General features: G+C 43.3%; 18 protein-coding genes across 25 annotated transcripts in view; 11 read left to right on the top strand and 7 right to left on the bottom strand.

Moving 5' to 3' along the window:
• The first annotated feature begins 2,561 nt into the window (after window positions 1-2,561).
• LOC139328736 (inositol hexakisphosphate kinase 2-like) lies at window positions 2,562-8,491 on the top strand. Its single transcript, XM_070958717.1, has 5 exons — window positions 2,562-3,414; window positions 4,820-5,054; window positions 5,720-5,904; window positions 6,246-6,421; window positions 7,039-8,491. The coding sequence occupies exons 1-5, from the start codon at window positions 3,168-3,170 to the stop codon at window positions 7,675-7,677; spliced, it is 1,482 nt and encodes a 493-aa protein (XP_070814818.1). The 5' UTR covers window positions 2,562-3,167; the 3' UTR covers window positions 7,678-8,491.
• Window positions 8,492-19,698: 11,207 nt separating this feature from the next.
• Window positions 19,699-25,178, top strand: LOC139329150 (protein transport protein Sec61 subunit alpha-like 1). Its single transcript, XM_070959316.1, has 12 exons — window positions 19,699-19,832; window positions 20,691-20,758; window positions 20,878-20,943; window positions 21,059-21,137; window positions 21,371-21,502; window positions 21,687-21,796; window positions 22,218-22,371; window positions 22,468-22,628; window positions 22,732-22,929; window positions 23,093-23,284; window positions 23,374-23,450; window positions 23,551-25,178. The coding sequence occupies exons 1-12, from the start codon at window positions 19,826-19,828 to the stop codon at window positions 23,735-23,737; spliced, it is 1,431 nt and encodes a 476-aa protein (XP_070815417.1). The 5' UTR covers window positions 19,699-19,825; the 3' UTR covers window positions 23,738-25,178.
• Window positions 25,179-25,803: 625 nt separating this feature from the next.
• Window positions 25,804-28,138, top strand: chchd4a (coiled-coil-helix-coiled-coil-helix domain containing 4a). Its single transcript, XM_070959649.1, has 3 exons — window positions 25,804-25,968; window positions 26,446-26,544; window positions 26,654-28,138. Exons 1-3 carry the CDS (start codon window positions 25,947-25,949, stop codon window positions 27,001-27,003), a joined length of 471 nt encoding a protein of 156 aa, XP_070815750.1. The 5' UTR covers window positions 25,804-25,946; the 3' UTR covers window positions 27,004-28,138.
• On the bottom strand, window positions 27,979-33,433 carry LOC139329359 (netrin-4). Its single transcript, XM_070959648.1, has 10 exons — window positions 32,687-33,433; window positions 31,653-32,128; window positions 31,247-31,570; window positions 30,800-30,926; window positions 30,466-30,654; window positions 29,995-30,211; window positions 29,746-29,873; window positions 29,558-29,626; window positions 29,257-29,427; window positions 27,979-29,093 (listed from the first exon to the last, which is right to left on the bottom strand). Exons 1-10 carry the CDS (start codon window positions 32,805-32,807, stop codon window positions 28,957-28,959), a joined length of 1,959 nt encoding a protein of 652 aa, XP_070815749.1. The 5' UTR covers window positions 32,808-33,433; the 3' UTR covers window positions 27,979-28,956.
• Window positions 33,434-40,718: 7,285 nt separating this feature from the next.
• Window positions 40,719-71,507, top strand: dnah1 (dynein, axonemal, heavy chain 1). The gene is given in 79 exon segments (XM_070958532.1): window positions 40,719-40,757; window positions 41,304-41,480; window positions 41,804-41,885; window positions 42,051-42,228; window positions 42,501-42,651; window positions 42,774-42,906; window positions 43,009-43,179; window positions 43,294-43,549; window positions 43,652-43,809; window positions 43,923-44,134; window positions 44,541-44,839; window positions 45,098-45,248; window positions 45,384-45,577; window positions 45,704-45,929; window positions 46,180-46,299; window positions 46,399-46,481; window positions 46,608-46,749; window positions 47,058-47,213; window positions 47,354-47,552; window positions 47,650-47,903; window positions 48,111-48,323; window positions 48,538-48,702; window positions 48,834-48,955; window positions 49,300-49,405; window positions 49,494-49,673; window positions 49,780-49,920; window positions 50,412-50,575; window positions 50,707-50,820; window positions 50,900-51,088; window positions 51,200-51,305; window positions 51,634-51,747; window positions 51,836-51,985; window positions 52,287-52,373; window positions 52,468-52,654; window positions 52,739-52,830; window positions 52,942-53,096; window positions 53,191-53,368; window positions 53,459-53,653; window positions 53,753-53,872; window positions 54,183-54,341; window positions 54,459-54,560; window positions 54,656-54,796; window positions 55,017-55,177; window positions 55,286-55,443; window positions 55,609-55,782; window positions 55,908-55,937; window positions 56,205-56,383; window positions 56,600-56,830; window positions 57,031-57,227; window positions 57,419-57,554; window positions 57,757-57,965; window positions 58,122-58,293; window positions 59,269-59,460; window positions 59,559-59,669; window positions 59,956-60,141; window positions 60,242-60,433; window positions 60,642-60,809; window positions 60,928-61,119; window positions 61,613-61,744; window positions 62,090-62,215; window positions 62,358-62,477; window positions 63,484-63,633; window positions 63,730-63,890; window positions 64,029-64,254; window positions 64,416-64,611; window positions 64,779-64,930; window positions 65,041-65,237; window positions 65,342-65,486; window positions 65,725-65,883; window positions 66,539-66,670; window positions 66,805-66,975; window positions 67,101-67,280; window positions 67,590-67,766; window positions 68,741-68,911; window positions 69,062-69,192; window positions 69,652-69,796; window positions 70,341-70,547; window positions 70,732-70,966; window positions 71,378-71,507. Coding segments are annotated over 79 exon segments (12,684 nt in total). The 3' UTR covers window positions 71,500-71,507.
• A 415-nt stretch (window positions 71,508-71,922) lies between these two features.
• Window positions 71,923-89,016, top strand: mapkapk3 (MAPK activated protein kinase 3). The gene is made up of 10 exons (XM_070959815.1): window positions 71,923-72,650; window positions 77,667-77,806; window positions 82,341-82,405; window positions 82,587-82,666; window positions 82,774-82,900; window positions 83,014-83,089; window positions 83,228-83,352; window positions 85,156-85,241; window positions 85,368-85,448; window positions 87,803-89,016. Exons 1-10 carry the CDS (start codon window positions 72,369-72,371, stop codon window positions 87,956-87,958), a joined length of 1,218 nt encoding a protein of 405 aa, XP_070815916.1. The 5' UTR covers window positions 71,923-72,368; the 3' UTR covers window positions 87,959-89,016.
• A 2,373-nt stretch (window positions 89,017-91,389) lies between these two features.
• On the top strand, window positions 91,390-104,286 carry pfkfb4a (6-phosphofructo-2-kinase/fructose-2,6-biphosphatase 4a). Of its 4 annotated transcripts, none has more exons than XM_070958640.1 (14): window positions 91,390-91,688; window positions 96,540-96,656; window positions 96,838-96,934; window positions 97,021-97,087; window positions 97,182-97,256; window positions 97,351-97,407; window positions 97,490-97,611; window positions 98,088-98,295; window positions 98,392-98,538; window positions 98,630-98,734; window positions 99,800-99,929; window positions 100,431-100,493; window positions 100,614-100,678; window positions 103,542-104,286. In XM_070958640.1, the coding sequence occupies exons 1-14, from the start codon at window positions 91,634-91,636 to the stop codon at window positions 103,599-103,601; spliced, it is 1,368 nt and encodes a 455-aa protein (XP_070814741.1). In that variant the 5' UTR covers window positions 91,390-91,633; the 3' UTR covers window positions 103,602-104,286. The 4 variants fall into 4 exon arrangements, with proteins under 4 accessions (XP_070814741.1, XP_070814742.1, XP_070814738.1 ...); XM_070958641.1 differs by lacking the exon at window positions 103,542-104,286 and adding an exon at window positions 101,540-102,690 and having other exon boundaries at window positions 91,391-91,688; XM_070958637.1 differs by lacking the exons at window positions 91,390-91,688; window positions 103,542-104,286 and adding exons at window positions 95,062-95,321; window positions 101,540-102,690.
• A 929-nt stretch (window positions 104,287-105,215) lies between these two features.
• arpc4l (actin related protein 2/3 complex, subunit 4, like) lies at window positions 105,216-108,841 on the bottom strand. Its single transcript, XM_070959329.1, has 6 exons — window positions 107,794-108,841; window positions 106,984-107,102; window positions 106,479-106,590; window positions 106,297-106,392; window positions 105,872-106,042; window positions 105,216-105,756 (listed from the first exon to the last, which is right to left on the bottom strand). Exons 1-6 carry the CDS (start codon window positions 107,794-107,796, stop codon window positions 105,751-105,753), a joined length of 507 nt encoding a protein of 168 aa, XP_070815430.1. The 5' UTR covers window positions 107,797-108,841; the 3' UTR covers window positions 105,216-105,750.
• Window positions 108,259-112,521, top strand: tada3l (transcriptional adaptor 3 (NGG1 homolog, yeast)-like). Its single transcript, XM_070959328.1, has 9 exons — window positions 108,259-108,436; window positions 108,802-109,040; window positions 109,221-109,468; window positions 109,634-109,739; window positions 109,887-110,022; window positions 110,131-110,234; window positions 110,344-110,450; window positions 111,697-111,888; window positions 111,978-112,521. Exons 1-9 carry the CDS (start codon window positions 108,358-108,360, stop codon window positions 112,168-112,170), a joined length of 1,404 nt encoding a protein of 467 aa, XP_070815429.1. The 5' UTR covers window positions 108,259-108,357; the 3' UTR covers window positions 112,171-112,521.
• Window positions 112,522-127,036: 14,515 nt separating this feature from the next.
• Window positions 127,037-137,690, bottom strand: LOC139329033 (RNA-binding protein 38-like). Its single transcript, XM_070959154.1, has 4 exons — window positions 136,753-137,690; window positions 134,448-134,571; window positions 133,542-133,596; window positions 127,037-128,856 (listed from the first exon to the last, which is right to left on the bottom strand). The coding sequence occupies exons 1-4, from the start codon at window positions 136,963-136,965 to the stop codon at window positions 128,514-128,516; spliced, it is 735 nt and encodes a 244-aa protein (XP_070815255.1). The 5' UTR covers window positions 136,966-137,690; the 3' UTR covers window positions 127,037-128,513.
• A 784-nt stretch (window positions 137,691-138,474) lies between these two features.
• Window positions 138,475-144,599, bottom strand: rae1 (ribonucleic acid export 1). Of its 2 annotated transcripts, XM_070959814.1 has the most exons (13): window positions 144,486-144,599; window positions 143,689-143,801; window positions 142,520-142,624; window positions 142,235-142,327; window positions 142,054-142,140; window positions 141,882-141,968; window positions 141,557-141,628; window positions 141,339-141,446; window positions 141,036-141,142; window positions 140,777-140,852; window positions 140,178-140,372; window positions 139,972-140,057; window positions 138,475-139,392 (listed from the first exon to the last, which is right to left on the bottom strand). In XM_070959814.1, coding segments are annotated over exons 2-13 (1,107 nt in total). In that variant the 5' UTR covers window positions 143,779-143,801; window positions 144,486-144,599; the 3' UTR covers window positions 138,475-139,391. The 2 variants fall into 2 exon arrangements, with proteins under 2 accessions (XP_070815915.1, XP_070815914.1); XM_070959813.1 differs by lacking the exon at window positions 138,475-139,392 and having other exon boundaries at window positions 139,968-140,057.
• Window positions 144,600-147,518: 2,919 nt separating this feature from the next.
• On the top strand, window positions 147,519-157,800 carry LOC139328666 (bone morphogenetic protein 7-like). Its single transcript, XM_070958565.1, has 7 exons — window positions 147,519-148,084; window positions 152,472-152,661; window positions 155,637-155,785; window positions 156,071-156,277; window positions 156,379-156,452; window positions 156,545-156,655; window positions 156,747-157,800. The coding sequence occupies exons 1-7, from the start codon at window positions 147,691-147,693 to the stop codon at window positions 156,894-156,896; spliced, it is 1,275 nt and encodes a 424-aa protein (XP_070814666.1). The 5' UTR covers window positions 147,519-147,690; the 3' UTR covers window positions 156,897-157,800.
• A 115-nt stretch (window positions 157,801-157,915) lies between these two features.
• Window positions 157,916-163,515, bottom strand: LOC139329145 (uncharacterized). Of its 2 annotated transcripts, XM_070959310.1 has the most exons (4): window positions 163,142-163,252; window positions 163,032-163,101; window positions 160,383-161,594; window positions 157,917-159,441 (listed from the first exon to the last, which is right to left on the bottom strand). In XM_070959310.1, exons 3-4 carry the CDS (start codon window positions 161,457-161,459, stop codon window positions 159,082-159,084), a joined length of 1,437 nt encoding a protein of 478 aa, XP_070815411.1. In that variant the 5' UTR covers window positions 161,460-161,594; window positions 163,032-163,101; window positions 163,142-163,252; the 3' UTR covers window positions 157,917-159,081. The 2 variants fall into 2 exon arrangements, with proteins under 2 accessions (XP_070815410.1, XP_070815411.1); XM_070959309.1 differs by having other exon boundaries at window positions 157,916-159,441; window positions 163,032-163,515.
• A 2,801-nt stretch (window positions 163,516-166,316) lies between these two features.
• On the top strand, window positions 166,317-177,809 carry LOC139328864 (dysbindin-like). The gene is made up of 4 exons (XM_070958930.1): window positions 166,317-166,635; window positions 176,489-176,641; window positions 176,740-176,883; window positions 176,967-177,809. The coding sequence occupies exons 1-4, from the start codon at window positions 166,593-166,595 to the stop codon at window positions 177,221-177,223; spliced, it is 597 nt and encodes a 198-aa protein (XP_070815031.1). The 5' UTR covers window positions 166,317-166,592; the 3' UTR covers window positions 177,224-177,809.
• A 492-nt stretch (window positions 177,810-178,301) lies between these two features.
• cdh27 (cadherin 27) lies at window positions 178,302-184,828 on the top strand. The gene is made up of 17 exons (XM_070959371.1): window positions 178,302-178,417; window positions 178,947-179,069; window positions 179,907-180,056; window positions 180,254-180,395; window positions 180,510-180,673; window positions 181,014-181,145; window positions 181,744-181,926; window positions 182,118-182,431; window positions 182,512-182,654; window positions 182,774-182,998; window positions 183,086-183,307; window positions 183,419-183,540; window positions 183,633-183,719; window positions 184,083-184,169; window positions 184,252-184,299; window positions 184,383-184,466; window positions 184,567-184,828. The coding sequence occupies exons 1-17, from the start codon at window positions 178,379-178,381 to the stop codon at window positions 184,774-184,776; spliced, it is 2,475 nt and encodes an 824-aa protein (XP_070815472.1). The 5' UTR covers window positions 178,302-178,378; the 3' UTR covers window positions 184,777-184,828.
• A 198-nt stretch (window positions 184,829-185,026) lies between these two features.
• Window positions 185,027-187,587, bottom strand: LOC139329048 (protein LSM14 homolog B-like). Its single transcript, XM_070959171.1, has 8 exons — window positions 187,415-187,587; window positions 187,136-187,296; window positions 186,878-187,007; window positions 186,568-186,753; window positions 186,371-186,448; window positions 185,981-186,121; window positions 185,744-185,870; window positions 185,027-185,651 (listed from the first exon to the last, which is right to left on the bottom strand). The coding sequence occupies exons 1-8, from the start codon at window positions 187,539-187,541 to the stop codon at window positions 185,495-185,497; spliced, it is 1,107 nt and encodes a 368-aa protein (XP_070815272.1). The 5' UTR covers window positions 187,542-187,587; the 3' UTR covers window positions 185,027-185,494.
• Window positions 187,588-189,903: 2,316 nt separating this feature from the next.
• Window positions 189,904-202,195, top strand: taf4a (TAF4A RNA polymerase II, TATA box binding protein (TBP)-associated factor). Of its 2 annotated transcripts, none has more exons than XM_070959593.1 (15): window positions 189,904-191,119; window positions 191,506-191,639; window positions 191,928-192,047; window positions 192,773-192,862; window positions 193,088-193,210; window positions 193,423-193,512; window positions 193,628-193,840; window positions 194,000-194,141; window positions 194,239-194,341; window positions 195,716-195,885; window positions 195,972-196,102; window positions 196,274-196,402; window positions 197,284-197,340; window positions 197,432-197,554; window positions 200,849-202,195. In XM_070959593.1, exons 1-15 carry the CDS (start codon window positions 190,342-190,344, stop codon window positions 201,011-201,013), a joined length of 2,568 nt encoding a protein of 855 aa, XP_070815694.1. In that variant the 5' UTR covers window positions 189,904-190,341; the 3' UTR covers window positions 201,014-202,195. The 2 variants fall into 2 exon arrangements, with proteins under 2 accessions (XP_070815694.1, XP_070815695.1); XM_070959594.1 differs by having other exon boundaries at window positions 190,229-191,119; window positions 196,277-196,402; window positions 200,849-202,194.
• A 6,963-nt stretch (window positions 202,196-209,158) lies between these two features.
• Window positions 209,159-251,141, bottom strand: part of cdh4 (cadherin 4, type 1, R-cadherin (retinal)) — a 204,056-nt gene continuing 162,073 nt past the window's right edge. Inside the window, exons 7-17 of one of the 2 annotated variants that reach the window (XM_070959457.1) lie at window positions 249,885-250,029; window positions 240,518-240,690; window positions 231,249-231,386; window positions 224,855-225,040; window positions 224,304-224,557; window positions 219,674-219,825; window positions 215,990-216,226; window positions 214,983-215,216; window positions 214,290-214,429; window positions 211,608-211,772; window positions 209,159-211,039 (exon numbers count right to left, since the gene is read on the bottom strand). In XM_070959457.1, coding sequence (XP_070815558.1) covers window positions 210,833-211,039; window positions 211,608-211,772; window positions 214,290-214,429; window positions 214,983-215,216; window positions 215,990-216,226; window positions 219,674-219,825; window positions 224,304-224,557; window positions 224,855-225,040; window positions 231,249-231,386; window positions 240,518-240,690; window positions 249,885-250,029 — 2,031 coding nt within the window. In that variant the 3' untranslated portion in view covers window positions 209,159-210,832. The remainder of the gene's footprint in view (window positions 211,040-211,607; window positions 211,773-214,289; window positions 214,430-214,982; window positions 215,217-215,989; window positions 216,227-219,673; window positions 219,826-224,303; window positions 224,558-224,854; window positions 225,041-231,248; window positions 231,387-240,517; window positions 240,691-249,884; window positions 250,030-251,141) is intronic. The other variant, XM_070959458.1, reaches the window with a different exon arrangement.

The raw sequence follows: 251,141 nt of genomic DNA, 5'->3' as shown, positions 1-251,141 counted from the left end.
TCTTCAATATAATCCATAATAGAAAGGAATTCAGGTTCTTAAAATATTATTAATAATGATAATGACATTTTATTTACATAGCACTTTGCAAACATAGAGCACAATTACTGAAAAAGTCCTGGAAAGGTTTTGGACAGTAAACTGTAGAAAAGACTGGGACTCGCTGTCTGAAGAAGAGAGCATGCACAAACCAAGGTCTTTGTAATGTATTTGCAATGTTTCCTTGACCTCATTGGACAGATGAAAATGTGTTCTCTCCCTTTTGTCAAGGCTGGAAAAGCTCTGATGTTGTCAGGAGGAGTTCTTCTCACTGCACGCCTCTTGTCCTCTTTGAGGAGATGAGAGGCTGGATTCCAACTTTGTGTTGGCTGCATATCCCAGCATCTCTGTTTGGGACTGGCACACTCCTCATCAGCACTGTGAAGAGCCCTTGCTAACTGCTCCATGCCATACTCAGCCTATTTCTTTCAAGGTCATGCCTTTCACTTCCGTGTCTCTCCTCTTTATTCCTGTTGCTCTCCACAGTGTGTCATTTCCACTGCATGATTCATTTTCCAGTTTGGGCTTCAATGTTCCATCATGTGCCTTTTAGATTCCTCTGCACACATTTCCAAAACTTTATTGCTTATACTGTAAATCACTTAAATGTTTGTTTGATTTACGTACATTTGTGATTGTTTGTGTTTGCGCCAGCTGCTCTGTGAGCTTGTGGATGTCAATCAGATGAGTGCTTGAACTCTTTGAGCTTCAAATAGTATATGTCATAGCCTTTATTTTAATGTGGATGTAAATGACACCCATAGTGCTTGTGGCTATATCACTCTGGTGTCTTGCAGGTTGTCCTGATTTTAATGCTGGCCCTTTGACATTGCCAAATATCTGTCATTTCCATCTCTCTGCACGATTGCTAATTTTAATATAGAATGCAGTACATGTGTTGACATTGACATAGCTGTATGTTTACGCTGCAGGGCGGCACATGATTATAAGCTCAGGGATTACTTTTATCCTTAGCCAACAGGTTGCATTTATTGCCCACAGTCAAATCGTGATTATATACTCGTGCTGCCTTCTGACAACACAAACAGAGAGAACACATCAGTGTGTTGTGTGTTAAGACACAAAATGAAGTGGACACAAGGAGTCAGAGGTGGCAGAATTTACGCTGCTGTCTTATTACTGTATTATTTTTGCATGGGTCCCCCCACTTCTTTGTCCACCTTCGGAAAGTAAGCATTAGATTTGTTTGTGTGTTTGCGCACAACACTTATGTGTTTATAAGTCTAGCTGTGGCTATTTTCTTCTTGTTTGTCGTGGCCTATTTTCCTCTTGTGTTCCAAGAGGCAGGATTAGAGAGATTAGTGCTGGGCTTTCTGACTCTGTTCCCTGCACAACCAGCCAGTTTCCAACTGCAATGTACAGCACACACACGTGCACGCATGCAAACACACATCTGCACATATGCAAATGTGATATAATAGTCAATTGATGTAATATTCTAGAGCCCACAAACATGCGACCATTTTTTTTTGTTGTGGTAGTAATACACCATGCATTCATCTGTGTTGTGTTTTCCCGGCAGCACTTAAAAGGTAGACTCACGTGAACGAGACAGCAGTGAGCGACTGCCTTAATCAGAGGTTATTGCCTGCTACAATAATCTGTGTCAAGAAGGGTTTGGAGGGTGTGAGATGAGGATTATAGTTTCCATTCCGTCTGCAGCACGAGCTCTCAGCAACCACCTCACGTCACCCCACCTTGTCTTCACAACACCATTGCCATTTCCATCTCCATCCTCTACTCTTTCTATAAATCCTTCAAATTCTTATCGAGCTGCACTCTGCTATGGTCTGTAAGACTGTCGCTATACTGTGGTCTGTAAATTACACGACTCTAATCCTCCTATATCTCTCATTTCAAGGTTAAATTAGAGGCTTGTTCGTCAAAATAGTTTTTAGAAAAGTAAAGTTTTAGTCATTTTGCATGGGTATTTATGAGGAAGTAAGTAGATTTTTCCATCAGCTGAATAGTATTTTTAGATGTTTACTCCTGTCAGATGAAAGTTTGAAAAGACTGAATCCTATCTAATTCTGTTTTGCAGTGTAAAATGCGTTAAGTGGAAAGACATGATTAAGTTTGGCAAAAAGTGCTTCTACAGTATGTGACAGTGTGACATTAAAATGAAGGTGTTTTGATTTTCTTTCATACCAAAACTGTTTGCTCTTTCACTCGGTGCTTTCTGTGTAGTTAACAACTTTAGATTTGATTACTGTGTGCTTGTTTGTATTTGACATTGGTGTGTTATGTTGTCAGTTTCTGTGTTTCTATGCTCCACTTGTGCTGTCGCCTCACTTTATATGAGGAACTAAGGCTGCTTCTTCTGTCAGGTTGTTAAAATCCTGCTGACATACAGAGAGAAAAACAGCTGGGTTCAGCTTTGCCCTCCCTCCTTGTTTTTATTCTTCTCTCCTCTCTCTCTCTCTCTCTCTCTCTCTCTCTCCCTTCCCCCAGACTCCCCCCCCCCCCCCCACCACCACCACCACTGTCTTTGTTTGCTTGTTCCTTTCCCTTGAAGGGTTACCACCCAACAACCTGCATTGGGTGCTCCTGATTGGTAGATTTCTTGTGATGGGGGCGGTCCGAGTGTCAGGCTTTTGAGGGCTTTACCAGTGGTGAGCCAGCTCTCAGCTGTCAGAGAGCATCCAGTCCGCAGTGGAAGCACGAGCAGGATCTGTCTCTGTTTGCGTTGTCTGCCGCTGCAGCTCTTGTCCAGACATCAGCATTTAAAGGGCTTTCTGTGGCTCTCTGTTTCTACTCAACTACAACAGCTGCCAGACAAGGAGTTAAAAAGGAATTGAGCATCCACTAAATCTTGGCTTTTTATTCTGTTTCTCTTCTATTTCCTCCTTCCTGTCCTTTGTTTTGGACCAGCAGAATCCCCAACAGGACAGACGAAGCAGATCATCAGCACAGCCTCTGAAGACATCGTTGGAATAACCTGAACCCCCCCCCCATCTCTAATGCAAGATACCACGACTAGTCCTCTGTGGATCTGCAGTGTGTGAGTGAGTGTGTGCATATCCCTGCCAGATAGGGCCTCCACCACATTGTGTGTGCGTGCGTGAGGAGGCTAATGCCCACGGTAGTGTGGACAGGGCCAGAGGAGGATGGGTCCGGCTGTGGAGGCTCAGGCGCAGAAGGCCATGGATGCAGAGCAAAAGCACCAGCTGCAGCACCAGCAGTGCTACGTGGAGAAGGGGGTGATGCTTGAGCCCTTCGTACACCAGGTGGGCGGACATTGCTGCGTCCTGCGCTTCGGGGAGCAGACCATCTGCAAGCCCCTCATCCCCCGCGAACATCAGTTCTACAAGAGTCTGCCTGCCGCAATGAGGAAGTTTACCCCACAGTACAGAGGTAATGCAAACTAGCTGTCTCTAATCCGTGTCGTGGCTGTTGTGTTTTGTTGTGTGGTTGCATGCATCTCTCTTTTCTTTATTTCTCTGTGTGCTTATGCGCAAGTCAGGGGGGAGTTGATGCTTTGAAGACCCGCCTTGCATTTTTGCAGGCTGTGTGTAAAAAGTCAATTTTGACATTTTTAGGAAACAGGGCTCTCTGCTCCAGCTCAAGTGTTGTTGCTAGGTGTCTGTCAGAATTATGTACCAAATTGTGCCACAGGAGGGTGCTGCAGCTGAGTCGGCAAGTGGGCCTCCTACAAACAGTTCAGCAGGAGATGATGTCCAGTTTGTAGGAGGCTGTACTAACACAGGTAAGTCAGGCTCCCCCCCCCCCCCCCCATATGCTTTTTTTGGGGGGCAAACAGCCAGTACAAAGACAAGGATACAGAGTGAGATTCTTCTTCGCACAGATCCACAAATCCAAGGGTTGCTGGACAGAGACCATGAGTTCACCTGACAAGGTCAGCATAGGCAGCCCTCTGCAGAGCCTCCACCACAGACTTTTTACCATCTTTAAAGACTAAACTCAGAAAGAGTCATGAGCAAACAGCTTGTTGGCCCCATTTACAAAACACTGAGCAAAACCCATAACCATGGGAAGATGTTAAATCTTTCCCTTGCTGTGCCATGAATATTTCCTGGCAGCAGTGCTTTCTTTGTCGAGTCAGTATTTCTTTATCTTTATTTTCACGTACTGTCTCGGTTCTCGTCTCCTTCACCTTGTTTTGGCTTCTCCTTCAGCCATAATGTGGGAGACCATGGGGAGGAAATGCTTTTTATCACACAGACAGGCTTTGGGAATCTTCTTCAGTAGCATCATATATATTTTTCTGTGATCTTTTACGTGTGCTGTGATTTTGTGGTTTCTGTATGCTATATATGTATATTGCTCATCATTTTGTGTGAGGTTCAATTCTTGGTAATAAACAGAACTGAGTGAAATTTTGTGGCCTTGTGTCGTTTGTGCTTGGGCTGTTATTTTCTCTTTTGCTCTCTGTTTTTCAGCATTAAACCTACTTGAGTGCATGGTTTGCTTTTGTGTGTATGGGTTGACACAAGTAAAAACACCGCCTGCATATTGATATTGATTGGTTGGTTGATTGATTGCTCCTCGGTTTGGTCCTTTTCTGTGTTACTTTGAGAGTTCAGTGGCTCTTGTCTGTCATAGTTATGTCCCGGTATTGTTGGAACAGATGTCTTAAAGAGATTTGGGTGTAGACACAAACTACTCAGTGAGTGTAACTGCTGCAAAAAGCAGCAAGTTGGAGATAAGAGATTCTTTTGTGTGACACATTATCTTCACTGCTCCACGACACAAATGTCTAACAGGTGTCTTTCTGTATTCCTCTACATCTCGCTCTCAGGTGTGGTATCGGTCAGCTTCGAGGAGGATGAAGAAGGGAACCTTTGCCTCATCGCTTACCCTCTCCAGAGTGACCCAGCAGCAGATCTGGAGAACAAGGACCCCTTGGCCGACTGCGAGTCCAAAAGCGAAATGGTCAAGTGGGGGAAAGCGATGGCATCCTCAATGCTGGTGGACAGCGACAATTACAGCAAAGACAGCCGAAGCCGCCACTGCGGTAAAGACAAGGACAAGAGGTGAGCAGAACACTGAGGGACTTGTTACTCATGATAAAGCAGAAGGTGTAGACGATGCATCAACAGGCGGGGGCAAAGTGAGTCACTTTCACACTTACATCAAGGCTCATGTATTCATGATGCATTGATCACTTTCGAACATTACACAACCGTGATGTATTTAAAGCAACCTTTAGTTTTCCATGAACGGTAAAGCTGTGGTCTAAAGGCCCACATTAATGGACTGATGACGTATGCATGGACTTACACATACAGCCTAAGGCAAAACTGGCTCCAAATACTGTGAGAGCCTGATCCTTGGCCTTGGCAACCAGACAGAGGGTCACAGCTTCAGGGTTACATAACTGCAGGAGATGCATGTCCCTGCATATACACAAACACAAAACTCAGTCACAGTCCGGCCTGGAGAGACAAAATGACTGGGAGGAAGAAAATATACTGTATGAGGGCTTTATTTTTTGGATGGATGCTAGTGAGCAAAAGACATGACTCTGTTGGCTGCCTCTTTATATCCAATGTAACAGTCCATCACTGCCCATTTGTTTTAAGCTCGTAAGCTCTACTACCCACATACATATGTACCTTAACCACATGCACAAGCAGATGCTCAGTTTGTTTTCTCTTTTGTGTCAATAACTGAAGCTCTCTCTCCCTCTGCCATCCAGTGTTCACAAGCTACAGGAGGATGTGGAGCTGGAGTGGCTGCGGCAGACCGAGGTGCTCTACTACAGACTGGAGCGCAGTCACAGTAACGCTATGCCGCAGCTCAAATACAACCCTTGGAGCCTCAAGTGTCAACAGCAGCACCTGCAAAAGATGAAGGAGAACGCCAAGCACCGCAACCAGTACAGTATCCTTTCACTGACTGAGAAGACTTTGCTTCTGCTTCGAAGATACAAATGAAATGTTCAGAGGTTCCAGGCCAGAGGACATGGAATGTGTCCCAGCCAACTAACATAATAGATGTGCAGTTGAAACCTATACTTGATTATCTTTGGTTCCAGCATGTATTAGAGGCCTGTTATCTGATACAATGTCTAGTTATTTTTTCCTGTGGAGTTGTGCTTCCAAGGCACTCCCATAAGTTGTTCGCTTTGACTTGTCTGTAGCTAGTATAATGATAACAGCATTCACATGAATGCAGTGAAACTTGTGGAGGGAAAATCTTGGCTTCCTTGACTGAGTTTCTAGAATTCATCCTGCTGGAGAACCTGACGTGGCGGCACATGATGCCGTGTGTGTTGGACCTGAAGATGGGCACACAGCAGCATGGAGACGATGCCTCGGAGGAGAAGAAAGCCGTGAAAATCCGCAAGTGTCAGCAGAGCACAGCATCCTTGATAGGAGTCTGCCTCTCTGGCATGCAGGTGAGCTTCCAGCTTGCATGGCCACAGTGTTGTTAGCTCTGTCTTACAAGGAATAGTTTATTTGCTGTCTGGCAGTGAGGTAGACGAAAAGATCTGTACCTCTCGTATATCCGTCTGTTAAATATAAGGCTGCAGCCGGCAGCTGGTTAGCGTAGCTTAGCTCAAAGACTGGAATCTGCGAGAAACAGCTAGCTTGGCTCTGTTCTGCACTTATAAAATCTGCCTACTGCTGTTTAATTAAAGCATTGTGTAACCATTACTTTAATAACCTGATTATCATGCATTGTTCAGGAAGCTAGCCTGCAACAAAGGTCTGAAATTCACACCTGTCAAGTACCTAGCAGCAGTGAAGTTTGCCCCTGGCTGTTGAATCAGTGAAGGTTATTCCCTCTATTTGAGAACAGCATACTGACCTCTGTTCACCAGCTCTGACTATGACCTATTCAAATCCAGTCAAAACAGTTGTTCTGTACATTATGGAATACTGTATAGTGTAGATGAAACAAAGCCAAATTTAAGCAGTACTTTCAATATAGTCAAACAAATGTTGCGTGTTCTAAGTAGTCTGTATTCTTGTTCTGCTTCTCCAACCTTTCCATGTTTCTCCGTCCCTTCAGGTGTATCGATCTGACACGGGCCAGCTGATGTTCATGAGCAAGTTCCATGGCCGCAGGCTGACCCTGCCGGACTTCAAGGAGGCTTTGTTCCAGTTCTTCCACAGTGGACACCGTCTCCGACGTGAACTCCTCTCCCCAGTGCTGCGCAGGCTCAGAGACATGCAAGCTGCCCTGGAAGCCTGTGAATCGTACCGCTTCTACTCCAGCTCCCTGCTCATCATCTACGATGGAGCGCCCCACCGTAAGCAGTCACGCCAACACACTGAGGACGGCCTATCTGAAGAAGATGAGGATGAGGACGAGGAGGCGGAGGCTGAACCAGAAATGGAGGAAGAGGGGGAGGAGGAGGAGGAGGAGGTGGGTGAAGTAGCAGGTGCACTTGGTTTTCCTCACAGCCCTTCCACGTCGAGCGATGGCAGCAGCAGTGGCGGGAGCTCAGGTGTCAGCCAGGCTTGCTTGTCCCGCTCAGACCCCCGCAGCCCCGTGGTGGATGTGAGGATGATAGACTTTGCCCACACCACCTGCAGACATTATCAGGGGGACAGCGTGGTGTATGAGGGCCTGGACAGCGGCTACCTCTTCGGTCTTCAGAACCTGATCACCATCATCTCTGAGCTGGAGAACCACAGCACAGACTGAGGACTGATGCTATGACCTTTGGAAGAAAAGCAGAGGACTGGACTACAGAAGGGGAGAGAGATTTCTCCTCTCTGCTTCAAAGTTAGACCTTGTTGTAGCTGGCCTTTCATTGGACTCCGTCCCCATTTCTGCCATTGGTGCTTCTCGATGTTCCTGTTGTGTGTTTCCATCTTCAGGATATGAAACAGAACATGAAGTAACATAGAAGAGCCATCTCTTGGACTGATGCAGTGACTTACCCATAGTCATCATTCTGTTTAACCCAGTTCACCGTTAGGACAAAAAGGGTAGGTAAATAAAAGCAATTTGAAGTCCGGAGACAGTAGAAATGTTTTCCTTGTGTCCTTGATTCCAAAGAAAGTATGAGCATTTTGCACGCACAAACATGCACTGAAACACATTCTGTTGAACAAGTGTGTGTTTACACTGAGACAGGGCTAAGTGAGAGAGCGGGAGCTATATGTGTACGAGCACAGAGTGGATTTGAGGAGAGGAAAGGGACTCCCACCGTCCTTTCTTCTCTTTTGCCTGTTCAATCTGCCGTCCTTTCCCAGTTCATCTTCACTCAAAGAGACTATATTCACAAGGCCATCAGAAACAGATGATATAGTTATTTCTTTATTTGACATGTTTCATAAAATAAACTAAAAGTTCAAAAAAGAATGTGAATGGAGAGTACTACATTCCATGTTATTAATGTTATAATAATGATATGAATTAATATTGTTAAATGACATGTTTGGATACCTCTATCTTGTATGTTTGTGTTGTCAACAGTTTGTTGGGGGGAATTAAAGACTTGGGTTTGTGCTAACATCTTTGTGCTCTTTTGTATTTGGTGTTTCAGCTTAAAGAGAGAAACCACAGACTTCCTGCCCATGTGAAATTTAAATGTCGCAGCAATCAAATGTCATGTAAATTTCCAGGATGTGAGGCCTTCTATAGATAGATCCTGTAATGCTGTGGAGATCAGCCCCAAACAGAGCAGACTTGTTTCCCTCAGTCTAGATGAATGAATCTGATGCAGGGATGTTGAAGCAGGGATGGGGGCTTGTTCTAGCTGGAGGAGGATGACGGCACCCTGGGCTGCCTCAGCCGGTCCTGGTCATCTCCAACCAGTCTGAGGCAGACGGAGCAGAGTTGAACAGTCTGCTCTCAGAGTCACGGGCTCTGTGTGATGTGAGGAGTACCTTGTGTCAACAGAGCACTGGCCATTACCGCTTCAGTCTCTCTCTCTCTCTCTGGAATGTACTGCACCACTGGCACAGATGCACTTCACACAGACGTAGACCACACACGCATTTCAAATTCATCTGTAATACAGTATAAAGCAGGGTTTTATATTCAGGCTAATAAAGACACATTTTGGTGTTTTTAGAACATGATATACTCACCCTCAGCTGCACATTGTTGTGTTCAATTTGAGCCTAAATATTCTGACACAGTTCATTTCTTTCACTACCGTTTTATCCTGATTTTGTTCCTACATGTTGGTTAGACTGCATCATATCAGGCAGACTGCGAGGTTGTTTCAGGCACTGCTGAAAATAGTGACCTCCTGCATATCGCCATCTGTCACATGCTTGCTGGGTTTGGGATTTGAAAAGGTTGTCCCATGAGGTCCGACCTATACACATGCATCCTGCCCATGAGTAGCTCTGTTTAAAACAACACTTTAAATATGGGTAATCACAAGGAAAATCGGAAGATTTTAGTTTACTATGTGTACACTAGATATATGTATGATTAATCATCTTTGCATTGTATCTTTTCCATACTTTCTTTTTTGCTTTGTAGACCTGATTCTTAGTAGTAGCAGTAAACACATATGCTCTGTGTGTACTGTATGTTGTTCTCAGTCAAGCACCTTGCTTGTTCTGTAATCCTGTAGCAGTCTAGGACAGTCAAATAAAAGGTCAAACGCTTTACTGTAACCCATTAAAGGGTGTGACTTAGCAGACAGATGCTTTTATCTTTAAGAGCATGGGTCAGGGCAGGGTTAGGGGGCTTTGTGAATACATTTGCATGCCATTTTCAGACCTAAGACCTCAGCAGAACCACAGTAGATGGATAGATGAGAGGAGGTGAGGGAGAAAAGATAAGCTCTTCCATCTCCACTCTGCTGGAGGCGGGGTGGGGGGCTGGGGCAGTTGCATAACAGCCTCAGGGTCAGTGGGCTGCTTTTAACCATCAGAATGAACCTATTCTGTCATCAGATTGTGCACATTCATTTGTACATATATTACACCACATACATGGAGTAGATTCACTGTTGTTCTGCATTGTAGCGTTTGCACGCCACTGTATGCCATGCGTCTGCGTCCTCGTAGCCCATTGCTTTGTGAAGGTTGCCACTGAAAGTGGAGCAGTTGCATAACAGCAGATCACTATGGCAACAGCAGCCTTTGCTGGGAATGACACTGTGTTGTAGGTTTTGGGCCACGAGAGCTTCATTCTGGCTCATCAAAATATTAACACACTCTGCCCTCACTCTGTTTATTCATCAAATCTGCTCCATCACCTCATAGACAGTCAGACACTGTGCGTCGTACACACCACCATATGGAAATACTGGTACACGCTTTCATTCAAAGCACGCAGCCTTATGACTGATGTATCTGTCACCTCCGACAACAATAACTCCATTACTTGCTTTGCAAAAGTCATCCAATAGCAGCTGAAGTTCAAGGTCATCTTTGATGCAAAGTGAATTTTCCTTGTTTGTTCACTGCCGTCTCATTTCCTTATCTCTCAGCAGTTCACTCATTACCTGCAAATTATCTGCAGACTGAGGATTATCCAATACCTGTAAAGCTCTTTCACTTATTACACTATTGAAAGGCAGCTAACTGTTCCACAGCGCTCCTGTCTTCTGCATATAGAACCAAATTTGTGTTTCACCACCACAGATCCACTTCGATGTTTATGTCCTTTGTTGTTTATACGACTTGTCCTATGACAGCCTCTCGAATAGAGAAATGGCAACACACAAGCCACCAAAACCAGTGGGGAGTTTTCTAGTGTTATCTCTGGGTGTTTGCACTGGTTGCGTGTCTGCGAGTTTGCGTGTGTGTCTGTGCGACTGTGTGTGTTTCATACCTCGTTGAAATCCATTTTTTATTTCCTCACACTGTGAATGTTTGCATGAACCCTGATAGATGCTACATAATTCAAACCTAATTCCTCTTGCATAAACCCGCCCACACCCTCTGTCTTTTTCACATGCTTAGGGACACACACACACACACACACACATAGCCCAGAATGTCACACAGGTCTTTTTCTTTAGGGATGTTTTGTTAAGAAGCGATGCTGGCATACGTTTTCTACATGTGATCTCAGCACTGTGTCTCACTGCGTCCTCTCACTGCTGTCTGAGAATTGCTCCATTGTCCCGTGTCCCAAGCATGCAGTGGAGACATGCTGCCTCAGGCTGTGAAAACAAAGTGGGGGCTGAAACCAGTCAGCACTGTTGGGGCCAAGGTACATGGTGCTATTCAGTATTCCCTATTTATAGAAGACAGCACCGATCAATCATACCAAAACCTCTTTCATTGAAGCATAAATAGCTTTATGAACCTTTTTTGAGTGGCTTATTTCTGGCTCCCCCTGTATGCTGCAGCTGTGATAAATTCTACCTTTAAATCTTGTTTGTGAGTTTTCAATTTGGCTTCCCAAGACACCAAGTGTGGCTCCAGTTTTTCACTTGGAATGTGATGAAGAGAATTGTTTAAAGGGTAGAGTATGGCCGCCGACACAGAGACAATGTTGTACATGATGTTTAGAATTGGTTATGAGGAGGGAAGCAGTCAAATTGTGGTAGATTCATGTCGACATAAAGACATAAAGCGAGAACTGCATGCATCAGGAATAAAGCCAAGTCTGTTTTGACAGGTGCTGAATTGAGTTTACACGGTGGTGACAAGCTGAGCACAGGCAGTTACATAAACAGGTCAATAATGTAATGAGGGAGAGATGAAAGACAGAACATAGGAAATGCAATTCTAGTTCATAAAGATTATGCAGGGAGAAAAGAAATCTCATATGATTAACATGATGCTGTGGATTAATCTCCTAATCTGCTCAAATATCTGTGTATGATTTGATCAGAGTTCAGCCACCAGTGAGGTGTGTATGTGTGCGCCGACTCGTGAAAAGTTGGTTTTTAGGTTGGTTTGAAGAGATTATAGGCAGCTGTATTTTAATGTAAGGATGGAGCGATGAGAAGTCAGATACAGCCACAACACTCCTTCAGCTGATTCACAGCTGTGTGTGAGTACTGCTGCTTTCTTCCTCCTTTTTCTCAGCTTTTCTTTTACGACACTGATCAACAGAAAACAACCCTTTAATGTCAAAGTAAAAACAGATCTCTAATGACTTAGAAATGTTGTTTTATCCATCCATTCAATAATCTGTCTCAGAGTGCCCATATGAATTCATGCTGTAAGTCCAAAGTTGGACTTATCAGATAACAAATAAAGGAATTTGAATTGAATTGTAGCTAATTTTCACTCCTTCATCCTCAGCCAAGAGGCACTTCCTCAGCTCGAAGGCCCCCTATCATAGGAAAGCAGGTTTTCCTTCCTTTTTACAGTATGATCAAAGGTGTGGAACAAAGACATCGCATCGACTCATTTTGCACAAAGGATCTATTTTTAAGTTCAGCTCTCCTTTGTTGCCCTGATTAAATTACCACTGGAGTTCTTCATCTAATCAGGCCAACTTGTCACAGCTCACAAAGACGTGAGTTATAAATATGAAACAAGGCTAAGAGGCTACAATCCTGCGAGCGGTTCGGTGACACTTCGCTTAGACACAGCGGTACTTTGAAGAAAATGCTATCATGCTAACATGCTCACAGTGGCAGCGCTAACATATTAATGTTTAGCTGCAACTCTTTACCATATGAGCTACCTCAGTTTAGCATGTTATCTGGCTAATTAGCATGACACCCAAAGTACCTCAGAGGCTGATGGGAGGGTCATTAGTTTTGGAGGTGTCATAAAGTCATAAAGTAATGAGCAAATTGAATTAAATTTTGACCTGATGGCGTTAGATACAAGGTTCACCAAAGTTATTACACTTAATTCAGAGGGGGCTATGATTGTCTGTACCAGATGTTGAGGCAATACATTCGGTTGATCCAGTATTTCAGTCTGGACCAAAGCAGTGGACCAACCAGCTGACACTGGCAGCTTTATAGCATGCCATGCCATCATACTGTCCACCTCGACCTACTAGCTTTTCAAGGAGCTTGCAGGAGCATCCCATGACCTTTATCAGGTAATGTGACCCCATGAAAACAAAGCCAACTGCATTTGCTTACAAATACTATGAGATGTGATCAAGAGATCAAGAAAAAGCAAGTAAGTGGACCTTGAGTTAAGATTGCTTAGTCAGAACCTTTAAAGCTAGATGGCAGACCAGTGGACTGAAAAAATACTTGAGAAAAAAAGGCAGTCTTCTGTTGAGAAGCTAACAACAGCCAACAAGCTCATACATCAAGTCAGACATAGTACATAAAAAGTCTATATATAAAAAACACTGTATCATAAGAGGTTAACAAAGCTTCCAGGAATGATTAAAGCAAATACACTGCCTGGCCAAAATTTAAAAAAAGTTGCCACCTGGATTTAACTAAACAAGTAGGTTAGGGCCTCCTATTGGATAATTACTCGCATGGGCGATTATCTTTCAGCTGACAACAAGTTATTTTAACCGAACTGATGCAATGAGTAGCTTCTCATTTCTTAAACAACCATGTTGAAAGACACATCCCATGGTCGTGGAAAAGATGTTAGTCTGTTCAAGAAGGGTCAAATCATTGGCATGCATCAAGCAGAGAAAACATCTAAGGAGATTGCAGAAACTACTAAAATTGAGAACTGTCCAGCACATCATTAAAAACTGGAGGGATAGTGGAGAATCATCATCGTCAGGGAGGAAATGTGGTCGGAAAGAAGTCCTGATTGATCATGATCAGTGAAATCAAATCATAGAAAACAACAGTAGAACTCAGGGCTATGTTTAATAGTGTTAGTGTAACTATGTTTAATAGTTATGTGTAGTAGTGTAAGTAAGAGCATTTCCACACGCACAATGAGAAGGGAACTCAAGGGATTGGGACTGAACAGCTGTGTAGCCTTAAAAAAACCACTGATCAGTGAGGCTAATCAGAAAAATTTGCTAGGGAGCATAAAGACTGGATTCTAGAGCAATGGAGCAAGGTCATGTGGTCTAGTGAGTCCAGATTTACCCTGTTCCAGAGTGATGGGCGCATCAGGGTAAGAGAGGCAGATGAAGTGATGCACCCATCATGCTTAGTGCCTGTGGGGGCAGTGCTATGATCTGGGGTTGCTGCAGTTGGTCAGGTCTAGGTTCAGCAACATCATGTGTGCAAAGAATGAGGTCAGCTGACTACCTGAATACTGAATGACCAGGTTATTCCATCAACTCTTTTTGGCCAGGCAGTGTATACAACATGATGTAACAGAAAGCAATGATTAGTTATCAGAGGAAGATAAAATCATGCCATAACTTCAAGCTAAACCTTTCAATACATAAAGTCCCTACTCTCTTGATCCCTGCTCTCACATATGCACAAGCTGCAGCCTCTGCACTTAAGCCCTGCTCATACTAACAGGACCCACGTCTAGATGATTTTCACTACTACATAGAATCAAACTGACTATTAATACAAACATCAAATGACAACACAGTGCACGGAGGCAGTGCCTGCTCATCCAGACAAAGAAACAGACAAAGGCAGAGAAATGGATGTCAAAGGACAGAGAGGAGAAGCACAATCGAGCCAAGATGTAATTAGACTATTACATAACGGTGGCAGTGACGCTGATGACCAGGCGCTGGGCCTCGAGCTGGCCTCAGGCTCCTGTCGCACGCACAGCACGCCGGTCCAGTCTGTCAAACGCATTTACACTGACCTCTTAATTACTATAATGAACCACCAGAGGCACAGATTAACACTAAACACACTCTTTATTCAAGCTCACCCATGAAGGTCAAATGAAGGAAGACTTTTCGCCCTCTTGAATCGGCCCATGGGTGTTACTCTGGCTCGCATTACACTGCCAGGCCTCAATTGGATTAGCTGGGATTACATCGATTTGGGTTTTGGGTTATAAAAGAGATAAATACAGTGAGGAAATAAAACCATTGTGAAACAGTCTGGCTGTGTGTCTTCCTAACCCATCCTCTGCTGTCCACCGTCTATCATGGTTTCAGTGACAAATGTATTCATTTAATTTGTTATGAAATTCAAATAGTGCAGCTCAGGATACCTCTGTCCCAATCCCCTGCCGCTTGTTAAACGCCTCTGTCGTCATAGGTGGATTTACATAAGACCTTCATACACATAAATAGCATATGTGTGTCTACATGTTTTACATGTGTGTCAATGCTCATCCCCAGCTGTTGCAGCCCAAGACTCATGTAACCCCGAGAATGCTGATGGGAAGGAATGCGATATAATTATCAGGGAGTTTTCATACTCAAACACACACACACACACACACACACACACACACACACACACACACACACACACACACACACACACACACACACACACACACACACACACACACACATCTATAAATGTACACAAGCTGTGCATGCATAGGTACACACTGCTAATAGACTGGTGTCCACTGACAGACCATTTAAGAAGAAAGTATATGTCATTTTGTTTTTGACATACTGATCCTTAACCAGCTGATGAAACTTGCCTCTGACTGACTGAAACTCAGGCACAGTCATGCCTCCACACCCGCAGGAGCACTCCACTGTTTACATTCACTCATCTCTAAAAATAAGGACGAAGAGGTCTGACTCATGTGGAACGGACGCGAATTAGCCGACTAGCTGTGTCCCGACATCACTGTGTGTGCGTATTTGTGTGTGTGTTCTTGTTCACATCAGCCTCCCACACCTCAGGCAGACTCCATGTCTGTGTCACTCCTGCTCAACATCACTATGTGGAGGCATATGTGTCTGGATATGTGTAGGTGAAAATCAGTGTGGTGTGTATTTTTTCTTTCTGAAAATGAGCTCAGAACACACTTGGTTGGCTGGGATGATATGTGATGTGTCTTATGACAGCAGCAGTTTGTGGGGAGAAGTGGCACAAGTTCATTAACACATCAAATGAGCGCTGCTGCTTAGGTCTTCTGTGCTGGAAATGGAGTGTGTGATCAAGGAGGTCATGCTGTTGCTTTCAGCGTGGAAGTTATTGAGATAATAGCCATTTAAATACTGTACCGTGTGTCAGACGCTTATGGGCAGAAAGCAGTTGTGTCACAGGGGAGTGTCATTCAGTTTAATGTAAGTTTCTGTCATAACTCCGGTCTCTTAATCATCTGTTAGTGTTCATAGTTGTTGAAAGAATTATCTCGGTGTCTAAGGCCTTATTAAGATAAGTAATTCAAATATTTCAAGCCCAGCTTTGTTTTGCTTTCTAAAATGGTCTTCTTTTAGCTAAGTGACTATCAAGAAATACTGCGTAAAGCTGATTCCAAATATTAGTAAGCACATGCAATTCAATGAAAAATTAATTTACAATTATTTTGATAATGAATTCGATGTTTGAGTCTTTTGGTGCTGGCTGAAAAAACTTCACTTTGTGATGGCCATTTTTTTAAACACTTTTGAAACTTTATGGATAAAACAATCAATTGATCAGTTGACCAAATAACAACAGGATAATTGATAATGAAAAGAAACAATGTTTACGGCAGTAAAATTGTGTCATGTTGTTAATTAAGGTCCTAAACATAAACTAAAAATCCTGTGCACAATAAGGCCTCACCTGATTTATTGTAGCCCATTTGACAGAATTACATACTTTTTCTGTATATGTGAAAATAAAGACATTTTAAGGTTCTTGCTCATCATCATTTTCCTTTGGCCGTGTATAAACCATGTAAAATTTCACTTGGTTTAATTCTGCATGATGTTCTTAATGGCTTGGACTGGCGACTCTCCTTTGTCTCACTCAGGTCACTTTCACAGAACAAACATGTTATTAGATATTTCTCTCAGTCCCATACCGATGATGTGAATAATTACCTTGTCATACTTTTCTTTTAGCACAAAAAAATTCAACAAACGTGAATTCTCACCCAGTGATCGAGGTCATCTGTACATTGTGATGATATATGAATAAGGTTTATATATATATGACTTAAGATAATGGGATCTTTAGAGGGGCAAATAGTTTTACGTTAAAGCACCTGAGCCTGAGGCACAACATTCCCTCTTACTTTTGTTTGTCTCCATATGCAAATTTAGAATGTAAACAGTGCAGTGCTGGGTCTATTTCCATGACCTGGGGTCCCATGTATTAGACATACACTGATACACTGGTGAGTTTACATAACTGAAGGTTGCAGACAGAATGTCCTCCACACAGGGACAGTGGTACTAATGGGGAAACTTAAAAAAAAAAAAAAAAAATCAAAATTCATGCTTTGTTTCTGGGTTTTTTATTTCTGTCTATTTGTGCATTGCCGCAGACTATTTCTCATTTTCTGGCACTAAGGGGCTGATTGCGCGTGGTGTTTTAGGCTGTGTTATCTTTGTTGCATCATTAAAGCACTACAAATTAAACAATCATTTCTGGATCACTCAGTTTTCAATAGGATAAATTGCACACAAAGATCTTGATTATAAGCAGCTATTCAAAGCTCTGTGAAAGGCAGCGACTGGAGGAGGCCTGTGTGGTATTTGCTTGTCCTCACCTCAGTGTTAGCTCACAGCTCTGTGGTCATTATGTAACCTCATGAACAAATATCTCTTTATCTGAGGGTAGATGAGCAGGCTCCCAACCATCCTCCACTACCTCTGTGTGTGTGTGTGTGTGTGTGTGTGTGTGTGTGTGTGTGTGTGTGTGTGTGTGTGTGTGTGTGTGTGTGTGTGTGCGTGTGTGTGTGTCTGTGTGTCTGTGTGTCTGTGTGTGTGATTTCTGCTGAAAAACAAATCAGATGATAGATCACAGCAGATCCAGAGAGTTTAGACTGATCGGATGTACTGTACAGATGGCTGAAAGCTCCTGTCATGGTCACACTATTGTTTGATTATTATGGGTCAGTGGCTAAGTGTGCCACCAGCACAGTGCAGGCAAATATGCTCACCAGCATTCAATACCACAAACACTGACCCAGAATTTGTCAACTCTAACAAAGTGATGAAATCTTCTCATCACAGGCTTTAATTCAGCCTCTCGTTACTCAATATATGGCAGTTGACCTCATTTTGTTTTGTTTATTTTTTGTTTTCCTCTGATAGAATTCCACTTAACTTCCTGAATCCACACCAACACCAGTAACAACAACCACTTAACACATACGCGAAAGCATGGTTCAATATCATCACTGGCGCAACACTGACCTCTGGTGGTGAGATAACAGCATGAGAAAAAGCTGGGATTGCTTCATGCTGAATTTTATCAGAGCTAATTGTGTGACAAAATTTTGCACAGTTGATATCTTTTCACATGGAAACTAAACACTGCATTGCAGAAACTTTTTACAGTAAACATTTCTCATATATAGCATGCAATGCCACATTTATTCTAAGTGATAGTAATGGTGCATTTATGTACTATGTATATCTTCACAAAAGGAAACCAAATCCAGTGAAGCAAACAGGAAACTGCGTCACTGAGGCTCTAACAGCACAAGCACATCCTGTGTGCTATTTTCCACATGTGACACCAGACAGTATTGGTAGTAAAAGTAAAAGTTAATTAGTTAATATATATCAACTTTTTAACAAGTAAAATTTCAACTAGTTTCAATAGATGTCAAATAAATGACAAATAAATAAATGACAAACACATATCTCTGAGATGTCATGAAGTGGAAATGGAAAAAAGCATAATATTGCAATACTCCTGCAATCTGTTCTTAAGTACTGCACTTGCATAAATGTACTTGGTTGCATTCCATTGCAAGTATGCAGGAGGGTTTTCGCTTTAATCATACCATACCTTCCATATCTCCACTGGTGACCTGCTAAGACATGTGGACAATGTCTGAATATTGTCAATCTGCTTGTGTAGCTGCATTGTTCCAAAATGTTTCTGTTGTGCCCACATTTGGAGAGCCGAGATAAGGCTTTTACTGAGAAAACCAATTACCCCATGGCACAAGACCCTATATGATCATTGCAAACACATGCATAATGAGATTAGAAGCTAGATCTTGATCAAATCATCTAGGGTAGGGCTACCCAAAGTGGGACCTGTGGACCAAAGCTGCCTGTGATAAGGTTCAGTTTAGCCTGTTAGATGTTTCTTGGAAACAAAGGAATTCAATTATTAAAATTATAATATGAATCATTGTTTGTGCTGTTTTATTTTTCTGTGGCAAAATGTTCTCCAAATATGCATGATCCCTAATTATTAATTATTTTTCAGAATCTGAGCACAGCAGAGTGACACTTCATTCAAAGTCAGTCAATTCAGGGAACTTGGGATCCTAGTATCATTTTGCATCTTCACAATACATGTTTGCATAGCCCATGACCCACTATTAAGTTCAGGTTCGACCTTACAAGGGAAAAAATATGGGTGCCCCTGCAAAAGGCAGGTTTCCTTATGGATCATCTGCATTACTAAAGCTGTGCAGTATACACGTGTCACTTGTTTTCATCCATTCCTGGTCTGATCCTGCACTGATCCATATCTTATCAATAAATCCATGGATCATACTCATATGTCTTTCTCAGGGGGCAGGAGGAGTAAAACATGGAGGCGCGTGTGGCCTTCTGGTCAGAGCTACTGATAAGTTTGGAATAGGGCGCCATCTGGAGGATGGGAGACCTCAGTGTTGCAGGACGTTAAATTATAAACGCTGAAAATTTAAACTGTGCTTTTTCTGAGTTCCCAGGATGTGTTTGTCAGTTTACATGAAGAGTCTTGACAGACAGGACTGTGCACGGCCTGCGGTGTGCAGGATGACTAGTCTGTGCGCGTGTCTCAGAGAAGTGACGTGTGTTAGCGGCTTGTCTGGTGACGTGTCTCTACTGTTCGCTCTTTTCTTACGGAGAGGCTGGATGGAGCCACACTGACTCCACTGAGCACTCAAACTGGTACCAGTAATACGGCAGGAGTCGGCCTAAGGACACCATGGGAAGTACGTGACATTTGTCTCTTGTGTACACGTGTTGAGTGTGGTCTAAAATACTTGCTGTCTTTTAAATCTCTAACGATAATGGACAGAAATCGTTCGTCGGGAAGCTAATTGGCTAACCTTGCTGAGGTTAGGTGGCAAGTTGTAGCTAGCTTGTAACGGGGGCTAATTTGAAGTTTGTGTTCTAAAGAAATGTTGCCTCACTGGGATAAAGTGGAGTTATCGAGATTCGTTCAGCAGTCAGAGGCCACATCTAACATCTTGCTACGTCTCCCTCAGAGGCGTCAAAGCTTCCTGTTTTAAAGCTATTGCTCACTAGTTTTGTGATTGAACGCTGGTTAGCATCGCGCTAACGGTAACAGTCACCGCTAGCTGTATGAAGTGCTCATCTGGCAGAGTTTACTGTAAAGACAGCTGAAAAGGGTTTCTTCTCGGTTTCTCCGTGAGTACCTTAATAGATTTGCAGTTCTCTAAACTGACTAGTCGGGTGCTTTAAATTCATCCAGGTGATTTCAAATCGCTTGCTGTCAAAGTCAGTTTCTGTGATTGACACAGCTGATCAACGCCAAGACAAAACATTCAGCAGCGAGCCCGAGAGCGCTTTAAAAGGACTACACGAAGGATCTTAGTGTCAACCTCGCTCAAGTTTACGTGCTTATTTCCACATATTGCCGAGAAAGTAGTCTGCTTGTGCCTGCACTGACCAGTTGACCGCTGGCAGCTGTTTGGCTGCTGGTTAGTGATGACGTAGCATCGATAACTCCAGATGACATAAAAATCACTGAGCAGAGCTGCAGGCCTTAGGTGTGCTGTAAATGCAATGTTGCTTCTGTCTTTTAACCTGCCAATCTCTTTCTGCAGTTAAATTTTTGGAGGTCATCAAGCCGTTCTGTGCGGTCTTGCCTGAGATTCAGAAACCAGAAAGAAAGGTACGCTTAGGTCTTCAGGCATATTTTACTGCAGTTGCGTGAAGTTGTGTTGTTTCTGCACGGTGCATGTATGAATGGATATGAATGACATTCTGCTCATTTTTTTTACCCCCTCACAGATTCAGTTTAGAGAAAAAGTGCTATGGACGGCCATCACACTATTCATCTTTCTGGTGTGCTGCCAGGTCAGTATCTGCTGATGAAGAGACCGTAAAGACAGCCAACCTACTGGCTCTGTTTTTGGGGATAGTTGTTTGTGACTCTGTTTCATAACTTTTTCTTTCTCTCTTTACAATACAGATCCCTCTCTTTGGCATCATGTCGTCAGACTCAGCAGATCCCTTTTACTGGATGAGAGTAATCCTGGCTTCCAACAGAGGTGCTTGAGTTGCACATGTTACACAGGTTTAATCACCTGGCTTCATGTCTCGTGCAGCCTCAACAAGGAGAAATAGTCCAGCGTTGTTATCAGGCCGCACATAATCTCATTATCACATGATAAGTCAAAGGTCAACAGTCGTAGACCCTTATGCAGTATTTCAGGTACTCCTGCTATTGTTGTACTATCTGATGTTTACAGTGGCACTAATGCTGTTCATTTTGCACCCCCAGGCACTCTGATGGAGTTGGGCATCTCACCAATTGTCACCTCAGGCCTTATCATGCAGCTGCTGGCTGGCGCCAAGATCATTGAAGTGGGAGACACTCCCAAGGACAGAGCCCTCTTCAATGGAGCCCAGAAATGTAGGTTCACGACTCACCGCGTTTGCTATTTTTAGAACTTTTCACATAGCCTTTGAAGCTGTGAATATTTTTTATTTGCTTTGAAGATGGCAGACGCAACACACTCTTCGGTTTTCAGTAACTTCAGTTGTCGCTGTCTCTGCAGAATTGCACAATGCAAATCATTTTTTCTGTCTGTTTGCAGTGTTTGGAATGATCATCACCATTGGACAGGCCATTGTGTATGTTATGACTGGCATGTATGGAGACCCTTCAGAGATGGGTGCTGGGATATGCTTGCTCATCATCATCCAGGTTAATAAACACTCCTGACTGCTGCTCTCTAGCCTAAACTTTGGAAATGTCTGTATTTGCTAAAGTTAATTGTCAATTATTTGCCAGCCAAAACATTTAATTCACAGTCTTTACAGTCATGTCCTGTGTATAGGATAGCAGTATGTCATCCAGCCAGGTCACTTATTGTGTGAAGCACTAAGAGGTTGAATATAAAACATGTTAGCTCTTGTGCAATGTATGTTTTCCCTCATGGTATTTTCTTTTTTGTGGCAAGCAGAGAAATGTGTATGAAATTGAAATCATCTCCCCTCGTGGGATAAGCAGGGATCAGAAAATTCGAACCCTGTTTGATTCGCTCTGACTATCATAATGTTTTGTCGGACACAGCTGGTTGCCTGCCCGAATTGGCTCAATAAAAACCTCCTGTCTGTTTCTTCAGCTGTTCGTTGCAGGTCTGATTGTCTTGCTGCTGGATGAGCTGCTCCAGAAGGGCTATGGTCTGGGCTCGGGTATCTCTCTCTTCATTGCAACCAACATCTGTGAGACAATCGTCTGGAAGGCCTTCAGCCCCACCACTGTCAACACTGGCAGAGGTAAGGGTACTGGGAACGAACGCATTGTAATGTGGATCATAATATTTATCTGTGTTATAATGGCTCATCATCATGTGACTGCTGTTGTTTCTCCAGGTACTGAGTTTGAGGGAGCCATCATTGCTCTCTTCCATCTCCTGGCCACCCGCACGGATAAGGTGCGCGCCCTGAGAGAGGCCTTCTACAGACAGAACCTGCCAAATCTCATGAACCTCATTGCCACCGTCTTTGTGTTTGCAGTGGTCATATACTTCCAGGTGAGCCGGTGACCTCTAAATACAGCCCAGTGTGCCCAATTTGAACTGCAGGGTCTGAAACAATTATCAGCTTACTGATCGTCACACTTTCTCACCTCGCCAGGGCTTCAGGGTGGACCTGCCCATCAAGTCGGCACGCTACCGTGGTCAGTACAACACCTACCCCATCAAACTGTTCTACACCTCGAACATCCCCATCATCCTGCAGTCTGCCCTGGTCTCCAATCTCTACGTCATTTCTCAGATGCTCTCAACACGTTTCAGCGGCAACTTCCTCGTCAACCTCTTGGGAACGTGGTCTGTAAGTACACGGTTGCTTCCCCTCCCACACATCTGGTCTTATTCATTGCAGCATATTTAAGGAGGAAGCAGCTGTATTAAGGAATCTTTTCTTAAAGATGGCACAGGCAGGTTCTGTCATGCACACTCAGCATCTTACCAACAAAATCTTTTTTTTTGTTTAGGACACCACGAGCGGCGGACCTGCTCGGGCCTACCCGGTGGGCGGTCTCTGCTACTACCTGTCTCCTCCAGAGTCATTTGGTTCTGTTCTGGATGACCCGGTTCACGCCGTGATCTACATTGTCTTCATGCTCGGTTCCTGCGCCTTCTTCTCCAAGACCTGGATTGAGGTCTCGGGATCCTCCGCCAAAGATGTAAGTCTGTGTTTGCACAAACTTCTGCCGCTTGTTTTGTGTCGGCTTCACGTGAGGTTAACTTGTGTTTATCACTTTTTGTGTCACAGGTGGCGAAGCAGCTGAAGGAGCAGCAGATGGTCATGAGGGGACACAGAGAGACCTCTATGGTGCATGAGCTCAACAGGTACAAAGCAACAGTCTCAGGTTCCATGTTGGTTGCTTGCAGAATGTGGAAAGTCCTCCTCAGAATATCTATGCATTTCTAATTGATTTACTGTTTGCAGGTACATCCCCACAGCTGCTGCCTTTGGCGGCCTCTGTATAGGAGGACTGTCTGTTATGGCTGACTTCCTGGGTGCTATTGGTTCGGGTACTGGAATCCTCTTGGCTGTGACCATCATCTACCAGTACTTTGAAATCTTTGTGAAGGAGCAGAGCGAAGTGGGCAGCATGGGAGCACTGCTCTTCTAGAAAACACCAACCTTCTGACACACATCAGACACAAAGCATCCACCCCCTGTTATTTTTTTTACCACCTTTGTTTTCCACCATGCATCTCTAGCATGTCAATGCTGAGAAAACTGTTTCAGTTACTCCCAGGGTTGCGCATAGTATTGTGTCTCTTCAGTCCTTTTACTCCAGTAGCTATTACCCATCTCTCTGCAGGCTGCCTAAGTCCCCAATGACTGTCTTATCAGCTGAAGAATGCCTGAAAGCACACAGGTGTGAGGTGCTGTCTTTGACTTACCTCAGGCATTGTTCATTGCAGCACGTTCAAGGAACACAAAGACAGCGACAACATGTTAGTGCTTATTTCAAGCTGAAAGCACTGTGCCTGGACATTTTGGGGGAGTTGAAAGGAAACCATGTCAGGTTCATCAGAGGTAGCGATCATGCTTGCAGTTTGTAGGGACCTACAGTAGGATGTGAAAAGTATAAATAAAATATGCTTGTACTCCTGATAAGATTTCTGGTAATCTCAGACAGGCTGTTGGTGGTTTTTATTTACCTTTATTTTGATATTTTAAATGATGGACTATGTTTATATTCACTCTGGTCTTATGTAGGGCACAGTGTATGTCCTCAGTCTCTGGGTCCTCAAACGCAACTGTTTGTCTGTGTTGTCATGCTCTTTTATTCCCAGACTGAATCGCTGCAAAATACTGCCGAGATGGTCGGGATGAGGGGGGGGTTTGATAGGGACAAAAAGGGGTTTCATTTTGGTTTTTACTTTATGTAACAGACATGATTGTGTTATTAAAAAAACAGGATTTTTTTTTCCAACACACGTGTGTTTTGATTCCTATTGTTTCCTTGTGCTTTCTCGGCATATGGAATGCTATTTATGGGTTAAATAATGAGGATTAACACATGGTAGCAAAAGCAACTGCAACCAAATGGCTTAAAACAAAGTCACAGCAACAAGCTTGGACATAGTTATCAGCTTACACGAGCTGTTGCACTGACATTAGCCTCTAGATATGAGAAAAGTTCATTTCGGTTGCTGAACCTGCACTATTCACTTAAGTCCCACTAGAGGTCACTGTATCACTAAGTTTGAAGACCAACATGTTTCTCATAGTTTTGCTGTTCATACTGCATATGCCCAAACCCCCTACCAGTAATCCTCTCACATTACATTCAATGTTTACAGCAAATGTTGCTTAATAAAGCTTTAATTTCACAATGGAGATAAGACAGATGAAATGTCAAGACCAATCAGAAGTCCAGTTACTTCCAGTTAGTCCAGTCTGCAAACACAATTTCTAATTTAGAGACACTTATTTCTATCACACTTTTTTTGTTTATACTTGTATATACTTACTGATTGTCTACATCATCTATTTTTTTTACTGATGCTGCTGTAATTTGGAATTTCCCCTTGTGGGACTAATAAAGGTATATTGAATTGAATTGAAGTTACCTATGAGAAGAGATCTTCTGATCTGAAAACTGAGAGCCAAACGTCCTCACAAGTTATGAGGCAGCGCAGTACATGATATTAAATTGTGTGATAAGTAACAAAATATTGTATACATACGAACATGCGTACACAAAATACACAACATTTTTATTATGTTATTTTTTTTTACATTTTGGTTTACCATTTTGTCCCAGACTCACTTTTCCCACTCACTTTTCACAAAAACACACCATGTCCCCAGAAGGCTTTGGAAGAGTTCAAATATCCAGGCTGTGTAAAACGGTCCAGGTGTTCAGGTAATCTGTAACAAATTTAGAGCCCAAAAGGTCATGCAAATGTGATAGAACTAGCTAACAGGAGGAAACTTGGTCAAAATTAATATTTATTGTTAAAATGTATTTGTACGTTCAGTTATTTATAACAATTCATAAACAGTGTTTTTTAATCCAACGTTTTTTGTTTGCATCTATTAATATCTAAATTATTGTAAAAATGTTAACGTCTAATCAAAAAAATATATAACATTTTTATGGCGTTTATGAAATATTTCTCTTGATTTATTTATTCATGATTTAAAAATACGCGGTGACGTCACAATAGTGCGCCCACATGTGAGCAGGTCAGAAGGGGTAACGGTGCTGTTGGACGCCGGGTAGCTTGTCAAATGAAATTCTCGCAGTCGACGAGTAATTTCTCTCATACTGGTCATCTTTTACCACGAAGGACGAGGCTCGACGGGCGAAAACAGCGGCAGATATGTCGTACTGCAGGCAAGAGGGTAATTTCCATCTTTTTTAAATTCATTTTCATTCTACGGCAGAGCAATGTCATCGAGCGAGTCACCATGCTAGGCTAGCTAACTTTTAAACAGCGTCAACTTAGCTACGTATATTGCAAAAGCCTAGTTACCTGGCTAGGTGCGAGGAAAGCAAAGCCTCTAGTAATAGTATATGTATATATCTGTGTAATAGCGTATGCCATTGTAGTGACTTAGTAGACTGGTAGCTGCACTATTTTGACGCATTTTGAGTGACAAACTGGGAGCGCTGTCAAACGGCTAACTGTGAGGGAACGGCAGAGCAGGTTAACTCCAGTCAAAGCTACTGGTCTCGTGCGCGCGCATGGATCACTGTCAACCAAATAGTGTAGCTATATTTGTGGTAACGGAAGTAAATTGACATCATACATATTATCCAGGACCAGGTTTTCTGCTTTTAGAATTTGTTATAATTCCTGTTGTTTTTTGCCATTAAAGGTAAAGATCGCATCATCTTTGTGACCAAGGAAGATCATGAGATACCCAGCAACGCTGAGCTCATTGCAGAAGACCCCGATGATCCGTATGAGGAACAAGGTTAGTCATTTAATTTTTGTGGAAAAAAAGTTGACCTGACTTACAAACATTCGTTACTTCATAAAACTGCGCCGTTAACTTGACACTGTCTGGTTTCCTGTTTCTTTAGGTCTGATCCTGCCGAACGGAGACATCAACTGGAACTGCCCGTGCCTGGGCGGCATGGCCAGCGGACCATGTGGCTCTCAGTTCAAAGAGGCCTTCTCCTGCTTCCATTACAGTAAGGAAGAGGTGAAGGGCTCAGAGTGCATCGACAGTTTCCGCAACATGCAGGAGTGCATGCAGAAGTACCCTGAGCTCTATCCTCAGGAGGAAGACAAAGAGACATCCTCCCAAGCAGAGTCCAGCTCTGGTTCTGTCTCTGCCTTACCCCCTGAAAGTGACTCTACCTCAGCCACACCTGAGGCTGCTGCCTCATCTGACAGCACGTCACCAACAGACAACCAGACTGCCAGCTAAACTCAAGCACTTGTTTTTTCGGTTCTTGTTCTCTGAGTGCAAGCACTGCCCAGCGTAGATGACTATCCACGAGGACCTCTAATTGGTCTCTTCTCCTGTTTAAGCCTACGTAGAGGGTTAAGTGATATAGCTCTGACCCTCATGGGCAAGGACCTTGTAAATGCAGAGAAATGTAGTACAAAAGTCTAGGCTGCTTTGTTTTCTGAGCACTCAAAAATCATTGACGAATATGATTTGATGACAACGGGTCAAGCTATGGACTGCAGGGACATGAGCTAAAAGACTCACTTTATATGCAATAGGAATTTAATTTGCTTATTTTCATGTCAAACAGGAGAGTTGCTTGTTAGCAAACTATATGCGTTGTCCTGTTAATATCAACGTGTCAGGAATATCCCTCAGCACTGATCAATCACTGATAATCACATTTAATAGAAATCTTTGGGATTGACCATGACTCAGTCCTGACTTACGTCAACAGTTGAATCCCTTTGCTTTGCATCACTTGAAAGACCAAAACACAGATCATTGGTAAGAGAACCAAGCTGCTGTTACAGTGTATGTCCAGTGAACGTCACATTAACAGTACCAGAGATGTTTTTAACTGTTTGTTGACGTCTTGTGGAAACTACCGGGTGTCCATCTACATCTGCTGCCACATGAACAATGATCGTCATTCTAGTTAATGGACTCTGTGTTTGACCCAGACCACAGTGGTTTGTCACCTTTAACTGTCACTGTATGAATGTCTTTGTTGTCTCAACACTGTCTACACTTTGATGCTGTGGTCACCGTTCAGTGTCATTCAGGCCTTAAAAGACTTTATGGGTGTTTCTCAAACTAGTGTCCAACAATGTCCAGATTAAAATGATGGTCAAACAGCCTCAACTTCCATTTTGTCCTTCTAAATTCGAAACAACAGTCTTCCTGTATGTCAGTTATTTTTCTTTCCGCACATTGAAAGTCTTGAGTTTTATGTAAGCTTTACTCACTAAAATTTGCCAAGATTTACAAGTTGAGGAAAACGTGTCACTGTATACAATCCTGATTCCTAAAAAGTCTGATATAAATAAAACACTGCGATCATTTGCAAGCGAGCTGTGTTTACCGACAGCGGTTTGACAAAGTGTTCCTGAGCCCATGTAGTAACATTCTTTATACAATCATGATTTCACAAAGTGGTGAACCTCTCTCCATCCTCGCCTGTGAACGACTGAGCCTTTCCAGGATGTCCCTTTCATATCCAATCATGATACTATCACCTGTTACCAATCAACCTGTTTACCTGTGGAACGATCCAAACAGGTGTTTTTGGAGCATTCCACATCTTTCCCAGTCTTTAGTTGCTCCTGTCCCAACGTGTTTGAAATGTGTTGCTGCATCAAAATCAGAATAAGTATATACTTACAAAAATCAGTGAGCATTAAATATGTTGTTTTTGGACTGTTTTCAATTGCGTAAATGTCAAAAAGGATTTGCAAACTATCACATTTAGAGCCATCAGTCATAAGCCATTTAAAGAGCTAAAACTAAGAGTGTTGCTTGTTGTATTTCATAGTAAAAAGAGGAATTCAATTTTAAAGCACTGATTAAGAGATTTGTTAGACTGATCTTAACAAATCCATTTTACCAACTTGGAAGTGGATCTGAAATGTGTCTTTTTATCAGCTTTAGTTCTGGTGAAAAACAAATCTTAAATGCAAATCGATCCTTTAATGTCAGTTACAGTTTATTAAATGTGACCACACAGTCATTCATGTCAGTCTCTCCTTTGTGTGGCGCTCCCACACGTAGTGAGTACGACTGATCGTGAGTCAGCTATCTTGTGTCATTTCCCCCTGATGACGCCGTGTTTTGCCAGGTGATTTTCAGTCCTTTTTCTGAAGTGTCCACTGACTCATACATTTCCTTGGGGAATCCTTTGACATGTGTCCTGCCTTTTTGAATCATGATTCATGGACATCCATTCCTCAGGCCCTCTGATATAAGGAGACCTAATCTGGGTGTCCATGGGACTACCACACTCTGCATGGTGACCAGCAGACGGCCTGTCCCCGCCTCCTGTGGGCCTGCCAGCAGGTAATCCATACCTGGTGAAAAAGATAAGACATTGTAAATTGATTCAAAGCTCATTATGAATCCACCCCTTAGGTGTTAGCTTAAATATTCTCCAAGAATGTATGGAGACAAAGTAGAGACACAAGTATTGTTGCTTTGTATCACCATATCTGAATGTGTGAAAACTTGTCTCACCTGGGTTTAGAATAGGACAGGTGCAGCCGCGGCTGGTCCAGGACAGAGGATAGATGCTGATGGTGCCCAGGTAGAGCGCCACCTGGCCTGACTGAAGGACCTTGCGAACTTTGACCTGTACTTCTGCGTGGCTGCCTTTGTCATGAGCAGACAGCACACTGGCCTTGATCACTATCAAAGGTAACACAGAAAGACTGCAGACTGAGAAAGCTATTGGGGGCATCAGCCAAAGTAATCTATGCTTTAAATAATCTATATGTTTAGTTTATCAAGCAAATGAAAATTGCACTTTTTGTCTTACCATAATCATGTTTGGTCTTACAGAGGTCAGACACACTTCTCAGCTTTTTCTCCTTACAGGTACACTTCCCTGTGCACAGACACTGAGTTATGCTCTGATCCACTTTTAGCTCACTGTTGGAAACATCATAATCCCATAATTTTTGCAATGCAGCTGGACGTCACAGGTGATGGGCGACACAGCAGTACCTGTGTAATGCAGAGCAGAGACTGCAAGTTCCTTCGACCACTGTACGTCCTCTTCAAGTGTGAACATGTGATCCAGATCAGGGATTTTTCCACCAATGGGCACATTGAACACCTGGTTATTGGAGTAACTGTAGAGCAATAGAATTGAACCAATAAGGTTGGAGCTGTTAGCTATTAGCCACACTGAATTCAATTTTAACTTCCATGTTGATGTGTAGAGTTTAGCCATGGATTAAACTTATAGCTAACCTGTCCAAGCACTGCCCAGTGGTCGGATCACAGCTGTGAGGACAGGCACAGCGTTTACACCCCTCCTCTCCAAAACCCCAATAACCAGACAAGCAGTGGCTGCAGCCTGTGCCCCCTACACCGGACTTGCAGTGGCACTGCCCACTTCTAGGATGGCACCAGTGTCCGTCCTCTCCAGGACGAGGAGGCATAGAGCCACGTGGATCACACCAGCAGCCTGAGAAACAGATACATGCAGTTCTGTGTGCTGCAGTTTTTCGCAGTGTTTTTTTTGTTTGTTTGTTTGTTACAAATATATGCCAGGAGATGGCGCTACAAGACATTATCATTCAGCTTCATTTTACCCACAAACCTCCCCATCTTTGAATGAATTCCACTGGGATCAAATCAGTTATGAAGGCCTTATGTTTTTAGTTTTGCTTTTCTAACACTAGCCAATCCAACGGCCCTCCTCTGCTCGGTGTCTCTTACGTGTGCAGGCGTGAGGGGAGCTGAGAGGCAGGGATGGGTGGCGGTGGTAGCCGTGGCGACAGCGCTGGCACCTGCGCCCGACAGTGTTGTGTCTGCAGCCGTCACAAACGCCCCCACTGGTGCCACCGGATGAAAGCCATGCCCGCTGAGAGAAGTGACAGCTATCTGCGTGACCGTGACACTGGCACTCTGAAGTGCAGAGAGATGAGAGACACAGTGAGGACATCGGGATGGGCCGCAGAGTGACAGCCAACGGGCAACATGATGACAGGCAAGTCATAAGAGGAGTGTCCACTGATCAAACAGTCGCGCAGTCCTGCTGGTGGTCACTTACTCTGGCATGGGTTGGACTCCCCACTGCTGCTGTTGGCAGGCCTCCACGGGTGATCGTTGTAGAGGGGGGCACACTTCTCACAGTGATCTCCTGCCGTGTGGTGAGTACATAGACACCTGCCAGACACCTGCAAGACACATCTGGAGCTGCTCAGTTACTTCACTTACTTTAGCAGACATACACAATTACACTCACCTGCTGTCTAGATCCATAAATCTAAAATAGTACCAGACAGGTGGTGTAAAGAGTAGATTGAGCTATTTAAAGGCGATTTTCCATCAGTAAGTACATTTTACATCTGGACCTGACATCCTGACACATGTGTTATACAAGGCTGTAATAGAACACAGGCCGAAGTAAAAACTGACAGACACACTTTCTCCCACAGTCTCGTGTATTGTTGTTCTTTGCTGATATACGCCCACACACACGGGAAAGATGACTCACCGTGTTACTGTCCTGTCTTGTGTCTTGGCTGCTGTTGTGTGGTACACACTGCTCAGCATGACCATGGCACAGGCAGGTCCCTCTGGCCAGTAAAGTATAAATAGCATAAGGTGCTGAGGTTGGGCTTTCTGCGGTGGATGTGGAGGTCGGAGCTGAGGCTATGGGGCTTGTTATTTCTGCAGAGGGATTGTCCAGGGGTGCTGGACAGGTCTGAGGTTTTAGCAGTCTGATGCGGAGGTTAGTGAGAGTGAGGCGAGCGAGGGCCTCTGGGCTGTAAGCATCCAGTGTTTTAGCACTGCTGGGGTCTAGTGTTCGTAAAATGACCTGGAAGGTGAAGCAGAGCACAAGTCAGAAATCAATCAAATGTGGGTCTGCTAAAAGATAATCTTTTTGCATATTCTCTTACCTCCCCCCCACTGCAGGGTGTAGCACTGGTGTAACGGGAAGTACACAGAGAGCCTGGTTGAATGAAATCATCAGTCAAACCAAACTCCATGCTGCAATTGTGTGCAAAGAGCTTAAGTGCTTCCCAGGTCTTTCCGAAGTCGGCTGAACGTTCAATGGCCATGGCAGCAGGTCGAGGAGACCTGAACACCAAAACCACGTGGGTCAGACAGAACTGCGTTTCCAGGTCCAACCGGATCTCATCCTGTTGTCCCTGCATTGCAGCCCCTGCACCTGATGCCCACCAGGTATCCGGATGCAAGAAAGGGTCGTCAGTCATGTGAGCAGATGGGTGCGAGTCCTCGGAGCAGAGGTGGGGGGTCACAGGAGGATGGGGGCAAGGGCTGTGGCTAAAGGAGCTTGAGAGCGTGAGGAGGGTCCTGCCACTAGCCAGGTTCCCTATGGGTGGACTACAAGCATGGTCCACACATCTGGAAACTGACACAGAGGTGATGGAGAGTCAGACTCTTATGACATTATTCAGTGTTGAGATAATACAGGCATTCAGATCAGTGCGTTCACAGTTTCTGTCTGCTGCCAGAAACATCTTCAAAAAAAACCAAAAAGCACTTTCCATCACTGACATCATGGACAAATCTCAAGTCCTCTTCATTGTGCTTTCCATGAATATTTAATTTGCCTGACCATTGGGCCATTGCTGCTTGCTCTGATGTGACACAGAATCCTGCTCCTTCTCCCTTGGACAGCGCTCTCAGGTTACATGTAATGGCAAGAAGGCAGTGGACTATCCAATTAATCAGCAGCAGCTATAGCGTTTACTTTTAGGACAGCAAAAACTAAGCAAATAAAATGTCACCTGCAAATGAAGAACCATGTAAGACATCATTAGGTCATCAATTTCATGGACTTTTAATGCTGATGAGTCGTCATAACTGTCTACTCAGTCAATAAGGGGAAAACAAGAAGTTTAGCCACACTGACGCAACTGATGGAGATAACAGCATCAACAGCAACACACATGATGATGCACCTCACCTGCTTCGCTCCTCGTCGAAACCCAAAACAGCCAACAGAGCGCCACCAGCATCTGATGTCGACCTTTGCCAGGCATACTAAACACACTCATCCCCATTTCTGCTCCGTTTACAGCATACATGTTGCGATAAACGCCTTCCAGCAGAGATTAGTCCCAACATTATGCGGAGTCTATCGAACGGACAAGCGCATTTCCCTGCCAATTACGCAATGCGCAAAGCGTCCAGACCAGAGTATTTTTCCAAAGTCCTCCAAGGAGCAATGTTGAGAAGATCCTTCATAAAGTTCAAAGCATCTTCAGGAACAGCCAGCGCACCTCTCTGACTGACGTGGATCGCGCGCCACCGTTGCAGCAAAATATGGATCATTGGTTATTCCAAGACTGAACGCTCCACATTTGACATAACAACGCAACGTTACTAGTTTCCATCTGACAGATGTTTGTCTTTATCCGTTTTGCGTAATAAAAGGTGCCAGCATGTGTGTGTGTGTGTGTGTGTGTGTGTGTGTGTGTGTGTGTGTGTGTGTGTGTGTGTGTGTGTGTGTGTGTGTGTTTTAGCCTAAACGAAAACGAGAAGCGCCCATTTTCTACGCTAATTAATCCATGTCATGTAAATGTTTCCAGTAATTCACAGCCGACCGGAGGGCTCCGTGTCCCAGACTGGTCAGCGCTCTACGCTTTTACGCACTGGAGAGGAGTGTGCGCTCTTTTTATCCATGGTCCTCCCCGCCCACACACACACACACACACACACACACACACACACACACACACACACACACAGAGTGAAAAGTACTGCGCCAACAACAGTAAACCAAAGCTGCTCTGGATAGAGAAGCTGTATTTTCTCTCCACACCGGTCGACTTTCATCCACAGGGATTCTCCAAAAGATCGCGCGCACTGAGGACGGACCTGCCTTGCACGGGCAGCGGTTAATGTGAACCAGCCGCACAGCTCATACCAGCCAAACCAGGTCCCTCCACTAACCTGGGCCTCGTAACAAGGCGAGGAAATTAGTTTATCTGCCTCTTCCCTCCCGTTTTTTCAACTGCAGTAATTCCGAGTTACAGGTCTCTTTGAAGTCTGGCAGGAAGAAACCTGAGAAGGGAGACAAAAATAGTCCTCGGTGCAGTTATTTGCAGCTTGATGGCGCATTGTGGCACCGAAAGAATCAGACAGCCTGGAGTATAATGCAAATGACAAGGACAAGAAGAAGGCCTTTTTCTCATCGAGCTGCCTGACTGGAGGGAAGACTCTTCTTCATTCTTCATTATAACACTGGAAAATAAACACATGGTCTGATGACAGTCCCTATTAAATTCTTCTTAACCACACATACATCAGGTCCTTTACTGAGCCTGATGTGTTGCTCCCCCTTCTGAGTTAGGAGAATCAGCGCCACCTCTTTTCAGGTTTATGGCTCTACTTCAAATACGGGAGGCTCAGAAAATTGGAATAGACGCACAGAATTGGATTAGTTTCCATAAATGTCTTTAATGCCATACAAATTGTTTACAGACCCGCCTGCTTGCTTTCCCCAGTGTGGAGAGCTGAAACAGAATCACTAACGAATGACATATGGGCCAATGATAATGATGTGTGTTACTCGTTTGTACTGACAGAGAATATGATTTTATGTTGAATGAGGAGCAGCCAGGATTGGTTACTCACACCAGCTCGTCACAGTCATCAGTTCTTCGTAATCTGACGTTTTGTCATCTGATGTTGACTGTTAAAGATTTGATCCCCTTTTCCACAGTCTCTCAATTCATATATCACCTAATCTCTATCTGTTGTACATTTGTCTTCGTTTACCCCTCGCTGTCTTTCCTTTCATCTCTTTGTCCTCTTGCTCTGCACTCCAACACCAGCTACAGTGTCTGGCAGGCCTCCACACAATAAAACCCAGAGGCGCTCCATCTTCTCTCATCTCACAGTTTCTCCTTTCGTCTCACTCCAATGGTGCAGTATATGCTAAGAATAGCTTTATAGGAGATTAGGGTAATGCAGTTTATGAGGGATTAGCTGTTATCTGGTGATGTTAGTAGCATACAGACATAGTTTCTGGCTGCTTTGGACACATTGAGAGTCAGTTCTGGCTCACATGGAAATGAGATTCCCATCTATTCACAGGGTGCAGGATGGAATGACCTGTTTGCATGTATATGTTTAAGGAGGAGGGACAATTGATAAAACATAGAGTCAAATCATCAATGTGGTCCAGCTGTGGTTTGGCTTTCACTGACGCAATCGGGCTGGTTATGGAAGCACTTCATCCTGTATCTGACTCTTGCATAGGCAGCAAAACTGCAGGATTCAGTAAATGTAACTCACTGAGGTTTGAGGTCAAGGTTTGCAGCAGAGCCATAAACCATTTTAAGAGCAGCCAGTACAAGTGCAAGTAAACTATATTTGGTTGCTCATTTTGCCTTCAAAATGCAAAACACATTGCATTCTTAATTGACTAAATTCTAATTAAGGGTAATTTTTGGCGATACAGGAATGCAGAACCGCCCACATCCAATAAAGTGCTTGTTTAGAGCGTGAGCGTAAACAGCAGAATCCACACCACAGTTCTCAACATGTGTTACATTCCCAGTGGTGAGAGAAAAATGTCCACTTCTTTTTTGCCTTCTAGTTCCTTTCAGCAAATACATTCTCTAAATGTTCAGTATGTAACTTCCTCATGGCCCCCAGCTGTGAGAGGTCAAATACCAGCCAGGAAAGGTCACAAGGATCTCCTACCTGCCCCACCAATGCCTCTCTAATTGCTCCTCTTTCTCTCATTTACAGGGCTTAATGGGGGCTGGGGGTTAGTGAGCTGGGGTCAGAAGAACAGGGACTCCCCTTTCCCGCCCTTATAATCCTCAGTGTTTGTCCAGGCTTCTCATATCATGTGTGTGCTGAGCACAGTGTCAGTCCACGCTTTGCCATCTCCTTCTCCCTCCATGTCTTCTCTCAGTATTGGCTCTCTACACATCAGCTCATATGTTCTTCCAGCGATGACGAGGATTAAGCTGCTTCCTTACGTGACTTTACGACATTAAAGCCTCACAGGCCAGCATGATCAGGCCTTGGTTTGTTTATCCAAACAGTGCATCTTTTCATGTGGATTTGGAAACGATCAAGTTTCTGCCAGTCTCAATTCAAATGTGTCTCAGTTTGTTATGGTATTTTTGTTATGGATACAGCGGCACACACAGTAGGATCTCGTATGACGTTATCCACTAGCCACAAGAGCAACCAGTAAGTGCCATGGTTAATAGGGTATGCTTGAGTTAAGCACTGAGGTCAGAGTTAATGATCCTGTTGACTCTTTGAAGAAAGTCATAGCTTTTACAATAGTACACAGCACTGATGTCTGATATATGGATCCAAGAGAGACAGTTGCACTCTCAAATCATACGAGGGACCATTCTTAAGCACTTAACGCTGAAGCCTGTCAGTTGACACAGTTTGAAGTTTAAAGGTCAAGGTGATAGGTCAACCGCAAAAGTCTATAGTTCAAGTCCAATAAAACCAATAAACTCTATTTCTTTGGGCTAGTTTGAGTTGCTTCCATTAATCATCACTGTGAGCATGATAATTGGTGTGGACAGCTTACAAAGAAAGTGTCCTCACTGCTGATGTTTGCTATGATCCTCATGTCATGGAGGGCTTTTTAATAACCCTCAAAGAGACAGTTTAAAGTTAATCTGTTAACATGTGCACACACACCCCCACCTCATGTGTGAGTATGTGCTAGCATGATAGGTTTAGATTGCATGTTGCCTCTCTGCTCTTTGATGTGAGAGGATGAATGATGCAGATTAAACTGTCAGACCAGAAACTGATAGAAGCCATATGAGGCAGGATGACAAACTAAGGCCTCTGTGAAGCGCTCGGGCTGCTTGCCAAACCAATAATGTGTGCATCTGTGAGTGTGTGTGTGTGTGTGGATTTGTGTGTATTTATTCATGGAAGAGTTATGGTCATATAATCTCACATATGTGTATGTGACAGGGAAATATGTGGAGTCATTTATTATTTAATTCTTAACAAGGTGGGATGAATGGCTTCAGCTGAGCGGCGATGACATATTTATAGCTGAAACTTCTGTTTAATATTGGACAAGAAATTAACCCCTCACCCACAACGCACTTTCAACCACACACTCATACTACAGGACCTGCCAGTCTTGTGACCCTATCTGACTTCTTTATGTCTGTTTATGATGTTATCAACTAAAAAAGCTCAAGATTTACTTTTGTGCATCACCGACTCACTTACATAAACACATTGTCACTCTGACACACAAGCACATGCACAGGCACTACTTCTTGATAACTCTTTCTTGGCTTTCCATCGCCCACCCACATAAACAAACTGGAATGCCAGCACACACATTGGTTTTCTCCCACAAAAACACACACAGACATGTGTTACAGATTCCACTCACTGCTTTCTTATTCTTCCAGCTCATATTGGCACACCCACTTAAATAAAGCATGGGCTCTTGGCTTACATAACAAACTGTCTCAAAGAACTTCAACGGATTCAAAGGAACTGGAGTCTGGCACTTTAAAAAGTGACATAAAAAAGGGTGAACAGCTTACCAGCATCACGTGTGGTTGGGGCAGAGGTCAGCGTGGTGAGGCTGGCATAAATATTGGACACTGATTGGAGGTCACTCAGATGTAGGACGTCAAAAAACATAATATTTATGCTCACATGAAAACAAACAGTTTCAGTTCTTCATCACTGAGATTCTTCCACTCAGTTGAATATTTTTATGACCAGTGCTGTCTGACTTTGGTTCCCCTCCTAAAAGTCACACTGAGAAATGGAGCAAATGAGAGAAAAAATCAAATGCAGCTGTTTGAGGTCCTCGGCCACAGGTTGTGGGTTCCAGTCTGTCTCTCATGTCTGGCCACTTTGCTGCTTTGAGGCCCTTCTTCATCTCATTAAAAAAGTCTTTATTGGCATGCCAGGAGTCCACCTGTGAGTCACCCAAGCCATGACGGCAACTTCAATGTATAGCCAGGCGCAAGAGTCACAGTTAAACAACAGCACCTCACATGACCGGACAAAGTCAAAAATTAAGTCTGCATGGAGGCGACCTCATACGTGTGTTTCCAGTGTCTGCTTTGCTCTTGTAAAAGGCGCTGCCTCAAAACACCGCGGTGTTAACGTGACATTTGCTGCCCCCATGGTGGTTCTGTTTCATCTATGAACTGACACCAGTGACATTCATTGACCACAGTGTTGTTGTCACTCGGATCAGATACCCTTTAAAAGAGAAAAAGTGCTTTGAAAATGGGGTGCAGTTATGGGTATTAGGTTGTAACTGGTTGGTGTAAATGATTCTTACAGTGTGTTCAAGAGTTGTATTTGTTCCTAGCTCCATAGTGTCAATTTGTAAATCAGGAGGAAGACTTCATAGCCCAGTGGCAAATGCTCCCTGCATGCTTTTCTTATGACATAACTAAGCAAAATTACAATCTATTCTCAAGAAAGCCAATTGAGATTTTATTGGAAACTGCAGCCTGTCTTTGTGTTTCCATTCCTGTGTGCAAATGCAAAAACAAAATCGCACTGCAAGTTCAGGGTGTGTCCACATTTGTGGTTGGATTGTGGGTTTCTGCAGGAGAAAAGAGGTATGTGGGAATATGTGGACTGCTAAGCCCCCTGGCTTGCCCAACAATGTGACAGTAAGGGGGCTCTAGCCAGTGTTTGATGCTATCAGCCAACATCTGGCACTCAGGAGGAGCTAAAGTTAGCAACACATGCTGATGTCATTAGCGTAAAATAGGAGTTATATTCACAAAGGCATGACCCTCACAACATCCCAATACTGTAAAAGCAGGAGAGAGGGAGGAAGAGGAGTGAATGAATGACATGAGGATTTTAGGATGAAGAGGGGAGAGGATGGATTATACATCTGGGATGATTATGGAAGGGAGTGATATTGATGTTCTTAAACGATTGATGTTGAGCCAGATCTTTCATGTCAGCATATATCTGCTGCTGGACTGTGTGAGAGAGAAGTGGGAAATATACGAGTACAGGGTGGATCAAAGCTGTAACAAAGCTTGTTAGGCTTTAATCAGTTCCAATCACCCAGAGCCACTGGCCACATCTGTCCAATCAAGTCCCTTCAGCATGGTGGGTCCTGGCTGCAGAGATGACTATAGCACTGCCAACCAAACATTGGTTGGCGACTGTTTTGAGGACCACCATCTCATCAGAGACTTGTGGTTCTCGTGAGGTTTTCTTTGGAACCTCTCCGGCCCGGATCTCCTCACTCATTTAATCAATACCATTAGACATGTGCTAATAATTAATAGACAGCTGTGGTCAGGATGCTTTGACCGCTGAGGCCACTCTGATATGATAATGTCATCATTAGATGTGGGTTATTTAGACCCTTGGGGAAGTCTTTCATTTGGTTTGGGCTCCCTCTTTGAATGAGCTCATTGCTTTGAGACTGAGCTCCATTGAGAAGAAGGCAATGAAGCGGAAGGCCTCTTACCAAACATTTCAACAGGCCAATCTAGAGTAACAACCGCTGCACAGAATTGGAATATCCATAGCATCCATATCAAGTCACTCTGTGTATTTGACCTTTGTACTTTGGTTCCACTGGACTGGTTCACAAAGCTGAGTACAGTGATGTTCAGTCACCTCTGAGCCCCTGCCCCCATGATCCCAGCCACAGGCTCCTTTTCATGCAGACTGCACGTCTTCAGCTATTCTCTGGTCCCCTCTTGACCTTAATTTATCCCTATCTGTGTGGCAGCATGTCCTGTGAAAGCAACACGTGAGGGCTCAGACGCATGAGACATTTGTGCTTGGCTACCCAATCTCAGGCTGCACTGATGAGTTTCAACTGAAGAGGCCATGGGAAGGAGCAGGGGCCGCAGTGCATGATGCATGTGATCTGCCATGGGAAACAGATGAGGTTATGATGCCCTTGTGACCCAGGAGTGTGGTGATCGCACGGGTCAGTGGGGTTTTCCCCCTTGTGGACGCATTGAAGCTGTCATGTCATGGGTGTAAGGAAAAGATGGAGGAAATTTGCACACAGGAAAGTGTGCATTCCAATCAAATTCCATTAGCTTATCATTACTGCCATTACCATCACTATCTTCAGAACAGTGTCAAATGACATTTCTGTGGTGGTTATGTACATTTACTCAAGGTTTTGAGTACCAATCTCACACACACACACACACACACACACACACACACACACACACACACACACACACACACACACACACACACACACACACACACACACACACACACACACACACAGTATGTATATGTATTCTGCTGCTTTCAGATTCACAGCTGCTTATCCAACAGTTATTCATCTGTTTGCATTAGATCGATTTTGGGAGTGGTTTGGCTGAGAAATGGTCCTACTCAATGAAAAACAATACAGAAAACAGTGATTTTTCAAACTCACAATTTACTCATGAATGTCTCCATCTATTTAATACTACACTTTAATCACGTCGTCCATCCTGCCTGGCCTTCTTATTTCACTCCATGTTTTTCTTCCCTTGCCAGATAGAAGAGAAGTGTGAAGATCTTTCACTTAAGCAACACTAAATAAAAAGACTGATAAAATCTTTAGGTATGTAACAGCAAAATGTGGCATTTTTTAGGTACAAAAGTTATTATTGATATTATTATGCAGCAAAATAGCTCATACACGAACTATTTCATATAACCTAATGATTACTGATGAATGACTGTTTAAAAACATTTCCATGGTGTAGCTGATGGAGTTATAGGCTATTATGAGCCAAAATGAACAGGTGTTGGGTAGTTTCATCCATAACGTTACATTCCTGCGTTACGTTCCTTCCCTTCTTCCATCCTGTCCCCGTCTTTTTGTCCTTTTCTTTTCGTTGCTTTGCGTTTGTGTTCATAGAAGAGCTATTTAAAAAGCTCTCTTTGGTGAAATGTGTTTCAGACTGTCACAGAGCATCAATGTTGCCGCTCTGCTCTCTGCCGCACGGGCGGTGCGACGTGTCTCCATGACAACCGTTGCCGCGTCCAACACTTGATTGCCGATAGTTAACTTCCACAAGGAAGCTGAGATTTCAAAGTTCAGCTCGCCAATATTTGACATTTGGACCGCTACAACTGGTAGTTAAGTTTAAACAAGGTATGTCAAAATTCGTGTTTTCTGCTTTTTAAAAAACGGATGAGCAAACATTACGTACTTGTTAGTTTAACGGGACCCTTTTCAGACAAGTGCTTTGGAATGAGTTAAATGTTGTTTGCTAGCTAACGGTCGCTAACTAACTAGCTTAACCTACGGTTTTGTAGCCTGTATTTGGGGAGCTCATTCTGCAGGATTAGTTGTTGTCGGCAGGAGCGGGTGGATGTTTCTAATTTCCTGTTCCTTTTTGAAATATAAGACAGTGAAGTTGAACGCTCCTGGATCAGACACATACATTTTCATCTACATTTTTCATGTGACGTTAACGCCAGCTAAAGCATGTTGAGGCAGTAGTCAAAACAGTCCAGGTTACTTTACGTAGGAAGCAGGATTGAATCCAAGATTCATTTTTACACACATAAACCGTTTTTTGTTGTTGTTTTTTTTCTGCTAGAAGATGGAAGGGAAAATTTTCCCTGGTTTTGGTGTACTGGTGCCTCACCCCCCCAGCAAACCTCCAGATCCCAAACCTCCAGCTCTGAGTCACAAGTGCAAACTCCCTCCAATCAGAAAATGCTCTGTGAATCAAGAAAGGGGCATCTACTCAGAACTGATCACACCAGTCAAGTTCCAGGTAAAAGCACTCATGCAAACCAGAAGTCTTCAAAGTCTGATGGCCATTCTATCTATCTATCTATCTATCTATCTATCTATCTATCTATCTATCTATCTATCTATCTATCTATCTATCTATCTATCTATCTATGTGTATATACATACATACATACATACATACACGCACACACACACACACACACACACACACACACACACACACACACACACACACACACACACACACACACACACACACATACATACTTTTTTTTTTTTAAACAAAATACTGAGCTTCTGTAATGCTCTGACCCAAACAAAGAGTAACTGTTTATTGATTAGTCTTGTACAGTGGGACATGAAATCCAGCAAAGGTCACAGGGCCAATCCATCCTCGAGGTCAGGGATGTCAACATAACAAAAGGTGAGATTCTGTACTACATGACATTTTTAGGCATGTGAGCGTTTTAAGTCTTCATTTGTGATATGCCAGCTATACATTTATAAGAAGAGCATATTGTGCTCCTCTAAAATACAACATTTTATATGCCATGTGTAAAATCTTTGTCCTCCTGTGCTGTTTTCCTAGGTACAGCCTTCAAGACTCCATCTGACCGGTGTAAACTTGTTGAAAAGGCTGTGAGCCCTGGACCTGCCTCACAGCTATCACAAACGTCTTACTTCTGCCGAGGTGGAGATACACCCAAGGTCCAGATGCCCTACCAAACCATTCCTGGCCAGATCCCCCGCAAATTAAAGATAGAGAGGTGTGTACTGTCTGCGTGCACTGTGTAAGCAAGGCAGAAAAGGACACTTCATCTAGTGCTGTGGAGCTTTCTTTTCTTTGCATTTACTGTAGTGAGTGTATTCTACATACTGTAAGGCCAGATTCACTGCTCACATATGAGTAAGACATAAGTTCATATCAAGTAATTATTAAGTCATTTTCTCTTACTGTACATTGCTTGGTTTAGTGAGGTCGATAAATTGGTTTATTTTAACTCCCTGCTGTTAAGACTGACATAATGTTTTCTTATAGATGTCGAAGGGAATACTTGAGTTTAAACTTTGAACAGCTCCTGGCAGAAAAAGGCATACACTCTAATCTCCTAATACCAAGACATCAGAGCAGTAGTGATGAGCCTGTGACTACACCAGACAATCCTGTGTCACCCTATCTTCCTCTGGAGGTGAGTGTGCTGCTGCTGCTGCTGCTGCTGCAATCTTTTCTGTGCTATTTGGGTTCCTAATTACCATGACATCCCATATTTTGGGGGCATGGCACCTCATCTTTCCTGTGTGTCTCCCTTAGATATTTGACAATGAGGAATATGACTGTCTGACACCAGAAGACTGGCTTGCCTTGGGTTATGCTGAACGATCACCTGAACGAAGACCTCTTCCTGCAAAAGCCCTGCTGCCTACAGATGACAAGATTCCTTCTGGTAAAATGTCCTCAATATACTATAAATATACTACTGTATGTAAACAGTAGATAGACATTCTTTCTGTTCTTTGATGGTTACTCTCTTTTTTCACTTTCGAAGAGGACCCAAAAAGCTCCTCCCTGGAGTACAGCTGGCATTTAGTTGGGGTTCTTGACTATAGTAAGGAGAAATGCCAGTACCAGGTACAGAAGGTTCACCAAAACACCAGCCTGACGGATGAAGAAGGAAATACTATTCTAAATGAAGAACACAAAAAGAGTAAATCTCCTGGTTTGTTTTTATGTCTTTGCACTTTGATGACACAGTATTGTTTCCTTTTGAGGCTGTCACCCTCTGTTTGTCACACTGACCAAGCATGCCTTCCATCTCGCTCTGTTTACTCAGGGGTGAACACTGTGCTAGTAGGTACCAAGTACTGGGTACCCAGGATCAGACTGTTATTCAATGCTGAGGACCCACGTGTCTTTGTTGAATGGATCCAGTTTGCCCTGCAATGGAGGGAGAACACAGAGGCTCTGCTTCTGTACCACTTGTCTGTGGACTGCATGCCCATCTGGAGGGGAACACCATCTCTTGACACCCACAGTCTCCAGCGTATCAAAAAACGTGCCCTTTCAGCCCCTGGGCTCAGGCTGAAAATGTGAGTATTGTCAGTGTCATATTAATGCTGCCATGTTTCCTATTTATAGTAGATCCCTCTGTGCTGAAATGTTAACTAATAGGGTGAATATTATGCTTGCAGTTTGGAGAAGTGTATAGCGGACTTGGAGAAGGAGGTCAAACTGGAATATGAACGTACTATGAACCGCATGAGCTTTGACAAAGTAGTGATGAGCCACCCAGAGGAGTTTTCACACATCACATTGCCACAGAAGGATCCTGAGTGTGTACCGCAAAAAGGTAAATCAGTTCGCTTTGTATAAGTCAATGGGGTCAAGATTCTGGAAATATATTGCCACCCAATACCTGACATTCACCGTCAGAATCTAAACACTGGTTTGTTTTGTGTACAGGGTGCGTTCCAGTTCCTCACTTTGCCTTTCAGAAGAACCGAGGTGCCTTTGTCTTCCGTTCATTGCTAACGAAACCAGAAGTGATCTGTGTCCTATCTGAAATATGGTCTGAGTGTAACAAAGTAGTAACGATGAGGCTGTTCAATGTCACCTCCATCAAACCACTGCGACTCGATGAGTTTGAATTCATTCAGACTCAAATGCATACTCAGGTATTGTAGTATTTGGTCTAGTATTTAGTCTTTTTTTCTTCTGTCAGTACTTGGCTATGACTTCAAAGTAGCTTTCATTTCTTCAATGAATGAATTTGAATGCTTGGTTTGATTTTCTGGTAATCACTTGTGGGTCATTAGAGTGGGTCATAAGAGCAATTATGGCTTATTTATGGTCAAACCATTTCCAAAAGATTAACAACAACAACAACAACTCTTGTTTTATTTTAAATCACTATGTTACAGGTAAAAAAAAAATCAAATCCCATTCATTTACATTTAACCATGCATAAATTTTGTTGCTAATGTTGACTGGGAATTACCATAAATACAAACCCTGCTGAAAGAGAAAGATACCTGAATTTCATATAGATATAAAGCAGCAAATCTTTTCCTCCCTCTCCAGATAAGTTTTTTTCTTAGGGACACGTGGATGGTCACACTGAGCAACAGCTTCCGTTCCAACTTGCAGAGTATTGGTACTGGCACGTACAACGTGAATGAGTCCAGCTGGGAGATGTACAAGATCTCGAAGCTGTACAGGCTGATGGTTATGGTGCGCTTCATCCTGCAGGACACTCTGCGCTTCCTCGTGCAGAATTCGCTGATCAGTCTGACTCAGCTGCTGGTGGACGCCTGCCACAGTGTGTTGACATGTCCTCAGGACCTGGTCTGGGGGAACAGCCTCATCACCAGCCCCTACAAGTAGGATAACATGCACTTGCACATGGGCACACATGGGCACACACGGGCACACATTTACATTTATATAAACATCTTCACACAATGTTGTACTGATATGCATCTGTATTTTTTCATTGTGTAATGATATCTTGGAGTCAGTTATACATTATTTACTCTGTTCAGTTTTAATAAATGTTTGACAATGAATGTAACATAATCTATTTCTGTGCTAAATTTTTATTATCATGTTGGTAATATTACTCCATTCTCCACAACTAGACCAAAGAAGAACCCTCTGTTCCTGGTGGACTTAGTTCTGGATCAGACAGGGGTTCATTACAGCACTCCTCTGGAGAATTTTGAGACGTCTATCGTCAACCTGTTTGATAAGGGCATTATGACCACGTACAATGTACCACAGCTTGATAAGGTAAAAAGTCTGCAATCACAGAGCATTGAATTACAAAATGGAAATGCGAGGATTTAAACCTTGTTCATGATGGATGATGATGATGACAAGAATTCTCTAAGTGACCGTGATTTAACCGTTTGTTGTCCATGCCAGTTTGTGATGCACAAGTTGTTCATCGGTGGCAATCCGCTGCTCGAGTCAGTGAATTTGTGGGAACCAGAAGTGACTGAGCTGAGAGAGAAGGCCTGTAATGCTCTGACACAAGCAGTCATACCTCTCAGGGCTTATGCTGCTGAATATGAGAAACACTTAGAGCTACACAACTTGGACATAGAAACCTTTCTCAAGTAAGTCTGCTCAGAATTACTTATGCAAGTTCTCCCACGAATTTAAGCACACGGGTCAGTCAGATTTATGGTTCATCCAGCATGCTTTCCTCATTAAATGGAGTCATTTATATTCTTCTCTGCCAGATCTCATACATATGCAGAACAGACATCCCAAGAAGTGAAGAAAGAGGTGGAACGACATCTCAAGGACAAGGAAAGGCTCGAACACTCCCTGCCATCCTCGATTGTCATTGGTCCATTTAATGTCCGTGTGGAAGCTGTACGTCAGGCTCTCTCCAACAAATGCAAGGCTTTAGCTAATGCAATACTGGAGCACCTTATTCTGAAGCTGCGCAAGCAGGTTGATGATGTAAGTTGTGTTTAGAGGCCAGAAAACAAGTACTTCATGATACAGTATGTGTTACTATAATACAGTATATAATACTATACTATGTTCAACAGTGTATAGTACTATATGGGTATTATGTATTTAAGTGCTGTGATCTCTTTTTGCACACAGGACCTGCATTTCCTTCAGCTTAAGAACCAGGTTTCCTTTCCTTTTTAAGTTGCATTTTAAGTTTTTTATCTTGTGTATGTGTGTGTATGTGTGTGTGTAGGCATGTGAAGAGTTCATTGTTATGAGTAGAAGGCTGTCTGAGAAGCCCAACAGCATTGAGGAGTTGACTGAAAAGAGGGAATGGATGAAGCAAATCCCAGAACAGATCAAGAGTTACAAGGTGCGCACTGAAGGCATGAACCAGCTATTTCTGTGATGTGTCATATGAAGGGTTACTTCATCAATAAATCTAATTCTTTTTCTGATCTGTCCATAACAGGAACTCATTGACATGACTCTGTCAGACTATGAGCTAATAGAAGAATTTTGCTGCTGTCTTTCAGATGAGGATGTGAATAAAAAGTAAGTGTAAAACCATCATACTAATTTTTGGAAAATTAATCAGAATTGTAATTTGTATGTTCTCATGTGGGATGAAGAGTAATACATCGTCATATAGTGATTTCTATAGTTTGTTTCTCTGTGCAGGTGGAGAGCTATTGGATGGCCTCACAGGATATTCAGCCAGATGGAAGCAGTAGCCGTCCAGCATTTGGAAGATGAGGAGCGCTTCCATAAGATTCAGCTGGTCGATCAGAACAACTTTGAGGATCAACTAGACTCTCTACAGGTCAGCTGAACCAACTAGGTTTTTTAATTCAACTGAAACTCACCAAATTATTTCAGATGAATTTCCACAAATGAGAAATGAGAAGAAAATAAGAAAATACCAGCAGGTGTCTCTGCAGATGAATACACCACCATGCACTTCGAGTGGGTCATAAGTGATAATTTAGAAGGATTACTTTCGCATGATTCTGTACATTGTTTTTGAGGAAAATCCTGCATATTATACCTTTAATGGTCTTTTCTATTATTCAGGTTAAGCAAAGTAAGTTGATGCCATTTGGTTCTAAATCGTCACAATTGTGTTTATAGATGCTGGTTGCTGGGTTTGCGGCCCATGCAGACATTGATCATGCCCATGAGGTGGCCAACGAGATGAGGCGTACAAGCAAGCAGCTTAAGGAGTGCCAGACAATGGCTCAAACCTACAACACCAGAGAACGCCTGTTTGGCATTCCTGTCACAAATGTAAGAGAATCCGTCAAGCAAAATTATGTCTAGATGCATTTTGTCATTCCAGGTGCCAGATCACCCCCCTTTGTTTAGAGCTGTTAAACAAACTGGAGAGGAATATAAATTTGTCAGTGAAATGTAAATGTATATTACAGTATGACCATCTGCAGAAGTTGGTAAAGGACTTCCAGCCTTATAAAGACCTATGGACCACTGCCTCTGATTGGCTGCGTTGGCATGAGGGCTGGCTCAGTGACCCACTGTCTTCTATCGACCCTGAGCAACTTGAGCGTCAGGTCACAGATGCCCACAAGACCATTCACAAATGTATTAAACAGTTCAAGGACATTCCTGGTAGGCGACACGACTGTATTTCACACTTGACAAAGGGAAGTGTGATTGTTAATGTGGCTAACATTTTTTTTTCTTGGCCTGTTTTCTTTGACACTAGACTGCCAGATGGTGGCAACTGTCATCCGTGGCAAGATTGAGGACTTCCGACCTTACATCCCTCTGATTCAGGGCCTGAGAAACCCTGGGATGAGGAGCCGCCACTGGGAGATGCTCTCAGAGCGCATTCAGATGAAAGTCAAGCCCAAAGCCAACCTGACCTTCTCCCGCTGCCTGGAGCTTGGCCTACAGAACCACGTCAATGACATAGCTCATGTGGCTGAGGTGGCTGGGAAGGAGTACACCATTGAACAGGTACATCTGAACAAGTGTCATACTCTAGATGAAGTGCTTTATGAAGTTTTAGGTTGTGTATTGTGTAGGATGTGTGATGAATTCAGTGTCAGTGGAAGTGCAAAGTTTGGAAAGAATATGAGCACATTTTTATCCACTTAGTGAGCAAAATAAAAAAATAAAATTGGTGGCTGCTCCTTTTTTTTTTTTTTACACTTTCTCACTCAGGCCCTGGAAAAAATGGAGCAAGAGTGGTCAGTAGTAGACTTTGACGTGTTGCCCTACAAGGAGACAGGCACCTACATCCTTAAGAGCCCAGATGAAGCGTCCCAGTTGCTGGATGACCACATTGTCATGACGCAGAGCATGTCCTTCTCTCCCTTCAAAAAAACCTTTGAGGGACGCATCAACACCTGGGAGAGCAAGCTGCGAATGACTCAAGTACAGACACACACACACACACACACACACACACACACACACACACACACACACACACACACACACACACACACACACACTCACACACACACACACACATACACACACACACACACACACACACACACACACACACACACTTAAGGTCTTGTGTCTTGTACTATTACAGTGTAGTGTCTAATGCTGTACTGATGCCCTCTTCTGGTGCTTGCAGGATGTTCTGGAGGAATGGCTGACGTGCCAGCGCTCTTGGCTCTACTTGGAGCCCATCTTCAGCTCTGATGATATCAACCAGCAGCTGCCTGTGGAAGGAAAAAGATACCAGCAAATGGAACAGACATGGAGGAGAGTCATGAAAAGTGCCTTTAATAATCGAAAGGTCAAAGCTTCCACAACACTTTGCGTTTAAGGAGAAAGGATTTGTTTTTATACAGAGATGATTGTAGACCTAGATGACGCTGCTCATGTTTGCTGTAAACTGTAAATGTGTGTTTCTGCATTCATCTCTAGGTGATTGAGCTGTGTTCAGACGCTCGTCTACTAGGCAAACTGAAAGAGAGCAACACCCTCTTGGAACAGGTGCAGAAAGGTCTCAGTGAGTACTTGGAGACAAAACGAGGGTCCTTCCCCAGGTGAGCCTCACTGAGTGTCCTGAAATTCTCCTTGCTCTCAATTTATGTTGTGTTAATGTTAAACAGATGTATCAGTCTTTTGATTCCACATATCATTCTCTGTAGAGGGCATGCTTTGCTGTCACTTTTTTTTTTGTTTTGCTTTGGTTACTATAAATGGGGGAAGCTATGATACTAAAAGGAAAACAAATATCTTGAAAAAGTACAGCTACTTGAATCAACAATGATATGTCAGTGGTCTGTGGTCGATTTGTGCCCAGAAACGAGTTTCCATGCTAAATGATGACACGCTGTTGATTACACAGACTTTTGCAGTGTACTGTACAGTGAATATTTGTTTGTAGGTTTTACTTCCTGTCAGATGATGAGCTCCTGGAGATTCTGTCCCAGACCAAAGATCCTACAGCTGTACAACCACACCTGCGCAAGTGCTTTGAGAACATTGCACGGGTTTGTTCTCTGCTCATTACTCTGCTCATATATTACTAAATGTACAACATGCAAACCACACTCAACTGAGACTTCTTTTGGTTCTCAGCTTCAATTCCAGTCAGATCTACAGATCACGCATATGTACTCTGGAGAGGGGGAGGAAGTGAAGCTGTTCCTGCCAGTGTGGCCTACTGGAAATGTGGAGGACTGGCTCAGGGATGTCGAGAAGTCTATGAAGACGACACTGAGGGATAATATTGACCGTTCACTCAAAATCTACCCTGAGGTCTCTCACTTGATCTTTTTGTTGTTTTCTACTCTTGTAGGTGAGGCATGTTGAAGCTGTCCAGTTTTGTAAGATCTGTGTGCTCTGTGTTCTCTTGACCCCTCAGCAACCTCGTGTAGAGTGGGTGTTATCGTGGCCCGGTCAAGTGGTGATAGCTGGCTGCCAGGTCTTCTGGACTGAGGAGGTGTCTGAGGCCTTGGAGCAGGGAGACTTGGCCAACCGCCTTTATCCTCAACTACAGACACAAGTATGCTCTTCGTGTTAAATTCACCAATATTCAGCCTAAATGACTAGAAATATCCTTATTGTGTGAAAAATACATGTATTTTTAATTGCTCATTGTGCACACGACAGGATACTTTATGCTTAACATGTTCTCTTGCCTCATAGCAAGAAGGTCGCCTGGTCGAATCCCAGGTCGGGCCTTTCTGTGTGAAGTTTGCATGTTCTTCCCGTGCATGCGTGGGTTCTCTCTGGGCACTCCGGCTTCCTCCCACAGACCAAAAACATGCTCATTAGGTTAATTGGTGACTCTAAATTGCCCCTACGTGTGAGTGTGAGTGTGAATGGTTGTTTGTGTATATATGTTGCCCTGTGATCGCCTGCCGACCGGTCCAGGGTGTACCCCGCCTCCCGCCCGTTGACAGCCGAGATAGGCTGTAGCCCCCCCACGACCCGAAAGGGATAAGCGGCATAGAAAATGGATGGATGGATGGATGTTCTCTGTCGTTTCTGAAGCTGGATGACTTGGTGCAGCTAGTGAGAGGACGTCTGTCTAGGATGCAGCGAGCTGTGCTGTCAGCCCTTATCGTCATAGAGGTCCATGCTAAGGATGTTGCAGCCAAACTGGTGGAGCAGAAGGTGTCAAGCATCAATGACTTTGAGTGGATCAGCCAGCTCAGGTTATCTATTTGTCTTGTAGTTCTGTAATTGTTCTGCTTGCTGTCACTCCTCATGTTGGAGTCCACTGTATACTTTCTGCAACAGCTCTGGCCACAGAATAAGTGTGATACTCTTCTGATGCTGTTTATAGATATTACTGGGCAAAAGAAGACTTGTACGTCCGTGCAGTGAATGCAGAGTTTTTGTATGGATATGAGTACCTTGGTAACTCTGGACGTCTGGTCATCACTCCACTTACAGACAGGTAGTTGTTAAGTCTAATGTTTTTCACTTTCCTGAATGTCATAGACTCTTTTGAATCCACCTGTCTCTGCCTCTTTCAGATGCTACCTAACCCTAACAGGAGCTCTACACCTGAAGTTTGGAGGGGCTCCTGCAGGTCCAGCAGGAACAGGAAAGACAGAAACCACTAAAGATCTGGGAAAGGCTCTGGCTATCCAGACGGTTGTTTTCAACTGCTCTGATCAGCTGGACTTCATTGCTATGGGCAAGTTTCTCAAAGGACTGGCCAGGTGAGAGGCAGTTTGTATAGTGTGATAGAATGTTGGTTTTTCTGTTAAATTTTCCAAATTGTCCATCAGTCACATTCATTTTGCTGTTTTGTCTTGTCTTCCATTTTGCAGCTCTGGGGCCTGGGCATGCTTTGACGAGTTTAATCGTATTGATGTGGAAGTGCTGTCTGTGGTGGCCCAACAGATCACCACTATACAAAAGGCCCAACAGCAAAGAGTGAGAGGCTGATTCATTGGAAATCCACATGCTGGTGTCTACTGTACTTATCCACAGAATGCTACATTTTATGTCAAAATCTTGTTGTTTTTTCCACCATACAGAGTTAACGTTAATGATGCCAGTCATTTAAATTCTGAAAGTGTCTTGCTGTTCATAAAATTTAGAATCAACTTTTAGTTTTAACTGAGTACTTTTCTGTTATGAAGTTTCAAAATGTATATACCAGTATTGTTTTTACATAAGCAGAATTTTATTTTCATTTGCCACCTCTGCATTCCACACATATGTCTAAAATAATGTACGTGTGTGTATGTTGCGTCTTTAGGCAGAGCGGTTTGTGTTCGAGGGGACGGAGATCCCTCTTGTCCCATCTTGTGCTGTATTCATCACTATGAATCCTGGTTACGCTGGACGCACTGAACTGCCTGACAATCTGAAGGTTTGAAATGATGATTGAATTTGAATTAACTGCATAACACTGAGGATAAGCAGACGGCGTACAGCAAACGAGATGATATCTTCTACAGGCCCTGTTCCGTCCTGTGGCCATGATGGTACCTGACTATGCTATGATAGCTGAGATCTCATTGTACTCATTTGGCTTCAGTGATGCCAAAGTCCTCTCCAAGAAGATCACCACCACCTTCAAGCTGTCCTCTGAACAGCTTAGCTCTCAGGTACTGCATGGATTGAGAGGAGGTCAGAATTAGAATCAGTTTAATCTCTATGTACATTTCTTTGTCCGGGATGTTGGTATATGTATGTGATATTGAAAAACGGTTCAAACTAAGGTGCATTTTTGCATGCATATTGTGACAGACATTATTTTTTTGTGTTGTAATTTGACAGCATTATAGAATATTGGCATATAACGCATAGTGACAAGGGATGGTTATATATGTGCATGTGTTTGCACTGGATATGTAAGAATATCAAAGATTGAAACTTGTGCTGACTTATTCTCTTGTTCACATGAAGGACCATTATGATTTTGGTATGAGAGCTGTGAAGACTGTGATCTCTGCTGCTGGAAACCTGAAGAGAGAAAATCCCAACATGAATGAGGTGAGAAATGTTTCTTTTATCTACCATGGGACTGAAGAAAACATGACAGACATTTTGACACACCTTTTTCTCTTGCAATGTCACTGTCTCCCAGGAGTTGATCTGTCTGCGGGCCATTCAAGATGTCAATGTACCAAAGTTTTTACAGGACGACCTGAAGCTCTTCAACGGCATTGTGTCCGATCTTTTCCCAAAGACGAAACAGGAGCCGATCAACTATGGCACTCTTGAGGAGGCCATACGTGACGTCTGCGTCAAGAAGAACCTCAAAGATGTGGATGGTTAGTGTGTCTGGAAGCATGTTTTCAGATATGCAGTCATGTATTTTTAGGATTGAGTTCATGAGAGTATTGTGGTGATTGCAGGATATATTAGTAAGTGTATTCAGCTGTATGAGACCACTGTGGTGAGACATGGCCTGATGTTGGTAGGACCGTCTGGATCAGGTAAAACCAAGGTGAGTCTTTGACTTGTTGATAAATTGTTTACAGTTTTATTCATAGTTTCCAAAGTTGACAGTGATTTTTGCTTTGCAGCGTACAATCCTGTATGTATATGTGTGTGTTAGTGTTATGAGATATTAGGTGCAGCAATAACAGCTCTGAAGGGCCAGCCCTCTGTGAGTGGTGGTGTGTATGAGGCAGTTCAGATTTATGTCCTCAACCCCAAGTCTATCACCATGGGACAGCTCTATGGGGAATATGACTTGCTCACACACGAGTGGTAAGACATGCTTTGTTCTACACAGACTACAGAACAAACAAAAACGTCTGGCTATACACACACACACACTTTGCCTTTTTCTTTATCTCTATAGGACAGACGGTATCCTCTCATCGCTTATCCGTGGAGGTGCAGCATCCATGGACAAAGAGAACAAATGGTACATGTTTGATGGGCCAGTGGATGCTGTTTGGATTGAGAACATGAACACTGTGCTGGATGACAACAAGAAACTGTGCCTTAGCTCTGGGGAAATCATGAAGCTCACTGATGTAAGCTTGACTTTTCACAGACTTCATTTTTGTCCCTGTGTCATCTTCTGTCCAATGCGCATTCAGACGTTGTGTGTCCTCCTCCTGCAGGTGATGACCATGATGTTTGAGGTGCAAGACTTGGCAGTAGCATCTCCAGCCACAGTGTCTCGCTGTGGTATGGTCTACCTGGAGCCCAGTATTCTGGGCCTCGTCCCATTTACAGAGTGCTGGCTAAAGCGGGTCCCTGAAGCCCTGAAACTGTACACGGAGCAGCTGGACTCCCTGTTTGCTAGGTTTCTGCAGGTGAGAGTGGGGAGGTGCAACCGAGAAACCAGTGGGCAATGTTATGATAGTACAAACAAGGTGCTGCTTTTGTTTTAATTTTTTTGTATTTGCACACAGGACTCCATCACATTTGTCCGTACATCAGTAAAGGAGGTCATCACATCCCTGGACAACAACCTTACCTGTAGTCTGCTTAAACTTATGGACTGCTTCTTTAACCCCTTTGACATTAAAGAGGTGTGTTCAGTCTATCTGTGTTCAACTAAACCCAATTAAATTCATTTATATGGATTTTTGTACAAATATGCTGTTTTAAGCAGCTAGAACATTTGGAACAGTTTCAGCTGGACTTATTTAGTACTATAGGAAAGCTGTACAAGCTACTTTAAAACACGAGATTCTCTTTAAAACTCCAATGTTGTTATTATTATTATTATTATTATTATTATTATATATGTTATTATTAAAGACAACAGCGATGTCATGTGTAATGTAATGCTCAAGAAGTTGATTGTGGTCCCCTCACCAATCCTTTATTGTCTTGCAGCGTGAGAGGCCACCTCCCCAAAAGAAACTGGACCGTCTGCAGGAGCTGATTGAGCCCTGGTTCTTTTTCTCTCTGGTGTGGAGTGTCGGCAGCACAGGAGACGCAGCCAGCTGTAAGCGCTTCAGTGCTTGGCTGAAGAATAAGATGGCAGAAGAAAAGGTCATATCAGCATCCCTGCTTTAGTATCCCATTACCAAATTGTTTTGAATGTAATTTGTAACGATAGCTGGATTATAGTGGGACTTTTTGATTAACATAAGTATGTTTATCCTTCAGATTCAGTTATGTTTTCCAGAAGACGGCCTTGTGTATGACTACAGGCTTGATGATGCAGGGATCACTAACTTGGAGGATGATGATGAAGATGAGGAAAGAAAAGTAAATGATGCATTTCCATACAGATTTTTCATGCAACCAAGACCATCACATGCGTTTTTGCTTTTCTCTCAGTCATCGTTATACTTGTACTCTAGGTCCAGTGGATCAGCTGGATGAAATCTGCAAAGAGTGTTGTAATCAGCCCAGAGACAAATTATGCTGATATCATTGTTCCCACTGCTGACACAGTGAGAATGTCCTTCCTCATGGATATGCTTCTGACCAATAAAAAACCTGTAAGTAGTTGGATTGTAGTTGAACTTACTCAACATAAACTGTTATTAGAAATAAATGTTAGAAAAAGGTCCAAACGGTATCACTTCTTACAGTAATATAAACTGCATATTTTATACTGATGCATTTCCTCTGCAGTAATAAAGGCTTCACATTTAAGTGCATCAATTTCCTTGAACAGGTACCATTAGACTAGATTTTAATTGTCTGTGTCTGATCCAGGTGCTCTGTATTGGGCCAACTGGCACAGGAAAGACCCTGACCATGTCAGACAAGCTGCTAAAGAACATGTCTGCTGAATATATCACACATTTCCTCATGTTCTCTGCCCGCACATCAGCCAACCAGACTCAAGATTACATTGACAGTAAACTAGACAAAAGGTATGTCTGCTCCACTATGCATTGTCCATCCAACTACATGTTATTATTTACAATACAACAACACGTCTGTGACTCACCATTTCAATGATGCCTGTGTCTGTGTGTCAGGCGGAAAGGTTTGTTTGGACCACCAATAGGAAAGCACTTCATCTTCTTCATTGATGACCTAAACATGCCCATGTTGGAGACGTATGGTGCACAGCCACCTATTGAACTGCTGAGGCAGTGGATGGACCATGGAGGCTGGTATGATAGGAAACAGATAGGTGAGAATGCTGCAGAGTTAGCGTTATTGCACCAGTAGCACAACTCCAAAAAAGCTGGGACGATGTGTAAAACGTAAATAAAAACAGAATGCAATCATTTGCAAATGAACTGTGTTTTATCTTGTTGGATTATGCTTCTCTTTTTTTCCTGCCCATTCTTCACAGGGACATTCAGGCATATAGTGGACATCAATTTTGCCTGTGCAATGGGACCCCCGGGTGGAGGCCGGAACCCCATCACCCAGCGTTTCACGCGCCACTTCAACTTCTTGTCCTTCACTGAAATGGAGGATGGCAGCAAGAGAAAGATTTTCTCCACCATTCTGGGAAGTTGGATGGGTGAGTCGTTGCTGATGATATGTTTGAATTTACTGGTAAGACAGGTGTTGCAGGGTAGAAAGTATTTACATTAGCTTGTGAAAAAAGTAACAACAGTTTCTAACTGCATTTGTCTTCTCTTTCAGATGGAAATATGAGTAAAAGGGAGCCAGGCAGTAAGTCAGGGACACAGAGAAACAAAGTAGACAATGAGTGCAAAGTGTGTAAAATGCATCAGCATAAGTTAGTATCACTCATGTAATAAGAGAAGTCATGTCATTTTATTCCTAGAGCATATTAAAAATGACAAATGTTGAACAGAACTTCTGGAAGTGTCTTCCGATAAAGCATTGTCTCAAAATTGTTGCAGTGAATATAGTTTCACATGAATTTTATGATTCAGTGTTGTCTCTTCTCTCTTCTATCCTGCTGTTTTCCATCAGGACCTGTGCCAGCTATCCAGCCGCTGAATGAGGCTCTCGTAGACGCTACCATCCGAGTCTACTCTACCATTACCTCCCAGCTCCTTCCAACTCCAGCCAAGTCCCATTACACTTTCAACCTCAGAGACCTGTCCAAAGTCTTTCAGGGCATCCACATGGCTGAAGCTGGAATGATAGAGGTAGTCAGATCCAAAAGAATCTAAGTAATCTGACATAATCACATTACTATGACGTAGTCACTTCATCCATTGGTTTTCACAGTGTTATAACTGTGGAAATATTATGGATGACACAGAATAATCATGTTTGAAGAAATGAAGACTTGAAGGGTACATAAAGAAACATTTCTCATCAAAATCCCCAATATAAAAGTAGCATTACTCCGGTGATTTTAGGACAAATTGCAGCTGCTGCAGCTGTGGTACCACGAAAGCTGCCGGGTTTTCCGGGACCGCCTGGTGTGTGCTGAGGACAGGGACTGGTTCAACAGGCTCCTGATGGACTGCATTCAGGAGTTTGACTGCAGCTTTGAAGAGGTTGTGCCCTACCAGCCTGTTCTGTATGGAGATTTCATGATTCCTGGAGCTGACCACAAAGTCTACTCGCTCATACAAGACAAGCAAAAGGTGAGTGGTGCCTACCAGTTTTGGAATTTTAAGGCACATTTTTCTGTAGCATAACAGATGACCAGTTGACTTATGGGTAGTTGCATTGCACTTTGTGAAGGTGCTTCATTTTGCTTAATCTGTTTTTTCCACTCTGCAGCATAAGAGGGTAACCATGTACCAAAATTGTTGTTTTCTTACCCCCATGTTATGTCATCAAGTTGGTGAAAGTGATGGAGGAATACATGGAAGACTACAACCAGAACAGTACCACCAAAATGAAGCTGGTGCTCTTCATGGATGCCATTGAGCATGTATGCCGTATCAGCCGCATCCTACGCCAGCCCCTGGGCAATGCCCTGCTGCTTGGAGTGGGTGGGAGCGGGCGCCAGTCACTCTCTAAACTGGCCTCGTATATGTGAGATTTCCACTCTTTGTACAACATATCTGCTTTTTTGGAGGATCACACTTCTGGGTTTCGCATGTTTTCTATACTAATATGTTACTTCTGACTTCTGTAAGCAGAGACACACATTTTTTGAATTGATGTCCTTCTTTATTCGAAGTATCCTGTGGCCTCATCCTCATAGTGCATTTGTCCATACTCAGGTCAGAATATGAGTGTTTCCAGATTGAGCTGGCTAAGAACTACGGTCAGGCAGAGTGGAGAGAAGATATTAAAAGCATCATGCTGAAGGCTGGTCTTAAGAACCAGCAGATCACCTTCCTCTTTGTAGACACACAGGTAAACAGTAGTTTTCTCTTATCACCTGCTAAAGTATGATTGTGTGGCTTACTTTAAGTCACTTTGAATGATTATGATGAGCATAAAAAAAATACAAAATGTAGATATGAATGATCTAAAGCATGTAAATTGTAAAGTCATGAATCTCTCCAGAGGACAATGAAGCATTTTACTCATTATTCACTTTGTGTTAATCCCCCAGATTAAGAGTGAGTCATTCCTGGAGGATATCAACAACATTTTGAACTCTGGGGATGTTCCTAACCTGTATGCAACAGATGAGCAGGAGCGCATCCTGACGGCCATGAAGCCAGTGGTGCAAGAACTGGGCCAGCAGCCAACTAAAGCCAACCTCATGGCTGCATACATCAGGAGGGTCCGCAGCAACATCCACACTGTGCTCTGCATGAGGTTAGTCATTTTACAAAGTTTTTTTCTGTTGGTCAAAAGTAGAGTAACACCTGTGGATAAAGTTTCTCCATCATCTTTATTCTTATTATTTTTCTTTGTTCTTATTTTCTCCATTTCTCTTACTCACACATGTCTTGGTCATTTCCTCCTCTACAGTCCGATCGGTGAGGTGTTTCGTGCTCGGCTCAGGCAGTTTCCCTCGCTGGTGACATGTTGTACTATAGACTGGTTCAACGCCTGGCCAGAGGAGGCTCTGCAAGCTGTGGCCACATCGTTTCTTAATGAGCTGCCTGAGCTAGAGGCCAGCCCCACAGCCATGAGTGGACTGGTGAGGATGCTGTGTGTGTGTGTGTGTGTGTGTAAGGGTGCTTTAGTGGTAACATTGGCAAATCAAGTACAGTACATACATGAGAAAATATCTATAATTTAAATAACCATATGCAGAAACAAACTTAACCCTACAGTAAATTTGAGAAAGGCTTATGATTTTATATTTACATTTCACCACCTCGTGGGTTGTCACACTGAGCCAATGCAGTATTTGTCTTATGTCTTTTGATAAGAGGTAAGATATAAGATAGCATAGATCAGTGCATACACATGTGGGTCACAGTGACTTGAAACTTGCTTTAGAAAGGCAGTCTAACACAGTCAACATTAACATGTTTTTAAGAATATTACATTTAATAATGATGCAGGATCTTTTTGGTCCAAACCCCACCACTGTATAAGAAATGTGCTGTTTAATTAATGTCAATGAGATACTGGGTACTTTATCACTGCCCGTGAGCCCTGATTCCTAGACAGTTGAATCATGATAGTGTACTGAAAGACAATATGATGATGAGGAAATGTGGTGCGTATATGTTTGTTTATTAATTTATGATTCAAGAGTGGCCCAGAGAAAACAAACATACTGTAAGTGAGGGAAATGCATTGTTTAGAAAGGAAGTAACCGCTTACCCTAAACTGACTGGAAAAACCACTATGGAACAATAATATGTGTGTGAGAGGATTCCTCACACAAGGTCGCCTGTCTGATTGCTCCTCTGCTGCACTTGCTTGCTAAGCATTTCAATGCTTAGAGTAATTTGAAAAGTTTTCACTGCACAGCAGGCTGCTCACTGTGGTGGATTGCATCCCTTAAGCAACTCTGTGCAAATGTATTATAATATCCTGGTTAAGTTAATAGGAACTACTGGCTGCCTGAAAAGAAAGGGAAAAATCTACAATCAAAAGTCTAAAATTGCTTAAAAAAACTGTCATTAAGGACAAGCTCTCCTTAATTGATTCCCTTCTCCAGACTTCGATGTGTGTGAAGATCCACCAGATGGTAGCCCGGAAATGTGAACAGTACCTGACTGAGCTCTCTCGGCACAACTATGTGACACCCAAGAGCTACCTGGAACTGCTCAAAATCTTCTCAGACCTCACCGGACGCAAGAAGCGGGAACTGTGCAGTGCTCGTGAGCGCATGAAGACTGGCCTGGACAAGGCAAAGCTCTGGACTGGAAAAAATAACAATAATAGAAGTTTGTACATTTGCTTAATTAGCACTCTTACGTGACTGCCTGCTGTTCTGTGATCTTGTAGCTTCTGAGCACAGCGGAGGATGTGAGTAAGATGCAGGAGGAGCTGGAGACGATGAGGCCTCTTTTGGAGGAGGCTGCTAAGGATACTGAAGTCACAATGGAGACCATCAAAGTAAGGGAAAATAGAGGTAGAAATGTCTGAGCCATGCAGTAGTTATATAATTTATAGACACTGATATAAATTGCATATAGTGTCCTTCTTTCTATACAGAAATGTTCAATTGATGTTTTTGTTTTCTCGATCACAAAACAGAAAAGCAATGATAGTGTAAGAAAAACTGGAGGCCAATGTTTTTCTTTGTACAGTGTTTGTCCCATGTATGTGCATGAGCTGTTTTGCAAAACTTTGCAACTTCTCACCTATTCACCTTGAGTGTGATTATACTCTGCATTGCCAGAAAGACACAGTGGTTGCAGAGGAGACGCAGAAGTCTGTGCAGGCAGAGGAAGCCAAGGCTTCAAAGAAAGCCCAGTTTGCAGGAGACATCGCAGCAGATGCACAGAGAGACTTGGATGAGGCTCTGCCAGCTCTGGATGCTGCCCTCGCCAGCCTCAAGTCACTCAACAAGAGTGATGTCACTGAGGTTGGGGATTTTGATGATGTTTGGTGAAGATATCCTTCAAATACTACTGCACTCTTAGTTTACATGTGGAATATAACATCCTAAATATTTTCGTCCATAGGTGCGAGGTATGCAGCGACCTCCTCAGGGGGTGAAGCTGGTTATTGAGGCCGTGTGCATTATGAAGGGCATCAAACCCAAAAAGGTACCTGGAGAGAAGCCTGGCACCAAGGTCGATGACTACTGGGAACCTGGTAAGGGTCTGCTACAGGACCCTGGCAAGTTTCTGGAGAGTCTCTTCAAGTATGATAAGGTAGAGCATGTGCAGTATGTAGTGGATTTCTTTCCATGTCGTTGTATGTGTGCCGTCGTTGGCTCTCCAGGACATAGTTATCATCTCTTTCAGATTTGATTTTAAGCTCCAAAGTTCCCTACACTTCAGTGTTTGGTGCTGATTTTCCTGTTTGGGATCTGTGAGATGTATTTAAAAAAGATTTTTCTGCCACTAATCATTTCTGCAGGACAATATCCCAGATAGCGTGATAAGTCTAGTCCAGCCCTACATAGATAATGAGGAATTCCAGCCAGCCTCCATTGCCAAAGTTTCCAAAGCCTGTACCTCCATTTGCCAGTGGGTGCGAGCCATGCATGTATATCACTTTGTGGCCAAGGCTGTGGAACCTAAAAGGGTAAAAACTGTCCACATTTGACACATTGACTTTGTTAACCATGTCAGACACCACTGCACTTACATGTTTTTCAAACAAGAGGGTTGTCTAAACATTAAAAATGTAAATATTTGTGCAGGAATCTCTCCAGAAAGCCCAGGAGGACTTAGCAGCGACTCAGCGCATCTTAGATGATGCCAAAGAACAGCTGGCAGCGGTGGAGAGTGGCATCGCCAACTTGCAGGCCAAGTACCAGGACTGTCTGGCTAAGAAAGACGAGCTGGACAACAAGTATCAACTGTGTGAGGCTCGCCTTGTCCGAGCAGACAAGGTCAGAAAGAGGGATAAGATAAGACAAGCTTCATTTGATTCTCAAGGGGACTATTCAGCAAGGTAGCAGCAGAGAGGTGGTTACGAAAGGGATACAGATATGTAGAAAACAAAACATACAAATAACAAATAAATCAAAGTTAGAAGCCTATAAACATAACCTTCTATACCCTAAAATGATGTGCATAAATGTAATGTTCATGCAAAAGTGATGTAGTAGATATTTGGAATATATGTAGATTAGTTTGTATGCATAATGAATATAGTACACAGTGCAAAACAAATAATGAAATGAACATCTAAATCTACATTTTACAGTAACGTGATATATACTGTATATTCATATAATACATACAGATATGTAATCAAATAAAATATATACAGTAAATGCAATGTATTATTTAGATTAACAGTTTTTTCTTAACTTCTTCACTTTCTTAACTTCTTTAATATTGATATTGATTATGTCATGAAGATGCATTGGTGTTATCCAGCTTATAGGTGGACTGGCAGATGAGAAGGTGCGTTGGAAGGAGACAGTGCAACATCTGGATTACATGGTTGATAATGTGGCAGGCGATGTGCTTCTCTCTGCAGCATACATAGCATACCTGGGACCCTTCACTGTAAGTGGATTGTAACTCAGTGCATCACTAGAAAGATGTATTGAAATGTCACATTACACATTATATCCTGCATATAGACACATTTCCCATCACAATCAAGTGCATTTTGAAGATTCATCATTGTGATTGTGATGAAGTTCCCAACTTAAAAAAATAACTTTTCTGTTTGTTGTTCCAGTTGACTCAAGTAAAATCAAGACCTATTACAAACATAGAATTTGACCACGAGTGTCACGTATTGTTGAAAACATGAGTGTTCCAGTTCATATGTATATATGTAGTTGTCTTATTTAGTGTAGCACTTTGCATGATTTACAAGACGGCGCTTTGTTTTTTTGTGTTTAGGGAGAGTACAGGGCAGCCATGGCAGAGGAGTGGCTGCATTGTTTCAAAGAGCTAAGTGTTCCCCACACTGATGAACCCAACCTGATCAACACCCTAGGAGATCCAGTCAAGATCCGCTCCTGGCAGGTCAGAACCAGCTGACATTCAGGGTCTAAGCCTCTTAAATCAGTAAAAATAAAAGTGACCATCACTTTTTTGCATGCTTTTAGACTTTGATTAACTGAAGTACCTTTATTGTCATCATACTTTGTCATTTCTGTGTGCACAGATATCAGGTTTGCCGAAGGATAATCTTTCAGTGGAGAATGGTGTGATTGCTCAGCACTCTCTGCGCTGGGCTCTGTTCATTGATCCTCAGGGACAAGCCAACACATGGATCAAAAACATGGTGAGGACACTTCTCTGTGTGCTGATCTGACCATAACTGTAGAGGGTGCCAGTGAGACAAAATGATCTGAAAAGTAGCCATATTAGGATTTTAATTTATCCCCTCACACCACAAGTCTAGCTTGTAATTATGCTTATCAGTATAAAGAGTTGACATAGCAAAGTATCATATATGTCACTCAATATGTTGCTAAACTAGGCTTAGTACACACACACACACACACACACACACACACACACACACACACACACACACACACACACACACACACACACAGGTACCTGCTCTGCCTGTACTACAAACAGATAAGATAATATAAGATAAAAGAAGATAAGATAGGACGTTATTGACCCCACACTGGGGAAATTACAGCAAGCAGGTTGCAAAAAGCAAGCACAGTGACATAAAGAGGTCAAAATACAAATAAAAAGTATACAAGACACAAAAAACAACTACGTCTATGTACATTTGTACAGATTATTGAAAATAGTAAATGCCAAAGAATCCATTTGCTATAAAAAGTACTGTTGCTAGTAGTCTTATTGAGAAAAACTAACTACTGACATGACATGTATTGTATTGCACTTGAGAATACTATTGCACCTGACAAAAATACTATTTCACTCTGGAAATACTGGGTCTATGTATATGCACAATATATACAGTTTATGAAAATACAGTTGCCAATATGGATAATAAATAGTGTTATTGCACAGTTGAGAGAAATATACAACTTAGAAATTTAGAAATTGCACCAGGTGAAATGGATAAATGTGAGCAGAAATTAGCATTAGAGCATACAAAGACACAGAAAGGAAAACGGACGGTGCTGCTGTAACAAGCTGCCAGTCACACGTCGCCATCTTGGATCTCAATGGGCATATTGTTAGTGGGCATATTGTCAGGCCTACATCTTATTCATCACCCACAACTCATCTGGAAAGCTTCTTATTGTCTGTCCATTTGATCCACTACTCATTCATTCTTGCTTCCTGATGCCACCAAGGAGCGGGACAATGGATTGGAGACTATAAAGCTAAGTGACCGGGACTTCCTCCGCAGCCTGGAGAACTCCATTCGCTTTGGTAAACCCTGCCTGTTGGAGAATGTAGGAGAGGAGTTAGATCCTGCTCTAGAACCTGTCTTGTTGCAGCAGGTGAATACACACACATCAATTGCAACAGACCTCACTTCACGCAAATCTATCCACCATACACTGTTTTGCTTGACTAATTGAATTTTTGGCCCTCAGACATTTAAGCAGCAAGGCAGCACAGTGCTGAAGCTGGGTGATTCAGTCATCCCTTACCATGAAGGCTTCAAGATGTACATCACCACCAAGCTGCCTAACCCACACTACTCTCCAGAGGTCTCCACCAACGTCACGCTCATAAACTTCACCCTGTCACCCCGGTAACATGTTTTAAACAGATAAAACTGTGTGTGGCTTTGTACAAGACAGAAAACCAATCATTCAGAATCAATATAGGGTATTAACGTTATCCTCACAACTACATCTGAGTCTTATCGTCTGTGTTTGTGTGTTCCCAGTGGTCTAGAGGACCAGTTGCTGGGTCAGGTGGTCACTGAGGAACGTCCAGACCTGGAGGAGGCTAAGAGCCAGCTGATCATCAGCAACGCCAAGATGAAACAGGAGCTAAAAGAAATTGAGGATGAGATCCTGTCTCGACTCAGCTCCACAGAGGGAAACCCTGTGGACAATGAGGAGCTCATCCAAGTGTTGGGGGCTTCCAAGATCAAAGCTGGAGAGATCAAGGTCAGACAGTGGGAAAGATATTTTCTCTAATATCAATGAAGTTCCCTGTTTTTTTCTGATGTATGACCCCCCCTCCAAAACCTCATATATGATACTTGAGCCATCAACAATATTAGCTACTACTGTTGGATTTTCTACTAACGTGCTGGTTTTACTGGCAGGCCAAAGTGATGGCAGCAGAGCAGACAGAGCAGGACATTGACGCCACCCGTCTGGAGTATGTGCCAGTGGCTGTGCGTACACAGATCCTCTTCTTCTGTGTGTCGGACCTGTCCAGTGTTGACCCCATGTACCAGTACTCACTGGAGTGGTTCCTTGGCATCTTCATTGCTGGCATTGCCAACTCCGAGAGAGCAGGTAGAGAGACATTCCACAGTAAATTTAGTTATGCCCTCTGGTTGTAAGATTATACACAGAATAGTGCCCGTGCAGCTGGAAAGACATTAGGACTGTTTTATGACACTGAAACCAGATGAAATACATCTTTCTGTTCCAATGACTTTTTCTTGACATGTGTCTCACAGACACAGTGGAGAAGAGAATCGCCAACATCAACGAATTTTTCACCTTCAGCCTGTACAGCAACGTGTGTCGCAGCTTGTTTGAGAAGCACAAACTCATGTTCGCTTTCCTCGTGTGTGCTCGCATCATGATGAATGAGAACAAAATTGATATGGTGAGCTGGAAATTACAGTCCCCTCCCTGCCCTCTTTAACTTCCTGTAGGAAGTCGAGTTAAGCAGATTAAAGTAGATTTCTTGAAATCTGCGTTGTCTCTTTGTGGCAGGCTGAGTGGCGCTACCTGCTATCTGGAGGGATGCCCGTACAAAGGCTGATCAACCCGGCAGTGAGTTGGCTGTCTGAGCGTGCCTGGCAGGACATCCTGGGCCTCAGTGCCCTGGTCAGCTTTGGCAACCTAGCAGAGAGCTTCACTGAGCATCTGCAGGGTTTCAAGAGAATTTTTGACAGCAACCAGCCGCACAGGCATGCAAAGATAACCACCGTGTCAACAAATGCACACTTTTCTTCATTTGTACTGTACAGCTGTCCATCTAACAAGGTGTGCATGTGTGTATGTTTGCCTATAGGGAGCCCCTCCCTGGAGAATGGGACACAGAGCTTGACTCATTCCAGAAGCTGTTAGTCCTGCGCTGTCTGAGAGCCGACTGTCTCGTTCAAGGCCTGCAGGACTTTGTCTCAGCTCAACTGGGACAACGCTTCATAGAACCTCAGGTACACTCCTCTTGACTATAAAAGCAGTATGTATGTTGTGACACAACAGTTATTCTTTCTTTCCATATCTGTGACAGTGGCTTAGAAGTATGGTAACATTAACAAGGCAATGATGATTCAGTGTGTTCTGGCTGAGTCAGTGCAACACTGTTTAACTTCAGCTGAGAATGATTTCTGCTTGTTTGTTCTGTGGTATATAACAGGAGTATTGATGGCTTGTTACTCATTTCTCCTTCAGACGTCAGACCTGTCTGTGGTCTTCAAGGAGTCATCCCCTGCCACCCCCCTCATCTTCGTCCTGTCCCCTGGCACTGACCCTGCCGCTGACCTCTACAAGTTTGCTGATGCCATGCATTTCTCCAAGAAAATGAATGCCATCTCTCTGGGCCAAGGCCAGGTCAGAGCCTGGGGGATGCCTGGGAATTCTCTCACTCTCTGTGTCTGACTCTGGAGGAAAGCCACTGTAAATGACTTTCTCACAGAACCAGGCCATCCTCATTTGTCTTGTTAAGATTGGCCACCTCTGCGCTAATTGTTTCCTCTATTTCTGACCATAGGCCACGACAGTGTGCCATATTACTGCGACAGATGCTAGATTCCAGGACACCATAAATGAGCCCAGAAAACAATCACATTAAGATCATGGCCAGGTTTCATGATAAATGCAGACTCATTTTTCCCAGCAAACACCACCCCCGTGGCTGTTCAGTAGGTGTTAGCGTGTGTTTATCACATTACTTGCAATGACATGAATTTGAATCCTGCTTCATGTTGAGTTGTTGGTTCACCCTGTCCTCAATTTCTGTCTACATTGAACTGAGGGCTCTTAAGCCCTCCTGAAAGACTCCCAGAATGTCAAACTGGCTGTAGGGAAATGTGCAGTGTCCCACAGTCAAAGTATTCCTGATGTTGACTGCTCCTTAAGTAAGGATCAAGCTTCCACAAAATGTGGATGTTCTCTCTTACATTAAAGCCTCATGCTAAGCTTACTGTTTTTTTTCTTTTTGGCACAACTCCTGTTGATGTTTTTATGTGTCGTTTGTGTGGTTCAGGGCCCCTGGGCTGAGACCATGATGCATGCTGCCATGGAAAGAGGTCAGTGGGTTTTCTTCCAGAACTGTCACCTTGCACCCAGCTGGATGCCCGCCCTGGAGAGACTCATTGAGAACATCGACCCATTAAAGGTCAGAGTATATGCTTCCATATACTGTACACCATAATAGCATTAAATTGTATTTTAGCCTGTCATTGACATTGACAGTGTTAATTACTTCCTTTACCACCCACTGGCACCCCATATCCCACAACCCCCTAACAGGTGCACAAGGACTTCCGTCTATGGCTCACAAGTCTTCCCAGCAACAAGTTCCCAGTGTCCATTCTCCAAAATGGGTCAAAGATGACCATTGAGCCTCCCAGGGGGATCAAGGCCAATCTACAGAAAACCTACCTGAGGCTCACCAATGATTTTATCTCTTCTTCCAACAAGGTCTCCTCATCTTCATCCCCATCCTGCTTTTTATATTTACCTTCTTGTGATTAGAAACCTGCCTTTTTGGATCAGTTTTGCTTTTAAGAACATCAGTAACAACTACGACTTATTCCTCTCCTCAGACGACACACTTCAAGTCTTTGCTCCTGTCTCTGTGTCTCTTCCATGGAATTGCTCTGGAGAGAAGGAAGTTCGGTCCACTGGGCTTTAACATTCCCTACGAGTTCACAGACGGGGATCTCAACATCTGCATCAGCCAACTCAAAATGTTCCTGGATGAGTACCAGGACATTCCATACAAGGTGGCGTACAGATGGCCTCTGTCTCTATTGAACTACCTGTTAAGATCATAGTTCCACAGTTTCATCATTGGCATCTTCGTTTTCTCTCTCGTTTTGTCTGTCTCTTGCTGTCCTTTTGTCCCCCTCTGGTTTTTTGTCATCCAATCCTGTCCTCTTAGCCGTCCTAACCATTTCTTTAGTAAGAAACAGAGGTTTTGCTCTCAGCCAGAGTGTGTGTGTGTGTGTGTGTGTGTGTGTGTGTGTGTGTGTGTGTGTGTGTTTGAGCACATTCATCTGTGTGTCTGTCTGCTTTGTCCTCCACCTGTCCAGGTGCTTAAATACACTGCAGGGGAGATAAATTATGGCGGCCGTGTGACAGATGACTGGGACAGACGATGTCTGCTCAACGTGCTGGAGGATTTCTACTGTCCCGCCGTGCTTATTGATGATCATGTCTACTCTTCGTCTGGAGTCTACCGGCAGATAGACACAAATCTGGATATCAAGGTTAGATAAATGCAGGAGCATTCAAAAGAGACTTGGCCTTTGTCTGCATCAGTTGGTATACTCCAAAACTGCATAGCATTTTCTAGGGTTGGGAATGACAAGGTAGCTCACTGTGTATAATGCCGATCCTCCAATAGGTTATACATCCCAAGAGAGCCATCTATGAAACATGATGATACATACCACTAAAATGTGAAGATATTTTTTAAAAGCAGAAAACAGTCAGACAATATTTGCTCATTGCATTACCAGGTCAATTCATCAAGACTGGGAGAAAAACTGGGGCCAAAAGTGGAGAACAGTTGAATTGAATACGAACAATTCCAGAGTTAAAATGTCACAGGACTTACTGCAATGATGGAGCCAACATACTGATAACATACTGCAAAAGGCCACATAACACTACTTTGTCAATAACTCATCTCACTCCTTATATTGTGACTTAAAACAAAAATTGAAAATTATGAATACCCCTACTTTTGTTGTAGTTTGTTCTCTCTGAAGAAGTGAGACTGTAAGCCAACGATGTCAAAACGATCAATACCAGGTGTTTAAAATGATTCAATCTCCATTTATTATAGATTCAATAGTTTTGAAAGTGCAGAAGCTATAAAAACAAAACAGATCTCCACTCCCCCACTTTTCAACCCAAGGCTGCACAGATGAAACAATGGAGGAGAAAATCAGTTATTTTACTAAATGAACTCTCAAATGCAGTTAAATCAGTTAAATTCCCAGTTGTCTCTTCACGCACTGTTTGTGTAATGACAGCACTGGACTGAACTTAATTTCATAAGAAAGACTTCTTGTTATGTACAATATTATTAACATCTCTCACATGACTGGAAAGTATACTGTATGCTTCAGCACACACACATCAAAACACATCAGCTTCTGCACTGCTGACATCAAACTAATTGATGACAGCTGGTGTCAGCGACTAACCTGTTGTCATGGCAATTGTCTGACCTTAGGGTTACTTGGCATACATTCGTGGTTTGCCCATCAATGATACACCTGAGATTTTCGGTCTCCATGACAACGCAAACATCAGCTTTGCCCAGAATGAGACCTTCGCCCTGCTGGGAGCCATGGTTCGTCTCCAGCCTCGGGCTGCATCTGCAGGGGGCAAAACTCTGGAGGAGGTGCGAATATCTAATGATTTTCTTTACTCTGACCTTTTACTTGTCCTATTTGCATCAAATTATAGCATGACTAAGCACTTTTGAGTAGCCTGTCAATTTGGCTGTGTTGTGTTATGTTTCATGGGAGACGTGCCTCTTTCTGTATCACAGATAGTGGAGGAGATAGTGGCGGGCATCGTTGAAAAGATTCCCCCGCCTTTCAGTGTCCAGGAGGTGATGGAAAAGTATCCAGTGCTCTATGAAGAGTCCATGAACACAGTGCTCATCCAGGAAGTCATCAGGTAACCTTCAGGCTTGAAGATAACGTCACAAACCACACTGCAGGTCTCCTTCATGTAGACAGCGCCATCTGTGCTGTACTGAAAGTGTCTTTGACAATATTTAGCTTGCCTCACTTTGTTGTAAAAATAATGATTAAATGTGTAAACAGTAATGTAGTACCTCTATTTGAGGCCAGTAGTTGAAAACGTACCCTTCATAAGTCATAGCCAGCAACCATAATTACATGGCTTTGTGCTCATATGGTAATAACAACTTTTTCATTGGGTTGTGTGTGAGCTCTACGTCCCTGTGTGACTTAAAATTGTTATGCAGCATTGTCACATGAGTGATGCACATGTTCATGTAATTGTTCAATAGGATACATGAAGGACTATAATCTGATCAGTGCTCAATCAGCTATTGTCAGTTTAGATCAGTTAACCCTTCAGTAATTGGTCTTTGTATCTCTTGTTTTTCAGATATAATAAGTTGCTGGCAGTCATCTCTCAGAGTCTCAGTGATATTGTGAAGGCTCTGAAGGGTTTGGTGGTGATGTCATCAGAGCTGGAGCTCATGGCCAACAGCCTTTTCAACAATGTGGTGCCTGATATGTGGAGAGCAAAGGCAAGATGCACACAACAGTTATTCCTCTGATTCTCTTGTGGGTACCACTGACGTCTGAGCAGGCAGTCTGATGGCGAGTTACAACCATTGTAAAACATTATGTAGCATATCATATTTAATACAAGCCACTAATGGATTCATCACAAAATGAATCCAGCATTTACATCTCTTCTGAATCCATCCTAACACGTTTTTAAACATTTACCTTCTTATATTTATGTACAGTACATCTAGCAGTTCTGTGGGCGGGTGGCTCTCACACTAAGCCACAAAATAAACACAATCCTCCATCTTTTACAGAGCTGTTTTAAGGTCACTGAATCCCACAATGTCCAATTACAGAACACTCCGGTGTGCCTTGAACTGAGCTGATATTATGAGATCCATGTGTTATTGTATTTAGTTTGGAGGTGAGACATTTGGGAGTGATATCAGAGACATGAGATGAACTTTGGTGACATTCCTGCGCTGCTCTAATAATTCCAGGCTCTGCTTTCGAGGAACACCCAACTCTTTGATTGGCTGTGTGTGTCTCTCCCACCAGGCCTACCCCTCTCTGAAGCCTCTGGCCTCCTGGGTGTCAGACCTGCTTCAGAGGATCAGTTTTCTGCAGAGATGGATCTGCAGTGGCATTCCACCTGTCTTCTGGATTAGCGGCTTCTTTTTTCCCCAGGCTTTTCTCACTGGAACCCTCCAGAATTATGCCCGCCGCTCCGGCATCTCCATCGACACAATTGGATTTGACTTTGAGGTCAGACAGTAGGCCTGACAGTGTGCCATTCTCCCTCCCCAGCTAAAAACATGCTGATTTATTTTTGTCTGCACTGCATATTACCCACTCTGTATTAACTGTGTGTGAATATCAACATACACTGTCAATTTTGTTAGATTTGCTTTGATTGGTATTGGTATATTTTCTCTTTAATTCCCTTCAGGTAGTAGTGAAGTCTGTGTCAGAGATAACAGAGAAACCAAATGCGGGCTGCTACATCCACGGTCTATTCCTGGAGGGGGCTCGCTGGGATAACGAGGCAGGTCAACTCACAGAGTCCAGGCCCAAGGAGCTCTACACAGAAATGGCCGTCATCTGGCTGATCCCCAAACCCAACCGCAAACCTCCGACCTCTGCGGTCTACGTCTGTCCCATCTACAAGACTCTCACACGTGCTGGTCAGTACACACTGTCTGACAAGATTCATCTGCAGTACAACTAATATTATATGTTAGATCAGATGTGCTTATTTAGAGATTTATGAAATGTGTTTTTACTTGAGGAGATGGATGAACTGAAGCTCTGGCTCAGTGTTATTAACCCTGTTTTTCAGTGTGACTTGGTGTTGGTCAGCTCGCTTGAGTGTTTGTGTGCATCTCCTTTCAGTGGTTTTATTACTCACCCAAAATAGACTCCAGTTAGTGTCCTGTTTCACGAAGCGTCTGAAAGTGCAGCTCTGTATTTTCCACCCACAGCACATAGCCAACACCTTGTGCCGGCAAGTTAGATCCCTCTGAAGCACAGTGCCCCGACAGGAAAATACAAACAAATGTCTTCATGTCGCTGAACTGCTTTGTGTGCTTTTGTAGGGACTCTGTCTACAACCGGTCATTCTACCAACTATGTGATTGCCGTGGAGCTGCCCACAGATCGGAGTCAGAGGCACTGGATCAAACAGGGAGTCGCCCTCATCTGTGCACTGGACTACTAAATACAAACACACTTTTTCACACATGAGACACATCACCTGTCTTTATATGTATATACTGATGTGGTTGCCTTACTGAACCAAACAGACACTTTCTCTATGCACCTTATGTCACTAAAAAGAAGTCCATTGAAACTCTCCTTTATTCTGGTCAATAAACAGTGTTCACAACACCATATTAGTGTAATACTATGTCCGATCATGAGGATTAGAGCTTCTGCTCCAGTGGTTGTGAGTGTCAGTTTTGCTCTAATTCTTCTCTCTTCCTTTACTCTGATAAGCCAGCAGCCAGCTTCTCCACTGTGCTCGCTGAACACTGAACTGATTACACGTCCTGCTCCTTTAAGGCGGCCACATCGCGCCGGTTGAGAAATATGACTTAGCTGTCGGAGGGTGGTGCTTCAACAAACAGTGACAGTGAGTGGCCATGTGAGCCCTGCCGACGCACTACAGATCAACGGGAAACTCAGATCACCAGGATCGGCAGAATATCCTCACTACTGCTGTGTCAAAAGACGGCTCTGACTGGAACTTAACGTCTGGGACGTTGACATCTTCTAATATATCTGTACTTCTCTGAAGAGGCGGATTTCATCTTTTTAAAAAATAGTATTTAAGTTCGGTGTGACAAAAAATACAGTCGTGTAGTTTAAATAAGTGTAATTAGTTGTATTAGACATACTGAGGACACAGTGGGATTACTGTGTGGAGTCCTCGCAGCAGCTGCGGTGCGACCAGACGCACCAGCGGTGCGCCAGGGTTCCTCTGAGCTGGACGCACTTACCGGAGGACGACAGGAGTCATCGCATAACTCTGGAGAATTACTCACGCTTCCTCGTTCCTCCGCGTTGTGTCAACAAGCCCTTGTGAACATGCTACAAAATGGAAACGAAAAGGAGGAACCACTGCGAGCGCCAAAAGCTGAGCCAGAGCCGGACTCCCCGACTGATGTCCCCAAACTGCAGCCGCCCGCTGCCCTCGCTGCTGACGGCGAGGCCGCTCACTTCCCGCTGCCCGTTTATCCCAAACTGGAGATAAAGCGCAACGCGGTGACCGACGATTATAAGATCTCCACTCAGGTTCTGGGCTTAGGCATCAATGGCAAAGTCCTGCAGTGCTACAGCAAGAAGACTGGAGAGAAGTGCGCTCTGAAGGTACTGAAGTCACCTGACACTGACAGGTGTCACAAGTAAACCTCAGTTCAGTCACCAGTTTTAACAGTTCAAGGTTCAACTCACAGCATAACTGAGGGCTTAGAAGCATTCCCCCCCCCAAATAATTGCAATTGAGAAACAAAACTTTGTTTAGAAGCTTAAGATTGATGCGAGACATTTTGACAGTGTCTGGATTTCAGTACTGTCCAGTGTTCACACCTGTCAGTCATTTTAACAGTTTATTCTGGTGGTGAGTCTGCTCATCTGTTTAGATTCAGATCATTCATCGACCATTTAAACCCAACAACTGTTATATATTAGAATTAAATATCAAAGCTTGTCTGAAAGTCAAATTGGTTTAGTTTGGGATGTCATTCGTGCCACTTGATACATCTTGATATGGAAACTGTTTGGTGTGTTTATTCTAAGAGTGAAGTACGTTCACTTGTCAGCCTGCAGCCAAGATTCCAAACTTTGACCTTTATTGAGTTCAGATTCCTGTCACAGATGAACAGGACAACACTGAAGCTTGCAATAGAAGGAATGTGACTGGTGTACATGCATGTCTAAGACAGCATGTCCTGTCTGGGTACCTGCTGCTCACACTGGGTTTGACATGTGCCGTACATGTTGTAGAGCTCACATGCTCTTCATGTGGCTGTTTTGTGGAACCTCGGCCTATCTCTGGATCAGATGGGGGCGCGCTCACCTGGCCATATGCTGTACATGCTGCGCTGCTTCATAGGGGCACGTGGATTGTGACAGTGACACCTTATTCTGGGCAGCAGTGGAAAATTCACTGGGCACTCCTTCCTGCATGCGTAGACGCACACAAGCACGGGTCGTCGGGCTGTCACCTGTCACCACTGGGCTGCAGACCCAGAGAGATTTACTGGCTTACAGTAATCCATCAACACCTGAGCCGCCAAAGCAGGCAGCAACAGTGTCACAGGCAAAGCTGTAGACCCGGGCCCTGGGATAGAAGGAGAGACAGGAGATGGGAAAGAAAGATAAACTGTGGGAGTCACAGACAAAAGATGAACGACCGAGAGGGATAGGATGCTTGATGGCATCATGTCAGAGTGGAAGATAGAACACAGTCGCTGCTTGAAAATGAAAGAAAGAAAGCAGAGAGAATGATTAAAACAAGGTGTATGTTGGTGAAAAAGCCTCAGGCTATTTGATGCATTAAATGTGAGATTTTCTTTTTTATGTCAGACACGATTAAAAAAGCAGGATTGGTAAGAAAACGCTGAGCTGATTACATGGTACCACAGCACAAGAGTGTTTTCCATGAGAAACTCTTTGCTGGCTATTAAGAAACTGATGTGTTGAAATGTGAACGTGTTTTTCTGTGTAGTCATGTGACCGCTGACAGCGTCCTTAACAGCATCACCTGCTGCCTGACAGAGTTCAGCTTCCAGCAGGGAAAGCTCAGAGCAGGTCAGGGTGACCCTTGGCTTAGAGAACACACCTCAAACCAGCCACTCTCAGTGTCCTAAACCTCTTTTACTCTCTGAAGACCCTGTTAAAAGCTTTGAGAGATGACAAAGGAGACACTAATGGCATCATAATACAAGGTGTATTAGCTCTTATGGCGTCTGTGCTGGTTTGAATTGTCCTGGATGAAGGGACAGTTCTTGAGTGAACCTGATATGAGTTTTTATTCTACTTTATTGCCATTTCAGCTAATTGATCACTGCCCCTGTATTGTTTTAATCTCAAGGCAAATCGAAGGCATTAGGACATAATGGAGTGTTTGATGTGGAGGGGGGTGAGGAGGGTTGACCACCCCACTGGCTTTTTAATTAAGCGTTGCTCTAAGCGCTCAGTGTAATGGATGGGTGTAGGTTTAATCCACTTTGCAGCTGGAGCTGGAGGAGATCCATCCCTTTAATGCAATGCTGTTACAGTCATCAGGATTCTTTTAATTTGGATTTGTTTGACTCTGAGGAGGAGAGGGACCTGGGAGATCCCTGTGGTGCACGGGCACCACCATTAATTGTTAATACCATTTGAAGCACGTATTTGGCTGGTGATTGTTCCATTTTAGCGTCCAGCTTAGCACGTGGAAAGCTGTACAAGCTGCAGGCCTGTGTACAGGCTTCCATTCATGGTCAATATCTTTGTGTGTAATCACCTCTGTGGTCAGCCTTTTGCATGCTGGTGGCACATCTGGATTTCCTCTGGGAGAAAAATATTTGTCAAACTGTCGTGATTTGGTCAGACGCTGCTGAAAACTGCACTTAGAACTTAAGCAGGCTCGCTCCAGGCAGCCGGTGCTCTTAAACAAGATCAGTCTCAGAGGTTTGGCTCATAATGCTCCATTGACTCTCAGGCTTCAGCTGCTTGTTGTGCAATTCAAGCTCATTATCTGCTTTGACTGTAGCACGGAAGAAACTGGCTACAGTTCAACATGTTGTCCTGAATGAATGCAAGGGCAGAGGATCTTTGTAGTATTCAAAAAGAGGTGGATGTGTTGCTGTCAATCACTACTGCTGTCTGTTCAGCTCATACAACAAGATTAACTTTTACTGGCCAGTGGGGATGTTCACTGGGGATTTTACACACAAGGTTTTGTGTGAAGTTCACTGCAGTTTACCCTTGATGTCAGGGAAAAACGTGCTGTGGGTGTTGCTCTTGCTTCAATTACTTTGGTCTAGATTATATTGAGTATGTTGGGTGAGTTCTTGATATTGATATGACATATTTATTTTAAGTTTTTCAAATTATATTGTAATATGACAAAAAACTATAGAGGAATGAATTGAAATTCATCCTCATTACTTGTCATTTTAGCCATGCTGTGAGGTGAAATCTAATACAGACATTCATGGAGCCCAGAGGATGATTCAGTCTAACCTGTTACTTTTAATTTGACCAGTGCTTTGTTTAGGGGTTATTATGCAAACGAACATCAGCATGTTAGCTTTGTCCCTGTGAGTGTGTTGCCATACCAGTGTTAGCAATTAGCTCAGAGCACCACTGTACCTAAGTACAGCCTCACAGAGCTGCTATGGACTCTGTGTTGTTAAGAGCTGGTGATAATAGTGTTATTATAAGGTATTTGTGGTGGAGCAGTATACATTGTTGTCACAGCACAAAACAAGTATAGACATCATGTAGATTAACACTTGATAAACTGTATACCGCCTCCTAGGCCACTTTGATATCGACTTTATGAGCAGCGCTTTATTGGTAGAAGTTGTAAAGATAAACCACCTTTTCATGAAGACATACAGTCCAGTGCTCTGACAGCCACCGTGTGTGTGTGTGTGTGTGTGTGTGTGTGTGTGTGTGTGTGTGTGTGTGTGCTGTTACACTCAGTGGGCATTATCAGCTAGAGGTGTGTGTGTCAGTCTGTGTTATAGTCTCTATAGACTAAGACTGCTTTAGAGGACTGTGAGGATGTGGCTGATTGGCTTAGGGCAGGATCAGGGACAAGTGTGCATTTAGAGTCCATGAGGTCCCCTCACATTCTGTCTCATTCTCTCAGCCATCTCTCTGTCTCCTCTCAGTGTTTTATATGTGTATTTAATCCACACAGTCCTCTTTTATTGTTGCCAATTCTGGTTCATTTCAGGAAATTAAAGCAGCCATCCCACACACTGCCTGCTCTGATTAAAGTCATAAAGCTATAAATGACATAGCAGAAAGAAACCTGCCCATGACTTTGCTTTACAAAGTAGGACACATGCGGTAGTAAATGGCATGAGTAAGTCACCGGAAACCCTCAACTTCTACTTTCAACACCCTGCTGCTCGAAAACCCTCGGCCCTCACTTCCTCTTTGACGTTAGCAAGCTAAAACACAACGCTGTGAGCGGCTCTGATATTTCCAAGAAACGTGAAATGATTTTCACTCATACGATTGAAGCTGAAGTTTTATCCATATTCTTATCACAGTTTGGGAGAATACAGGTTTAGTGTGTGTGTGTGTGTGTGTGTGTGTGTGTGTGTGTGTGTGTGTGTGTGTGTGTGTGTGTGTGTGTGTGTGTGTGTGTCTGTCTGTCTGTCTGTCTGTCTGTCTGTCTGTCTGTCTGTCTGTCTGTCTGTCATACGTCAGTGACTCAGCCTGTCTGTATGTTATGTTCTCCAGACTCGGTCTGTCGCCAGGCCGGCCTTGTGAACAGCAGCTCACTCCATCACAGTCATATCCAAAAATACACCCTGACTGAAGATGTATGCTATGTCAAGGTCTGCCACCTGCTCTGTGTGTGTGTGTGTGTGTGTGTGTGTGTGTGTCTTATGTCAAACACACATCCTAACGTGTGATCAGGCTGCCTTCCTAATGTGTGATCAGGCTGCCTTATCACACGTTATGTGTGTCCTCAGCTTTCATGTAGTGGATGAAGGTAGTCAATGATTGTCTTACTGTCTTTTATCACTGTGAGAGCTTTTCTCTCTCTCTCTCTCTTACCGACTCTAAACTATTGAAGGGTCACTTTTCACCAACTAAGGCAAAAATGTATTTGTTAAACCCTTTCAGACTACACTGACTTTATAGGTAAAAACCAGTATTAAGTATGAAAAAGCTCTTGTTCTGTTGTTGATCAAATGAGCATAAAATCTGACACGGAGCTGTAGAGTTGAGGGATTTTAGAAGGTGATATGGTTGACATTAGCATTACAGTATTAATAAGGATGTTGTTTGATCTCAGTGCTGCTGAGGTTTTTCTGTTAGTTTCCTAGAGTGACATCTTCACGTGTTAGTTCTGTTCAGCCAACAGTCCAAAATACATTTAACTGAATTTACAATGATAAAAAACAGCGAAAACAGAAAAAGTCAAATGACTCAATCGATTATCAAAATAGTTGCAGATAACTTTTCCGTGGATCTGCTATTGGATGCTCAAATTGAAATGTGAATCCACCGAAAGTCGAGAAACAACAATATTGAATATGATACAGCGTGGATTTAGCAAAAGAAATTAGTCCCATCATAAACTGGAAATTTATTTTCTATTCATCACTAACATGTTTTGTATCCGTCATTCTCTCTGGATGTGCCTCTCAGATTCTCTACGACAGCCCCAAAGCGAGACGAGAGGTGGAGCTCCACTGGCGAGTATCAGGGGGACCGTACATTGTTCGCATCCTCAGCCTGTATGAGAACATGCATCACGGGAAGAAGTGCCTGCTCATCATCATGGAGTGGTAGGACTCACATTTCACCGCCGTACTCATCCGTTTACACAGGTGGATTTAGTGTTAGTTATCTGAGAAAATAAAGGATTCAATTCTCCTAGAAATAATAATAATAAAAAAACTGTTTGTCTTTATTCTTTTTTTTTATAACTTAAATTTTTATTGAGTTTTCACAAGTGTATAACAAAAACAATAGCAATACAGCATGGAACTAACAAACGGTGTGGAAGTATTACTGTACAGTCCATTGTTCCATTTAGCTTTTGTTCAGTTGATGTCTTGGTGTCTCATATAAATGTTCCATTTTTCCCAGTTTTTTTCAAATGTGTACTCTTTGAGTCTCAACAGGTATGTCAATTTTTCCATTACAAGGATTTCCTGGACAATTTCCAACCACTGCTCCTGGTTTGGATCGTTCACGTTAAGCCAGTTTCTTGTGACCGCTTTCTTGCTTGCTGCAAGTAATACTTTAGTCAAGTACAGATCTTCTTTCATTACAACCTTCTCAATATTCCCAAGATACATCACTGGACAGGTGTTTGGTATTCCATATCCCAAAACATTTTTTACAACTGAGTTAACATTCTGCCAATATAACCTCATTTTTACACAATTCCAGAAGATGTGTGCATGATCTGCCTCCATGCTCCCACATAATCTCCAGCAGTCTTGTTGTATAGCAAGTTGCCTAGATTTTATCTTTGGTGTTATAAAGTAGCGAGTTAGGTTCTTCCAGCAGAACTCCCTCCATATTAATGAATTTGTTGATGTACATTGTGTCTCACACATGTGATACCACTCCTCCTCTTGTATTTGGATTTTTAGTTCTGCTTCCCATTTTGCTTTTATATAAAGCGTTGATTCTTTCCTGCTCTCACCCAAAGCTCGATAAAAAGCGGAGATAGGCCGGGACACCTTCTGTTTGTATGAGTCGATCATTACTCCAATCACCTCGTTTATAGTTTCATTTGGCCTGATCTCTTTTGTAAAATAGTCTCTCAGCTGTAAGTATCTATAAAAATCTTTGTTTTCGAGACTGTACTTTGTCTTAAGATCCTGGAAACTTAAAAACTGTCCACCTTCTGATACTGTACATATTGCTGTCACACCTTTTTGTACCCATTCTTTGAATGCTGGATCGTACGTCCCTGGCTTAAACTTAAGATCATACGCAAACCACCCCAGATTGCATATATCCCTCTTAAGTTTGTATTTTCTTACAACAATACTCCATATTTCAAGTGTGAATGCTACTATTGGGTTCATACTATGTCTCAAAGCACCTGCCAAATGTTCATCCCCCACCAATATCTGGGTTTGAACGCCCCCTACTTCCCTTTCCATTTCTTTCCATTTCGACTCATAGTCAGGTCTACACCAGCAGGCCAGATACCTAAGTTGGGCTGCGTAAAAATATTCTGTGAGATTAGGTAAAGCCATCCCCCCCTTACTTTTAGGTAGTTGAAGTGTCGTAAATCTTATTCTTGGCTTTTTACTATTCCAAATGAATCTAGAAATCATCTTATCCCAGGCTATAAATTTGTTTTGGGGGATATTAATTGGAAGGGCCTGAAACAAATATAACAATTTAGGTAAAATATTCATTTTGACTGTGCGTATTCTAGCACTTAAGTCTAATGGGAGGGTAGACCACCTTTCAAGATCTTTTTGAATGTTTTTCTCAATTTCACTAAAGTTGTTTTCAAACATGTCAGGGAGTGTCTTACTCAGAGTTACACCAAGATATTTCATTGTTTTAGAATTCCATTTCAGATTATATGCATCTCTTATTTGACGGGATGGAGAATAATTTAACGAGAGAATTTGTGTTTTTGATATATTCAGTTTGTACCCTGAATAGTATTCATACTTTTCTAAAAGAGACATTAGGTGCAGGAAACATATGTCTGGTTGTTCAAGAAAAATTATGACATCATCCGCAAAAAGGCCAATGATATGTTCAGTCCCTCCTACAGTGACACCCTGCAGGTCCCCACTCTGCCTTATTGCCTGTGCTAAAGGCTCGACATATAAAGCAAAAAGAGTGGGAGACATACAACAGCCCTGTCTTGTCCCCCTCTCCAACTGAATCGAATTAGACAGGCTTCCATTTACTCTGATCTTAGCTGTGGGCTCTTGATACATAGTTTTAATACATTGGATTACCTTTTCATTGAAGCCAAATCTCTTTAGTACCTCATACAAGAATAACCAACTAACACTATCAAATGCTTTTTCAGCATCTAAACTAACCAGAATTGTACTTGTACCACTTTTTTGGGCGTTGTTTAGAATATGGAGGGTTCTTCTAATATTATCGTGTGTTTGGCGACCTTTAATAAAGCCGGTTTGATCTTCATCAATCAAATCTGGTATGAAGGCCTCGAGTCTTTTGCAAATAATTGATGTGAATAGTTTGTAGTCTACATTTAAAAGTGAAATCGGCCTATAGTTTTTGCAGTCTTCTTTATCTTTGCCATCTTTGGGTAGAACAGTAATAATCGCTTCTTTCCACGATGGGGGAGCCCCACCCTCATTAAGGGTCCAGTTAAAGCAGGATAGAAGCAAAGGTGTTAGCTCCTTCTGGAAGGTCTTATACCATTCAGAAGGGTACCCATCACTGCCTGGTGATTTGTTTGTCTTTATTCTTGAAAAGTTGACAATAAGTAGAAAGAGTGACGAGTGCTGGTATTTTATCATCAGGCTCCAAACTGGCTGACAGTGATTCTGCACTGACCCAAAAGTGGCAGCTCTGCGTAGGAGCACTGGTTTTCAAAAGGATGCTGTGGGTTTATCTAACAAGCCTCTTTTAAACTGTCAATGTCAACAGTTGACCAGAAAAGGGGAAGTTACAGTCGCTCTGCTCTGTTTCCACAAGTTTCCACTGGAATTTTCCATTTTCTTTGTGATAAATAGACAACATAAGCCCTGCAGTGAATAAAGACTTGGAGCTCCACATATTTTGTTCAGCATTTCAATCAGCACACAGTCAGAAGATTTGTGTGGAGCTCCAACTGTTGCTTCAGTATAAACATGGTTTTAATGTGAACCATGTTTCTGTGTAACTCTGTATCAACTCACAGCTCATTTGTTCTTTTACACCATGTTGAGAATCATACAGCATGACTAAATGAATCTAATACAACCCAACTGAAGCTGTTCTCCTAAAGATGATGGCAGAAAAGTTCCCGATATATCTAATATGCTCATATGTTTTCACACCGAATAGAGCTGTGTGTGTGTGTGTGTGTGTGTGTGTGTGTGTGTGTGTGTGTGTGTGTGTGTGTGTGTGTGTGTGTGTGTGTGTGTGTGTGTGTGTGTGTGTGTGTGTGTGTGTGTCTGCAGTGTCAGACCTGCAGCTTTGTGCCTCTGAGGAGCTAAAGGTCAGTCATAAGACCTGAAGACGGCAGTGATGGTGAGATAGAGACAGAATTCCATCCGGGCTTCACTCACATACATGTGGTTGAGCTTTGTACTTTTTATTGCCCTGTGGGCAAAAGAAGAAGCCATAGGGGATGAGAACAGAGAAATGACATGTCCTCTGCTCAAGAGGATTTGAAACCGTGTCTAACAGCCTCTCATCTTCACATTTATTGACACAGCAAGTGTTTGTGTGGCACTGTATGTTGTTGACCTTGTGTGTGTGTGTGTGTGTGTGTGTGTGTGTGTTTGCGCTCTCACTAATCTCTCACTGCTGTGAGCTGCTTCCTGTACGAGCGAGGGTCAGAGGAGGACAGCACCACAGCCCACTGCAGTCAGTTCAGCGCACACTCACTTTTCTCTGTGAGCTATCTGTTCATCTGTGCGCTCGCACACCACAAAAAGTACGCTCTTACTTAACATGCTTAAAAGCACGTCCTCGTCACAGATGAGCACAAACACGTTTTTCTGAGGACCAGAAGGGAGAGTTTCAGGCATGAGTGGCAGTGGTTTGATGTGCGGTTGTGAAAGTGGAGAGTGGGAAGCTGACTCTGAAGCATTTTTGGTTGGTGAGCGTGTCTGAACTTCAGAGGAATTAGGTCAAAGGTCTCAGGTATGAAACGTCAGAGTGTGTTTTTCAGAACAACCAAATGGAGGCTCGTTTCACTGAAATCCCGTGGCTTCTTTTCCCTTCTTCCGTCTGTGATCTGGTTTTCTTCTCAGTTTTGCTGAAGAACACTTTCACTCAGTATTCTTAGAATTCCACATACCATTTCTTTTTTGCAAGAACCAGGTGGAGGACTGCAGCGTTTTGAGCTGTGACACATTTCAAGAGAACTCCACTGAATTGCACCCCAGGGCTCACAGTGTGAAACATTGGAAAACAGTGAACATATCAGTTTGCTGAACTTATAGTGGTCGCGATTCATTGATCTGATTCACTCCTAATCAATATTGTTTCCCAGTGTCTTTGCTGCGCTGCATGACACAAGTAGAAATCACTTAAACTCAAATGATCCTGGAGTATCCTTTCTCATTTTGTAAGGGGTGTGTGTGTGTGTGTGTGTGTGTGTGTGTGTGTGTGTGTGTGTGTGTGTGTATGTGTGTGTGTGTGTGTCTCCAGTATGGAGGGAGGAGAGCTGTTCAGTCGAATCCAGGCCCGAGGAGACCAGGCCTTCACTGAGAGAGGTGAGGACTGATAGATGGATGGAATGTATTATAAACACATCACAGGATATGAATGAACCATTATTCTCAGGAGGGAGTGGCATAAGGCAGACATCTTGGATTACGTTCAACAGAAAGCATGAACTCTGAAACACTGAAATGACTTCTGGTTTGAGAGTGTGTTTTCTTCTTTTCCTCCCAGAGGCTTCTGAGATTATGAGGGACATCGGCACGGCCATTGACTATCTCCACAGCATTAACATCGCGCACAGAGACATCAAGGTGCAGAGAGATGATCACCGCCCAGATAGCGAAGAATACCATCAGTTCTGGGTCATTGAAGGAAATCTTGTCACATGTTTCTTCTTCTTCCTCTGCCTCCTAACTAGCCAGAGAACCTGCTGTACACCTGCAAAGAAAGGAACGGGGTCCTCAAATTAACAGACTTTGGCTTTGCCAAGGAGACCACGCTACACAACCCTCTACAGACCCCCTGTTACACTCCGTACTATGTGGGTACGTTGCTTTATGTTATTTTCCAGACTGATGAACTGCTTACAGATTTATTGAAGATGAAAAACAATATATTCTTATCTATTTCTCTGTGTTCGTGTTTTGCCGTTGATAAGCTCCTGAGGTTTTAGGCCCAGAAAAATATGACAAGTCATGCGACATGTGGTCTCTGGGCGTCATCATGTACATCTTGTGAGTAACCGCGTGGGGTTGGGTGGACGTCACCACAAATGTGTGATACATTCTGTCTCCGGATACCTTCAAACGTAGTGTCGGTAAATCTTTTCTTGGCTTTAAAGTTTCGGTCTGTCCTGCCTTTTGTCTCTGTAGATTGTGTGGCTTCCCTCCATTTTACTCCAACACGGGTCAGGCCATTTCTCCAGGGATGAAGAGGAGGATCAGGATGGGCCAGTATGAATTCCCTAACCCAGAGTGGGCTGAGGTGTCACAGGAAGGTGAGAAAACCCACATACACACCCTGTCCACACTGATCCTTCACACAATCGAAAAAACTTGTTTTTCTCTCAATTTTTCAGACAACTACACATCCTATTATCTCTGGAATATTAAAATTAACGTATTATTTAGGGGTTTCCAAAACAAAAAACATTGACTTCAGCTCATTCAAAATTGTGCAGCTCAGCTGTTAACCAGAACCAAGAGGAAAGAGTGCATTAGTCCAGTTTTAGCTGCTCTGCACTGACTTCCTGTAACATTTACAATTGATTTTAAAGGCCCTCTTCTTGTATGCAAAGCCCTTAATGGACTAGGACCAAGCTATACTGCTAAATGATGCCCCAAAGATCTGGAACACACTATCTATAGATATCAGAGAAGCAGCTCACTGAATGTTTTCAGGAGAAAGCTAAAAACTCATCTCTTCACTTTAGACTTTAACTAGCTCTGACTTTTCCTGATGAAGTTCTGAATCTCTTGTGCTTAGCCTCACATTTATGTACTGCTGCATTTCTCTTAAAATGATGCATTTCACTTGATTTTATGCATTCTATGTACTCTATTTTTAACTTTACTGTTTTTACCAAGTTGGTTTTATTCTCCATCTAATTTTATGGTTTACTTTTCTATGCCTGAATTTACGTCCATGCTGTCTTTTTTCATGTGAAGCACTTGGTGTATGCGATTTCTTTGTTGTAAAGCACTTTGATCTGCATTCCTTGTATGAAAGGTGCTATACACATAAAGTTTATTATTATTATCATCTATGCAATATTAAACCTATCTCCAACTACACATTTATGGAAAGTTTGATATTTCATAGATATTGAATTGCTATTATATGCTGTTATGCAACTGTCTAACAACACAAACAGAGAGATGTTTCTATGACATGTACGTTGTGTTTTCACAACACAAAACACGTGAGAGTCAGATGTTAAAACGCTAAACTTTTCCTGCTGAAGCCAAGCATTATAACCAAGCCGTTGGTCAGCATTGTCGATTCAGTTCAACTCTTAAGCAGATGATGGTAGCAATAGACAGATTTGTTTTGTTTTTCTAGCTGAAAGCTAAAGACGACCAAATTGAAGCATTTCTGAAATGCCATTTTTCTTGTGGACACCAAAGAGAACTTTTACAAAGAAGCCTGTGTGACATGTGAACAATGCTGTCATATTTGCCTGCATCAGTGTGGACATAGTCTCATTGTTACGCTTGCACCATCACAAGAACATGAAACCATAAAACAACCTGCCTCCACAGTTTTAGTGGATGACCTTGACAGAGATGTGCTCATGTAGAAGACCTCAGCACTCAGCTGCAGCTGGTTGAAACTCTTTGTGCTGTAGGACCTCGTTAAGCTTTGTGTCCTTACCTGAGTGCAGTCTCTGCATACAGACAACATACTGTACTTTAGGTTCAGCTGTGGTCTTCACCTTTGTTTTAAGTGCCGCTCTGAAGGTCACTCCAGTTCATCTCCTACACACACTGACATGTATTTCCTGGAGCTCTACACTTCTAAAGACTAAGAACAAATTATTATGTCCAAACTTGTCACTCATAGTGTCAGTGGACACCAGCTGGCTGCAGTGTCCAGTGACAGTGCATGACTCTGTGCACACACACTGTCGTTTTTCTTTCTTTTTTTTTTTCAACTCAATCTCACTCTTCTCTCTCATGTAATCCTATTTGCTGTGTAAGTAGGCCAGTCTGTCCCTCAGACCAGGAAAAGCTTCACGAGACATAAGATTTGCATGCATGTGTCGCTATTAATAATGTAATTATCTTTATATTGCCTCCAGCAAAAGATTTGATCCATCAGCTCCTGAAGACAGACCCTAACGAGAGAATGACCATCACTCAGTTTATGAACCACCCCTGGATTAATGTAAGTATCTGTGTGTCGACTACAGAAAGTCATTGTAAACTTCTTATCTGGCTGTCCCTTTGCTCATATCTTCATCTGTGTTTGTGTGTGTGTGTTTGTGTGTTCGTTCGTGTTCCCACTCTGCAGCAGTCCATGGTGGTTCCCTCCACTCCGCTCCACACCACCAGGGTTCTGACTGAAGACAGGGAGATGTGGGAGGATGTGAAGGTCAGAGGCACAACAACACTGACCCCATCTGGTCACTCATTTACATTACAACCTGTCACTGCTGGACTGTCGAAGCTTTAGGTCGACCCCAGTGTTGCAGGGTCACTCCAATAATTAAGTATTATGCAACCATAAAATTTAGTGACATATCCTGAGTTTAAGTCTCGTGTACAAGTAAAGCTCCATAACTGCTGAATCCTACGTTTCCCATAATGCAGCTCATGAGCATCTTTCATTAGACCCCACATGCCTGGTAAATACCCATATCTTCCAAACATCTCTCCCTCAATTTACAAGGCTTTCTGTTAAAAATTCTCCAAGCCCCATTTCAGATACCCCCTACTGACATCATTATGACATCATTTGCTTAGCCTTTACAAAGCTCCATGAGCACCACAGGAGCCAACTGTTTTCACAGTCTGAGTGACTGAATGTCCAGTAAACTGATTTGTACGTGTAAAAACAGCAGAATGCCCTTTTAGAGGACCACTGTGTAGGATTTAGTGGCATCTTCCAAGCATGAAGAAGAACCTACTGTAGCTGCAAAACTTGCAATAAACATGAAGGCCACTCTCTGGAGCCAGTGTCTGTTTTGTCTGTTCTGGGCTACTATAGAAATGTGCAATACGCAATATGGCGGTCTCTGTAGAAGAGGAACTACTCCCTCTGTAGATGTAAAGAGCTCGTTCTAAGCTAACGACTACACAATGATTCTTATTTTCACATGATTACACATTAATGAAAACATACTTATGGATATTGTATATTGTATTCCATTTATGCCAACAGACACTGGACCTTTAATGAAGATAATGAAAGCCAGCAAAGGAACATTGTCTAATTAGGAGGTTCAGTTCCTTCATTTAGGGTTTTTTTTTGTGTGTATGTTGCGCACAAAATCCCCCGATGGCCACCAGGGGGAGCAGAGGTCACAATGTAGCTTGTACTATGAGTTCAAATTTAGGCACAAGGTCCTGTGCCATTCTTCCTAACCCTTTCATTTACACAAAGATTGTTTAAAGAACAAGAACGCTGTTTGCTCTCAAGTCACTGTGGGCACTGCACAAAGGGTCTCAGTTGTGCAACTGCATATTTTTTTTTTAGTGGTTGTAAATGCGAGAAGAAATCATGAGTAGAATAACATTCCTTCACAACAGCTGAATGAGGAAGTTTGAAGCGATAAGGTATGAAAAGATCATTTCTCCACCATGATAATCACACAATATACCACTGTGCGGTTCTGCAACAGGCAATGCTGCATTGCGTAAAAATGCCGCCGATTGCACTCCTGAACAGCTATTTCTCAAAAGGCACAAAGAAGAGATGTCTCACTCTTTCTACAGAAAGTATAGATCATGATGGACAACTGGTCTCACATCATGAACCATAGGATGCAGAGTTTGATGGTTTATATTTCAAGGGATCTCAGCTCTTCGGACATGTCAGTCCATTTTTTATGGTCTGAGGCCTGTATTTGCTCCAGCTTTCTCATCCTCAGCCACCGATGACGTGACCTTTCCACAACTCGTAAAACTTTTCCCAGACAGTTTTTCCTCACCTCGTGTCAGCATTTGTAGATTATTCCTGCACTACAAATTACTTAGTGAATCAACGTAGAACAGCCCTTAAAGGAAGAGGAAATGACAAAAGAATGACATTTTGGGAAATGTGCTTGTTTTCTTGCTGAGAATGAAGGGTTTAAGAAAACTGAAACCACTTTCATATTTGTATGTTAAATATAAGGTTAAAGCCAGCAGTCGTATATTTTAGCTAGCTTAGCATAAAGACTGTAAACAGCTAGCCTTGATTTGTTCAAAGGTTGTAAAAACCACCTAACATCACCTATAAAGCTCACTAATTAACATGCTGTGTCTTGTTTGTTATATCACAACTTATTGAGGTTATATGTTGGACTATTTCTTTGCTGGGAGCAGGAACCTTCTGAATTTGCACAGATTAAACAAAGGAGTTAAAACACATTCATTATTGAACTTTAGAGTTGCTGGTAGGCAAATGCTGTTGCCTTCGGACAGAGCCAGATTAGCTGTTTCCCCCTTCTTCCAGTCTTTATGCTATGCTAAGCTAACTGGCTACAACAAATAAGCAAATCTGCTTCAAACATATACAGTAAGCACTGATGATGTAGAAGTAAAAGTAGTAATCATTTAAGAACTCCTGAAGCAGCGGTGTAAATCATTTGATGTGTAAAAAGATTGGTGTGGAACAGGGCTCAACAAGAGAGTGCTTAAAGATGTGCCCTGTATACTGCCCTTTGTAGTATGTACATAACTGGAGTAGTCTTCAGTGAATGAACACACTCTGCTACACCTGACCCTCTGCCCTGCCTCTCACAGGAGGAGATGACCAGCGCTTTAGCCACCATGCGGGTAGACTATGACCAGGTGAAGATCAAAGATCTTGACACCTCCAGCAACCCGCTACTCAACAAGAGACGAAAGAAAGCCGCTGCAGGAGCCAAGAGCGGGTCCACGGTCTGCCAAAGTCAGTGAGAGACAGAGGACTGTCAGCAGAAATCCAGGCAGAACTGCCAGCGATGAAGAAAAGCAGCTCAGAGGAGGGAGGGAATGTTGATTTGTGTGGGAGAAGATCATTTAGAGAGCTGTTCGGGACTCTCGAGAGACTGGATGTTGAGGAAATGCTCTCTGAAATAAAAGGACAACATAGGAACAGCGGTAAAGTCAGAGCTGGACATATGTAAGACATATCAAGACGCGATATGGCCTGTGTGTCCAGTCAGTGGTGGAAATCAACTGCTCTGCTCACTGGGCCTCATCTGTTTTTAATTCTTTCTATGTATGTATGTATGGAATTTTTAGATCTTGCCTGTTTGTAGGAGTGTCTGCGTGCAGACATGAAGTATTTGTAGTGATCATGTTTTGTGTATTTGAATGCTTGGTTGCCTATTTGGCGTCTCCTTTGTGACTATGCAGTAGTGTGCAGATCACACATACAGACAGACAAACCAACTGTGGACAGACTGTGAAATGAGAACACTCAATTTTACCTGCGTTGTCTTAATATTGTCTGTCATTTGCTTTGAGGAATTAAAGCAAAGTCTGACACTGACTGTCTTGTCAATGAACTGAAGCCTCCAGGATGACTTACACTTCAATCCAAGGCAGTATTTTTCAATGAAACAACAATAAAACGGCCTCATGCGCACAACAAAGCAGTACATATAACCCAGAGTGTCACTGCTGCTGATCAACACTGTGTCCTCTTGATGGAGTTGTGAGAGGCAGCCCTGCTTCCTGTCAGCGTAAGGCCAGAGAGCTTTATGTAAGCAGCAGTGGGGTAATGGTTGTGCTACATGGATGAATTGTGACACTTCTCTTGAAAAAGGTCCTCTGTGTGTGTGTCTCTGTATGCGTGTGTTTATGTGGGTTGAGTGAAATGCTTCCAGTAAATAGGGGCTGCAATTTGACTTTACATTAAAACATGAGCAAAACAGTGCAGCCTTTAATTATGGAAACCTCATGAAGTACATCCACTCCATGTAGAGATTGTATTTGTCCATATGGTTGTAAATAAAACTTTCTTAAGTAAATGTGCAGGATGTTTTCTCTTCTGTGGACCTTGGAACTATTGTTTTTGTAATCGTGCCTTTCAGGCTTTGTGAGGCTGCTATAAATAGCAGAAGTCGAGTGGTTATTTGGGACGCAGCCATCTGACTTGGTGTTCGACTAGAAAAGGTCAACATTATTATGTTTAGATTATATGGTATGTACCTTTCCCCCACTTGGATCACACGGTCCCCCCCACAGTATTTAGGGGATAGGTCCGGGGAAGCTAATCATAAGAACAACTTGGCTTCCCTGCTGTAAATATGGGATGTCAGCCATGCTTAGATGTGGCCTAAATAGAGTATGACCTCTCAGCTGTTGTTTGGTACTCCACGTCTTTGAAGAAAGAAAGCGTAAAAGCTCTCAGACAAAGACAATAAGAATTAATCAGAGTATTTGTGGATGGAAACTTACAGCACTGTAAGTTGCAAATGACATATTTCCTCATAGGGAGGCAGCGGTGAGTATTCTGCCTTTGTTAGCCTTTTTGTAGACGAGTCATAATTACTGCACGTATCACTAACACCAAAATGTTGACATAACAGTGTCTGGTACACTTCCTACTTGTGTTATTCCACAGAAGTCGCTGATCCTCTTCTCCAGAGGTTGACAAACACAAGAAACTGGCACTGACATATAGTGAATGCCTGTACACTTAATCAGGTCAGAGGTCAGCAGTTATGTTCGGTCATGAGTCATTTTTTCAGCACTGTTCACAAAGGAATGTCCTTTAAACACTTTTGTTGTTGTTTAGTGAGTTAGATTGATTCATTAAACTGACCTGCTCTTGCCTGTAGCACTTCAATGCAAGTCCCAGCCTGCGCAGCGGCCCAGTATTGATTCATTATGTCTGCTGTTCCCGCATTATCAGCTACAGTGTCATGTCTCCCTGGAAACTGTGCAATAAGAGTAGGAGTAGTTATCTATGTATGCAATAGCCTGGTCTGTGGAGAACAATGAGGTGTCAATATTGATCATTACATGCTCATATGAGGCTATCTGCAATTGAATGTTGCATTTATGACAGACAGTGAAATTCAAATGAAGGTCACGTTAGCTTCCACCTCACACCAAGTGAAATCTTATGCTGCTCAGGACTATTGAAAATGTGTTATCTCGTGCTTGGTCCAATGAGACAGGTCCAACTAGTGTGTGTGCCAGAGGTGCTGCCTGAGGCTTGGGTGTGAGGTGGACAGGGGGAGTGTAGGATGGGTGAGTCGGGGGTAGATCACTTTGCCCTTTAGGGAGGAATGTGTTTAAGGTCAGTTGAGAGCCGCCTGACCTTCAAATGTTTCTTTGCCTCCACTGTGTCCCTTTCTGTGTGTTTCATGGCAACGTCAAGAGTGCCCTGTACTTACCCGGCAGATTTACACTATTTCACAGCATTGTACTCCCAGGGTGAGACGGCTGGACAAATGGCCTGAAATTGGTGATATATAATAAGAAGAATAAAAAGTATTCAACGCCCCTCCCCTACAATCTCAATCCACCTTTAACTTGTTCTTGTTTTTTGTTTTGAATAAAGTTGTATTTTTGGCGCTGATTTCAAGAAAAATGGACAACCGAAAATGAAACCAAGTCTTTGCAAAGAGATCTACACTGAGCACAGAAATCTGAGTCATGAAACCCCGTTGCTCATTCACACACGTGTCCACAGGCATCTATCATCAATGCCTGTCTCACCAGGCAGATTTACACCTGAGCCATGTTCTTTTCTGTCATCTGAGTGATCTTACTGTAATGCTGAAGGATACTGGGTATTTTTTAAGGCGTCCTTTCTCGGATTTGTGCATCACCTAACTTATCAGATCTGAATGTGAATGTTTCTTGAATTTGTCATAACGTGATTACACACAGGACATCACTGTTCAACAATGAAAAACATCTATGTGAGGCTCAGGCAGCAGGTGTGTCATACTAATGGATAATCACTTTGTTTTTTTAAGCAAATGCTTCAAGTCAATTTGGAGAGATTTACTTTCACTTAGATATTAAAGAGCTTCTGTTGTGTTTAGCCCAATTAATCAATAGTGATGCTAAGTTGTGAGGTTATTATACCTGGAGAAGTTCGAAGTCAGGTGAATACTTCGACAGGTACTGCAGAAAAACAAGTTCTGCGAGTTCCTGGAAAATTTCATAGCTCTTCCTGTTATACTCCTATATGGAAGATCAGATCAGCGTTCAGCAGTGAATGTGCATACAGAATATTCCTGCGCAGTCTTATTGTCCGACGTTGAATATTGTTGAATTATGCTAACACTGTAGACCTGTCTGAGCGGCCTGAGCGGCTCAATCTGTGTGACGGTGCGTGTTTCTTTAAAAACATGTATGTAGCAGGCTATCTTAAATCTAACCGTGGGAAACGCTCCAGCCCTGTCAGGACTGGTGGGGACATCTCCCAGCTGTCAAAGGGTGGGTGGGGTGTAGGAGGGTGCAGGGGGGCAGGTAGGACTGCTACCTCACTCCATCCAGCTTTGGAGACAGCCTTCCTCTCGACCTGAGGTCCCGCACGCACACAGTGGGTGTGTGCACAGCGAGCATCAGCTGCTGCTGGACGCGAGTACACACCGCCAGCCGCTGCGCTCCATCAGCCGGACGCCCATGATGAGAGGCTGCTCCAGCCGGTCCAAGCTCACACAGAACCAGGACGGAGCGGGTAAGACCCGTCGCTCTGACGGCTTCACTACACTTGTTTCAAAACGTGCGTCTTTAAGCGGACGACAGTGTCGGGCAGCGAGGGGCAGGTCGAGCAGCCCTTCGAGACGTAAACAAGAGTCGGTGTGGCGGCGCTGTCACCGAGACCTTTCCCCTACATAACGAGTCCGCCCGACAATCTTTGTTTTTTTTTTTTTTTGGTAGGACCCAGAATTGTCCGTTGCAGCAGCAGTTTTGCTGTCTCACAGAGGATGAAGAGCCAGGCGGATGATTTGTGGCTGCTGCCGAAAAACATCAAATAATAAATCTAATAGCTTCGCGTGGACTGAAGCTGATCATCATGCTTTCTTTTATTATTAGCCTGTCATTATTTTAAGCGAGCACGATCCCGGCGCTGTGGCACAGCTGAATGGTTGCTGAATTGTTTGCGTTTTCTGGCTGTTTGTTATGTTTATGTTTGTGGTTGTTGTTGCTCACGCTGTGCTGCTGCGATGAAACGCACAACAGTTCACTTACACGCCTGGATGTAGGCTCCTGAGCTGGAGAGGTCTCTGTGTGTGCTGCTTTACGGCACACTGTAATGTTAACATACTATATTGGGAAATGACTTGTCCGGAATATTACAGGCTAAAGACTGTTAGCTGCAATCAGAGCCTGGCAGCAGCTGCTGGGAGGAGGAGCACAGATCTGTTTCCTGTTCGAGTCCCACTGCTCAGCATGCAAGACACCTCATTTGACATATTTCATACACTGCACATGCACAACGGGGACTGCTACTGCTGCTGCTTTCACTTGGGCTACCAAAGCTTTGCGCAGATAAGATAAGCTACTTTAAATAGTCCACCAAATAATACATGTTGCCTAACCAACTTTTACAGTATGTGCTGCAATTTGTATGGATATGCAGCTGGATTACCCCACAGAAAAAGCTAAAAATATATCTCATAGTGTGCCATTTCTTTGTGGACCTAATGAACCTGGCTTATAGTCAACTAGCAGTCAGGGAATTTGAGAAAGGAGGAGCTATTTAATTAGAAACCCTCCATCTCACCATATTTAGGTCACAGGCCCTTTTACTCCACCACCAAGACTGACTCTAAAGCTCCATATAACCAGTGCATCGTGAGTCCATAAACAGAAGAACAGATGGGCCTACTAACCTGAAAATGTACATCACTATGTTAGGCACACCTGTGCAGTGTAATTCAATCCAGTACAACACTTCTGCAAAGAGTCCTGTCTTTGTAAAGCTTATAATGTTGTCACTATGTTAGTGTGGTGCACATTTAACTCTATGGTAGTTTTTTAGGCCATTGTCATGTTGATGTACTCGACTGGGGCCAATTTGAAAGGCACTCTGTCCACCTGATATGGACAGAACAGTAGAAACGCCTTTGTACAAAAAAATGTGAATATTATAAGCATTAAATCTATAGGAAATATAAGATCTGTTGGCTTGCATGACAGGTGTTCCTTATATTCTGGTAGTTTACAAGTCATGGTATCCACACATACAGAGAAAGAGGGAGAGTAATGCTGCCATCTCATGGACATTGCCAGCTCATGCGTAAAGTGTCTTTTGTAAGAAAATGTCAACAGTCACTTTGTGAGTGTAGGAATAAGACATTTCAAACATCTGTCACTTCATGGTTACTGATGTTCTCTGTGAAAACAAGCAGTGCCATGAGATAGTGTGGACAGCATTACTGTCATAATTGGCCCTTTTGACAGAAGATATTTTTTGACAGTGGCTCTACTCTGTTCAAGTGTTCCCGCAAGCGGTCAAAGTGAGCTAGGGTGCACGACGATCAGGACTCTGAAACTGAAGCAGCTACGTGAAATTCAGCCATCGTCAGTGTTATTATTTACACTTGAGCTTTTCCTTCTGTGGTCTTGTGTACTTCCACATCTTCCTTTTCCAAATCAAAGTGACCCGCAGTTGTTTCTTAAGACCACAAATGGCTTTTGGTCATTTGCCATTTGTCCTTATGAGGCCTACAGAACAGAGGAAGTTGCTGTAGGACGACAAGAGCCTTCAGTCTGCAGTGACTCCCATACTAATGATTTGAACCCAACTATACAGCTCTTGGCTGATTCTAGCCTTCTTGAAATGACGATAACTGACTGGTTGCCTGTAATTTTGTTGGTCAACATTACATTTTGTAAACATAGTATGGGAAATAGGCAAACTCAGCCCACGGCCCAAGTCTTAAGCAACCACTGTGCTAAAACCAAACGTAGTGCAACCTTAAAGCAATACTGAACATCTGGTGCATGTGCACATCCACACTTCTGAGATGAGTCATTCTGGTTTATAAGGTGGGCAAAGCAGTGCTGGACATTATGTGAGGTGGCCGAACTCAGTGATCTGTCTCTGCTGTGTGTATTGTGGAAAGACTAAAACAAAATAGTTTTTGTGCTAAAACCAGTTGTGCAGTCTTGTTGCTTCTATTAGACTATTTTACACTCTTTTGTATATACTTGCTGTTTTTACCTAATTCCATCCTTTACTGATGCTGCTGTAAATTGGAATTTCCCCTTGCGGGACAAATAAAGGTATATTGAATTGAATTGAACTATATGGGCCTGAAATTAGCCAGCAAACTAATTCCTAACAGCATTTTCCACTGTTAAAGTTACACTAATCAGTATTTTTCCATACATACAACAATGGAGCAAATGTTTCCCTCAGGAGTTGGTGGAGACCAAACTAGAGCTAAAAGGCTTTTTTTTTTTTTTTTTTTTTTTTTCCTTTTTTGACATACATCGAGTGACCAACATCACTCTGAGTCAATGCTAATTTTGGTCCATGTCAGCTGGATGTGTCATTAGCCATAAGAACTTCAGAAGGTGGTAAAATTTGTGTTTTTGCTGTCCTGCTGCCCCCAACACTTTAAATCAAATCAAACTCCTGGCATACATAGTTTGGCAACCGGACAATATCCTTTTTCACAGTTGTGGAAAGTGTAATGTTAAACAGTAACATCAGCTCAGTTCCATGCAGCATCTTTCATGTTATCACTTACACCTGTTGCTTTCCTGCTGAGACATGTCGGAACGTCTTTTGCTAAAGGGCTCCCTAATAAACCAGCATAAATCCTTCAGCGGTAGTTAACGCAGTTTCAACAGAGGAATATTACCGTACCTGCCGTGTTAGAGCCACACCGCTGTGGTCAATCAATGGTGCTGTTGTTGCCGTGACAAATAAACCTAAAACGTCGTCGTGTTGGTGGATCCTCATGCTTCGCTACATCTTTATCTTGTTCTGTTCAGCTCGTGTCACTTTCATCTCAGTAAAACATGTACTGCGCACGTACTGCGAGCATTACGGCCGACCGTTGGTCTCCACGGTGGCCCGAGCGGATCACGTGACAACAGCACAGCGAGAAAGATACCGGTCGAGCGGGTAGGCTCCATCCTCGCAGAGCAGCGCGGATGAAACACCGGTCACCTTCAGAGCAGCATCACGGGAAAAGGCCCCGTGTGTCCGCCGCGGCTGCCTCCACCACACAGCAGGCCGGAATGGAGGACAAAACACCGTCAAATCCGCGGGAACTCACCCAAAACCCTCTCAAGAAGATCTGGATGCCGTGTAAAAATGGCCTTCCTGAAAAACACATTTCTCAAAGAAAGGGTGGGTAGGACAACGCGGCGGCACTTAGCGTGTGTTTGAAACAGTTACAGCTATTTTACCTGTAGTTTAACGTGTATCAACAGGTATTTGTCATTTCTTTTGTTCAAGGTTTGTTTGCTCTTGGTGGCACGCAGACAGAGTCACCGTGGTAGCTGACAGAACTAATGCTAATCCTCCTGCGTGGAGCTCAATGTATGTCTGTATTGATGTTCTAGCTAACGTTACCGTGGTAATGAGCGCGCGGACAAGAGCACGCTGAAATCAGATGTCTTGCTGCTTCTGCTGCCATCTGGCTCACAGTTATGTAAGCTAAGGATTCACTGTATGATCACGCAAATGAAGGCAGCTCGCATCGAGGAGAAAGGACTGGTGCTGGTCCATCTCTTTGTTACTGTGTGCCAAGTCAAGCACCAACTGTTGGTAAACAGGAATTGTATCCCTGCAGTCATGTGAGTGATTTGCCCCTGTGGATGTTATCTACGGTCACAGTGGTCACTTTCTCTGTGGTGTGTGTCCTCACTGTGACCTCACTGAGAAAGAATTTTTGAATCAATAGACTTGAAAATGCCAACGAAATCATGAGCTTGTAGTCAGGAAATCTGTCGGGTTTTTTTGCCGTGAAATATGGAGCACAAGTTGGTTGGCAGAACCAGTGACACAGCACATAGCAGGACAAGATACTCTCTAAGTCTTTTCCCTGCTTTTACAGACAGGCAGCTTTAAAACATGGACATGATCTAACAAGAGGATGCATGTGGTGAAGTAGCACAGAACGCCACGCTCTCTGGCCCAGTCACCTGTGCACACACTGCCGCTGAGTGTGGACACTAGCTGTTCGTTCTCTCCAGAGGTGTTAAATAGTTAAAGTGCAGTGTTTCACAACGTCTTGGACACGTCTGCCCTCTCGGAGTGGTGTGATGTGACTTTGTCTTCATGGCAGATAAAACTGGATTACACATGCTGATAAGGACAATCTAATGTTAATATTAAATCTGTCTTTATTATTATTATGTAATGTAAGGGCGGGTTTTGAAAGCGCTGAAGGCATATTGTGATACGGTGATACTAACTGTTAAACACAACCTTGAGGTAAACTATTTTGCATTTACTTAGATGTGACATATTTTACACTCAAATCAGTTTTCCATCGTCCATGTGCATGATCTGTGATCAGCACCTGACTGAAGCTGTCTGTGCCCTTTTCCTCTCTCATTCCAGTATGCATGACCAACTGTCCCACCCTGATTGTGACAGTGGGCCTTCCTGCCAGGGGGAAGACCTATATCTCCAAGAAGCTGACCCGCTATCTTAACTGGATCGGAGTGCCCACCAGAGGTACGACCTCTCAGGATCTTTAGCATCAGTTCGCAGCATCTAATAAACATTGATGAAACAAGGCACAGTTGTAGAAACATCAGTTCTAGAGGATAAAGGGAATTAATCCAGGATGTACATCACAAGTTTCATGCCAAAGAGAAAGATGAACTCAAGTGTTCTTGCGTCCGTCTTTCCATAGAGTTCAATGTTGGGCAGTACAGGAGAGAGTGTGTGAAGATCTACAAGTCCTTTGAATTCTTCCGTCCAGACAACGAGGAGGGGTTAAAGATCAGACGGTAAGGATGACAATTAGCGTCTGGATGCCTTAACAGTTTATTTAACCACTGAGTACGTGACATTTATGTCTCTGTGATCTTTACAGACAATGTGCTTCAGCAGCGTTGAACGATGTGCGACAGTATCTCACAGACGAAGGAGGCCAAGTTGCGGTGGGTCAGATATTGAACGCTTGTTTTTTTAGATGTCTCTGCTATGCTAAAAGCAAAAAAGCTCATCTGTTTTTGTTCTGTCTGTTTTCAACAGGTTTTTGATGCAACAAACACCACCAGAGAAAGGAGGGAGACCATCATCCAGTTTGCAGAGCAGAATGGCTTCAAGGTAACTTGTTGGGTGACAGTTCTGGGAGGCGTCACTGCATTAGTTGACACTTGCTTTTAAGCTTGATTTGTTCCTCCTTCACCTCGTCTCCCAGGTGTTCTTCGTGGAGTCCGTGTGTGAAGACCCAGATGTGATACAGGAGAACATAGTGGTGCGTGTCTTGAGCTCATCTGTTTATTTTAACTTTAGACAAAATGAGCTTGTACTCACTCCTCTGCTGACTCTCTGTTTAGCAAGTGAAGCTGGGTAGCCCTGACTACACCAACTGTAACACAGAAGAAGCAGTGGAAGATTTCATGAAGAGGATAAAGTGCTATGAAAACTCCTACGAGACACTGGATGAAGTTCTGGACAGGTGAGGTGAAAGCTGCTGTGGAAAGTGTGCCAGTAAAGAAGCCATACTGTGCAAAAATATTGGCTCTCACTAGTTTAATAGATTAGCTGCTTCAAGTACACTGGTATTTTTAATGATATCGTAAACATTACTTTGTCTAATTTTGTTCATGTTTGCAGATATTTTAAAACCAGACATTTCCTAACGTAGTTATGACATCAGTTATGTAATATAGTCCTCTGCCAGTGCTCATTGGTATTTCAAGTAGGTCAGGAGCAAACATTTGCCTGCCTTTTGACCAATACGAAGACATGGCAGCACACAGCCTGTGTTTTCTCTTAATCACTTTTCTGAAGTTTTTAGCTTGAAAGGTTAAAGCAGTTAATTTTTTAAAGAACTGATCATGTGGGGGCCCTCAAGTTTATACAGTGGTTTTAGCTCAGTCACATCACACAATGTGGAGCCGAAGGCTTAATGTGTCTGTGGTCTCCCCTCAGGGATCTCTCTTACATCAAAATCATGGATGTTGGTCAGCGGTACTTGGTCAACAGGGTGTTAGATCACATCCAGAGCCGGATCGTCTACTACCTCATGAACATTCACATCACACCACGCTCCATCTACCTGTGCCGCCACGGTGAGAGCGAGCTCAATGTCAAGGGTCGAATCGGAGGAGACTCGGGCCTCACACCCAGAGGCAAAGAGGTATGTCAGACTTTTTCAACACGAGACATGTCTACAGAGCCTGACAAGATGACTTGGTGAATTTTTATTATTTATTTATTTTTGTTCTCCGTACAGTTTGCGAAGAAGCTGAGCCAGTTCATCCAGTCACAGGGCATTAGCGACCTGAAGGTGTGGACCAGTCAGATGAAGAGAACCATTCAGACAGCTGAGGCTCTCAGTGTGCCCTACGAACAGTGGAAGGTCCTGAACGAGATCGATGCAGTGAGTGCTACATTCTCAACCGCTAAGCACAGCTGTTTGTAGATGTGTGCGGCGTTAATGGCATTTTAATCTGTACGCGGTGTCATTTCAGGGCGTGTGTGAGGAGATGATGTACGAGGAGATCCAGGATCACTATCCTCTGGAGTTTGCTCTGAGGGACCAGGACAAATACCGCTATCGCTACCCGAAAGGAGAGGTCAGGGGCTAAAATTTAACATTGTTATCTTTTGTCTAATGATGTGATGTGGTTATCTAACTGTTAGAGTGTTTTTTTGCATGTTACCGGTGAAGTAGCGTGCAGACACCATATGTCTCTGTTTGAATTTTGGCATCACCCAATGCAGAGTCGGTCTTCTTTGGTGAATACAGGGACACACACGTAACCACAAACACCATTAAAAAGCATCCAGATGGCTACTGGCCACTTGCTAATGAGCCTGGACAAGCAGCCCCTCACACAGATTTGGCTAAACACCAGATGACAGTCAACAAAGACTTCACATCAGTCTGTGAATGTGTGTGTGAGCCAAAAATGTGGGGGTCAGGTTGTTTACTGTGGGTCTGAATGCCTGCTGGTCTGTTCTCACCTTTAAGTCCATCCCATTACCCTTCCATTAATCTAAGACAGGAAGATCGATATAGGCATTAGTTGGCTGCCCAGGCACACAGTGCTGATGTAGAGCTTTGGGGAATCTTGTTAAAGCGAGCGTTAGTTGAGGTAGCTTGAAGCAGAATGTGTGCAGAGAAAAGGTTGTATGGAAGTTTGAATTCACAGCTTTGATTTGTTCAAACACCATAACTCAGGAACAGAAGAAGAGACTGTGACCATATTTCTCATTTGGTCAGATACTGAATTGGTGACATTAATCTTGGGAGTCCACCTTGAAACTGTGCTGATTGTAGAGATCTTCTGTGCTGCCTGGTTGAAGATTGAGGTTGAGGAATTTGTAGTTTCTTTGCAGCAGCATCCATATTTGAAGCATTATAGTTCACCAGCATAATTGGTTCTGCTGATATTGAGCTTCAGGGGATTGTCGTTGCACCATGTGATGAAGCTCTCTATCAGTGCTCTGTACTCCTCTGGAAAAATATTCTGTGAAGACAGCATGTTTCTGACTGTAGGTTATTCACTGGAATCATACTTTTCAATGTTGTAGTAACTTGAATTTGGACACACATGGATATAAACTGCAAATTGACTTGTTGGCAGAGGCTTCCCACTCGTCTGATTTGCCTCTTTTTTTGGTGTCTTCTGACTCAGTCCTATGAGGACCTGGTGCAGCGGTTGGAGCCGGTCATCATGGAGCTGGAGCGTCAAGAGAACGTGCTGGTCATCTGTCACCAGGCTGTCATGCGCTGCCTGTTGGCTTATTTCCTGGACAAGACAGCAGGTTAGTCCTGAACCTCATGGAAGAAAGTTTTTATTCTCCGCCATGCAGTTAAATTCTGACTGAAATAAAGTTTTTATTCCTGGTTTTCATTAAGGTACAGGATGGAGTGTTTTCTTTACAGTGTCACACATTCAGTGTAAAGCTGACACACTTTCATATTGCCCAGTTTAACAAGTGTGTTTCACTCCAGACTGACTGACCTGATTTCCATGTTGTAGACCAAGTAACATAAAAAAAATGTCAGATTAAAAATAATTCAATGTCTCCCAGAGATTTCACAATACTACACTGTATACAGTATATTGCAAGACCAGGGATGGGTATCATTAGGAGTTTAGTGATACTACCTCTTTACTAATAGCATGACTACTTTAAAGATGGATGTAGTAGAAAGAATACATTATATGTATCTGGAAATGATGTACAGGTTCCTTGTTTGTTCAGGTAGTTTCATGAACTGTGTGTGTGTGTGTGTGTGTGTGTGTAATTGCCTTCCCACAGAAGAGCTGCCATACCTGAAGTGCCCACTGCACACTGTGCTGAAGCTCACGCCGGTGGCCTATGGTAGGACTGGTCTCCTGTTTTCATATGATGCACCTAATATGTATTTCAAATGAAAACATTCACCTTGACATGACATGACACCTTGAACTAATGACTTCAAACTTGTGTTTGCATGATCAGGCTGCAAGGTGGAGTCCATCAGCTTAAATGTGGACGCAGTCAACACGCACCGAGAAAGACCAGAGGTGGGTATGACAACATACAACCACACACACACGCGCACACACACACACACACACACACGATACAGCTGACCCACTTTTTGTAAGGTAGGATGCTTCACAAACGGCTTCATCAGCCTCAGGTGCTGAACATCCTGGCGTAGCCTGATATTTCACCGCAGTGTTCAAACACAACACAGATTTCTTTAACTGCAGTTCATTCTGATGCCCATGTTTGTATGAGCAGCGGCATGAAACGGTAAAGAGTTCAGAGCAGGTTTTCATGTTGGATTGCTTGGATTATGCAGAACACAGCAGGAACCATAACTGAGGCTGCTATTGCTTTTCACCCTCACACCCCTTCTATGAACATGCCTCTGAGTGGATGATGTTAAGCTTCTTGCAGGGTTTGATGCTGAAAAGCACTGATACAAGTGTTCACGCAATGATAGTGGACAAGCCAATGATAGCTCTCAGTGAAATACACTTTTGCAGCAAGTATTATGTAAATAAATGCACCGTATATGAATAATGTGATGTGATATTAGAAACCGTCACTTGCAGGTCAGGTTTGGTATTTTAGATTAATCACCCATAAGGCTCCTTTGTATGATCTTAGGTTTTTTATGTTTGTGTAGCTGAATCAGAAGAAAAAACATTAGATGAGCAAAAGAAGAACATCTATGCAGAGGTTTCATTTCTCCTTACACTGCTGACACATAACTGACAAAGACAAACAAAAACGTCAACCATGTGGAAAACGGACGTCTGAACTTAATCCGTACGTCCGAGTCTTTGCCCAGTGCGTGCGTGTGTGTGTGTGTGCGCAGTGGACTTGTTTTGATCCCTCCCCCTCTTTGTGTGTTTATTTTTTTCATCAAACAGAACGTAGAAGTGTCTCGGATGTCAGAGGAGGCTTTGCTAACAGTGCCAGCCCACCAATGAGGCAGTGCCCCTCACCCCACACCCCACACCCCACCCTCATCCTTCTTTACGCACACTCTACCCTTCAGACGCACAATGTACCCGCCAAACTCAACAGCCTCTAGTCTGTCTTCTCCACCTTCTTCAGTTGAATTACTCTCCACACTTCACTGGTCTTATCTTCTGTTTTTCCTCCACTTATATCCTAAGACATGATGACGGTGGTAGTTGACTGGAATCCAGTTTCTGATTTTGGTTATTAATCCTGACACGGATCTTGTGTCGTGCACGTTCTCCAGTTTTTTGGAGAATGAATGAATGAAAGGCTAATGAAGGTTTTTTTTCTTTTTGAGCTGACGCTGTGATCTCAACTGTGAAGCAATGACACCCCAGCACCTTTTTTGTTGAAGCAGTGATTTATGTGTAGTGTTTTTTTTTCTTCTCAGTGATCTTTATCTGTTGAAATGATTTAATTTTAACTTTTACCAGTCTCTCATCACTTTACATCACTGTTGGTAGAAGTCAGGAAACTCTAATTTTAGTTTCACAGCAACGCACAACACAAAACAAGGTTTTTTTTTTATATTTTGCACAAAAAATCAACTTTTATTATTATTAAAGGTATACTATGCAGCATTTCCCTTAGAAAACAAAAGTAATTCCTCTCAGTCATCACCAATGACCTACTAGGAGTGTGTGGCAGTGTCTGTATCTGCCTGTATATTTTAATATTCTTATCTTGCTGTGGTTGGGACCTTTCTGGGCTGCAACCTCCTGGCAGCTGGTGTGTAGCCCGCTGCCAATAACAGTGCACAGGTGAGGTTGGGACTTAGTGAAAAGGTAGCAACCAGGTCCAACCAGCAGCACGCATCAATGAGGAATCTACAGTATCTACAGTAGCTGACACCACTGCATGGCATACCTTTTAAATGTCCTCTATAACAGTTTGCATCTAGTTTTAGGATGTCTGACACTGTCTTATGAAGAATTCTGGAAGTACAGACATAGTTTGTTTTATTGTTTTTGTTCAATAAGTATATTTCATATCACTGGTCAGAATTAAGAGATATTCCTGTTTAATGTTTCTAAATAAACTCCACTCAACCATTTCATATGTGCTTACCACATTCTTGTCCTTCATTTTAGAAAGTTTGACATGAAAGCTGTTGGATCTTGGGTTATGTGCTTTACTTCGAAGGTTAATCTTAACAAAAAGCTAAATATCCGTGCTCGTGCTGCTTGGAGATCAAAAGAGGCCGACTGCTTCCTTCCTCTTCTTACTATCTTCAGATCAGATGTTCAGGGCAGTGTCCTTCCTGCTTTCTCCGCTGTGAAAAAACTGAAGAGTGAGATTTCGCCGTTCATTCGTATGCAAAGGCTGCACTGGGCTGCGTAAGAAAGTGCTGCCATTCATCAGCCGGCACAAAACACGCAGTGTGTCCCACACAGATTTCTCTCTGGGCAGATTTAGAGTCATAACAATGTACACTTGTTACACCCGACTAATAATACAAGCTCTTCAGACCTGCTTCTGTGCAACTGATGTTGTGATCAAAATAAACCCATCATGAAAAACAAATCATGAGTCAGATAAATGCTGCTGTAACGACTCAGCATCTGACAGCTATGAATGAGTCCGGTAATGTGCACTTGAATGAGTTTTCAGATGAACCTGATGCATCCAGCACAGGCTTAAAGAGGTCAAGTCATCTGTGAGTGCATCATAAAACAAATCTAAACTTCCCTAATATAGCAAACTGTCTTAAAAACTGTGACTACAGCACCAAAAAAATAAATTAACACAACACAACAGATGAGCAGTGTGACACTGACTCTCCCCAACTGTTTGGTGTGTGGTAGCTAAATCACAGCTGCTAAACTTTGCTCTTGTCCTTGTGAAAGTGTTCATACACGGCCATATTTGTTCAGAAGGCATCTGACACTGATGCATTCCTCTTTCCAGAATGTGAACATCCATCGTACACCTGAAGACGCCCTGCAAACCGTCCCTCCTCACCTCTGACCACCTGCTGTCACCCAGCCAGGCTGCGGTCTCATTCTCTCGCTCCCTTTTGATGGACTCCTGTGGTTTTTTTCACTTCACTTTTCCATATCCAGCTCGCAGTGGTGACCGTCTGGGTGATGTGCCTCCTCCTTCAACACCTGTGCCCCACACACATACACCTCTCTCTGTGACACCTCTGTCTTTTTAAGGGATTTGAAGGAGCTCAACCTGACATCATCATATGTTTGAGCCTCAGTGTTCATATTTCAAAGCTACGCAGAGTATGTATGTATTTTTAAGTATTAACCATGTGGTTTCATCCAGTGATCATGTGATTTTCTGCTACATGTTTGATGTGTTACTGTACTGTGCAATCATTGTTTTATGTGAAGGCTTCTTCAGTGATCATGTGCAATTTGAAGGTTTCAAACCTACTCTGAAAACAGTGCTATAAATCATACTATTTGACTGGTGAATGAATGAATGGATGAATGAATGAATGGACGGAAATGAAGTCACGTAAACTTTATGCTGATGGCTTTTTTCAGCAGGTGATTCTACACATAGATCTTCAGTGAAATTAAAACACTCTTAATACTGTTTTGTGAAGAACACATCTGAGCACACAAGAAATGTGAAAATGAAGTATGGACTTCAAAATGTACGTCCCAGCTCCACTATAATAAAGGTGTTATTTTTATAAGCCACCCTGTCATCACCTCTCTCATTGTGGGTTTCATTATATATGTAAGGGCTGCACTGGTGATTATTTTCGTTCTCCGTTAATCTGTCTGTACTTTCTCACCTAATCCATTGACTCTAAAATGTCATAGGTGAAAAAAAATTGCCATCACATTGTCTGACATATTCAACAATATCATTCTGTCTTTGCAACTGTGTAAAACCCAAAGCTATTCACTCAATGAATCAGCAAACATTCACATTTGAGAAGCTGTTTGAGAAACCAGTGCATGTTTGGCAACTTTATGTTCAGTAATTGTCAGAAGGTGCCAGCTGACTGACCACTGAATCCAGACTCATTAGTTTCTCAAAACTGGGGACTGGTGGAGGCTGCATGATGAGAATCACGACGGTGAACTGGGACGGCACGCTGAAATGATATGATCACAAGCAGTGACATCCACGAGATAACTTAATCTATTATCTGTCTATGTTTCTATTTTCATCATCCAAAATTGGGTCAGAAAGCTCTGAATTCCCAAAGTGTCTTAAATAAAACCTGTCTCCAACCATTATTACATCACTGCAGTTGAGCAAAGCAACAGCAGCAGAGCAGCAGGTGTGTAGCTGTGGGGTTCACTGCATGTCCGGCAAACACACACAAGGACAGGAAAGCGAATTTATTAAAAAGCATTTGATCTTATTTTGAAAAGGCCATTTCCTCTCTGTGGACTATAACCTACAATTAAATTATTTGGATGAAGTTGTACATTATTCACACACCGTCTGCAGCAGGGAGGTATTACTTCCTCTTCCTCACAGCTGAAATAACACTAACTGCATAATGTGGCCAAAGTGCTGACTAAAATCAACTTCCTCTGAAGCAGAGCAAATCCATTTATAGGCACAGCAGCGCAGCATGCTCACACTGAATGACGCCATCAACACCAAAGGTATAAACAAAAGCGTTTATTAGCTTTCATTCTTTTCATACATGGGCTTTGGTGGCTTCTTGACAGACAGCTCTTGCTCCATGTCTGCGACTAAATGCCACACAGACCACTTTCCTCAAACAAGGGTTTCCTGAACAGAGAAATTTTGGAGACAAATTTGAAACAACAGTGACAGGACACACAGACTCACATACACAAAAACCTGGCCGTTTGATTTGCAACAACATGCTCTCGATGCCCCTGTAATCATGGATATCAACTTGATTAATACTTTAAGGACCCGCCTTTGTTTGGGGATTTTGTTCTAAGTGGCTGAAAATGAAACTGGTAAATATTTCATTATATACACTCATTGATATTCAGGAGTACAGGGAAATTCTTGAGGTGGGCGCAAAGAGCATCACGGCCAGATTGGTCACGTTCCCCTCGTCTCATCGCTGATTGGCTGTTTACTCCTGTGGGTCTCCACTCTTGCGCTGATTGGCCCTTGCAGCGTTTTCCCAGCTTGTGTGGGACCATGGACAACACTGTCATCAGAACTGCGGACAGGAGAAGTCAACTTATTTTCCATGTGAGCTATTGTGTCTTTCACATGAAACCACCTTTGTACACAATTGCAGCCACGAGCCTTACTGTTACGTGCAAGTTTCTTACGTTCTTGAGGAATTCCTCGGCGACGATACGGGCCCTGGCGTTAACGGACAGCTTCATCTCGCTGATCTCCTTGTCGATCTCCTCCATGAAGTGGATGACAAAGTCCACCAGCTTGTGTTTGTACATCTGCTCCGTGTGGAAGTTGGTAATCAAGAAGCTAATATCATATCCCTGAAATCAGATACCAGTTGACGGATGAGATAAAAATAGCACTTGTTTAATTGTACTCATGGGAACATACATTGTAAATAATGTAATTCATAGCATGAAGAGCCCATGATGTTGACGATTTAACATGTTCACACTGTTCCTCATTCCTTTGGATTCTTCTTATCATGCTGTCTGTCACTGTATGATGATTCCTCTTCTGTCACTCACTTTTTTGTTAGTTCTCTTTCTCACAGATGACCCCCCACCACTCTTACCTCTACTGGTTTCCTCCTCAGAATGAAGAAGTTCTCTGCTCTCATCATCATGAAGCGCATGAACTTGTGGCAAAGGATCTTCTCAATCTCATCAGCCTGCAGTGAATCAGTTTCTGTTTTAATGCATATGTTGCTGAGTGAGAAATGTCGGAAACGTGAGAGGTCCTGCTGTTTTTAATCACCTGTTTGACGGCGATGCTGACTCTGACAGAGTTGATTGATCCCTCGATCAGAACCTTCTCCTTGTCATTACGGCTGATCACCACAGGCTGAAGTAGCAGCTCCTTACTGCTCCTGTAACCACAGCACAATCAGCCCATCATTGCAAATAAAAGCAGGCCTGCTCATTTTCACACCACTGAATTTACAAAATACAGAAAGTCATTATTCTGCTTGCAGCTGTGCACAGAACCTTAGTTATATTGGGATGTTGGAAAAACTCTTCATTGTATTGGGAATCCACCTGCAAATAGGCTGCAAGTCCACGCTGGCCAACTTTACAGCTTGCCTTTGCTTGTGCCATTTTTTTCAATCCTACATTTTCTTATGCTCGCTTGCACAAGTCCACACTTGTGTGACAGCTGCAGATGATCCACAAACAGCTCAAGGGCTGGAGAAACAGGAGGGAGCAGAGCGGTGGGGCAACAAGCGGGATTGCCGACTGCACACGCATGCCATTGAACATACCTGACCTCCACTTCTGGCTTGTTGTGGCGCTCCACCACCTGAGAGGAGAAGTTCTCCAGACAGAGGGCCGCCTGCAAGGTGGCCCTCACGGCGTTTAAGTAGGGGCGCAGAGTCGCTGTCTGAAGGAGAGATTGAATGAGATCAATGTCTGAGTGGGTCCTACTGGAGAGGAGATCTTGTTGGATGGTGCATTTGTTATTTAGATAAGCGTACATGGGCAAACTAAACCTCCCAGTCTAGTGACTCAACCAGCGGGGTCAACTCATGAGGTCATGTTTGATCAGGAACTAAAATGAGCTGTGTGCAAGGATGCGGCGGCTGGAGCTCCATTACAACACACTGCTTTTATATTCATTCAGAAATCATTTCAGAAGGAAAAACGTGGCCGTAATCTGTTTCCACCTGATGCATATTATCTCTATATAGATGGGAGGGTAATGAATGATTTTGCTTGCATTGACGTTAGTAAATAGGATGCTTTCAGGTGACCGAGATTTAAACCCATCCAAATCATCTACGTCCATCTACATCACTCTGCCTGTGCCAGAGATGAACACAGCAAGCTTTTCCACCGACACAAGAATGTTTGAAAACGGGCCGAGAGGAAAAGACAGCTCAGCTCAATCACTTTAGTTTCTGCAAACCGTATCAAGGATGCCCGTCCTCTCATTTCACGGCAGCCAACCACAAACCCCGTCTATCAGAAACACGGAGCTAGCTATCTAATCTCGCCTCGAATGTAGCTATAGTTAGCGCAGGTAAATGGCTAAATAATAATATATAAAGATACATAAAGTGTAGGAGACTTACCATTTTAGTGCTGTAGAAGACGGAAGTTCCTCAGCCACGCCTGGGACTCCTCTTCCGTAAATTCTACATAGCCGAGGACAACTAGGGTGCGCTAGATTTTTTAGTAGCTCTTCGTTTGAAGAGGCGGATTTCTCAGCACAAAAGAAATGCTGCCGATTGCGCTGATTACTCCGCCCAGGTGGAGTGCGTTTTCACTAAAACGAGCATACCCTACGATGCTTCCATTCTTCTCTGGAGACAGGAGATATTTCACTCGCTGAACTTTGGTCCACGAGTAATTGTGGTCTTGTGCAACCTGTGTTTTTATTAAGATATGTTGAATAATAACGCTATAATCCATACATTTCCTCGTTACATTGCTAAATTTCGGTTTTAGAAATAATATTTTTTTTTATGCATCTGACATCATATGGTTTGTTCCGATGATACCATTGTAGTGTGAAGTTAATATATTCCCAACTCTTCAAGTTTTTTATAGGAAAGGACTAAAAACATGCTAGTCTTTTTTGTAATGTTGTGTAATTTTTATTGCAATTTAAATTGTTTTGTTGTCGAAAATAGGCCATGATTCCATTTAAATGTAATTGGCCATCCCCCCTCTACGCGCAGTGGTTTTTTCCATCATGGATGCCATTCACTGACGGTAAATATCGTTCCTCTTAAACATTCAAAGATGAATATCTGTGCTTAGGGTTTGTTCCATTCAGCTCTAGTAATCTTTAAAATCCTTGCGGTAAAACGTTTGTGTGTGAAAGCGTGACATCACAACGAACGTTATTACAATTTAAGAGTCGTTTGGGCCCAGCGAGCTCGCGCTCTGTGAAGCAGACCTGCGTGTGCGTGCATTTGGGTGCGTGCGTGCTGGCCCGAGTGTGTGTTTAAGTGTGAGTGATAGAGAGACACAGACGAATAGAAAAAGAGTAAGAGCAACAGCTGGACGCCTCTGCGTGTGAGTCTCATCTTCTTTTGTTGTCCACGCTGTTCATCTCCATGTATCGGCCCATTCAGACACTGCCAGGTCTCTGCCACACGGCATCATGAGTGAGTTAAAGGACTGCCCCCCGCTGAAATACTACGACTTCAAGCCCGTCGAACATGTAAAGGTCTGCCCCCGTTACACTGCTGTGCTCGGCCGCTCAGAGGACGATGGCATCGGCATTGAGGAGCTGGACACCCTGCAGCTGGAGCTGGAGACGCTCCTGTCCTCAGCCAGCCGCCGTCTCCGAGCTCTAGAGGAGCAGAGACAGGTATGAGAGAGTTGGGACTTCTTCATTTAACTGGTTTAAGTTATATCAGGCTTTCATCCCAAGCCAGCTGCCTGTGACCGAATCCCAAATGAAAACCCCTAATTCCCTAAATCCCTACTGTTTCCATCACCTCCCTTGTTGGTTGCCATTTGTAACTCCCCCCTCTGTACTGCCCATCAGATCCTCACAGACTGGCAGGACAAGAAGGGAGATAAGCGCTTTCTGAAGCTGGGAAAAGACCCAGACCCTGCTGCCTCTTCTCGCCACAAACCAAAGAAGCAGAAGTTGGACGGCAAAGGCGGCCACGGGCCCGGTCCAGGTCCTGGCAGACCCAAGTCCAAAAACCTCCAGCCTAAAGTCCAAGAGTATGAATTTACAGACGATCCACAAGACATTCCCCGCACTCCTAAAAATGATGCACCCAACAGGTCAGCAACAGCAGCTTCTCACAATGTCTCTTATATGCTGTATACTGTCATTTTTGCTGAGGCTAGTCTCTCATAAGTGTGCTGCAGTAAGAGTTTAGGTAATAAATTTGAGTTTTGTTCTGGCAAGGTGTCTTTGTATTTCAATTTTCATTTTATTTTTTCCAGATTTTGGGCTTCAGTCGAGCCATATTGTGCTGATATCACAAATGAAGAGATCCGTTTGCTCGAGGAGCTTCTGAAACCCCCGGAAGATGAAGCCGAGTATTTCAAAGTATGACAGAAAAAACCATGTAGCTGTTGTTATCGTACTTAAATTCACTCATTGAACGGCCAAACATCTGGATGTTTCTATTGTGTAAAGTAAAATGCATCCTTTTAAATGTGTGCTGAGCTTTGATGGTGTCTGTGTTAACGGTAGACTCCGGCACTGGGGAAACACTACTCTCAGCGGTGGGCTCAGGAGGATCTGCTGGAGGAGCAGAGGGAGGGAGCACGAGCCAACGACAAGAAGAAGAACCTCATGGGGGGGCCACTGTCTGAGCTGGATGCAAAAGGTGAGGGAAGGCTGCAGCCTGCGACGTATATGAGTGCTGTGCCAGACAGTAGTTACTGCTCATGCATGTGTCCACCTTAATACCCATCTTCATGTTCAACTCCTGTAGACGTGGACTCGCTGTTAAAAAAGTCAGAGTCCCAGCATGAATCTCCAGAAGACGGATGTCCCTTTGGTCCTCTCACACAGCGTCTGCTCCAGGCCCTTGTGGAGGTCAGTATGTTGCAGACTCAGTATTTTGTCAAACATGTACATGTTTTAATCTTGTGGAAACACCGAAACGTGATCAGAATTGGCGACATTGTGTTCTGTTTTCTCGTAGGAGAACATTATATCCCCCATGGAGGATTCTCCTATACCCGACATTTCAGGGAAGGATGCGAATGATGGCGCTGGGACTTCTCCTCGAAGCCAAGGAAAAGCTTTTAGGTATTTGTGCAAAGTTTGATCAATCGTATGTACCCATAGATAAGTACAGTAGAATCTGCCTTTGAGCTTGTGAGATGCGTCTCTGCCACAGATCTGGCTCGCTCAAATAGTAGAAAAAGCCCGACTGTTGTGGTGCTTTTGGATGCTCTAAGGAAAGAAATGCTAAAACGAAGCAACAGAGAATCACATTTCACAGGTGAGAAGTGCTGAATTTGATATATCACAGTAAGTTGTCCTTCATTTAAGACAGCATGTCCTGATCAATCAAGCTAATTTATGTCAGGTAAAGACACAAAAAGATGAACATTTTTATTAAAATAATATATCAGTAAGATACTGAAAGTCAGCATCAGTCTTTGTACATCTATGAGATTGGAGCTAAATTTGTATTGTTCGTCTGTCACAAACACACTAGCCTACAGTTAGTCATTTATTTTCATTTGTACAAAACTGTGAGATTCTTTGATCAGACTGTATAACAGTTACATTGCAACTCTACACCACTCTGCTGATGCATGGAATATATTTTAAACATAACGTGTGACTTAAAATGTAAGTTAGCATGTGTTTCCAAACTTACAAACAAAATGACATCATAACATTTCCACAAAATAAGAAAAAAATCTATATTTAGAAACGAATTACGTAGGGCAAGTTCATCATGATTATTATTTTAATGAAATACTACTTTTAGCATCTGGATAAGATAAAGTACTTTTGCATTTAACCAAATATTCTATACCGCGTATCCCTTTCGGGGTTGCGGGGGCTGCTGGAGCCTATCCCAGCCGTCAACGGGCGAGAGGCGGGGTACACCTTGGACCGGTCGCCAGTCGATTGCAGGGCACATACACACAACCATTTGCACTCACACCTAGGGGCAATTTTACAGTCACCAATTAACCTAATGAGCGGGAGGAAGGAAGCCAAGTGCACACATGCACAGAAAGAACATGCAAACTCCACACAGAAAGGCCCGACCCGGGAATCGAACCGGCAACCTTGTTGCTGTGGGGCACGCGCACTACCTGCTGCGCCACCGTGCAGCCCCTAACCAAATATCTTGTATCATAAATACATATATAAATACAAACTTTAGTGAGTTAGGGGTTTAATTGTGGACATTGGATGTGAGTTTGGTTGTCCTCAACAGTACTCAAATAAAGTTTACTGTTGATTTATGAGGCTGAGATCTGAACACTTGACGTTTTTTGCCACGTCGTCCATCCCTCTGTTGCCCCTCCAGTGTTCCTCACACACGTTCTCTGGAGGCTCGCATCAAAGAGGAGCTGGTGGCTCAGGGGCTGCTGGACTCTGAGGAGCGACCTGGACCAGGAGGAGACTCTGAGGATGAGGTCCTGGCCGAGCTGCAGAAGAGACAAGCAGAGCTCAAAGCCCTGAGTGCTCACAACAGAGCCCGCAAGCAGGAGCTGCTCCGGTGAGAACACAGGCCTCCTTTTTACCATGATATGACTTCTGATCCGCGATCAGCTGTTAACTTTTCAACTTTTTAACACTGTCTCACAGGTTGGCCAAAGAGGAGATGCGCAAGCAGGAGCTGAGGCAGAGAGTCAGGGTGTCTGACAACGAGGTCATGGAGGGATTTCGACGAATCATGGCAGCCAGGCAGAAGAAACGCACTCCGACCAAGAAAGAGAAGGACCAGGCCTGGAAAGCACTGAAGGAAAGGGAAAGCATCCTCAAGCTCCTGGATGGATAGTGGAAGAAATGGCTTGTGTCTGGATTTTATGCAGAAAAACCATTGGAAGAAAAGAGATTGACATGGATGAAAACAGCTGTGACAGCTGTTACATGGTCAGTGAACAGCTGTATCTTTGATGGTGTATGATACAGTTTCCTGCAGGTGTGTGTGTGATGTCAGTAGGGATGTTTCTGTAGTAGCTTTACGTCATGTTACAGCAGAAAGCTCATCTGATCAGTAACACTTAGTATACATCAGAGACCTGTTCTCTCTTATTGTTGATTTTTTTATGTTGCTTTTTATTTTGTTTACCATTGTAATGTTCTGAAAACAGTACACATGAATGTTGGAATAAATCAGTCCCACCTAAAGACATTTTCGTATATGTGTGAAATCTGAGGAGATGCATCATGACAGTATGTACTGTAGACTGCAGGGCAGACGATTAGCAGCATCAGAAACAGGATCTGAACACACACTGTTTATTTGTTTATTGTTGAGCATTTTCCATAATTACCACAGTGCAGACACACAATAAGATTTTACTCACCTTTAGGGCTCTAAGTCTTTCATTACACGATCCTATGAACATGACACAATGATAGACTCTTAACTCCTCATAAGAACAAGTGTTGTGCTAAAATGTCAGTAATGCCAGTTTCAGTTTTGTGTGCAACATAAACAACAAATTGATCCTCATTTATAACTCATGGATTGATGTTACCCCTATACACTCTTTGTCCACGCGATTGAAAATTGACTTCAACTCGTTCTGTAATGGAACAGCAGTGAGAAGAAGTAGTGATCACAGTCATGCTCAAAAACAGCCACAAAAAATATATTACAAGGATGTTTTAATGGCTCTTACCTCTGTGTGTATGTATCTACATTTAAAGCCATGTGCACTAAATTGTTGTATGTAAGCAAGATCTCAAACCCCATAAAATATTTATAGCTGCATTGAGGACAATTTTCTCACTTAGTGGCTATGAGCAACACAGAGCCAAATGTTCAACTTGCTCCAGTTTATTCATAGTCATTAGAATAATGTGTATTAATATTACAGTAATATTATTTCAGCAAAATGAGTCAGCATCTGGAGGGGCAACCCAACGGCATCTGCCTTCAGCTATGCAGTGTCTGTCATCTGTGGACGCCTGTTTTCTGTTGGTGGTGAATCATATTTCAGACCTGTTTTTCCAACAATGTATAGCATATTGTTTCATTGCTATTTTGTTGTCTTAGCATGATTTTACTGATAAAGCCACGCAATCTGATGTGCAAATATGCAAAATAGCACACAGGAAGGTATCTTTCTATTGGACTGTTGCATGGTTTTAAGGAGAAGTATATCATTTTATTCTATGTTTAGCCACATTGTTTTCATTTCATTTGAAAGTCAATATCCTGTGATATGGATGCAAGGTTTTGTTTGAGCTGTGGCTCATTTTCCCTTTCTGAAGAAACATTTTTAATGTCAAATCTTCCTGCACTGCCTCTGTGACTGTCGCAGCTCTCCTTTTCAATAAGTGGCCACTAGATGGCAGTCACAGTCCTCTGACTGACAAGACCCACAGAATTTACACAGCACAGGGCCTGTGGTTGATGTTAGCCCAACACATTGTGTGTCACTGTTGTGAGACCAGTCTTCACTTGAAGATATGTGCGCTGATGCTGATCCCAGGATAAAGCAGGAGACTGCGTGACTCACAGTGTGCAGTCACACTCCTCTTTGACCAAGTATCACAACCAGCACACCTCTGGATTCAGAGCGTACGTTCAGAACGTGCTGAGAGGTGAGATACAAACTGAGATCATGAGTAGGATGCTAGTTACTGTCACACAAATGTTCAGAGGAAATACATCTCTTTTAAATAGAATGATATAAGGTGCCAGCACTGGCATTAAGAACTTATTTTTAACTAAGCAGTCAGGTATGATTCTCTGCATGTGTTCATACGGATGCAGAATATGCCGTAATGGTGAGAATAACACAGCTAAACACAGCAGACTGGTTTCAAATGAAAGCTCGAGTTCTGTGTCCTTGAGCAGAGCTCAGAGCATACAGCCAGCCTGGGGGCTCCAACAATGGCCCCATGGCCCTATGCAAATTCATAAAGCCATCAGCCCATGTGTATGAAAGCTTTTAATAACATGCAGACCTATTGAATCCTCCTCACAGGTGAATGAGAGGCTGAATGGATAGCTGTGGCGGCCCCTCGAGGCTGGGCGTATCGCACGCTGCTTTTGTTGCATTTGTTGTCTTTAGACCTAAACTGAAGGGCAGGTGGGTTTTGTTGATACACTGCTCATACACACTCAGTGATGCTCATCCGCTGTTTGCACATCGCGTATTGAGCTGTTTATTAAAGGCTAGACTCCTTTTGACAACCCAGGTGGTGCGTCCCTCAGGGATCTATGAGGCTCCAACTTCAGCCTCAGCTCCACGGCGTCACGTAGCTCTGTCTCCTCTCCCCGTGTGAAATTCAGCTGCGTGGTGAGCTTCTTCACTCCTCTCTGTCATGGCCTGTAAACCTTTACAGCCGTTTAAGCAGAGGGCTCTCCACTGGAGGGTCTGAGTAAATAACTTGAACTTCACTATTTTGGCACAAGATGTGCATGTATGGAAGCTTTTTCTACGTCTCCTCAGGCAATTACGAGAAGGCAATTAGAGTGTAAATACAGTGGTATCATGTGGGCAGGCTGTGTGTTGTGTTATGTGTTAACATGGGCAAATACACACACATACGCACACACACACACACACACACACACGCACACACACACACACACACCCATTCTTGCTACTATCACTCCTGATCTCCTGTTGGTGGGGGCCTCTCTGTCCATTGGCTCTTTGTTTTGCCAGTTTGGATGAACTGTGTTTCTTTCTCCGGGGCTCTCCTCCTACTCCACCTCCGTCTCTGCGTTCCTGAGCATGGACAGAGAGAGGCTGACACACACACACACACACACACACACACACACACACACACACACACACACACACACACACACACACACACACACACACACACACACACACACACATATTCATATGGGGGTACAGGGATTTACCACAAATCTGTTCATCCTTTGTCCTAATGCTATGTAAGCTTTCATGCTGAATTGAAATTGTATGTGTGACAGGGATACAGACAGAGATTGAGACAGCTGCTGAGGACGGCTGGTCCACTGAGAAGACCCTCTGTCCAGCCAGGCCACGCCTCGGCTCTGCTCCCGCACAGAGAACTATTGTCTTCAGCGCTGCTTCCACCATTCTGATGTCATGGTTTGTCCTTCCCCAGAGGGCTGCTGTTGCTGTTGTGGTGAAACTTGACAGACCTTTTAGCCTGCAAGTCAGATGCATGGTGAGACAGTCGCAAGTATCACACACACAAACCGCTCCTGTGCTCTCACCTGTTTGACCCCTCCTCTACCCTGGGCTGCTTTGAATCTCATTTGCTTATCATTTGCATGGCAGTTGATGCTTTTCTTGTGTGACTCGTGAATTTGGCAGCTCATACGCAAATCTTTTTGTTTTATTCAGCCCCACCTGCCTGGCCTTTGCTCATCGCTGAAGTAAAGATACAGATTCTTGGGTCTCCTTTTCAGCCTGTCATGCCTCCAGGGTATTTTGTACAAGATAAGCACAATCAGCCACTGACAAGCCATTCACTTACAGTATTAGAGGCAACAAATCCCGTAGGATAAGTGCAGTCTGTAAGCTATGAGGGCATTATGAGCCGTGCTCTGTGGTTTGTCACTCGGTTGGTCCACCGCTTTGGTCCGGACTGAACTATTAGACCTGCTGCCATGAAACTCTGTGGAGACATTCATGGTCCCCAGAGGATGAATCCAACAGCTTTTGTTGAAACTCTGCCTCCACCTCTATATGGCCACCATGAGGCTGACATTTACATTCTGAGTGAAATAACGTGACAAATAAAAGATGGATTTACATTAAATTTTGCAGTTGTTCATGTTCCCCTCAGGATGCATCCTCATGAGTTTGATGATCACCTGACTTTTTTTTTAGCACCATCATCCAGTCAAAACGTAACTTTGTCCCACACTGATGACAATACATCACTGATGCACTCCCATCAGCCTCAGCTGTACTATGTGTTTAACGCCTAGCAGTGAATATTAGCATGCTAACATGCTAAACTAAGATAATGACCATGATTGAAACTGTGAGCATTTTGCCACGATAGCATTGGCAATAAGTTCAAAAGATTACAGGCCTTAAGATGAGCATGAGGTTCAATTGCTGTTACACCCAAGATCTACAACACTTTATGATGAGTCGTTAATACTCACAAGTGCAGTTCTCAGCCCATGTTTGCTGAAGGTTTTATGTGTCGTGAATCATTCTGTTTTAAAGGCTCATGTCACGCCAAGTCCACAACCAGTCCTCAGCCAAAGCTTCTTCTCTTCTTCACGCCTGCCTCAGTAGCAAAGTCTCCAGAGAGCTGGCTTGGTGCCATTTGTGTTTGACTATACTTTGTTAGAATCACCAGGCAAGATAAGAAAGAAAGAGGTAGGTAGATAAGAGTGCACCATGGTAGAGTGCTGTTTCGTCATTGGTTGTAAATTTGGACAGCAGAGGTCAAAGCTCTTGAGAAATATGCTTCTCTTAGGAGATAAGGACAGATAGCGGAGGTATGTGGAGGGGACCTGCGAGGGGACTATGTATGGATATATACGTTTATCTACTTATTTCCATATAGATTCAATGCAACAGTGTCTGCTACCTCAGCCTCTCTATATAGCGGGCAAATTGGAGCAGTTGGATGGACGGAGACCCATCAGGTGGTTGCGGGACATCACAGGGCTGCCAGTCTCCTCCCCGATCAGGCTGGGTGGATAACATGCCCCTTTCCTGAGAAGGTAGGGTGGTGGGCAGAAGACATCGCCAGCACTGTGGATAACAGTCATTGAGGAGCGAAGGAGACACGATGAAAAACACTTCTCTCACCACCCACCACTTCTCTGTCATCCTCCCTCCATCCTCTCCCCATCTCTCTTTCGTTTCCTCTGCTCTGTTATTATCACCCAGATCATTATCAGGCTCACTCTCCCATCGCTGCGATGGAGAGGAGGGCCTGCCGCCCACATGGCTTTGGTGAGAGATTTCTAACAGCGGCAGCACAGGAGGAGGGGGGAGAAAAACGAAGACAAGAGGCCCAATAAAGTCCATCTAAATATAGAGGCAGCAATGCCTTTTTTCCCTTGTCCTTATAAAGAGCTGCTGGTGAATCCGGGTGGACTATCTGCCTCGCTGTGCCGAGAGCTGATCACTCCCTCCAGGATGGGGAGCATAACTGTTGGTGCATGGAAACACACACTCGTGCACACAGACACACAGGGCTACGTTGTTTTATGACAGGGAGAGGACAGGGAGCTTAGTGAGTTTTTTTTTTCTTTACACGAGAGGGCAAATCATGTTTGGAGGAACATACTAAAATAGGAGAGGTCTGAGGAAACTCCAATGAGAAATGATGGGAGAAGTGAGTGATGGGGGGAGGTGAAGGAGATTAGGGAAGTAGATACAGATGAATTTATGGCCAAAAATATCTTGAAGGATGGATTATACATTTAAATTTATATCAACACAAGCTTCCGTCCAAAGATGCCCCCTTTTTAGGGTCTTTTGCTTCTCTAATCCTGTCTCACTCATAGTCATTATGTTTTTCAAAAGAGAGCCCGGTCTTCTAAATTTGACTCTTCCTTTAAAGGAACAGTTTGACATTTTGGGAAATATACTGATTCACCTTCTTGCTGTGGGTTAGGAGATAAAATCGATATCACTCTCACATCTGCCCAGCAAATATGAAGCTGCAACCAGCAGCCGCACAGCATAGCCATTTTTACCATTTTTTAGAGATAACACAAGACACGAAAGGAAGTTAAGGTCGATAGAGATTAGGGGAATGACACGCAACAAAGGCCCTCGGTCAGATTCAAGCTAGTGATGCTGTGGTCAGCATCTTAACCACTGCAACAGGTTCCCTCTAAAGCTCACTGATTAACATTTTGTATCTTATTTGTTTTGGAATTTTCCCTCGCGGGACTAATAAAGGGCTACTGAATTGAATTGAATTGAATTGAATTGAATTGAATTGAATTGAATTGAATTGAATTGAATTGAACTGAACTGAATTGAATTGAATTGAATTGAATTGAATTGAATTGAACTGAACTGAACTGAACTGAATTGAATTGAATTGAATTGAATTGAATTGAATTGAATTGAATTGAATTGAATTGAATTGAATTGAATTGAGTTTAGTCCATACAAAAATCAAAGTGTCAAAGCATCATACTGCTGAGGTCATGTAATTTAGAACCTTGCCTGTGATGTATGAAATTCTCATATGTATGTCGTTTGGATAAAAGCGTCTGCCAAATGACAAATCGTAATTGTAACTGTAGCTATGATACCACAAGTTCCTTTTGTTGCCGGTAACATGGCTGCAAAGCCTCCATCACTGGCACTTACGTTTGAATTAAGTCCAATATTAACAGTGATAGAGTACATTTAGCAAATTGAAAAGGAGCTATTCACTGTTTGTTTGTATCTGGTTTCACTTGTTGGTGAACCGTTACATGACTACAAGGCCAGCAGTGGGGCTAACCAGTAACCATCTTGAAACAATGCATGAACGCTCCCAAGTGCGAATCATGTGAGGTTTTCCTCTTCACTTCACGTCATGACCTTCATCCTCGTGGCAAATGAACAAATCCAACAGCTGCGTCATCAGTGTAAGTGGTTAATGTGATTTACTCTCATATCCTACACACTGTTGCTGTCTGTCTGAAGTGCAGTTATCAGTGACGGCCTGTTCTGTTTTCTGCTTTTGTGGTCTGTGACATCGACAGCTGCTCTCTACCAAATAACAACATACATTATGTACAGGTCATGTGCTGGTTGACACAGGCCACAGGCCGATGAGTTTCAACAGGAGACACAGAAGCAGGTCACTTATAGTGCACTTACTCACACAGAGACCCAGCTATAATGTTTGCTACGCTCTGTGTGAAGCAAACAAGAGGTCATTTTCTCAGCTGTCCTCATGTGCCAGCGCTGACAGCAAAAGTTCAGAAGTCAAACAGGGGAAAAAAGGTTCACCATGCGTTTTAAGATCCTCTTTTACACCTGTTGCTTACAGTCCCCTGCGGTGTGTGTGTGTGTGTGGGCACACACACACACACACACACTGAACATTCACACACAAAGTGGTTTCACTGTGGCTGCCCGAGCTGAGGCTGTTCACCAAAGGCAAGCACAGAAAACCAGAATAACATCACACACACAGAGACTCACACACTGAACCTCAGCACTTGTTATATAAGAGCTCCTCTTCCACACACACAACTCCACTGCACAGTCTGACAGAGTCAATGTCAAACCCTGCATGAGGGAGAAAATGGGTATAATTCGTGCATGACCACTCAGTCGCTATGTGTGCAGCTGAAGTGGATTGATCTGTGTGTGTGTTTGACTGTGTCAGTTTGTGGTCGTGAAAGCCCCACTGAGAGAGGAAGCTCAGCTGTCAGTAGCTGTCAGGCACTGGGCCTCTCCTTCTCTCTCTGTCTTAGCTAATCCTGTTGTAGTTAACCTCCCCTCCTCCAACCCACCCCCCCCCCCCCCCCCCATTTCTGCCCCCCAACAGAGGCTGTCTGGGTTTGAAGTCGAGGTGGAGGCACTCATTTGTACAAGCATGTTGGCCAGAGATAAGGAAGTGTGGCACAGGACCAACAAACCTCCCTCTGGGCTGAACATACGAGGAACACACACACACACACACACACACATACAGCTAAGAAGTGTCCGAAATATTGTGGCCAAAGGTCAAGGCGTTTATCCTGTGGTATGTGGCATTGATATTATGACCTCTGACCAGGCCTCACCCCTGGATTTAGCACTTCTTTCCTACTTGTCTTCTTGCACTTTTAGCTCTGCTGTCTCACCCCGTGCAGGGTGTTACTCATGCTACATTAGCCGCTCTCGCGCAGAATGACACAGAAGAAACACCCTCTCTGTACAAGGCTTGCTCCACGTTGCGTGGCAGAAAAATAATTTGTGTGTGTGCATGCTGACACTGCCAGACTGGCGTGGCGTGGTGTGAAATGGACATGAGGAGAGGATGTGAGGCTGAGAGCATCTGCGGCGCCTCAGCTTTGCTTGCTGTTGGGGGATGTGGGGATGGGATAGAGGCTGTTGGTGAAAGGAGAGTGGGGGATGATGGGGGCTTTGACTACAGCACAGCTCTGGTGGACCTCCCCAGGCTCTGTTTGAGTGAGACAAACTCCGATCACATTACAGAACTGGAGACTCAGATGCTCAGAGGGAAAACGCGGAGTTAAGACAAGTATCGCTGTGCTTGTTTCTGACACATTTATGACACATGCATACAGATTAATGCATAAACTACAACCCACACACATACAGCTGCTCAGTCCATTGAGATCACTTCACTTGAGTCACAGTGCAACCTGTTCCAGCTGTTGTTGTGTCTGTCTTTTTCTGTCTGGTCAACTAATTAAACCCTCTTAATTCCCATTAACTTTGACAAACTTTGCCCAGTATCAGTCCTGTGTGTCCTCTGGCTCATCTCATTATCAGCAGCCCCAGTAGAAGTGCCAGAGGGAGCAGGAGGAGTGATGTATAGGGCCATCAGAGCAGCTGATATGATACAGGCCTGCTGTTGGATAAGCGCTTGGGTCTCCCAGAGCCCTGAAAATTCACCCCGATCCAGAAATATCTCAATCTTTATCACTCCCAGACTCCACAGTCATGGTTGTTCACTTTCGTCAGTTTCCAGTAACATTTTTACACAGCTCAGTGCTTCTTAAAATATCCAGGTATGGTAAGTTGGGTCAATAGAGTATGCGCAGTATTTCAAAATGCAAGCAATAAACATTGATGTAATGCATATTAATGAATATGGTTTCAGTTTGAGCAACAACATCACTTTCTAATTCCACTGAATATAAGATGAAGGTGCTTTGCTTTATTATAAGGCACTAAGTGATGAGAAAGAAGTGGTGCAAGCGACACTTTCGTCCTCTTTTGAAAGAAGACACAGCACAGTCATTGTCCTGCCTTTGCTCAGTGGCCACTGCCTGCTGTTCAGCAAAAGTTATATAGCTTCACTTTAAATTATTTGGACATGCAGTAGCTAATTCAATCTTTTTTCTTTACTTTTATCATTTATCATTGTTTTATATTTTTGATTCTTCAAAGTAGCCACTGCTTAGTCACCTGGAATGGTTTACAGTTAACGGGTGTGTCTTGTCACAAGTTAATTAGTGGAATTTCTTGACTTGACTTGAATGCTGTGTGATGCCACTACCTACGTGACAACTGCAGTAATCCATATTATGGCAAGAAGCGCTGAGGTAAGTAAAGAGAAATGACAGTGCTTTAAGACATGAAGGTCAGTCAATCCAGAAGATACAAATTTGACCACTGGCTCTCATTGACGACCGGCTCAAGAAAGGAAGACTGTGCTGCAGAGGAGAAGGTTGTTAGAGTTTTCTCAGTCTCCAAGTTACAGCACCTCAGATTAGAAGTAAGAGACACATCGCAACACCAACTGATGAAGACACTGTGTGAATCAGGCCTTCATGACCACAATGCTGCAAAGGAACCACTATTGAGGGACACCAGCAAGAAGGTGGGTCAATTGTTGCCCACTAAGTGTGTGCATCTTAAACGCCTTCTGGAACAGAGATGGACAGGACGTCTTGCCACTGTGTCCATCATCCCAAAATCCTTAATCTACATAATATTTCTTTTGACTGAGATTGACTAAGTGCTGGCCTGTGGTGCACAGATACATACGGAGGCTGTGGGCCTGCTACACAAGATGACCAAGACCAGACTACTAGTGTATTTTCAGACACTTCTTGAGCATTTCCAACACACTGTAAGTGTACTTTAAAACTGAAGATGAACAGGGTGTGCTTTACATATATGTCCTCACATATATTCCCCATTCAGTGCACATTAAAGCCTGTGTGTCCTTGAAATATTTGACTCCTCTTATTTTCTGATCCTTGGAAAATCTTGGTAATTTCCTAGTTTTCCTGCAGCATGATGCAGCATTCTGGATGTTTGATCTTAAGATGATAATAAAACAAGCTTTTAAAATGTGACACTTAATGGCATTGTCTGCTGTTGTGACAGAAATGTGAAATAAGTTTATGTATGAGTTCGGTCTTGTCTGGACATGCCTTTTTGTATCTGCATGTGTTACACTGAATGGCAAATAGATATGTATAAAATTAAAATCTATACACTTTTGATCTGTATAAGTTCATTTTAAGTGCACTCGTATACTAACAGTGTTTTAACACACTGAAAGTATACAGCAAGTGCACTTCAAAAACTGAACTTAAATTTTACTGAAAATATATTTTACTGTATTACATTTATTAAAGGTATGCTTTCGATCTATTCAAAGTAGGTACAAATCTATATAAATGTACTGGAAACATACTTAAACAATACAATATTTAGATATACTTTATGCTTCAGTACATATTTGTTTCACTTGGGTTGTGTTGCTTGTTTTTAACTCATATTATCAAGGCTTTACATCACAGACTGAGTTCCTGAATGAAGTGTGGCATTTGATCCCAGTCTTTCTGGCTGAACCAGGTTGCCCAGCTTGTTAGAGGTTGTTGGCAGCTTTTCATCCCCTTGGACTGCTTTTAATCCAATCTTCATCATCCTTCATCATTTTGATAGCGTCTGTGTATCATAGGAGTTGCTGTTTGGAGTTTTTCTTTCATTCCTACATTCTTCCTCCACAAATGCTTATTGTTATTTGGGTAAATCTCTAACCTAAAACATGTCATCAAGGTAAATAATACTTTCTCCAGCGCCACTCGTCGCGCCATCACAGGCTGGGATCATAGTTACTCACAGCACAGGTTTGTTGGTGAGTTTATCAGCTACTGCTCTGACCTCCAGTTCTCCTTGCTTACAGTTCCTCTCTTTTATACACAGTTCTACCTGGTTACCATGAAGTGTAATATAGACTATGCAACATTTTTTGGCCCCTGTCAATGAAGTTAACGACTAATGACCACATCCTGTACAGCACTAACAAGGACTGTTACTTTTTCCTTCAGCCACCTGTCTGTCTCTACTTCTCTTTCAAACCTGACTCTCTCCAGACCAGACCGTGTTATCTGAATGGGTTACTGGTGGGGGAAAAGGCCACGGGAAAGACCATGAGATGGGTCTCTGTGGTCTGGGCAGCTTGGGTAAATATAGCCAGTATCAGTGACCTATCTGCTGCCACCAGACCAACGCTCCCCAGGCCCAAACAGACCCATGAGGGACTGGACTCTGAAGAGCCGATCTAGAGACGGGGTCAGTCAGGTGTAAGATACTTGGCTTGGGTTTTAGGGGCCATTTACTGAGGGAGCATTTGTGTGAAATAATGTCTGATGATAACCCATTACAAAATTAGGAGCTATTCACGATTGTCTATAAAGAATTAAGTCTAACCTCCAGCAGAGTTTAAAACAAGAGGGGCTCCCAGAGTGCTCATAACTATCTGTTTATGGAATTTATGGAACTTAAATTAAATGGTACTACTCCATTATATTTAGAGGTAATTAATCATGCTGTTACAATAGCATGCTGGGCTAGCTTGCTAGCAAGATACTCAGTAAATAGAAGTTGCTAATTCAACACTGACTCATGATCAGAAAGGTTGATATTGATGAGGCTGATAAATCTAAATCAACATTTCTACAACTGCCACAGTTTTTATGTTACCAAGAGAAGCAAATACTTTTAATAAATATTGTCTCAATGCCTACTCAGTGCCTACTGCCAACTTTCCCGTCCAAATATTTTAAATGAAATGAGGACTGGGGAATAACCATTCTAGAAGAGTGTGGGACACATCTATTTTATATAAAATACTTTGGTGTTTTTGGTTTCAGATAGCAAAGAAAAGTAAACCATGTAAGTGTGGTGAGGAAAACATCTAAAAGTTGCTTTTGGGGGAACAAGTTTTAGGATTTTAATTCATTAATGGAAATGCTTGATTAAGTCAAAGTTACATTATTGTCTTGGCAAATCGGTCCATAGTTTGTGATACTTAGAATATCTGATGGTGATCTGGCAGGAAGCAAGCAAGCATTAGTCCAGAAGGCTTAATAAACAACAACAACATGTGAGCAGAGCTGGAACTGGTGATTAGATTAACTATTGTAATGTGCTCATATCTGCTGCTTAAAAATGCTGACAGCAAGCATCAGGCTACCACGTTGTGGTCCACGTTGTGACAGTATCTAGTAACTTCAATGATGACCTGTGTGTTGACTGTCAGAAAAATCAACAGTGTTCTCTAAGTTCTAAAAGTAATTCACTATTATATTTCACTTTATATATCTGATCTGTCATCAATCAGAGCTCTCCGTTTGGTGTCAATGTCAGGCATCAACATAGGTTCAATATCTACCTACCTTACAAAGCTTCACTGTTTTTTCAATCATATATGCTTTCATAAAAATAGGTATGTAAAACTGTGTAACATACATGAAGCTGTGCTCAGGACTGGCACACAAATGTAAAGCAATGGTGTTCTACATCCAAAAATGTCAATGTACTCAATTACATACATTCTAATGAAGACTCTCTCTCTTTGCTGTCCTGGAGTTTGTGTCTGATCACAAATTAAATTAGATGAGATGTAACTAGAACACTTTTTTTACATGATGCTAACTCAGGCCAACTACATGAAAAGACCATGAAAACAAGAAGTGGCTTTGCCTGAGTATGTGATTAATGTTGAGCTAAGGTCTGATAAGGTGGGGCTGTTTTTCTGATAGTTCTGAGGAATCCCTTGACGTAAGAGTTGCACGACAGAGTGAGAAGCGTGCAGAGAGTGAGATTTGACTGAACCTACTTTGTATATGCATGTGAAAGAGAGACAGAGTGTGAGAAGGAGAGAGAGAGAGGCCTTATGGTGACTCAGCATAACAAGGTCTGCTGGGCCTGTATGACCTCGTTCATCAAGCTGACACCCGGCTCTGCTTCTGCTCCTCTCTGGTGTGATTCACAAGGAGAAGACGAGACGGAGGAAAAGATAGAGAGAAAGAGGGGGAGGAAGAGAGGGAGAGCGAAGCAATGGCACGTGAGGAAAAATGGGACCATGAGCACCCAAGTGGGGAAGACGAGAGGACATGTTAAGCAAAGAAAAAATGCAAATGACAAGCAGAAAAGTTGAGTTAAAAAATGTCTGAGTGAGATCACAAACAGAGAACAGGGAGGTGAGATAGTGAGAGATAAACAGTGACGATGTGAAGAGAAGAGAGGGGGACCAGAGCTGCCTCACCACAGTAACAACCAGTAAACACAGCAACAGCAAGGACATCAATTGAGCTGAAGGCAAGAGTGCTTTACAGTCTGTTACATGATTCAACTATGAAAACTGCAACTTGTCCTCACACAATGGCATGGCTTTTTTTACTCATACTTTACTGTATAATCACATCTTGGTCTTAGACATAACTGCTGAACACAAACACACCCTGCTGTTGTCACTGAAAAACAAAAAGCTGGTAATGTTTCACTGAATCTGTTAAGGGGCACTCCACCAATTTTGATGTGAGTCACTTTATTCATCACACTCACTCAGCCTGTGAGCGACTGGAGGAGCTTTCCAAAGTCTGAAAAAGAACCCTGATGGTGTCTTGGAGGACATCTTTAAAAGACAGCATGCATAACCAGCTGAAGGTGGAGTTTAAAAGATGTGCCTCATGAGCCTCAGATGTGAATCGTATTTAGTGGTAATTTGCAAATATTAGCCTGCTAACCTGCTCAACTACAATGGTGGGCAAATTATACTTAAAATCATCAGCATGTTAGCATGTTGACATTAGCATTCAGCTCAGGGTACTGCTGTGCCCAAGTACAACCTCAGCTTTAACTGTAGCTTAAGCCTTAACTTAATGGAAGCACGACACCAAATTGCAGAAGACCCAAACTTGGGACATGTGTGAACAAAAACCTAGCCATGAGGGATCAGAGTACAATCCTGTCAACTGAAACTCAATGAAACGACATGTAAAAGGGAGGGTGTTCATATAAATAAGTGCAGAATTTCCTGAGTAAATAAGGTCTGAATGGATTTCACACCAAAAACATCTATTGAACTCAAGGCCGTATTGTAAATCATTACTTGGTGGATAAATTACACCCTGGGTAAGGACAGAAAAGATAATGCATGTGTTTTTGTTTCTAACAACCTTGGCTGTGTTTTGTTCTCCAGGCCTAAGTGGGGTTTAGAAGTGACATCTTCTAAAGTAGCTGATGTAAGCACAAACATGTAGAGACGCTGCTGGGAAACAGAACTAGCTGAGCTTGTTTAACAGAGTGGGGAATAAACTGTTACTCGCAGCTCTGGGTAACGGGGCTTCAAACCACTTTCTGACAACTTTTTTTTCCCCTTACAGAAAACTCTGAACAAGAAGAAACAGAAAGCAAGCGTGTTGGCCTGAGGGAACACCCAGCACCCCTGGCAGGTGGTGGTGTTGTGGCTTGATAAAAGTCTGGGCCTCCTGACCCCCCCCTTCTCTCCCCCCATGCAGGATTTAACAGCACACACAGCCTTGATAACAGGCACACACACACACGAACCCTTTCACCCCACAGGGTTTCCACAGTATCATCACAGCAGGAGCTGCACGTCAGTTTTGTTGTGAAAAGAGACACTGCAATAACACATACAGCTAACACAAAGTACTCAAGTGGTGGCGTTCTGAACTCTGTGGGTGGCAGGATTAAGGTCCCTTTTATTCCTTTTTTTGGTGCTTCATTTTAACAAAAGAAGAAGTCTGAGGCATCATTAAGTACAAAGTCTTTATTTTTATTTTTGGTATGGCTTCTTTGAAGGGACTGTAAAAGACATTTTTATTGAAAAATCTAGAGAATTTCTGATGCAACCAGTCAAGGATCTACAAACAAGCATCTACTGTAGTTGCCGTGCACCTGGGCAAATCCACTGACACAGTGACAGGACAAAAACCAAAATGAATACGACACCTGTGGGTCTGCAGGTATGCCTCTGCAGGTTAAATGACATCAGTGCCACAACTATAGTCATCACAGTTACAAAAAAGCTATTTTAACTTAGTACCTTGTATAAATACCTACATATAAATATTGTAAATGTACTTGATGACTGAAAACATTTCAAAATGCTGTACATGAATGTCCTTTAGAGGGCAACAGTTTGTGACAATCTCAGTGAGAAAAGGAGAAAACAAATAATACACTGATGCCTGAGCTCAGTGTCAGCTACCTTTTAACATCGATACACGGCGCTCCTGGTCCCCATCACCCACATACTGCATGTGATTATCTACATCCATTTGAAATCAAGACCTAAGTAAGCCAGATTAACGTCACTGACTGCTGAAAGGCCAGTTAGAAAGGGTTCGGTGATGGGAGGAGCACAAAAAAAGAGGAGTTTCTTTCTTTTTTTTTTTTTTTATTAAGGCCTCTTTAATTAAAAAACAATTTTTAAAAAATGTATCGTCCTGACATCACAGTCTCACAACAATGGAGCTCCCCCTGTCTCATATCCTGAAACTTTCTGTTTTGTCCTTGAGGTGAAATCTTGTCGTCGTCCTGTGAGACGCTTGAGGTTTGTTCATGAGCCGGTGCTCTACCTGCATGGGACGGATGGGACCACAGACAGCCTGACAGGCTAGCTGGATGCCTCCACAAATCACCATCCTGTCTTCACCCTCCACCCCACATCTCTGGCTGTCCCCCAGTGTCCTAAAGCAGCAGTGCCCTTCAAATCCACCCCCGATAGAGTGGGTGGGGAGGAAAGAGGTGTTACATGTCCCAGACAGCTCTCAAACAGTCATTAATATGTACCATGGACACACATTACTTCCACTGATTGAGCCAACGACATGATAACATTGATAATGATGGCATTCAAACAAACATTAACAATGACATTAATACAATAATAAAGGACAAAAAAGAATAATAATAATAATAACAATAATAATAAAAAATGAAGTGTCAGCTTCTGGAAGCCCTTGGAAGCAACCACATACTTTATGCTGTTTAGCTTCCAAACCTGACCCACGACAGTCCTCCAACCCCTCCCACCCCTTTTACCCTTTAACCAATGAGCAACCAGCTCATTCTGATCTTATAGTGCAATAGTCCCACCCTTTTTCCTGAAAGCTCCTGATGACGATAGCGTGGTCACCCCACAGGAGGTTTTTGCCGTCCTCTGTTCAAAGGTCCGCAACCACTCCTCCTCCACCTCCACCTCCACCTGTTCTTCGCTTTATCCACCGGCTCACTGCATACGGTCCGGCTGGATGTGCTGCTGCGGTGCATAGTGCAGGAAGGCCGGGGCTTGGGCAGCAGCGGAGGGGAGGGTGGGGTGGACGGTGGCTGGAGCTGTGGCGGCGGTGGCTGGGCCGGCGGAGGCTGAAGGGCTGGTGGCGTAGCTGTAGCCCAGGAAGCCGGCCGGGGAGGCGGCATATGGGTACTGCTGCTCAAAGGCTGCCTGTGCGTACTGGGAGTAGGCCGCGCTGTAGTCCAGGTACGGGCTGGTGCTGACGGAGGTGGAAACCTGAGTGGGCAGCACCAGGCTGGGCTGCACATAGGCTTGTGGGTAGACGTATGGCTGGGCCATCCTGCACACAGACACAGAGACCAAACAGAGTGATTAGACAGAGCGACTGAAGCACCAGAGCAGAGAGCCCAGGGCCTGGCTTCTATTGTTTACATTGCTCCCGGAGGGCGAGTGTGGTGGGAATGTAAACTCTCTGTAGGTGTTCTGAACTTAAAGGGTTCTCACGCGGATATCCACTGTTATTAAAGACTAAATAAACGAGAGGCAGAGGAGGTTAGGACGCGAAGGTGACTCAACCCTCCGTGTGTGTCAGTTAGTAAAACCTACCGAACCTGTTAGGTAGGGCCTCCTGAGGTAAAGGGGAGGGGAAGGGGGGAGGGGGGAATGATAGAGTCAGCCGTTACTGGCAGGTTTTCAAGATCAGGCATCAACAAAGTGTTTTAACAGCTGCTGCTCTTCACCCGCTGAACACACTGAAACACACACACAAAAAGGGAAGTGCGAGGCGGCTGTGCAGAAGTTGCAGTTCGTCTAGTTCTCCCTTGTTGTGCTAACCTCGCGCAGACAATCACAGGTGATGATGCTAACTGGTATAGGTATCGGTGGCGGGGGAGCTGGTGGGGTTGGGTTGGGTTGGGTGGGGGCCTCATGGGCCAGCACTCAGACGTAGCTGATTGGAGCTGTGGGGTCTGGGGAGCGTACTGTTTCTCCTTCTCTTTAGGTCTGTGCTTTACCACCTTATCCATGGAGGAAAGCGAGAGGAGAGGGCTTTAGAGGAGTCTATTTTTAGTCAGGACTTAAGTATCTCTCCTGGGTTTGTTGTCTAAAGGGAGGGATGGTTGTGGCATAGAGAAGAACCCCTCCTCCATTTTAAGGGTGATGCAACAGACTTTTTTTTTTGATAGCCATTACCCTTGATACTATGCTTTTGGGGGAAAACATCCACAGACACACACTCTGAGACAAAGAAGAGATAGTCACTTTGACGTACGCTCTTCAGCTGCCTCTCAGTACTGATGGAGATCTTCCTTTCATGGACTGTATTTAAGTTTCAGGCTCAGATTTTTTTCCCCCTACAGATTTAATCGAGGAGAAGAAGAGGATCAGCAATGAGAGGCAGCCATGAAGTCAACACAGCAAAAGATGGAAGCATGCATGGGTAGGGATGTCATCACGCTCTCAAACACACACACGTACACACACACACACACACACCCTTTCCAATCCCACTCCCCCACTTCCATCCACCCACCCACTCACCAGTTACCACTGCAAACCCCAAACCATGCCATAATAGGGAAAGAGTCACACCGCAATCAGCATAACCTCTTCAGTTCATATCACACAAAAGGCAAAAGATAAAAAGCCACTTCAATCCATCACAGCACACTGCACTGCACTCTCAAGCCATCACTGGCACCTTGGAGAGAGGCTGGCTGAGGGAGGGAGGAGCGGGCAGACATTTTCTGTCAAACCCCTCCTCGGGACAAGTCCTGTACTGTGGGCATCTTCTGATCCTCTGCTGGTTCACTGGTCAGCTGGCAGCAGAGAGCAGCCGTAGCAGAAGGTTGGATAGGAGGATGGCAGTGATTACTGTCAGCAATAACATTAAGGTCTGATTGTATCATTAAGTCAACACAGGGATGTGATCAAGAAGCACCAAGGCTCCAAAGCTGTGTAATCTCATCGTTAGAAATTCAATAGTTGCATGATCATAATCGCAAAAAAATCCTGAACCAAAAAAGAAAAATCCCACTTATGATGTGACATTACAAACATACAAAACCATAAAGAGCAGGGCTGGTGAGAACTGTAGCTAAGAAACATGCACGGCCCACTTTTCCACCACGAGGGCAACATTTCAAACAACAGCGCGGCAGGAACGAGGAACAGAAGCTCACTGGGACATCTGAGGGGAAAAGTGGTGGACATAAAACCAAACAGTGGCATGCAACGAGTAATCATCAGCAAATGAATGTAACCCCCCACCCATGAGCGCAATCTACACTTTGTGCTCACAGTGCTATTGAGCTGCTTACAAAGAGGCATTCACTCTCGCGCACAGCTTTCAAACAGGACCATACATTAATGCTGTGGGGCATATGTGCTTTCACTCGCATCATGTATAATGAGCCTGCCTTCTCTGTGGCCTTGGCAGTGTGTCGCCACAGGCAGTTTGCCTTAATCTAGGCTCAGAATCAAGTGACCTTGTGTAGGAAAAGTGGAAGAGAAACTCATGTAAATAATATGAGCCTCAAGGGAGTTAAAGGAGAGACAAAGCACTGATGTCATACATCTTTGGTGTAGATCTGGAGATCTAAGCTGTAATTTTAGAAAAAGAGGAACGGCGGCCGGGGTAAGTTAGGGACAGAAGCGAGCACCCGGGGGCCGCAGAGATGCCAGATGCCAAGTGGATTGTGGGACAATGGCAGGGGAAAGAGGATGACGGCCAGAAGATCATCGGTCAGCTGGTTTTGTGCTGACGGCCAGTCGCTGTGTGTTTGACGTGGTGCCACTCTGCAGGCTGAGACACGCTCACCAGAAAACATTTGATGCTCAGAAATATTACCAATGCGGGCTAAAGTCATCATCATCATGAAGGCCACTTAATGAGCTAATGTGAAAAGCCTGGGCGATATCACACGCAGCAGCTAAATATTTCTACATGATAACACAAATGACCTTCAGCGCATGACTCACTGCAACACTAAGTGTGAAAGCAGACGGGACTGGAGCGGGTGGGGGAATTAAACAACACCTTACAGTACTTGTAAGAGGACTTCATAACCCCCCTCCCCCCCGCCCTTTGTTTGAGAGGACTGTGAATATTCTTTGAAAGCAGGAGGAGGAGAAAAAAGGTGTTTTGTTTGGCACCTGCAGAGGTGAGTTTCCTAGGGAGTACACAGCCTCATTAAGCATTAGTAAACACGCAGAAAACACCCCCAGATACCCTCCCCCTCAATCTCCTCTTTAACCCCCCTTCCTCCCTCCCAGTCTCACAGAAGTGTCAGTTTTCAGTGCCTCTGACACGCTGGTAGTGGCAGCACTTAAATGAGAGAAGTAAAAAAACAGCGCTAAAGGAAAAAAAGGGGTTGTGTATGATGTGGGAAAGAGCAGGGGAGTAGACGGAGTGGAGGAGGTGAGGCATGAGAGGAGACGAATCTGCAAGCACACCGACAACTCCTCCCCTCCCCATCAAAACAGTGTCCCTGGCCCCAGTGACCCCCTCTGGCCCTTACAGTCCACAGCATCTGCTGACCACAGCTATACACACACTTGCAGCAGTAAGTCCAAACCAGCACACCACCACTACATGCAATGCTCCAGCACTGCTCAAAATCCTTCTTCAGAGCATGTCCTCACACCATATGTTGTCAAGGAGTTGGGGGGGGGGGGGGGGGGTTGAGAGGCTGAAAGAAAAGCCACTTGTACGTTCTGCATCTCAGGGAGGCCTGCGTCTGTCACCCGCCATACACAGGAACCTGAGAGGAAACAGACAGGTGCTCCATGCGCCTCTGGGGTGGTGGTCATGGGGGATTAAGGGGGTGCAAAAGGCTGTAATATGAGACAGCACCTGTCAGGCACGTGCCTCAGAGCGGCATCCATGCTCACTACTGCAGCAGGAGCGCGGACACTGGAGGGACTTTCCAGTGTCCTCCTGAAGTCTTGGCACTTGATGGGACATGTCCCCAGTGGACCAGAGATTTGTCAGATCTTACGGGGGACATGGCTGATAGGTGCTTCTTCTGACCTCAAAACCACCAAATGTTTCTTGTTATGTCTTTGTCCCTGTGGACCGGCCTGGGATTTCCATCAAGCTCTTAAGCACTCACATGCTGTGAGGTCACATACTGCACAGGGCTGCAAACACTGGTTATTTCATGATATCATTTATATGATATATTAATCTGCCATTTGTGTTTTTGATGAATTGACTGATCATTTCATAGGACGTTTCTCAGACATACTGGAATGAGTGAGTTTTGGTCATTTTTGCTTGAAAGTGACTTAAACAGTTAACTGATTATCAAATTTGCTGTCCTCTAATTGCCTCCTGATTGAATTAATTTTTCTACCCTGAAAATATATCTCAGGCTGCAAGTACTGATTACTTTCACTGTAGATTAGATCTTGATTGTTTGTTTGAGCGAGTGGATCCATCATTTAGCCTGAACTGCTGGTTGTGTCTGACCAACAGTTCAAAACCCAGAGCTTCAGTTTCCCCTAATGACTTCATAGAGTGGACTTCTGGTGGTGTTTTAATCTTGCAGACAGATCTGAGGCTGTTGTGTGCAGAGTTCAGTGGTGGGGGATGAATTCTGCGAGCTGCAGGGGGTGAGGAGAGTCCTTACTGCAGTGAAACGCTCATTAGCTGCTCAGCAGACCTTGGCTTCTAGACCCTATCCAGGCTGTTTCTACAACACAGCCGCTTCTAGGAAGCTTTCTCAGTGACAGAGTGCACTCAGGCAGGTACACAAGTCAAGAGGCTCCTGACAGAGGCCAACAAGTGAGTCACACATTCACCTCTGGAATGCTCTTCTATTACCACAGATATGCGAACCATCTCCCAGCCCTCTCAGGCCTACGGAACTCAAATATGCTAATAGACTACCTCTGGAGTTGCATGTGGACACAGAAACTGACATGTACTTTCTAGAGGCCATGTTTGTCAAAGAAATAGCCTGGTGGTGTCCCATGGAGGGTAATACAAGAGAATACAGCAAGCGCCCACTCCCGCTCACTTACCCATACTGTCTCTGGATGAGCGCCGGGTGAATGGGCTGCACTCCGATGGATATGCCTGGAAGATAGGAGGCCGGCTGTCAGACACACACATTTGCATTTACAGAGGAGGACCAGAGAACAATACACAGAGGGCGCAGAGAGACAGAGGCAGAGCCTGTTTCAAACCTACCACAAATGGAACAACAGTTTCAAATACGCAATAGGCAGTAAAGCATGAATGTATTTGAGCAAGTGAATAATATTAGGCATGGAAAAACAATCTGCTTCATATGAACAGTACACATCGTCTCACTGAAGTAAGACTCGCTGCCACACACACACTAAATGGTAGCAAACAGTCTCTTACGTCACTGGGGACAGGACAGTACGACCAGAGGACCGGACAGAGGACAGACTTGGGTGATTGGATGGATTTTTTGGGGCAGTTTTGTCCTTTTATTTTGCCTCTGTTGCTGTGTCAGACAGGCTAACCCAGTGGCACAAAGAGGCCAACAGTATGTAGAGCCACAACATGTTCATCTAACTCAGTGAATTAAGGCTTTATTTGAACCAAACCAGAACAGTGGAAAGACTAACCGAGAGGGTTTTGGTGAGTTTTATTTGAATGTATTGTGCTTTATGATGAGTCGTAATTCAGTAAAAGAGGGAAACTTGAGTTCAGTAGGTGTGCAGTTGTTTTTCTCTGGTTAATCTGACAAATAGGTGAGTCAATGTGCCTTTTAGGAGCGTGAACTCTGGTAAACCTCCCTGCAGCTCTAGTTTTTGCCCCATTTTGTTGTAGCATTTTGGTTTGATGTCATGGATATTCATTTCTTACATTCTACAGTATCACTATTGTTTGAAGCAGCATTACTTCCCTGATTTCACCAATGATTGCCTTGACCCGTGAAACATCGTGCATCTCACCTGTCTGTATGCTGCGGGGTTTGGCACCCAGGTAGGCCAGGTTGACATTGGCCTTCCTGCCATCGATTATGGGGTTGGGATCCTTGCAGGCTCTCTCTGCTGCTCCTCTGTCTGTCATTGTCACCTGATGACAGAGACAGGCTCATCAACAAGGTCTCATCACAAGAGAAAAATCATCGTCTCATTTAACAAACGGACGGTAGAAGGGCATCTTCGGCTAGTGACACGTCAACTATTCAAGCAAAAAAAAACAAACAAACAAAAAAACAGCTGAAATGCATAAAAACAGGTTGGTCTTGGTTTTTTCTGTTGGTCTCATCAGTAACTTCCCCCTACAGGCTTTCCACTGTTGAAGTTCTGTTTATCAGAAGAAGAAGAAGAAGAAGAAGAAGAAGAAGAAGAAGAAGAAGAAGAAGAAGAAGTACAAACAAAGCACAATGCTAAGCCTTGAAAACTGCCCACAGCAGCGGTAGCCAGCCACTTGACTGCCACTCAGCCACAGGCAGACCTGCTGAAATATGGATCTGGGAAGAGCAACAAGGAGCTTATCCAATTAGGGACAAAATATTAAGGAGATTGGTATTAGTCCACCCCTCCTCTCTCCCTCCTGGCATTAGACGAGCCCTTCTGTTTTGATTGCCACATTCTGCCAACTCAGAGGGTTCAGTCACCTCGGTGTGCGGCCCGAGCGGTGAATGTAGGCCACGGCTTGCACTGTTTAAGAGGACGGGGCTTTTTAAAAGCAGTGCGCCTCTTTATAGTGGAAGGATCCGGAACAAAGCCCACTCCAGGGCCTGTGTTGTGAACACACAGGAAGGAGCGAGGCTGTGTTTACACTGTGAAGAGCCTTGCTGTGGGGGGGGGTTCTACTAATCCACCTCTGAAGTGTGTTTAGAAAAAAGGTGCGCTCAGCTCTGGGGCGCCTCCCTCCCCTCCTGGTGCCAGCTACCTCTCCGACTGGAACGCTCGGAAAACAGAATTAGCAGGTTGCCTCATGCCGCACAAAATGTGTTTGGTCCCGGGCAGCACCCACATCGGCCCGAGCCTGTCTAACCTGAAACACCAGCTTCAATACGCAACCGTTGGGAGACCAGCTCGACTCTCAGGACAACTTTCTGCCGAGTTAGGGAGCTGATGTGTAAACACTGATGCCAATTGTCTTCCAATCCTTCCTTTAGAAGTAAGCATGCACACATAGCAGTTTTCCATTCCTTCTTTGGCCTGACAGAACATTAGTGCTGATGTGCCTTTCCAAGGTTCTGGTAAATATTTGCATTTCTGGTGCTGCTTCTGTTCTTTGTGTCAGAGAGAGAGACTATCAGTATCTGCCTAGAACTGGATAAGTTCGTGCAAAGTTTGTGCAAATTTAAATTAGACACCACATCCTTTCATATTTTTCATTCACCTGCCTCACAGCAACTCTGGCCAAGGATCAAGTTGTGATTACCTTACTGGTAAACAGCACTTCTCGCACCTTAGACCATGAGATCAGAGGGCAGGCACGTCTATGTACAACTTATACTTCCAAGTATTTTCTACAGCTTGGACCGTCCACAGACCCAAAAGGCTGGGATCGAAGGGACTTGTGATAAGTTTGTAGTATAGGAGAGCCAGTTAGTTCATGTTGGAATTTCTCTCTCTGCAGCCAAGATGTGATGTAAATCATGTGCTACAGCCGACTGCTCCGGTCCTTGACAATGGAGGGCAGGGTGTGCAAGGTCAGCCTCCCCACTGCTCCAAAATATCCATATAAAGCAAGCAACTAGTGCAGACTGTCCCAGTCCCATACACACACACACACGCGCGCGCACACACACATTCTAAGCTGGGACTGCTCAGGGGTGAGTAAGGGGGAACTTCACTGGGGGGGTGCACATCAGACATATGTTGAAATATAATCGTCTTAGTTACCCATCAACTTGTGTGATCCCTCATCCTCATTAAGCTAAAATAACAGCCAGCCAGGCGGAAAAACAGAGGTGCTGTGCAATTATGCGTGTAAGCTTCAGTGGGGGATTACTTTTGACATAAATCTGAATGATTGCATACAGCAGACACCATTTACATGGATATGTAGTCAGAAACTCCCAAAATGAAGAGAGCGGGGGAGACGCCAGCACACAAAAGGAAAGTGTTAAGCACACACTAATGAGAAGAGTGCGTTGATGACACTATCCAGGAACTAAACTATTTGGCGGAGTGATAGCGAATACGTAATGTGGTTTGTGCTAAAAGTTGTGAGTGAGAGCTTCGTGCTGCTCTCGTGGCGGATATTAAAGTTCGTGGCTGTCTTGTTTGTACTCACAAAGCCGTATCCTCTGGACTTGCCGGTCTGTCTGTCCGTTATCACCACAGCCTCGTCAATGTCCCCAAAGACCTCGAAGTATTTTCTCAGTGAGGCATCGTTCGTGTGGTATGGCAGCCCGCCGACAAAGATTTTGGTAAAAGTAGTGTCTTTCTGAAGCGTTGTGGGATGCATGACTTCCAGAGCTCCGTTCATGAACTGATGCAGAAGCATTGGTCAGCCGGAAAAGAGACCCGAGGCACGCTGAAGACTTCAAGAGCTCAACAACGTCCCAGCATCAGTACATCAGAGCTGCGGGCTCACTCACTGCGGCGCGCTGCACTTTTCTTCTCGCTCTGCCTTCACGACAACCTGATGACAACTGCTCTTCTCACCGCGGTGGGTCCTCCAGGAGCCTGAACTGGTTGCTTCTTTGGCCGCTGTGAGCAAATGCGCCGGGAGACTTTATACACCAGGGCTGAGGCCACGCCTAGGCCTAACTGTTGACCAATCGGCGTAAACGCCGAGTGCCAACTTGCGCGGCGGCTCCTCCCATTGGTCCGCCTCCCCCCGCGCGGCGCTGCACCTGCTTTTGTCCTTTATGACACAAAGAAAACGCGTACAGTGCGGCAGAGAGCGCGGCTCAGCCACATGGTGAATTGTACTGTAATGAGGAAGTAATTGTCTCGGCTTCTGGCCTAAATCACCTTTCCAAGCGGCGCAGATCAGCAGCTAAAGTCCGCTCATTTTACTGTGACCACGCTTTATAATCATGACATGGCACATATACCCTGAACTGAAAGCCAATAATAAAGTTATGATGGAGCTGTGACAAGAAAAACACCATCTCAAGTAAAAACACAATAAACTCCGAGGCCTTACTTTGTAATCTGTCCATGCTGGGTTTGTAATCTTCACCTTAAATGTTTCCTATTACTTAATAGACCAACCGGGAATTCACGGCACCACCTGTACTTTTACATTCTTAATCTACAGTCTTTAAAAATCTTCCTAGTATGGTCTCACAAAAATATTCAATGTGGAATAGTGTCAACATGGTAGAACCATGGAAGATCATTTAAAACCACCATTATCATCACATATAAACTAAAATGGTTACGAACTCCTTTTATATGGAGGCAGAGTTGCATGACAGGTGTGTGTGCAGGCTGTGTCCTGAAAGAGACTGGTTAAAGTACAACATGACCAACTCCAATGGGCCTGCCTCAACCTGCCACCTAGTACCCTATCATAAAAGCAAATGATTGGCACATTTTGGCCAAAACAAATCCAAAAAAAAAACAAAAAACAAAAAACGGGAGCAAATGTTAAACGGGAACTTGAGTCAAAGTTCTTACCTTTCAGCACCAAGGTAATACTTTCTACATGTGTCTACATGCTACTCAGGCACTGATAACCTCTGAGCAGGAGAGGGCAGATCCAAGGGTCTACAGCAACAGGTCGCTCCACCAGCAGTCTTCCAACAGCTTGGCTAGGAGCTCTGTAGGAGCCTTACTGAATCAGCCATACTGTATTTATGATCAAGGGTGTAAAAGAAACACAGTGCAGCTTGACTGAGCAGCATAGGAGACAGCGGCCAAGAGGAGCGTTACCAGCATCACCCCATCAAAGCTGAGACGAGCCGGTAAACTGTGGCACCAGCATATTTTCCCGCCCCAGGTGCCTTGGAGTTCCCCTGCTAAGTATCAAAGGTCAGGCTTAACAGTGAGGTGATACTCTAATGACCTCAATAAAAAGGCCTTTAATTCACACCTTTTCCTCTATGAACTACTTCACTTTTCACACGCAGCCTTTGTGGCTGCCTCATTCATATCCTCTTGATAAATCCCCATTTCCAGCTGTGTACTCCTGTTAGAAGGACTCAACTTGGATGAAGACTCTCACTGTGCTGCTTTGATCTCATTTGGCCTGTTCGGCACTCTGACCTACGCCCCTGCCCTTTTCTTCAGGGCACTGCCCTAGTTAACGCAGAGGACAAAATGCTCCACCTGCTGGCAAACCTGCATTAAAACAAGCAGAGAGGACGGGTGGACGTGATACAGATGTTGTCCAAAGTTTATCATGTTGATTTTGTGAGGATTCCAGTGATGAAGAGATTTACAGCTGAAATATGAGATAGCCGTCAAGTTGGTGGTTTTTGCATGCACAATACAGTTCCTTGAATCCGCAACATTTATACAGCAAACACAATAGGTTATCTTTTAACCTACTTACTCCCCGTAGGTTGGAATAAACATGTTGAAATCTAATAGCACTTAATTATTTATTTTACATCCCAGTTTCATTAATGGAGCTAAACCACGGAGAAAGAGGAAGTCATGAGAGAATGAAAAGTCTTTGGAAAACTGTAAGGAAAAATAAAAAAGAGGAGCTGGACACATAAAAAAAAATCCTAACATCAAGATGAATAACAAATAAAGCCCTCCCCTTCTATGATGACCTCTAAGACCAATTGTAATGGAGCTGTCATCAACGCCAGGTTGGGTAGGCCCCTCTGATTGGTCCATGCACAGTACGCAGCACCACCGCATTGGTCCAGGTGTTTGCCGAAAGGAAGGAGTCTGTCTCGAGCGTATACACACACTAATGCAGCAGGTCTTCCGCATCTCCCCACAAGAGATGCGACTTGGCACGACGAATCTAAAGACAGGAGGGAGCAGTCAGTCACAAAGAAATTTGTTTGGTCTTGTTTATTTCTGAGGGGGTGTTCGCTGTCCCTTTTTGTACAGAATAAACAGCATGACATCACTCTTCATCGGACAAAAATGAATCCTTGCGGATGATAATTACAAATTAGTGCTCGTCTATGTTCAGTAGTTCCTGATTCTTCTCACAGTCATCTCTGTAATTGAATAAATAACAGTGCATAACTACATTTTTATGTCATTGAGTACACTGCACAGCCAGCGTCATCACCAAATTCATGATTGTACAGGCAGCTTGTATAAACTAGTACAGCAGAAACCACACAAGCCTTCACCATGACCTCACTCAGGTCAGTGCAGTACCACTCCCACACTAAATGGCTACTTGCAGCAGTAAATGGCAGTACTGAGATCTGAATCATATCTATCGTTACTGCTCATATCCATGCATGCCAGGGATCATGGGTGCCTTTAAAGGCCCCACTGTGAGTCACAAGGGCATTGAGGAAGCGGGGCAGCCCCATCCGGCGACCACAGTCTCCAGGTTTACAGACAGCGACTGCCCTTCTCTCACCATTTCTTGTTCCGAGGCTTCAGCTCCTCGGCAGCGTTCCTCAGAAAGATGTAGTTCTTCTTCTGGGGGTTGTAGTACTCATGGCCCTGAGGCAAGAGAGACAGAAGCACAATATTACAAAATATGTGGGAAGGCCAGCACGAGGTGCATGCCGACAGTTTTCGACCATTGCAGTGAAATACAAACACCTGCTCACGACCTCCTACCTTCGACCAGTCGTAACTGGAAGCATATGCGAAGATGTTGCCGTTGTGGTTGAAGCAGCAAGCCGTGATGGGCTGGTCGAGCTGCTCTGACGTCTTCAGCTTGGTGCGGGCGTCTTTGTCCCAGAAGCTGAAGCGCCCATCTGAGCCCACAGTAGCCAGTGTGCCATGGACAGGATGGAAGGAGATGGCGTTCACCTGATGGAAAGAAAGGGACGTTAGTAGGTGGGACAAGGGGAAGCATTTTAACTGGGTGGGTTGGTGTATTAGAGCGACTTTATTGTAATGACTGAATCTGTGAAAAGACACACAAGGGCTGTCCAGCAAGATAGTTTCACCCAAACTATTGTGAAAACTGATTAGTATGACCCACCACAGCCCTATTCAAATGACACAACAATTATATTATAGTGGGTGTATTTAAAAATGCTGATCAATTATATATATATATATGTTCACATCAACATTGATTTCAGATATTGCACACTGGACTAAATGACACACACTATTTACAGACCTGTTTCACCGCAGACATAACGTGTCATGAGGAGAGCAGAGGACAGGACAAGCAGAACCTCTGCTTCCAGCTCAGAGCAACTTACAGCGTAGATGTCCTGTGGAGTGGTTGTGTTGGTTCCGTTGGACCTGTGGCACTTAAAGGTGAAGTTGTCTTTGGCTCTGAAAGGCATCGAGAACACACACACACGTCATACTTTGACAGTAAGAGCAGTTTCTTTTAAATTAAGTAGGAACAAAGCAATAATCAAACATGCTTGAACTTCACTGGATTAAAGAAACAGCCGTAGCAAGACTTCAAACAATCATTCAGTAGTAAGAAATCTGATTGTTTTGGACACTCACGGGTTTGGAGGATTGATGTAGTGGATGGCCACTCGGCCCTCAATGCTTCCCAGTGCAAAGCCTGTGGGCTTGTTCTGCTTGTCCTTGAATATGGCAACACAGCGGTGCTGCAGGCCCAGGACGGAAAGGTACAATGGATCAAGGGGCAGTCACAGGTGAAAAAGTTTATATTTTGCATTAATTAAAAGAAATCTGGCTGCACATACAACTGCAAGGATGAGTGGTACTACGATGTATACAGAGACAAATATTAACAGTGGGAAAAAACAAAGAGGAAATAGCTCATGAAGGAGGAAAATTCACCTGATGTTTGAGAGGAGAGTCTATTCTGCGGAACTCAGAAGGCTGGTTCTCCAGCTGGTAAACTATCAGGCCCCTCTCAGCAGTGGCAACCACCGCCATGGGGTAAACCTACACATCAGAGTCAGGAAGGTTAAAAAGCACCAAAAGAAAATCCAAATAATCCATTATCTATCCAGCAAGCATTCAAATTTCTCTCACTCTCCTTATAAACCACTTACAACATCTGCACAGTAGCATCTCTCTGGCATCTGCAGAGACATCATGGGATTGGGCGAGCGGGTGTCCCAGAACTGAAGAGAAAAACAGAAAAGCTGTCATGTTTCTCAGTGCGACATAAAACACTATAATGTTTGATATTGCCCTGCGATCGGCTGGCGACCTGTCCAGGGTGTACCCCGCCTCCCGCCCGTTGACAGCCGAGATAGGTTCACTCAAACTGGACTTTGTGGATCATGTTTCACTGTCTTGTCTTTTCTCCTTGTGACCCTGAATGTAAAAACTGAACACGTGTATTTCAAGCACTAAGAGATGTGGCCGTTGTACCTTCAGTGTTTTGTCCCAGCTGCCAGTCATGATACAGCTGTAGTTCGGGGCTTTTATCCAGTGGATTGATTTGATGGGACCATCATGCTGTGAAGAGACACGGTGAGAGGTGTGAGATGATTCTGATTCATTCTTATGACCACACACCTGATCTGGGGGCTCTTATAACAACCTGTGCGATCTGCATTGCTTGATTGCTGTTAAGATCCCACATCTTGGCTGTTTTGTCACAGGAAGCAGTGAAGACTTTACTCCCGTCCTGGTTGAAGAGAATAGTGCATCATAAATGATTCTGTGGCCCAGCAGACAGCATCCATTACAGGGCTTAAATGACTTTGCATGATGAGACTTACATCACTCCAGCACGCATCCAGCACTGGACCTGTGTGCATCTGTTGGGCTTTGGGGACAGTCTGTCCATTGTCCTGCACCTCCCAGCATCGGACCTGTGGTCAGATGATACGACATAGACAAACTCATTATGTAGTGCGAAGTAGTCCTTCATGGAAGGCAAGCCTGGTGAGGGTATCCCCCTCAACTTCAACTGTACTTAAATCCTATATGTAAATTATCAATGTTTAACTCACTAAATCCATCTACTAGAGTGCACCATTACAGTGACTGAATAAATAACTCACATCGTTGGCCCAGGATCCTCCGATGAGAAAGTTCCCTGGCATGGTGGGGGGACTGAAAGCCAGACAGCTGATGCTGTCATCTGGAGGTGAAGTCACTTCAACATCCTGCAGAGCAAGTCATGAACACACACAACAAAGAATAACAAACAATGAACAGAGCCCTGCTCTTCACAGGATAACAGATTTGGCATGAGTCTGGAGCTGTTCAGAGAAACAAGTCCTTCAGCCCAAACCTGCAAAAGCACAGGTTGAGTCACAGTTAGCTGGATCATGACCAAGACGTTTCTGGGTGAACTCCATACATGAACTCATTTGATATCCTGCTTTCTTAGATTTATAACAGAGTGTTGCTTTGATTTTAGAAGAAAACAAGTGGATAATTGTAAAATTACTGTGACCTGTTGGCATAATTATCCCCATTACATTTTCATACCGAGGGGTTACTTCACACATGATGAAACAAAATGAAATAAAAATAAACAAAAGTTTGTCATCAAAAAATTTACTTCAGAGTACTGCCAGCATAAAAAAATAAACTCAACAAAAAGATCCTGCCTGTTCAAAGACCAATGAAGCCTGAGACCAAACAAAACAGGACTTTGTCATTTGAACACAAAGATTTTTAATTAAACATTTAACTGCAGAAGTTGTTCATGGTATTACATCTGATTTTAGCTAGATTTTAAAAAGGTTTAATTTTTATAGCAGACTTATGACCGTCACTTAAAAACCTCTTGCACATCCACTTGGAACCCCCACAAACCACATACAAACATCACTCATAGTCTGGCCACATCCACTGGTTAACTAGAGATGAATGTGTGGAAACGATGTAGAGCACAATATAAAACACAGTGACATTTTGTAACAAGGCAGAAACACACATGAAGTGAGACTAATGTCCATGAATCTATTATCTATGTGCATGCTGACTGGGCTGCCAACCCACCTCCTTCATATACCTAGTTTCAACTCTCTACTGATGCTGTCTTAGTCTTGAAATCAGAGAGCACTGTTAGTCAAAACAAATTCACCCAGGATTAACAAACCGGTCCTCCAAATGGTATCAAAGAACCAAATTAGCTGGATGAACGGGGCCCAGGTGATGGCAGTTTGCTTTATAAATGTCAACATGTCGGATGCTTTTCTCTAGTATTCCGCTAGTTTACCTTCATGGGATTATGGCTGTCTGTTGCTGTGTTCCCGAAGACACCCGTCCCTCCTGTCCCAAACCCAGTGTTTGCCCCAAACAAACTCATGGTGCATTAAACCTGATGTACGCCTGTGAGAGAAGACGGAGACACAGTGTAATTTACAACACAGCACATTTTATATTATCATATTATCAGTATTAGTAATAGATAAATGGTGCTAACAGGTGCTGTAACTCATGTGATGCAAACAAAGTAAATGTAGCATTGAATCTAAAAAGGGCGTGAAGGCAAGTCAAAACTGCATGTAGAGCAAAGCTAGGTAGCTAACGTTAACAAATAACATAACATTACACCACATTACAATAGGCACCAGACCATTGGCATTGCACCCAGTTAGCATGCATAACACTGATGACAAAGGTACGATTTCGGAGTAAGTAACGTAAACCAAAATAGCCGAAACCTGATAAGACATAGCGGGACAGCTAATGTCAGCGCTACCTGTCTAGCTAAACGTCACTTACCGCTGCTAACTACTAAATACTACATAGCTTGGTATTTTTTTTATTGTATAATATTTGAGCGCATCTACTCATGTTACTATTTTAGCCATTGTGTGGGTCAGAAAATACATATGACACATGTTGGGTAATTTAACAACAACTAACGTTAGCCAGTTAATGAACGTTACAGTAGCCGGTCACGTTAGCTAACATTTACTACATTAATACAACTTTCCTGTGCAGTCACATATTCAAACACCGCGTTGTATCACCTGCAGTACCGTCTCATAACTACATGAATATACATACCCCCAAATGTGTTAAACTATGGCTATAAGCTTCAATAAATGCCAAAATGAATTCTCGTAACAAAAATGTGGCGCTTGTTTCTCTGTGTCGCAGTTTGATGACGTTTCCCTCTGCGTTAAAAAAAGCGTGTAATTTCAGGAGTAACCGCTTGGGGGCAGTGCATGACAGCAAGTCACTGTACTCTTCAACGGAAAGTAACTGAAGTGTGTCTGTGTGCTGCATTCAGGGGATGAATCCATCCATCCATCCATTATCTATACCGCCTATCCCTTTCGGGGTTGCGGGGGGCTGGAGCCTATCCCAGCTACAATGGGCGAGAGGCGGGGTACACCCTGAACCGGTCGCCAGCCAATTGCAGGGCCACATGTAATGACAAACACGCATTCACACTCACACTCACACCTACGGACAATTTAGAGTCATCAATTAACCTAATGAGCATGTTTTTGGTCTGTGGGAGGAAGCCGGAGTACCCGGAGAGAACCCACGCATGCACGGGAAGAACATGCAAACTTCACACAGAAACCGGGGATTCCCTGACCCGGGGATCGAACCGGCAACCTTCTTGCTGTGAGGCACGCGCACTACCTGCTGCGCCACCGTGCAGCCTTCAGGGGATGAATCTCGTCTGTAAATTTGCATGGGCCAGAACAGGGACTCCCGGGTCCCAAAAGGCCACCCCATTTCCCGAGGGCAGCCATACTCAGTATCTGCCTCTTCTGTCTGCCGCAAAAGTATTGGAGTGCACAACGTCCAGCATCATGCAAGGTAAGTAAATAACTCCTTTATAAAGAAGTACTCACATCCTTTCCTTAAGTAATTGTAGTAATACAGCAGTAAATGAATACCCCATCACAAGTTAGAGTCTTGTTATGTAAATGTAACTAATGTAAAAGAACAGGAATATTATTGCAATGTATACAAAGTACCAAAAGTAAAGATTATATGACTAAAATGCCACCTTTCAAAGTGTTTTTTTATTAGTAGTAGGTACACTGTAAACAGTATTTTAATGTTGCAGTTGGTCAAGAAAATTGAGATAATTATAATGGATATTTTACTTTAGAACAATTATTTTAGAAGATGATTTTACGTTTTGATTCTAAAATCTTAATCTGCAAATTTACCAGAAAGAGCTCTCAAACAGATTCAGTGAAGTAAAATTTCCATCTGAAATGTTGTTAGTTAGAAGTATACAGCAGCATCAAAACCTCAAATGTTTTACTTAACTAGTAGTGTCTTGCTTCATTAAATATACTTTTTTACTTTGCAGTTGTTGTAATAAGGAGGCTATTTGTTCTGTTTAATTCACACTTTAATTTTGCCTGCATGGACACATAATCTGAAATGATGCAAATTATGTGCACGTGCTCGGCCTCCTTTCAACAGTGGATAATTCAGACTTTGCTTTAGATGAGGGCCACCTGCAGAGGGAGCTTGTATACAGAATTGAAAAAAGGTCAACAATAGAGTGAGGTGTACAGGACAACGATTTATTGCAGTGCAAGGTCAGTATGAAGCCCTCATGGTACAACAGAGCCTAATACATGGACGATTTTTTCAGTTCTTCTTCCTCACCTGCTGCATGCAGTCAAACAGTATGACGCACATTATGCTTGTAGGTCATGTGGCAGATAAAATGAATGATTCTTGTTGCACCGAGTCAGTATACATTAAGCAGAAGAATAGAGTATGGTGCATGAATTACATTCTGAGGTGCAGTACATCCTTGAGGCTGAGAGGTGTCTGGCTGTGCAGCAGCTACTGTAGGCAGTGGTGCTGCTGCAACATAGTTTAAAATCTTCCTCAGTTCGAATTAGCAAGATGATGATGGCCGTTAGTTAGAGGACCTGTTGGCATGCATCCACTCCACTGAAGAGTCCTTGAGCAATTAAATCTTTACAGTCTTAAATTGTCAGTATAGCAGGAGTAAGGTTTACAAATGTTTATAGTGGATAAAGAGGCCTCTTATTTATATAAATTTGCAGGGATGAGCCAAGTAAAGAGATCTCTGCTGGGGAAAAAAAATCATCTTAAGTGATTAATGCATGATGCTCATATACATTCGCTGTGTGTGGTTTTAGCTCGTTTAGGGATTGTTCTGATGGTCCCCTGTATACAGAGACAGCAGTTGAAAATAGAAGCAGAGAAACAGAGAAGCACATTTGTAAAAGGTCATTTCAGTTTGTGGTTGTGACACATTTCCTTCCTTGAGTTTTGTTTGCTGATCCAGTCACAGCTTTCCTCAAGTCTATGTAAAGCACATGTCTAATCTGTTCTTCAGAGCTGGATTCTTGTCATTCATTGCCCACGCCTGTTAACTCTCTATTAAAGTAGTCACAGCAGAGTGCTTTACACATTGTTGTAGTAATTCATTGGGGCTATTGGCGTGTCTCTTCATGTGCCTGCACTGCCGCTGATCACTGAAACCCCCTCAACAATTAGGGTGGGCCTGAGTTCATTGTTTGAGTTCAAAGGTGTCTGCGTTGAAGAGGGGATTAGGGGATTTTCCCTCCATACCTTTAGATTGATCCTTTAGCAGTGTTGGACTACCTCCATGTGCACAGGGTCAAGACAAAGTGGCAATTAAACTGTTAACTTTTAAATGTTAAATCCAGATCGGTTCTAGGCAAAATAGATGGCATCTGAAAATGTATAGTCATGGACTCTGATGTTGGAAGAAGAGGACTGGTGAACCACTGAATGAACTTAACAGAGAGGCTGACTATCAAGCCAGTGTTTGCCAAAAGAAGAAATGAAGAGACCGTCCGGGAAAAGATGTGCTAATCAGTTATTTGCTGTTAGAGTCCACTTTCATCAGTGGCCAAACAATCGTGTCCAAACAAAGCGCGTAAAGATGAGGCACTTTGGATTGAAAGGCCACACCCCACCTATCTTATTACCATGATAGAAAGGTGCACTCATGATAGGACTATTTGTCATTGCCTCAGCCCTGCACACTTTCCTAATCTTTCCAGTCCTGGTTGATACAATTCTGAACCCCTCCCCTGACGCAGCGCCTCAATACAATCCATTCCCAAGTTGCCATCAGGAGAAACGCACGGCCGTGTCACACCGGGACGGCGCGCAGCTACAGATAATGAGTGAATGACATTGAGAGCTGATAGGGGACCGCGTGTTAGGAGTGGGAGACCTCTTTATGTATATTTTGACCCGGTAGAGCCGCGCGTAACGTTTGGGTAAAATGGTGATTTGCGCCAGGGCGACGGTAACGGTCTTCCTCTCGTGGGTTTACTGCGCAGCCACGCAGGTCACCTTCTCCAACTTTTCCGTGGACAACGAAGTGCGCTCCAGCTTCATCCAGCGGCGGCTGCGGAGCCAAGAGCGCAGGGAGATGCAGCGGGAGATCCTCTCCATCCTGGGGCTGCCGCACCGTCCGCGGCCGCACGTCCCCACCAAGCACAACGCTGCCCCGATGTTCATGCTCGACCTGTACAACACCATCTCTACAGAGCCAGAGCCGCCCGGACATGCTCACTTCAAGCCCGTGTTACCGAACCAGCTGTCCCCCGTGGTGACCCCTCAGGACAGCCGCTTCCTAGATGACGCAGACATGGTGATGAGTTTTGTTAATCTCGGTAAGTTTACAATCCGCCTTTATAGCGACAGACACCAGGTTATAACGTTCCTCAGTTGTGTTAGGTACACTATGGTGGCTTAATAGCATTTTAATAGCGATACTGTACTTCACTGTAACTTACTTAAGGACATAAATTTATAATTGTGAAATGTGCCTGTGATTGTTAGTATATGGAGACTGAAGTGCCCCAAGGTCTACGCTTGTATCATCAGTATCCAGTAAATATTACTGCAGGGACTTGGTGGAATATTTTCATTAAAGAAATAATTGAAGTTATTTTTTGTTACATGAGTATTCTGTGCAAAATGTCCAGATCAGGGACAAAATGATATTCTCTGTTATCTGGTGGAATTCACTGAAGAATCAAGACACAGGAGTACATTAAGTGTGTGTATGTGAAATCCAGTGTCTGACATTGTGGCCTATAGGTCACTTTCTTCACTTGAAATCCAGCATTATGCATTCCGAGCTGTAAATGTTATGACAACATGCCTGTATCCGATTACCCCAGAATCCCTTCAAAGCTGCGGGGGAGAGGCTTTGGCATGGCTTTGTTTCACATGACTAGGAATTGAACGGGGCATTGCTAAACCCTGAGGGAGTGAGAGACGAGCTGACTGAGATCAAGTCACAAACTGCATCTAAACATGCGATTGCTGTTGTAATCTCTGTTAGTGCAGGTGCTTGTGTGTGTGCAGCGCATTCCTGCATTTATGTGTCTGTTTGTGTGTTTGTTTGGAATCACAGGGGTCACAGGTGGGACTTGGGGCTCACTCAGACATTATTGAATTTATAAAAGGTAAATCCTGCCTTTGTTTCCCTTGGAGATCCTTGGGCAGCTCTCATATCACTATGGTGAAACAGCAGACGGCACGGTGCCTGTGGCTCTTATCCGGATGTGGTTACATCCAAAACCAGCCGTGGTCTTCTTCATGCCCCTCTGCTGCCTCGGGGCTTATGGGTCAGTGTGAAGAGATGAAGTTTGTTCTTCTCCAAGGAACCTCCCCGTCTGTTTGTATGCCGCTGAGATTGAACTTTTAATGAAAAGCCATTTGGACTTATTTTTCGGTCAGCCCAGAAACTCGTATTTAATACGAAACATTTGGAGACTGTTAAAAAAAACCCTGAAACATAATGTTTTATGTCCTCAGTCGTGAACTTTTAACTGACAGTCTTTAGCTAATGAGGTCGTTCTGAAAACTCAAAGCAGATTTATGTGGTTCCGCATGCAAAGAGTTTGATTATGAAGAGGAAGGGGGATGGAAAAAAGAAGGACACAATGCGTGCGGATCATTTGTCTCAGACCCACCACGGCCTCCCGTGCTGATGATTGGCAGAGTCTTTTGCTGGGGCTCCCGCATTGTGCTTTAGTTGACTCTGTCGCGGTGGTCCCAGGATGATCGCTTCAAGACCAAACTGGTTCATGGCATTTCCCTTCCAAAGACCACAGCTTCCAGTGTGAGGGAGAGCTGCTGTAGAGCTGCCCAGCCCCGTCTCCCAGTACACCCAAGTATATCCTGCAGGTGGACGGGGCTTAGAATAGTATCATAGCATTATTTTAGATAAATCGTGTTTGATTCAACCCCTCTCTCTCATTTGTGCTTGAGAACTTGTGTAGTCATATTGGAATTGCAGAGTGCTCGCTCATGAGGGAACTGTTGGGTCTCTGTAGATAAAAGAGCTCAGCCTGTACCAGCTCTGTATGGAGAGTGTCCTGAGACAACTTTTGTTGTGATTTGGTGCTATACAAATAAAATTTAATTGAATTGAAAGTCCAGACACACACACACACACACACACACACACACACACACACACACACACACACACACACACACACACACACACACACACACACATCACTGCACACATGCTAATACACGCACACGGCTGCATATGTTTACTTGTGTTGGAGCGCCAAACCACAGGTCGAACTTCAGACTCACCAGCAGGAAGCATTCGTTTCATTGTCATGCAACATTGCACAAGGCTGCTGCTGTTGCGCTGCACATTTCGAGTTTCTGGTGTGCATTTGTTTCTGAACAAACAGACTGAATGTGGTGAAGAGGCCTGATTTAACGCTCAGTCTTATCAGATGTTCTGTTGTCGTCTGCTCTGCTACTCCTCATGTCAGCCGCTTTGTTTGCCGCTGCCGAAACCTTCGCCTGGATGCGTGAACGCGTGTGTCAAATGTGGCATCACAACACACCTGCAGAGCATGGGAACAGGCCTAATGACCTGAAATGTCTGTGGCTTTCATTAGAATAGAGAGAGTGCAAGATGTTCTGCTAACAGTTGGAGGAATGAGCGTGTCGCTGAAGAACAGAAAATGTATTGTTTGTGAGATCAAGCAGGGAGAAATGTGGTTGTCCCACTAAGCTGATCTGTAGGAGCATAAGGAGATCATACGAAGAATTTATTGGCTCCACCGGAAAATCTCATTAACCTTCTCATTATTTATACATTCACGTGCAAAAGAATTCCTTTCTTTTCAGTCTGAAGCTTCTTGCGTGCCCTGACAAGACACTTCTTTAAGCCCACGTTTGTCTTTTACATCTTGTGTAAGCTAACTCAGAAGATATTAGAACTCACTTTGTCATCAATAAGCAGACACGGAGCAACATTCTGGGGCAGATTTATGCAGAGGTGCAACATTTGTTCAGCAAAAAAGCCTTTTTGGTGGTTCTAATAATCTGCAAGGAAACATGCTAACATTAATGGGTGTGAAAGGGAGGAAAACAGATTTATAACTTTAACCAGTTGAGTTGAAATTAAAGTCTGAACTTGGCTAATTTGTAGAATGTCAAGCCAAGTTTTATTTCTATAGCCAAATATCACAAAGTATGACGGGCTTCACAATCTGTAGAGCACTGGAAGACCCTCTTGACCCTCATCCTTTTTTGCATTTAGTTTTTGTGCAGACATTGTGATACATCTTTAAACCACCCATGCTGATTTAAAAAAAAAAAAAGTACTATAAAATTGCAATAGGTTAATGATAGCTCTGTGGCTGTGTGGCCCTGCAGTGTGAGGAGTGATCTGAAGTGTTGAAATGCCTCCCAGAGGGAAGTTTGCATATCTGAGGTCTGATCTCTGCAGCTAATGGTCCCTAACGTAAACACACCAAGTCCTTACAAGCAATTATTGCTTTCATAAAAACACCCCTCGTTCCCTTCCAGCATTTAATTGCAGTCAAACAAATGACTAGCAGGGTTCAGAATGCACCGCGCTTAACGATGAACAGCTTGTGTGTGTTTTTGTGTCGTTACAAATGTTTTTAGAAGACTTTGAGTAAGTGTGTGTGTGCTCTTTCGTGAAAAGAAATGTTCTGTTTCCAGTCTTTGGGTGCTGTGTGTATGCTTGTCTGTGCGCTGAAACAATAGTGGACCATCGGAAGGGAAGGCAGGGTGATGTCATGATGATGTCATGGTGTATGCCAGTGGGCAGGATGTGTTTAAGGCGGATAATCGCTGCTCCGCTCTGCACACCTTCACCAGAGACCTCCACCGCTCTTTCCAAGGACAAACACATTGGCTAATGCTGTAAAAACATGACACTGGAAAGCTTCAGGAAGCTTTGGGGTCTCTCTGACCACCGTTCCCGTGGAAAGTGTGAGTGCTGGACAGCTTCAGCTGGCTCAGGGAGGGTTGGAAACCCCACAGTGCCATCAGCTACTGCTGCTTTACTTCACCGTCTCCAGTGGGAATGAAATCACTGCGCAGTGATACATGGCAAAGTGATCAGGGAGGTGTGGGTGGTACAGAATCTGGTAGTTAAGTCGCACGAATTTGTGTGTCTCTCTATACTTTATGTGAGTGTGTTTATAAAAGCACACTGGCTGCTGTGGTTTTCCGGGCAGTGCCTTAACGGGCCTTTTCTTGTGGTCAGCACATGTGTGCAATTTAAACAGGGAGCCAAACTCAGCTCCGAGTGTGTTTTTTCTCCCCCACATTGCCACGTATGGCGGACTCATCTTAAATGATGTTTAGATCAATCACTTCTCCCATGGAAGTGGGATTTTTCCTATTTCTGACACAGTGCTTGTGAGATGTGGGCAGAGCAAGACACATCAGAGAATCGTTTGATTCCGCGACAGTTTTGACAGATATGCAGCCTCCGACTGGTATACCATCTGATTGTACTCGCAGCGTTTGCCTTTTCCTCAGATGTACAAACTTTCCCTTTGCGGGTCAGAAGTATTATTTCACTGTGTGTGTGTGTGTGTGTGTGTGTGTGTGTGTCATCTGATGCAGACAACAATAAATCATTCATCAGAGCAGAATTCTAATCTGGTGCATCATGATAAGGCACATCAAAGCATCAATCAATTCAAAGATTCACACCGTATCCCCTGTATCCTCCTCCCTCTTTGTTTCTTCTGACAGTCGATCAGGATCAGGATCTTCTCTACCAGCAGCACAGAAGAGAATTTCGATTCGACCTCTCTCGTATTCCAGAGGGAGAGTCGGTCACAGCAGCGGAGTTTAGGATTTACAAAGATTTCATCCAGGAACGCCATGAGAATGAGACGTTCAGAGTCAGTCTCTACCAGGTCCTGCAGGAGCCTTCAAACAGGTATGAGTGGTTTTTTCCAGCTCCTGCACATTTCACAGATTCTTTGCTGCTTTTACTGCTGCTTTCCCTTGATTTACTCTCTGCTGCTCGATCTCCTCAGTAGTTTTTAGCATGTCGGGCCCAGTTTACTCCAATTACAAATAAAAAATGTATTCCCATACTTACCTCTAGTCATCTCTGTTTTAATGTCCCCACGTTTTGTGACATCTGTCTGATTTCTACCACCACTCTGATAAAGTGGAGGTATTTTGTAGAGTAGTATTTGCAGTGCTCAAAGCACTGAAGTGTGACAGAAATAACTTTGCAGCTACGCTAGCAGCTCTCTGAAGCTGTAATATGGCACAGCAGTGCTTCATGTAATCTTAGTTTAGTATTTTAGCATGCCAACATTTTCTGGGTAGCACCTATTATTGCAGGTATTCAGTCAATTTGAAAAGTTGAAGTGATAAGTGAACAAGAGAGAAAGGTATTACAACTCAGGGGGAAATTAATGTCTGCGACTAAATTCATGATAATCCACCCTTCATGAAAAGTCATTCAGATTCATCATCTGGGAACCATCAACCAAAATGTTTTTCTTTTTGTTTTTTTTGTTGTAGAATATTTCACAGATTCAACAGCAATGTGAATTTTCAGAATCAGTGTCCCTGTTACTCTAGATAATCACCAAAACGCACAGTCAGCAGTATTCATAGAGGTTGATTCTTCAGCAGAGACCACTTCCTTAGACGTGCTGCTGGTTAAAATTTTAAATTTTTCAGACATTTCAAAAGTCATCTGACTGAAAACCAAACCTGTCTGCATGGCTAGATAGCCAGAATTAGTTCTTTTTTAGTAAAGCTAGTTAAAGCATTTTCAAATGATATCTAAGTCTCCATCGCGCTCGGTTTCATTGCTACATATGATTATCCACTTATGATCCGGACACAGTACGAGTAGTGCGGTTCAGACACACACCTCATGCTGCTGTGTGTTTTTGGGTGAAAACTGGTTGTTAGGCTGCTGTACGTGCGCACGGATCTGTCTGCTTTGGTCGTGCCTGTCTACATTTCTCCACAGGTTATTTCTGCCGATGTTGGTGTCAGCACCGACGCTGTTTACACAGACATTAGTGTCAATTACAGAAACACAGTGGTTCTCTCCAGAGCCGGTTTACTCTCACACAGTCAGAACAGGACAGTCCCCAGGAGACATGCATTTATAACACGCAACTCCAACCACAAATAACACTCTCAGCCCGTTAGACGTCACTGGGCTCTCATGCACAGGTGGTTAGTCCTCCATGTTTCTGTCCATCTGCAGCTCTGCTTTATCTGTCAGTCTGCCAGCTTCTGTGTTGCACTCACACTGTTTTCAAACCACATTTGAAATTAGGCTCCACACACTTCCCCTCCTCCTCACAAATCAAAGTTCTGCCACCCACATTATGAAATCCGTCTACCTCATTACCCTGCTTGACTCTGCCTGCAAGGCAGGCATAAGTGAGCAGGAGGAATCGTGTGCAGGCAGCAGACTTAAGCCTTTCATCTGTGACAGGGGCTGACAATGGTGTTAAGAGCAACACCATTGTCATTCACAGACACACAAAGGCCGGTCCACACAGACGAGCAGGCGGCAGCACTGAAGACAGACGCCGGCCCGGGGGTCTGAAACTCAGCCTGTAAACAGAGCTATTGTTTGGGAAATTTGCCCTTAAGACGGCTCATATCAGTATAGTTTTCTTCTGGGGTGTTAAGAAAGTGCTCCTTTGATAATGGCTGTGTGTTGTTGGTGGATACATGATTCAGGGGACTTACGCTGGATTTTCAGGTTTCTGCATGTTATTTTGAGGCTGAAATGTCAAAATAAATCTTTAATCTTGCATTAAAATGATTTAGGATCATTTATCATTCTAATATATTATTTGCAGTGCTTCTGTCCATCAACAGTTTGTGCTTTATTGCACTGTTTGGAGCAATATGAATTTCTGCCGTATCTATTTACTATGGAAAAAGTAGGTTTGTTATTCTGATTTATCCAGCCTTGGTGTGTTTACAGTGCAGTCAGAAGTGGTCGGGCCAGTCACATATTTTCTCTTGTGTCGGCTCTGTGTTCCAGCACAAACAATGGCCATGAGATTAAATAGTTGTCTCTCAGCTTTAATTTGAAGTTGTTTATGTCCACATCCGATGAACAGTGGAGCCCCTTTTTAAGGAAAAGTTCAACATTTTTCGGTGACACAATGCAATCGGACAAATTAACATAAACTTAACTAAAGTTAGCATGTTTTATCTTTGGTTGCTGCGCAGCCACAGACACCAGCACTACCGCCTTATTCATTATTTTGCTGGTTTTTTGCCTTCAGCAAATGAAACACACTCTCAGTTGGACTGAGGTCAGGTGTCTGACTTGGCTAATCAACAGCATTCCACTTTGATGTATTATTTTCCAGCTGCATCGGGGGAATATGTAGAAAAAGGGTTATGATTCCCGAGTATGGATGTAAACACCTTCAAACAAGCACTTTAACCTCAAAGTCATTGTTTCATTTCAAATCAAACTCTGTGGTGTCTTAATACTTTTTAATTGCACTGTATAGCACTGTTTTACTGGACCACTCATTTAGCATTTTTAGCCTATTAAATACTTATTTTATGTCATTTGCATGACAGCCAACCATTTTCCAAAGCATGCCACATTTAGATTGCTTTCATACACTCCAGACAGTTGTTGCTTTCTGTTTATGTCAGGAATGAAAATCAGTTTGCAGCAACTTAAAAACAAGACATGGACAACAAATCACAGTGCACAATTCATCATCGTTTTCTTTTTGTGGAAACATATTTTCAAGTAGCGGCTGTTGAAACTCTTTGATGTTGCATCCAAGCAACAGTCTGCAGTCCAACAAAGATGCTCCGCTGAAAACCTGTAATTTGTTATTCAGTGCCTTTACCCTTGAAATGATTTAATTCAGAGACATCCGGTCCTTTCCTCAGTGAAGTGGAGCTTGTGCTGCTGGAGCAGCGACAAGTGTGGGCTGCAGAGGACGGCTGGCTGGCCTTTGACCTGACCGCCACCAGCAACCTCTGGCTGGACAACCCTGAGCAGAACCTGGGCCTGCACCTGGTCCTGGAGGACAGCCATGGTCAGTCACTGACATACATTAGCTAACATGGCGAGCGAACAAGAATGCAGTCTTTGTGCGGAGTAATGATTTAGTGCTCTTTAAATACTGTGGTTAAAAGGACCAGCACATATTTAGTGAATGTGCATAGAGGGTTCTCACAGAGTTCAACTTATGATTGTGGTTGCTGTGGTCGTATTAGGATGTAGAAATGATTGTTTGGTAGAGACTCAGATGTGTGTTATTGTCATCTTCAGTGGATGGTCAAGACTCTCATCAGTTTTGTTCCCCCGGCTCCCTCTGTAGGCCAGAGGAGGAACCCTCGACTGGCGGGGCTGGTGACGGGCGGCGGATCTCAGGAAAAGCAGCCCTTCATGGTTGCCTTCTTCAGAGCCAGCGAGGTGCGCTTCCGCAGCATCCGCTCTGCTCACGGCCACAAGGGGCGCCAGGCTAACCGCTCCAAACCCCAGAGGACTGTCCAGGATGCACTAAAGGCAGTGGAGGCTGCAACAGGTACCAGAACCCTTCAGATCTCACCATCACAAACTTGGTTCTAGTTACCTAGTCACGGTTTTCATGACTAACCAACTGGCCTTGCATGTTGTCAATTTCAGATAGCCTTGGCATCTCTAAAGAGGGATGCAAAAAGCACGAGCTGTATGTCAGTTTCAGAGATTTGGGATGGCAGGTATATTCTCAAGTTCATTCATTCTCATTCTGATATCAATTTATTTCCAAAAGTGACTATTGGCTGACGTGTGCATGGTTTTATTTGAACAGGACTGGATCATAGCACCAGAGGGCTATGCAGCATACTACTGTGAGGGAGAGTGCGCCTTCCCTCTCAACTCCTACATGAACGCTACCAATCATGCTATTGTGCAAACTCTGGTAAATCCCAAACAGCCACTGATGCCTGCTGCTTTCTATCCAACCTCCTGCACTTTCTGTGTGGATTGATTTATGCCTTTTCTAACCACAGGTGCACTTTATTAACCCAGAGACGGTGCCCAAGCCCTGCTGTGCCCCTACCCAGCTCCATGGCATCTCGGTGCTCTACTTTGATGACAGCTCCAACGTCATCCTAAAGAAGTACCGCAACATGGTGGTCAGAGCCTGTGGCTGCCACTGACCACTCAACCCCCTCCTGTGAGCTCTGCTAATCATGGAAGGATGAAAGTGAAGGAACCAGAGACAAGAGCTGATGGACAAACCGCTCATCACAGAGATCCTGCTGTAGAACAAGCTTTAATCCTGTGTGCTGTTGTTGTTGATGACCAGCAGCTGAGCCTCCCATGCAGTATTAACCACGACCACAAACCAATTAGAAGATTAGATTATCAGTCACAGAGTAAGGTTGAACATAAGGACTTCTTTTGTTTTCCTTTAAGTGTAAATAGAAAAAGTGCACTGAAAGGACTCTGAGCACCGTGAAGTTACTTCAGAGGCTCAAACAAAACATTCAGTGATAGAAACAGCCAGTGAAAACTATTTTCCCCAATGTGCAACACACATCAGGCATCAGATTATATACATACTGCCTCGGTGGAAATGTGCATTTGGTAGCTGATTTCACAGCCCATAATACTTTAAATGTGCGCCTTCCTGTTGAATCGCCACGTCTTTGGAGCAGCTGGATGAACTTGGGTCTGTGCTCTCCAACAAACTGCACTGGTGTTGAACTGGTTGTTCAGGGGGCCAGTTGGACCCCAATCAGGTGTAAGACATCTGGCAGCTCGTGTGAGTGCTGAAGATCAGTGAAGGATCAGCCAAGGCTGTTAACAGTGTATGTGTGGCTGAAAGGACTGCCTGTTTGGTGTAGATGCCTGATGCAAACATATATCAAAAGACCTGCGCAAGGCACACAGTCTGCAAGATGTCAGCAATTCCTCTTCATGAGGCGGATGCCAGAGTGTGCACCACCATCCTGACTGCAGCTGCCTTCTGGTGTCAGACCAGAGCTGCAGGTGGGCGAAGGGAAGCTGTAATTGCGTTTTGTCAGATTAAAGTAATCGAATAAAAGGAAACTATCACGCAATACGCAGGTGTTTGTTTTTACCTCATTTGAACTCAGTGGTGTTCCTATAGAGGCGTTCAAAGCACCTTCTGCTTGTAAATTAATGTTTTGGAGAAAAAACATGCAGCAGATTTTACATATGACGTGTTTATTTAAAGTGAGAAAACCATTTCACTGGTTAAAGACTCGGCCTATAATATCAGCACCTTGTCTGCCCCAATTGTGGCATCATAATCGAGTCCCTGTGGTCCGGATTTTTTTCAAGTCTCTCTAAATGTCTACATTGCAGTGAGGAAATGAGGCACTGTACACCGATCACAGATTGTGCTTTTAAAGTTCTTACAGATAGCATGAGCATGTCCACTCTTATCAATCGGACAGACATTTAAAAAGAAGCACTAGTACAAAAGCAAAGCATCTATATGTTATGTGTGAGAACCAGGCAAATACAGGCATTCACACTGACATTCACAGAGAAGCTGAGAGCTTCCAACAGAGCACATCACAACACAGCCCACACTGTTAAAAACACAGATGTATCTATCACCTTAAATAGAAAATAGAGGTAGAAGCGTGAAACTAAATCCTACTGTAAAAGTGACCTCAATGTAAAAAATCACCGTCAAAGGGAGGACTGTTTTATCAGACAAGTTCCTGGCATTAATAAGGATACGCTGCAATCTGGAATGATATCTGTCGTTTATGATCGTAAAGAAGAAGTCTTCCATAATATTATGCGGAAGAGAGAGAAACTTTAAACAATATGATGAGCTGTGAAGGACCTGAGGGAGTGTTTTTTTCTGTGCTTTTCATGGAATGTGGGCTGATTTCGTCAGAACTGCTAAAAATAATATGAACACTCACTTTAAAACCCAAACTGAAAATATCCTTTGAACCTACACGATCTTTCTCAAATTCAGCGTCACTGAAGCAACTCCCTGCAGCAACAAAGACACACTTTGGTTCTGACAAAAGTGTTCTAAGTTGACTGAATTCTCACATGAATAAGATCTGAATTCTGCATGATGATTGACTCTGATCAGGCTTGCAGGAAGCGTAATGTTTTACTGAACTCTCACAGTCGACCTCGACGAATATGTTAATGCAGGTTGATCTCTGGGGGATCCTGAGAGTTAATCTTATCATTCTCCTTCGGCTCTTACTCCTTAGATACAATTAAATACCACAGTCAAGCACAGAAATATGATTCAGGAGGTAGAAAGACAACAAATATTGGCTGAATATAGGAAATATTAAAAGACTGATTTGCTTTCTGTCCATAAAACAGTGAACTTTCTCACTACATGCAGTTAGTCCCTGGACCCCTCAACTCAGGGGCTGAATAGTGTCTCCTCCGGACCCCCTCCACCTCCTTCCTCTGCCCTCCTGCTGGCCGCTCTGGCCCTGGGGGAACACGGGGTTGTGGGGCCTTTAGGGACTCACACCCTCCCTCCGACTTCATGGGGGAGGTCTTTGGCTCCAGAGTGGCTGACGGTGGAGACCCGGGGGCCGAGACAGGGGTGAGAGCCAGGCAGACGTCCCCCACACTGAGCTGACGACACTGCAGGCCACAGAGACGAGCAGTCCTCTGAGGGCTGCAGGAAGACCAGCCCCGCCCGCGCACAAAGAACGGGTACTCCACATAGACGTCCACCAGCTCCTGCAGGAGGACGTTGTACAGGAGGATCAGACACAGACATGCAGCTTACACACTTGTTCACTAGGAGGTGGTATTGTTCTACACAGAGACAAACTGAATGATTTAGAGTTGTTGGAAACCACTGAGACACCAACTTTCACCTGTAACATTCTATACACTGAATAGAGACCTTTGATAATTGAACATGTGCTTATCAGCTATTTGCACTCAGTGTTTTTTTTTTTTGTTTTTTTTTACCACATGCAAAACATTACCACCCATAAATACCATCCAGTGTGAAGTTAGGTTAAGGTCCCACCATAGTCATTAGATTTTGTTTAAATCTTTGAAAATCTGCTTTATTTCCTGAGGCACCTCACTCTGTCATTAAATGGATAGTGCATTTTTTGTGGACTATATCTGCTGCAGATTAATATAAATCTTGTGTGATAGTATTTAATGGCACTGGGACTGTGTGGGAGAGCCCATGCTCATTGTAAAGAAGGAGCGAGTCACTCAGTGCAGTGGTGTGGCTAATTTCTGTATTTTAATAGTTTTTGGGCAACAATGGAGCTCTGTGACACATAAGATATATCAGGGTTTGACTTCACAGCCAATACTTGTTAGACAAATCAATTCTTTGCTGGTTTTGGTCTTTTCGTTGTATTTGTTTAGAGAAAAGTACAAAATATCATCAGCCTTAGCCTTTAACATGCCATAGTAAAAACCTGACCAAAGGCTTTTTCTCTTTAAGAATTTGAGAGGATTTAAGAATTTGTATCATGCAGTTTAATCCAATTCAATCAGTTACAGGGATGGAATTTCAAAGATTGTATTACAGAACAGCATCTCAGATATGACCTACATGCAACATTTTGTAGTTGTACTGCATGAGAAGAATAATGCCAACTTGTGAAGGGTCTGCAGTGAATGGCGAATACGACAAAGTGATTCTCCTTCACCTGGGTCTGCTGGTCATGAAGCAGGATGAGAAGACGCGAGATGGAGGAGGAGGCTGAGGGGGAGATGCTCTGCACCGTGCAGCAGCTCAGGTGCAGGTCTGGACAGGCCAGTGATCCCAGCATGAAGTCCTCTGTCTGCAGGTGTTCCACCCTCCTCAGCCGTCCATCTCTGAGCTCGATCAGAGAGCCGGCCACAAAGTGAGGGAGCAGCCAGGGGAAATGGTTGGGAGAGGATGATGAGGAAGAAGCCTGCTCATAAGAGATGAGATCAGAAGATCTTGATGAGTCCTCCTTCATGGATGTGCAAGTGTTGCTTGACTTATTGTCAGGGGGAATTCTTATGTAGGCATGTCCAGAAACAGGATTTTTAACAGCCTTTGCTGATTTGTGCTGTGCATCATGTTGCAGTGTAAGGTCCCCGTCTGGAGCACGAGATAAGCATGTCAACGATGGAGGGCTTCCCTTTTCAACCTTGGGAAAACACTCAACTTTTCTGTCTCTTCTCCTCACGTATGGTCCTTTATTCCTCTCATTGTTCTCCCGCTCTGTGTTTAAACTCTTGTCCCTTAAGGATTTGAGCTGCTCCCAGCCATACGCCCCACCCACCCTTTGGAAACCCTCATTGACCAGGGAGACGGGCATGAATCTGGAGGGGTGGTGGTGATGGCCCGGGTGGAGTGCAGGTGCATTGGACAAGTGGCTGTGATGCTGATAGTGGCGAGAAAAGTCCCAACCGAGGTGTAGCGGGTTGAACTCTCTCCACTCTGCCCAGCCGTGATGCTCCCTGAAAGCAGAGAGGACCTGAGGTTTGGGCCTGGTGGGCGTCTGCATCCAGGGCTGGTACAGTGCAGGAACACGTTTCGGCACGGGCTGGAAGGGACTGGTGTGTTTTGTCTTAAACTCAGTGTGGCTCTTATAAGGATAGGGAGCCTTGAATGTCACAGCGTCACACTGCTGCTGCTGCTGCTGCTGCTGCTGATGTGGTGGTGGTGGTGGTGATCTCCGTCTTTGGTCCCTCTTTTTGAGCGGGAGGTTGTCCCTGTCTGGGACAAGACCTGGGTTCGGTGTGAAGCTCATTGGCTCACGCTGCCCGTCACTCACACTGGCACTGTGTGCCCCTCTGTAGAAGCTGAGGGGGTGTTGTGATCATGTGACACAGACTCCAGTGTCTTGGCAAGGGTTGCGGATAGTTAGGTCCAAGGTCATCACGATCTGAAAAGTAGAAGAAACAAATATTTATGTGCTTCATATCCTAATCATTAATTTGTCTATTCATATTCTCTCTGTCTGTCTGAGGCTTTTTCTCTCTTTCCAAAGATTTCTTTGCCTCCTGGTGTCATCAGTGCACCTAAATATGCCCTTTGACACATCAATAATAACTTCACCATCAGCTTCAAATGAAGGTTTTCCAACCACCAATTGTTTTATTGACTGGGTTTAGTTTGATGGACATCTACCAACTCCTTTGTTAAAAAAAAAGTTACTATGGTAACAAAGTGGTGCACAGTGTGGTTGGTGAAGGAATGAGTGTAGTGAGGACAATGCAAAGCAAAAGGTTGGGGGTGGGTAGAAAGTTAGAGGTTAGATTTTACCACAAGGTTAATATAGTCTTTCAATCAAGTTGTCATGATGACTTTCTTCATTAGAAACAAAAGAAACTGTGTGAATTCAGGTGCAGGATGTTAAACTCACAACCCCAGTCTGCATCTTTCTCGTGGGACTGAATTGATCTCCAACACCAGAAACTACTGAAACCCCATCCTCCTGCTTACATGCATACTGAGTGGTGAGTCAGTTCACTGAGAGGGGCTAAATATAAGCACTTTGTGGCCCCGCACACACTTAGCACTTACCTATTCTGCACACACACTATTAACACAAAATGATGCAAGGAGGCAGAGGGCAGACTTTTACAGCCTGTCAATGCAAAGCTCATCTCTTTGCCCTGTATTATGTCATCATCATCGCTGAGCACCGCTGCTGAATGGACCTCTGTCACTCTGCAGGACATGCACGTCTGATATGAGCTGTTCCTCTATTATGCGTGTGTGTGGGATCAGACATTACACTGGCGTTCCTGTGCGAGCACTCAGCATTATACCATGAGGCATAAATAGATAAGTGTTTGTCAGCTAAATGCCTGCAGTGTAAATGCAAATTCATTCAAATGACTCAGATGTGTGGGCTTCTTACTCACAGTGACCGACACACAGGTATGATCAGATCATGACCCAAACAGGCCCATAATGTAATGCTATCCAGGCTGAATAACCTTATGAGGCAAGCACTTCACTACAGGGCGCTCATCTGCAGAAATGAAATACACACCAGTGTTTAGTGTGTTTGGTGCTATCATGATGACGATAATCTGTGTTGAGGTTTATTTGCATATCAGTAGTGGCAATATTGCACATAGTCAGCTTGATGTTTCTATCTATGGTGCTGTTGCACAACACGACCAAATTTAACCTGAATCCCACACTGCAAAGAGTTCCTCAGCCATGCATTCAGAGTGAGAATAATGTCATAACTAATATAATATAACTAATATATCGTAACTGGCTCCCTTGGTGGAGTAAAAGACACAAACATGCTGCATAAATCAAGATTAACTGGTTTTCAGAAGCATTATTCTGGAGATTTACTCACATGTGCCTCCATCCACCCGTCCCTCTGTACTTCCATCTTCACAAAGCATGTCCATCCATGTTCACAGATGCTCCGCACACACATACACACACACACACACACACACACACACACACACACACATACACACACACCTGTCTGGCTTTGTGTCGTCTTTCCAGGCTGCAGGTGTAAAGGCAAAACAGAGCAGAGTGATCAGAGGCACCCAGACAAGCTCAACAGACTGTCTATCAGACACGCTCTCCTCCTTTTCTCTTCTCCTCTTCCTTTCTCTCTTCCCTCCTACTCGCTTTTACATTTTACACTCCCACTCTACTTAGTCAGTCGGTCCTGTTAACCTTTCTCAGACAGATTTGATGTCTCTCCCTCACCCTCTCTTACTTTCTTTTTCTCTCTCTCTCAATCTCTCACATCTGAACTTTTTCACCCTGTGTTTGCTGCTGAGTAGCACTCTCAGCCTCTCTTCCATTTGTAATCACACTCCTCTTCCTCTCTCCATGTTCCACTCTCTGCCTCACTCCATAGCTCTCTGTTGTTGGGTGTATAATTAGAAATGAGACTGCTGTGCAACTCCTCAGCTGATGGTAGGCGTATGACTGCCTGATGGCTTTGGCGTGTTGCCTGGTATAGTGAGGGTGGGAAACCGGTGCTTTAGACTAGCCTGGACACACACAAGCAGAAACAGAAATCTTGCTATGACATCTGCAATCTGATAGCAAATAGCCCTCGCTTGTTGTTAATTCCTCCTCCCATTTCTCACTGCCTGCTTCTTTTCTCACCTCAATGGGAAGATGCAGACTTATAGTGCTTCATCCTCAATGAGCAAGACACCAAACTGTATGAATGCTTTGAAATGGCCAGTAATTGCTTTTAAGCAAACTGTTCAAAGGTCAGCATTAAGTGCCGGAGCCAATCCTCTGCAGAAAAAGAAGGCCTTTCATGGTTGTGCAGACAACATTAACAGTGTCCCCTCACCCTCACCCACGCCCTGCTGCCTGCTCGCTGTGTATGTACTTTTCCTCACTTTCTTCTTGCTTGCTTTCTTGCCTCCCCCTTACATCTCATTTTAAAACACAAGAAAGAGGACTTGGCCTTTGCTTCGTGGCTGCCTCAGCAGCACGGCAGCCCGGGTCTCAGCTATTGATTTTGCAGGGCCTCAGCAGGTGAACCCCCAGTCATGAGAAAGCCCACGCAGAATTTAGTTTGAGGTGAAGAGGATTTCTCGCTTTGAGTCACATCATGCTTCCTCTGCCCACTCTCTCTCTCTCTCTCTCTCTCTCTCTCTCTTTCTCTCTCTCTCTGTCTCTGTTTTCTCTCTGTTTTTTTCATCCTCTGATGTACACGCACGCACGCACACACACACACACACACGTGCTGGAGAGAGTTCACAGCATGGTAAGAGGCTGCACTGCAGTCTATGCCACAACTAGCGCATTCAGGCTTAACCACCACAGCCACTGACATTTACAAAGAGTGTGTTTTTATTGATAGAAATCGCCAGTCACTCCCACCACTTCCCAACTGCTAAATTACTGCCTGTATTTGAAGTTTCATTTTTCAGTCTCACACAGATGCCAAGTGTGACTTTCAGTTGTGAAAGTTTCCGTCCTTATGCACTTGTAGACATAAGCAGATTAAGATCTGTTATTAATTTGGTGTCTCATGTAAACAATTATGCACCATGTTTTTTTTGTCTTTAAATGAAAATAATTTCAATTGCTCTAAAGTAAAAATACATATGTTTTCTTTTGATCAAAGTTGGGGAGGATCAACAGGTTAGCTCACTGTGTGCTTATTCTCACCAACGGATTCTCACACCAGCAACGTTTCCTGTGTGTATCTGAAGCAAAGCACTCTTTATAAGCCTCTCAAATACCAATGCAGTGTTCTGGACAAAGGTGATGATGTAATGCTGCTCTGTGAAGCCTCTGCCTGCATATATTGTGTAATCAGCCAGTGCAGCTTAGACAAAGTAGAAATATCAGCTAATGTCCACTAGATGGTGTCCAGGACGCACAGACTGTCAGAGAGTCTGCTATGGTCTTCATTTCTTGACTCTGATCCAAATTAAAGTCGTTTTTTTTTTTTTTTTTTTTTAGTTGGTTTAGCGTTTAATACTTTTCTGGTGAGTCAGTGAGAGGGGAATGAGGGGAGGGAGACTGGAAAGACAAGCAACCAAAGGTTTTGACCTGTTGGAATGAAAGCTCTTGGCCAGAGAGGGGCCTAACATGAGGTTGTTAAAGCTGGTGATCTGTGATTTAAGAATTTCTTATAAAAAATGTACAAATCAAAGTCAACACTGTTTAGAAAAACAAAAAAACTTAAAGAAATAAATTCTGTTAAAACTAACAACAACAAGAAATGTGAAATTGGGCTATAACTGTTACTATGAACTTATCTTTTATTATAGATTAATCTGATTCTTATCTCAATTCTTCTTATCTTTTCTCAATGAAGCGATTAATTGTTTGGTCTGTAAAATGTCAGAAGACAGTGAAAACCCCCCCACTACAATTCCCGTAAATGTCCTAAATATCTTCCTTTGTTCAAACCCAAAGATATATAATTCACAATAATATAAAAAGGAAAAGCTACAAATCCTCACTGGACTAAATTGGAATCAAAATGGAACTAAAAACAACTTCACTATTGTACACATTATCTAAGAAGTCGCACATTAAGCAAGTGTAAACTGACTGACTGACTGATTAATTAACCACCAGTAGATTTAACATCATGGACCTTTCTTCAAATGCTTTCTGTAGGACATTCATCCCAAACAATTTTGTGTAAAAAACACTGCCATTCAAATTTGAATGGGAAATCTATTTAACAGCTAGTTATGCATTGTAACAAAATTTGATAATGATATTAGTTACTCATTCAGAATCTATTATACTGCAAGGAACAAAATGGTCTTTGTAAAGAAGCCTTTAAATTCTCCAGGATCATCAATGCCATTGAATTAATATTAAAATAATTATGAAAAATAACAATATAAGACTTTGAATGGGATATTTGTTGAGTATTTGTGTAACATTTGTGACATCACTTGAGCCTGATGGTGACACAGAAGAAAGAGAATTTAAATCTGCAACAAAAACAGAGACAGGGAACAAGAGGTGGGAGGGAGGGGGAGGGAGAGGGGGAGGGAGAGGGGGAGGGAGGGGGGCGTGTAAGAAGACAAAAATAACAAAGGCATGTGCCTGTCTCTCCTTGGTATTTTCCACTCTGTTACATAAAATCCCTCCTTCCCTCTTCTCAATCCCTTCCTCGCTCTCCCTCAACTCCTCCCTCCTCCCTGTCATTGGTCAGCTGGTCAGCGCCACAAAGCCACAAACTTGTTCTCTCCTCATCCAAGTGGCTCAGAGTCCACTGAGGGGAAGAGGGGAGCAGGGAAGGAGAGCAGTGGTGTGGCAGTCAGCATCCGTCACTTCGAGCAGAGGCGGTGGGAGATGATCAGCAGCCTCTCTGCTGAACTCTCACAGGGCTGAGCGGCCGTCACACACTCACCATCTCTGATTGATCATCCCTGATTCCTACGACTACTCCAGCAACAGCATGAGCTCCTCATCAGCCAACCTCCACAACAAACGCCTGCCCTGTGAGTCATTTTTAAAACTTCTAAACCTTTTGCAGAAACTCAGCTTTTAGCTCTTTTGGAGATTCAACCACAAGTTTGCTCCATTAACACAGTTGTTATTTTTAGATGTAGAGCAGGACATTAGAGAGGATAAAATTATTCTCCATATTTGGTTGCCAGATGCACAGCAGACACACAGACTGAACATTTAAGGCTCAAGCTACGTTTCAAGCATCACATGTCCGGAATGTGCATGGAAGCAGCTGAGGTGAACCCCCCACTATTTGTTGTATATTTCACATATCGCCTTCTAAACTGTCAAAAATCCTTTCTTATGTGAAATTCAGTGTCTTTGTTATATTAAATGATGTGAAATTAATGTCAAGGAAATGAGGAAAAGGCACTAATTGATCATATTTGAGGTAAAATCTGTGTGTGTGTGTGTGTGTTTGTGTGTGTGTGTGTGTGTCAGATACATAGTAGGAGCCGGTGTGACAGCTCAGCCAGTGTGCTAAATAGCTGCCGTTGTGTTGATGTTGCCTAAAGTGACTGGTCCAAGTGCTATGCCAGCCAAAAAATCAGACAGCAATGTTGAATCATCTTCCTGAGTAATGTTCACTAATACCAAGTGAATAGGTCACACACACACACACACACACACACACACACACACACACACACACACACACACACACACACACACACACACACACAGACACACACACACACACACACACACACTGAGGCAGAGCTCCAGACAAAGATCTCTTATTTCTAATGGGATTGTGCCTGCAGATCTCATCAGTCGGCTGACTGCGGCGGGGTCTGCAGCTCGTTCCACAGACACACCAACCCAGACAGGACTCACAGACCTGAAATTGAATTAGTCCCAGTGAGATCAGCGTGTGATTTCATGAGGCTAAAAAGAATCAGGGCTGCGAGTCCAGAGAAGACATCTCCCATCTGTTGCTCTGCCTCGCCGTCCCTGCGGCCGCACAGTCCGCTCTGTCACGTTTTGATTATTGTGGGAATGTGCCAGAGAGCCGCACATGGCTGTGCTGTGGAGTGAAGGAGTGACCAGCTGTTGAGAGAGTGTTACAGATGGCAGGGTATTGGGTGTAGAAGGAATTGTTTCTATTCTCTATATATTATTAGCCCAGTCCCCGTGGAGATAACCCGGATAGGACTGAGGAGTCGATTCTGTTTAATGAGCTCATTAGAGGGGTAAAAATCCATATCGTGTACTGTCTGTATCTTTAAATGATCACACTCTGAGGAATACATAGAGTTTCTATCTCTGCTCTGCTGCTCTGCTATCTAACCACCACAGGATTGTTGCCTACCAATGTGAGAAAGCTTCACAGAGGGCAAATACACAGATTATTCTGCCTTGTGGCATGTCAGCACTTTAAGTATGTGTGTGTTTCTGTGTGAATACGCTGAGCAGCCTTACATGGTTGGCTGAATAAGGTTCCCATCAATTCAGCGGTCTAAGCTGTGCAGCCCTGGGGACACAGAGCAACTCCTCTCATTAGTTTTCTAACAAATCCATCTACTCAGTGTTCAGCTGAATCCTCCGGGTATAGACGGAGCTAAGGCCTGCAGGCATACACAGAGAGTTCAGAGCCCTCAACAGACAGACAACAGTAACTCATCATGTGAACGTTCTTGCAAATGTGTAAACCATGTAGGACAAATTCAGCCGTTTGATCAGTCACTGATTTACAGATTGTTCACCGGTAAAATTGCTAGGAGGAAGAAATGCCTTATTCTTCTATCTGGAAAAAGGTGAAATTAAAGCTGTTCTTTTAGCATTCAACAAACAATGACTGTGTGTGTGTGTGTGTGTGTGTGTGTGTGTGTGTGTGTGTGTGTGTGTGTGTGTGTGTGTGTGTGTGTGTGTGTGTGTGTGTGTGTGTGTGTGTGTGAAAGGGATCAATGCAGAGAACTTTAACTCTGTGGTTCCTCTCAGTTCTACAGAGGGATTAAATGATCTTCAGTTCATTGTTTTGGTATTAGAAACCGTAACTTTGCTGTTTCATTTCACTCTCACACAGCTGTTTTCACCTAAAAAGCTGTAAAAACCCGACCTGCCCATAGCAGACCGAGGCAAAGTTTAGTGACCAGCCGGTGAACACGGTGGAGCATTTACATTCCTACAGAAAAACATCCATAACAGCTGCGTGGAGAGGCAGCATGAGGGTTTAATGGTGAAAGAACACTTTCTCTGATTGCCTTGCTGTCTTGTTAAGGCACAGTTAGACAGAGAGGATACTCCGTCACCCTCCCTGAGATCATTTCAGGTTTTTTTTAGTGTGACTGCAGATTTAATTATCTGATATAAATGTGACAGGATTTTCTGTGCTCAACTATGTTGCCATGTCCTCTGTCAGACTGTTGACAGCCTCTCCAGATGCACTAATGATTACTGATACGCTGATGCTACAGCCCTTACAGAGTTTTGAGCATTATTGGCTAGTTGGACTGCTTTAATAATATTCTACTCTTTATTAATAGCCATTCTGGAAAAGAGGATTATTCACTGTAGAAAAAACATGGGTATGTCAGCACTGTCGGCTGATGAAGCCTATTGTGTTGATCAGAACTCATGTCAGTCTGCTTGTGGGCTTATGGAGGGCAGTGGGACAAGACACTGACCTACAAACAGTCCCATTGTCAGTCTGGGTGTAATCCAGGCAGGAGGGAAGGAAGGAGAGGGTTAACACTGATGTCACTGTTGTCCAGACGGACTGGGCTGATGGTGCTGGACACTGCTTTGTCCCAGAGAAAACAACCAGATCTAATATGCAAATGGAAACGCTCAAAAGCATGAACTGAGGTACAGACCAGACAGGCACACAAACACACATTAACAGCTTGTATAAATAATTTACTGTCCTTGCAACTGGAGCCCAGTGAATGGCAGCTCATTTGGAGAGAAAATAAGGAGTGAGAGACACCAAAAATGATAGTGTGAGACAGAGCAAGAGCATCTTCTCCAAAGATATTATTGCCCATTTTACACGCGTGGCCACATGTCTGTTCCACTTTACTTCACGGCATTTTCTCTCCTGAGGAATGAGGAATAGATCCAGTATAAACAATCAAAGTGATGGTTTGAAACTGCAGCCATTATAAAACAGAAACCTGTAAAACAGCAGGAGTGGAAGCTCTGGGGATGTGCTAAGCAGGATGTGCTCAGGCACTCGGCATCTTTGATGTTGTGATAATTTAGCACATGCAGTTTGTCGCTGCAGCTAAGCTCTTGCTGATAGAGCAGGATAAATGTTCTACCTGCAGAACCGGTTGCAGCACTGTTCTTCATAACCACTGAGACACTATTAATTACAATAGCAGCCCCAGCAAAGAGACAGACCCGCTAATGACCAGCTGTAGATTGTTAACAACCTGCTGTTGCTGTTGAGGTCAATACTGTGCTGGAAGCTACGGAAGAGCCTCTCAGTAAAAATAACAAGATGTCCTCTTTAAACTAATGAGCCTGTGCAGAATTCCCTCTCTATCCTCTCCATCTCCACAACCCACACCCCTGTGTTGACTCACTTTTGGCTAACCTCTCTTTACCATCACGCTCTAGATTTTTTTTTAAGACATCCTCCTCCTCGTTTTTAGCCTTTCTGTGAATGTTCCTGCCCTGCCTGACCTTTCCTCCCTCACTCTCCTTGCTAACTTTCTGTGTTTACAGCCATTCATTGCCTTCTTCTGCACCCTCTCTCTCTCTCAACAGAGTTGGGAACCCATCCATGTGAAATAAAATCTCTCTCCTCTGACAAAAAGTGTCTGGGTGGAAAGGGCAGCCAGTCTATTTGCAGGGGCCTCAGCCCAAACAAGTGTTACCTAAGAGGTTCAGGTCTGTCCGAGGAGTCGATGGCTGTCTTTGTGTCCATTTAATATACATACAAACACAACGTGTGTGAGAGACAAAAAGAAGGAGAAGAAGAGGACACTAACATTGACATACAGAAGACAAAAAAAGACTCATTCATCAATACGTAAAGAGATAAATAAAAACTGAAACATATAATTAAATACATAAATTATTAATAGGTGTTTGTAATTAATTGGGAAGTAAATAAATCTTCAATTTATTCAAAATTTCTACATTAATTTATTTTTGTACATCTACATTTCTACTCTTATTTATTTATGGCATGTTTCGGTGATAGAAATGCAGAAAAAGGAAATGGAAAAAAATCATAGACATAATGTGAAATAATGTAAAAATAAATTGACTTACACTGATTTATTTGAGCCATTATTAAATGTTTATTTCTGTCTTTATTTTGTAGCATTTATTCATTTTTTTTAAATTAATTTGTTTATTACTTGCCACCTTAGATTATTTATTTGCATACTTATTTTAGCATTCATTTATATATTATGTTATTATAATCTCTTAATTCTGCATGTGTTTATTGTTTAGTATTGGCACATTCAAAATGTTATTTCTGTATTTGTTTTAATATCTGTCTATGTATTAATGAAATCATTAATTTCTTACCATATTCATTAATTTCTGTATATATAAGACATTGTATGAATAAGACTGCTGTCTGGGAACAGGCAAAAAGCAGTAAGACATTTTTTTGCTCAAACCACTGACATGGCATTTCTTGGCAGTCTGCTACTTCCATCTAATGGTGTAATGGCTGAGGCAACACATGGAAGTGTGTGCCACCACCGCCAGAGCCATTTAAACAGGGATGCCCTCATCCATTTGTACAAAGAAGCCACTTCTCAGAAAAAGCCTTGGCTTGGATGAACAGACTCAAACTAAGAGTTTGGCAAACTGCTCTGCAATCAGACCAGAGGAGGAAACGATGGTGCCTGCTGGGGTTTCTGTTTAACTACTGTTTACTGTGGGGTTATAGTCAGAGCTGCTCCCTCGACCAAGAAGTGTAAAAACAACAGGCTCTTGACAAGAGGCGGTTGACTTAGCTCTGTTCTGCCCTGACCTTCCCTTTCCTGTCACAGGGGAGTCTGCCGCAGAGCTCACATTTTCATTTAGCACAGTGATGGGCTAATGGAAGCCTGTGGGTGACACCGAGCCCTCCTATCCCTTCATTTAGATTTCAGATCAATGTGTTGCCTGTGCTGGTGGTCTGCTGGTGCTTCTCAACAGTGTTTCAGGGTGTCTTCCTCAAAAACATGACAGTGGAAAAAGGCACATGACGTTCAGATTCTAAACAGATACAGAGTGACCCGATTCTTTGCATTTATAGATTTTTAAATGTGCTCTGTTTTCTCTGTTTGGGAAAAATATGTGTTCAAAGGGAAGACAGAAGAGCACTGAATGATCTCTGTACCATCGTGTGGGGATGATGCATTATATCCGCTGGCAGCTGAGCCTGGGTCTCATCATGACACAGTTTTCATGGGCATTAAATTTAAAGGAAGGAAAGCAGAAAAAGAAGAATTTGACGTCTCATGGTCAGTTAAGGATGTAACTCTATTAAAGTAACTGAAGGCTCAGTTTCGGTATTTACCCTCTGCTACATCCAGAGTAAGTTCCTGTAAATGGCATCATGTCTAAGGAGTGCAGGCCAGTCCCGTTCCCCTACATCTCTGCTTTTGTCCGGCTCTGAATGGGCCCTTTCTATCTCTGCTCCCTGAGCGGAGGATCTGGGTTTGTCTTTATGTGGGGAGACAGAGCGGTGTGCATGCATGTCCGGTCTGCTCAGTCTGTCTCTATCTTTCTGTCTGTCTGTCCCAGTCATTCTGCACGTCCAGCTGGTCCTGAGCCCTGATCTGTGACCTTTTCTTTCTCAAGTCCCTGAGCACCCAGAGGAAGGAAGGAGGGGGAGAGAGAAATGATAGAGGGGGAGACAGAAAGGACAGAGTAGGAGAGACACATGACATGACATGGCATGACATGGGGGGAAGAGACAGGCAGGCAGACAGAAAAAATGAAAGACAGTTAGAAAGAAAAAGAGAAACAGAAGAGGTAGACAGAGGGACAGAAAGAAATACTGAAAAAAGGAAAATAAAGACAGACAGACAGACAGAATGAAAGACAGAAGGAAACTGACAACAAGAGTCATAAAAAGAGAGAAAAAGAAAGAGAAAAAGATAAAAAGAAAAAAAGGGGGGGGCCAGAAAAAAGATGGAGCAGAGAGAGGTAGAGAGACAATGTGAGGAAAAAAAAAAGACAGAATAAGAACGAGAGACAGAAAGACAGACAGAAAAAAGACAGAAAGAGAGAGAGAAAAAAAGAAACAAATGAAACAAGGCAGAATATCAGGTCAAGCTCCAGCCTGCAGGTTGTTTATCTCCCCGCTGTGTCTCTTGAACGGCCACAGGCCCTTCAGACATCTTGTGGTATGAAACTAAAGGCTGGGTTGTGACGGGGCTGTAGCATGTGATCTCATGTGGACGCCGCGGCCAGGGTTTTCTTGTGACAGAGGATTTTCCCATGCAAGCGGTTGCACTAATCAGAGGTCACAGGGGTCGTCCCCGGACAGGGAAGACGTATTGATCAAGGTGATTCAGTGGAAAAAAGAACTGGATAGGGAGTCAGAATTGATTTGAGGATATACATCTGTAGCTAACCTTTAGCTCTCCCCAGGTCTCAGCCTTTAAGTGGAAACAATCGATGCTGTGATCAATCAGCATTTAACTAAGTGGGAAAAAAAACTCCAGGATAAGCAGTTTGTTTAAACCTGTAACCTGTACGGAAAAGCATCGTTTTCTTGGAGACGTTTGCAGCACAGATGGGCTATTTGAGTCCTGCCTGCTCTCCTTTTACAAGAAAAGAAAGGAAAGTCATTCACCCAGTACAAATCCAGTGTTTTGTTTGACATGATGTCCTCGGCTGGTCACGTGAAACAAGGAGCTCTTTTCATCCAAACACACATGTCAAACAGGCAGATCCTGATTGTCACTGACATCTTGCTTTGTCAGCGCTGCTCCCGTCCACAAAAGAGTTCCTGATTGTGTAACGGTGCAAGGAGAAGAGAGCATCGCAGCCTCGCAGCCTCAGACGTCCACACAAAGACAGAAGTGCTGCAAAGACAAAATGCCATGAAGATGACTGACACAGGAAGAGCGACTTGCAATCGTTCCCCTGCCATCTGAGCGTATCATTTTTCTTTTGGAGGACTGCATCTATGAAAGGAATTGCATCCTGCTGGCTGCACAGGTGGAATCTCCAACATCGCCTCCTGCAGGGGTCTTGTAGTCACATCTGCTCCTGTCTCTGTTTGGTGAGGAGCAGTGATGGAAATTACTAAATGTGGAAAAAATAAAGTCGTTTTACACATCAGAATCTATCAACAGGTCTTAGTAAGTCAGCTGAAAGTCAGCGTCCGTGGGGATTGAAGACTACATGTTTGAAAATGAGAAAAATGTGGGAGTGCAGGGTTAGAGGGATGTGAGCTAACCAGACATCTGGAGCTCACTCCTCATCTCTGCTTGAGGCTAACAGCGACTGGCGTAACACACCTGAATCTCCAACCAAACTGTCTGTGGTTAAGTTGCACTGTGGGTATTGTAGGCACCATGTTTTGATAAGGAAGACAAATAAAAAAGACGATATCTCTGGTTTTGCTGCTTTGATTTTGATCCTTTTTGTTTTCTCAATTGTCCATCGTGAGTCCAACTGGTGTACCCTCTAAGCTTTCAGAAAGGAGATCAATCACTGTAGTTAGAGGGACATTCTTTGGCCCTGGAGGAAGTTCCAATAGTCAAAATAGCTCTGATGATCTCACCGGGCACAGGAAGTCTTGTTGTGAACTATAGCTGTGGAGTTTTAAAGATGGAGTCATTTTCCATTCAGGGAGACTCAAACAAAAGAAACTGATTTTGCATTATTGGAATCATTGGATCTGGAATCTCTGGAGCTTGAACCATACTCGGCACTAAAAGGTGAAATATCCCAGTCGCTGCTCCACTGATATGGATTACTTTTCAAAATGCATCTCTTGTACAATCTATCTCCTCCAACTGCTTGGTAGGCAGCCCTTTAAGAGAAGAGAAGAGAAGAGAAGAGAAGAGAAGAGAAGAGAAGAGAAGAGAAGAGAAGAGAAGAGAAGAGAAGAGAAGAGAAGAGAAGAGAAGAGGAATGATGAGGAGGAAGAGGGAGGATGACAGGAGCAGTTAGGTGCAGACAAGTGCTTCACATAAAAAGGGAGAAAGAAAGGATAGAAAATTAATGTTCATTTTTGGGAGTTTGACAAAGTTATATTATAGTAAAAAGCTTTATAATCTTAAAACAAGCACATAACAGTATGGTCACTGTGTCAAGGCAGATATTGTCAACTCATCACTTTTTGCTGTCAGTTGGCTTGTAGATTTTTATATTATCAGTCCATAGGGAATCCCATTTATATCTGCACACACACACACTGTTTGCCCATAGGTGCTGTCAGCCGGTCCAGCCCTATGGTCTGAGTTGTCCTCTTATTCCCTTCCCTCCAAAGCTGTCTGCCTATCTGATTGCAGTCCCTGTTCTGAGAAGGCAGGATGTCAAATCGAGCAGAGTAGAGCTGCAGTGACAGGCGCGTGTCCTTCCGTCACCACAGACATGTGCCTGGGCATGACTCGTGAGGGGGGACTGTGCTGATGCAGCAATCTGAGGGTGGCAACCTGTTGCTGCTTTTAGGCAACATCTACATTTTTAGGATTTACAGTTTGCTGCATAATCCTGACTGCAGCAGTTTTTAAGTCATCACTGGAGTTCATTATGCGGCAGGTTGTGTCAGTGGGAGTCTCTTTTCATTGTCAGAGACAACAGAAGATCCCTGGAATCCTTTCTTTTCCTGGTATTGTAAACATCCTGAGCTGAACGTCTTTCCTCCATCTCCCAGTGGTGTATTTATAGAGCTGCTGTGACTACTGCTCACAGCCTGGATAATCTTGACAGTATTCCCAGTTTAGACATGGCTTGAAAGCCTTATCCAATTAGCCCAATCCCTGTCTGCAGGTTGCAACAGCTCCTCAAAACGGACTCAGTGCCCCAGTGACAATGAATGCAAAATATGAAGGAAATGCACTTCATATTTAATATATTAGCTCATCAGTCTTTATTCAGGTGCTGTGTCCCTCTCAGTGGAGGCCATAGTCTCAGGCAGTTACAGCACTGAGCTGAGCATTTCCCCTCTCCTCATTCCTCTTGCAGTCACTGCAGCAGTTCACCCCTCCACTCACACACATTGGACTTGCACTTAGCTTTATTACACTGATGCTGATGAGGGGGGAAATAAGTTCGCAGCATGGCATCTCAGAAAAGATTAGCTTTGTGTAGGACCTGACAGCTTGCTTTTGCAGATGAACCTGCAGGTCTGATTTTGTAAATGTGCAGGCTCAGACTGTGTGGACGTTTGGAGACTGTTTGAGAACTGTTCTGACAAAAGCAACAATTTGATCTGTTTGTGGTAACAGAGAAAGCAGCGAATCAGTGAAATGAATCATAGTAAAGAAAGCTGAGTGGCAAGTGGAGACAGTTGTTTACAGTTAAGATATATCAACAATATATTTGATTAATTATGATATATGTGATTTTTGGTTACACCTCCTTGCTATGTTACATTTTAAAAGGAAATCTCAGCAGTCCATGGAAAGGAGATTCCACCTCCCTATATCTCTCACTTACAGCTCAATGTCTCCCCCTTCTGGATACCAACATTTGACCCTTGTGTGCCTGTAAGAGGCATCTGACTGTATCACATCATCGCCACGGAATCTTGCTGACTGGCACGCCTGCCTGCAGATTGGAGGAGCCAGTCTGTGAAATCCTCTTGTGAAGTGTTTGACTGTAATGCAGCCTCACATGTTCTCTGGCCTCTAATCTCCAGCTATCACATAAGATACTTTACCCGAGCTGCTATCTAACTCCTTGTCCTTCTGTTGTGATTGCCAGCGGAGAGCGAGCGTGGCCAGAGGCTCCCAGATGTGGACGCAGCACAGCAGCTTAAGTTGAGAGAGAGGCAGCGTTTCTTCGAGGAGGTCTTCCAGCATGATGTCGACGTTTACCTGTCCTCGGCGCACCTTTGTATCCGAGACTACAAGAGACGTGAGTTAGCCGGCTGGCAGTTTTGTAAAGCCATAAGCACAAATAAACACACATTCATGTACAAATGCACATCATTTCATTGCAACTTCCTCCTGCAGCTCCAATTGGCAGCATCTCCTCTATGGAGGTGAACGTGGACTTGCTGGACCAGATGGAGCTGATTGACATCTCTGACCAGGAGGCTTTGGATGTCTTCTTCAGCTCTGGGGGAGAAGAGGGGGTGCTGGCCTCCCCACTGCCAGGTATGGCAAACCAGACATAGAACAAAGATTACAAGACACACTGCATGTTACATCCCTAACAATATTTTCTATCTGACTTACAGTTCAAGGAAACAACAACGACCAGGAGGTAATCAGTAATGGACTCTTTCGACATGTCCTTGAGGGTCTTGAGGCCAAGTCCCGCACGTCCTCCACATCTTCAAACTCCTCTTCCGACAGTCAGACCATCAGTGCCAAGGGGGCAGATACCCCCGTGGTCAGATCAGACGATGAGACACACGCCAGCACAGTCAAACGAAGAGCCGTGCCTCCAGAGCTGGAGAAGGTGAAAAGTCAGACTCCATCACCGTCATCATAGGATGCACCATCTCCACATTAGATCTCCACCTGCAGCACGACAGCTGACACCGTGGAAGGGTGCAGAGAGTTGACTTTGGTATATGAGCTATTGAAAGAGGCCCCTCAGCTGTGACTGTCTTCCACACACTGCCTCCTATCGCTGCTTTCAACCTTTCCTTTGATTCATGAGTTGTTGGTTGGGTCCTGTGTGTGGTTTGGAGGTGGGGACCATGAACTGTAAATATGGAGATTTCCGCTGAATTATCACCTGCTTTCATTCTTGTCTTGCCATGTTTTGAAGGACATTTGTTCACCTGTTTCTGACCTCACGGGACTCGCAGTTGATGAACGTCGACTTTTGTATTTTGTATGTACCAGTATTAACACAACCCAAGACAGTAAAGCAGTGACTGGAATAAAAAAATAATAACTGGATGAAGTACGTCTTGAGGTGAAGTTAGACGTAGCAGGCTTCAGATTATTAAAATGTACTGTTTTTGAAAGCAACACATCGTCCTGCCAATGCAAATTCTGTTTTCTAGCACTAATTTTAAACAAGTCTCTCACAACATTTCTTTGTTTTAACAATAAAGGAAGAAAATATATCCATGTGTTTCTGAGAATCAACAGAAGAGTTGCTGGTTATATCAAGGTGCTTTGATTTGTGTGCAAGTCCTTAACTGCATCAAGACAACAATTAAAAATGATGCTTCGGGGGAAGTTTGAAGATGCCACAGCCAAATGCTGCAGGACAGCCTCATAAAAAAGCAATGTCAAGTTTGCCGAGCACTGAGACCATTACATGTATGTTGAATCACAGCGATTAGATATACAGTAGAAAAACTGAAAAGGCGTGACCTTCTTATCAGTCCTTTTGAGAGAGCAGTGATTGCTGTAGCAGATACAGGGTCAGCAACTATCAAGCAAAAAAATATGTCCCATCACTGCAAACATTGTTCAGTTCTCAAGAAAACCTTATCAGTAAAGAGTCACACGCACGCACGCACGCACGCACGCACGCACGCACGCACGCACGCACGCACGCACGCACGCACTCACAGAGTTAGTTGTGTCTGTTAGTGTATATTCATGTGTGTGGGTGTGTAAAGCACAGAGGGCAGGATCTTGTCTTCCTGTGCTCAGAAAAGTCAGTCCTCAAACACTCGGAGCTTGGATGTACAGAAGTAGCGTCATGCTCTGCTTCCTCCTCCTGGTATGTAGCCACACTGACTTCAAACCTACCTGAAAACACTTTGTTTAAAATCAAATGCTTTGCTTGATTTTACAGATGTCAATTTCATAGATGGCAATCAATTGAATTGACACTTACTTGGAATATTTGTGTTTTCGTTTTTGGGGAACAAAAACTTGACATACTACTCTCTGAAATCACATAATAAGGCAGCAGATTTGGATTGTAATCTATAAAAATGGATCACTTGTTTTTTAATATCATTTTCCAGCACTCTGTAAGTTCAAGGACAGTCTGCACGGTTGATGTTTCCATGCAGGTCAAATGTTTTCCCACAGAAGTCTTTCAATAAGTCAGCAGTTATTTGTTTAAATTGTATCTCTTTAAAGCATACACAAGAGATATAAAAACCACACAGTGTCCCACTGTGGTAAAAAAAAAAAATCTGTGGAAATACCTGTTCACACTTTATGGGAACTGGTTCACCGACTGTGCATTCCACTTTGCACTGTATGACTCGCACTGAAAAGACTGACTGTTTGTCTTCCAGTTTTATTATTTGTCAAGTACGACATGTTCACAGCAGCTGAGCCGTCACCGAAGGACCTGGATCATTGACTCCTTCACAATTGAGGAAGAGCACCCAGGGCCCTTCCCATATGTGCTGGGCAAGGTGAGAAAAGCCCTGAGTAAAGAAAATTTGTCAGACTTCAGACCAGAAAAAGCTATGTATTCATTTTCAAACCCAAATACCAAATTTCATCAATTGATACACCTATTGATTATAAGATGTAATGGGAATTCTTATTATTCATCAATCATAAGTATTCACTTTAGACTGCTTCTTTATTGATCCCAATTTGGGAAATTGTTTTGTTGCAGTAGCAAACATACAGACAAACACAAAATGTATACAAGAATTGTTTAAAAAGTAACAAAAAGCAGCAAAAGTAGCAAAGAATATAGACAGGAAAAACAGCAGTGAATTTAACTCAACAAGATATATAGTTATATAATGTGTATTATAAAGTATAATACACATTAAATGATATTATAATAAAAATACAATATAACTATACAAACACATATTTACATCAAGAATGTGTGCAGTTTCAGATGATAAATAAATGTAAACAATAAGCAGTGTGCAATATTGCAGTAGTGCAGATAATAAGTAAAATATTGGGGTTCGTGAGATTGGTGGATTAATTGTTTAAGTTACTGTTGTAAAGTGTGATGGCTTGTGGCAGGAATGGTTTCCTGAAGCGGTCCCTGTGGTAAATGACAAAGCCAAATGAATAACCATGTCATATGATTAGGTGTGTGTGTGTGTGTGTGTGTGTGTGTGTGTGTGTGTGTCATAACATACTGTACGTGGTTACGTGGTAAGCAGATTATGACAGATTCTGATTATTTGTCTGTAGATCATGTTTTTCATCATGAAAATGTATAAATAACTAATGTGTGTTTCCCTAAAGCCGACTGTAAAGGGTTTGAATGTGTGTTGTAGATAAATATTGAGCGGCGCTATGGAATATACTTTGACCTCTTTGGGGAAGGAGTGGATGAGGAGCCAAAGGGAGTCCTCTCCATTGATAAAGAATCTGGCACCGTGTCTGTCCACAGGGCTGTGGACTATGAGGAGAAGACAATGCTTAAGGTTAGACTCGACACATAAGACTTACCAACATCTTTTCTGTACTGCAGGAAACCTCCATATATACTGTTCATATGTGTAGATGACTGTTGTGTTAAGGTAGACTTGAGAAAATGTACCTTTTAAATCTATCACAATTACCAATATCCAAGAACATCATCACACATGACTAACTGTGAACCATATCTTTCAATCCGTAGCTGAGATTTGAGGCCAGAAAGGCAGATTTATCTATTGACACTAACTTAGGAGTTGAAATTTCCATACTGGACATCAACGACAACCCTCCACGCTTTCAGAGGGATCTGTACGAAATCAGCATTGCTGAGGAAGACACACAAGGTTAAAGAATATAATAACCCCCCCCCCCAAGCTTTTTTGCTACCTACAATGTAAAGTACTACACTCCTTTATTTGTTTCTGAACAGTCTAAAAACTGCCATCATCTCTCAACAGGCTCCCATCTCCTGACAGTTCTGGCCTATGACAGAGACCAGAGAGGGACACCAAACTCAGCATTCCACTATGAAATCAAATCTGTGTCTCCAGACCCTCCGGACACTGAATTCTTCATCAAGGAGTCTGGATCAATCTCATTTAAAGGATGTTTGGATCATGAGGCAAGAGAATTTAAGAAATATGACAGGTGGCGCTCATGCAAGTATGTACAGCACGCTTGTTTTGAGCAGTGTCTAAATACAGTGTGAGTTAGAATAACCTGTAGGGTACTTTTATGGTGGAGGAGTTTTTAAGGAAGTCATTTAGTTTCCATATGCATCTCAGTGACACTGGATTTGTTGCAAAACTTACTTCATATTTGCAATGAAAAGGTTGCACCTGAAATGAAAACACATCAAGAACAATATTTATGTGCAAAATGATTGAGCTGCTATATAGGAAACTAATGCAAGATACTCTTAAACTTAAACTATGAATCTGTCTTCATGTGCTTGTATTAAGGTGGCTGAAAAGTTTACAGTGTTGGTAGAGGCCAAGGACCATGGACAAGAAGTCCGTCTCTCCAGTTCAACAACTGTTGTCTTTCACATCCAGGACGGCAACAACCACCTCCCAACCATCACTGGACAGACAGTAGGCTGTCATCACATCACATGATGTCTGCAGATCACACAGCTCTTCATGCTTTTCCACACACATGCAGTAATCACCTAAACCAAGAAAACTACAGAACATGTAGGAAGTTATTAAATTGCCACATTTTTAAAAAACTTAATTGTCAATGGGGTTTCAGTGACATAATTATATATAGTTGCCAGGATGAAACCAAAACAAGCAAACCAAACAAAACAAAAACAAAGCAAAGAATAATGCTGAAAAAAGAAAAAAGAAAGTATTCAAATAAAATAGCACTGGTTTCACATAAACACCCTAGAAAAGTATACATACATCCTTTATGCCAATATACAGATTTATATTCTTTATCACAACCAAAAGAATATTCAGCAAACAAGATGAATGAATCAACAACAGATGATAAAAACCAGCGTTTATCCAGTTTATTTCAGACATATCGGCTCTATGTGCGACTTAACAACAATCAATGCTTGTCAACTTCAAGTAAACAAGGATGAAAAGCTTGTGTATGTACTTAACAGTCGCAGTGGGAAGTACAGTTAAAAGGTTTCTACGTTTTTTCTCCTGACCTGTAAACCCTGGATTCATACGACAGGGCTCTGGCAGAGTAAAAGAAGGTGAGACAGGGACCTCTCCTCTGCGGCTGCATGTGACAGACGAGGACACCCCAAACAGTCCGGCATGGAGAGCCAAATACACCATACACGGTGACGAGGGGGGGCACTTTAAGGTGGAGACAGACCCAGATACCAATGATGGAATCCTGACAGTAGTAAAGGTAAGTATGGTTTAGCTGCATGCTTTACATTACAGTGCCACCCATCTCTACTCTGACATGTAATTACTGCACACCTGCTTCTTACAGTACGTCTGCTCAAACTTGAAATGTCTGAATCCTGTGCTTCAATTGAAACTGCTGCATGAGTAACAAATATAATAGATGAATTGAACGTCATTGTGTAATTTCAGCCTTTAGACTTTGAGGCGGGAGCACAGAGGCAGCTGTCCGTCTCAGTGGAAAACGAGACGCCATATTTCTCCTGTAAAGTGACGGAGAGGACGTCCTCAGGCCTCTGGAAAGTTGCCACCACTTCAGGCGATGATCCTGGTGCAGGTCAGCCTCCCTCTGTTCAAGTCCTCATTGACGTTGAGGATACCAACGACCCGCCGATGTTCAGTGTGACTGTCAAAGAGGTCAAGCTGGAGGAGAACGCGCCCAATGGAACCTGGGTCGGGAAAGTGACTGCTGTCGATCCCGACTCCAGTCACGCAAGAGATTTTGTGTAAGTGGGATCCTTACTACAACGTGTTTGAGCTCTTATCTGGGACCTGCTACACCAAAGCAAATTGTGTTTGTCCACAGGTACAAGGTAGGAAATGATCCTGCTGGCTGGGTGACGGTGGATCCCCACACAGGAGACATCACGACAGTGAAGACACCTGATAGAGAATCACCTCATGTCGTTGACGGCGTCTACACCATCTTACTGAACGCAGTGGATGATGGTAAGACTCTACGTGTTGCTGCTGGCATGGAGACACACCAAATATTTGAGATTTTTAGGATCAAGTAAAGATTTCAATGTAATTGCTTTGCGATGCCATTTTTCTTCTGTCTTGGACAGGTAAGCCACCATTAACAGGTACAACCACACTGAGCATCCACGTGACAGACCAGAACGACAACGTCCCTCAGCCCGTAGTGGACAGTGTGGATGTGTGTGTGTCTGACAGCCCCACCGCAACCAACATCACGGCCTTTGACCCGGATGGAAACCCCTTTGGAGGGCCTTTCTTGTTTGAACTGCTGGGGGATGTTGAAGGAAAATGGAAACTGATGCCCTCACATGGTAGAAACAGCTACACTATGAAGTGAAATACTCCAACACACATTTTAAGGAAACCCAACCATTTAGCTGGGTGATCATCTCTCACAGGGTACACAGCTGGCCTGGTGAAGGATGCTGGTGTGTATGCTGGCCCACACACAATTGATCTGAAGATCTCTGACATGCAGGGGGAGTTTGGCATTTATAAAATAAGCGTGACTGTGTGTGACTGTTCTGTGACGCCCGGCTGCCGAAGCCGCCGAGAGACCGTCGCGAAAGCAGCCGCTGGTGCTATCGGCATCGTGTTTGCCTCACTGCTTTTACTCTTGTGTAAGAAGCTGAATCATTGCCTTCAGTTAATGTCGGAATATACTTTATGTGTTGTTACAATTCTGAGAAGTTGCTGCAAGTTGAAGTTTGTCCTGTGCGTCTGGCTGACAGTTCTGCTGCTGCTGGCAGTCGTCATCTCCTGCAAAAAGGAGTTCACCACTTTGCAGACGGCTGATTCCTCTGGAGAAACCCTTCTTGCATCAAACATTGAGAAACTTGGATCAGACTGCAAGGTGACTGCTCAGAAATATTTGCAAACAAAGCAGAGATATATTTTCAGATTCCTTTTCATGGAAATACCAGTATGTTTTCTTTTTCTTTAAAGCTACCTGACTGCATTCTGGCAGTGTCCACTGATAAGACACAACATGACATGCATGAGGGCACTCAGCACGGGCATGTTTCAACAGAGGTGGGTCCAGGTGGAAATGATATGGACAAACTGCATTAGTTTGTGTGAACCTACTTTTCTTTAACTTGTTTATCACAGTTGCTCTAATAGCTGGTGCAGAATGGGAATATTGATTTTGGTGAACCCTCAACCCTGTGTGTAGCACCCATATTGCAAACCTATTTTTGTAGATATCTATGGTCTATTTATGTCAGTTACATTTCAAGCTCAGATGATTTTCTTTTTGCATCCTGTTTCAAATCTGGGTGCTGTTTTCCATTAATATTTCACTGTTGCCTTCTTGATTTGATTGCCTTTCCTTTCAAATCACAGCTGAAGGTTTGCAATACGAAAATCTTATTTTCTATCTGTAAATTTCAACAGGACATAAAGCACAACTTCATCTACAAACACTCTGAAGATTACAGATGGGAAAATATTTCCTACTTATTCAGTGAGAACTGGAACCAGGTAATACACACTGATTCAAGGAACTGTGCATTCATAGTTTCATCTTTGCTCCACACTGTTTCACTCTTTCCTTCAATCTTAGACAACGTGGAATTCTTTAGTGGCCAAAGGCAACCAAAACACAAACCAGGTAAAGTCGCTCTTCTTTGGTTTGTACTAATTACAGCAGCTGGAGAAAATGAACTATTTGTGTCAATGTTTTGTTTGGTTCAGACTGAAGACATGAGTACAAAGAATTTCCAGAAATGGAGCTCAAGCTATGCGACAGATGCAGCTCTCCTCGCCCTGCTTCATCAGGTCAGCAACGCACATCCAGTATCACGTCTACTTTGCTACATGAGGTGGTCAAATGAGCACTGCATTTACACCTGCCTTTGTTTTTCTGCTCTTCCTGCAGAGGCTCTCTTCTCTCCACGAGACAGAAGAAGATCTGCTGGACTATCAGCCTCACCTCTACGCAGAGGAGGGGGACTCAGACAACCTCTCAGAGCTAGAGAGCATTTTCATACCTGATGATGACGATTCGTTCCACGAAGCGCTCAAAGATTTGGGCCCTATGTTCAACCAGCTGGCTTATATTTGCAGGCTGCCACATACACAAAACTGAACATATTTTTCTATACAATATTTCTATTCTTGAGCAGGGAACAAGCTTTTTTTTTTTTTTTTTTTAACTGCACTGTACATTTTTATTTTTATTTTTTTAAATAATGGTTGATGGATGCAAAAACTTTAGAATTAATAAAAAACAAAACAACAACAACAACAACAACAACAACAAAAAACCCTTGGGATTCTGTCTTAATAGTTTCTCTAATGACAATTTGCAGCACCAGAGAAGAAAAAGGCCCTCTGTTAATCACATGTATTTAATAGCAAAGTCCTCCACAGTTTTCATTTTACAAGTAGGGAAAAAAAGAAAGTACAGCTGTCCCCCAAAAGCAATTTGGAGTTACATTTGGACAATCAACTAGACAAGAATTTTAACCATTTCATAAACAAAACAAAACAAAATAAAACAAAACAAAACTAAACTAAACCAGGTGCCTGCTGGCCTGTTGAAAAGAAACATTCCACATTGCATCTTACCAATCCATCGATTAATGAATGTGCTTCTAGCATACAGCTGTTCAATTAAAAAGAAACTGTTCTCCATTTTAATACAACATAAAGGTTCAAAGTACAAAATTCCCTAAATGCAAATATGGGATAAAGAGAAAAAAAGAAGCTTTGCTTTAAGTGCTTCAAATGAGAGGAAAAAAGGGAGGTACTTTTTAAATAAGTAGAAAACCACAATATTTACAGAACAAAAATACAAAGAGCTTTCACACCCTCCCACTACCAACTTTTGGGAGGGGTCGCTGCTCAGTGGTGCTCTGCCCTCCGCGTCCTCGGCCCCTGAATCCTCGACCTCTCAGGAAGCGGCCAGGCACACCAAATGTTTCCATGTTCAGCTTTTTCTCCTCCGCCCAGGTGGTTCTCCTGAGGATGAGGGAAAAAAAAACAAAAAAACATTGTGAGCGTAACAAACCCCTGAGCTCACAAAAATAAAACAGTGACAGTGACATCATCACCTGGGCTTAATGTCTGAGGAGGTGTTGTCGAAGAAGCATTTGGCTTTGTCGTAGTATTTATCTCCCAGAGTTCCCTCCTCCTGCATGCCCTGGCTGTCCTGGGCCTCCCCTGAATCCACCTTTTCAACTGTGGGATTCACACAGAGAAAAAACATATTCACATACACGCCCATTAAAAATGCTCTATATTGTGTCTGCAGGGACAGAATTGACAGGTATCTTTTGAAGTAAACCTACCTACAACCTCCTTTGTGAGATCATCTTTAAACTGAGCGTTCGCAGTTTCAAAATCAAAATCTGAATCAAACTGCAAAGTTGTGGCCTTTGAGTTTTTCACAAGCAGCTGGCCTCTGCTTCTGTTCCTGGACCTTCGACTGCCTGCACCGGAGAGTTCAGACACACACTGCTGTAAAACTGGTTCAGTAGTAATTCAGAAGAGGCTCATGTGGTCCTGCATGTCAATTCTTCCAATCCATGTCTTACAGATGAGCAACACTTAAAGTATTTACAAATCTCCTGCTGCATTTCTGCCATCATTACATGTTTCTTGGAACGGTCAATACAAAACACCCATTGCTATTCTGTCAGGAAGAAATAGCTTTCAGTATGCATTTTTCATTCTGATACCTTGTTTTTGCCTTTGTTTCTGGTTCTCAGTGCCTTGGCCTTGAATCTTGGCTGCACTCGGCTGAGATGGTGCCCGGCCTAAACAACAAATTCAATGTTTATTTTCATTATCTGAGCTGGATTAAAAAGAAAACCGATGCAATGCTAGAAATGGTGACTTTTCTTATATGTTATGAGCTGCTGTTAAGTTTGCTTACTGGTGGGTACGTTCTCTTTCTGAACCTGGGAAGCACGCCGACCAGATCGCTGGGCTGGACGAACAGGCTGCCTTGCCTGTGGTTGGATTGAAGTTTTTCCCTTTTTCTGGGCAGCACTGGCCAATGGCACGGTCTGGACAGCCTGCTCGACCATAGGAGCTCTTCTTGCTGGGATGCCATGAAATCCTGGTAGCGAGGGAACAGGGACAAAGATGGCGGGGCTCGATCAGCTGCAAATCCGTGTGACAGACACTACATAGTGCTGGAGAAATGCCAAAATATGCCTTTTCCCAAAGATTGGTAACTGTACCCATGCCCAGTGCTGCATTGTACTGCTGGTTGAGTAGAGAACTAGCAGCCAGCTGGTTGTAGGTGGGCATCATGTCTCTGTACGGACTCCAGCGTGGGTGATATGCAGCAGAGGAGCTGCCGATGGATGACTAAGTTCACAAAAATGAAGACAAAGGAACTTATCTTATGAGTTGTGAGTGTTGTGCCCTCTGATTAATACTACTGATAAAGTGGAAAAGACTTTGAAATGAGAGCCAAACCTCCTGGAGCCACACACCTGTACAATAGCAGGGTCACGAGGCAGTCCATGCGGTTTTGGTGGTTCAGACACAGTGATGTCTTTGATGTCACTTCCTCTGAAGATTATGTATTCATAAATTTCATCTTTGGGTGGCACCGGTCTGTCTGTGTGCCGGTCCTCTGTCCCATAAGATTTAACTGTTGGGAAATAAAGATAATTAGGTTTGGTTGCCTCTAACATACTTTGTTCAAAGTAATATAGAGAACTTTTAAAGAGAGACAAACACAGGCGTCACTTTCAGCCCCATCAACCTACCTTTGGCTAAAGCAACTGTGGACCTGTCAGTGTCGACAGAGGACAATATTCCCTCATACCGAATCTGTGCCTTGGATATCAAACTTATTTTACTGCCAATGTAAGGCGTTCCTCCTGCAGCACTCATGATTCCACTGAAGGCACGCTGTCTAAATCACAGAGCACACAAAACACCCATCAGCTAACTCTAATCAGCAACGCGCACAATCAGCACACCTGTGCGCTTTATAAGATTACCAGTGACGCTCCGCTTCACAGCTGGGTCACGTGCGCGTGTCACAGGGTTAGTTTCTTTCGTTAGACGGCGTACACCGCGAGAAGACTGTGGCCTTGGTTAGACGGACAATGCTGATACGGTGACAAACACACGGGGGCAGGACAGTGGCAGCAGACTTATGATAAGTGTACACGTGAAGGGAAATTTCTTAAAACGAGGATTTTCCTCTATTTAAAAGAAAAAAACAGATTCACATTAGCACTTTTAAAAATCTCCGTCCATACGAAAAACGCAAAAGCACAATAACAGCACTGGAGCGTGCCAAACCAGCAGGTGGCGATACAAACCTCACCTACATGTTGGCCAATCAGAAGTCTGAAAACAACAATTACAGGCAGGTTACCTGACACTAGATGTCCAATCCTACCAAGGGGATGACATGACCCACCAACACAGGAGATACAACTCTGATGTCACAAGCTAAAAAGGCTGTTTTCCTCATCAACATGTTTCTAAATATCTTCACCCTGGAAGGAGTTTTCCAAAAGCTCATTTTTCAGTGACTTAAAACTGCGTTTGTGTGTGGACACACACTTTTTCTATGCATAGAAAAAGCTACTTTTAGACGATACCTGGTACAAGTCGACACACATGGGCATTTTTTTTAAACCAGTCCATCCTCCCCAAAAAAGAATCCTGCCCACAAAAGCAAGCTGAAGCATTGCTATACCAAATGGGCAGCAATATAACCACAACCATAAAGCCATGTTGGCCTATCAGAGGCTGGAAAAATATTGGTGGCAGGCCACCTTCACATTTCTCAGCTTATACAACTTCATGTCCCCTCCATCTGAAATGTGAGTGGTGGATGAAAGGAAGAGACACAAGGAGAGAGAGTAAGACATAGACTACATGGACAACTGAATACTGTATTACAACATAACATACAGCAAATTTGTGCAAGGAAATGTTCTTCTTGATATGATAATTAAATGATAGCAGCTGTGTGCACTTTTAAACATTGTGTCACAATTATAGAAGTTGAATTGGGTGTAGCCTACATTCAGTAATAAAAACATAATATTAAATTGACATGTCATTATGCAGTGTAATTAGAAACAAACAGGAAAAAGGGCAGAAACTTTCACTGAATATTTGATCATGAGAGGAGATGAGGAGACTCAAATTATAGCAATAAGAAGAGCCCCTTCTATGACAAAGCCATGAACTGCCTTCATCTAAATAAACACAGGAGGTCATGACTTAAGTGACTTAAAGACTATGAATGACCACAGAAGTGGTTTCTAATTTTAAAATGGATACTCAAGTTTATACTGCTTCATTTTCTTTTTCAGGAGTTTATCACACTTCCATTTTCAAACTGCCATTTCACAATATCAATTACAAAGGTCTATCATATATCAAGTTTCCTTTTTCGTTTCAACATTTGTATGACCTAATGATCCTGAGAAGTAGAATACTTTTACTTGTCAATTTTCTCCTCTAATTTTCAGTCAAATTCTATAAACATTGGTACGTGCAAAAATCCTCATGGCCGATTAATATTGATAGAAATGCAATTATCAGTTGGGACTGGGATGCTCTAATTGTTATGAACACTGTACACCAGAAAAGTACTTGCAATAGTTGTGTGGTAGACCTCTCTAAATTCCTACCTCTGTAAACTGGTAACTTTTGATTAAATTATATAGTTCATTTGGATTTATATTTCAGAAATCCAAATGAAAATAAACGCATTCTTGATGTTTAAGTTGTGCACTCATCTTAAGGTCAGCACCAGGGAGTGTACCCACAGTAAATCCCATGACTGCTAACGGCACAGTACAATATTTCCTCTCTAAAAAGTGGGTGGGGCGCCCTCAAACGCCTCTACAACAGCAACTTCACTTGCTGGCCAAACACTGCAGCCATCTTGCACGGCGTATCGAGAGTGATTAAACTCTGAAATTTGGCTGGTTAGCTTGCTGTAAACTCCGTTATTACTCTACCGAGAGACACACGGTACAATTCTGAAACGGAACAGCTATGATGATGGCATAAACACGCCGGCGACAATGTAACGTTTGACGAAAACATTTCGACTTCGGTTCGATGTTGTTCCGTCTCGTGCACCCCCTGGAATGACAGCTGAAGCCATTGGTACCGCCTTTTAGAATGTGGACCAGCCAATCACAGCTCAACGAAATCCCTGCACGGAGACGTTTAGTTGTTGTGCGCACGCGCATGTCAGTTGGTAAGTACCTCACTCCTCACAAGCTCGCTGGAGTGTGAAGATGGCGGTTGGCTCTGGCCCGCTGGATGAGCCTTTTTTACACACAGAGGCGAATAAAGCGGTAGTTTGCCACCTTGTACAGCCTGTAGAGTCACAGCTGTCGTTCTTGTGTCACAACAACCACTGTGGTAGGCACGAGACAGACGGTAATTACATGGCTATAGTTCCGGGACAAGGGGGTAGCGCGAGCTAATGTCCAGCTGGGACTTGGTCAAGACGATTGCTGAAGCAGGTACGCTGTAACTACTAATGTTGTTTTCCTCTTTGTCTCTGCGAGTTTACACGAAAAGCAAGCGCAAGAGAAAAACAGTAGATGTATGAGAGTCTCGCCCCATCACATTCAAGATTGTTTGTGCTCCTTCTAAACAAGTTGAAGTGCAGGGGGTCTTATCATAGCGAGGTCCCGATGGTTCAACTATGGATGCGTCGACGGCCAGCACGGACTCCACTACGGGACACGACCCCGGCAAAACACTTGTTGTTAGTGGCGCTGTAACTTCTCTCCCTAATCACCAGGGGAAAGTCGGCTCATACTCAGCGCAGACTTTCAATGGGAGCCAAACTATGAACTCTCACAATTCAGGAAGCGCTGCCTCTCTCGAGGCGACGACGGTGTCAAGTGGAATTGGTAACAGCAGCAGCGCTGCGATATCCGTCACAGCTGACAGCAGCGGTGGACCTGTGCTGTCAAAAGGGCTGCCCAGCGCGACTGTGCCGCCGTCGTCAAACAGTGTAATTCAGACGCCTCTCATGAACTCACAGAGTGTTGTCGCTTCAGCTCAGCCTGTGAGTCAGGCAACAGGACCCACTGTGACACTCGTCAGGCCGCCTATGCAAACCGCGGGGTCGGACGCAACTTTGAATGGGAACAATAATGCGGGTCTTGCTGTGGCTGCCAGTACAACAGGTCAGTCAGGTATCACCGTACAACCCCCGATTGTAAACAATAGCCAGCCGCCCAACTCGGTGTCTGTCAGCGCAGGGTCGCACATAATCAAGGCAGAGCCACCCACAACAATAATCCAGTCAGCACCGCAGCCGGCTGTCATTCCCAGCGCGCCCCGGATTCCGGTGACGGTAGCTGCCGGTCCAGGCGGGATCCGAGCCCTGACGCCTCAAATGTTGGCCCCAAGGCTCCCCCAGACCTCCCCGGGACAGCCTAGTATAGGCTTGCATAACATCCAGCTCCCCCCGGGTGAGTGAAGTCAGAACTTTTTACTTGTGTGTGCACAGGCTGTTATTTCCACACTTCACCAGACTGGTTTCATTTTCCATTCGCCCCTGATGAATGATTGTAAAAATAAACACTGGATGATCATGTTCTTATTGAATGTTGGTCATCCAATGCAGAACACATAAAGCAGGGTGTCCTTTTACACTAATCATGTCTAGTGCACACAAGGCTTTAAATAAACACTAAACCACATGTTTGTTGTGATTTATGGTGACCACTCTGAGAACATGAATTGATCATGTTTACACTTCATAGTAGTTTAGCTGTTCATTGTTTCATTTAATAAACAAGCTTTGAATTTCCTCTAACACTTTCATATGAATATATGATCACATTCAATTTGTCAGGGATGGTGCTTGTACGCAGTGAGAGTGGACAGCTGCTGATGATTCCTCAGCAGGCTCTGGCCCAGATGCAGGCCCAGGCACAGGGAGGCATGGCACCTCGGACTGCTACACCAACCACTGTGCCCCCTGGCCAGGTAAGATCACAGTCTGCCTGAGGAATGAAGCAACCATTGTGTCTCACTTTAGTGCAAAGGTCAGTAATTTAGCTCATGCTCAGCTTGTCTTCCTGCCTATAGCTCTATACTGTAGCTCATGTGTAGCTATATCAAATTAGTGTGCTTGCACGTTAGTGTGTTTGATTATAACTCTTCACTTATGCAAAATTCTAAAAGACATACTGATATTTATTTATGTATTTAGGTACAATCAGTAGATGTCTTTTTGGGATTGCACATCATGTCATGCTTTGTGCCTTCCCTCAGGCCCCTGGCAACACCATCATCAGCAGACAAGTGGCTCCCAGCACCATCATCCGTCAGGGCTGTCCAGCTCCAACGTCACTCGCTGCGACCACCACTCTTCACAGAGCTCCTGTCCTTCAGGTAACCTCATGTGATGGCACTGGATCATTTCTGTTTCTCATTGTGTTTCTTGGGCTTGTTGACTTGCACAATCGGCAGGCTGAAGGATGATGTGAAGTGCCTCATTCACTATTTGTAAGTGGTGCAGCATGATGTTAGATTTTAGTAAACCATCATATTACCAGTTTATGTGTGTAAATGACATTGGTAGGATCTTATGTCTGTATCCGTAGAGGATGTGCTATTTGATGCATAGTGTGAATAAATGTTTTTCAGTTGCCTAGGTTTATTGGCAATCCTGAAGTAGATTTGGGACCTAAACTTGAAGAAATTACACTTATATCTAAAAAGACATTCCATAAATGCAACCAGTCAGAGGTCTTGGGAGATAGTGGACTCTGAACAGAATGTCTCATGCTTTTATTAGGTGCAAAATCTATTAGGTGTGCCAAAGCACATCAGTAGATTATAAAGCTGTTGGCAAAACAACAGTCATACCTCTGGAGTGCTTATTTCATTCCTAATATCTTAAAATCAATGCGTTGAAGTTTTTTTTGTTTTTTTTGGAGGGAGAGCACCCAACTGAAATTCAGTGCAGAAGTGCACCTGTTTCCTCTTATGAACCTGGAGTTTGATGCACTTGATTAACTTTGACCCTCACCCCTCTGTGATAACTTGTAAAGCAGCTTTTGAAATGTTTCAACAGCCTAAATGACATCTTATTATGCCAATATATGTCTTCCCAGAGCTCAGTTGGGGCCCCAGTGCCAGGGATAACCCCCAGGACCATCAGCCAAACAGCTGGGACCACAGTTACCTCAGTAACAGTGAGCAAAGTGAGTTGTGCCCAGTTCTATCTGAAGCCCAAGGGATCAGATGAACTGGGTGTCTGCATGTGCTCTAACGGTGTACTGAAGAGTTTAGAGCACTGCATGTGCATACTTAAGTACACAGTTAGAGTATAATAAGAGAAGGCACAGCATGCTGTGATGTACAACGTGGTTATTCACAAATTAAACTTGAATTTGTGCTTAATCTGAATGTTCTGTGTTTTTTGGCAGGAGACAATGGAGAATGTGAAGAAATGTAAGAGCTTCCTGTCTACATTGATCAAGCTGGCATCCACTGGGAAACAGTCAACGGAGACTGCAGCCAGTGTGAGAGAGCTGGTCAAGGACCTGCTGGTGAGTTGTACATACAGGAGACACACATTAAGACACACATTGTCAACTGCTCAAATGTATATTATATATGTTTCATGTTTAATAAGGATATTGACAAATGGATGCTCTAAAAAAACCCCAGCTGGCCTTTACAGATAGAAAACCTTCACCAAAGAGAAACATCATCTGTACCTGCAAACATGACAGCTCTTTATGCCTATGTATTGTTCTAGGAGGGCAAACTGGAAGCTGAGGAATTCACCAGCAGATTATACAAAGAGCTAAACTCCTCACCCCAACCTTACCTTGTGCCTTTCCTCAAGGTAAGAGAACATATTTTCTTTGTTTGTGTTTTGTGTTATCTGTGACCACAGCAATAGAATGTCATCTATCTAAGGGCATTTCTGTAATGTTTGTCCACCTGGTTGTCTTCTGTAGAGAAGCCTCCCAGCTTTGAGGCAGCTCACCCCAGACTCAGCAGCCTTCATCCAGCAGAGTCAACTCCCTCAGCTGGCTTCAGCTCCAGCCTCCTCCACCTCACCCACCCCCAGCACAGTGGTCCTGGCCAGCCCAGCCCCTCGCCTCACTGCTCCAGTCAGCAGGCCCCAGCTCCAGCCAGGAGTTGGCAAACCAGGACAGACCTCCTCATTGGTAAACTAACTAATTAATTACTCAGATGTCAGCTCATTTGAAATCTATAAAATTGAATGGCATTTATATCAAAATTACACAATAGAACATAGAGAATACACTCACTCTGTCACTCTGCTAATAATTCCATAATCTGCTTTTGAAACTTTCCCCTTGCAGGTTCTCCAGCCTCAGCAGCAGAGAGCAATCTTGAGACCTCAGGTAACCTTACCAACAACCCCCATGGTGACTCTCAGGAATCAGGCCCCTGGCCGCATCATGCTGGGACAACAGCAGGTCCAGCTTAAAGAGCTACAACCAGGTGAGGATATCACACCAATCACACCCTCTGTCTGTGCATGTGTCAGCCTTTCTTTGGGTGACCTGTTGTATGTATTTTGATTTTGTGTCTCTGGCAGTTCCTGTGAGACTGGAGGTGCCACCTGTTTCTAAACAAGTCTGTGCTGCAGCTTTGACTCCTGCTCAAAAGAACAAGCTGAAAGAGGCGGGTGGCACTTTCAAGTAAGAACAGCGACAACAGAATTCAGATCATTGTTACCATAAATGAATGACACAGGTTTAAGCATTGGAATCACTTTTGTAACTCCACCAGCAAAATAAACATTCAGGTTTATTTAATCCCATTGCCAGTATACCTTTATAGCTTCAAGAGCTGTATATCTTGATTCAAGATCCGTACTGTTTGGGTTTGCCAGTCGTGTACAGAGTCCTGAAAATATTTGTTCAAGTAAAAACCATTTGACACACCCACACAAGCAAAAGTATCACAGTACAAGTTATTTTGTATTTCAGATTTATTGTGTGCAGACCACAGATCTTCACAAGTCATTTTATATAAGTCCATGTCAAGTTTCATGTCTTTGGTCAAGAGTCTGAGTCAAGTCTTAAGTCTTGTTTTGGATTAATAAGTGTTACATCTGCTGTGCATCAGCTTAGAAATCGCCACTGTGCCACATTATTATATCTGTAGAACTGTTCAATACAGTTATTTTACTTCTCCTTTTTTCCATACATGAAGGTATCAGTAAGATCACTTGAAAATACCACATTTACTAGCCTAACCTACAGTTGTTGCCTGTATCTGTTGTTATCTTGATAATGGACATGTAGCCAACCAATCAAACCAATCATCTTGCTTTTATATGAAGGATGCTGTATATAATTTGTCTTCTCCAGTAGCATAGACACCCAGTACAATACGATAATTCTTAAATGAACATAATCTTTACAGCATAAAGAATTATTGTGACAATAACACAGTAGCAGCCTATTGTTGAATGAAGTAGGGCAAGCTTGTGCACAGAGGTAGCCCTGTGCATCATGTGTAAAGCTCTCTCTCTCTCCCTGCTTCTCAAAAATGAGTATTTCTCAAATAAATAACAATTGGCAGCCTACTGACTTTCACTGGCAGCATTCTATTAAAACAATTCACTATCGGGCATAGCTATAAAATAAACAGCAACCAATGCGGATTAAAGAGAAGAAATAGGCTAATTTCCATCCAAAGAAAGCCATAAGGAGAGGATTCTGTTAATATGTCAGAATCAATCCACCAATCATCTGACTTAGATGCTTATACAGTGTGTAGCCTACATTTATTCTGCAAAGACTGAATACGGTTGTAATACACCATTATTGGAAAATATTTCTGCTGGCTTGTGATGGCTGGCATAGTGTGCACTCACTGGATCTGAGTTATATTAGCAGAACAACCAAACCTTAAAATGAAAAGGTATTTGCCTGATTTCCTCAATTTTTGCACTTATTTCTGCTAAAAGGAGTGTGAAAGGTTACTGTTCCAATAAAACTGCTTTTTTACTCATTTGCATCATGTAACGAGCGACTACACCTTGCTTACTGCATTTATGCTTACAGAGATGATGACGACATCAATGATGTGGCCTCCATGGCTGGAGTGAACCTATCAGAGGAAAGTGCTAATATCCTAGCGACGAATTCTGGACTCGTGGGGGCAGTGACGCATTCCTGTAAAGATGAGGCTTTTCTCTCCTGTGCCATGCTACAGAGGAGAATGCTGGAGATTGGTGAGACACTAACAACATTATTGACAATACAACATCTATCCACCCACCTCCTAAACCCCAAAGGTGTCTCGCTGTTTCTTTTCCAGGCAGGAGATTTGGAGTGACAGACCTGGGGGCGGAGGTGGTGAACTATGTCTCCCACGCTACTCAGCAGCGGCTCCAGAGCCTGCTTGAAAAAGTTTCCCAAGTGGCCCAGCAGAAAAACATCAATTTCAAAGTTTGTTTGCCGCGTCGTTACATAGAAACTAATGTATCTACAATGTTGTTGTTGGCATGCAAATGAAAGATACACCTTACAGTGTTTTGAGTTCACATATATGCAGTCATTTCTCTCCTGAAGTCTTTTGGTCTTTCCCTGGAATAACATTGTAATACTGTGCTCTGTCAGCAGGAGGATGACAATTACGAGCAGAGCAGCGATGTTCGTACTCAGCTCAAATTCTTTGAGCAGCTGGACCAGTTAGAGAAACAGCGGAAAGAGGAGCAGGAGAGGGAGATCCTCCTGAAGGCAGCTAAGGTACCGTGTCATGGACAGGCTTCAAAATAATATGTCCCCAGGATATTTGTGAAATTTAATTCAGTCAAAATTCTATTTGTATAAAAAGCTAATGTGGTAGCTTTGTGCTGAGTTGTGAGTAAAAGTGTGTGGATTCAAATACCTGCTCTTAAATGGAGTGTAAACAAATAGCCCTATAACAGACTGTGAGGTTTTGATGTACTCACAAAAGTTTTATTACTCCAAGGCCGCACTGTGGCATCTGTTGCTGTTTTATAGTTTAATTCCTTCGATTAAATCAAGCCCTATTTGTTAATAGATGCTGATTTGTCCTCCATGCCCCACAGCTATTCTCTTCTCCAGACGCACATTATAGTCTATATGGTTTGACAAAAGGTCGCCTACGATTGATTTTGACTCACCATCAGGGAGCCTGTTAGGATGAAAGTCAAACACTGTGTAACAAATGTACTGTGTGATATATCAAATGGCACAGGGGACAAGATTGCAACACCAAATTAGATTCTAGCAGGTATGTGACATTAAGAATAAAGTGATGCATGCATTTAATAAGCCATCTGGACATAACAAAGAAGAAGTAAATAGGTTTCTATTCAACTGTTGGGTCGTGTAAATATTGTTTAGCTCTAGATGTAAGTATTGATGGATATGGGACTATTCAGGGGACTTCAGGCTGAGCTAAAACAAAGAGCTGATGTACAATCTGCTTTTCAAACTCAGAAACCTTTCCATTTGATTGTAGTTTGCAGATACTGATGCTGACTTCATTCATATTCATCACCTGCCAATTCCACAGTATCTCCAGTCCTATACATCCTGGGCTTTGGTCTTTTTTTTTTGCCGACATCACTTATTCATGTGTCTTGCTTTTGGCCTTGCAGTCTCGAGCTCGGCAAGAGGACCCAGAGCAGCTGCGTCTGAAACAGAAGGCGAAAGAGGTAGGATGAGAGGAATAGGACAGTCAGCTAGCCTCTGTTTGTTTATCAACTGTGTGCTCAGTTTCCATGTTGGTATGTTTTCATTGTCCAGATGCAGCAGCAGGAGCTGGCTCAGATGAGGCAAAGGGAGGCTAACCTGACGGCTCTGGCAGCCATCGGTCCGAGGAAGAAGAGGAAGATTCTGGATTCTCCATCCTCCTCTGCTGCAGCTGAGGTAACACTAATCACAGTAAATTCCCCATATAGTGATGTTTAACCTGGGATAGCTGTCAAGTATAACCTCTGTCATAAAGTCGCTGTCAGTCATCTGTGCTGTTCGCGTACCTGGAGAAAATACATAACATAATGAGGCCGCTCGTGGGCTGTGGCAGAGCCCTGCTCTCATGCGCAGTGTTCGCTGACTCTTGTAATTACAGATCACATTTAAAAACGGTAGCTGTCACACTCAGTCAATACAATGAGGTGAACCTGCACTCACCGTGCTGCAGCTGCTGCTTATGCTCTGTTCTACCTGCCATACATCACTGTTATCGTATGAGTTAATTCATTTCTGCTCTCACCACAAATCCCTGTCTTTTCAAGATTTTTGATCCCCTCGGTAATGGTGTTCTTCACCTTGGTCTTTCTATATATATACTCCATCCATGTGTTGGGTTCTGCTCTGTTTAGTGTTAGTGTGTGGGGATTTGTTTTTCTCCACATTGCTGTTTGGATACACAGGGGAGTGTCAACAAGAGCAGAGTCTGCTCTGTGAAATAAAGCCATGTTTCTACCAAGCATTGCGGTCTGGTTCAGTTCAGTTTGTTGCACATTGTTTTGCATTTCCATTGTAAATATTTGTGCATGGTACCAGTACGTTTCCATCCTGTTTTTTAAATTTCCCCATTATCTGTTCAGGTTCCTAGCACACTGATCCAGTTCTTAAAGGTGGAGCTAGAAACACTGCAGTCTGTTGATTGGTCAGAACAGAGCAAATACATTGTCTGTGCTCAGATGTAGGATTTCCCACACTCTCCTGTTGTCGAAACGACCATATTCAAAAAGAAAGAACACAAAACTTTTCATGTCTCCATTGGTGTTCTTGTTGTTATAAGAGTAGTATCGCTGTGTGTGTGTAGCGAGTGTGTGGTTGAACAAGTCAGTAGCAGAAAAAGTGGTGAATGCAAACAGAGCAGAGGACAGCGTTAGCAGTAATTTGTCAATCTTGCAGTAAATGTACAGTGTAGGTTACATTGTGTCAGTTAATAAATGCTGCAAGGTTCACAAGAACAAGAATAAAAGATTCTATCTATCTATCTATCTATCTATCTATCTATCTATCTATCTATCTATCTATCTATCTATCTATCTATCTATCTATCTATCTATCTATCTATCTTGCAGTGAATGGTAAGTGTCAAAGGTGTTACCTCATTAAACAGACACACATGGGTGTGGAATAACACATACTAACAACACAGTGTTGTACTTCAGAGGGTTTGTAGTTGTTTTGACAAAATATGAAAACTGTAGTGTATATGTACGCCATGTATGTCTTACACATATATGCGTATAGATATGATGTTCACCATATATACACATATGCCAGATATAATTTATAATACAGCAAAATTCATTTGTCTGATATTTTGCAAGATATACACTCATATAATAAATCTGTCTGCGTAAATGTAATGTAATGATTTAGTCATTTTCTTTCACATGTGACATTAATGTAGCATCAAAATATGTCACAATAGATGTTGTTGAATGAATATAAAAGCTTTGATATTTTCTAGTGGACAAATAACTGTAACTCTTTTTTATCAGATAGTGTATACTGAACAGTATTCAACAGGCCCCCCCTCCTTCAAGTCAGATTTTTTTTATTTTATTTTTTCTGCTGTCAATTGGAGCCTTGCCATTTTACAGTTTAAGGCCATTCCAATTTGGCCTTGGGTTACTCCCTGTTGCTGTGGCACAAAAGCATGGAGGGATGTAGAGACAAAAATCGAGAGAGAGAGAGAGAGAGAGAGAGAGAGAGAGAGAGAGAGAGAGAGAGAGAGAGAGAGAGAGAGAGAGAGAGAGAGAGAGAGAGAGAGAGAGAGAGAGAGAGAGAGAGAGAGAGAGAGAGAGAGAGAGAGAGAGATTGGTGGATAGGTAACTGGCTTATACTAGAGACAGGCCATTATTTCTAATTCCCTCTGTATGATAAGCATATTGGCTCATATTTTAGTATGAAGCCTGTTGCCTGTTTAACTTTTGTTACTGTACTGTATTATACTGTTAATAAAGCTGAACCCTTCTTTTATGCATTTCAAACTAAAAGCCCTCGAGTGTTTTCACTGAACAGAATCCCTTAATTTCTTAACAAGGTCTGTATTGTGAAATGTGTCCGACCATATTGTGGAACATTCAGTGACTTCCATTAATGTACTGCAAATGTGTCTACTGCCATCTTGTAGACCTTGTGCATTACTACAAAATACAGTTTGATGAAGACATTTACACACATAACACTTGCAGATTTGTAATCCAATATATGATTATATCATTGGATTTATTAAAGTAACCTAAATGTACATCATGCTTAGCTCGAACCCATATTTTGTAACAGGCACTGAGTGTTTATCCTATGCAGCACTCTCTGGGGAAGCCAGTGTGTGCCAAAAACTACAGTTCCTCGAATGGCCACTTGACGCTGACTCCATAAGCAAGTCAATCCCCATAGACCCCCAATTTAAAATGGCCAACTGTACAACAGAAGTAAACATGTTTACAGCCTGGTACAGAAAATTGTTTCGGTTGCTATAGCTAATTTCCCCATTCATGACAACTGTGCAGAGGATGGATTTCTATATAACTTGCTTGTATAAATTAATGTATACTACAACTTGGAACTTGAGGTTTTCCATTTTATGCTACTTAATATGTCCACTTCATTCATTTCAGAGGGAAATATTGCTCTTTTTACTCCTCTAGATCTATTTAACAGCTTTAGTTACTACTTACTTTTAAGATTATGATTTTACATAATAAAACACAGGATTGGCTTATAAAATACAATAACTTGTTAAATATTAACTAACTTTTGACCATGGATTATCAGCAGTACCATCAAAGAGAGACTTCAAAGTTATCAAATATGTATATAAAGTAGTTAAAAGTAGCTCCACCTTGACCAAGGGCAGCAGTAGATGCTGTTTAAGCAATGGTGCATTAGTGTTAACAATTTAATAGTAAAATATATAATGAAGTATTAGTCACAGTAGCCATTTTTCTGCAGAATAAGTACTTTTACTTTTGGTATTGTTTGTACAGTTAGCTAATAATACTTGTCCTTATATTAATGTAGGATTTTGAATGTAGGACTTCTCCTGGTAGTGGTTAAAATTGCTTTATTGGTGCTTTCATGTAAGTCAAAGATCTTAATACTGTTTCTCTGCTGGGGTTTACTCATCAGGCCTCTCCTCCTGTAAATCACAAATATCACATACCTCTCCCCTCTCTCACCCGTCTTATTTTGCAGGGATCAGGATCAGGTCCCTCTCTGTCTGGTGGGGCTGGTTCGTCGGGCTCCAGACCCACACGGCAGCGCATCACGCGCGTCAATCTCAGGGACCTGCTCTTCTGTTTGGAGAATGAGAGATTTACCAGTCGCTCCCATTTCCTCTACAAGGGCTTTCTCAAATAGGCTTGATGTCAAAGAGGAGAGGAGGAGGAGAGAGGAGGGGGGAGGGTGAAGTGTGTGAAGAGAGCCCCCACTCCCATCACAGAGAGAGCATAAGAGACTCTTAAAAATGAAGAGGAGGAGAGCAGCAACTTGGCACATTTCAAGGTCTTTCAGATATACTGTACATGAACCTGAGGTACAGCAGTAGCCATATTGGATGGTCTCTCTACCTCTCTCCTCAAATAATACGTATTTTCTTTCAGAGCAGTCATGGATTAATGGCCCTTTATTTATCCTGTACAACTTCTTTTTCAAGAACGTGCAGAAGTGGATTAAATCTTTTATGAGGAAGGGTTTTTGTACAAATGACTAATTGTACACTTGTGTACTGTCACACAGTATAGTTTATTTTCTGATTATTTGTGTGTGCATTAGGCTTTGAGGCAATGGAAATCAACATGTTTGTTTTAATAGATCACCAATTCATTTGACTGAGCAATGATTTTATTTTTATTTTGTCAGCTGAGATAGTGTGAACTTCAGACTGTGTAACCTACTGAGTTGCCTTCCTGACTATGAATAAGCCATATAGCCATCCTGAAGTAATTAACCCTTCTGTAACTTATGAAGCAGTAGCTGACTCTGTATTTGTCATCTCCATACCTTATTTGATTTGTTTTTCAGCGTATTTATTTACTAAACTCGAGCTTAAATTAATGTCTAGTTATTTATTTAATTTCATGTGACACCTCAGTTGTTTTGTGTAGCTTAAATTCAAAGTGTGCATTTACCTGCATTGGATATGTTAAACATCTGTTTGGACATTTTGTTGGGTGTATAGTTTTCAGTGTGTGAGAAGAAGCATGTTTTTTTTTTTTTTTTTTAAATCATTTTACCATGTATTGATTTCTAAAACTTAAACAGTTTTCTGAAGGAGTTTAACCTGTATTTCTATACCAAACATACATCTACTGGAAACCGATTTCTATTTTTGTAGCTGACCACCAACAAACATTTTTACCCTTTTAATAGTGACTGACTGTCCTCCAGCTTGACTAACTGGAGTTTCTTCCTGTACATTTGTAAATGTTACACCTTAAGTTTTACACACAGTTTTGTATAGAATGGAGAATTTACCCATACAGCATAAAGAAAAACACATTTTCTCTATTGAAAAGTTTGAATAAATAATGATTTTTCAGTAACTGGTTTGCCTCGGTGTCCCTTTCAGCAGCAGCTTTTTTTGGTATTTCATTGTATTGCACAAGGGGGCAGCATTGTGTTGTTAAACATCTGCATGTGCGCTGCATGTGGCACTGAGGATACTGAGGCTTTGTACATGAATGAGCTGAATGCCTGTAATTCCTTCTTACTCTACCTGTTCACAGATAATTCCACTTAATCCTCTAACATCTGTAAAGCCACATGTTGTACACAGTGGGTGTCCCCCGGGTCTATATAGGCATATATTGAGCACAAATCCCATGAGCAGAACCCACAGAATGAAACACACACACACACACACACACATACACACACACACACACACACACACACACACACACACACACAGTATACTACCAGTCCGTGCTGTTCTTTGTTGGGGCTGTCTTGTACGAGTCCGTCTCCATTATCAGCCTAACACACGGTGCATTGGCAACAGCTGCAACATCAGCTGCTAACATTCACCACAAGCATGGGCTGGAAATAATTAGGTCATTCTGCCACTGGGACAGTAGCCTGATGTTACAATGATTGGGAGCAGCTTTTGCATCTGCATCAACCAAAGAGGAACAATAAGTGTGTATTTGGAGCTATCAGTGGTAACGAGTTAGCTTCATTTGCCACCGTGAAAGTACATCTGGGAGCCACTAGGTGGCAATAGCTCATTTTACCAAACTACGGGAATCTCTTAAAGCTCACATGGGCTAAAGCTGCAGCTTCAGGTTCTTCTTCATACTTCATATTACTCGGATACATTTTATTATTCACATGTTCACGTCTTGCTCTGCTTGACACCCACAGTACAGACTAACAGGCCAATGTGTCAGGCACTCCCGTTTTGCATAACATTTGGCTGAGGGAAAAACAGAATCTGGAGTGTTGGATAATATTGCAGCATTGTGCTGTTGTGATGAAGTGGAGCCAGCTAAAAGCCAGGCTTTCAGTTGGGAGTACTGAACCTGACTGACAGTCCCTCATGGCATCTCTGTCTGGTGGCGGTGGTGATTCAGGTAAGGCCTCGCCCCTTGCGCCTCAGCCCAATCCAATATTTTTCCTGGTAATCCCCCTTCCACTCCTCAACACTGCTGCTCTTTCAGAGTTAAGTCCACATAAGCTCCCACTTGAGTGCCAGAGGCAGAGCAACAACAGGGATGGTGCGGTTGCCTAGCGACATCTCTGTCACTGCACCTGAGGGTGTTGGGTAAACACCCTGAGCCTGCCAGAGGGAAGAAGAGCGGTAACATCACTGCTTCCTTCCGTGACATTTATTAAAGAGGCCTGTTATTAATTTGTTACATTCAGTGTTGTCATTTTCGCTTTCACCCCAGGGTGAGATTATATAATAAACCATATCTAAAGCAAGTTTATTTGTGTGTTTGTGTGTGTTTAGGCACACTCACGCCTCTGACTCTTCATCTGTACTTAGCTACGGGTGCTTTTGTCTGATTCCAAGATGGGATTTGACTGCTCTGATAGTGCTTCTCAGCAGGGTGTTTCTCTTGCACTTTTTTGATAAGTCACCAGTCTGAAATTCTTTGCTTGTTTACGCTCACAGAGGGGCTCAGTTTTAATGATGGTTAGAGGCCGATGAATGCTCCCCCAGCCCCCATTACTTGCATGAATTGGACAGCTATGAAAATCTGTATTAAGGTAAGACCCCTATAGCTCGATGAATAAGAGGGTTGTGATATTTTTTAATCACTGACACTGACATGTTGCAAACCAGTGAATTGAAAATTCCATTCGAAATTCCACCGTATTCGTCCTGTGAGACAAATGCAATACTAATAGTTAATTAATTTTATCCTTTTCAGTGCCTCCTTGCATATTGTTGATTAAGCTTTGAGCTTATGAATAAAACTCTCTCCTAGGAGGGACATGAGAATGTGATTTGGAGGAACTGATGTGGCACACTGTGATCCAGTCGCTGCACTTTATCATCCATTAAGATGCACAAATGCAGCAGCCTATGACCACTTTTATCCTGAAATGAAAGTGAATGATTTTCCAGAGGAATCAGACCCTGACATATAACATGCAACAACAGTTCATTAGCTTACCCCCCACCCCCACAAGTCCATTTCCTGTGCGTCCATGCCCTTGTTCCACCCAGGTTAATGCTGACTTTAGGACTCTTTTGTTACGGGGTCGACCGGGGCACTCTGCTTTAGCCCGGAGATACTATAATAAGACCAGTGTTTATGACCGGTGCTGAAATGGGTTTGTAAGCGCGGCTGAACCTGTGAGGTATTGATGTGGGGTTAATAGTCTGTTGGCCTCTTTAATGGAGCTGAATCAGGTCAAGCAGCAGGCTGTGTCAGCCCACAGGAGAGAAACATCTCCATTTACTGCAAAGTCATCTCCTATATGAGGCCGGACAGGCTCCAAAATGTGGTGAGTGCACACACCTGTGGTTCACACAGAAGAAACGTGTGCATGCACATGAACACACACTCAGACACACACACACCGGAACAAACAAGCTAAGGTGCCAGACTGAATGATACAGGCTGATCTGAAAGTCAAAACGTCTCTTTGCATTTTAACTCCGATCTCAGATTCTCTTGTCTTATCTCTCATCTTTGTTGTATATTGATCTTACTGTGAGCCTCAAGACTTTGACAACTTGCTTGACAAATGGAAGTGTCCGTTGTCCATTGTCCATACCCTGAAAGAACAAAAGTAACAGTCTTCAGCCACACAAGCGGCCTGTGAGACCGAACGTAGGCACAGCAGCGCTTTGAGGTAAATGCTAATCCTAAATTCTCCTGAAAAACAAACCACGTCAAATAAAATATCTGCAAATTTAGGAGAAAACAAACGAAAACAACAAAAAGGAATATAAATGACCAGGAGAAGCCTTCAGACCAAGAAATTCGCCTCACCTTGACGCACCTTTTAAGATTCAGGAAGACAAAAATGAATTATGTATGAAAAGTGTCATCTCTTTAGTGGGTAATCACCATGAAACATATGTAAATGATGCTCTTGAAGTGGAAAAATTTGTTTTTACACATAAGACACACACATTTAAGAACAGAGTCATCAAGCTGTGACTAATCAGCTTACACTGGGCACATGGCCAGATAGGCTGTCGTTCCTCCCCGTCGTGTTGCTGTAATATCATCATTACATTTACAAGACTAATTCTGTTACACACGTGTGGTGGTCAATTATTTATTTATACTAATGACTGCGCTATACATCCATTATTCATGGTAAGTGTTGGTCTGTCTTCCTGGAGTGATGCTGACAGAGGGAAGCGGGAGGGGGCAGATGAGAATGGAAGCTTGATTGTAGCCTAAAGGACACCAGAGACTGACTTGGCTGCAAAGAAATCATCTTCTACCATTTCGAGATGTAGCCAGTGTGCCGGGGAAGGCTCTTAACCTGTGGCTAAGGTGAAGAATTACATCCAGTTGATTAGAGCAGCCGCTCTGCATGCAGCTCAAATTTCCAACTGCACTCTAGCATGTAATCACACAGAGAAGTCAGTCCCGACAGAGCTGCTCTGCAGCAGCACAGGTTTCACGGACTTGAGCTGAGGATGTCAACAAATAACACCGGGGCAATACATCAATGCATCGTTTGTGGTGATTATATAAAAAGTGTTCCTGAATACGACAAGTGTGTTTGGACAGTGTGACCCTTTACATAAGCAACAGCAGCAATACTACAACGTGAACATGCTCAGTAGCAAGTGCAAATGCCAATAAAAGTCCATTTAAAGCATGTAAAAGGTGCTTCACTGATTTAGTACTGCACCGACATAAAGCTGGGGTACTCATAAGAGACATATTAAGAATGAAGATAAGAGTGATGAAAGCTGAGATATCCTCACCTTGACTCTCTAATATTGGTCTGGCTCCAAAAATAATCGAGCCTACATTTCCTTTCACTAGACCCGTCCATGGCAGAGAGCCACAGAAGTTATTAACCAACTTGTTTTCACTGGCTGAGTAGTACTGAGTAAACTAAATAATCCTCTGCATAAGTAAACTGAACCTTCATGGGTAAAATAGATGAAGTGCCCCCTTTAGAATGAAGTATAAGAAGCAAAATATACCAATAAAAGCCCTCATACATCTTTTCAGTGTTATAAATTATTGATACATTGACTGGTAAGGAGCTCAGTTATTTCCCACACATTAAGAAATAAACCAGTCCTCTGATGCTGGAATAATAGAGGCTGACCCCACGTCACTGTGTCAGTGACTGTGTGATGATTTGAATAAATATAGGAATTATATTTATATATATCTAGGAACTGAATGGCAATCCACTCAACAGTTGTCAATATGTTACATTCGAAACCAAAAGCCTCATACGGTGCTAGAGGAAAAGTCAGGGGATCATCAGTGTCATTGGGGTTCATCCTGAAGGGACCATGAAAACCTGTGCAAAGATTTTAGGACAAATCAAAGTAATACATTTCTAAAAGCCAAGGCCACAAGATAAGGAAATAATGCTGGACACATCTTACAGTATATAAGACATTATGACATATGACGGTACAAAAAGTAAATAGGTGTAAAGAATAAAATGAAACATGGCTGAATTCCATTCAGTTGCTTCAGTTCCAGGGTCCTGGCACTCTGCTGGCTAGCTCACTGTCACACTGTCATGGCTTACTGAGACAGCTGAGTAGATCAGTATGTGCAGCTAACTGACACAGTGAACCTGGGGCTTTAGGGCCCCCTGGAGGTGTGGGTAATCCACAGGGAGTCGCAGGGCACTGCTACTATACTGCTACTACTAGTACAACACGTTTGGGTGGTTTGATGTATTGTGATTTAATATGTTATATGAGTGTATCATATATTTAAGATGTGCAAATGCAGATGGTGAAGTAACAAGTAACTATAGGGAAGTGAAAACACAATCATGTTTAGCAGGAGAGGATCTTTTCAAATGCAGTTGGACACTGTTTCAGCCCTGACTGACATGAACATCCTGTCTTGGTAATAGCAGAGTGTCTCTACCAGACCAGCCATCCATATCATAAATGGCTGGTTGTTAAACAGTAGATATTCTCTCCCCCACTTGCAGCAGGAACATCAAATTTATTCTGCTGCTTTGATCTCATTTTAGACGGAGTCCTGAAATAGCAGGAGGCTCAGAGTGGTGTCAGCAGAAAAGCAGCCAGCAGAGCCGGCCCATTCTGGGCGGTACCTTTACTGAATAGCAACATCAACACTAAACTGTGAACAGTTGATCACACAGCCAGCATCAGAACCAACATTCAGTGCTGTTTTTCAGATTGGACTGTTCCCAGCATCGGCCCAAGAGACTCACTAGCTATATGGAGAGGAAATGAAAAGAGCCAGGCTTGGACATGTTTGAAGAGGAGAACTTTATTTACAACACACAAGGCATTGGCTGCAAGCCAGCGGCAAAGCTTTCAGTCTATATGCACCATTTATCAAGGGGGTAACTTGAGTTTGCTTTCTTCTTTCACTCTGCCTATCTGCCACTGGGAAAGCAAGGGAACTTCAGCTAAGCCCATCAAAGAAACCTTCCCTGAAGTTAATCTCTTATCTGCCAGCTGGCTATGACCAAGATGACCTTTTACCAACTTGATTATTATATCAGAGCTGTGGAGCCCACCTCTGATGGCACTTTTATTAACATAGGGCCACATTTCTGCCAAGTCCATCGCAGAATTCACTATTGTGCCACAGTAAAGGTTAATTTAGGTTTATTAGTGGATGTTCTCATTACTGGGACACTCCAGTGTGGATGAGGTATCAAAGCTCTCATTAACTGCTCCAGTGTGCTCCATAAGCTGTCCTCACCCTGACCTGTCTTCTTTACCTTTTTGCTGGTCGCTCCTCTAATTTCTGGTCAAAGTGCACAGCACACAGTTAAGTAGCACTCTATTTCTCTACTTCATATTTAACATTTTTTTCAAGTCATTTTCTAAATGTTCTGCTTTGTCCCTGCTGTGTTTGAATCTCACTTCCTTCACCTCCCTCCCGCTGACCCCTCTCTTCCATCCTACTAATCACCTCTACTCACAGCCTACCTACATCATGCCGCCACCTAATTTTTCTCCCTCTCTCTTACTGCCTGCCTCTCTGCTTTCTCTCTGGGTGTCTCATTAAAGGCGCTCTATCTAATGAGATTACGCCGTAGGGATTAATAGTGTGGCTAATTGATAGACACACAGCCGGAGAGGATTAAATCCCTTTAAGTCCCCAGTGGGGTTTTTGGCGCTTCAGCTGACTAATTGAAATCACAGGAATGGACACAAATATACTTCCTGACCCCATACACTGCTCTCCTACTCCTTCTCCTGAAATGCAATAAAAGAACCAGTAGCAAGTGTTTTATCAGAAAATGTAGCCATATCCAAACAATAGGGTCAAAGATTAACTGTGTAATTGCAAAGGGAGTCTGTTCCGCTTCATGTCTCTTTCCAACACTTAAAAATACATGATTCCATTGTAAAAGAATAAAGATGGTGCAATCATGGAGTGTGCAAATATAAACCAATAAGGTCACGAAAAAATAAAAAGGCAGAGAATTTAAAGCCATTGAGTGATTATAGCCTATCTGAAATGCATTCTCAGTGAAAACTGATGAAGTGTCTATGCTGTTTTCAGCTCATTCATGGTCAGTATACCCTGGTTGATCCATGTGTGTGGGTGGGGGCCAGAGGCATGGTTTGCTTTCTGCCACAGTGTCTTCATTAACACTACCACTCTGGGGGGTTGTAAACATCAGCCATGATCAAATCCAACATAAAGTGGCTTAAAGCGTAGGCTAGTCAAGATGAAACTAGAATAACGAATGATTTTAAAGATGACATGGGCTCATTATGTATTAAAGCTTTGAGTGACATGTTAAATGGCTATTGAACCAAACCTGCCATGTCACACAGTTCAGCATGCACCTGGAGATGATGCATGTAGGGAATATTCAAAAAAGAGGGCACATTTTCAAAACATGTCTTGTTTATTTTCTGAAGCACACATCCAGTATCTAGATGAATGAATAAAAGAATTCAAGGACACTGAATAATAGAACAACTATCAGCAGGCATGGCTAATGAACCTTCCACTGTCCAGAGGCCAGAGACAATGCAGAGTGAAGGGGAAGGCTGTGTTTTCACATATAAAAGGAGTATAACAAAGCGTTTTTAGAAAACAATCTCAAAAGAAAAGAAAAAAGAGCGAAACATGTATAAGCAGGCATCTTGAAAAAATGGAATTATGCTTCAACAGAGGACAAAGAAACAAAAATATCCACATGTTAAAAATGAACGGGCCAAAAATCCCTTAAGCCCAATGAAGAGCTAGAGAAAGAGCAGCAACTTTTATGTCATCAATACTTCAAAAATAGGTATCTTACAGTATTTTTATTTTCTCAGTGTCTTTATACAGAGTATATTCATATAGTTTCTGCTGACTATTTTCACATTCTCACCACATAGTAACAAGTGCTTTAAGTAAAACATTTTGAAAAAAAAAATCATGCACCTTTTAATAGTTTTGTTGGCCTATAAAAAACGGGAATGTTCAAGGCGACAAAAAAAAAAAAAAAACTTCCTCAGATGCCTTTGTTCCAAGTCATTTAAAGTTCCACTTTCTTACACTGTCTGACTAATCAGATCATGCCTACATAAGCTTTACACTGTGGAGAAAGCAACACAAAACCGTACAGGGCAGGCAAGCGTCTTCAACATAAAGCCTCCTAAACTCATGAGTCCACAGAGGAAAGGCAGGAATTCTCCACTAAATTAGAAAACCCCCACATGTATAAAAATGGTCTCACACAACGTCAGCGTGTCGACAGGTGATTGTGAAAGTCAAACTGAGCAGGTCCTTGGAGAAGAGGGTTGTCTTCCCCACAACAACTCTTATTGGCTTCTTGTGGGCCATAATTCATTGGGTTATGGTATCCGATAGTCTGCCCTGGTTGTGTCCTTCCCGCCTGGGATTGGCTGCTGGGGTTGTTCATCTGCACCACTGTGAAGGGGAGAGGAGAGTGACAGGCAGGGCTGGTTTGAGGAGCGCGGTGGGAGTAGGGGCGACGAGAGAAACGCGCCTCCACTGTACTGCACGAATGGCAACCGATCCTGAGATAGCAGGAGTCTGATACAAAAACACACCACAAAAGGCACTTTATAAAATGACAGTGCTTCTGTTCTAAGGAAATTCAAGTTGACAGAGTGAAAGAGAGAGTCAGAGAGTGTCTTCCCAAAAACATTCTCTTCAGTGTGAGACTAAAGCAAGAGATGGTTTTTGTTTTAACAATCAATCAAAGCACAAATTCACTACTCGTGTCTCTCACGACCGCCTTGATTCGTCCCCAGAGAGCTCCGGGTCCAGCACGGTGAGAGAACAACAAAAAGAGAAAAAACATCACACTACAAACTCGCCACTAAAAAATAGAAAGCCAGAATACAGTTGCGTTGCAGCAGAATTCATGTTTGCGGGCTCGGTCGCTGTGAGCAAGCTAACGTGGCCCATGTAAGGTTCTGTTCCTCACACGTCCACCAGAGAGCCTGCATCATATTCTTGGCCCCTGCCTGTAGTTTCTACGAGCAGCCGTCCAACCGACCCTGCCTCCCCCGACCCCTGCCACAGCCCCACCCAGCCCCCTTCTCCGCTCTCAGTCATCGTCCCCTCCTCCGTAGAGGTCGGCCAGCTTCTTGAAGCGAGGGCCCCAGTCGTTGAGGTAGTCATAGTCCTGGTCCCCTGAGCTGATGGAGTTGAGTGAGCTGACGGAGCCGGCGGTTGAACCGCTGCCCTCATAGTCGAAGACCAGCAGGGAGTCATAGGGAGGAGCTGTGGGGTCGTTGTCTGCTGCCCTCAGACCCTGCAGACATAAAGATGGACAGATAAAAAATGAAAGACCCTCTCTGCAGCTGCGGTATTTCCTTTGTGTGGTTAAACAGCACACTGTACCACATTTTTCTTTTCACAAAACTGGATTGAAGCCAATCATTGTTGTCCACCAGCAATATAATGGAGTTGATGGTTTTTCACAGACTGTAAAAGTTGCAATAAACCGTGTCTCATCTGGCTCAACCACCCATTAGGATTTAATGCTCCATCATGGTCTGACTGCTGTTTCAGAGCCAGACATTGAGCTGTGTACATGGGGCAAATATTTTCAGCAGCATCCGAGCTGACAGGAATACAATTCGGGCAAAAAAGTAAGAAGTGAATTTTTTTCTTGCAATATTTATAATCACTTCTGAAGATCCTTCCCAAAAAGGGATCTTTCAACCTTTAAAACTCAAGCTGTGTAAATTTTGTCTAAGTTGCCTCAATGAGGTAACATTAACTGTGAACTGTCTGTGAACACTGTGAAACTGTCCAGCTCATAAAAAGAAACTGCTATGGAAACAACACAAAACACTTTCCTCCATTCTTGAACTTACATCATTAATGAAGTCTCCTATGTCTCCAGGGTGGGGCAGACTGGGTCTGATGGGGTACTGCGACTCAGCAATCACAGGTCTCTCATCCACCCTGCGCACCCCTACTGGCTTATTGATGATGTGGTCTAAGGACTCGGGCTGCTGCAGCTGGCTCAGGTCGTAGTCCTGGGTGAACGCCACAGAAAAAATGTTGAGAGACACTTCATCATTGTGCTTTTAAATATGACTTTTGCTTTCTACTTTTGGCAAATCTATGTATTTTCTCTGATTTATCGCTCCATTGTCCAAGTGTCTTTTAAAAAACGTAGCATAGTCAACTGGACCCAATTGATTAACCCTGTAAAAAGGAGTGATTCTCTAAATACAGTACATGCATTGTAATGTGAATCGAGCTCACTTTCCAAGTTGGCACATACACTTAAGCCTGGTCCCATCGTCCGCCCTCACAGACTTTGATGTGCATTCCTGTTAAGCCTGCGAGGGCTCAGGACTGACCTGCAGAGAAATCTGTGCTACAGATCTCTGCTTTCTAACGGACATTTGGGCCCTTTTGTAAAGCTGCAATGCTGCAGTCTTTGCTTGAGGGAATTACCCACAATTCATAGTGTTCCACTGTTATAGAGACAAGGTTGTCAGGGGAAGTGTGAAATGATAAAATCCACTGTAAGCTCTTGCAAGAACACGTTCACATTCAGAGAGCAGCTGTGGTTTGATGAAACATTACTGATGATACTTTGAGTTATTGTTAAATTCCTGATATGAACAACAATGTACTGTCACATTGCCCTGAAAGCCTGTTCACTGCTCATGCAGGTGACATCTCTGACTTGTCATCATGCTCTCCTTTCTCTCTCTCTCACAAATACTCTTAGTTGGCTCATATTTATGTGCTAATTATTCTAAATGTGTTGTGATTGCTGTCCAATTCATATTCAATGCGGATTTCTGTGAGCCTAAACTAAATGGTTCATAACAAATGAATGGCCTGTGGTCCAGAAAGTTCTAAAATGTCTAACTATGTGTTGTAAATAGAGCAGGCTGTTGAGTTCTCTTCACTGCTCTCTTGAAGCTGATGAATAACTGTACCATACTAAATCCTCACGCAGGTGCTTCAGAGTGAAAATATGTCTACATGCACTGCAGCCGGCTAATGCTAGTGTTTGTTTATGCACCAGATAGCTGGCGTGTGGGTGTTGGAAAATAGCAAGCATCAAAAAAAGGCATAATTAATCATACATTTCTGAATTAATCAAAGCTGTTGGAGCTTAACATTGTTGAAGGTTTTCATTTATTTAGAAAATAGTATTAGATAAGAGGAGGTGGTGTGCAGTGGGTGTATAACTTATATAACGATTTCTGGGCAGAAAAAGGGCTCGTCATACACACAGAGTTGCACAGTCAACTGTACGTGGAATTCAAGCCAAGCAGCATTTTCAGCCCCAGCACTTGTTTGTAAGGCAGAGGGCAGACTGCACCCTGAAAACATTTTTCCAAGTCTGGCTCACTTTTAAAAAAGTACATTTTGTTCTCTGAAGACTCTGTCTGCAGCCCTGCTGAACAAGCTGTTCTCAGCATTGTTCTTAGTTATTTATGGCTAATTTTACCACTGTGGTACATGGACTAATTTTCTGTGTTCTCTCATTTTCATTACATATAACGTTATTAGGGTGATGGAGTTAATATTTGACCTTTGTAAATGTAGAGCAGCGTTTCTCAACTCTGGTCCTCGGGCCCACTGTCCTGCATGTTTTAGATGTTTCCTGCTCCAACACACCTGATTCAAATGAGTGGCTTGTTATCAGGCCACTGCAGAGCTTGATGAGGAGCCGATCATTTGAATCAGGTGTGGTGGGGCCCAAAGACCGGAATTGAGAAACACTGATATAAAGAATCATGAGGTTGTACAGTTTTATACAAACATCTGGGTGTTCATAGTGATATGAGATTGAACTGGTCAGAAAGTGTGAACACAGTGTGTTGAAAAAGAAATAGTCCGGGTCACAGGACGCTTTAAAAATGTCTTGGATTATTTATTCCGCATTACAACCAATGACAGGAACAGGACTAATAAATGGAAGGTGAAGGCTGGCTCTTCAACTCGTTTGTGGTCATCAGCTTTCATTTTGAACTGTGGAGCCAGTGGGTAGACAAGTGTACATGATAACTGATTGAATGTTTGACTTGTTTTTTAAGCCAAAAGTCGATCATTCGCTGGTTCCAGTTTCTCAAATGCAAAGACTTGGTGCTTTTGCTGAATATTTTTGGTTTTGGACTGATGGTTGAACAAAAGAAGCAATTTGCACACATCACCTTGATGTGTGGGAAACTAAAATGAGTGACTTTCCATAGACAAAACTATTAATCCATTAATCAAGAAACTTATTGGCAGATTGATAACTAATTAAAATGATCATTAGCTGCCGACATAATTAACTGATATTACTGAATACCTTCTTTTTTTATGTTGTGGCCCCTAAACAAGGCTCATCCCCCTGCAATATGTGTTAGTTTGACTCTCGTCTATTTGTCAGTGTTTATGGGTGACTCGACTAATTTCCCTTATGGGGATTGATAAAGTTATCTAATCTAATCCACCAATAAACTCCTGACCTTCTCTAAGAGACAGCAAAATTTAAAAAAAGGAGTTTAAGTTAAAGCAGCTGTGCTGGTTCACAGTGATACCTGGTCCTCCTCTCCTCCTCCCTCCTCGTCGTACTTGAGGATATTGTCTCTGACGTCGTCCTCGGGGTCGATCAGCAGGGGCTTCGCCTGCCGCTCCTTCTCTCTGCGCTTCATCCACACCACGAACAGCAGAACCATGCCTGTGAAAAACACACAAACAGCCAAGAGTGGATACTGGCACGTTTCTGAGCAGCTGTGCTGGAGAAAAGGTGTCAGTAACAGTTTGCTGAGCAGCCTTACAACTGCATGTTGTCATTTTCATGAAGTATGACAATTCAATGATCCAATAGCTTTTATCTATAGTGTACACTCTGTAATCATATCATACCTAAAGGTGTTTAATCTGCATATAATGTCTTACTATTAGCATTGCATTGCTTACACCTGCACTATATATCTTCATACTGTATTTCATACTGTACCTGCATTGCCTACTGTAATTGTTGCACATGCTCAAACTGTTTATAACCTTGAATATCCATTGCACACAATTACGCTGTCTTTCTAATGTCTCTCATACTCATATCTACCCCTTGCTGCTGATTTATACAAACCACCATGTACATTACTGTGTACTTTTTCACTTCTGGTTAGACGCTAAACTGCCTTTCATTATCTCAGAACTTTCACTCGGTGCAATGAAAGCAAAGCTGAATCTGATCTGATCTACTTGTCCCACTGTGATGTACTCACTGAGCAGTATGATGATGCAGATGAGTATAGCAATGATGGCCCCGGTACCAAGGCCTGCAGCTGCAACAGCCCCTGTGGCGCTGCAGTCCCCGTTATCATCACAGGGACAAACTTTGACCCTAATCACAGAGCGGTTGGACAGAGGAGGGTTCCCCGAATCGGACACGATGATTGGGATCTCGTACACACTCGCTTCCAGGTAAGGAATCCTGAGCCTGAGCTGAGCATAGTCACCTGGAGAGTGGGAGTGAGATGTTGTTGATGAAGGGGAGAAACCAGTGGAAAGGGGGGAAATATTAAGATGCAGGAGAGTGAGTAGGAGGGAAAAGACATGAAGAAGAGGAGGAAAATAAGATTAGACAGTGTACTGCAGAGAAATTAAATTTGTTTACTGCAGGATATCATGTCATCATGTGCGGAGGTACGAGTGAATGACATCCCAAATAAAAGCTGCAACCAAACAGCAATCATTCTGACATTTATGTATGCAAGGAGGCATAAAAAATACATATTAAAAAAAACAACACAACCTAACATATAACCTTCAGCATCTATCACTCAGTCAAGCTAAGACAAGAACCTCAGTGGGAGAAGAATCCAGGTATGTGATCAGATTTGTCCTCAAGACAACTGCTGTGATACATCCATCTGGGTGGATTAGGTGACAGACCGGCTGCTCGGGGGACAGAGAGATGAATGGATCTCATTTGTCACAAACGATGGATCGTACGTCAACACTGGATGGCACCCGCGTCTCTCACTGTGAGCTTTGTGAGACATTTTGTTAAACTTGGTCTTCTCTCACAGCTTACAGAAAATCCCTGGTCCCCTGATTGATGTTGCCAGTTATGCTGCAGAGGGGTTTTGCATCCCATCTGTTTAGTTTATGGTTAAATTCAGCTGGGGATGCAGAATGGTTATATATCCTTCCCACATAACTCCTGAAAGTTACATCACAAGGGTAAAATGCTTGCAACGTGAAAGCGAAATGTAGAGCATTTAATTACCGCTGAGCCTGGAAATAGTCCAGTTGCGGCGAACGCTGGCAGGAAAAGAAGGCAGCTCAAAGACAAAGGGCCCAACGTTGGGGTCGGCGTCGGCATCAGAGGCTGTGATGTTGACCCTGGAGTTGGGGCGCGCACGCTCGCACACCTGGGCCTCCCGGGGTATCAGCACTGGCGCGTTGTCGTTAACATCGATCAGGTAGATCTGGAGGGTTCCCGTCCCACTGGCTTGAGGCGAGCCTGAGGGGAGGCGAGAGGAAAGAGAGGAGGCAAAGAGATCAAAGGATGAGATGGTGAGATAATAATGGAGCGACTGAGAGAGGAGCGAACAGCGGTGAGGCAAAGGACTAAAGATTAAATGAGTGGAGATGGAGCAAAAAGCGGGAAAGCGGCGTTGAGAGACAGCCTGATGTGGAAGCTGCAGAAGATGGCAAAACAACTCTTCCATTTCAATTACAATTTCTTTCCAGCTGATTCATGTGTGGAAGTGAGAAAATGAGGCGTTCAGGCAGACAAACAATTGGGAGGAAGAAGGTTTTGTTTATTAAAGGACTGAAAGTGTAGGGGCAATAACAGTGTGCATTTCTACTGGAGCACCCAAACAAAACAGCCAGAACAAATAAAAGGACACATGCATTTTTTAGTCCTCGTGTTTAGAACTGGCTGCTTTCTGAAAAGGCTGAGGCGAGACTCATATTGGAGAGGACAACACTCACATAAAGATTGCTGCTATCTGCACTCTGCAAAGCCCAGTGGGAAATGACTCAAAGGCTAACTCCACACTATTCCAGCAACACAAGCTCAGCCTAACTTACTCTGGCTTTCTCACAACTGTCAGACCAGAACAGAAACATCAGGTTGAGAGACACACTTTTTGATGTTTTATGCATTAACAGCAAAGCCTCTAATGTGCTCTGATTACAGCGCACGCAGATACTGAACTGCTGTTAAACTGACGCAGAATGTTGTTTATCTACCACACCGTTTCTGTTGCTCATAATGCTGTACAACACGGCGCAGGGGATAAGCACCTCATTGTTTTTTAAGTGCATTGCTTGCCTTAAAAAAAGCAAAGTGAACTTGAAGTTGTTTTGCTGCTCTGCCTCAAGTCGACCAGTCAACATGTTTTCAACAGTGAAAACATTTGTTATGTTGCTGAACTCTATTGTCAGGTTAAATACTTAACTCTCAGACTGAGAATGCGAAAGAATAACGTGTTTGAGTGATGTGTCCTCCACGAACACAAGGCTATCTGCCAAAGTTTGAACAGTTTTGCTTATCTGACATGTGGGATAGATATTTTGTGCACCAATCAGGATTTAGCAGCATTTACAACAAGCTGTGACAGTCGTGGGGTTGTTATTTAAGTTACCAGGCAACTGTCAATCAAATCTGATTAAATAACACCCAAACAGTCCCAATGGAACAGATTAGCCAGGTTTTTGAGTGCCAAACACTTGTAATAAATAATACAGAAGGACGTTTTCTTCCAAAATGTGCCTTTGATTGTTGCTTATTTAGTTATTGATATTTAATATCAAAAAGAAGTACTTGAGAAGTGAAGTTTTCAGGAGTCATTCAAGCAAAGACGGAAGCGTGGGCAGTGAACAAATGAAATGAAGACTCATAAATGATCATCAGACCCATTTAAAAGTGTTTGTTTTCACTGGGATGTGGTTCAAATTACTGAAAAATGATCAGACGACTGCAGTGCACTTTAAAAGAAACAGTTATCCAAATCAAATCAGTGGACTCAGTCAGATAATTATTACAGTCACCAATGGTAAATTCACTCAAGTACTGCACATAAGTACAAATCTGAGGTACGTCATAGCTTCACCTCAACCAGTTTAAGCATCAGTTCAGTCGTATGGCTTCAATCAATATGATATTTTTCCAATAACAAAAATATCTGTGAAGATTGTCATTCGTCCAGACAACAGCAATAAAAACAACAATAATATATTACTATATTCTACTCACAATATTAGTGGGTATTACCACTTTGAGTGGAGTACATGACCTGGATATTTCTTCTGGAACTGACAATCACCAGGATTCTTGATACCGCTTCTGATCATAACATTACGATCCCAAACTACAGCTGAAGAAAATATGTGCACTGCTCTGGTGAACAGACAGACTGCAGTTTCTTATTGTGGCCTTGATATCTAGTTGACAACCCCCTGCACACAGACGTGTCAGCATGCGCAACGAAATCCCTGATGCAGTGCAGCATAGATTGAGTTTATCCCAGTGGCTCATCAGTGTTGTAGTTCAACTTTTTTTCCCCCATCAGCATCAACTATGTAAAGGTCTGTTGCCCCAGGCCCCAAGGCCCATCGACCGTCTTGTCGGTTATGATTGGCTGGGTGCTTTGTTGCTTCTCACGCTTCGCTTGAGTAGAATAAGTAAAGAGAATTTCAATCAAAGTGGAATATATCCCCATGTTGACAGTGGGCTCCAGAATCAATAGGCAGTCAACACTTTGAGCTTACGTTGGTGTGCTTCGGGGCAACCAATCCCTCATTTCTCACTGGAGTAAAAACACCTGGGTCCCTCCTACTTACACAGAGAGCAAGCACCTTTGTTTGTAGTGCTTTAGTACTTTAGCTTCATGCATTGTTACGGCACCTGAGGCTGATAGTCAAGACTTTCTTTTTTCTATCAGAGACAAGGTCAGTGTGTATACAGTATGCTGTATACAGAATAGTATATGAACAACAAGGTGACATACTAAATGCACACACATTTCATTCATTGAAATCACTGCCTAAAACCATTTGCTGTGCTTTTGTGTAGCTTTGCTGCATGAAATAGTTCTTATACTACTACTATACTACTACTACTGTTAAATGAGATGTCTTACTGAGGTGACGTGTACAGAGGGGAATAAAGCAGCTTTCAAGGCTATCTTCCAGTATATCCAAGCTACTGCTAAGTCATATGTTCTCTGCATTAACCCTTCCCTGAAAGAACAGACCCAGTCAATAATATAACCCATTGAGGAATATGCAAGAAAAATGTGTTACTTAATTATGCTGTGGCCCTTTACTTCAGCTGCTACATTCATCCCCCCCCGGTGCTACAGTTCTTTCACACTGATGATGAAAAATAGTAAAAGATCACTTCATTTTCAGTCAGACGATGATTGACTTATTGCCCTCAAAATTAAAATATAGCTGATGCAGTTTTTTCACAAAGACAAAAAGCAGCTATTTTGGCGGAGCTTTGAGCAAAATGCTTTCATCAGCAGGCTGAGATGCTCACCGTGACAAACTAACAAGCTGATATTTAGCAGATCATCAAAGTCATCTTTTTATCACTGAGGCTGATGGGAATGTCATTATTTTTACAGGGATTTGGTTAAAAGCCAAAATACTGGTCAAAGTAGAATTGTGACCTGGTGGTGAAAAGGGATCACAGAAGTGATCACAATTCAGCTCAACCTCATGGTGGCACTAGAGGAAAAGCCAGGGGCTCACCAGAGTCGCTAGGATTCACCTTCAGGGGACCATGAATGTCCGTACCAATCCATCTAATAACTGTAAAGAAATTCCAGTCTGGACCAAAGTGGCAACGCACCTCGAGCTTCGCTGCTACCGTGGCTGAAAAGTACCTCTATTGTCCCGTATGTGCCCTGCTGTTTTTAGGACAATCACGACACACACAGTCATCCTGACTTACCAGACTTACCATTGTCGAATGCTAGGAATGTGGCCTCGTACACATTGTTTTTGACGTACATGGACTCTCGGTCCAGCAGGGCCATGGTGGTGATCTGACCATTGGTCCTGTTGATCTTCAGCCAGTTAGCTGGGTCTGACAGCTTGGAATACCTGCACACACACACACACACACACACACACACACACACACACACACACACACACACACACACACACACACACACACACACACACAGCAGAGAGAAAGCCAGACTCTACAATCAATCCAAACATAAATACACAGGAACATATTCCACACATTAGCAGCCAACTGCTACTCGAATTTCAGCAGCCCTGAATCTTTTATTTGTTGATTCAAAGTACCCATTATCAAGTTGAATGTTCATTACCATAATAAGCAATACCAGCCAAGCACCTTTGAAATATTACAGTGACATGGAGAGCGGAACATATGTTCACCGAGCTTATCATAGCAGCAGCTCATTAGCATGAAGACCGATGAAAACCTGAACCCATACGCAGAGCAGCCAAGCAGCGCTCTTAACAACTGCAGTGCTCTTTGTACCCACACAGCCGCCACGGCAGCTCTCATCACCGGTCGTGACATCGACGGAGTGTGAAGTGACAGCTGCAATTAAAGTCTATAAATCCCATGAACGGCTATGACGAGTCTTAACAGCTGACCGAGTGGAAGAAGTGCGTCTCTCTCAGGTCTAATGAGAAATGGTTAATTGTTGACGAGCGAGACGTCTCAGTGGTCGGTACATGGTCAGTGTGACACTGTTGTGACAGGAGATGGAGGTTAGAGACACAAGCACACAGAGAGGAGAGAGATCAGAGGCAAATTTCTGAATGTGAGGGGGAAAGGGGATTTAATTAAAACAGTGCGTTGGAGGCTGACACCAGTGAGCCTGGTGGAGAAAACTAATTCCATCTGCAGCCAAAGGCACACACCTCTGGACTGGTGCACCCATAGCAAACAGACAGAGGGACATATTGACAGACAGGGACAGCACCATCACATTTTTTACTTTTTTATTCTTGGAAATAAAGAGAAAAAAAACCCTACAATTTCTGGGGGAGACAGCTTGTCATGTAGTGTTAGTTAGGATCTGATGCTGTCCTGCAGGTTAGATTCTGGTGTTTTCATGTCGTGCCTGGCACTCTCGTCGCCTTCTTGTGCCAACAAGATGTCACTTCCTGCTGTCTTCATCTGCAGCTGGCAGAGCAAAGTGTCTTAATATACATGTGACATCTGCAGTAACCTTTAATCCTAATGTTGTGTTTGGGGCCCTCTTTAACGGCTCAGAAAACATAGCCCACATGATTGTTAAAGCAGCTTTAATACAGCCCTTTCCTAATTTTATGAGAACGAGAGTTGATGTGTCAGATGTCCACTACAGGAAATGACCCACTGATTCTGTTTGATGTCTCAGAGATCCCAGCTGTAAAACATGGTTGAATAAAATATGCTCATATAGGTGATTGGTGACAACATACTGTTAATGGTGACAACATACTGTTAATGGCCATGCAACATACAGTATAAAGCTCAGAAGTTGCTCTTGTTGTTTTTATGCACACAGCAGAAGAATCTGTGAGACAACAAACAATTAAGGAAGTTAAGCCATGGTCAACAAAACACATACCCTGATTAACTTCAAGCCTTCAGTGTCCCCACACTGCAAAAAGTGGAATCAAAGTAAGATGAAATATTTAAAATATTATAATACATGCTTGTTTTTCATCTGGAAAAATAAATCTTCTTACAGGTACCAGGCAGTTTTTAATGTTAGAGCATTTCACTTGTCTCAAGATTTATTATCCTTACTCATCTTAATTAGATATTATTATTATTCTTATTGAGATAAATCAATTAGTGGTTCTGAGTAACTTAATGGTTAGAACTGGATTTTCCAGAATGAAGTTGTGAACTGCTTTATTCAAGTCAGAACTTCTTTGAATCCATACTTGTTTTTACTTTTAAGGTAACTGAGGGTTCTTTTAGATATTTTCACTTGTTTTAAAAGTCTTGGTAAGTTAGTCTTGGCAAATTACCCTTTTCTGTTGGTAGATAATTTTGCTTATCTTAAGCATCATTTCCCCTATTTTATGCCATTTTTTTGTTATTTCTGTTTTTGCAGCACATCATTCATCCATCTCTCATAACACTTTTGCATTGGAAACTGGAGGTGTGTTGTGTGTTTGAAGTGGTCATTTAGGTGGTGAGAAAGATCTCATGAAAGACCCTACTTGTGGGAAATGCAGTGCTTCTGCTATATGTGTCTGGCAGATATTGTGTAAATGTCAGGACATCTCAGCCTATGCTGCTCAGAGTTTGACCGTTCTTTGATTCAGTCTTTCTTTTGAGTCTCACAGCATCATGGGAGTGCAATTCTAAATTGCTGGAGTACAACTTAAATCGTAAACTGAAGCCTGAAATGGAGATTAAGTAGAAGTAGAGGACCAACCAGCATGGCCTCACATCACATCATTCTGCAGGGCTAATATGTTAATACGAACAAGAAAAACACACAAAAGCAGACAAATTAGCTCTTGCTGCCACTTAGATCACATCTAACAGTAAAGTCAGATGCCAAGAAGCTCACATCTTTTCTGAGAAAAGAAAAAGAAGCAAGAAATCCAGACGGATAAAAAAACCAAAAGCTGGCTCCTCTCCCATCCGCTGCTTACACACAGGCCTTGCACTCATCCTCGGCGGGTGCTTGTGTGCATGTTCGCGTGTGTTTCTGAGTCTGTGGTTGTGCATTTCTGTGTCTTTTGTGTGCGCTTTAGCGAGGGTTCAAGCAAGGTCACCTAAAGGGAATACAGCAGCAGGAGCAGCAGCAGCAGCAGCAGCAGCAGCAGAGATGAGGCTGTCTGAGGATGAGTTGAGCGTCTGCTGCCAAGCTGCTTTGGAAAAGACAGCAGCTCTGAGGTCCCATCAATAACAGACCCACAGGCTGACAGAGAAGAAAGTGACAGGGTCAGCGGGAGCAAGAGAGAGGAAGGGATGAGAGAAAACAGAGTGAAAGAGGAGTTACTTCTCTCAAAGGGCAGGAGAGCTCAGTCCACTTAGTTTGCATGACATGTCTTTTCAGGAGAAGAAACCTGAGATGTGGATATTGCCCACTCTTCTGTTCAGTATATATACGAGCACATCTCCCACTGCCTCCCCCGCTATCAATTCAGTAACATTTCCACTGGGTCCCTCTGTGAGAAGAGGCCGTCTCACTGACATTAAGAAAAATCAATCTCTCTCGTTGGGGCAGGCTATGGAGTGGAATGGTGCTGCTGGACCTCAGCGGGCACGTGGGAGTTTCTATCACGCAAGGTCGATGCCTGGATGGCACGATGCCCGCTGTGTGTCATCCCAGTTAGGAAGGATGGAGGGAGAGATCAATGAGGAGGAAGAGAAGAAGGAGATATGGATCTAAGGAGGGCAGACAGACAGTATCCAACTCATTATAGGATGACCTCTTCACACCAGTCGCCTGGCAACGGGGAGGTAACTGGAGCCTGAGATGTAGGCGAGAGGGTCGGTTGAGAATGTCACAGAAGAGGGACAAACTGTGTTCACCGCCGATTAAACGCTGGTGACACTCAGCGGGAGACAAAAGACATCTGACTATCAAGTAGTCTTTGGCCATCAGAGGAGCTTCAGTCCCACCTCTGACTACTGTGATATGAAACCTGGAACCACGAATGTGTCTATGAAATCTGCGTTTTGGAACAGTAGGGAGCATGAGCAGTGTTTGCAGCCACGGCTAAAATTAAAGTAAATAAATAAAACAAATACTGAAAATAACAAAAAGAGATTCCAAGGAAAAGGCTGCTGCAGCACAGGATGTAGAGTTTGAGTGAGCTCAGCCTCTTCAAAGAACCTTACCGCAAGGAACAAATTATGTTTCATCAGCTAGACTATGTAATTAAATTGATCCTACATTTTATTGAAGCTGCGCGCATTTTCTAACATCTGACACTTCTTCTCAGGTCGTTATTAAGTTACTTTGTTTTTAATTTGTTCCTACGATTATTTCATTTGTTTTTATTGTCCTCTTTCCCTGGATGTTGTTTGCATCTTCAACAGAAGGAGTTATAGTTGGCAACTGGAATAAAAGTGACATGCTGAAGTGTATGTAAGATATAAATAAATAAAGAAATAAATAAAGAAAGAAAAAAGAAAGAAAGAAAGAAAGCTGCTACAATCAATATCTATAAATGAACAGTGATTACACATGATAAGCTGTTAGTGACAGGTCGCTCTTAGTGATGAACCCACAGAGGTTTATCTTGGTTCAGTCACTTGACTGCCATCGTTTCCAGACAAAGCTTTTCTTAGGCAAAAGCTTTGATAGACTACTGTAAGCTACCAAACAGCAGACGGATAAATTAAGTGACTAACAGGTGAACATAGTGAGACAAAAGAGCTGAACATTTCCTTCAGGGGATGGTGGAGACCAAAACAGAGCTAAAAGGAGAGTGAATATTAGACTTAAATTAATCAGAAGGACACAAACAGGACCCTGAATCACTGCTAATGTTGGACTGTATCTCTTGGATGTGTAAATAAGCAACTGCTGCTGTGTCCAAAGCATACCTGTGTTGTGAGATTGCTGATGTATTACCTGACAATCTGGTGGATGAAGTGGTCGGGGTCCTGGGCAGCGAACACGGTAAGAGTGGTCCCTGCCGGCACACCCTCCTCAAAGCGGATCGTCTTGGGGTTGACGGGGAAGACTGGCGGCTCGTTCACATCCTGAACTGAAATGGTGACTCCTGCTGTGGACTGGAGCGAGGACTGGATGCCACTGGCCAGGTGGGCCTGGTTGGACACCACCACGGTCAGCATGAAGGCACGATTCATTTCAAAATCGACCGGCTGGAGAAGAACCGACGAGTTGGGAGAGAGGAGAGAGAGAGAGAGGGAGAGATACAGAATGATGGGAGGAAAACGAGTGCAGCTGATTGCAAGATTGGTTCTAACTGCGCTCTAATTTGAGAAATGACATATAATTCAGTCAAAACAATGTGAGACCAAAGTACTCAGTCATCAACATCTGGCACTTCAGAGCAGGTGGAAGCACGCAAGATGCAGCATTGAATAATGATGGAGAACTACTGCACACGCTCATTCTGAAAGTCCGACGTCAGGACAAATGCACAGCTTCATCTTTACCTTGACCACCGTCAGCATGCCCTCGTTGGTGATGGGGTTAGTGCGGATGGTGAAGTGTCCAGAGGGGTCTCCGCTGACGATGCGGTAGACAGCGTTCCAGTTGGGACTATGTGGCTGATCCCTGTCCACCACTGTAAGGTTGGTCACCACCACATTCACCTTGTTCTCTGGCACCTCCCCTGAAAACTACAGACCAGGAGGGAGGGAGGAGGGAGGAGGGAGGAGCAGGGAGAGATAACAATTACGCTGATGTTGTTCTAGCTAATGCATGTTAATAAGTTGATTTATTGAGATCCTAAACATTCGCTTGTGCCGTCATCGATTTTGAAGCGTTTTCCATAACTTTTATAATGAAAACAAACTGCTTTTTAGGGTCATGCTGAAGATGCTCATTATACTGTAACATGAATTGAAAGTAGTAGCATAAAAAAATGTGGGGAGAAATTAGAAAGATAGGAGAGGAAGAAAAAAAGACATATTTGTTTAAACGGAGATAATAGAGAATCATATCTTCCATTATGTTAATGCTTTCTCTTATTCCACTCCATGTCTGCTCATATGAAGCTCATTATTTGAACTAATGGATTTGTTCAATTAAGTGTTTACTCATTTAATTTAGATTCTGTGCATTCACCAAATCTAGGTCTTAATTAGACCTATTAGATAAGTACTGTAATTAAGGCAGCGGTAGGAATAATCTTTGGCTAATGATCTTCATTATATTGCAATCTGAAACAACTCCCCTCTGAACTAACTCTGGAGGAAACTTGGTGACAGCTGAAGAAGAATTTACAGTGCAACAGGATACGTGTCTTAGTCTATGGGGATTTATCTGGCTACAGAGGGATGGGCACTCAAAGGTAGACACACACGCGCACACACACACACACACACACACACACACACACACACACACACACACACACACACACACACACACACACACACACACACACTTCCATGCTAAAAGCTCCCATTGTCAGACAATAATCCGTGTTTCCTCTTGTGAAGCGTTAACTTGTTTATGGTGTGTGTCTGCCAGCTGCTGTTCACTTTAATGGCTTCATCATCATGGGATTGAAGCAACATCCAAACCGCTCGATTTCTTTTTTCCTTTTCTTTCCCTCCCTCCCTCACTCACTCCCTCCTTGCCCCCTCCTCTCCTATCCCCCCCGCAGTGTGACCAGGCTGATAAGCACAGAACAAATTAAATATGCACTCTCAGCCTCTGGTGTGTGGGCTCCTCCATTTCATTTTCACCCCGAGCTGTAGCACAAACACCACCACAAACCTTCCAAGCTTGTTTGGTCCACGCTGTCGGACGGCCAAATGGAATATGCTCTCTCAGAGGCGTTCACAATGGTGCTGACTGTAGGGGAGGGTGCTTCCAAAATGGCCACTCTCTTGAAAATGCAATGTGGACCCGATGATAAGCCACAAGAGAGAGAGACTCTGAGTTTCGGAAGGATTTTGCATTTACGCAGAAGGCAGGAAAAAGGAGTGGACCAAATAAGATTCAATTGTAGGTAATCATCAGATGGGACCTCACTTTGCCGGAGAATATAAAATTCAGATGAGACAAATATAAAAAGAATCATTAAACTTTAATTTGGGTTGTTATGTCACAACAAGTTCTGTCAGTGTTACACATTCTGGCTTTATAAGGCTTTATAGACAGACTTTATGTGTTTTGCCTTTTTAAACATTTAACAACTTTATGGGGAACAGCTCAGGACCAGTGTGAGCTTGTTCAGCAACATTAGCTGAAGACACATTTTCTGAAGGCCTGCAAAGGGGATGTACAGGATCAAAACAAAACACACAGGGACAACATGTCTTTGTTTTGCTGTGGTGCAGTGGTGTTAGGGGATAATGGTGAATGCTGTAACATGGAAAGACAGAAATCACTTTGCTGATTCAAATTGTTTTAGTTCAGGTTAAAGGTTTTATTTTTCAAGCTAAGCGATTGCATCTGCCTTCAAATAAAATTTTGAACGTACAGTAGTAAATAAACGCATCACTGTGTGTGTCTGTGGTGTTCATCACTGATTCTGACTGACTTCAGGTCAGTACAACATTTGGTCTATTTATAGTTCAAGGTAATACATTCAGCTCAATACAAAATTAGTTCTGTGCAAGCACTGTTTAGCAGGCTCATGGCTCAGCAGCTATTTGTGCTAATAATCACATTATATGATCTGTGCTTTTTGTCTTTTATTGTATTGCACATATTGTTCATCACAGCTGCGCTGACAACTGTGCTGTCCGTCACCAGTGAGCTACTGATTTGAGTTGTGTCTATGGTGATTCACAGTCTGTTCACTTTCAAGGTTTGGTGCTAAAGATTTGGCCACACAGGAACTGAATACCTCCAGAAAGACCAAGTAGGAGTGTGGCTGCAAAACTGTGAGTGCTTTTATTGCTTATGATTAGTTTTAGTTAGTTTAGTTTTTTTAGTTTTAGTTGATTTGCAAAAGATTTATTATTTTGTCTTTCAAAAGTTACACAGTCTAGTTTAAAGAACTTGGCCAGACAAAGACACACGGGCATGGGAAGAGGGAGGGTCACTGTAGGCCAACAGCTCTGGACCCTGGAAGAAAATTAATTTTATAGCTTCATCACACAAAGCATAAGCATCATCACTGACACGTTATTTCAGGGTCTTCTTTTATGAACCTCTGACACGGCAGTAGATCACACATGTATGAAGGTGAGCAGCCAGCTGACACAGGGTCACTTGTGCCTGATTGCTTCTGATAAGTGCTTTTCATGTTTTAAACTGTCCGCAGAGTATAGCCTTCAAAGGTTTGAGCTGCACAGACCTTAAATCATTTTAGTAAATAAATCTGCACCCAGGTGCACTGGCCAGCAGGGCAGATCTGATACATTCTTACTGAAAACTGCAATGCGAAAATCTTCCATTCTAGTTGGCAGAAGTACAGCTCAAAAAGGCTATATGAGCTCCTCCTTTCCTTCATGGGCTGTTGAAAACAACACCAAATGTAATGACAGCATTACATAGGAACAAATGCCCAGAAACAGACTCCTGCTAACAGGATACACATGTATTCACCGCGCTGTAATAACCACCACAGTGGGTAAGAGGCGTCTACCCTCACTCATTTTTCATGTTATGCAGACATATCAAGCTTTTTCAGCAGCTCTGTTTTAACACCAATCAAAGACGAGGCGCGGGAAGCAGAGGAGCCTGCTGAATAGCACTCCAACCCTTTGGAGTATTTAGAAGCTAGAAGCTGCAGCTCTACAGGTGAATCACAAATAGTACTCAACACTCATTCAGATCTCTGAGCTTGGGTGTCTGAGAGTTCAAGCTTTCAACCCTATGAGTATCCTGAGCAACTCTCCTGCTACTCTGGTGAATGAAAAACCACTGAACTGCACTTTCACATGGGTGTGATGCACTTAATTAGATAGTTTGATTAGATAGATTGTGGCAAGCACCATTGTCTTTTTGTTATTACTTAATGATGAACATGGCAGGAATGGAGTGCAAGGCCCATGTGTTGATATGAATAAAACATTTGCCATTTTTAAAAACGTAGATGCTATATATCAGCTTGGTTTACACCCCCGCAAGCAATTTCACTTAATTAGCGCCCTTATGTTTTCTCTATGCCTCCCATAGAGAGCAATGAATTCTTCTCGCGTCTGTCACGCACAAATAATTACTGAACTGCTCCCAGTCTCGTTGCTTGTGTGGGAAGAAAAACAAAAGCGGAGATTGACAAAGCAGTGGAAATGGCATCTGGTAGGCCTTAAGAACAATTTCTTTCCTGTGGATGTTTCATATGAGAGTGTGTGCCTGTTTGTGTCTAAGTGAAGGACATATAGGAAAACACTAGCATTTTTACTCATTACCATCTTTGACTCACACCAAAATATGGGCAACTGCTCCTTTACAAGCTCAGGCAAACACATACTGTCACTTACTCAGGGAAAGCAATGAGGGTCTGAAGAGATGGCAAACATTAATCACTGTGTGAGTGAGCATACATGCAATGTATGTGCTCATCTCATTACTGTGCAGTGGTGGACTGTAACTCAGTACATTCACTCAAGTGCTGTACAATTCAATAAATCCAATTTATGCAACTTTACTATCTACTCCACCACATCTCAGACGCACATTGTACTTTTCACTTCACAGCTTTGGTTACAAGTTACTTTTCAGATTTTTCATTCCCTTCCTGTCCAGTGAAATCCATGTATCTCTGAATGTATTGATTTTGAATTTATTTCTCATAAACTGAAGGAGGAATTGTTCCTTTACGGGTTGAGATAGTTCTGCTACTCCTTAAAGTAAATCAACTATTCAAAGGCCTTTTGGATTAGCTGGAAAATGCATCGTCACAAAGCTGAAAGCAGGCTGTTTTTCCAAGCTCATGAAAAGTTTAGAGATACGTGGTTCTCACACAGCGACGCTACAAACATATGATGAGCTTAGAGAATAAAATACATTGCTGTCGATTGAACTAGCCAACAGTACTTAAAGCGGTTAAAATGAGCTCAACCTTAAACATCTGCAGCAGTAACATGCAACACACACATTAATGCAGCAGTAATATTAATGCAGATATAATAATAAAACACTGACAGGGAACAATTCACTGCACAAAGAGTGCTTTTACTTTTCATATTATCATAAATTTGCATTAATACTTGGATACTTTGACTTTTGCAGTGGAGTATTTTCAAGGTGTGGTATTACTTTTACTGAAGTAAAAGATGTGAATACTTCTCCCACCACTGTCACTGCCTACTGTATAATGTCAAGAACAATGTACATGTGTTTTTGTGTGTCTGTTGAAGCGTGGCATGTCCATTTTTCTGGCTAGCAGGAAGACTCTGGTCCAGAGATTTTCCCAAGTGAAGAGCGCTGACGGCTCCAGCACCACAGACGGGGGACAGAGCAGCTCTGAGCGGAGCGGCAGCCTTGTTCGGTGAGCTCTAACCCTGACAGCTGGGGAGCTCTTATCAGAGCATGCGGCTGGAACTGTACTGGCATGCACGCTACTGACGGCCCCGCTGAGGAAGACAGGGATCACAGTGTGTGACGCTGACACACTGCTTGCTCTGCCTCTGAGCTCGGCTGCAGACAGCATCTGTCTCTCTCTGGAATCTCAGAAATCCAAGCGCTCGCATAAAGAGCAGCTACAATCCTGCAGGTCTGTCGAGCTGTGGTCAGCGTTCGCTTCTGTTCAACCATCATGGCGAGAATAGAGCATACAAGCTGCATATGAGGAAAGACACAGAAACCTAAAGGCATGCATGCACACATGCACAACATTCACACTCAGCACAGAAGAGCTTCTGCTTTCAGTTGCTGTTTCCTCATCAGTAATATTTCATAGAGTAAGCCTCTCTCTCAAAAACAAACATCCACACACACTGCTATAGTTAAGTGGGCCAGCTGTAGCATGGTTTCCTGTCAGGCCAATGTGGAGGTATCAGGGACCAGGTCCAGATGCCTGCAGACAAAACCTGGCCACCAGAGGCCCCGCTGGCAGGGAACACACAGAGAGAAGGGAGGGAGGAGCACACCTCCCATCACCAAAACTGATCTTGATCTTACTTTAACTCACAGTATCTTTTTCTGTCTCTCCACATGCACAGTGATTCTTTATCCGTCACTGTGTCCATTATATCTGGCCTTATCCTACAACATTGTCCACAGCTGTACACATGTTCCCTTCATCTCAGTGTTCTATGAAAACATATTTCAGTTGAGCTGCTGTGATATGATTGTTGTCTTTGACAGGGACCAGATAATGCATTTTCTAATAATATCTGAGAACCATTTAGTCTGGAGGTGTAACCTAAGAATAATATACTGCACTTTCATGTGCTACATGTAGCATAATGGCTCTATGGGACATTAAGCAATTGTTAAAATGACAGATACAAGGTCAAGCCCTGAGACGAGACTGAAAAATCAATATCCTCCCCCAAATTAATAATACAACAAATAATTAAAAAAAAATACATTTATAGCAATGAACAAAAAGGAAAAGCCACTCAGATTTATAATAAAGAGCTAAACTAAACCAGGAAGAGACTGATTTGGAAGAGAAAAGTGAAGCCGTAATGCAGAGACAGGGCTGTTATACTGTGCATATAGACAAGAGTACTTTTATTACCCATGGTGTGGACAAAAGACATCTCTTGTTGATGACAATAAATCTCATAAGGGAAGAATTCCATAGCACATAAAAGGGGCTAAGAAAAATTTAATGGATCCTCCCTCAGAGTCAAACTACCTTCCTTTCAGCATAAGCAAAAAGCACACACCCCTGCCCCCTTTCTCCCTCCTTTTAATTTCATACAGTCCCTTACAAAGATCAATAAAACATCGACAGGAATGTTAAGGACTCACTGTTCTGACTGTCAGTTCTGGGGGATTGTCGTTGATGTCGGTAATGCTGATGAGGGCTGTGGCTGTGTTGGACAAGCCAAAGTTCAAGTTGCCCTCCATGTCTGTGGCCTGGACAATGATGGTATACTGGGACACTTTCTGTAAAAGGAAGCAGAGAAAGAGGAAACATAGGTATAAACATTGGGTACTGGTTTAACAAAGGCTGCAATGAACCTGAAACAATTAAATGTTTATGCCATTTGAAATGACATAATGAGTCACATGAATGAAGAAACAGGTGAATGAATGAAATCCCCTCACCCCACCCCAGCTACCAGCCCAGCATACATACATCTCCCCTTCTTCCACAGGAGACAGGACAACTGGAGTCCGTTAGAACACTTTATTTGCTCAATAACAGATAGTACACTGTAAGCGCGCGCACGTACACACACACACACACACACACACACACACACACACACACACACACACACACACACACACACACACACACACACACACACACACACACACACGGACGTACACAAAGTCGCAGGAAGGGAGCAATGTGTTGGTAAAAGGCTCATCCATTATTGCCTAAAAGTCTTGGCTTTCTGCTGCGGGAACAGACCTGGATCATCGCTCATTTTAATGGAGGTGCCGCCACTTTAAGATGTGCCACAGTGCTGCAGATAATACCAGAAGGTGGACGGGCCTTACTTAGTCTAGTTACAGTGAGGGGGAGTTGCCCCAGAGTGTGCTGCAGCACGCACTGCCATATTACAGTGCCATGACAAGAAACACCAACAAACATTGGGCTTTGCTTAGACACAGCCAAGAAACAAAGAGACAGAGAGACAGTGCAGCGGTGACACTGTCCATGGTGCTGAAAGTTCAGTCCGTCCCCAGACTCACTGCTGGAAAGAGGACTCTCGGTGTAGAAACCAATCTGCCGTCTGGTCTGTGTCTCTTCCTATTAATCCATTTGGCTCAAACCTCCTTTGTGAAGGAGCACAGTGAGAGAGTGAGACAGAATGAACGTCAAGGACAGGGGTCACTTTTCTGTGCACAGGGCTTGCTGATTTGTTCAGCTTCCACAATGTGTACTATCAATGGTCTGGCGCTTGATTGTTGCCAGGCTAGTTTTGCCGCATTCACCCCAGGACTGTGCTCTCTAACGACTTGATGGCCAGTGGCACTGACGTCAGCGACTGCCTGGAAGAACGAGAACAAAGCCAGGCAGAGGTCTTGTAGGCGTAGGTGCGGGAGGTATTGCTTACTTCTGAGGTGGCTACTTCTTTGCTTTTTCATTTCTTTGAGTTGTGGCTTTTTTCCTTTTTTTTTCCTCCAGCTTTATTCTGTGCTCTTTGTTAACTCAAATTCTGTGCTTCTTTTGATCTCTCGCTATCTTTCTCATCACATCTTAGTCAGTGCTCTCCGCCTGTCTGTTCTCTATCTTTGTATCTCTCTGTCTGCCTTTCTGCCAGTCTGTGCATCTCTATATCTCCTCTCTCCCTCCCACTCTCTTTTTTCATTTGTGAAGGATGCAGCTGATTGTCTGATCAGTCAAACCATTCAGGCCAGTTAAAACACCCAGCCGGAGTCATTTAGCATCTCTCCAAGTCATTATGAAGTGCGCAGACATGTTAATCTGCACCAAACCAACCCTATTAATGAAAACTCAATACTGGCTGCCCTTTATTAGACTCATAATGAAATATCAATACCATCTCCCCTCATAGAGTGCTTCAGTAAATAGAGCCTCCAATGAATGTGCCTCTCTACAGACTCATTTAGATCCGGTCACATATATCAATCTAGAAATAGCACCAGATGGCTGTAGGAAGCTAATGGGCTTGAGTTTTGATGGACACCCTTTTCTTTGGTCAGGTGAAGAGAAATGACTGGAGCTGAGCCAGCAGGTGGAGCTGTCACATAGTAGGAGGTGCGGCTGATGCGTCCTATCCTGCAGGCTTATATCACTCATCTGAGGGTAGTTGTGAGTTTATGGTCCTTCCAGTGCACACACAGATATCCGCTAATGCTCTTATGGAGGGGATACACTTGCACGTGCACACCAAACACACACACACACCTGCACACAGATGCATACACACTCACACACACACACACACAGAGCCAAACACACTCTGCTGTCAAAAAGTGGCTGCCTGAACAAGCCAGTAAAGGGCTCTCTAATGAGTCCTATAGAAGTGCTGAACAGAAAATCTCTGTGTTAGATTAGAGTCCAGCCCTGGCAGGAAACATAGCTTCTTGTCTCATGACCAACAGCAACAGCCCAGAGTCCCCCACAGGCCTTGAGCCTCACGGACTTAATCTGCAGAAGCTGAAAGCCATCAGAGGCCACAGAAACACCTGTACACAGAGCCTCGCCAACAATAAAACCCAATCCCTTTCTTCAACGAGGCCAAATTAGGTAGTTTACCATCCAGCAGACTGAGGAAAGAAATAGGAAAAAAGGCTTCAGGCTATCGATGTTAGCTACTTGCCAAGTCGAGCCAAACAGCCGGCAGGACAGGTGGAAAAAAACCTGGCTGCGCATGGTTTGTAAGCAAATGGACTTGTGCTCCAGTGAGACTTTGTTAGCAAGAACAAAGTAGGGGAAATAATGGTCTGAACGTGTAAGGCGATGTCGAACAAGAAAATGGAGAGGAGTGGTTTTCTGGCAAAACACGTACAGTTGTGAATTAATTATATCTGAGCTGAGTGTGCATTTTCACTTGGTGTGCTGTACAGGACTGCTCAAGGAAGGGTAAAGAGGGAGAGGCCAGGCCAGCGAGTCTTGCTCTTAGTTGTGTAGTTTGTACATTGAGTTCCGGCCTGCCAGGCTCAGTCATTAGTTTGTCACTTACAATCTGTCTCAAATGGCCCAGTTCTCGTGGCTAAAAGTGTAGAGACCAGCCTTGCTCCTTCCTGCAACTGTACTCTCTCTCTACCTCACTGACCCTCAGTATCAGTGACCCACGCTACAGTTTCAGGGCAGTTCAGCTGAGCTCTCTGTAATTAAATTTACTCAGTTTTATTTGATGCTATTCCATTCCACTTCATTACATTTTCCTTCGATTCAAATCAGTCCAGTTCATTTCAGTTCAGTTACAAATCCATGGTGCCAGTGGAAAAAAATGGCATATCTACTGACGAGTGAAGTACCTGCAGTTGGGAGGGATTCTGACAATCAAATACAGTACATGTCTGAGTTATTTTCTATTTTTACACATTTTCCCAGGAAGTGCCAAAAAAAAGCTGAGAAACATGTTTTGCCTCCACCTTCATCATCATTCCTCTCTGCATCCCTCGCAGGGATGCTTTTCAAGTTGGTCTGAGGACACAAACTGCTCAACACTGATTTGATGAGAACACAAGCCAGGGATGATTTATTGCAGCAGCGTACTGTTCTCTTAAAGCTTTTCTCTGAATCCCATTGTAGTCACAGTCACTGAGACATGAAGGTAAATCTGAGATATACACTGAGAGTCCACTTTATTTGATACACCTCCACATTTACGCAAACGGCTCAGAGTCACATACTGGATAAATAAAGGCTGAGTGAGTCACACATAAATGAAGCCGCTAGAATAAAGCTCACAACACGACTGGACATGAAGTTTGGTTGATTGTCCAAGTGAGCATTACGATACCATAGACAGGACACAATCAAGCAAGTACAGTATGAGCAACATGAACATGCTGTTGTCAGACTTGCTGGCTCCAGTATGTCACAAACAAATAAAAAGTGTGATGCCAGATTTCTACAGCAGCAGATCATGTCAGGTTTGTCATCTTTCATCAAAGAGCAAAAAGAGGGCAAGCGGTCACCAAAATCTGAAATGAAATTGCATGAAATAAGAGAGAAGAAAGAGGAGCAGCAACAACCGGTTCATCTCTGAATATGAGCTATGTGAAAAGTTAACCCTTCTGACACACTGACGCAAGAGTCCACAGCCATGATAGCTTTCTTTGTGAGACTGTACCTCGGCTCAGCAGTGCTTTGAACTAAATGCTAATGTAGGCATTCTAACAATGCTAATGCTAATGCCGATAAGGTATAATGTTACCATGTTCATCATCTTAGTTTAGCATGTTGGCATGCTAACATTTGCTAACCAGCGCCAAACACTAAGTGCAGCTGATGCTGATGGAATGTGCAGTTTCAGACAGGTATTCCGACACCAAAGCAAACTGAAATTTAGAATGGATGGTGACGCTAAATGGAAAGTCAATGAAGTTATCATAATTTATCCTGAGGGGGACAAAAATGTGTGCACCAGATTTCATAGCAATCCATCCAACAGCTGTTGTGACATTGCACCAAAAACTGCAAATGCCAACCTCATTGTCTGGGGACAGACCCTGCCATCCAGCCATACTGCTAGCAGGAAGATAGCCACACCTTGCAAAACTTGAACTTCGAACTAATCAGTCTCAGACATCTTGCGAACGAGCTGGCAATCATGTTACATACTGTAAGCGATTCTCCAGTGATATCTGATGGTGTTAAAAAAGTAGTTACTGTAGGATGGACATAGTTGTACAGCGTGTATGAGTTTGTCAGGAAGGAACAAGGCTGGTCTCTACAGATCTCATGCAAGGGAAGACATTGGCATATTTTAGATGGTATCAGCATATTAAGCACACTGCATGGTTTTGCCTTGTATAAAGGTATGTCTTGTGCAGATACAATGCAAAATCTCTGTCTTAAGGTCATTTGCCATTTCCTCTCCTAAATCACCTTCCCAAAGGATCCTGACAGGGTCTCACATTTGTAGACACAACAGGTGAATTCCACTGTGAACAAATGAGATTAAGCCCTTTAAAGAATAGGCTGGTGTCAAAAAGTCATCAAGGGAGAAGCAGGAAACCGAAGAGACAAAAGAATGAACTTCTAAATATCTGCAAAAAAATTTGCTTTGGTAGAAAAGAGAGAGCTGTTGAAAGTGAATATCTGACTAGAGTAGAAAAGCATTATCTACAAAAGAGGAGGCGGAAAAACATGAAACTGGAGGGGCATAAAAGCAAAAATTCCAGCTTTTTTGGAGACAAAGCAAAGTCCAATTCAATACTAGCTAGGTGCACATAATAAAGTGGATATTGAGTGGATATTTTCTGGATTGAATGTTGGCTACAAGTAGCACATGCATCCACGTACGTGCATCGATATTCTTCATTCAGCATCCCACACAAAATCCTCTGATGGCTTTGTTGTCTGGCTCCTGGAGCTTTGGTGCTCGGCCACAAGTTAACATAACTCAGTGTTTCCCTTAGACAATAAAGCCCCAGACCCATTTAGGATGCGTGCTCTCAGCCTGTATCCCCAGTCTCTGCAGATCCTAATGGAGCTTAAGGCTGTGGGCACTCAAGTCCTTGAGGCAGTCCAGGCGATGTCCTAATCAGTGGTGAGACAGTCCAACATAGAGCTGGCATCGGCCTGGTGGACAGCCTGGCATTGGGCCACACCACACCATACCTTGCCAAACCGTCCCAATCCAGGGCTCATGGGAGATTGAGACAGCCTGGGGTAATGAAAGACAACAGCTCTGCCTGCCAGTGGAACCAGAGCCATGGAGAGAGGGCACAAAGGGAGAACATCAGTGCCAGCTGTGGCACTCTGACATCTCCCACTCTGCTTGCGACCTGCTGCACCAGAGCTGTGCTTCACTAGAAACGTATTTCATCCATAGAAGACTGACTGACGAGTCTATTTCTAGTACAACATTTACAGAAATATACATGCACAAATTTATGTAAACCCTTTTAGATCATCACCTACTGCAATCTTAATTCCAATCTGAACTCTGTTCTCAAATAAAATTCAAAATTAAATAGAGTTCATGACAAATCTGAAACATAAACCCGTGCCCATATACAAACAGTCATGTTATATTCAAAACAAAGGATGTATGGAGTCAAACACACATGTGTACGGCTCAGCGCAGCTTGTTAGCCTGTAGGCAGGACCAAATGGAAGCATGTGAGGTCATGGGATGAGAGAGGTTGCGGACAGTGAGTGAGGGAGAATAATTGGTATTCAGCAGTGTCAGAGGTAAGTGATACGATGCTAACCTCAATGTACCCCCTGGTCTCCTCAACACGAGAGACCCTGCTTCACCCCTTAATTAGCACATGAATATTCTAATTAGACACCAGCATGGCGGATGAGGATTAGCTAAAGTGTGAGAGAAAGAAATGGGAGAGGAGACGGAGAATATAAAGTATCTGCCTCAAAGGTGTTTATAGGGTATTCAGTGTCATACAGTGGGTATGCATATTCATGCTTTTGTGCAGCAGCATGTGTATACACTGCTGTGGTTGTATGGATCCAGTTTGACATCTTGGATCTAATTCATCATATCTGCTGCTACTCCTCAGTCTGTGTCAGCTTTACTACCTCTAAACGACAACCACAACTGCATGGGAGTGTGTATATGAACACGTGCCCATGTGTCTGAGACTGTTTGTGTGTTTGTGTTGATGACCTTGACAGCAGGTGGGTGAACTCCCAGGTGTGTCCCAGTTTTAGTGGGAGGATCAGAGGCAGGTGGGACTGAGTCTGGCTTGATGTGTCCAGATTAATGAGCTTTGCCTCACACACATCAGCTGCTACTGCTGCCGCCTGGGCCAAGCTGGAAACAGGGACACAGAGCTGGCTCGCGTTCACTAGGCTCATTTATATTGTCCCGCAAATGTATCACGCCATCATGGCGTGCCAACTCCGTGCAGAATTTGGACAAGGAACGATCACTGATGTATTGTATTCTTCTGTTATTCATACCTGATTTTGCTCTTGAGATTTCAACCGTAATTATTCTCCTATACACTCACCTTAACATTGGCAAAATCCTGTTTTAATTTCCAAAGTGTTGCCTGGCCGGGTTTAGCGCTGAGAGGGACCACTGGGACTTCTCAGAATATAAACATTATGAGACGCACTCAATGATGCTTTAATGTCGGTAGTAAAATCAGCCAACTAAGTTACGAGCATAAGATTATCCTCATAATTGTGCCATATGAATTTGAACGTTTCCCTGATTTTGCCAGTTGCATTTTTTTTTATCTTGCACCACAGAGAGAGGATGGTTTGTGTGTGTATGTGTGTGTGTGTGTGCGAGAGAGAGAGAGAGAGAGAGAGAGAGAGAGAGAGAGAGAGAGTGGATGAACAGTCCGCCATGAAAACTCCAGTGCCCACAGTCACCTGATGCAGCTTGGGATAAACAAAAGTTAACCTCCCTCATTAATAGAATAAGATGGAAGATGGAGCAGGGATTATGTGTCGTGGTGGTGGTGCTGTGTGGGTTGGAAAACAACCACAGCAATCAACAGACACACACATCAGCAGTGCATGAGACAACAGACGACAGTCAAGCGAGAGCTCCTGTGACACAGAGGTGCTCGGTTTGCCATTATATCTGCCCTGCACTATCCAGACAAACATTAGCTGTTTGCCCATCGTTTATATTTATACACAATGAGAAAACAGGCAAATGACTGAAATGAATGAGTGAATTTTGTGTCTGGTTTATTTTATTTGACATTTTCGAAAGTGCCAGTGAAAGTGATCCTGATTTTAGTTCCATCCAGGGATCAAATCGTGACCCGGGAATATACAGGTTGAGATGTTTTTTGTATTTGTTGTAACAAGATGATGGTGAATGGATGTAGAGAGATCTGACATTTATTTAAAGCGTCAGGAGGCAACAATTGAGCATACACGATGCAAAACCCTCTGCCACTCTCTCTGCTGCCCCCGATCACTCCACTAAGCCCCTCCCACCAAACCTACAATATCCAATGGCAGAAGGAGTCGGTTGCCCTGTGAAACCTCATGCTTTGTAGGGCCTGCTCTCCACAGCGTGAGCCTCACCAAGTCCGAGGTCCCTCTCGCCGTGACCTGTTTTCTCAAAGACGCCACTCGAGCGCTTTGCGCCCCAGGGTAGAGCGGCAAAGGCTTCAGAGGCAGCTGTGACGCCATCTAACAGCGGGATGAGAGGCTAGTGCACCACATACACACACTTACACACACACGCACACCACTGTCACCCCTTAAAGGTTATTCCCTACTGTTCGTCATCCTGCCTCTTTGCCACTCATGGATACAAGCGTCATGGCATCAAACATAATGAGCCCAAAGTTCGCTGTAGAGCCGGGACGTGTTCATGTTTTATACTATTCTCTGTTGTAGGCAGATGAAATATTTGAAATTTATCACAACCTTCTGCAGGATTTTTCCGCCCCTGAACCGTGCTTTCACTGTCACTTTCTGGCACAGCACGAAAACGAAGTGTGGAGATTTGCTTTCACCATCTGAAGGGACCTGCATCTGCATTTGTAGAAGAGCCAATAGGAAGACCCACTCTCTGAAATGACCTGTGATTGGTCAGTCTTATCACAGGCTAGTTTTTTGAAGCCCTGAGGACCCAAGAGGTGCAGAATCTAGTTTTCATTTAGACTGCTTAAATTACAATATGCTGAAGGCTATTATGGAATTTTTGCCTGATGATGCTAAAAATAAACTGGATATCATAGCTTTAAGGACAGCTTTTTTGTTGCAAGCAATAGGATTTTCAGTTCATTATTTAAGAAATATTTAGAGAATTTAAGGATTTATTTTGAGACTTTTAACTAACTTTACAATTAGATCTTTCTGGGTAAAATGACTGACAGGTCAAACAACATTTGGTGCAGACCTGGATAGCTTTCCATTGTATTGCGGCTAACTCGCATTTGATTGCTTCTCTGTCCATGGACACACTTGCTGCTGTGAAGCACTATACAGCTGTTTTTATGTGTGTGTGTGTGTGTGTGCATGATGTCAGGTTTTGTCCCTGCAGAAAGGCTGTGTGAAATAATGACTGACTGGATGGAATAACTGATTTGTTTTCAAGTCCCTTCCTGAGTGGGTGGGACATGGGGGAGCAAGGAACCAGAGTAATGGCTGGGTGGTTAAAGAAATAGTTTGACATTTGGTAAATACGCTTATTCGCTCTCTTGCTGAGAGTTAGATGAGAGAGTTATCCCACTCTCTGTCTGGTCTGTCTGTTTCAGTACGAAACATGAAAGTTAGCTTAGCTTAGCCAAGTTCTGCTCTGGCCTTCTTCAACCCCTGGAAGTATCAACAAAATCACCAAAGGCCAAGATAAAAATAACATGAAGTCATCCAATGGCAGAATTTTAGCTCAAGTTTCATCTTCTGGCTGGGGAGACAGAGATGAGACGCAGGATAGTCAAATGATGAGAGTAGCAGGGACACAACGCATGCAGCTGACACTGACCTCTCTGTCCAGGCCGGCTGCCACTGTAACGATGTCCCCGGTCTCGCTGTTGATGGTGAACATGTTGGGGATGGGGCTGTGGGGTGTCTGCGAGAGGATGCGGTAGCGCACCATGCCGTTGGCTGTGGTGGAGTCATCCGAGTCGGTGGCTGTCACCTGCATCACAGACGAGCCTGTGGAGAGAGAGTTTGTCAGCCAGGCGGGATACTCTGAAAAGCAGGTGACGTACATCGGCGCGCACAGCATCAGAGGAGGACAAGTTGAGAAAAAAGAAGACCCAAAAACAAGCAGGCGACATTCATTAAAATACAAAGACGTGCTTTTCAAGGTCCTTCGCACACATACATTTTGAAAATACATAATGAAGGTTTCTTGCAAGCCCATTACTGTTAATGAATTTGTAGAAAATATCAAAGAGAAGGAAGAGGGCTCAGAAGACAACAAACCCATTTATAACCACGAAATAAGTCAATCAGACTTTGCAAATTGCTGTGACATTCTCTCTTCTTTGACAAGCAACTTTTAGAGCGAGGGCTATTACAAAGCACAGTACAAAAACACAAACAAAGCTGTTAAATAAGCCTATTTTTTAAGCTGTGCTGTTTTTGTCCTTTGTATATTGCAAGGTAGTGGGACAAAGTTTCCATCTCTGCAGAGTCCATTTAGTAATGAGCAGCCCTGGGTCTTCTGCCATTTCCACCATCCATTATTTCAGCCTTCAGCGGCAGCGTGGCTGCCCTTAATGCTCCAATGCTCTCTCCCTATTTGTCTTAGAATCACGGATAAACACTGCCATTTAAGGCAGACAGCAAAGAGGTGGTGAGGTGGAGGGAGTGTGTGTATGTGAGTGAGTGTGTGGGTAAAGAGTGTATGCATGTCTGCATTTACTTACAGGTACATGTGTGCATCTGTATGCGTATGCATGTGTGTCCTCACAGCACGTATCAGGGTGAGAGGCCCTGTGTTCCTGCATCTTCCCCGAGCAGAATTATTGATTTGCGCGAGTTTGTCAGCTGATGCTCACAAATGCGACCAGGCAATTAGGAGCACTTTGTGCTGGAAAGAGGAGAGATCACCTTGCCTCTCTCACAGGGTTCTGTGAAAATGTCACTTTCGATCAGGCGGCCATTTACAGGCTGTTGCTGCAGCTGAGAGAAAAAGACCGTCAGCACGCAGGAGGGGGAAGGGTTGGCTTAAGTATTAACGTGTTTGGATGAGAAGACAGTGTAAAAAATTTAGGAGGAAGGAGACAAGGACAGAGGAGCTCAAGTAAAAAAAGGAGACAGCGAAGAGGAGAAAGTTGTAATACTTCTTGTCAAAATTAAGTGGCACCTTACAATTTGAATAACATTTCTGATGGCTTTAAAAATATACCACTATTTTCATGTTAGTGGGCACAAAAAGTGATTCAACAACTAACGCGTTAGCCCTCTGGTTACCTCAGTGGGTGTGATGGTGGGTGGTGTGTGCCATGCTGGACAGGCACCAAAGCACCAATGTTCAATTATCACATCAAAAGCAATCAAAATTAGTGCTGCACACATAAGAAAGTCCAGTTTTGCTTCGCAAGCTTCAAAATCATCAATGTAAATGCCTCAGCCGAAGCAGGAGAGCTGCTGGACTCGCCGGTCTCTTGCGGGTCTGAGCAGTTACAGGTGTCTCCACTCCCGTGATTGGGCCTAGATGGCATCATCACTCCTGTGACAGCCCGTATGGACAGGATAATTGTAGCCTCAAATTCCATTTCAAACGACATTAAGTTCCAAAGTAGGATTTGTCACTTTGTCCAGTGAGGAAAAGAAAATAGTCCAAAGAAAGACAGGAAGAAGAGAAACAATTACCGCCGTTTCACCGAGGACAGCATCAATATATAATCAACCACTCCAGTCCCGCAGGGAGGGAGAGGCCGGGATATTGGATCGCATGTCAGCACTGCTGTGTTTCATTTCAATGAGGAGAATTCAGTGATATGATGATGGTGCGCTTTTGGATCCAAGGAGGGGTGGCCATGCCTGAAAGGGTTAATCTCTGAGCCTGTTTAATTCCTCTTTAATTTGAACACTAATTCCAAATCCTAATTGCTTTTCCGCCAAAATCGCTGGAGCTGAAAATTTAACTGGTGGCAGGCGCGCATATTGTTGGCTACTTTGCCCACGTGATTCGAGATCACCGGCGAGGCCTATCTGCTGCCTAAACATTAGTAAGCCAGAGTCAACATCTGCCTCCCAATTAGAGGGTAGATGGAGAAAATAAGGGGAAGATGGATGGAGATAGACAGATATAGCAGCAACAGGGAAATAGGCACACACAGATGCAAAGATAGGAAGCAGAGGAGGAAATTGACAAGCTAAAAAAAAAAGTGATGAGGAGAGCAAAGGAGCGAGGGTTTACAAAGACCACTAAAGGGAAAAGTACAAGGGGAAGTCAGGAAGCGAGAGGGGATGGACAGTGTAAGAGGATAATAACGCTCATCAGTGGAGGGAAGATAGAGGTTGAAAGAGTGGCCGTATTACAGTAGAGAGCAAGAAGAAGTACACATTGAGAGTTAAGGGAGGTAAGAGGAAAGGTTGGGGGAAGTGGAGGGGACACATGGTGATCATAATAGAGCCTCTAATGGAGCCAACTGCTCTCTGAGGACACAAGGACACAATCAAACCATTGAAAAACAGCTCTGAGTTCAGAAACAGGCAGCATTCATAACGGAATGCAAAGGCTGGGTCAAGCTCGCCTTTTAGCTTGATCACTGTTCGTGCATAATAGCCGTGCCTGTGGATCTCTACCAGCTTACAGGGACCACTGTGGAGGACAAATAGCTGGACCTGTTCGTTTTCTGCATAGATTATGGTCTAGTTCATTTTCTGCATAGACTATGTTAGCTGATTACCCGTTGGCAGCATCCGCAGGCTTGGATGGGCCTAAAATGGCCCTGCTTGAATCATCAAATCATCTGTCCATTTTGAGATGAGATGAGCAGCAGTGTTAGCATTTGTCTGCTGCTCCACTAGATTTGACACATGAAGATCAGTTTATTTGTCATGTACTTCACCTAAAAGATGTTTGTATAAAGGCTTCTGTAGCTCTGGCAGAGCTTTGTCCTCAGGGTTTTCATGGCTTGGAGTGTTTGATATATGGGAATTGTTGGATCCAGGGTTTCTGGGACTTGATCCATTCTAGGTTTTAAAGGTCAGGGTATCTCCGCCTCTGCAGAACCGAATATGACGGTTCTTTATTGAGTCTCCTGCAAGTCTCCAAACTTAATAGAAGTACAATAAGAATTCATTGGATTACCTTTCATGAAAACTCCCTCAAAAAACAAAAAACATTCTGAAACCGAAAATGAGAGAAGTATTTTTCTTGTGTCCGGGTAAAACTGGAATAATGACACTTGGAGATACACAAACATTCAAGTGACTCTATGCAGAGAAGGGTGACTGTCGGACCTGAGCATAAAGCAAGCTGATTAGTCGATCCAACTCCTGTTGGGAGGCGGATGTAAACATTATACTTTGTTTCAGTATAATTGAAGCAGCCATACTAACATCTCCAAACAAAGTCCATACACGTTTGCCTACATTTAATCTGACGGGCATCATCTCCCACCTGAGAGGAAGAACATGACTGAAGACTGATGGTCATAACCCTACACCCACAATAGTGTGAAATTATCGAGGAGAATAAATGTTCCTATCTTTCACTGAGAATATTGTCAGAAGATAACTTTCATGAGAGCATTTATGAAGATTAAACTTACGTCTGGAAAAAGCAGCTCATCCAACTGTGTGTTTTTTCATAGAGGCTTTTCTGATCTTATCCAGAGCTAAATGAGTACCTACTGCTGTTCTGGATGGGAAAATTAAGCACCTTATCATTTCAATTGAGATAAAATTGTTTTATTGCACTTAACAAAGGTCGGGTGAGGTATGAGAGCATACCGATGATGAAATGCACTGTATGAGAAAAACTCATGGAACTAACAAGTAAAGGTGGCATGACTTCATACCCACAGGTCCAACGGATTCTCTGCTCCACATCTCTTGTCTGTGGGAACAAACCGGTAAAAAAGCTGCCAACGGACAGAGAAACAGTCCTTTATACTGAGATGGCAGTGCTGACCCTCTGTGTCGATAAAACTGTTCATGTAGCCCTGATGTGTTTGACTAACAGCACGGAGCACAGCGAGAAACACACGCTCACCAAGTCTGCCTCCAATACTGATTGAAACATCGCTGTGCTCGTCCACCTCTTCTTGCCTCCATCACTGCATCTCTCCCTTCCTGCACCGATGCCTAATTACCCCCCCAGGGCAAGAGAGAAAGTCCCTCAAATTTCTCTTCAACTGCTAGGAAACTTGTCAGGAGAGAGAGAGGGAGACAGAGAGAGAGGGAGAGACCCCTGTCCCCCCCCCTTGGGAGGGCAAATTGACTGTGAGAGAAGGCACTCAGCCGCTGGTTTTGATCTTGCTCTCTCATTTCCGACGGCCTTTTTGAGGAAGACGGTCCATAAAAGGGAACAACTTGCTGTCAGAGTCAGGAGAGAAGGGGGAGTGGAGGAGGACGACAGAACATCACAGGGCAGATGATCTGAGTACACTGCTGCCTCAGAACACTGGAGCTTTCTGAGGGAGTCACGCCATGTTGATTTTATCTGAGGCCACTTAATACAGAGCATGTACTGCCTCATGTCACAGTCTTGAAGATTTCATAGAAATTTGGATCATTTTTGGTGATCTTGAAAAGGCAGAGGTTTTTTTTAATGCGTGTACTCTATATTAGCCTGAGCTCATAGCTCCAGAGCCAAAAGCCACAAGCCATTTTTTTCTGATAGTATACGAGGAGAGCAACCAAAAGAACCTATTTGCACACAGGTTTAGCTGGTTTCCCAGGATAATCCTCCACAGTTTCAGATTGAATTCCATTTATTCCTCATTAACAAGAGCTGACTGTGATCAGATAGCTCATTTCGTCATGTACTGTTACATTTGATTACCTACACAAATTAAATTCTATTAGTCAAAGGTTCAGTGGGTGCAGAGTGGGGGACCCATTGGCAGAGGGTGACAAATGAAGGCATTTCAAACTGATCCTGGCTGACGGTTTGATCGGATCTCTCCCTACATAACATCTGGTGGCCACGATAAGGGTGGTTCCCTGTAGGTCTCCCTCTTTGATGGCTTTCATGCAGCGCAAGATGTAAAGATGTGTTGTAATGCCTCAGAGAACCTCTGATATCTGGTGATATCTGGGGCTGTGGATACAGAATGTGATACTACTGCAGCTTTGCACATACAACCCCACCCTGGGGTTGTATATATCAAAGAATATTAATTGAAATGTTTCTATATACTTGGATTTATTCATTGTGCACACTTTAGATGAAGAGCACACATTCTTTCAAGCAGAGGTTTATTCGATTCATTGGTGTGGTGGAGAACTATGCAATGAACTTTTCTACTTGTCATGCATCGCTGCTCATCTTTCTGCTGAGACAGTGCCGATAAATATTCTAAATATTCCCTCAATTAAGTTTCTATTGGGATGACGGAGCATGAGCACTGAATTGGTTGCAAAGCCATCAGCACATGAATATATTAGAAATATTTTACACATGCTGGATTAATTTCGACAGTTTCACACTGACATAATGGTGAAATTTAATCGTTTAACCTTTTTTTGTGCTTAAAGAAATTCCATTTAACACTAGCAGTATCTAACACTCTCCATAAAGATAGTTTCCTTTTCTCGCCAAGGTTTTTGAGATCTCCGCTGCTGAGACTTCTCTCAACACGCCCATACAAGTGAAGAGAATGTTAGCATCAAGAGGTCGGTGAAAGAATATCTTTATAATTGCTTGTTGGTTTTTGATTTTATAGCAGAAGTTTCATGATATCCACAGATACTGTATTGCTTATTACCCTGAAATTTTGTACAAAATGTGATAGAACTGAAAGCTTGTGAAAAATTGATTTTGATGTTTTGTTTAGTTTTCTTTTCTTTTTTACAATTGAGCTCTCTGGGTCCCGATGGGCTCATGCAGTGAATGGAAATAATAAGTGGAAAAGCCCACCACAGTGTGAGTGTAACTATTTTGTGTCCTGGATCATTATGTGATAATAGATCTGAATATTCTTTGATGTTTCACCACTCTTTAAACCTGCTGTGGGCAGCGGGAGAGAACGGAGATATTCCAGCAGCATCGCAGGACACCTTGCCCTGAGCAGCGCCTGTCAGCACCAGTGATAGGTTTCAGCACACCACCTGCTGCCAGGACGGCAAAAGAGTGTGTCACCTGCAGTAACCCCTGAGGGATTTCCATGGTCATCTTTCAATTCCACAGAATAATCAGAGCCACATGCAAATTCTGTGATCTGTGAGGCTCAGTGCAAGAGTGAGCTTTCTGCACCTTATTGATCTGTTGGCTCTTTTGGTAACCACTTAAAATTTCAGAATTACATGTGATATGAAAGTTCAGTTGAAAGAATTTAGGGGAAGAAATTTCTGTCATAAGAAGAAGCCAGGTGAAGGGCTAATAAGCTGAGGTGCTCTTAAGGATAGGCAAAGGTGAAAGGGAGAAGAAACTCCAGACAATCTGAGGAGCTCCCAAGCCGAGAATAAGTATCACTTCTGCCTCAGATTCCTCTTTATTTTACCTCAGATAGCTCTTTCATTGGATCTTAACATTTTACTTGTTACTTTAGGTTTTGTGATTCAGTAAAGCAGAGTTCCTGGTGTGTCAAGAAAGGTGCACTCAAAAGAGGTTTGACAAAGTTGATATTAATAAATGACCTCAGATGCATATCTTGCACCCGGTTGTGTATCCTGTTCTCTATCTGCTGGGTATAAAAAAAGACTTCAGCCAAGGCGTGTGTGGCACTTAATTGAGGTCTACACTGGGTCCATTATTAGTGAGTGAAAGATTTAACCGGTGGAGGATATATTAAAGGCTTAAATGGGGCAGAAAAGTATAAAATGTCTCCTTAAACCTACGCTGAAGATGAATCGCACTCATTCTTGTTTTCTTTGACTAAACAGGCAATTAGGCCAGCAAGGCTTTGCAGCCTATTTTCTTAATTAAAATTAATCAATTCAGAGACCAATGACTTAGCAAAGGAAGACAAAAAGCATTGCGCTCCAGAAAAAATATGCTTTTTTGACACTAAAGTCTCAGCACCTGACACTTTGTGCTCCACAAACAACTGTTTCTTGTGATTGCTTAATGAAGAGCAGAGCAATTATACAGCACAGGGTAATATATTTCTGTTAATTGGTATCACAGATTTCATTCTGTTCAAAACCAAATTTAATTCAAAGACTTTTGTCATTGCATGCTCTCATTTTAAACTAAGCCGAGAGTATCAGCGTGAAAAAATGAAGAAAGTAGCTTTTGGAATGTCTGGCTGCCCTCGCTAATTAGGAGCTCTGTATATAGACCCATGCTCCACTGAGGAGTAACCAGTACTCTCTCCCACACACACACACACACACACACACACACACACACACACACACACACACACACACACACACACACACACACACACACACACACACACACACACACAGTCAATCCCATACTTGCTCATCCATACACACACATACAGACACACAACATGCTTTTCTATATTGTTTACAAATCCCCCTGAGATTAAACTTTGCAGCAGAACAATATCTGAATGCTGTGAAGACAAACATGGGTCCTCAGGGTCTGATTGTTAGAACAAGAGTTCTTCCAGTCGAGACATGAAAGCTACTTGCACATTCTGCTCTCGTCTCTGGCTTCGCATTGACCATAACTCTGTTCCCTGATTCTGAAGGAAGGTCTACATCTCTCCATGCTCTGCAGAATCTGATAATGATGCATCCAGTCAAGATACTGTAACACAAATATCTCATGAACTTGCCCTCCGCTGAACCAACCGAAAAGTGCAAGAGTCCCGGCAAATTCACACCTCAAATTGTTGGTTGGCCATACAAGTTTATTCAAGGACACCTCGAGTAAGACTGAAACATTTCTGAAGGGCCTTCTGAAGATGGAAAAGAATAGACTCAAATGGTTAAAAAAGTTAAGGTTAAGTTAAAGAAATAAAAAGCTGCGCATTACAGTAATTGTAAATTAAACATTCATTAATGCATCTGTTAATATTTTAAACTAATCCAATAAATCAGCCGAAAGCACAGCTTCAAATGTATTATTGTATTAATCACCTTCTGCAGAGGACAGCAAAGATGCTGTGAAAGTGCAAGAATAAGTGATGGTTTTCCTTGCATCGATTTAAATTGTTACATTACATAATTTTACTTTCACAATTAACTGATTATAAACTTTTCCTGACTTTCATAAAGACCAATCAGAACTGAACAAAAAGTGCAGTTTAGCTCAAATCGTCCTTCCTGTTCACGTCCTCTGCAGTTGCAATGCCAGCTCTGTTAATATAAGAGGTTGATCAGCAAGAGAGGAAAGAAGAAAAAAATGCATATTTCTGCAACATGTTTAAAAAGTTTTTTTTTTTCTGCAAATGTTCTTGAAGTAAAACTTTGTGGAAAAAGTTTGACCTCTTCTAGTCAAAAAAGTTTGGGAACCACTGCACTAAGGCACAGTGGCTATTTATTTGATAGTTTCAGACTCAGACTCACAGTGTCAAATGGTGGGGAATTACTTCAGTTCTCACTTTCACCTTCGTAAAAATGAAAATGGCAGGAACACCACCCAAGCGCTGTGCGTATAGTGTGCTGTATGTTTTTGGCTGAGATAAATTGGCCTGATGAATTAGCTGTCAGCAAAAATAAGTCTAAGGAAACAATCTGATCAGGATTTGAAATGATTCAGCAATACTACCAGTCATGTAGAAAGCTGCCATGGCTACACCGTGGCTTTCTCTTGTTTAGATCAATACAGTCAACACAAATGATTTGTTCAGTATACATAATAGGTACTTGACAATCAGTATAATGTTAACTTTACAACTAAGTTGCTAACCAATTAACTAGACTGCTTGAACAGAAAATGAATGATCTAGTCTTGTACTTGAAAGGGGTTTCCTGTTTAGGTGTAATTTATTGCAATGTCAATCATGAATGTAATAGAAACTAAGCCTGAGTTTTCTGTGACTGTGTGTGATAATTATGTGCATGAAAAGGAGCGGACGCTTTCAGCATTAAAGGACCAGACATACGAATCACAACCCATTCACTTTGTGCCAAACATCCGGTTTTTCCAGGGAGCTCCTTGTTGCCATGCGATCCTCGAAAAATTAGCTTTAACTTTCTTCAAAGAGCAAAGCTTTGATGTGGTGCAGACTTTTCAAATGAACCTGCACTCACACCTGTGTTACCATGCAGCTGCATCTACGATGAGCAGAAGTCACCCTTACCTGGTTTGGACCCTTCGGCCACAGAGCCGTTGTACACCTGGTTCTGAAACTCAGGTCTGTTGTCGTTCATGTCGATCACATAGATGTACAGATCGATTGGATTCTCCACCTGGTTGCCATTCATGTCTACCGCGTGGGCTCGCAGCTGTGAACACACATAAACACACACAAAGAAAGACGGGATCATTAGCAGTCAACACCGAATGTGAGCTTCAATGAATATTCCAAATGTTGCTCAGCTGACAGGCTGCTGGCTTGATTGATCTGAAACTCTGCAGGATGTGTGGACTGGAACAAACTCAGCACACAGCACAACTTTGACTTTGTTAATTGGCAACTTCATTGAACTGGCAAATGCTCTGTTTCTGCCTGCCAACGGGGCATGAGTATCCTGTTGGTATCCTGGCATGGACCACAACAACACAGAAAGGGGCAAAGCAGTGAAATGTTCCAGACACACAAACAACACCTATTTTGTTGTTAGCACAGCCAGAGGCCAAAAGAATATCAGAGAGGTGTTGCTGTTCAAGCTGTGGCTTCTCTTTGTTTGTGAGAGAATGTTTGTCTTGGTTTGGTTTGACAGAGTCAGCCATTTGGACGGATGTCTGTGACTGATGAGCTGTTCCTTGACAATTCACAGCGTGAGAAAAGACAGAGCAAAGAGGGAGAGAATGCACAAAAATGTGACGCAGGGAAAAGAAGAATGTGACGGGAAGGAGAAGAGGAGAGTGACTGAGCCTTGTGCAAGTAAACGAGAGATGAAAACACAAAGAGGCAGTGTGGGGGTGTGGGGGCTTGAACAGGGAGGACTGACAAAAGCAATCATCATCTACAGTGGGATGTCTTAATCTCTACTGCTGCTGTTACTCCCCACCAATCCCCTCTAATGATATCTAACATAAAGCAAAGCTTTGTAATAGCCCTGGAACCAAACCGGCACTGTTCCCTGTGACTTACATTACTCTCATTCAATTGCCTAGAAACTCATATCCTCTGCAGAAATGTTATTCAATCAAAACTTGGCTTGGAAAGAGGAGAGGGGCTCTCATCCTGGCTAAAACTGACATGCTGGCAGCAAAATATTTTGTCTGCCACAACACAGTTGAGGAGGATCTGCCTGCCAGCCTATTTACAGGAAGTCATGATGTATTGTGGGGGTGACATGAAAGATTGAATGGCGGCACCTGCCTTCACCGAAACACAACTAATCATGTCAGCTTTTGTGCCCGCCTGTCAAGGATGTATCAAAACACATCA

The sequence above is a fragment of the Chaetodon trifascialis genome, chromosome 3 (genome assembly GCF_039877785.1).
Source record: "Chaetodon trifascialis isolate fChaTrf1 chromosome 3, fChaTrf1.hap1, whole genome shotgun sequence".
NCBI classification, from domain to species: domain Eukaryota; kingdom Metazoa; phylum Chordata; class Actinopteri; order Chaetodontiformes; family Chaetodontidae; genus Chaetodon; species Chaetodon trifascialis.
This window is presented reverse-complemented; position numbering and strand designations above follow the sequence as displayed.

What these genes read in the sequence shown, in the direction of transcription:
- cdh27 (XM_070959371.1), top strand. Translation starts at nt 178,379, where the DNA reads ATGTACAGAAGTAGCGTCATGCTCTGCTTCCTCCTCCTG. An exon ending in AAGGATGTTTGGATCATGAG is followed by an intron (nt 180,674 to 181,013) that starts GCAAGAGAATTT and finishes GCTTGTATTAAG; the next exon opens with GTGGCTGAAAAGTTTACAGT. An exon ending in AACTTGGATCAGACTGCAAG is followed by an intron (nt 183,541 to 183,632) that starts GTGACTGCTCAG and finishes TTTTCTTTAAAG; the next exon opens with CTACCTGACTGCATTCTGGC.
- mapkapk3 (XM_070959815.1), top strand. Translation starts at nt 72,369, where the DNA reads ATGCTACAAAATGGAAACGAAAAGGAGGAACCACTGCGAGCGCCAAAA. An exon ending in TCGCGCACAGAGACATCAAG is followed by an intron (nt 82,667 to 82,773) that starts GTGCAGAGAGAT and finishes CCTCCTAACTAG; the next exon opens with CCAGAGAACCTGCTGTACAC. An exon ending in GGCGTCATCATGTACATCTT is followed by an intron (nt 83,090 to 83,227) that starts GTGAGTAACCGC and finishes TTGTCTCTGTAG; the next exon opens with ATTGTGTGGCTTCCCTCCAT.
- taf4a (XM_070959593.1), top strand. Translation starts at nt 190,342, where the DNA reads ATGGATGCGTCGACGGCCAGCACGGACTCCACTACGGGACACGACCCC. An exon ending in CCACTGTGCCCCCTGGCCAG is followed by an intron (nt 191,640 to 191,927) that starts GTAAGATCACAG and finishes GCCTTCCCTCAG; the next exon opens with GCCCCTGGCAACACCATCAT. An exon ending in AGCTGGTCAAGGACCTGCTG is followed by an intron (nt 193,211 to 193,422) that starts GTGAGTTGTACA and finishes GTATTGTTCTAG; the next exon opens with GAGGGCAAACTGGAAGCTGA.
- LOC139329048 (XM_070959171.1), bottom strand. Translation starts at nt 187,541, where the DNA reads ATGAGTGCTGCAGGAGGAACGCCTTACATTGGCAGTAAAATAAGTTTG. An exon ending in GTGACCCTGCTATTGTACAG is followed by an intron (nt 187,008 to 187,135) that starts GTGTGTGGCTCC and finishes TTGTGAACTTAG; the next exon opens with TCATCCATCGGCAGCTCCTC. An exon ending in TCCTCAGACATTAAGCCCAG is followed by an intron (nt 185,652 to 185,743) that starts GTGATGATGTCA and finishes CCTCATCCTCAG; the next exon opens with GAGAACCACCTGGGCGGAGG.
- LOC139329359 (XM_070959648.1), bottom strand. Translation starts at nt 32,807, where the DNA reads ATGTATGCTGTAAACGGAGCAGAAATGGGGATGAGTGTGTTTAGTATG. An exon ending in TTCGACGAGGAGCGAAGCAG is followed by an intron (nt 32,129 to 32,686) that starts GTGAGGTGCATC and finishes CCTCTGTGTCAG; the next exon opens with TTTCCAGATGTGTGGACCAT. An exon ending in CTCTGCTCTGCATTACACAG is followed by an intron (nt 29,627 to 29,745) that starts GTACTGCTGTGT and finishes GTCTGTGCACAG; the next exon opens with GGAAGTGTACCTGTAAGGAG.
- rae1 (XM_070959813.1), bottom strand. Translation starts at nt 143,778, where the DNA reads ATGAGTTTGTTTGGGGCAAACACTGGGTTTGGGACAGGAGGGACGGGT. An exon ending in GAGGATCCTGGGCCAACGAT is followed by an intron (nt 142,328 to 142,519) that starts GTGAGTTATTTA and finishes ATCTGACCACAG; the next exon opens with GTCCGATGCTGGGAGGTGCA. An exon ending in CCAGTTACGACTGGTCGAAG is followed by an intron (nt 140,058 to 140,177) that starts GTAGGAGGTCGT and finishes CTCTTGCCTCAG; the next exon opens with GGCCATGAGTACTACAACCC.
- tada3l (XM_070959328.1), top strand. Translation starts at nt 108,358, where the DNA reads ATGATTCCATTTAAATGTAATTGGCCATCCCCCCTCTACGCGCAGTGG. An exon ending in ATGGATGCCATTCACTGACG is followed by an intron (nt 108,437 to 108,801) that starts GTAAATATCGTT and finishes CGGCCCATTCAG; the next exon opens with ACACTGCCAGGTCTCTGCCA. An exon ending in TGCTCCAGGCCCTTGTGGAG is followed by an intron (nt 110,235 to 110,343) that starts GTCAGTATGTTG and finishes GTTTTCTCGTAG; the next exon opens with GAGAACATTATATCCCCCAT.
- LOC139329033 (XM_070959154.1), bottom strand. Translation starts at nt 136,965, where the DNA reads ATGCTTCTGCATCAGTTCATGAACGGAGCTCTGGAAGTCATGCATCCC. An exon ending in AGTCCAGAGGATACGGCTTT is followed by an intron (nt 134,572 to 136,752) that starts GTGAGTACAAAC and finishes CTCTGTCATCAG; the next exon opens with GTGACAATGACAGACAGAGG. An exon ending in ACCCCGCAGCATACAGACAG is followed by an intron (nt 133,597 to 134,447) that starts GTGAGATGCACG and finishes CCTATCTTCCAG; the next exon opens with GCATATCCATCGGAGTGCAG.
- arpc4l (XM_070959329.1), bottom strand. An exon ending in AAGCCAGAAGTGGAGGTCAG is followed by an intron (nt 106,591 to 106,983) that starts GTATGTTCAATG and finishes CTGTGGTTACAG; the next exon opens with GAGCAGTAAGGAGCTGCTAC. An exon ending in TGAGGAGGAAACCAGTAGAG is followed by an intron (nt 106,043 to 106,296) that starts GTAAGAGTGGTG and finishes ATCTGATTTCAG; the next exon opens with GGATATGATATTAGCTTCTT.
- LOC139329145 (XM_070959309.1), bottom strand. Translation starts at nt 161,459, where the DNA reads ATGAGCTTCACACCGAACCCAGGTCTTGTCCCAGACAGGGACAACCTC. An exon ending in TTCATGACCAGCAGACCCAG is followed by an intron (nt 159,442 to 160,382) that starts GTGAAGGAGAAT and finishes GTCCTCCTGCAG; the next exon opens with GAGCTGGTGGACGTCTATGT.
- pfkfb4a (XM_070958639.1), top strand. Translation starts at nt 95,123, where the DNA reads ATGAAACACCGGTCACCTTCAGAGCAGCATCACGGGAAAAGGCCCCGT. An exon ending in CAGAGCAGAATGGCTTCAAG is followed by an intron (nt 97,257 to 97,350) that starts GTAACTTGTTGG and finishes CTCGTCTCCCAG; the next exon opens with GTGTTCTTCGTGGAGTCCGT. An exon ending in CGCACCGAGAAAGACCAGAG is followed by an intron (nt 100,679 to 103,541) that starts GTGGGTATGACA and finishes TCCTCTTTCCAG; the next exon opens with AATGTGAACATCCATCGTAC.
- LOC139329150 (XM_070959316.1), top strand. An exon ending in TCTTTCTGGTGTGCTGCCAG is followed by an intron (nt 20,944 to 21,058) that starts GTCAGTATCTGC and finishes TTTACAATACAG; the next exon opens with ATCCCTCTCTTTGGCATCAT. An exon ending in CTTCAATGGAGCCCAGAAAT is followed by an intron (nt 21,503 to 21,686) that starts GTAGGTTCACGA and finishes GTCTGTTTGCAG; the next exon opens with TGTTTGGAATGATCATCACC.
- LOC139328666 (XM_070958565.1), top strand. Translation starts at nt 147,691, where the DNA reads ATGGTGATTTGCGCCAGGGCGACGGTAACGGTCTTCCTCTCGTGGGTT. An exon ending in GATGAGTTTTGTTAATCTCG is followed by an intron (nt 148,085 to 152,471) that starts GTAAGTTTACAA and finishes TTCTTCTGACAG; the next exon opens with TCGATCAGGATCAGGATCTT. An exon ending in CTGCAGGAGCCTTCAAACAG is followed by an intron (nt 152,662 to 155,636) that starts GTATGAGTGGTT and finishes TCCTTTCCTCAG; the next exon opens with TGAAGTGGAGCTTGTGCTGC.
- LOC139328736 (XM_070958717.1), top strand. Translation starts at nt 3,168, where the DNA reads ATGGGTCCGGCTGTGGAGGCTCAGGCGCAGAAGGCCATGGATGCAGAG. An exon ending in GGTAAAGACAAGGACAAGAG is followed by an intron (nt 5,055 to 5,719) that starts GTGAGCAGAACA and finishes TCTGCCATCCAG; the next exon opens with TGTTCACAAGCTACAGGAGG. An exon ending in TCTGCCTCTCTGGCATGCAG is followed by an intron (nt 6,422 to 7,038) that starts GTGAGCTTCCAG and finishes CCGTCCCTTCAG; the next exon opens with GTGTATCGATCTGACACGGG.
- LOC139328864 (XM_070958930.1), top strand. Translation starts at nt 166,593, where the DNA reads ATGAGCTCCTCATCAGCCAACCTCCACAACAAACGCCTGCCCT. An exon ending in CCACAACAAACGCCTGCCCT is followed by an intron (nt 166,636 to 176,488) that starts GTGAGTCATTTT and finishes TGTGATTGCCAG; the next exon opens with CGGAGAGCGAGCGTGGCCAG. An exon ending in TATCCGAGACTACAAGAGAC is followed by an intron (nt 176,642 to 176,739) that starts GTGAGTTAGCCG and finishes TTCCTCCTGCAG; the next exon opens with CTCCAATTGGCAGCATCTCC.
- chchd4a (XM_070959649.1), top strand. Translation starts at nt 25,947, where the DNA reads ATGTCGTACTGCAGGCAAGAGG. An exon ending in GTCGTACTGCAGGCAAGAGG is followed by an intron (nt 25,969 to 26,445) that starts GTAATTTCCATC and finishes TTGCCATTAAAG; the next exon opens with GTAAAGATCGCATCATCTTT. An exon ending in TGATCCGTATGAGGAACAAG is followed by an intron (nt 26,545 to 26,653) that starts GTTAGTCATTTA and finishes CTGTTTCTTTAG; the next exon opens with GTCTGATCCTGCCGAACGGA.